Genomic DNA, 288,358 nt, shown 5'->3' on the forward strand with positions numbered 1-288,358 from the left:
GAGGCCTTTATTTAAACTTAATCGGGGTAACAATTTAGCAACTCTGAAAATCAGGCTGAATAACTTCTTTAACTCATAGTCGGACAACTAATTCTCATGTGATATTTGAAGACACATAGCCAAGGAGTGCAAAACCGTTTCGAAACGTTGCGCAAAACTTGCCACTACTAACTTCTAGTGTAATAAAGTCCGGTCGTTTTTACTCTGAAAATTGACCTGAACCGCCCAAGGGCACAGCTGTCGCACCCTTAGCAGACGCCCATTAGTGACGGAGTTGCTTACGCCTCGTAATGGGGCGAAAGTGAAGCGAGAGAGATCGGGGTTTTGTTGAGGACGTTCGCTTTATACAGGTAAGCGGCGTCGCCTGGTGTTGCTGCGTTGTCCGCTTCTTGCTGCGGAATGAATGAATGATCGGCGTCGAATTGACTCGGCCCACGTCTGGTGACAGTTAACCGGAAAATGCTTCAGAAATGCCTTGGTTGGGGTTGTCGCCTAAAGAGAATCGAGGCTTGCACCACATAAGAATGAACCGTAGCATGACCGCTCCGGTTTCTGGGTAAAAAGGATCTGCAGAAACCACAGAAGAAGGCTGTAAGAGCAACCAAAGCCTATAGTGTTTAATACCATACTGCCCTTGTGACTATGTTCTTTTATTTTTGTGTAATTCAAGCGTCAGCTGTGCCGACACGTTTTATGTTTGTGCACAGCTGCACGTCACTCTTCAGCGCAGTATGACAGCGAGACGCACAACTCAGCGTGAACTTCGCTGCAAACGTGTGTCTCGATTTTGTTGTGCATAGTCAAGAGAGTACTAAACCCGTTCAGCAAGCCTTATTCTTACATTACGCACAACACCGAGTATGTCCTGCATGCCGCCTGCCTGTGCTAAGCCGATATTGAAGCACTGGACAAGCTGGGCTGAACCTGAAAGCGGTCCAATTCCTCACAGCGTCTCAAACCGCTAGCTGCCACTGCAGAATGATTGAGGAAACGCTCTACTTTCGAATGAGTTGTTGCTACATGCGTTTCACGTGCTGCACCTACCGAACGTCGTAAAGCGCGAGCTTGGACAAGGATAGGAATGGTAAGATGGTTATTTTCTCGTGCCCCGAGTGCACCCGTGGCTTAATGAGTAGAGAGAGCATCGAGCTACTGCCCTCGGCGACCGCGGTTCAAATCCTATAATCAGCTGTGTGATGTTTTTGATAAGACGCAATCCTTATAGGCCCCATCAAGCGAAAAATCTGGAGTCCGTCCGGCATTAACATCTGATGGTACCAAAACCCACGTGACCGAGGATGAGGTCACGGTCCCGTCACTGGACCTGCTGCAGCTCACACTGCGAAATCTCCATGGTGAACAGCCATGACGTCGGACGGACGCCGTGTCCCACACCTAAGAAACCGACCTGGCCCACTCCCACAATGAAATTAAGGTGGATTAAAGTGGATTAAGGTGGATTGGATTAAGGTGTATTACGGTGGATTAGGCTAGATTCAAGTGAATTAAGATGAATTATGGTGGATTATGTTTGGTACAAATTAGGGCAAGGTGGACTAAGGAAGCGTTTTAATTTAAGGTGATAACTTAGAGAAGTCATTATGCTTTCGCATTCAAATCACGTAAGGATATTTAAGTGATTGTCAATTATCTATGAAAGCTTATGCTAAACGCGTTTTGACGTCGTCTCGATGCATACAGCGGACATGCAAATACACAAGCGTTATGACCTCACCCTCTCACCCCACCGGGCACATACTCGTCGAGAAACCCAGCCGGCCACGCCGCACCCCGACACTACAGGCGAAAGAAGGTTTCCTTTGGGAAGAAGAGCAAGTCATGAATTTCCCCAAACTGTTTTGACAGATTTCTTCACAATGATTTGTGACGTCGAATGGTGAGGAAGCTTCGATTTTATACAATTCGTGAGTCATTCCAGCCACAGCCCGTGTCCCCCCCCCCCTACGTACGTGCTTGTATGGGCCATTCGTTTTAAGACTAAGTAGTAAATACAGCTTTGTCAAAATCGTACCATGCGCCTCTTAAGGACCAGAAAGGTGGCTACTCAGGCTGTTCGGGCCTGGTGGAAGCTGTTAGAAACTTATCGACAACTCGTTGAAAATTTGTTGGGTCGGAAAGCTTTTGCGGTGGGTTGATATGACGACGCTTTGGTTAGTTCTTACGCTTGCGCTTTAATGGACGAGTGTCCTCATGCGTAGTCCACATGTTCGCAGCCATGACGAGCAGTGCCCAGTGAACTGGTCGAGGTGGCTGGCGGTGTCGTTACCAGTGATGGTGACGTGTTGCGCCATTTCGTGGACATCCATCTACTGGACCAGCCTCGTCAGCTGGTGAGTGCCGATTTCCATAGCAGATCGGTTAATTCTGTTTTTGTTTGTGCGCGTGCGCGCGTGCGTGTGTGTGTGTGTGTGTGTGTGTGTGTGTGTGTGTGTGTGTGTGTGTGTGTGTGTGTGTGTGTGTGTGTGTGTGTGTGTGTGTGTGTGTGTGACTACATCAAAGCATTGATGACTAATCATAGCTAACGAAAGCAACTACACTAGAGTTTATCACACTTAGAATAGACTTAATCACAACAGTGCTAAGAAATTGTGATTAATCAGTGTTGATAGACTAGTTGGATATCCTTTGATTGCTTTGCAGACGTCACAATAACGGAGCCAGAAAAATCATATTCTCAAGTATGTTTCTAAAAGTTATTGACAAGTATTTCGATAGATATTTTTGTTAACTTCGTGTGTCTCCGCAACCAAAAGATTTCCGAACGTTTTGTCAGGTTTCTTTCCTGACGTGGTCGTGCCTTAATACATTGTCGTGCCTTAAGGTTCGTCGTTCATGCTTAGCTTGGCATTACACCCGAAAAGTCAAAGGTGTCATTTTTGATAAGAGTTTGATGCGCCAAAATTTTTATTTATGCCCGATAAACTTTTCTCAAAGCCTATAGTAGTGTTTTTGGTGTACTGGAGAAGAGCTTCAGCTGTAAATGCTTCCTAACATTGAAAAAATATATATTTGCAATGCTAATTTATATATAACTCAAATATAATTTCATCATGTTTAACGTACCCTTCATGGCATGTAATAAAGCTTAAGAAGTTGTTCTAGCTTTTTTTAACATGTAATGGTGTTTGAGGTTTGTGTTGGTAATAGGTTGATATATCGTGGAATTAATGGTAAGGCTCTGATAAACGTTACTACTATTACTTATACATCTACAGTACGCGAGCAAGGAAAGCTTCAATAAAGACTGAACCATCATTTTCACAAGTGGGCTTATTTTCGTCAGTGTCTTAGTCAGGGACGAAAGTCAAAGCTTCGTCAGGAACAATCGTTTGAGGTCTTTTCTTCAGGCCCTCGATGAAAACAAGTGTCATTGTCGCAATGTTGTGTCCAAGCTGAGCCTTCCCTCGTTCTTCTACCGTTAACGACTTCGTCTTTAAATTTCTGTTGGCTCTTCGTCTTACTGTTACTTTGATCACTGCTACTCGGGTTTCTTGATGAATGATTATCTACTTTATTCTGATAGATAAGTATCAAGGCCAGCTGTGACACCGAATTATATATACCCTTCTGATGAGATCCGCAGGATCTTTACATAAATATAATTCTGACAAAGCTTCCAAGTGCGATTTAACACATTGACATGCGCACACGTGCCACCTTTTGACATCAAATTCATGTAACTTAAGCGACGCTACTGCGCTCCTGCAGACCGCATTTCATTTCTCGTTAACTTAGACTCCAACACGTACATTTAAATGTTCGTATGTGACACTTAAGCAATACATCCGCTCCAGTGGAGCTTCTTTCCTCCGTAATTTTTATGATGTACAATGGGTAATCATTTTAGGTCACTAAAATAAGCGGTCATTTTTTTTTTCGTAGTTCACATTGTCCAAAGAGGTGCAGTTCGTCCCGAGTCCGTAATTGGCCCACACGAATGGTCTGTAAAAACAGCACCGTCTCGCAGTGTAAATCACCAATTTTTGTTAAATAACAAGTGTTGAAGAGTCGGGCTGTCAGGTGCCCATAATGTCGCGAAGCCGCCACACCTTCCGCTTTACGCCTGACCTCAGGCATGTTTTTGTATTCCTTGGCACTAGTGAAAACAGCATCGACGAGCAAACGCACAGAGACATATCCAAGAGCGCAAAGGACCGTCATCAGAGCATGAAGAGGCACACGTGAGTCGAATTCCCTAGCTCATTTTTTTGCGTCTGAAAAGTGCAGACTGCATGGCAGCGAATTGTCCCTTACAGTATTCGGGAGGCGTTGCTGTTCTACTGGCTGATCGGGGTTCCTGTCGCCTCCAGCGCTTATGCCGCCCAGCACCCCGGAAGGTTAGTAGCTGCAAGTTGTTCTTGCCGTAAGCCGTACACTAGGACGAGGACACTTTGAATAAGGGCGCAGGTGAATGGTACAATAAAAGTTATCAGATATGCGCCATGCCGGGAGAAAGCACTTCTACATGCACGCCCTTCTTATCGCCCTCTTTCCCCGCCTAGTAGCGGCCCTAGCGTTTGTCGAGCACGGGGTCACCTTTTTTATGCCCGGCGCAGGCGAGCTCATCCAAATGCAGGTGAATTGCAACAGCTTCTGTTTGTTTAATCAGATTGAGGTTCACGTGAAAGAACCGCAGGTGGTACAAACAGATCTGGAGGCTTACCATGTGCGGCGTCTTTCAAAGTGGTGGCGTTGCTCTAAGGCTATCATTAACCAATTTGCGTGATTGGCTTTTTGGAGGAAGGGTGTCGAAAGGTTTTCGAAGGAATGACAAGTACTGGCCGACGCAGATACCTGGAAGGCCCTTTCCTTGGCCTCACACTGCTGGTGCTGAGCACTGCGCCGGGACCAGTGTGGCGCCGCTGCTGGTCGATTCGCTTGCTGTGCTGGAGGAACATCTGCTCTCGCATGCCGTGGGACGTCATCCTGATGATCGGATCCATCATGGCGCTCGGCAGGACGGTCGAGGTACACGACTGCTGCCGCTGCCTAAGTCTCCGTCGCTCAAAGCTTGAGGGATGGGTGCCCGAATAAGGCTGGCTTTTTAGTGAGCCTGTAATTATTTGGACACTCCAGCAGACAAGCATGCTCGCGGCCCCTCTGAGGGTGGTCACCACGCCAGCGATGAGACGAGGAATTGTCGCGCTCATCGAATGAACCATGGTCATGCGTGTCACTGGGCGCCTGACACCACGCGCGTTTAGTTAATGAGCGAGCGTTTACTGCACTTTAAGCAGCCTATAGAACTACCAGCCGCACTTCGCGTAATATTGTTACGGGGATGTTGGGAGTATAAAAAGACTGTATTTACAATATATACACAAACAGAGTCGGTGTAGTTAAAAATGGCTGACCAGCAACAACACGCAGCAGCCAGCGTCTAGTGATCTTCTTCCTTTCTCTTCTTTTTATCCTTCCGTAACAGGACCCCAGGCTGGTGAAGCGCCGTCTCGGCGCATGGTAGGCGAAGAATTGCGAGCGAAGTACGGCTTCAGCCGCGAAACGTGCATGATGTCAACAGGCTGGATCAAATTCTAACGGCGAAATCTCGTAACTAACGTCGTTAACTTGACGTAGGACTTCATAAGGCCCTGTCTAGCGAGAGAGAAGCTTTTGGGAGAGGTCGACCCGATGACATGGTGACCATAGGAGCACCCAAGCACCTGGGGCGAACTGAACATCACGATGGCACCGGTCATAAGGCTGTTTTCGTATATGCTGCGAGGCTAATAAACGAGATCGGGCGACTTGACGCGCCATGTGAATGCGGTCGAGGACTTCACGAGCGTATTCAGTTGTAACACGTCGCACAGAAGGAAGGATGGTGTCAAACAGCAATGTGAGGTCGCGGCCATACAGGAAATAAAAGGGTTAGTATTCTGCGGTGTCATGTCGGGACGAGTTATACGCGAATGTCTCGTAGGCCAGTGTGGCATCTCAGTAGCGGCGGTCGTTGGAGTCGTACGTCGACAGCATCTCTGTGAGTGTTCGGTTGAGATGTTCCGTAAGACCGTTCGTTTGTGGGTGGCAGGCGGTGGACAGCGGTCAATGTCAATTACACTTCTCTTAGTGGACACAGACAGAATATTTGCTGCAGTAGTAGACAATGCAGCACCACCTCCGAGGGCTGCTTTTCTTAGTTTTCCGAAAGGGTGTGGCCAAAAGCCACAGGGGACGAAAGGCGACATGGCTGCGGCGAACGGGAAGATGGGCGACGTGTTTGCGGTGAACGAGACTGGTGTCCGCGCGATGATGGTGAGCGACTGTGCCACGTGGTCCTAGCAGAGTTGACGACGCTATTAGGCTCGACGGTGGGCGAAACATTGAGGGAATTTCCATCAAAATGGCTCTGGTTGGTCGGCGCGCGAGGTGTTGAGGGCCACGAGTTGCGACACTATCGGGCGACATGACCAATGCGGCGACAGGTGAAATATATTGGCTGGTCGTCCGCAGTTCTCCACTCAGTCGGGTTGCGATAACGCGTAAAGAAGCGTCGGGGTGGAGCGAAAATAGTAGAAGGGCGTTCGTTGGCTCTGGGGTTGGCGACAGCACAGACAGAATGTAAACCAATGGTTTCAAGTTCCTGGCGAACGATGGCTTGTAGGAGGGGAACTGAAAAATGGGTAGCATCAGGGCTATGCGAACAGAAAGCTGCGGGTGTCATCACATCCAGTTCACGTCGAACGATTCGCACGATGTCCTTTGATGGCGACGCATACTGCTGTGCGGTTTGATCTTCACACGTCGATGTTGCAGCAGTATTGGAAAGTCTGGCGAATGGCTGCAAGACGCGTCGGCTTTTGGCCTGCTCGAATTGTCGGCACTCTTTGATGATAGCATCAAATGTAGAGCAGCTTTTACACATGAGCAAATTAAAGGCGTCGTAAGCAATGCCCACAAGCACGTGCCCGAACTTCTCAGCTTCTGTCATGTCGTGATCGGCTTTACGACAAAGCGACAGCACGTCCTGGATGTGCGAAACATAGGACTCCGTTGGAGCTTGAGCACGGGCGGCCAGTTCCTGCTGTGCGGCACTTTTACGGCCGGCTGGTTTGCCGAAAAACTCTGTCAGTTTCTCTTTGAATCAGTCCCAACTGGTTAGCTCCTCTTCGTGGTTTTCGTACCACACCTTTGCCGTGCCTGTCAGGTAGAACAGCAGGTTAGCTAGCATAAACGTAGAGTCCCATCTGTAGATTCCGCTCACGCGTTCGTACATGGCCACCCACTCTTCAACGTGCCGTCGGTCCCGCGGAAACGTTCCAGGATTCTTGGGTTGCACAACCACAACCGAAGGGGACATCGACGTAGCTGGCGACGGTGACGTTGGAGCCGGCACCGACGTTGATCCCGCGTGCTCACCGTCATTCATGGTGGGGACGGTGATGCGACGTCCACTGCGGAGCTCAGTTTCCAGTGGTGGTACACCGCACCTCCACCAATATGTTACGGGGATGTTGGGAGTATAGAAAGACTGTATTTACAATAGATACACAAGCAGAGTCAGTGTAGTTAAAAATGGCTGACTAGTAACAACACGCAGCAGCTAGCGGCTCGCGATCTTCTTCTTCCTTTCTCTTGTTTTTATCCTTCCGTAATAATAATATAATACCTTGTTATTGCTGCCAACGTGATATCTTCCATTTGAATGTGCGTTTTTTTTCTTCGGTAACATTTTTACAAGTAAGCGTTTTCGCGCTTAAATGCAGAAACCGTGCTACTTTTGACGTTTTGGTTATTTATTTCCGATATAAGGGTAACCTCAATAGGATGTAAATTCACAGGAGCAATCGGTACGTAATTGTTGCGCCACGCCTCGTAGTGTAGAGGTAATGCACACAAACCGACTGTACAATGCATGCGCAATGTGTACTGCAATGCGGGCACCGATGTCGGGTTATACAGGTTTACCTTTTGACATGTGCAAGAACACTCGCGCAATTTAGTAAGGGTATTACCATTAAGAAAAATATCTAAACGAGTCCCCGATTTCCTACAATATACAGCATTATGAATATGAATTGTTTTATAGAGTTTAATACAAGCAAGAACCTGAAAAACTCTACGCGCTAAGATTAGTCCCAAAGGCACAGCATATGCCTACGTTGGCTAGTCTACCAAAATACATATTAAGAACCTGTAAGCAAAAAAAAAGCATTTAAATTTTTTCAGAGCGCCTTTTATTCTTCTAAAGCCTAAACATTTAAGACTGCGGATGTTTTCATTGCGTTCAGTTTACATTATATCCCAAAGATGCAGATCATTACGTGCAGCCTACGCATTGCGTGGTTTTCGCTGCAATGAAAAGACATGAAGCCTCCTCACGTTGCTTTTCAATGCGTTTACATAGTAACACTGTAAAAAAAACATCCAGAGAAAAGACGGGGAATCCGGGAGATGGCAATTCAAGGCGATGAGCAAAACGTGAACAAGGTGAATGCAGGAGCCAACGTTTCGACAAGTGGACTTGTCTTCTTCAAGGCGACATATGCTTTCCTCGCCACAGTATATATAGGTGGGGTTATTCTAAAGGGGAGGGGGTGTGAGGCGGGAGGGCGCGGAAACGAGGGAAAGTGTGTTAGCGTGTCGAATTAGTAAAGGAACGCTGTGTACAAGGTCAAAGCCAGGACCCCCCCTCCCCTCACCCTAGTCTGTTAACCCACGCGCGTTAGCCGGCGTGTCAAGGGCGTCTGACACGCCAGCTGACGAAAGAAAAAAAAAAAAGAAAGAAAGAAAAAGAAAAAGAAAAAGAAGGGAAGAAAAAGGAAAAGGGGGGGATACGCCAAGAAATCAAACTAAGTGTTGTTGCCTATAGCTTGAGGTTTAGCATAGCGAATAGATTCTAAAGCTCCCTTTGAAACGTTTATGCCTATTGGTTGCAATGTCTTGAACTTATGGATAAGGTATGATTCTCTGTATTTTCTTTCTCGTTCAGAACGGAAATTTGACTGTAAGATGTAGAGTTTAAGTTCATCAAAGTTATGACCTGGTTGGTTGAAATGCTCGGCGACGGCTTTGGGAAGCTTTTTAGCTGTGTCCGCGCGATGTCCGTTTAATCTGACGTTCATTGATTGTCCTGTTTCACCGATATATTGTTTCTTACAGAAGGAACATTCAAGCATATAAATCACATCCGAACTTGTGCAAGTGAAGCTGGATTTGACTTCATGTGTATAATTATTTGCGGTGCTTTTAATTTTAATGTAATGTAATGTAATACATAGGACACAGCGTTCCTTGAAACACCACAAGCGCTACATGCCGTAGTAGGTACCATGTAGCATGTGCCGTTAGCGTTGCGCTACTAAGCCCGAGGGCGCGGGATCAAATCCCGGCCACGACGGACGTATTTCAATGGGCGGCAAATAGCGAAAACGCCCATGCACCGCACATTGGTTGCACGTTAAACAACCCCTAGAGGTCAAAATTATACCGGAGCCCCCCGCAACAGCGTGCGTCATAATCATATCGTGGTTTTGAACACACAATCGGCCGCGAAGCCAGGCTATAGGTAGCAGCGCCGTCGGCGCGTTAGTGTGGATGGGAGGTCGAAGGCACGCAATGAAATGTAAACAGCGGCACTTCGGTGCGGACGACGATTTGAGCTGCCGCCAAGGTCTGTGAGTGGTGGCGCTGACTAACAATCCCAGGGTTCTACTGGGAAACATGAATAGTCAAGAAAGTGGATGGGGAAACGGCGTCGCGGTAGCTAAATTGGTACACCATTGCACGCGAAATGCGAAGGCTGTGGGATCGTTCCCCACCTACGGCAAGTTATTTTTTCATCCACTTTCATTTCCATTAATTTATCGTTTCTTTATTTCATTTATTAGGCACAACCAATTTCCCCTATGTTGTCCTTGGTGTCAGTGTTTGTTGGCTTCTTGTGATATCATGATCCATACTATATTTCCGGTTCCCTTCAGCAACTGATAATCAAAGCACAAAAGCGCGAAAGTCATGTGGAATGCAAAGTTATTTCTACGTAGTGTGATATCCATATAATAAAAGGGCACCTCAGGAGCCGCTAAGGATGGCCTTGTAACCGCTAAGCAGCAGTCATGGAATTACAAGCCTAGGGTCAGTTGTGGCATGATCATATGAGCGCTTAAGGATTTTTTTCTGCTGAGTGATCTTACGCCACCTCGTTCATTTGTAATAATATCCCAAAGATTGCGTAATTAGCACATCGCCATAAGGAATAGCTAAAGCGCTGCCTTCAGGTGCCCCATCGACCACTTTATTTAATATTGCGATAGCAATTAAATGCACACTCCAAGCGCATTTCTGCCGTCTGCGTCGTCGTGAGATTGCATATAAAGTCCAATGGCAATAAAATCGTGGCCACGTGCTGTATGCTGTATGTGCGAGTGAAAGCGTGTGAGGGTGAGCCGGTGATCGCGGCTCAATTTCGCGCACGCAAGTGAGGAAAGCGGGGAGGAAGCGCGCCGCGTTCCGTCGCGCGCAAGGCTCCGGTGGTGAGGGGAGGGCGGTAGGGGGGGGGGGGGGGGCGGGCACGTTCTACACCGGCCGGCCCTGGCTGCCGCGCGAGCCCTGCCGGGCCGCCGTATCTCGAAAGGTAACTGCGACGGGAACAGTGTCCACCATGCGCTGTGTTTTCGCGGCGTAGTTCGCGTTGTTGCGAGACGCAGCACGAAGGTCAACTGGCTCGCTGCCGCTGCCGCGCTTCCTGACTCCAGCGTTCTGACAGCAAGTTTCCGCGGTCATCGAATGAAATGTGTTCATGTTTGCTTGTGCGCACGCGACACCGTGCTTGTTAATTTAGTTACTATGTCTACGTTTACAAGTTTATATGGCGAATAAAACTACTATTATTACTTCGTCTTCGTATCGCTAGCGGTCCACTAATTTGCTGTTGCAAACGATGTTTCGCCTTTCGGGCGAAACTGGAACTTTTTTTAAAATGACGCCAAATATTTTTTGCAAAGTGCTTAAGTCACAATGCGACAATCGCACATCGCGCACTCCACACGTGCTACCTCTAATTTTATTGCATCGCAAAGGCTTCAGCGCAAAGTCAAACGACACTAGACATCGTAAAAAAATCCATACCACCTTTTAGGACTGCGATGCAACCACGGAATAAACATACCTTTAGTTATACGTGTGCCGTATGCGCATATCTAAACAAGTAGCGGCTAGCAGACGACGCGACATGCAATCCATACTATCCACCTTAAGCCCGTGCCCGCCAGGCCACTCCGCTCGTCTCGTGGCCAATACCCCAGAATATATTTTTTCACACGAGTGCTAATTCGCTGATAAATATGCACTGTGAAACCGTATCCCTGTCCTGGGGATCAATGCGAAACCTTGTCTAGTTATCCGACCTCTGTATCACATTATTAATGACAGCTTTGGTGTGTCCGCATTGGCCCTTAATACGTGGTAAATGATATTTCAACACAATGTTGTATTTTCATTGAAACTCCTCAGCAGCAATATTATTTAACTATTGTTGACTTAGTTCAGTGCCTGTTGACACACATGTGTTATTGCACACATATATGAGGTGACCCGCTTCGATGGAACTGCTTAATTGTCACATTACTGACGCTTAGCGGTACTTAATGATGCAGGCATTACTTTATTGGCACAATTACACTCAGTCATTACAATATAATATTTCAATCGGACGTTGTCAGTTGATGTGAAATGGTCAACAATTATAGCGTTGAATTATTTTTGACGGAGTTTAATGACTATCAAAACACCATTGACAAGCTGTTGAGTCATCATTTCATCAACAATATATCCACTGTGTTTCAACAGTCATTTTTATGAAGGAATTAATTACCCAACTGACACAAAGTGACCTGACATATCTGAAGCTATCGTCTTGGAGTTTTTCTTATAAGCTGGGGTCCTGATTCGCGCGATCTTTGTCTGGCAGAGGTACCGGCTAGTCGAGGTTGGCCTGGCGAAGCTGGACGATCATTTCTGGGCGCAACGGTCTGCTAAGTCAAGCCAGTTCATCCTGGTCAGCGTGGCAGCTGTGCTCTCGGAAGTCGTGGTCGGGGACTCTCTAGCAAGATCTATGGCAACCACAGTGGTTCGGGTGGTGAGCTATATTTACGTTCTTGCACCGTATACTGATGTCTTATACTTGGCCTTTAACACGGTGTTAGAAGAACACCGTGGCCTTTAACCTAATCAGATACAAAGTTGACAATTTTGCCAGTTGGTACAGACGCACGATAAAACTACCATAACAAACATGGAAAGCAAGAGCAGAGGACGACATAAGTGTTTATGCGAAGTAAAGGTTCGTAAAGAGACAAGGTATACAACAAGCACATCCAAAAGTTAAGCGTAATCGCCAGCAGAGACTTATGCCACTAGACTTATGCCCAAGTCTAGCGCTCGCGTCCTGTACACGAAATACATAGGACGGGCGCTGGACGGGGGCGCACAGGTGCATTTCCGTGTTTGTTATTGTCTGTCGTAGTGCTGTAACCGTATTTTCTAGTGACAGTGGCCAACTAGCTCCGCTTTCAGCAATACCTCTGTTAAGAATCGCGACACACGTCTGGGAAACTAAACTAGCCACGTTCTCAGATATGAACAAATATTCCGTTATTCTCTCTGACTAATCGAAATACCTGAAAGGGACCACGGTACATGTGGTTAAAAGCAACAGTCATGGTGGTGTGCTGCCAAGTGCGAGCAAGCCGGCTTTTTGAAGTTGCGGTTCTCTATTGAACGGAAAATAAGACAGCGCTGCGCCTATCTAATGCACAGACAGCGTCAAAACACGCTGCAGAAGTATTTTGTTGCGGACTCGTTGGTTCATGTTAAGGAAGTAACGTGCTGGAAAAAATACAAGAAGGGCGGAACAAAAGATAGGAAAGGGCAAAACTTCCGCATGGCTGCTAGAACCTTGTCCTGAACAAGTCCTCCTGGCAAAACAACGTCCTGGCTTGGGTGATCTTCGCATCTGATGTCAGCAGCATAAATTCTTCTTTCTCAAGTGCATTGGCACGAGAACGTAAAGGAGGCCTGGAGGCCGGCTTCTCGCTTACTGTTCACATGAAGTAGGCCACTCCATGCCTGACTGACCTTTCATGGTCCTGTTCCTGCGCACGTAGTTCCGCCAGTCGCACCTGAGACAAAAGTCGAGCACTAGGAAAGGGCTCGGGGAAGCTGCACTGTGTGTCCTTCTCCCGGTCGTGTTATGTGTTATCTATATTTCCGCCTTTCTTGTATTTTGTGCGTTACGTTACTTTTTCAGTGTGAAACGCTTACAAGAGCTGAGAAAATAATATTATCTCCTGAGCCTGGATGTGCAACATAGAATTGAGATTTATTACCTTTACCAGTATGTGCGATCAACGTACTGTCGTGCTGTTTCAACGTCTGTGAGCTAAACTAGGCTGAAATTTGACTTTTTCGAAAAATCCGCGTCCTATAAACGTTTTAGTCTGCTTGTAGATGGGTAGCCGCATTAATGTGTATTTTTTTTTTTTTCGACTGCCTCTTAAAAAAAAAGAAACATTCTCTAATGTGCGTCCACGATGGCATTTTCGAAGACGGTGAAATTTTCAGCACAAACACTTTTTATGTCAGAAAAGATGGCCATATCTTCGGAAGTCCACGCATGCACTTGGTTTCACTCGTAAATGCATTCTCGAATAAGTCAAAGGCACAAACTCCGTTTTGGGTGCCACACCTTCACTTTTACTTAATTTGACCAGGTTTTCAACGCAGAATTTGCCTTTGTCATAATTTCCCATGTCTAATTTGAGAAGCAAAAACATTTGCATAGAAAGAATTCATACGACCAGGGAGCACGTTGAAAAGCTGTGGTGGCAGGATTGTGTCAAGAAAGATGACGTCTCTCAAGCAGCAGCAGGAATAAAGCAGACTGTTTTCTTTTTGTCCTGACAAGGATTTTTGTCCTCTGAGCATCGTCTCTACAAAGCTTATAGTGGTCTTTATGTAACATTCCGCAGATATATGAGCTATCTTAACGATAACTCACAGAGTTTCAATGCTGTTGGCTAACGTGGTTTTCTATGTAGGCCTATAAGAGTTAGAAAAGAAGTATTATAAATGTTTTAGGATCTATTGGGTCACGTATAGTAAGAACCAATTAAATATAGACCTCCCTGCGTGCACACCAACCCCGCAGGCGGTGGTGACGGAGACTCCGCTTTCGTTCTACGTGGTACCGGTGAGCATGATGGCCTCCATCAATGTGATACTGCCCGTGTCGCTCCCGCTGCTGATCATGCGCGAATACTTCCAGACCAAGTCCACGGAGATGGTGAGCTTGACGCTAACGGGGACATGCTGTTGATTTATCGCTTCTTGCGACAAGACGCACATGAGGCGCTCTTCTGGCGCACTTACGGCATCGCCCGACTTTGACACACCTATTCGGCGCTACACCGTAACTTTTCTATCATCGAGTTCGAGATGCTTTTCATATACTGCACCTTATGCTACGCAAACGTTATTTTCTTCCAGGCTATAATAAGACAGTGTTGGTATACACAGAGGTCATGACATAAGCGAAAGGAACTGCTTCTTGACCATTTATTTTTCATTTGTACGATTGCATTTCACCGTGCTACCGTGCCGCAGGAAAGGTCAAAATGTATTGAATTTTAGAATTAACAGCGTCTCCTAAGAGGTGCATAAATTCTCCAGTGATGTAACTATCGAGGCATTCAATAAGAAGATTGCTTGACCGCAGAGCCCACACAAGCAGTAATCTGAAGGTTAACAAAAATATAATGCAAGTGCTTGGATGGAAGAGCATTACTTTTCGTTGGGCTGCCTGGAAATCGCTATTCTAGTCTCACCCGACACCTTACGCTCTCATCCGCAGCTGGCCTACGGCGTTCTGATCAAGTGCACCGCCGTCCTTGTCATCTTCATCTCCATGAACACCATCGGCCTACTCGTGTTCCAAGGCGACCACCCACCCGCAGTGCAAGCCATCTGCGTTATCCGCAACGCCACTGACACTGACAGGGCAACCCTGTGATATTCCTTAGTGCTATTTGTATAACATCCACTCTTTGTGTGCGCCGTTTCTTTTCTATTTGTAATTTACAGTTCTTATTAACGACTTCTTTCAGTGTTGTGAGATGTGCCGCATTCGTAATGAGTTCCGTAATTTTGAATATTTTCTATTTGTACTCACGTGGCGCCGTTCTTTCTTTGTATATTTTTTCAGTGCCTAGCGGAATAACTCAATTCATTCGAACGCAGAAGAGTAAGGTACGCTTCAGGCGTGCCACACTAGGACCGCAGTTTTTGATCCCCTCCTTTCCTTTTTTTTACTGTCCGAGAACTGCAAGTTTCTTTGGTCTGCTGTGTACTTGTACTGTGCTCGACTGTATTGTACCCCAAAGGAAATGTGCACGCCGAATTTGTCGTATAGTATCTAGGAAGCCGCATCCTGTTAATTCATTGCGTCTTTTCACGTGACTCTGCAACGCGGAAAGCCTAGTCCCATTACTCTCGCAAAGCCCAACGCTTTAATCGTCTGTTTTCTTTATAGCAACTGCTGAGATCCCTGCACTGTGTCACCTAAGTTCCAAATACCGTCCGGTCAGTGCTTCTAACACAAGTACTGCTCCTTCGAGAATTGCGTCAGTGTAAAACTGCTCTGCAGTTATTAACTACGTTACTGAAATGCGTGTGCCGAGGCTGCTGACTGTGACAGATGTGCGTTGGGAATCCATGCTTGCAATCACTGATGGTCCCCCCATAATATTACTGATCTCTGTATGCCAGAAGTCGCATGTTGACTGACTAAGTGATTCACATTTTTTGTTCTTGTTGAACGATTCCATAATCCAAGCAAAAAGCGCAGTTCCTCTCATGTGGGGCACTTTTCAAGTAATTTACAGGCGCATGTTTCAGGCGTGCCGCACTGCAGGACCGCCAGTTCTTGTACCTCTTTTTCCCCTTTACTATCCCCGACCTGCAAGTTCTCTCGATTAGTAGTGCGTATTAAGTGTTCTATACTATATTCTACACTAATGAAATGTGCATACCGATTTGACGTGGTTGGCAGAAAGCAGCAGCCATATAACCCATTTCGCCATTTCACGTGATTTTGGAACAAGGCAAGCCTCTCCCATCGAGCCCAGCGTTTGAATCGTCTGTTTTCTGCAGAAACTGCCAAGAACACACTGCGTCAATGTTCATTCAAACACCAAACAAAATTCGGCCTGTGGTTTTCTCACCCATGCTGCTCTTTCGAGAATGACCTCGGTGTAAAACTGCTCTGGGGTAAACTCAATTGTTCAAATGCACGCACCGAGGTTACGCACTCTTCGATATGCATGTGTGGGAACGCATATTTGGAATAACTGATGCTCACCGCCCTCCGTTTTACCGATCTGCGTATGCGGAAAATCGCACGTCGACTAACTGACAAAATGAGTTTCTTCTTGAGTGACAGCATAAAGCATGCGATGCGCTTGGTGCCATGTCGAGCAGATTTCAGGTATTTTGGGGGGTGCATCATTGGTAAACCTTATCTGCGCCTCCTGGAAGTGCACTAAGCGCCCTCATAGGTCAAATAGCAATGACACAATGGAGCAGTGGGTAGCGCAACTCGCCCATTCCTACCTGGCAGGACAAAAGTCTAATTAGCCAGGTCAGGCACGCGGCAGAAGCCAATGGGGCCCTGGTCTGGGGGGCTCCGACCATCCCTCCTTAATATCTCCTGCTGAAAAATAAAGATTATATATATATATATATATATATATATATATATATAGTGAGAATTAAATTGCCACTTCACCTTCTTCATCTGTACATATTCATCATCATGGCCAGCGTCGTCGTCTTCAGCGCGCGTCCGGCGCAATCGCGTTTCTTCCGCTGAACGACAGATCATCGATACCCACGTTGCCGACATGCTGAAAAGTAGCATAATCCGCCCATCTTCAAGCCCTTGGTCGTCACCTGTCGTTTTGGTGCGTAAGAAAGACGGCTCAGTGCGATTTTGGGTAGACTACCGTGCCTTGAACAAAATAACCCGCAAAGATGTATATCCATTGCCCCGAATCGATGATGCGTTAGATTCATTACAAGGCGCGGAGTATTTCTCCAGCCTTGATCTACGCTCCGGATACTGGCAGATACCCATGCACGAAGCAGACAAGGAGAAAACAGCCTTTGACACACCCAATGGACTTTACGTTTTTAACGAAATGCCTTTCGGCTTGTGTAATGCTCCCGCCACATTTGACCGGATGATTGACACCGTACTACGGGGCCTAAAGTGGAAGACTTGCTATCATATTTTCGTCGACCTTCCATCAGCACTTGCAGCACCTCGACGAAGTCCTGACATGCCTCTCAGCTGCTGGCCTTCAGCTGAATACAAAAAAGTGCCACTTCGCCAGCAAAACCATTAAAGTGTTCGGACACCTTGTCAGCAAGGAGGGCCTTCGACCCAACCCTGACAAGGTTACCTCTGTCCTCTGCTTCCCCAAGCCTCAACGCGCCAAAGACTTGCGTAGCTTCCTTGGCCCAGCTTCGTATTTCCGGCGCTTCATGCGCAACTTTGCCACCATTGCGGCGCCGCTCCATCAACTCCTTCCTTCTGGAGCTCCCTACATATGGTCGGACGAATGCCAAACTGCTTTTGACGCCCTCAAGCGTGCCCTCACGTCCGAACCTGTGCTTTGTCATTTCGACAACACCGCACCCACTCTTCTACACACTGACGCTAGCGGACACGGTATCGGCGCTGTTCTTCTGCAACGTCAGCAAAATTCTGAAGAACGTGTGGTTGCATACGCAAGTCACACGCTAACAGCTGCAGGAAAACTTATACGATTACCGAGCAAGAGTGTCTCACCGTTATTTGGTCCGTCCTAAAATTTCGGCCTTATCTGCATGGCCGCCACTTTACGGTCGTTACTGATCACCACGCCTTGTGCTGGTTGGCGACGCTAAAGAATTTAACGGGACGTCTCGGCCGTTGAATACTCCGTTTACAAGAATGCGACTTCGACGTCACCTACAAGTCTGGAAAGAAACACCAGGATGCCGATGCTCTCTCTCGTTGTCCCCTACCACCGTCTCCAAACGCTGCTTGCTTACCACCTTCCGTGAGGGAACCGCAGGGCGCGTCGCATGCATTCCCTTCACTCGCAGCTCTCGACCGGCTCCCATCCAGCCATTCTCATACGTTTGCCTCTAGTCAACTTAATGACTCCTACTGCCACTGCGTTATGGAACGTATTCGCGGATCATCTCGCCCACCTAATACTCGGCTCCGTCGGCAGTTGAAGAACTTCAAGATCGAAAATTCGATATTATACCGGTACATGTTTCATCCCTAAGGACACCGTTGGGTTCCAGTCGTTCCCCCGATCACTTCGGGCCCAGATATTGGAGACCTTTCACGACGATCCCACTGCCGGTCACTTTGGTTTCCATAAAACCTACGAGCGAATTCGCAGCCACTTCTCTTGGCCTGGACTTGCAACCAGCGTAGCGAAATGCGTGGCTTCCTGTTCGCTCTGCCAACACCGCAAACGATTGAGCTCACCTCCGGCTGGACTGCTCCAACCTGTCCCGTGTCCTGAAGCTCCTTTCGCAGTCGTTGGTATCGACCTCTATGGACCGCTACCCTTAACCACCGGCGGTAAACGATGGATCGTCACGGCTGTAGACCACTTGACACGGTACGCTGAAACAGCCGCACTATCTTCGGGATCCGCAGAGGAGGTTGCAGCCTTTTTCTTGGAAGCCATCTTTTTACGGCACGGAGCCCCACGTGTCCTTTTGAGTGACCGTGGCAGGACCTTTCTCTCTAAACTTCTCGACGATGTTCTCCGTGCGTGCAATACCATCCATAAAACGACTTCCCGCTACCACCCTCAAACTAATGGTCTCACAGAACGCTTTCACCGCACGCTGTCCGACATGATATCTATGTACATCAACCCTGACCACACCAATTGGGATGCCATTCTACCATTCGTCACTTTCGCATACAACACGGCTGTCCAACGCACTACGGGATACTCGCCCTTTTTCCTCGTGTATGGTCGCCAACCGCTCACTATCCTCGACGCTTCTTTCTTCGGTGTCCCCGTGCCTTCGTCCACATCAGCGTGTGAGCAGTTCGTTTCGCGCATTGCCCGGTGTCGCCAACGTGCCCGCCTCAACACCAACGCCAGTCAACAAGACCGCGAAATTCGCTATGATGCATCTCACCGTGTTGTTTCCTTCCACTCTGGAGGCGAAGTGTTACTGTGGACCTCAGTTCGCGCTCCTGGATTGTTCGAGAAATTTCAGTCCCGTTTTATCGGGCCCTACATTGTTCGGGAACAGACTTCGCCAGTTAACTATCGTGTCACTCCAGTTGTTCCGCCTTTGGACGGCCGCTGCCGTGCCACGGAGATTGTGCATGTTTCTCGTTTAAAGCCTTTCATACGGCGTTTCCCGCCATAACCAGCGGCCATCCTGGCCGCTGGTTATGGCGGGATATATATATATATATATATATATATATATATATATATATATATATATATATATATATATATATATATATTCTCAGCAAAATCCGAGAAACTAATCTCACTAGTGCGAACGCAATGTAAGCACAAAGAATGGCCGCAGAAAGGCAACAACAGTTGGTGCACGTTGGTGCGTGCACGCATATGCAGTTAGTGCGAATGCGGCTTGGCTGATGGTCGTGCACGTGTGTTCTTGTTCACTGAATTAATACAAAGGGAATGAATATGTGTAATTTCGGCCGAAAGAAAACTGTAGTCTTCTGCGCCACATCGAAGTAATGCGAACTATCAACTGCATAAAGGTTATAGCGACACTCCACGAAGTGAATGAGTGAGTTAGTGAATAAACTTTTATTGGGTCCAACAAAACGCGATAAAACGCGCACCCGGCTACCCACGACGGGACTGACAGATCTAGTCTGCCGGCCCGATTGCGGGCGCGCTGGACGGCCAGGATTTGGTCCTCAAAAGACGGGATTTCGCAGGAGCGCGTCCCACTCTTCCTTGGTGAACTTCGGGCCCAGCGACCCGCACTCCCAGTGCATATGAGGCAAAGTAGCAACTTCACCACAGGCCACCACGCCGGATTTGGGTAGGAGTTCGTTTGCAAGAGTCTGAGCGTGACCGCCTGCGGCCTGCTTACCTTGGAGTGAAGGCGTGGGCCTTCTAAGTAAAAGAATTTAGTAAGTTCATTGTGCTTGATAGGAGCGTCTCTGTGTCCGGAGAGAGAGTCGCCCGATCCGAGGGTAGCGCGGTCGGTAAAGCCATGCGCATCCTCGTGGGCAGACTCGTTCAGGTTCAGAGGAACCCCCTCAACGGCCCCGACGTGGGTTGGGAACCAAAGGATGGAGTGTATGGAGCTGTCGCCGTGTTTGGCGCCTTTCAGAACTTGAATTACCTGCTGGGCTACCAGCCTTTCTGGAATGCCCTGACGGCCACTTTCGAATCGCTATGCACCCTTTCTCTCCCACCGTCTTGCATGGCGAGTGCAATGGCCACTTGCTCGGCTACCTCGGGGTTCGTCGTCCGGACGGAAGCACAGTTGATGACTTTGCTCAGCGTGTCCACGACGGAAACCGCAAAAGCCTTGCCGTCTCGGTATGCAGCTGCGTCCACGAAGCTTGCTTCGATCATGTCCTTGTTTATTTGCTTCAGTATATTCAATGCTTTCGCCTTGCGACGACATGCGTTGTGAACGGGATGAACGTTGCGGGGCAAAGGGGCGACCATGAACTTCTGCCATATTTTTCCGGGGATTTTCGGTGTTTTCAGCCAAGTTCTTGGTGGGTGTGAGTCCGATCTCCTCGAGGATACGCCTGCCGGCCGGCGTAGTGGACAGCCGAGTTAGCTGGGCCCGTTCCTGAGCCTCGGATATCTCATCCATGGTGTAGTGTATGCCGAGCCGAAGGAGGTCCCCGGTATGCGTACTGACGGGCAGCCCGAGGGCTCTCTTGTCGAATTTTCTAATGAGGACATTAAGCCTTTCCCGCTCGGCTCTGAGCCAGTTGTGCATGGCCACTGTGTAGGTGAAGTGACACAGCACAAAGGTGTTGATGAGCCGAAGCAGGTTACCTTCTTTGAGGCCACCATGTCTGTTCGTGACCCTTCGGACCAGGCGAAAAGCACTGTCGGTCTTCGCAATGATCTTGCGCAACGCGGTGCCGTTGCCGCCACCTGATTCGATGAGCATACCCTGGACTCTGATGGTGTCGACCCTCGGTATCCGGTCACCACTCCGAGTGAACAGGTGAATGTCACTTTCCGAGACCGGTTTCCAGCCCTTGGGTCTGCCGCCTTTTTCTTTTTTATAAAGCAGAAGCTCAGATTTGGTCGGGGAGCATCTGAGTCCGTTGGGTAGCAGGCACTGCTCCGTGACGTCTACCGACTCCTGCATGGCGCTTTCCATTTGCCCTTCGCTACCGCCGGTGCACCAGATCGTGATGACGTCGGCGTAGATGGTTTGTTTGGTACCTTCAACTTGGGCCAGATTGCTCGAAAGGCCGACCATGCAGGTGTTGACGAGAGCAAGCGAAATGACTGAGCCTTGCGGTGTGCCCCGTGGGCCCAGGAGCACCTCGTCGGAGACAAAGTCGCCGATCCGCAGCTTCGCTTTCCTCCCCGTCAGAAACAATTGGACTCCGCGAAGGGTTCATTTTTTCCATATTTGTGGGCTTACGGCGCCATATTAATTTCCACTGTATGTCCAAACATGAAAAAGAGCACGTTGAATACAAGAGTATGCATGGTGGCTCCCTTTTGGTTTTGTCATTTCACACGCTTATCTGCTCGTCTATACTGACATTGCGAAGGTATGCAGTTACGCGATCTGGTTCTTCTCTTCCTACTGTAAAGAGAAGTCTCTTTCATTATGCAGACGCGTTGCTTGCCTCATGACCATATTCTGTCGACACAATGTTATTTTCTGCTAAAAGACATGAGATATGCAGGAATATTGAGGGATGTAAATGAGTGAGGGATGTGAACTAGCTTATAGTTGCATTTTCTTACGCTGTAATAACGCGCCGAGGTTATTGCTGCTGTATGCATAGATGTGCCCGCGATCACTCTCTGTGCCCGTGCCTTGATCTCCTTTTATAGCGATGTGTTATTTTGTTATTTCTGACATCGCCCGCAGCGCCTTTGCTGGCATTATTGCGGGGGGCAGAATAATTCTTAAAATGAATCCGCAGTCTTGCGACCAACCAAATCTGGTGGTAACAAATTCCATTCGTAACTCGTATTGGGGATGAGGAGGGGGAGGAATAAGCGTTTATTGTCGAAACAGTATCCTGGGGTAAGCCCAGGTTCTACTGTCGGTGGGAGGTCTCCTCATTCCAGGAACCCTCTGGCCTTCGCTGCCTCCTTGGCCCTGGCGACGAGGCGTCGTCATTGGTCAAGGTCCTCGGAGACTAGCTTGGCCTCCCATCTTTCTATGAGATCTTCGATTTCTTGTCTGGCGTTACAGTCTTTTGTCGAAGGCGAAGCGACTTTGTCTAGATGCCTGGACACTCGATGATAAGGTGCGCCTAGGTGTCTGGTACTCCGCGCATTTGGCAGTGGTATCCTCGCAGTGTTGGGTAGAGTCTGTGCGTGAGCATTCCATGGGTATATGTGTTACTTTGTAGTCTTCTGAGTGCGGTACATTCTTCTTTGTAGAGCTTTGGGTGAGGTGGTAAGTACACCCTGCGTTCCAGCCTGTGAAGTTGAAGTATCGCTGAGTAGGTGATGGGTACGGTTTCTGGCCCCGCTGACGCAGACCGGGCTTCTTGAGAGTAGGAAGGGTTGGCCCGGCAGGTGTGGCCTCGGGCCGCGGTGTGTGCTGCTACATTTCCCTCCAGCCCCTCGTGCCCAGGAACCCATATCACGCAGGTGTAGTGGACTGGAGTGCTGGGATGCTTCAATACCATTAGTGCTTATGTCGACAAGCGACCCTTAGCGCAGTTCATGACAGCTGCTTCAGAATTGGAAAAGACGACAGCTGCGTCCGTGCACGTGGTAGTTCCTAGGGCGATCGCCGCCTCTTCTGCCGACTCAGTGACTGGACTGTTGCAGATGCTAGCTCTCTGCCCTGAGAATTTACGACGCTCAGAGCGTAAGCGTTTCTTTGCTGGTGTTTAGCTTCGTCGGTGTATCTAGCGTCCGGATCTTGCATGTGTCTTCGCCGTAGGGCATCCACTCGGGCTTGCTTTCTTTTTTCGTGGTACGTCGGTTGCATGTTGTGTGGAGTTGGTGCTACGCACAGGGATTCGCGGATTTTTAGAGGAATTTCTTCTTTTCGGTTCGTGGTGGCTATAAAGGTTTCACCGTAGCTCATCCGTTGCAGCACTGAACTTCCGGTGCGCGTGAGCTTCAGTTGTTTTAATTGACTGGCTTTATGAGCTTCAGCTAGTTTTTGCCAGGTGTTGCGTACGCCCATCTTGACAAGTCTTGAAGTCGATTTGTCCTGGAGGTGTATGGTCGAACTTTACATTTGTTATCAAAACGGGAGGACTGATAATGCGCTGCTTGTAGATAATCTGAAGCATTTATTCCCGTTTGCTTGTTATAAATTGCATAAAACAAATTAAGCCTTAACATTATGTCTTCGCTCTCTTAAATATTGACACAAGGTCTCTCTTCATGTCTCGAGAACTTTAGGATAGATCGTATTTCCGCAGAACAAATCTGGCTGCAATAAACTGAATACGCTCAAGTGCATCAATATGTAGCTTGTGAAACGGGCCCCACAAAGGACACGCATACTTCAGTATAGGTCTGACATAGGCATGGTATACGGGCTGTTTACCTTCCTGTCACATGCTTAAGGTTTCGTTGTAGAAAGCCAATGGCTTTTCCTGCCATGCTAACAACACTGTTGATTTGTTCAGATCATGCCCCTACTTCGTGAAAGCGTAACGCCCAAATACTTCTATCTGTCCTCTTTCGTAATTAATGGATTGTTTAAAATGTACTGATTCATGAACCAATTGACTTTTTGGTAAAGCTCACGTGAACACACTTGTTGCTGTTTAGTGCCATGTCATATTTTTTACACCATACGCCTGCTTGATTAAGATTCATTTTAAACAGCGCCAAAAAAAAACACGGACAAGGAAGAGCACAGCACTAGAGCTTCTTGAAGCTGTGCGGAACCGCTTGGTCAGCTAAATTAGTATACAAAATGCAATCATCAGCAAACATTCTAATGTTACTTTTGATTGCATCCGAAATATTTTTATAAACACAAGAGAAGGGGCCTAGTACAGTACCCTTGGATACCTCTGAAGTGACAGAAACTAAACATGAATATGATTCACCTAAAACCACCTTCTCTTTCCTTGAAGTTAAATAATCCACAATACATCTGCGAATGGCTTTGTCAATGTTTAAATTCTGCAGCTGTTGCATTAGAACTGAATGTGATACCGTATCGAACGCTTTTTGGAAATCTAGAAATAAACAATCAATCTCTCCTCTGTTGACCAAAGCTGATGCTATATTGTGATAAAATTCAATTAATTGGGTTGTGCATAGAAATTTTTTTCGAAATCCGTGTTGTCTAGAATTTAAAAATCCGGCGGAAGTCAGGTGATTCATTAAGGCAGAATATAAAACAGGCTCAAGTAGTTTGCAACAAATAGATGTCAGGGGAAATAGGCCTGTAATTCCATACTTCTGATTTACAGTCGCTTTTAAAAACAGGTACAACGTCAGCAACAAAATACATCGAAGACCTTAGGAAAGCCAGCCGACTACAAAAGAAAATTCAACGTCGCATGGATAGATTGGCATCTCGACGTTGGACAACGTTTTCCAGTCACTAGACCCCTGAAAGCCACTTTCCCACATCTGGAGAACATTCCAACTATTACGAACAACATTTGTTCACGATGAAGTTGGAAAATTTCTCAATGATCATTGTGGGTAGCCAATCTGATAGCTCGCCCAGTGAAGTCAGGCGCGCCAGATACACAAACTATGGGTGCTATAACGTAAAACTATTCCAAAGTTTTCTATTCCAATTCTGCAATCAGCCATCCGTGATTGGTCAAAAACTTTTTTGCACCCCCCCCCCCACTTCACCTGTCTGTCACGCGACGTCACGAAATCCGCGATAGCTTCCCATCTGATAAGACGTCTACACATTGATTGTGCATGATTTGGCCGAACAAAAAAAAAGTTATTTCTCATTCGACACCTTTCCGTCGTTATTCCTCGGCTATTGGTCAAAAGTTTTCGGGCTGCACCCACTTCACCTGCCTGTCACGCGACGTCACAAAGCCGCAAGAACGCACCGCGTCAAAAGGATGTGTACGCGTTAGATACATTAATATGCCGAACAAAACTGAATTTTCCTCCGAATAGCCGCAGGCTGCCCCGTTCCGAAAGGAATAAAAGATGGCTGCCGCAGATCGCTCAGGCACTGGCTACTCGCACCTGCCGGAGAGCATGGGTTTATTCGCGTACGATAAAACCTTTTCCGTGGCTGTGTAACGTTCTCGAGCACTTTGCACGAGGTTGCGGGATCGAATCCCGGCCACGGCGGCCGCATTTCGATGGGGGCGAAATGCGAAAACACCCGTGTACTTAGATTTAGGTACACGTTAAAGAGCCCCAGGTGGTCGAAATTTCCCGAGTCCTCCACTACGGCGTGCCTCATAATCAGAAAGTGGTTTTGGCACGTAAAACCCCATATAATATTATTCTCGAGCACTTTCGGCACGTTTACGACCTCGCTTTGCCAACTCTTCTTTGTTGAGGATCCATCTTAGCTGCAATCTTAACTTTCCGTTGCATGCCGCCGCGATTTTTGACCAGCCGCCTCAAGCCAAGTAAGGGAAAGTGGACCAATCGCAGACGTCGGCACCACCCTCTTCATCCGGTTATCGATTTTCAGAGCAGTGGCTCGGCCCCATCAAAACCCTCTCCACTTGGGCGTGCTCCTCGCCTCTTGTGAGCCAGTTAGATAAGACAAGCCGTTTAGTGTAGGCAATGTTATTCGTTTTTCAAGCAAACGAAAGTGACCTCCTATGAACGAGGAGAGCGTTTGATCGGTCTGTTCAGACAACCCTGCTGGTAACCACTCGATGCTTGCGTCGGCGGTTGCGCAAATTTGATGTCAGGAAATTGGAATAAAAACTTATTGGAATAGTTTTGCGTTATAGGGCCCTATAACAAAGCTGGACTCGAATCCATTCTGGCCGTCATTATGACGGGGTGGCTGAAAACTCAGGTGAGCCGCGCCGCTGCGATCGGTAGCGATGCACATTTTTAAAACTTTATAAATTACACGCTTCATGCGGAGGGCTAATACATGTGTCGCTTAGCGATCAGAACGACCTATCCTAACGACTCAGCACGTTTGTACATCGTTTCAAGGTCCCTTTAAGAACGTCTGCCACTTTTGCAGTCCTCACTCTAGCCCGTGCCCATGATACCAGTCTCGATCACCCATGAGCGGCAAACTTTCAGCGACGGTTTGCTGTCCACCGCCACGCCTGCTTGAACTGGCTGTTACGCCTAACCAGCGCTGTTTCGTCAGCCAGGAAATTCACTGTTTAGTATTTAGTATTGCGTAGCCAGGAGAGGGGGAGAAGTTGACCTCCCTGAATGTTTTTGACGAGACCCCTCCCACCCATTTCACACGAACAGAAAGTTTCAGGGGGCGGTGTCAGAAAGAGGGACATGGGTGAAAAGGCAAGGTTGAATGTGAAAGCAAGTCGATGGCTATACGCTCCTGACAGTGGAGTTTGTCGCAAAGCCCCTGAAACTTTGTAATGTAGCGACACTCTCCTCCTTCGCCTTCGCTCCTTTCTCCTTTTTTTCGCGCATTTTCTTCTACCGTGGCGCCGCCTACAATGCTCCAGCGTAGCAGACAACTTTTCGCAGTACGTTGGCCTTCTATATCTCGTGTACAGCAAGAAGTCCTATAAGGAGGATTACACAAATTCAGTGACTGCAGCTTTCTAGAGCGCAGCTCTTAGGCGCCTGTTCCTGCGGCCAGCATCGGCGTGCCTCGGCGTCGTACCTCGGAGAAACCAAGCGAACGAGCACAGCGAAGGATGAAAGCAAACGCGGAGCGCAGCAGAGGATGAAAGACGCTAGGAGGAAAGCGGACAGGAGGGAGCAGCGGAACCATGAGGCGGAAAGCTGAGGAGGCCATGGCGAAAGCGTAGTGCGGCGACAATAACTACGAGATGGCGCCAGAGTAGGGCGTCGTCTGGAAGGTCTGTCGGCGGCGGCTGCTGTGAATCGCGCCCACGCGTCACACACGCGCTGGCTCTCGCGATCTCCAGTTTAGCCAGGCAGTCGCGCAGCACATCGCTCCACTTGCAACGTGCCGTACGAGACAGATTGTCCGCGCCAGGCAATATATCGCGCAATGAAAACACGTAAAGAGCTGCGCTCGAATATCACATTAGGAAGTATCGTAATCGTCAATGAAATTTTTTTCTGTTTTGATAAGTACCTTTCTAAGTACCTAAACGAGCGCGAACACCGTACCATGACTCCGAATGTATCGCGTGTGCTATAATTATCTAGGCAAGATTTCTCAAGCGCGTGTCGCAAGATCTTGTTGCGAATGTCAACAACACGTTTACGATCGAACGCCAATGTCCTAGCCTCGAACAAACCCTCAGTAACCGAAATAATCCGCGCAATCCTTACCATGGGAATTCGCGGTGCGTATCAGCTATGACGCCCGAAGGCTGGTAGAGGGCACGAATGATCGCTGCTCTGAAAGCTTGACAGAGCGTCACAAGCTACAGTACCGCCAGCGCGCGTGCTGGCTAATCTGTGCAAGATAGTGTCTCGCCCAGTAGATGCGACAGATCAAAAGGTATGCAGAAAAAATTGACAATGATTGTCTATGTAAGTAGTAGCCGAAACATTCAAGAAACCTGTTCGCTTTATTAAAGGAATGACTCGCTTGAAAGTGTATATTTATTGCAGTGGTTGATATTTCGGCCCCATTTGTTCTCTCATTACGTAATTAAACGGACCAGCCTAAGTGCCCTACAGCCACTTCCTTTCACACACAGTGGCAGTACGAACTATTAGTTGAACGAACGAACATCCGAACGACTAAACGAAAGAACAAATGGCTAAAGCGAGTTGACGACTAAACAAGCCAGTGACCGAGAGGGCACGTTTTCTTTGCGAGTGCTTTTAAAGGGTCCCTCACCAGGTCTGGTCATTTTGAGCTGACAAGCGCTGAGCATACAATGCTCGATCGTGTTTGCAAACAACGTGTTTCCATACAACGATCGTGTTTGCAAAAAATTACATCGCTACGCGCCGTGGAAAGATCTGAAATTTCAATCCGAACGCCGTTTTCCCTTCTCCTCGTGGCCGTTGTACTCCAAGCCGGATGGTGACCTAATTGTGCCTCTGCGCTTACGTAATCGTGTCCGCAGCGCGACGTCGCTCGTGGTGCCACGTGACTTCGATCATTTTTTCAAGGCGCCATCTGTTATTTGTGTGATGTGTTGCTTCAATTGACGAATTAAAGTTTAAAGAAATAATAAAACACACAAACGGAATGTCTGCGTGTTTTTTGTTTTACTTCGCGCCAAAGCAAGAGAGATGTACTTCCGCTTCGCCTGCTTGTTCCCACGGTCGTGCAGTCACGTGCACAGGTACCAGAACTATGCCATCTTCTACCGTGTTCCAGCGCGTGGTCATGCTCTGTGATCCGCTGTTCTGCCTCAGTATTCGTGTAGCACTGAATTACACCCTTAGTCATGTGTCCTCGTGCACAGCATGCAAAATCGTGCGCTGCGCGAAACCAGATAACAACAGCTCGTGCGTGGCGCCGAAAAAAAAAAGCGAGGAGAAAACAAATGAAGGCAGGGCCCGTGACATATGCGTCACGAGATCTCGAGTTCCGGTATTGGAGAACGAAGGGAAGGAATTTTGCTTGACGGGGCGAGTGAAGAGAGTGTTTCGCTATGCAGTGGAGCTCGCCTCCTCAAATCATGGGTTCACGGCACTGAAATATTTATATCTCGGCTCATCATCATCATCATCATCAGCCTGATTACGCCCACTGCAGGGCAAAGGCCTCTCCCATACTTCTCCAACTACCCCGGTCATGTACTAATTGTGGCCATGTTGACCCTCCAAACTTCCTAATCTCATCTGCCCACCTAACTTTCTGTCGCCCCCTGCTACGCTTCCCTTGCCTCGGAATCCAGTCCGTAACCCTTAATGACCATCGGTTATCTTCCCTCCTCATTACATGTCCTGCCCATGCCCATTTCTTTTTCTTGATTTCAACTAAGATGTCATTAACGCGCGTTTGTTCCCTCACCCAATCTGCCCTTTTCTTATCCCTTAATGTTACACCTATCATTCTTCTTTCCATAGCTCGTTGCGTCGTCCTCAATTTAAGTAGAACCCTTTTCGTAAGCCTCCAGGTTTCTGCCCCGTACGTGAGTACTGGTAAGACACAGCTGTTATACACTTTTCTCTTGAGGGATCTGCGAATGCCTGCCAAACGCACCCTAGCCCATTCTTATTCTTCTGATTATTTCACTCTCATGATCCGGATCAGCAGTCACTACCTGTCCTAAGTAGATGTATTCTCTTACCACTTCCAGTGCCTCGCTACCTATCGTAAACTGCTGTTCTCTTCCGAGACTGTTAAACATTACTTTAGTTTTCTACAGATTAATTTTTAGTCCCACCCTTCTGCTCTGCCTCTCCAGATCAGTGAGCATGCATTGCAGTTCGTCCCCTGAGTTACTAAGCAAGGCAATATCATCAGCGAAGCGCAAGTTACTAAGGTATTCTCCATTTACTCTTATCCCCAATTCTTCCCAATCCAGGTCTCTGAATACCTCCTGTAAACACGCTGTGAATAGCATTGGAGAGATCGTATCTCCCTGCCTGACGCCTTTCTTTATTGGGATTTTGTTGCTTTCTTTATGGAGGACTACAGTGGCTGTGGAGCCGCTATAGATATCTTTCAGTATTTTTACATACGGCTCGTCTACACCCTGATTCCGCAATGCCTCCATGACTGCTGAGGTTTCGACTGAATCAAACGCTTTCTCGTAATCAATGAAAGCTATGTATAATGGTTGGTTATGTTCCGCACATTTCTCTATCACCTGATTGATAGTGTGAATATGATCTATTGTTGAGTAGCCTTTACGGAATCCTGCCTGGTCCTTTGGTTGATGGAAGTCTAAGGTGTTCCGGATTCTATTTGCAATTACCTTAGTAAATACTTTGTAGGCAACGGACAGTAAGCTGATCGGTCTATAATTTTTCAAGTCTTTGGCGTCGCCTTTCTTATGGATTAGGATTATGTTAGCGTTCTTCCAAGATTCCGGTACGCTTGAGGTCTTGAGGCATTGTGTATACAGGGTGGCCAGTTTTTTTAGAACAATCTGCCCACCATCCTTCAACAAATCTGCTGTTACCTGATCCTCCCCAGCTGCCTTCCCCCTTTGCATAGCTCCCAAGGCTTTCTTTACTTCTTCCGGCGTTACTTGTGGGATATCGAATTCCTCTAGACTATTCTCTCTTCCATTATCATCGTGGGTGCCACTCGTACTGTATAAATCTCTATAGAACTCCTCAGCCACTTGAACTATCTCATCCATAACGATGAACTATCTCATCGGCTATTAACGTGCAGATTCGAAAAATTTTTGTGGCAGAACGCTCCCCAGAGGACGCTTAACACCTTTCAGTGTATAACCAAAATTTTCTATGGGGCCTAGAGAGGGGCCCCTTAAAGCTCACGCGGATTAGCACGTACAGTCGCGTGCAATATGACTGGCAACACCCTTCTTCGTGGTCGAAGGGGCTCCAGGGCTGCGCGGTGGCTCTCACATGCGAAATAGCGGCTTAATAAATATCGCTTATTGAAGCTGTGTTCAGGTCTGAAACTTATCGTGTGTCTGAGCAGCCGTACAGTCTTGGAGCCCCTTAGACCACGGGCACCGGTGTTGCAGGTCATATTTCAGGTAATTGTACGTCTCAAACACCTATGAGGCTCTCGTTGGAAGGAGAACGCGCCCTGTAATTCGGTTCCGGGATAGCACGCACGCTTTTCATCGGTGCCTTTGTATCGCGAATCCACCGGCCGACCTCCAACAACGAACACGAACAAAAAAGGCGAACAAAGCTATTCGCAATAAAGAGGGCTAGTAAGTAACCAAAGAAGGCAGAGAGTTGCTTTCCTAAGATAAGTTTTCACACTCGAGCATCAGAGAGACAGGAGAGAGAAAGCAAGAAGAACAATGTGCAAGGAGGCCAACTAGACGAGCGTGCGGTTTGCTACCCCACACTGGGGGAAGGGAAAGGGGAAGAGAAAGAAAAAAGCAAGTGTCACGCTCCGCCCGGGTTCGTGAACGAGGGACGGCTCGAGGCACCCTCCGTTAGACAGACGCTCCGCAGCGTGGTAGTGATGAAGGATGACTGACTGCCGAGCGGTTGTGCTCGCCGGTGTTTATTGTCCGGTACAATGTTGCCTATCGAACCTGGCGGGCCAATGAAGATCATGCCCGAGAGGGCATCATATGCTTTTTACACCCCGGCCCCCAGTTTGTTTGTTAAATAAACGAAACAAACGTCCACGTTCAGAATGTAAGACTCTGCCTCCATCCTAGCCGGGTCTACGGTGCCTGTCACCCAGACGACTAACGGTCCGATGGCCTCCGCCGTCGAGAACTCCGCCTGGGCCCCGGCGCTGACGGGCCCGGTGTGGCAACGCAGACAGGGTGTGGCAACGCAATGCTGCCTGAGCCAGCCTTTCTCCGTCCGTAGAGTCAGCAGTGGTCGGCCTTGTGAGTGGTGCCCGACTTGACACCGCCCCAACAGCCGGAGCACCACTGGCAGCGCTTGCCGCCTTCGAGGTGGGCGGTGCTCCGCTGGAAGCGACTGGTGTTGCTGCTAGTCCTCCTGCGGGCTGGAACTCCGAAGTGGCAGTCGAGGGTACTCGCCAGGTCCCGAGGCGAGGTCTAACATGGTCTGCGTGTCTATGCCACGTGGCCCCATCTGGCATGCGAACGAGCAGCGATGAGGCGCTGGCAGGAGACACCACCTGTCCGGCGGACCAGGGTGCACCAGGATGGAAGTTCCTGGTGCAAACTGGAGCTCCCGACTCCAGCAATGGCCCAGAACGGCACCCTCGGTCAGCAGCCAGCTTCTGCTTCAGCTGCTTTAGGAGCATTGTGGATCGGAGGTCCGGATGCAAGACGTCCAAGGGTGTCTTGACCATCCGACCCAGCAGAGCTCACAGGGGGCACGGCCAGTGACATCGTGGGGCGTGGTCTGGTACTGGAACAATATCCGGCCAATCTGCGTCCGGAAATCCCCATTCTGGCTCTTCTTGAGCTTGTCCTTGATGGTTTGCACCACCCGCTCGGCTGCACCGTTTGAAGCAGGGTGGTATGGCGCAGCCATCATCCGGCGGATTCCTTTCTTCGTCAGCCAGGCCAGGTACTCTGTGCTGGCGAAAGTAGGACCATTGTCGGACATGATGACGTCCGGCAACACCTGAGGGGCGAAGACCTGTCGTAGTGCTGCAATGGTCGCGCCTGCTGAAGGAGTGGTGACAGGTAGAACCTCCACCCACTATGAAAAGGCATCCACCACCACCAGGAAGTAATGGCCTTTAAAGGGCCCCCCAAAATCCACATGCAGGCATGACCAGGGTCTCTGTAGGAACGGCCAGGAGGTGATTTCCACATGACGTGAGGCTCGCTGATGCTCCTGGCAGATTTGGCCGCTCTGCACACATGTGAGCAATGTCCTGGTGCAGGCCACCAAACATGGGACCGGGCCCCCACCTTGGTCTTTTCCACTCCAGGATGACCCACGTGCAGCAACTGCAGGACTCTGGACCGGAGACTGTCGGATCACAACCCTGGAACCTCACAGTAGGCAGCCCTGCTGCAAGCTCAGCTCGGCGGCCTTGTGGCTGTAGGCCTGCTGAGCCAATTCCTCACCACGGGACAACACCTTGGCCACCTGAGACAGGATTGGGTCCCGGCTGGTCACTTGCGATACCGTAGATCTGGAGAGTGCCTCCGGGTACGCGTTCTCCAGAATGAACACTTCAGCAGATTCCGGAACAGCATCAGGTACCTCTGGCAGGTGCAGGCGGCTCAGGGCATCAGCAGGTCATAGGTCCTTTCCTGGACGGTAAACCAGCTGGTAACTGTAAGCTGCCAGCCTCAAGGCATAGCATACCACTCGAGGGGATGCCTGCACAAGAACTGCCTTGTCAGGCCCCAGCAGCCCCAACAGCGGCTTGTGGTCCATGACCGCCTCAAACTTCCGGCCCCACAGACACTGGTGGAAGCGTTCGGCACCGAACATGAGGGCCAGGCCTTCCTTGTCCAGCTGGCTGTAGCGTTGCTCTGCAGCATCAAGCCGACGAGAAGCAAACGACACAGGGCGTTCCTGGCCATCCTTGTCCCGGTATTCCAGGACGGCTCCCACGCCGTACGGCGACGCATCTACAGTCAGGACGACAGGCTTGGCAGGGTCGAAGTGCACTAGCACTGGAGCATTGGCGATCAGCTCTTTTCTGCAGTGGAAGGCCCGGTCCTGCTCCTTCTTCCAGACCCTTTGCTGGCCATCTCGAAGCAGAAGATGTAGTGGCTGTAGATGCTCCAACAGGTTCGGCAGGAAACACCTATAGAAGTTGATCAGGCCGAAGTAGCTCTAAAGCTCCTCCTTGTTCTGGGGCTTAGGCGCCTTGAGCACAGCATCAACTTTGCGGGGAGCCGGGGCTAGGCCAGCCTGGGAAATGACATATCCGAAGTACACAACACTGGGCGCCAGGAAAATGCACTTTTCTAGCTTGAGTTTGAGACCGGCGTCCTGCAGTCGTTCCAGGACCTTGTGCGGGTTCTGCAAGTGGTCCCCCTCGCCACTGCCAGTAACCAGGATGTCATTCAAGTACACCGCCACGTGCTTCATTCCCCTGAAGAGGTTGTCCATCTGGCTCTGAAATATGGCTGGGGCTTAGGCCACGCCAAAGGGTAAGCGCGTGTACTTGAAGAGCCCAAAAATTTTCGATATTGCGGTACACTTCCGGGAGGCATCCTGGAGCACCAGCTACTGGTAAGCATCTCTGAGGTTGCGCTTGGTAAGCTTCTGTCCACCGGACAACGCTGACCAGAGAGATCTATCCGGGGCAGCGGGTACTTCTCGACGGTAGCGACGGGGTTGATGGTAACCTTGAAATCCCCACAGAACCTGACACTGCCGTCTCGCTTGAGGGCTGGAACGATGGGAGCGGCCCGTTCAGATGTCTTGACGAACACCAGGATGCGCTCTCGCTGCAACCGTTGCAGCTCCTGCGTCACCCCGTCCTTCAGGGCGAATGGCAGTGGGCGAGGCTTGAAAAAAACGTGGCCGGGCTCCCTCATGTACATAGATACCAGCTGTCGTGCCGGCGAATGTGCCCATCCCTGGCTGGAACAGGGACTTGAACTCGGTCAGGAGGCTGGGGACGTTTTTCACCGCACGCAGGCAGGCGTCCTAGTACTCTGGCAGACGAACGTCCAGTGCATGAATCCAGTTTCGTTTCAGCAGTGTCGGCGACGACCCCTTGGTTAGGTAAAGGGGAAGGGACGCCTCCCTGTGGCCAAAGCGAACGCTGACCTTTGCCTGACCCTGGACCTGGGATAGCTTCCCGGAGTAGCTGCGCGGCATCACGTGCGAAGTCTCGACGGACACGCCGGGGAAGGTACGCTTGGACCGTTTCCCGGCCATGACAGACACGCTGGCCCCTGTTTCCAGCTCCATGGAAATGGGATGCCCGCAGATTTCGACGGTCAGCATGTACGGTGGCACAGAAGACGGTACGAGGCATGTGTGCCACTTGTCGAAAATAGGCGGGTCCTCTGCCACGACGTGGAGCCTGGCTACGGAACAACTCGAGCCTGCTGTCGCACACCCCCACCGTGTACCCTTCAGATGGCTACCCTGGCCGCGGGCTTGTGTGGTACCTGGGCTTGAACCAGGCTGCTGCTGCTGCTGCTGTATGCTCTTCGTTCTCGCATATCCGTGTCAGGTGCCCAGTTTTCCCGCTCGTGAAGCATTGTGCTTGAGAGAACTGACACTGGGAGAGGGAGTGCGCACCACCACAGCGACCGCAGCTACTGCCCTTTGTCGCCAACTTGTTGACCGCCGCTTCCGCCGACGGTGAACCAGTCGCACGGGAAATCTCGCCGGCGTCCTTGGCAGCGGCTTCCATTGCAAGCGCTGCCTTCACAGCGTCGTCCAGCGAGGGCTCGGAAAGCTCCAGCAGTCGCGTCTGCATGGCAGTGTTGTTGATGCCGCAGACGAAAAGGTCCCGGAGCAGCGTGTCCAGCAGGTCTCCGAAGGCGCAGGCACTCGCTAAACCTCGTAGCGCAGCAACAAACTGCCCAAGGGTCTCTCCTTCCCGGCGGCCCCGGTTGTTGAAGCAGAAACGCTCCATTAGTGTCGACGGTGCTGGGTTGAAATGCGAGCGCAGTATGGCGAGCAGCTCATCCAGCGTCTTAACATGCGGCGTGGCTAGCTTGAGAAGGTCGAGCAAGAGGCTGAAGACGCGGGTGCCGCAGCTAGCCAGGAAAATGTCCCGCTGCTTGACCTCGGGTGTGTCGTTTGCCCGGAAGAACACGTGGACTTGTTCATCGTAAATTGGCCAGGCGGACCCATTTCCTTCGAACGGCTCGAGCCTTCCGTACAGCAGCATGGCGGCAGCAACGGGGGGAGGTGGTTCTCCACTCGCGGCGGCGTGGGACGATCCGTCGTTAGTCGTCGCCAGTGTCACGATCCGCCCGGGTTCGTGAGCGAGGGAGGGCTCGAGGCACCCTCCATTAGACAAACGCTCCGCAGCGTGGTGGTGATGAAAAATGACTGACCCCCGAGCAGCTGTGCCCGCCTGTGTTTATTGGTGCCGTGACCAATGTTGCCTACCGAGCCTGGCGGGCCAATGAAGTTCATGCTCGAGGGGGCGTGACATGCTTGTTACAGCGGGAGAGAGTGGACACTGTGTGTGAACGCAGCAAAGCGCCTTAAAATCAGTCAAGTCCAAGCAAATGCCCCGCCGATACACTGGGCTGCCATCAATCTGCTGTCCGAAGCTAGTCTTGGTGCTTCCCCATAGCTGGTGATGGGCGTTGAAGTCACTTGGTAAGGCCAAGGAGCTAGTGGTGGTTAGCAGCACGTTCGAGTACGTTGCAGTATATCGTTAAAGTAAACCGCGGCCTTTCTTTCTTCAGTGCGAATAGAAAGCTGCGGGTGAGGCATCATGCGTACTCAAGACTTGCCAGCACTGAATTGAGAGCATCCAGCACTTGCACTTCGCGCTGACGGAGTACGCAGGCTATTCAACAGCGTTCGAAAAGTATTCATCAGAGACGGGAGCATCATCAATTTGTCAGGAACCAGCGCTGTGCATTCTTCAACGGGGCGCTGTATAACTTGACGTGGCTCCGGCTCGGCTGTGGCATCGGCTGTGGCTTCAGTTGGGACTTCCGCTGTGGCTCTGGCTTCGGCTGTTGCTTTAGTAGTGGGAACTGAGTTGTATTGTTTTCCACCATGACCTTGTTGTCAGATTTAGATTGGATTGCGTCAGGACTAGAGGGTAGAGGAGAAGGAGGTGCCTGATGTGGCGTACTCTTCACGAAGGCATCGGCGTTCTTTGAAGTCCGACGGCTTCGGGAGCGTCGCTTCCTAGAGGCCGCAAAAGCTTCCCGACGTGACGAACGGTATCTCGCCATCTGCTTCAGGACCGCCTTTTCCTTCTTCATTTTGGTACGTTCCTTCGAGGAAGCATCATGGGACCCAAGGCAATTGGTGTATTTGAGAACCGTGGCTGCACAGGAGTCTGCAGTGTGCGGCTCGCTGCGGCGTGAGCGAACACTCGTGGTCTCGCACACCGGCGCTCACATACTATACTATTGCCACATTGAAGTGGCCTTGGGAAAAAGTTTCGCACAACGTGGCTAAAGTGGCCCACTTTGACGTCCGAAGAGAGAGACTCACACGGCGCTCACGTGTCCCAGCCTTATACTATTTCCACATTGGTGTGGCCTTGCGAAAAATGGTCGCACAGGGTGCCTAAAGTGGCGCACCTTGACGTGCAAAGGGAGAGAATCACCCTTGAAAATTATTTTCACACAGCGGGATGGGCCGAACGAGACACATGGGTTCTGGACACGCCATCAACGGCTGGCTTCGCTAGAATCGGCAAGTCAGCGCTTTGGATGGAGACGTCCACGTCGTAGATGACCCCAGTGGAGGAATCGCTGTCCAGCGGGTATAAGAACGGGTATCCATGCCTCCAAGTTCTGTAAGTTTATTCAAAGCGCTCAGCGCAATCTCATGTGCAACGTCAATAGACACCGGGCGGCCGTCGTATGGCGCCAGCAGCGCGTCAGTGACTTGCTGGCAAAGAGCTCCGCGAACTGCAGAAGTCAGAGCACTGGCATGTGAAGCAGACGACGGTAAGAAGGCGCTCACGATGCTTCCAGTGATTTCGCACTGCGGGTTTTAAGGCCTGGCGTACCGTAAAACACATTTTTGTGTGTCTCCTTTTGACAAAAGGTCACCACTTGTGGCCAGGCTCGTACATTCATAACACCAGGTAACATACAAAGCAGAACATTAGTGCGAATTGCGATGTAAATGCCCCCGCCAACAGCGCTAACCGCGGTAAGCTAAGACGTGGAGCACCGGCATTTACATTCCGCATTTTATTTTGCTGTGCACGCTGACATTGTGGCGAAACTAATCGTGTACATTGGGGAAAGAGCACCAAAAAAACATTCCCTCACGATGCATCAAAAATGTATACAATACATAGGACTGGGTATGTATGTAATGTGTGCCACTGGGTATGTGCCTCAGGGACCAACTGGCATCTTCCGCTCCTAAACTTATTTTGACGCTAGTTTGGGTCACTGCAAATATCCCAACATCACACCTACACGGTGACATTACGAGGGTGGGCCCCTCCCGCCTTCTCCTTTCCTCTCTTCATCTTTTTCTCCCCACACCCCTTTCCCCGTGCAGTGCTGTTGAGGTGTCCTCCTGTGAGAGACAGTTACGGCATTGCACTTATCTCTTCCATTCTCTTTAAAATCACTTCACACACATTATGCGATTTTTTTTATTTTATGTTTTGCAAGTGAGGGTCGGCGTCCGAGGTATGTTTGTGGATCTCAAAATGCGCGTTCTTGCCAAATATGGCCTTCACCACCGCGTTTGTGCTCTTTAATGGCTTTGAGGAGGATATATTGAGCTAAAAGGCATTCGCTGCAGCCGAAGGTTTTCAAGAAGATTGACCTGATTTTGTCGTTAATCATACAGCGACGAAGTATTCGTCCGAAGACTACAAAGATTACCAGATCGACTGCAGAGGTTATGGGCGATAACATGGAGACTTGCGGGTGTATAATTTGGCTCCAATGGAAGGAAGCGGTGTGTCGCGTCGAAGCTTACATGTTATCGTCCCGGTGGAATTGTGCCGTGATTATGACTCGATGTTTCTAAACACATCTGCCGGCAGCGGTAACCGAAGCGCCAGCGAAGCCTTTATTTTGTAAATTTTATTTACAACGCTTCAAAACAATAGGTACACAAGAACATTTCTATCATAAATTATAAACTTCTTTAAGCAAATTCAGCTTAAACGCTCAAAAGTTTTACATCCTGACTTCCCGAAGGGGCAACTGCAAAAGAGAGAACAGGCATTCCGGACCAGAAGACGAACAGTCACGACTGAATTCGCCCCTGTGAAAGCTACATGTTTGTGCTCAAATCAAGCTGCAGTTTATGAATATTGTGAACGAAGTGGCATGACAACTTCAGCTACAAAAGTGGAAGAACTTTAGCAATATACCAGCTTGCGACGGCTCTATGTGGTCGGTTGTATTTCTTCATTCAGCGGCGGACAGCTTGCGTTCACCAGAAGTGGGTGGTGGGACTGTACGTAGCATCTTTTTGCACATAAACAATTATGCATGTTACGCTCTAGTATATATTTTGAAACGCTATTCACGTGCCTGCTATTTCTGTAAGCATCGATGCTGTTACAATAAAGCTATTTATTAGAAGCAAGTTGGTGTGATGAGCGTTGTGATTTCGCTCAGCCTATGCAGCAGCGCAAACCTCTAAAAGTAAATATACAAGCTGATTCCAAGTGGCAAATATATATATATATATATATATATATATATATATATATATATATATATATATATATATATATATATATATATATATATATATATATATATATATATATATATATGTATGTATATATTCCTTATTGTACGATCTGCGAAGTGAAAACGGTAACTATTGCTGTTATGCGACGCCGCCCAGCAGTGTACGTGCTCGCTTTCGATTTAAAGGGACACTAAAGGCGAATACTATGTCTGCCTAAAGTCATAGATTAGTGCTGGAGAATCTCTAAGGCGTCAACATTATCGCGAACAGAGGCTTCATAATCGAGAAATCGAGGTAAATGTACGACATGGTTAGAGACTCTCTCGGGACATTCTAGCGCCCCTTGAGAAAAGCACTCCTCAGTTAAATTCTGTCATTAGTACTCAACCACTCGTTGCAAAAAAAGAACATCCTTGTATTGTAAGATGAAATAAAACGCTACTTGTCCAGCTATAATTCATTTTTAGAAAAAAAAAGAAGTCATTGAAATTACCCTTGACGACACGGGTGGTCGAAAGGTTTCGTTATCGCTCGACTCTGTACCGCCCACGCTTTCGCGCTTCAGTCATTTAATTATCGCGTAGTGCTGCTCTAGTTTTGCTGGCTCGCGAAACTCGCACAAACTGCAAGTAGCAGAGAATTTAACTTCTAAGTGATGTCGTGGGATGCCCGAACGGTCTACGCCACTTGACCAAAAAGCAGCTGCAGCGGCGAATCCACCTCTGTCTTGACTCGGTACCGCCGTCTCTCAGGCGCCATTTTACTCACCGATGGAAGCAATAGTTGGTGATGGCGTATGCAACATCACCACTCCCCCTGTTGTTGGGTGGCGGGAGATTTTAATTTCGAAAAAGATATTCGGACCCATCAGACGCAATTTCCTCGTAAACTAAGTATTTTCTTGGCACGAAACAAGCGTTGCAAGGTTTCTGGAATGGTATTTAAACAGTCCACATCGACTTAGCATTTGCCTTTAGTATGCCTTAAAAAGAAAAGCCAGAAGACGCTTTTCTGGGGTTGCCCGCAGGCGCAGTAATATGGTGCGTGTGAGAGACAGAGAGAGAGAACCACTTAATGAAAGGCAGAAATTTTAGCCGGCGTACAGACATCGCTGACAGGCTACTCTGCGTGGGGAAGGAAATTGGGGAGGGAAAGAGGGGAGAGAGGCGCAAAAAAAGGAATAAGTTAAAAAAAATGGGCACTGAGTTTTCTGACACATGGGCAACGACGTGCTATAATAATGTCATTCAGTGTATGCACCGTCCCTCAATGAGGTGACAGAATTCGCTGCGTGAAAGGTACATGAGGGTGACAGTGTAGAACTAAAGTTCGTCAAGTTGACCAATGTTTTCTAAGTATGTGAATAAAAAGTTCATCGCACGCCTCTGTTGTGTTAGGCAGGCTAAAGAGCCTAAGACACGGTAAAATGACAAAGGTCTCTGCGTAAGCGAAGGCATGCATGCAATGCAATAGAACGCACGCTCGTCGACATACGCTCGCCACTGATACAGGATATGCTCCATGGTTTCAATTGAGCCACAGTTGTTGCAGTGTGGACTTGTCACTTGATCGAAGCGGTACCGTAAGCCGTTTCTATAGGCGGTGTTCAGCCGAAGACGATGATATAGAGCTTCCAAACAGCGAGGAATGTTGGATGGGAGTCTGGATCTGAGATTTGGGTTGATTGAATAAAGGAAAGGGTAATGCTGGGTCGGCAAGCTCCACAGCCGGTCCTTTTCTTCAAAAGCAGATATATTTCACTACATTTAATGCTTCCCAACTAGCTAAAACATTTGCGTGCGAGAAATGACAACAGTATTTATTATTCGCTGTTGTGTGAATGCTTCAGGCACTTCCTCGAAAGGGGCTTTTTTGCGAAGTACCATAGGCAGCGTGCTTGTCAGTCACAGAAAATGCGTAGTTCGAAAGAAGATGTCGCAGGAACCGTACAGAAATGAGTTCCATGAGTTTCAGCCGGTGCGGCTTGTCAGTGCCCATGCATTTTAACAGTTTGGATTTACAGAGAGCAGGAAATGCGCGTTCTACAAGGCAAGTGACGGGTTTCTGAAGAGCACGATTTTCCGTGCCTGTTCGGCAAACGTCCGCAGAAATAGAGAGAGAGAGAGAGAGAAATAGAAGACAGGAAAGACAGGGAAGTCAAAAATGTCAAGCAAGGTGTCAAGAACAAATAGGAGCTGGTACGAAGGATGACGTAATCCAATTCGATCTTGGCTGCGAGTGAATGTCAGGAGTGGCTGATTCTTTACTGGCTCTGTACAAGCAGCTACACAGTTTTCGCAGTTAATTTGCTCTGTTATAACACGAGCAATGGAACCTCCAATGTACACTGTCGCGGAAATCTGAACCGAGGGCAAGGGCAGAGGCAGGAGCGTATATTGTTCAGTCATTCTAGAACAGTCAGTGCAGTTTTTGAAATTTGTGACCACGGCTGCACTTGTTCTGCCGGTGTCTCTGGAAGCATTAGAGTGGACATTCCTGCAGGCTCGCTGTGAGCAACTTTTGAAAGGGCATTTGAGGCAGCAATTCCTGTTTTAAGCACTTGCTCAAGCCCTGAAAGGGCTGCACGAGCATCCAAGGTGTCGTTGCAACCGGAAGTCATCCGCAATGTCCCAAAGAAAGATTCTATGGGATCACGATTAAATTTGCGCGTAAGCACGAATGAAAACTTCTCAACACTCAGCAGATACTTTATGCATGCCACAGTTGAATACGTAGTGATGAGAAATTCTTCATTCGTTTTATTGGTCAAAAATTCCTTCGGATGGCTACATGTCATTTTTCCACTCCTCCAAGTACATCGGCATAGTAGCTTCAGGCCACTCGAGCCGGTCACCATCATCATCATCGTCATCATCATCATAATGCCGGGCATCTGCAAAGTTCTGACGAAGGTGCTGCGGTGTGTTGCTTGTGTCATGAACAAACCAACAGTAAAAGTACTCCACGAATGTAATATACACTAGGGCCTGCGCTTGCAAATGATACGCTGCAAGTGTGACCTGCTTGTTCTTTCAGGCGCTCCAAGACAGCGGTTACAGCAGGAGATAACACCCGCACGGCCCCTCCGACATTTATCTTTTCAATGTTATTTGGGTAGACATGCTTGCGACTGAGGTAGCGTACTTGGCTCACTGTCAAGTTTTTATGACGCTCGTAGGCAGCTTTGAGATGAGAAGATGATATTTATCCTTTTCGCCCGCTATCATTTAAATTAAATTTGGGGTTTTACGTGCCAAAACCACTTTCTGATTATGAGGCACGCCGTAGTGGGGGACTCCGGAAATTTGGACCACCTGGGGTTCTTTAACGTGCACCTAAATCTAAATACACGGGTGTTTTCGCATTTCGCCCCCATCGAAATGCGGCCGCCGTGGCCGGGATTCGATCCCGCGACCTCGTGCTCAGCAGCCTAACACCATAGCCACTGAGCAACCACGGCGGGTGCCCGCTATCATGGGCCAAGAACTGGGTGCGCACATTTCTTCAACATGGCACGGATCGGAGCTAAGGAAAAGGTGTCGGTCAGAGTCGCAGGCATGTTCGATCCGATAAGTCAGGCAGCCATACATGCCAGGAGCTTAAACGCACGCACATTTACTTTGCGGTTGTCAGTAACCAGCGTTGTTATTCGAAGCCCACAAGTTTCCACTTTCCCAATGATGAAGAGAACTAGCTTATGGAGTTGAGCGCCAGTCAGCCCTTTGGTGAAAAAGTCCTACCGGAGTCCGCTGTTCACAAAACCGAGGACGGAGTTTGCTAAAACAATATTCTTGTGGTCTCCCGAGCCAAGGTCTGCGTGGCTAACAAAACAGTCTTGTTGCTTGTGGCACTGGAGTTTCTCTTTTAACCCCATCTCATCAACAATAAGAGAGCACACCCTGGACTTGGGTGCCTGCGAATTTTGGCACTCTGTTTGGAGCCGTATTTCAACCATCTTTGTGAAGCCTGTCTCTCCATTTTGTGTACCAACATATGCAGATAGACTGTTTCTACTAGACAGTTTCAGGAGTTCCTTGCCCCGAATATGTTCATAAGCCCTTGTTGGCAAGTGCCCGAGAACAACACAGTGACAAGTTGTCTCCTCAGACTAAGCTGGTCTTTTCTTCCGGAAGTTTCTCCTCTGGTCGAGCAGAAGCAACGGAGCAGGTTGCTTGTCCCAGGCTGCCTTTCTTATATAGCAAATGTCATCCGCAAGGCTATCCCCTTGGAGGTGATTCAGCTCCAGCTTATATTTGTCAACTCTCTGTCGAAGTTGCTGGATTTGTATGTTGAGGTCTCTCTTTTTCCGCTTCCGTTTTGTTGTTTCCGCAATCAGCAAGCTTGGTGGCGCCCTGCTATCCAATTGGACGCTTTGATCACGCTGCGCCTTGTTTTCTCAATATCGGGCGTCGCACTGGCCCGCCGGCTCATATGCGCGAAAAGTGATACGTCCATGGAAGCGTCTTCTTCATCAGCTATTCGTTGGACAGAGATTAAAGATGGAAGCAAGATCGATGGGAACGCGACAGCTTGAGAAGCATCCGTCTGTGCACGTGGTCGCCTGTATTTGCACTTGCTAAGCTACTCTCTTGTACAGCTTTCGGCAGAAGATGTCGGGGGTAATCATCGAAAACGGACGGCGCAGCACCTTTCCTGAGCCTTCGTAATTTGCCTTCGATAAAATCTTCTTGCTTGAAGTGCCAGCTGCAAACCTTTTGTAGCACGATGAGTCGTTTGGGGTACATCCGTACCGCCGGACTGCAGCAAGCAATTTTTGCCTCAACTCCAAGTCCGGCGGCACCTCGTGAAATACGGTTTTCTTCTCCACGTCCGACTTGCACAGCGGCACATAACAGAATGCCATTTCAGCTGAAATGCGTTCATACAGGAAAAAGCCCACAGTGAGGACGCACTCGAAGAGAGTAGAACACACGCAAATGCAACTTATAACAAACAAGCGAGAGGGTCCAACATCATCTAGATTAGCTGTGGTGGAGGATCGCGCCAGCGGCGGGAGCTCTGAATGGTCTTTCCCTCGCCGCCGCTCCCTGTAGGATGGGGACATTCTTTGAAGGGGTACCCGCCACTACAGTATTATAGGCACTGTAATCGCCACCTCGTCTGGTTTTTGCGGAAGGCCAGAGCCATTGCGGATCTCACTTCGCTCACTTCGCAAGGCGACTGGTGCGAGGAACGAGCTGCGGCCGCTTGGTCGCTCCCTTCTTCAGTGAAATGTCTAGCTGCCGCCTGGTCACGTGCACGAACAATTCCAGAAATGGTTGTAAACTTTACTGTTTTCCCACAAAGCCTTAGAGAAAGCTGCAGTGGATCGTGAAGATTAGGCGGGACCTCGCCAACATGCTGTCAAAAGGTAAACAAGAGCGCAAGGATCGAAGTACAGGCCGAAGTCATCGATATGACTCCGCAATATTATTGATCGAAGAACTTCAAACAAATGTATGCAACATCCTATTCTACATAGGCGGTTTTCTTTTAAAAGGGATACTACCAGCTATTGCAGTATGCGAGCAGTGCACACTGCCTTGTTAGGCTCACGTGACAGTGAGGACGCGCATCTGACTCTACTGAAAGAATACGGACGTGAAGGTGGCAACCGTAATGTCGAAGTGAGAATGTTTTGCATACGCTGAAATGATGCGAACAGCATTTTAGGGGCATCAAAAGTTGGACTGAGCTTGTTTCACTGAGGTCCTCTTAGAAGGCTGTGAGTGGGTAATTGAAAAAAAAATGGTTTGCCCTTGCGTGAATACCAGCCACGAGCATAGCGAGTCTGTAGAGGAGCTCCTGATTTCGAGTTACGCGAGGCTGAGGTTTCCCATACATTTGCGCCACGCTGCTGCGAACGGCGTCAACGAACACGGAAGCAAAACACGTGCCGGCGGCCTGCAGGGACCGAAAAAGCTGGACTGTCTTCCTTTTTTTTTTTTTTTTTTGCTGTGTACATTAGTAGTATTCTTTTTTTTTTTCAGAACTGCTGAGCACGCAGTCGCGGGATCAAATCCCGGCGACGGCGGCCGCATTTCGATGGGGGCGAAATGCGAAAACACCCGTGTGCTTAGATTTAGGTGCACGTTAATTTCCGGAGTCCTCCATTACGGCGTGCCTCATAATCAGAAAGTGGTTTTGGCACGTAAAACCCCATAATTCAGAACATTTTATTGTTTTATTATATTATTTTGTGTTCATACAGATTGCCCTTATTCAAGATAAAATACTGCATGCGCAAATAAAAGAAGCATTGGGATCCTTGAGCTGATTAAAGTTCTAATTTTTTCAAGGGGGTTATTCTGAGTGAAAATAATGATTGCTGGAGCGACACAATTAAAACATAGTCAATGAGGCGGAATGCGTCAGTGTTACTTCACAGCTGATTCGATCGGGCACTTTTATATATAAAGGAAGTTCAAAAATGCAGGAGGTCTATGACAGTAGCATCATTGTTATTACTCTATTTCACTTTCCACCCTCTTAGAGATCTGTAAGAAGTGCTCTTTCTTTCTCTCTCAATGGTCGCGCAAAACATAAGCTGCAAGATTCTTTCATGTGACCGCAGTTTCACATTCCCCGTCAGGTTAAAGAGAAAAAGAGCGATTTGATGAGAAAAACTATACCGAGCGGCTGACGGTCGTACGGCCACCGAGGAGTGTAAAGCGCGGTGCGGTGGCAGGAGACAGCTTTGCAAAAACTAAATTAATGTAGTTTGAGCCTGCAAAGTCTACGAGCACAGACATGCATATTCTGACCAGTCTCTTCTTTTGCGCGAAATACATTTGACAGCAAAAAAAAAAAAAAAAACTCATGCTATACGCGGGCGCCGGTAGTGCGCTCCGAAGGGAGTGAGAATTTAGAGCACTGCAGGAGCCGATTTTTCAGTCCCGGGCCCGACTTAGCAATTGCTTACCTGGCCCGAGCCCGGGCCCATGCAGTGCTCCAAGTGAGATATGTAATGACGGACGTAGACGCAGTCGTCCCCACCCTGTACGGAGTGACGGCGAGAGAAAGACCATTCGGGCATCCTAGCTACCCTTAAAACCCCTTTGACAATTTGAAAGCAGCGACACTCTCCTCCCACCGGGGCTTTCCTCCTCGATTCTCCTCACCCACCGGCTGCGTGCGCTGCGCACGGCATGCTTTTTCTCCTTGGCTCCCGCGGACGGACCGCAGCATTCCATTTCTTGAGCCCGTTGCGCGCCCCAGTGGTGTAGAAAATTTTGAGTATTGGTTATAACAGCATCGAGAATGCAGAAGGTAATATTATGGGGCATACTGGTGTAGAAGGAACTTTTAGGCCAGTTATATAGACCGTTTTTTCGTAGGCGCCGCCATATTGTGAACGCAGTGGCGCCGCCTGTGAGCAGCGCCATACTGCCTTGGCTGAAAGCGGTCTTTTGCATGGCAGGCATACGCTCGGCAGTAGGTTCTGGCGTTTGTTTTCGCGGTCGTGGGGTCTGTTTAGTATGCCGTGCGTCTTCTACGTGGTAAACGGTTCTGTGAGACGTGCTGAAGTGGTTTAAGGCGTCATGGCCGGAATTTCTGCTGGCGTTGAGGTGGACGGAACACGCAGCGCGATGTGTGCGCGCATATTTGAGCCTGCAATCAGCCTCGGAGATCAATTGTCTATTTCTGAATGTTCCAATCACTAATGTGACCTTATTGCAGTATTATCCTCTATTTCTAAGCTACGGTTTAGGAGCCATGAAACATACGCGACGATCGTAACGGCGTGGGTACCGTTCTGCTACGATAGGTGCTGTGCTGTTTGACAAGCGTTCAAACTGTTCGCTGCAGGTTACATTGCGCGACTACTTGGTTGGATGGATGAGGTTTCCACCCATGAATAAAATAGTTTTGGCTAGTAATAGCAGCATACCTTAGAGTCTGAATTAAGCTTGTCCAGCAAAGCGACCGTTTACGAACTGCGCGAGCGTCCTAAGCAGTAGCAGGTGCTGGATTACAGATATCTTTGTTCTATATAGCGCATGGTCCAAGCATACGGCATCAGCGGTTATATATTTATAAACGTTGTGCGGCGTTAGCCCGTTTTCTCTTGCTTTTTAGAGAAAGAGGATGATAACTCATATTTGTTTTTTCGGTTGTGTTCCTTTAGTTCTCTTCGACGCACTCACACGTATGACGGAAATTTCGCGCTCAAAATAGCCATCGCATTCTTTTTATGCAAACCCTCTTATATATTATGACTGTATACAGGCCAAAAAGGCAATGCTGAAGCACACAGCTTATATATGTATCGTGCTGGCTCACCAACCGCAGTGATCGCTGTGTTGAGCAGCGCCATGGGCCTCATGCAGCAAGGCTAGCGTAGACATATGGCAATTTCAAGCATACTAGACTTGAAATGCGTGAGAACAATGCCAGTGTATCACAAATAATTGATAGCGCCTGTCGCTCAGATGTTTCGTGGTTGCTTTAGGTTGGCCGTGCACGAGCATGCGCTCTTGTGTTTTATGTTTTACTCCCTACGCCAATTGATCAGACAGTGAGCTGATTTACCATTTAATGTTGGTAATACAGAGACGCCGGTTTTCTTTGTTGAATTAAAATCGATATAACAAAATAGTAAACAACACATACACGCACCGCGACTGACAATGCACGTACACCGCGGTTGATCATGCGCGTCACGTTTTCGCGCCCCCAAGACATATATCTGCCTACAGTAGTTACCGATGCACCGAAAGGATTCCCTGATGACTTTATATCAACGAACATGGCGTAAATTTCACAAAGTAAAATCTAAAACATCTCGAAATCGTTCCGCAGCACGCGACAGCAATACTTTCAAGCAGCGCCGCACCGGATTGCCCAAGCCAGAGAGGAGGAAAGGCTCTCCGCGCCCTATCCTCCTCGCCCGATGAAACGGTCTATACTACAGACATTTTTTTCTGCCGCATGATAAGGCAATTTACTTTGTGCATCTGATCTATAGTATTGCTTGCGGCACATCCCTCTGTGTTCGGTCTTTTTTTTTTTTTTTTGCCTGTGCGCGCAGTGCGCCGCAGGTGCTACACTCAGCTTGCCTTCTTATAATGAATTAGTCGTAGGTGCATCGTCTGCCCATGAGTTTGCCCTCTCAATGTGAAAGTAGCTTTTGCGCTGTGGTCTCTAAACTGAATAGGACGGTTGCGCAATATCACTGCGAGCAAGCGTACGTGATCATGTGAACACCCCCTGCACATTGCCTATATCCTTGAGAAAACCAAATAATAATCGTCACCCATTTACGCGTGCGTGGCAGCCCAATTCAAACCATATTGAAAAACTGAAAAGCAATATGTGGACTAGCTAGAGCTCATCGCGCGCAATACCTCGGGTATACTCGTCATTGATTGTTTCAGGACCTGCATTCATTGTATCAAAGTGACTGACGCACATATCGAAGTAAGCTGGAAAGCACCTCCACAAGCTGCTATATCGATTTTCAGTAAAACAGGCAACGGCTCCAAACAATTACGGTAGAGAGGCTGTATCTTTGCACATAATTATTCACAGCTGAAAGCAGAGCCTACAGTACTGCATTTTCGACTGAATAACATTTGACGATGTGCGAGGCGATGCAGTCCGAGCAGAATATTCAGCATACTGAGAAAGCCATTTTTATGCAACCTACAAATTGGCGCAGCAAAAACACTGATGAGCGAGCAGGATAAATACAAAAAATGCAGCATTAGGGGATGCTTTGATACGAGCAATAAAAAAGGCGCCTTACCTCGCAAACAACACTGCTCTTTGCCGGAATTACAAAGTTCTTTCGGTGAATGTTGTGCAGCCAGTACTTCTTGCGCAAGCCGTCATGCTTTCCTTGTGGTATCATAAAAAAAATGCAGAAAATCCACTAGATTTGTCTGAGTATGCTCAAGCACACGCCCAAACTTAAGTTGGCACACATGCGAATTTGGATACCCAAGAAGTTGGCCCACCACCAAATTTAAATTGGGTCACCCACAGATTTCAAGTTGGGGGATCCCCAACTTTCAGTTGACCCAACACCGAAATTCAAGTTGGCCCAACCCCAAATTTCAGTTGGCCCACCCCTAATATAAGCTTCCCCATGTACTTTCTAAAGAGCCCCATTTACCTTTATGGGTTGTCTCTTCGCATATATGTTTTTCTGTTTAAATTGTTCCTTATCGCGTATAAAGCTACCAATTTTTCTCTGGAACGTATACACAGAATTGGCAAAAAACGCGATAATCAACCAAGGCCTGTTATTCTTCGGCTCTACAAGTATAACGAAAAAATAGCCGTGCTTACAAATGGCCACAAACTGAAAGATTCCGGAGTGTCAATATCTGGAAACTACTCCCAGGCAACTTTAAAAATAAGGAAACTGCTTTGGCAATCCTACAAGAGCGAAAAACGCCCCAGTGATAAAATAAAGCTCGTCCACAACAAACTGCATGTAAATAGTAACATTTATGGGTGGGACGAGCAGAACAACTGCAGGGTATTGCTGCACAAAGCAGCCCACACGTCCCAAGATTGACGAACAGATACCGCCACACGCGTTGCGGAAAAATCACTTAGACTAATATGTTTGAATGCGCAAAATTCGTGCAACAAGCAAGACCGTCTCGAACACTTATTACTCTCCTATGATCCACACGTGGCGATTATATCTGAAACTTGGCTTCATGCCGACATTCCTGATAACTGCTACGTGCCGCCTTTATACACATGCTACAGAAAGGACCGCGCCACGAGGGGCGGCGGAATTGCGATTCTCGTGAAAGCTGGATTGTCTTCTATCTTTTTGCCCGATGTTCCCACTTTTCATGAAAGCGTCTCGTGCAGGCTGATGTTCTCAGGTAACCAAATAACCATGTTGGAATCTATAGGCCTCCTGGGGCGGGACCAGAATATCTACTGGAATTATATGATTACCTAGAAAAGCATTTAAATCAGAATATTATAATTGCAGGTGACTTTATTCTTCCCCACATTGATTGGGGCACCATGAAGTTTAGTCCTCCCGATGCGCGTAATTCAGAAGTATTACTAGAAGTTCAGAAGTAGTAATCTAGTCCAGACTGTACACTCTCCTACACGCGTAAATAGTTCAGCTTCTTCAATTCTAGACCTCATTTTATGTTCCGCAGGCATAAAAAATTGCATTACTGAAGTTTACCAGGGCATTTCTGATCACAAACTATTCTATTTTACCTGCATGCTCCCACGCCAACTGGGAACTTTTTTTTATGGGGTTTTACGTGCCAAAACCACTTTCTGATTATGAGGCACGCCGTAGTGGAGGACTCCGGAAATTTCGACCACCTGGCGTTCTTTAACGTGCACCTAAATCTGCCAACTGGGAACGTGCATGCCAAAAATTACAAACTGTGAAGCATTTTGACGCGGCAGACAACCCACGCATCATACATCTTCTGCAAGATGCCCTCTCATCGTTTTGTGAGGACGACGTAAATGCGTTGTGGGCGAGGTTTAAATACCTCTGCGATTACTGCATACGAAACTTTGTACCGGAAAAAGTAAAGAAACTAGGGAGAACGAACCCTTGGTTAAACTGAGAACTAATACAATTAAAACGGGAAATCAAGCGCTGCAGGAAGAACAAGAATAAAAATGCATCACTAATTACAGAATTAAGCACTTCCCTCAAGCATGGATTGCAAAAAGCAAGAGACAGGTATTTTTTCCAGACACTTGGTCGTTTTGCAATGGAAAATCCTCGAAAATTCTGGCAGTACCTTTCGAATAAGGACAATAAAAAATTAGACCAAGTAACGGTTGACGGGGAAGTTGTCACGGACGAAAAGGAAATGGCAGACAGGTTCAACCTCTATTTTCAAAGCGTATTTTCCAGACCTGATGCAAGGATTGATAACACGTAAGTTAGTGATGGCGCAAGCAAGATTACCATCTCTTTAGAAGGGGTTACTGAACTTCTATTGCGATTGGATCCACACAAAAAAATCAGCCGGCCCTGATAATATTCCCGCAGCATTCTTAAAAAGGTATGCAGAAATTCTGGCTAGATTTCTCGTCGTAATCTTTCAAAAATCTGTAGAGTCAGGCGTCGTACCCCATGACTGGCATGTTGCGCGTGTTGTACCCGTATTAAAGAAAGGAACTCCATCGGAAATCAATAATTATCGCCCAATATCTCTCACCTCTATTGCAAACTAATAGAGCATATCCAAAGAAGAGGTGAGGCGTGCAGACATGACTTTTTTGCATAATGAATCCTCACCAACTTGATCAGCTTTCTGTCGTTAATAGAGCATATTATACTCAAATATCTTAACAGCTTTTTAGACACGAACGAAGTAATTAGCAACAGGCAACATGGCTTCCGGCAACGTTTTTCCACTACTACACAACTAATTTGAAATATGACATAACCTAACAAAAACTCTCAACAGTGGCAGTCAGGTAGATATATTTTTTATGGATTTCTCCAAGGCGTTTGATAGGGTTCCTCACTCCAAATTAATAACACCAAATGAAAGAAATAGGTATCCCTTCCTATATCATCGCTTGGGTTATGTCATATCTACAAAATAGAAAACAATATGTGGAAATTGATGGCAACTGCTCCCGCTTCTTAGATGTTCATTCGGGTGTTCCTCAGGGCTCAGTCTTGGGGCCTGTTTTATTTCATATTTATATTAACGACATGTTAGGTGTTCTGGAACTAAACACGTCGGCCAGGTTATTCGCCGATGACTGCATTATTTTCAAAAGCATTCATTCTGTATCCGATCAACTTGTCCTAAATTCGTGCTTGCAGCTTCTTGCAGACTGGTGTAACAAGTGAGATAGGACAATTAATTATGCCAAAACTGTTTATTTATCTGCTACGAATAAGATCAACAAAATGAAATTTACGTATGGCATTGGGGACAACATAAATAGTCAAGTGGAAGAATACATGCAGATACATGGGCGTGACTTTAACATCTGATCTTAAATGGTCATCCCATATCTCCAACATCTGCTCCTCTGCAAAGAAAAAGCTAGGCTTCTTAAAGCATAAATTAGGCAATTCTTCAAGCGTATTTAGACTTCAAGCGTACAAATCATTTGTTAGACCTACTCTTGAACACGCCAGCATAGTATGGGACCCACACAACACAATCAGCATAGATAAACTAGAAAAAAATCCAGACATTAGCAGTAAGGTTCACACTTAACCGGTTACATCAGGCAGCCCTCGAGCCATTGGCTGGAAGAAGGCTGCCCGGCTGCGCTTTTTTCACTCCTTGCATTTTCAAAAACTAGGTATTCAGCCACAGCACTACTTCGAAAGGGACACAACCAGACCCTCGCGACATAAACAGTCATAGCATCAAGCCAATATTTGCCCGCAAGAATTTCTACGAATATTTATTTTTCCCGAAAACAATATCCGACTGGAATTCCCTGCCTCATGAATCACCTCTCCTTTCTTCAACTTTTTGAGAGCCTACATATCTGACTGTATGGTTAGAAATGACGATTACTTATTAACTGTGCATAGTGTGCTTCTTTGTCTACGTGCCTGTGTTTGGGGCATGTATACTCTCCCAAATTATTTGCTTTGTAACCTTCTTTAGTTTTATTATATTTTCTGATTGTAAATTGTAACTTCACCATTGTTGCTGATCCTAAGGCATAGTGCTTACTAACAAATGTATATACCCTCTCCTGCTTGGACCGATTCGGTCTGCAGTATTCTGTAAATAAAATAAATAAATAATGCAATCACTTGTATTTACATTACTATTACGATTAAATGGCTTAGCCTTTGAAATTAGCATTTTTGTGCATATACAAGACATTACACTTTTTGCGTGACGGGGCTGGGGTACTCGCCAAAGAATGGTTGCGCATTAAAAGTGCATAACTATATTCAGGCTTGTTGCTACAGTTACGTGCGTTACAGCACGTCATAGCGCTAGCACAACACCGCAGGAAACACAGCGTGCAATGTTCGCTGCGCCGATCCAGCAAAGCTAAGGAGAAAAATGGCGCCAATGAAAAAGAAAAACAAGAAAAACTCACGATCCCCGCCTTTCCAAGTGCAATGGGAGGGAGACCAATCGTCGAGCAGAAAAACGGGCGCGAAACCGGTTCCCGCGGAGGGGACGCGCAAGGGGCGAGGGGGTCGCGCAGCAGCGGCAGATTTCAAAGAATGGCGGGCTTTCAAATTATCAAGGGAGTTTAGCTGGATGGATGTTATGAGCGTCCCCTTTGGAACGGTGGGTTGCGCACCACCAAGCTCTTATTTTATTGCCTGATGTCCTACCTATGTTAACAAAGAAAAGGAAAAAAGCCATGATGAATTCCCATAACCAAAGTATCTGAACCCCTGTTGCGAACTTTGTTTTTGTAGGCCTCTGTTGTTTGTAGTTTCCCTACTTTTCTTCCACCAATCTTCCGATCGCCTTACTAATCTAGTGCGTGCATGTTTACTTCCCCCCTGCACTCTTAGACAAAGTTACACCCTTTGGCTTGCCCCTTCTGCCACATAACAATAATCGTTATCTGCCTTGATGCGTTTCCTTTCTTTAACGCTGCGAGCCCGTAACTTTCCAGCAACGAACGGCACGCGCGTTATCAGAAGGGGCACTCCAAAGGGTGTAAACTGTTCTATGCTGATAACGCGCGTGCCGTTTGTTACTGGAAAGTTCCGGGCTCGCAGAAAGGAAACGCATCAAGGCAGATAACGATTATTGTTATGTGGCAGAAGGGGCAAGCCAAAGGGTGTAACTTTGCCTAAGAGTGTGCTCTCGCTGAACCCTGGGCTTCAAAGATGTCAGTCTTTCCCAAATTGACCGCTAGGCAGATAGCTTCACATTCTAATAAAACATGCTCCATCGTTTCCCCAGCTTCACTGTATCAAGCAAATTCTTCTTCCTTCTTATATCTTGCTTTATAACTGCATGTTCCAAGACATCCTGATCTCACTTCGAAAAGTAATGACCTTCCCTTCGAGTTATCATACATTTTTTCCCGATTCAGTTTTCCTCTTTAGTTACTCATGGCAGGTTTCTTTTCCATTGCTGCCATCCACGAGATTTCAGCCTGGCTTTCCGATTCCGCTTGACGTTCTTTGTTGCTCCCCATATAGGCCGCATAGTTGCAGGCAAGCTTCCTAGTTCTTTTACTCTACTGTGAATCAATGTTTTTCCTGTACAAACACTCTCCCGGCCCATTTACTTTTTTCCATATTCCTCTGCCGTTCATAATTTTACTGCGAGCTTCCCTCACTTCAAAACTTGCCCAACCCATATCACCCTGCAGAGCTTCATTTGTACTCTTCCCATGAGCGCCCCAATGCGAGGCTTCCCACTGACCTTTGGTTGCCATAGAGTCCCAATTGTGTTCCTTATTTCAAGCAAAGAAGCGCATTTCCAAATGTAGCTCCTAGAACCATTAAACCTTTCCACATGGCCAGGAGCACCTCGTACCTACTGTACCCCATAGCACCTGGTTAGCGGGGCCACCGAGAGCGGTGGGGAAGGAGGTAGTGCGACGGCGTTGGGAGAGTATACCTGTACCGCCGGGCACTACTAGCGGAGAGGCTTCACACGCTGGCTCTACGACACCAGAAGTAGACGAAAAACAAAAAGCTTATACGCAACTGCTCACCAAGAGTTGGAGAAAAAGTATGGCCAGGGAGGAGGGTAACTTGTAATCATTCGTAGCTCTTGGGAGACGTTTCACGTATGTTTTACTGCAGCTGTGCCCTCAAGAAATTCAAAGATGCACCAAACAGAGGAATTAAAAAAAATGTTTCGGCTCCCTGCAAGCTGTAACCTACGAGTCTACAAAATTTTTCCATACAGTTTCAGGGACTCCTTTAAGAATATACAGGGACTTCAGCCCTTGCGCTGTGTAGGAGCGAGAGCAAATGAATGATGCACTATTTCGGAAGGGTTGGCTCATGGCCCAAGTTTGAAAAAGGGAGATGTGTTAGGGAATGGGAGACGAGAGGTTGCACCGAGTAACCTGCAGCAAGAGGCTCCTCATATGCATGGATAACCAGACTCCAGGGCGTAGCACAGGAGTGCCAACATCATTTTCGTGGATAGTCGAAGGTCAGGAGAACCTTGCCACAGAGGTGAAATTGTTACTCAAATTTCCTTCACATCAACAGATATTTTATCAACCCTCATTTGCACAGCAGTTCTGGCATGACATTTAAAATGTTCGGCCTACATCTTTAGCACTGATAATTATCTTGTTTAATCGAATGGTGGAATTCTGGACAAAGACAGAAGACAAAAATGGGACTACGAGCAGGTTTAATAGACATCATATTGCATTTTAAAAAACGACAACACTATACATAGATCTATAAAAATATCCACTCTCAAAATTCTTCCCTGCATTAAACAATTTCTATTTCATGTTGGCCACACAGCTTGTAGAATTCCTCCAATTGTCCCCAAATATGCTGCCCTAACTTGTCTTAAATACTCTAAACACAGCAAAAGCTTTGAGCACAAGGCGCAAGTGCTAGCACACTCTGCCATCAGTACTTTATTTACAACTGTACAATGGAACACTTGTCCAAAAACACTCATAAATTGCAACAATGTTTGCTGGCGGTCACATCCAAGGAATGGTCCCCAAAGACAACATAAAACGCGGCATTGCATTATGTAGCAGAATTCATGCGTAAAGTATGGAAGCACATCTAAAATTTTACAAGTTTCCCCAACACACATACACACCATGCAATGCTGTAGTTAGGGGAACGCAGTCAGACATAAAAATCGGGAAGCACATTCGCCACATGGCGGAGCAGCTTTGGTCTGTTTCTAGATCTGTTCAATGGGTACAAAAGGAAGAAATCAGTGCTTGCAATACTTGTACACTCATTCATCACCTCAAACGATAGAATGAAAAGACAATGAACGTTTGAAATGAGCTGCACTCGGAGCAGTAAAGAAAAACTTCATGCCAGTGGTCAACAACAATATGCACCACAAGATGACAGCAAAAAGCTGTTTGTAGTGCCCAGAGAGAAAAAGTGACCATAAAGTGGTGTCTACGTAAAACATGTGGGAAAAAGAAACTGGCTAGGGAAACCACATAACTTTTTATGCCAACTCACAGGGAAATAATTCACAAACAACAAGCTTTTGCATCTATAGTTGGAGCTTTTTACACATGTAAACTCTGCAGCATACGCAAGACCAACTTGACAAAGCAACAAACTAGTACTCGAGCACCGCAGTCGAGCTATGATGTTGCACATTCCGGCTATGGTCACGTGCATGGCTCCCCAACAACGAGCATTAGGATTGCTCACACTGGCAAATTTGCGTGTCAACCCTGCAGCAGCCCGAATTAGTTGAAGTTATGCTTGCTGCATTTACTCCAACACGCAAAAGTGATCCCACAGAACTTTTTCTGCCAGAAATAAACAGCACTGGAAATAAAGTATAAAACTTAATATTCTCGAAGAAAGACAGCAATGCACCACTGTTTACACAGTACTCACTATACATGCATTACCCTCAATGTTGTCCGTCTGTAGTGGGCATCCGTTCTCGGCAACCCTTCAGAAATTGTGCAACTGGAAACAATGCTCCGGATGTCACCTGGGCACCCATCATGTGGTCACTTGGTGCAATGAATGCATGCAGATACCATGCAAAATAATGAAGCACAAGCTCTCACGAATAAAATATGCCTTAATCATGTCACAGCACACCATGCCGCATGCAAGGTTCTTCAGCTACAGACAACCTGCCTACATACAAATGTTCTATGTAATGGTCTCTCGTATGTAACTGATAGAAACAGAGCTTGAGCCAGTTTTACTGAATGATAACACTACATTCACCGTAGGCCATATTTACATGCATGATATTTGCACTCCACAAATGGATCACAGAAAATCTTTTATATATACATATCTATATCTCTTTTGCTTATACAATGGTAACACTGAAGCTTGGTGCTATGATGATGACTGCTTGTTGCCAAATGTCAATCAAACCTGTTTTCATTACAGCGTTGTGTTGTGTCACTTGATTTAGCTACTCAGTAAATTAGGCGTAAATTAAAATGCAACCAAGCTATTCAGTTAAGCGCATGGAAATTAACATGTCAAGTCGCAGAGTTGCATCGGCTTGAAAACCCAGTGGGCAGTGTAGTATGGAAGATTATTTAGGATCACAGAGTCTTTCACTGCTGCTCCTGTCCAACTCTCTAAACTGGGTTTATTCAAACGCAGCAGTAGGAGACTCAAAATCACTTGGACGACATTCGACTTGACAATCACCCATTGAATTAATATGGTCCTCTAACCTTTATGCTATATAGCGTAATCATAAATTTCTGTGCACACAATGCAGTAGGGTTCCGTGATCACCACTTGTGGCTTACAATAGCCTGCAGTGATGCTAGGTCTGACAATGTTATGAGAAGCTTTGGCTAATCACGCTCTCCAGTCATCCACCCTCAGTGTGCTATACACTTGCTAAATGTAAATCCTTTCATTCATAAGCGTGCTATGCCTGTATTTAAATGTGCGCCGAATGGACTTGTTTAACTGCTTTTTATCTTTGGCCTATGGTAAAGCTTGTTGGGAATTTTACCCCATATAAACAATACGCCTACATTTACAATGATTCATTCGAAAGTTAAATACATATATCATGCTAGTAAAAACGCTTCGTGATGCTGGTCAAAAAGCAATCAATGTATAAGCATGATTGCATTAAAACAAATAGTATGGAATGATGAATCTTTGCCTCACCTGTAGCAAAAGGTACATTGAGGAAGTTAAAGAAGTTCCCCAGCAATTTTTAAAGCTGTGGTCAATGCACATGAACCAATTTCAAAAAACAATAATGTTCGCAAGTAGCCACATAACACTCAAGTCAAGAGAAATTATAGAGGCACGAATGCCCTAAAGTCAGATTCTCTGCGTAGTTAAGATTTGATGTGGTAGGCATAGTTAGGACTAGACAAGTTAATATGCTTGAAATAAGCCAAGTGTGATTGCAAATGGGAAGACAGTGCATACTGGGCCACCGAATCTTGAACAATGAGAAACTTGTGCATGTGTTCCTGGTGAGGCAACGAACAAATATCCAGCAAACAAGCAAACTCTAACAGCATGCAAGATGTCATCCCATAGGGTAAGGTACCTTATGTACCTTTTAAAAGCCTCAAAATTTTTTATTTTAGCAATTATTACACTATTGCATCAGACGCCACTCACACATGGCTTGACCCAAGGATTTTAAGATGCCACAAGTGCCAATGTTGGCGAAGCATACAAGAACAAGAAAATAGGCAATGTAGCCTCAAAAGCACGCTAGCAAAAATTCATTCATCAATCACTTAACTGCACTGTGGCTCTGTAATCACACTTTCCAAAGGAAGATATTGTTGGTGATAGCAGACAGTGCCATCATTTTTCGTAAATGTGAACAGCAGTCCAAGTACTCCGCACTTCTTGCAGTCGCACAAAAAGTACGAAAATATGCAATGTACCGAAGGAAAGCTGTTAGACAAACACACACTGTTACATACGCTATCACAGGCACAGCCTGCCTTATCACAGTGCCATCTTGGCATTGCACGTCGGCTGATAAAGAGTGCAGAAGGGTCATTGTCCGAGCTGACGCGACTTTGTTTTTAGGGCAATAAAAATAGGGTAGAAACAAAAAGTCCTGTTGGGCCAGCAACAAAAAGCTTTGGTCAGTGTCTAGTCCCGGCTGACGGACTTGCAGCCTCTGTTTGAGAACAAAAAAAAAAAAAGAAATGGGAGAGAGCAGACGTGCTCAACATTAGCCACAACTCCTGCGCTGCCGTACAGAGCAACAAAGTGGAGAAGAAAACAAGCAATAGCGAGGCACAACAGAAGTGACAAGTTTCCAAAACAATGGTTTGGCATATCAAAAATAAAGCAGCGAGTCATGGCACTCTTAAAATCTGGTCACAGCACGGCAAAGTGAATGGGCGTGTTGAAACCCCGCATGCATGGCTGCTTTTGTGCAAATATGGAGCGACAACGTCTGTGCATTGTGCCGACGCCGAATTTACTGCCTGCAATGACTCAATTAACAATTCTTTGGCAAGGCGCTCAGAGTGGCAGGAGTAGTAGGAATATACCAATATGTTCCGTGGAATGGCTTCATAGTGTCATAAAAGAGGGCACGCATGGTAGGGCTGGCAATGAATACTTTCAGGAGCTCTTTTCACGATTCCGTTGCATACAGACAACTTTTTTTACCATTCCAAGGACTAAATTTTGCAAGGTGGTTGTGCCACTATGGGGTAAGTTGGTCCCATAAACCATTCACAAGAATGTGGCCATTTATAGCACATCACATTGCTTCATTTAGCTAGTTTCATACTGCAAAGATCTCTCGCCCTCTGGAAGGTGTTGCGACGAAGAATTGGTGTAATTTGCAAAGGTGCGTACCACATGCGTTAGCTTAGCGAGACTGGCCAGTTAGCTATTAACACATGTCCGCTTAGAGGTACGGCAGCCGGTTTGTGCAAGCTATTACGGAAACTCCCACAATGAATTATCTACACTGCAGAGAGAGACGAAATGTGAAAGCTTGTGCGATGGTCACGTTTTGATGCTTCTGCGAAAAATGAAATACCTGCGCTCCGACTACACAAAGAAGAACATGAGCTCAGCTTTCGAATGCACAGACCAAACATAATGCCACAAATGTCTTCACGTCAAGTACCACAGAGTATTCTTCACGAGCATAATCGCGGTACGAGCATACACTGGCAAGAGTACTTACTGCATCACCAACACACTGCACAGTCTGAAAATGTACACCCTGGTGCAGAAGTAAGACTCGCCGTGGCGTTTTAGACTACAACTGTCTGCCATGAGATTGCGCTACTGCTTCCTTTTGTAGTTAACAATGGTCAGATGCGATATGCAAATCAAGTGCATGGCTTCCACAAAAAAAAATGCAAGTAAGTGGCACTGACAATATAAAAGCGCGAGCTCTTCTGCCTGAGCCATTCACCCTGACAAAGGGGGGAGGCGCTGCTGCAGACTACGACAAACCCAGACAACATTGTGCTCACTTGCACTCAAGTAATATGTTGCAGTGGGCCAGTTGGTTCCGAGTGTCATTGTTGAACACCAAGCTGCAATGCAATGTGGAAGATAGGACATGATGAATTGAGATGAAAGACTTGTGTGAGGAGCAGTTCTTTTCCCGCTGCTGTTATGCCTTATGCCTCAGTTCATCACATCCTGGCCTCAGCCTTGCACTGCGAAGTAGTGTTGAACCAATCATGCATGCAGACTGTCATATGTTGACCATTGCTTCCCATTTTGCATATGCCATTGTGTTTTGTTTCTAAATCACATCTAACAGAAACTAAGGAACAAAAATGTTGGTTAGTATAGACTGGACTAGAGCTATTCTAGCAGTGTTGGAAACAACCGGCAGGGTCCCTCTTGCACAAGAATGTACGTGCCTTTTAAGCATTCTAGTCATTTTTTTGCTACCACAATAACTTTCCTTGCAACATCTGTACATAAGAAGCAGTTTTAGTGCTCGGCATTCAAATATATGAGAGTCTAAAATGGTTTCCTGAAGCAGACACTGAACCAATTTCAATAAAATTTGTAGCACATAAAATAAAATAAAAATGAATTCTAGCAATTATCGGGAGCAGCATAACTTCTTTGGGCGCTATATTTTACAACTGAAGAAAATGTGAAACATTCTAAAATACTGAAGCCCCTTGTTCACATCACTATGAACTCGCAATGATGGTAGATGTCATAATATTAATCTTGTGCCTTTTATAAATGCTGTCTATAAAGTTATAACTCGATTTTTTTTAGGGAGATTATAGAGTAGTTAACATGATGCTCAATTTTTCCCAAATCCCTGTAGTCAGCCTTGTAAAAAAATGTTGAGGGCTTCGATAAAAATAACATGTCTGCTTCCAACATGATTACAACTTGACTTCTTTTCAGTGCAATAAATTTCTTCCGAATTATTCCAGTGGTTGCCTGGTGACACCAATTCTGTTTCGTATGTACAAATGCAAACCTTTCTATGAAGGTACAACTGACAACACAAACACCAATACAATAATGAACCCCCCCATGCACCAAAGCATGATGCACAAAGGCAAACAATCTGTATAAAACGACAAAAGTACATTGCCAGCTGTACAAACAATGCACAAAGTTAGACATCAAGCACACACAGGTGTTAGTCACAGCCAGGCCACACAAAGGAAGCCCCACAGCACAGCAACATATGAGCAAGAGTAGTGCAAACAATCTCCTGCAATACACCACCAAATACAAATACAAATGTTTGCACGAGACACTGCACCCATGAATAAATTTACATATTTGAGTCTGTTGACATTGAAAACCACAAAAGGAAATTTATTGAGATGTTACGGCCATGACCAGATTGACCAGACACTGGCCACAACGTGGAAATCAATTTGCATCTCTACCTAAACTTACTCAAATACCGATGCAGCTGTCACAAATGCTCATGTGTGCACGTGTGTTGTTGTGTAATGGATGTACGCATGCAATAGCACGTGGATCTCCCTCAAATGTGGAACCAACTGATCCTACATTAAAGAAAACAAAAATTATTATAAATGGCACAATGCCAACTAATATATTAGACACTGTTGTTCTTGCTACACACATCAAGACTTTTCTTGGACATGGCCCTACAGCTGTACAGTCGATCCTCGTTGTAACGAAGTCTTACAGACAAGAAAACATGTGTGTATTCAATAATTTGGATATAAACATACTTTCATGTACACTTGGCTACTTTGATGTACACAGCTACATGGAAATTGGAAAAGGGCTGCGAGCACTCATTATTGTTATCAAACATTCGACCCAGGTGGTAGATAGAAATCACAAACTTCGTTCAGTGTAATTCACGAATGCACAAAAAAAATAATTTTCGATCTAATTGCCAGGCAGTGATAGCAAGCTTTATTTAGTCTGTTTTCAATAGTTTGTTGGCATTCTATTCCAACTTCAAATAAAGTTTTGAGCTAGTAATTTCTGCCTCATCTGTAGCATTAGCGTGTGCCTCATCAATAGCACTGATAGTGTTATCGGGTGTTAAGTTTTCCCAGTTCATGCGCTCTTTTTCTGCAATCCCGTAACAAATCTATCAATGAGGTTGTACTTGACATAAAAATTGTTACAGCGCAATCACATGCAACCACAAGTAAGAAGGACGGGACACAAGCGCTGAATGGCGCTTGTGTCCCGTCCTTCTTACTTGTGTTGCATGTGATTGCGCTGTAACAATTTTTAGGTCAAGTATGCACCAACTCGCCCAGAAAGAAGTTTCAATGAGGTTCTACTGTGAGAAAAAAACTGGTGCAGGTCGAGGCATTTCTCCTTTATGCCTCTCTCACTTTCTGTAATAAAAAGATGCACGTAAGGCATGACGTAAAATTAAATTTAGTGTCACTTAATTGAAGCGCAATTGCTCACTCAATAGCTCAAAAGAAAAACAAAGCTTTACGTCCTGATAACCAGAGCTGCCATCTTTTTCCTTGCAGACTCTGCTAAAGTACAATAATTTTGCTACATTATGGCATAAAATTTTGAGAAATCTAGAAATCCACCAGAAGATATTTAATTCAATATTTGCTAATCCACGGAATTTAATGTTTGCTGCGAACATCCAAAATACCGCATATTTAGGGCAAAATCTGCAAAAATTTGCAACATTGTGCAGACTGACCACTGACTGCAGAGATATAGGATAAAACGTAAACTTTTTGCATTTTGTTGGCTTTTTGTGCGAGTACACCCCATTAATAGATTTTTTTCTTTTTAGGCCAACCATCTTGGCCAATTTTCATTTCTCTTTACGAAACTGCATCTGGGCAGTGTACTGCAGATGTTAACATAGCTGGAAGATTGGAGGATAAAATAGTTCAGTTATTCCACATTGCCAAGAAAATGGAAGACTGTACTAACCTAAACTACTATACTATACATCTAGACATCATATAGATACTATAGATTGTATCACCAACATTTCAGACATTCCTCCAGTTATTCATTTAAATAACATAACCGTAGGAAAACTACCCTGCAGTAGCAGCCATGGATTTCTGATATATTAGCAGAAAGCATGACGTTAGGTTTAGATAAGTGCTTCAGCACAAAATTGACTTAGCTTTACAGGAATGACCTCAGCTTTTGTGGTCAGTGATGATCTCTATCGACGTTATACAGTACGTACATAGGAATAAAATGCATGCTGAAAATTATGCATTAGTGGTCAAAAATCTGCATTTATCAAAAAGGCTGCACCACCTTCAAAAGCAATGAAATTGCTTACATTGTGTGCTCTTCATAGGGGGGGGGGGGAAGGGTTGTGTAGTCTTGTAGATTAAGAAAGTGTTTAAAGGAATAATCCAAGTGCTATAGACAGATGAAACTTGAATTGTGTATGTATGTCAACTGCTGTTAAGGTAGATTGAACAGCAGCAGCCCCCAACTTTTGCTGCAATGACCTCTCGACGGAACCAAGAATATGCCACACCTAAATTTGCTGCCAAATGTATTGTTGCAGCTGCAATTAAATTTTCTATGATGGCACCTTCTATAAAATCAATTTCCTTGCTTGTTGAATGTAGCTATGTTCCGTTTCCGTTTTGCAATGGTTAAACTTGCGTGTTCAATGTGACAGTGACGAACCATTTCGTTACGTTTCAGCCCTACTAGTACTCATGGCCGAGCTGTACCAATATAGCTTAAGGGCTAAGCTTCTAATATTTTGCTGCAGTGCCTTTAGAGGCTAGAATCCTTATGCTTTGCCTCAACAAATTGCAAGAGATGGCAACAAGCACTACATCTACTGAAATTTGGCCCATCTGTGGTTAGCAGAATAATAAAAATGGCAACAATACCAGCAACAATACCAGCACAAATACTACAGTGGAACCCCTTTGATATGTTCCTCACTGTCGCATTTTCCCGGTTGCATTTTCGCAGTCCCGACTTAAAAGCCATTGACTCCTATGTATTAGGTTCGCATTTGAGAAGTTGCCATTCTGTAATGTCCCCACACCTTCTGTTACATTTGAATGTGGCAGTAATGCAAATTTAGCAGTGCAGAGGCAACTTGCTCTTTCATGTCGCTACGAAGGTGATAAATGTGTTCTCGTGGTTAGGCCTGTCAGGCTCTGCCCGTGACCCCGCCCAGAAATTCTGCAAGTAGGCGATAGTCCTGATATGCATGCCTCAGTGCAGTTGTGGTTTTAGCTGGTTCCCTAAAATCAGCTTCGTCGCAATTCAGCATATGCAAAATATTGCGGTGAATACAAAGAGTGGAAAAGGGCTACTATCATGAAACATAGTGTGCATCCCTTAATGATACACGCATGCACGGGCAGTGTCCGGTCACAGTATGAGCGCCAAAATGTCTAATAACTGCACTGTCTGCCATTAGGAGTTGTTTCCGACATTGCTGTGGCGATTTAGGGCCTCCCTCACTGTTACCTTTTCCTAGCTGCTACGTACGTTTATTTTATGTGGTCCGTTGAAAAGCATATCAGTGGAGTTCTGTACAACGTTCGGTCAGTTCTCCTGGTATAAAAAAAAAATTTGTAAATTCAATCTTGCTCTTCTTTAGGTTGGCAGTGTGCAAGAAGTTTGACAGACATTTCAATTTTAACACTCATTCTTGAACAAACACCCAGCTGTGAGCAACAGGTACATTGTAATAACATGGAATGAACATGTATAGTAGTAGACGAAGACAAACTGATTACATGCACCCCTGATTTCAGTAACCTCGTAAGAGAGGCCTTGTTGGCCATACTAGTGATCACACACCCAAACAAAGAAGGCTCTCTGAAGACAAACAACAGGTTAGTCTTGCACACAGATGGGTTGTTAAAACAGTACAGCAGCAGCAGTACACGTCGCAAATTGTACTAGTTAGCAAGTAGCTTTTCGTCAGAAATTTCAGTACTTAATTTTGTGGTTTTTAACTGTTTTCTATAATGTGCTTGTTAACAACTACAGTCTCCAAGGCTCATATTCACAAAACCAGCAAAAGAACATTTTTTGATTGCGTAGGTACAACTGAAAACTTCGCTTCTTTCTGGTATACCACTCAGCTTCACCATAACCACTTTAAAGTGCCGATTTCCTTGATTAAAAGCAACGGGGATGAAAATTCCCTATTCGTTCTATAAATTTGTTAGAACTGATCAATTTCCTGAAAGCTTAGGGTTTTTAAGAATCCATTCATTTGATGCCTGTTACTCCTAAAATTGCTGCACTTCATTTCATGTAACCAATAACTGAAAGTATCCTCGAAAGCAGTTGATGAAGACCACGACTCCAATCTATTAAGAGACAACTCGAGAAGCTCTGCCCGTATCGCGACCCTGTCGACTAAAGGCACAAAGCGAGACAAATGAGAGACACACAAAGCCGTCCGTTAAAGGGTTAGGCAATTCACGTGCGCTTTACGCCAGGTAATGCTCGTAAAGCCAAGATGCAGCTGAAATGCCAGTGCACTTGGCCCAACGTGTCATTCATGTTGGAAAGCTTGAAATGGAGCAAGTCTGAACTAGCACAACCTTCTCACGAACGGGGTGCGAAAAACCCACACGCAGCATTTCCTCGTAAAAAGGTGGCAAAGTTTAGGTGTATGTTTACCATTTGGTTCAGGAAAAAAAATACAATGCGTAAAATTTCCCAAATATGTACCGGTATGTCAAATTTTTTAATGCTACTACATCCAGGTTATGACTGCTATGTACACCCCCTACTTAACTGAAACATGAGACATGCTCATTCTGAAAACAGAATGAGAGTCTGAATGAAAATCGTGAACTAGTACCCGCTTCCCTTTCCACAAAAAAGAGAAATTGAACAGTATGAAGGAGCCACTGCTCGTCTGGCTTACTGAACGAATTGCAGGCAAAATGTTCTGCAACAACCTTTTTTCGCATTGTTTTTGCAATAGCTAATGAACTCATTTTTGTCAGTTAATTTAGAGACAGATAACACGGAAAAAAAAGATGTAGTGCAGGCAGGCACACAAAGTGCTCACTGCGAATTGACAAATAAAGCATTCAATACAGGTGGTCCTTCACTGCAGCCTATAACCTGCGCTGTTTGTTCCTACATCAGCATGCCTCAACCAGCCCGCATCAGCATGCTTCTTCACTCCTGCAACATCTTGCTAAGCAAGATGAAACAGTAATATTTATAGACTACACATCTACGTTTCCATATTTTAAACTGTATCTTGTAATAAAGGAATAATATACATCTTCCTCTTCTTTTCGTGTTATATATCCTCAAATTGAGAACTGTTAGTGGAAGACAATGAGGCAGAAATGCCACTGTGTAGTGGTCGCTGCACCATCACCAGTAAATCCCTACAATAAAACACTGTGCACTGCCTCAGCTGCATGTTAGCTTTGTGTTAGACTTGCGACAGCACCACCACAAGATGAAAGCCAGTGTCCGAGAGCACTGAACAAGACAAACACCTCTGCACAACTTCACTGTCCATTAAGCCGAAACTGTCACAGTGTCCTGTGTTGCAACAATGAGAACAAACGGCTGGCAGCTAGGCTGCACTCAAGCAGGCAGAAATTTCTTTGACAGTAAGCTCTCGACAGAGAACGCACCCCTCTATTAGGGAGACAAATAAGTGGGATACCAGTTTACTGATGGTGTCTTGCGGACTAATACTGCACAATGGGCTCTGAAGGGTGCTGTACACGAGAGCGCTGGAATAAATTTCGACAGCTTAGGGAATCTTGAACATGGCCAAACTGTAAGGACGCGAGTGCTTCTGCAGTCCACCCACATAAAGATGCAGTCACCATGGCAGGGAGTTTAACCACCCTTATGCTTGAAGGCATAACACCATAGCAATGGCACCACTTGGCTACACTTTTGTAAATGGTCAACTTTGTTTTCTTATGAGCTGTTCAGTTTGCCCATCCATGGCTTGATGCACTCCTGCTATAGCAATGCTAGGACATAGAGGCAGGAATGTAATCTTAAGTAATCTGGTCTAATATACTTTAGAGCAAAAAAACTACGAGGGAAGACATGGAAAAACACTACAGTCGAACCCGACTATATCGAACCCGTTTACATCGAATTATTCTATATATCGAACAATTTCTGGTCACGGTATAGTTACAATGAGTACATATAGCAAAAATTACGCTTACATCGAACAAATATTGCTGTGACTCCCGATATATAGAACGTCAAGCGGCGGAAAAGTGCCCCCAGAAGTTGGCTTTCCCTTGCGGTAGCGGGGAAACCCGGCGGCGCGGCTCCATCCAACCGCTATCCCTACCGTGACCGCGCTGCCTCAGGCTGTTCGGGCGAGCCGTCGACACTCCCCATGTCGCGCATAGTGAAGTCTATTATCCTCCCTCTTTCTCAATCATCTTTCACTTCCCACTCCCTCCCCCTGACGACGCTTCGCCGTGCTCCCTCACGGGTTGCAGTATCAAGCGTCCTTCCTTTTTTTAGATCACTATCTATCGACACTCCCCAGCAAAAAATGATCCTGGCCCGCCTACAGCGCTTGCTCAGACAGCCAATCAGAGGCTCTTGCGCGCTCTTCGTGCAAGATGGCGAAAGTGCGAGTTGTCTGGCTGCTTCTCTGGTTTATCGTGTTTGCGCCTTGTGGGCATTCTCCCGTAGTGTTGCCGTCATGAAGCGGCAGAATTCGCCTTTCGTCGTGAAGATCGAAATCATAAATCGCGTCGAACGCGATGTCCCCGCAGCGTGCAAGATTCCGAGGAGCACTCTCAGCACGATTAGGGCTAAAGTGGCCAGACTCGCAACCCGGCCCGACGCGTACGCACGGCCGTGTACGAGGCGTTCTTCATACGTGCCGGTTTCCGCGTGCTCGGTGATGACTGTAAATTCTGATGAATGCGACGAAGCCGTTGCCGGTGTTGCCGAAGTTTGGAGCGAGCTGTCAAAATTTCCGGGACATTCGAATCAACGGTGGACGAGTTTGTGAGTGCAGATGATGGTGTCGCGACGACGGTAGATCCCGAAACGAAGACTACATCGCCGACATCGTACCGAGCACAAATGAAAGTAGGCACGTTGAGGAAAGCAACTACGGTCCTTTGCCCACATCCTCCGAAGTGATTGGTGCACTCGCATTAGTTCGGTGCTTCTGCGCGAATGCGGAAGGTTGCGGCCTCAGCTGTTCGGACTCCTTAGACAACGTGGGGAAGTGCGTGCGTCGCGGGCAGCGAAATTGCCCAAGCAGAAGAAAATGCAGGACTGATTTATGCGAAACTAAGCTAGTTTCGTCAATATAGTGATTTTATAAGTGGTATGTGCTTTTATGACATCCAATTATTTAGCAGGCTTATATCGAATTATGCTCTATATCGAACTGATAGGCGTTTTTTTGCGAGTTCGATATAGCCGGGTTTGACTGTATAAAGGTACGAAAGTAATTAACACCAGATGGCAACTGTCAGTAGCCTCAAATAAACCTGTGAAGTTCCCGTCTCATTGACCAATTTCGGAATCTTCAGTAAGTTTCAGCAATATGGTTCTTCACTTTCCTGCTGGCTTTGTAAGAGGAACACAATATATAAAGGACGCTAATATAAATCCACTAAAGACTAATGGGAATTAAGTGGTAATCAGTGAAATCCAATGGGAATTTAATGTAAGTCATTGGTCAACTATACAACAATAAAAGAACAGACTGCACAAATGTTGGTACCGTATTTTCCGGTGTATAAGACTGTTTTTTTCCAAAAATCTTGCTGGTGCGTCCTATACAAGGGTGCGTCTTAAATGCGAATTTTTCGTTTTTTTTTGCGGGTTCAGAAATTACTCAGGTTCATGCTCAAGCTTTTTTCACCGAAAAAATATCACTACCAATGATGCGGTAGTAGCACGGTTAATACTTCAATACGGGGACCGCCGTGCGCAACTTTTTTTAGGTGAACTTTATCATGAAACGGCGGGGATGACGACTTCCAGAATCGCAAACACGCGGTCGTTTCGGAGGCGCAAGCAAAAGTAATGTGAAATTCCCAAAGATGGCGACAGTCGCGCTTCTCGACATTGTCAAGACAAGCCAAGCCGGCGTTCTTTTTTAGTCATTCTTTGCAACTTCGCAACCGTGTACGTATTACGTCTGTGTTGGTGACTTCGGCGTGTGTTTTCCACTACCTACACCTGTCGTGCTCGGTCTTACTACAGTATGCCACCGAAGTTGCGCAAGAGCTACACCGCAAAGTTCAAATTATCTGCGGTCGAGTATGCTACCGAAAACGGAAATCGGGCTGCGGGCCGCCATTTCGACGTCACCGAGAAGATGATTCGCACGTGGCGACAGTCGTCCGCCAAACTGCAGGCGATGAAGAGCGGAAAGAAGGCTGACCGCGGGAAGAAGGCGAGGTGGCCTGAACTTGAAGACCGGCTCCTCAAGTGGGCTCTTGAACAACGGGCTCAAGGTAGGGCTCTGTCAACCGTGCAGTTGCGCTTGAAAGCACGCACTTTGGCGAGTGAAATCGGTGCCGCTGATTTTGTTGGTGGGCCGTCATGGTGCTATAGATTTATGCAGCGCAAAGCCTTGTCAATAAGAGCGCGAACGACAATGTCTCAACAACTACCAGACGATTTCGGAGAGAAAGTGGAGAAGTTCCATGAATTTGTGAAGAAGGAAGTCGAAAAGAATAACATCATCGACAGCCACATCGTAAACATGGACGAAGTGCCTCTAACATTTGACATCCCTATGTCAAAAAGTGTCGCTCAGAAAGGTGATAAGACTGTCACAGTACGAACAACTGGGCACGAAAAGTCTCACTTCACTGTCGTACTTGCGTGCTGTGCTGACGGAACAAAGCTGCCGCCGATGATAATTTTTAAAAGGAAAACAATGCCAAAAGAAAGCTTTCTGCCTGGTGTTATTGTCACAACTAACCAGAAGGGCTGGATGGATGAGCAAATGATGGGAGTTTGGCTCGAAAAGTGCTTTTCGAAGCGCCCGGATGGATTTTTTCACTCCCGGAAAGGCCTTCTGGTTATGGATAGCATGCGGGCGCACATTACTGACTTGACACTGAGGCAAATCAAGGCGAAGAACTGTACCCCTACAATAATACCCGGTGGTTTGACGAAGGTTCTACAGCCTTTGGATATTTCCGTCAACCGCAGCTTTAAAGCTATTTTGCGACGTATTTGGGAGGCGTGGATGACGGAAGGCGAGCACAGCTACACCGCAACTGGACGCATGAGGCACGCTTCTTACAGCGAAGTTGCGAAGTGGGTCCATGAGGCCTGGAGTGCTGTTAGAGTGGCAACCATAACTGCAGGGTTCCGGAAGGCTGGCCTGCTAGCTTCATCGCCAACCGAGCACGACGACAATCAGACCAGCGGTTCTGAGTATGAAGAGAATGCTTCAGCCGCGTTGCCTCCAGAAATGGGCGAGCTTTTTGAGAGCGCATCCGAAGATGAAGACTTCGATGGTTTTAAGTAAAAATAAAATGTTATGGACATATGGGAGAGTTCTTTCGTCGTATTTTTCTTTCTTTTTTGCTAAAACGTGGGCGGGTATGGCGTGAGTGTTGCCTTTTGCGATCACTTAGCGTTGCTTAAGAACTTCTCACAGGCCGCCGCGGTGGCTCAGTGGTTGAGTGGTGATGGTCGATCAAGCGTGTTTAATTAACCCTGACTAGCCTAAGTGGGTGAATTGGGGTGCGTCTTATACACGGGTGCGTCTTATATACCAACTTTTTCAATGAGAGCCTTCATATATGGCGAGTGCGTCTTATACAAGGGTGCGTCTTATACACCGGAAAATACGGTAATAGATACTGAACCCAGGGCCACTAAGTATATCGGCACCTAAATGATTGATGTGCTAGCCACTTAGCTATCACCAATGTGCATACGATGGCCAGTTTTGGTGCAGAGCATGCGTAATGGAGCTCAAATCATCTGCACTTCATGTATCTATACATGCATTCGAGACAGTTCTAAGTGGTAAGTGTATGCTACTGGCAGAACCTTGTCAAAAAAAAAAAGGAAGAAAGTTGCTAGCCACCATGAAGGGGCATGTGAAATCCTTAGATAAGGAAAAAAAAAATGAGAATGTTGGAAATACCAGTCATCAGTGTGCTAGTGCATGGTAAACAAATAAAATGGAGGATAGCCAAATGTGTGTACTAAGTTGACAATAAATATGTTAATTTAACTGCTAATGGACTAACAAAACCTGCAACTGTGGCGGCATTCTAGTCAGTGACATGCTTGAATTGTAATGAATCCCGAAGAGGTGCCAGTTTTGAAAGGAAGGCTACAGACTAGCCGGCAAGGCACATGCAGTTCTGGTGTTCTCCGTTTCACTTAATATAACCTCCCTTCATGGACTATGCCAGCTTTGCCATTTGCCAGTATGGTAGCTCACGGAGACATAGTATAGGACACTATGTATACACATAATGAAGTACAGAAGCACTTCATTTTTTCACCCACTACAGGACAGACTGACAGTTTTTTTTTTCTTCATGTACTTTGCTCTCTGCTAGCGATTACTGCCACAGATCTCTGGACACTGGCTTTCAATACAACAGACACATTAGCGACACAATGTGTTAACAACACAGAGCGACAGACGTGTTCCCGACAGGTACACAAAATCACAGCACACAAGGGACCCCAACAGCGCAGAACAGCAACGTGGCATGAGCAAGGCAGGGGCGGCTCCCCGAACTGCCCAGCAGTGTGCAGTTTCTCTCTACGTGCAGCTCGACCTCCTCAGCGGCAGCAACAGCGACCTCAGGGAGGCCTGCTGCTGGGATGCCCTGTCACGTGGACATGAGCGGCTGCCTCTCACCGTCTTCACTGTGGTGATCGGAGCTGGACGACTCGACTGAGCCAGCAGCCTCGTCCAGGATCGGGGGCGATGCTTTCCTCTGCGAGCTGTTCCAGATGCCGTAGCCAAAGTAGATCAGCATCCCTGCCAAGGGAACATGGTGTTGGAAGTATTAGTCTCTTTTTTTTGTTGCTTTTTGCCATATTATCGCATGATCACACTTTTTTACAACTATACTTCACAGCAGAATAAACAAGAGATGCCGAGTGTGTTCAACTGAAACTGCTGCCGTACACACCGGCACGCAAGTCTTTAGATTAAGTGTTTTGCTTTCTTTATATCAGTTTTATTATGTTTTAATCAAATGATTATAGAAGCTCAAAATATTTCTGACTTAGAGGAGACATACGTCAGTGGATTAGCCAGTGATGAATTTTGGAAGCTATGTGCATATGGGTGCATCCCACTTAACGCTGGCTCTTCAGCACGCTGCATGACTAGCTGAAAGATTGTTGTGGTTGCGTGCACAATGTGGTCTTTTCGAAAAGACGGAATTGCGATAGCATGTATTGGCCGCAATGAATAGCGCAAATATCATGGGTACATTTCTTTATCTGTATCCACGGCCTGTAATCGACAGCAGTAGTATAGTACACAATATCTCCAGTTGTGCACTATTTATCATTAACGACTTAGTTTGTCCGATTGTCATACACTTTTGTAAGTCCGCACTAATAGCACGTAACTGTCACCAAAATAAAGATTGTTTATCATTCTGTTAAATACTATACTGTTCCCCTACGAAGTGATGCCAAGTGCTTTGAACTATGCAACAATGTAATATCAGGAGTGCGAGCTACTGAACGTTTGCTTGTTTACCATGCACAACAAATGTTTAAGTTGCAGAACAGAAAGTTCAGTGGTGCAGTCACCATGTTCAATTGCGAGGATGCCGTATGACGTGACTACTATGTACGAAGCCTCCGCAATTGTTTGCACAATACATCGGACTCGTATTTCTGGGGGAAACTAGCATAAGAAAAATGAAAGTGATCGTTTGCACACACGTGCACCCATAAAACAAATGACTAGCACTTAGGACAACAGGAATGTTGTTAGCATGCTTCACATTTGAAGAAAATAAACAGTACTCCTTTTTGTTTCGTATGTTTCCAAGTATGCTAGCTTCTGTTGCACTGGATTGACTTTAGCCTCAAGCTTGATGTTGCAGATCTTGTAGCCAACAAGTAAAACACACTTGGTGCTTAAACCCGCACCTTATGCCCACATTTCATTTGAAGCCATGAATGAACGCACAGCAGACGCTCGTCCTTATGTTGCTGCCATGGGAAAAGTATTCCGAGTCGGACAGTTTCTGCTAAACAGCATCAGAGTCTACACATTGCCATTTCCCAACCAATTCAACCGGTGTTGCTAAAAATACAGTGCAAGCGTCATGAGCAACAAGAAAGCGAGCACACGGACGCAGTGAACACAAACTGCCGCTGGGGCGCTGGTGCGAGAGCAGAGGCAGATTTTTCCCATCAAGGGGGTGCCTTTAGCAAGTGCAGCAATGTCTCCTGGTTTAAGTTGTCAAGACTGTATCCGGCTGGTACAGATGTTGGTGCTCAGACAGACTTCAATGCACACAAGCTGTCACACACTGGCCAGGGACATACATCATCATCATCACCATCATCATCATCATCATCATCATCATCATCATCATCATCATCCTATTTTATGTCCAATGTAGGACGAAGTCCTCTCCCAGCGATCTCAACTTACCCCTGTCCTGCGCTAACCGATTCGGACTAGCACCCGCAAATTTCCTAATTTCGTTGCACCACCTAGTCTTCTGCTGTCCTCTACTGCGCTTCCCTTCTCTTGGTACCCATTCTGTCACCCTAATGGTCCAACGGTCACCTAATCTGCGCATTACATGACCTGCCCAACGCCATTTTTTTCTCTTAATGTCCATTAGAATATTGTCTATACCCGTTTTTTCTCTGATCCAAACCGCTCTCTTTCTGTCTCTTAAGGTTAAGAGTCTGAAGGAATATGTTTTCCTAGGTCGACTAATCACAGGGAACCCAGACTATGAAAAGAAAATTCACAGAAGGATAAAAATGGGTTGGATTGCATGCGGCAGACATCGTGAGCGCCTGACTGGAAGCTTACCATTATCATTGAAAAGGAAGGCATACACAATCAGTGCATTTTACCGGTGCTGACATATGGGGCAGAGACTTTGAGACTGACAAAGAAGCTTGAGAACAAGTTAAGGACCGCGCAAAGAGCGATGGAATGAAGAATGCTAGGCCAGGGACGTACATAGTTGTGTCAACGCGAGCTTGCGCTTGCTGATGAGTATGTGTTGTCTGGGCTTGAAGTTGCAAAGGGGTTCTAATACAGTCGACTTCTGTTAATTCGACCCTGACGGGGCAGAAGAAATTGATCAAATTATCCAGCGGGTCGAATTAAACATGCAAAAAAAAAATTAACTTCGAAACACGCAGTATTTGCCTGCTTCTAACAAGGCCCTGGATCAAACGCACACTTACTTTCTATATGTCCAAAATATAAAACTAACGCAGAAATAATATTACAGCTTCTAAATAAACTAGAGAGCTAATGTGCACCTGATTTTTTAGCAAGAAAAATGGGCAAGCGTGTTTAACATATGTTGCAAATGGTGGTTGGTTTTCTAAAATCAGCTTCGCCACACTTTTAACACAATAGCGTTAAGGACCCCATGTCTCAGAAAATATGGCGCTGGCATCCCACGTCTGGCGTTGGACGTCACTTTGTCAAAAAGAATTTCGAACCAAATTGCGAACCACACAAACCCAGCCACTCTTCCACCATCAAAGTTGCTCATACCTTGTCTTTCATGCTTTACAAAGTTATTCCTCGGAATTTTGAGAACAGCAGCTCACAAACAAATGCAATGGAAAAAAAAAGCACCAACAGCGCACATCTTATGTTAGCTCTTCTCAGACTGAAACATTAGAGAGTTTTAGAATAGGGGCCCCAAACGTTTTGGGGCCTCAAAGAAATAGCATCGATGCCACTGCGCATGCGCAATACGCAAATTGCCTTTGGGTTTTGCGTTGGGAATGCTATTTCACCGATTTAGCAGGAGCCCAAATAGCGGTCCCAAAAGTTTTGCGTCGGCAAACATGGCGGCACCCATTGAAGCGACGGCTCCAACCTAGCACCAAAATGGGTTCGATTCGTGGTAACGCGTGAAGTTCGCAAGCTAGGAGAAGTGACTGCGGTTATTGCTTTCTCTCAACTAGCGTGTGTTATGAAGATTGACTCATTAGACGCCGCTGATATTGAATTCGATTGTGGATTTTATGGCTCGTAGGCCTAACACGGCTAAGCTTGGCTGGTGAAGGCTAGTAAAGTTGGTTTGCTCAAAACTAAGCGCAACTAATTTTTTGCTACTTACAGAATAACCTCTAAATTGTAATTAAATGCTAATACACGAAAGTCAAAAATATTATTCCTATCTTAAAATGGTATATTTTATTTAATTATTTCTAATAGCTTTTCTTTGACGCCGTAGTGGCGCTGTCAGCGCAAGACGCTATCCGCAAACGTAAAACCCTATTCTAAATCTCTTCACTCCTGCGTGTCCCAACGCTAACACCCGCAAAGCTTTTTGGAGCCCCAAACTATTGGGGCCCCTATTCTAAAACTATTAAATGTGCGAAACAATAACAATGATTGACCCACTTTTCTGCCATAAAGCTCGCCTTCGTGCACAGCATTTGCCACCAGCTTTCCACGGTAAACATAACGGTTACATAAGCTGCAGTTTGCCGGGAAGCACGAAGAGCTGTCAGGGGTCTTTGAATGCAATCACATTCCACTCTTAAAAACGAAACTTAAGCATCCTCCAAATTTTTAACATCACCTTTGCTGCAATACACACCTGTCGTGCGGCAAAGCATACAAACACCGCGAACGTGGTTTTTGGTTCAATTTTCTTAGGAAGGAAAGGGTGCCGCTTAAAATCAGGTAAATAACTTAATCGGACAATACAAGCAACGGGAGATGGCATGTGTTTAACGCTTTTACTCTCCGCTACGCTTCGCTGAAAGACACTGCCAAAAAAAGAGGTTGCTATTACGGTCGCCATAGGGGTCAGGCACGTGCATGCGGACTGATGAAGTTCGAATTACCCAGAGAAGGACAATTTTAGGATAGAAATAACGAAAAGTTGGGCCCACAGAAATGCATGGGCGCCATTCGCAACCTTCAGTTGCGATTCAATTAAGAGATCTAATTAATCATCACCATCATCAGCCTGGTTACGCCCGCTGCAGGGCAAAGGCTTCTCCCATACTTCTCCAACTACCCCGGTCATGTACTAACTGTGGCCATGTTGTCCCTGCAAACTTCTTAATCTCATCCATCCACCTAACTTTCTGCCGCTCCCTGCTATGCTTCCCTTCCCTCGGAATCCAGTTCGTAACCCTTAATGACCATCGGTTATCTTCCCTCCTCATTACATGTCCTGCCCATTTCTTTTTCTTGATTTCAACTAAGATGTCATTAACTCGCGTTTGTTCCCTAACCCAATCTGCTCTTTTCTTATCCCTTAACGTTACACCTATCATTCTTTCCATAGCTCGTTGCGTGGTCCTCAATTTAAGTAGAACCCTTTTTGTAAGCCTCCAGGTTTCTGCCCCATACGTGAGTACTGGTAAGACACAGCTGTTATACACTTTTCTCTTGAGGGATAATGGCAACCTGCTGTTCATGATCTGGGAATGCCTGCCAAACGCACCCCAGCTAATTCTTATTCTTCTGATTATTTCAGTCTCATGATCCGGATCCGCGGTCACTACCTGCCCTAAGTAGATGTATTCCCTTACCACTTCCAGTGCCTCGCTACCTATCGTAAACTACTGTTCTCTTTCGAAACTGTTAAACATTACTTTAGTTTTCGGCAGATTAATTTTTCAAACCACCCTTCCGTTTTGCCTCTCCAGGTCAGTGAGCATGCATTGCAATTGGTCCTCGGAGTTTCTAAGCAAGCAAATATCATCAGCGAATCGCAAGTTACTAAGGTATTCTCCATTAACTCTTATCCCCAATTCTTCCCAATCCAGGTCTCTGAATATTTCCTGTAAACACGCTGTGAATAGCACTGGACAGATCGTATCTCCCTGCCTGATGCCTTTCTTTATTAGGATTCTGTTGCTTTTTTATGGAGGACTACAGTGGCCGTGGAGCCGCTATAGATATCTTTCAGTATTTTTACATATGGCTTCTCTACACCCTAATTCAATAATGCCTCCATGACTGCTGAGGTTTCGACTGAATCAAATAAACAGAACTCTACTGTATAGCAAAATGACTTATTTCCGGTATTCAGATCCATCGCATTGGTCCATAAGAACAATATGCATACTGTTTGAATGCTTATCTTTCCAGCTTTTTAAAAACATTTTCTGCAGTGAAGCTGAGAAAATACTTTGACAATGTTAATCACAATAACTTTCTTTTTGCACATAAAAATACTATCCTGCGCAGTCTCTTAGGAGGTGCTTTCATCCTATAGCACTCATTTTTCCTGCATCAGTCTTTTTGAAGTTTGGCACAATATCCACTGCTATTTTCCAGCGACACTGTTGGTGCGTTTTAGCTCTCAGCTGAAGGCTGAGAGCCAAAGGCTGTCACAATCAATACGAGTTAACGGAGGACGTTCCCCACGCACCAAAGGCTCTCTTGATATGAGATTTGTCTCAGAGAGACAAAGCCAAGGGAAGACTCAAGGGCGCAATGTGCGTGTCCTTTAAAGAATTAGTGCTCAGTGTGTCCGATTCATAGCAAGTCTTGCAGCCAGCTGCATTCTTCCTCAAAGAACCAAGTGATCCACCACTAAAAGTACGAAATATTAAACAGTAAAATTTGGATCTCTGAGTGCCAAAACCATGATCCGATTATGAGGCATGCCAGAGTAGGGAACTGCATATTAATTTGCCATTTGGGAGTCCTTTAATGTGCACCTAAATCTAAGTATAGTAGACTTCCGTTAATTCGACTCCAGTTAAGATTTTTTGGTTAATTTAATCCCGACCGAAGGCCCCGGTTGGTGCCCATGCATATTTATGGGCCCAAATTTTCGTTATTTCGATCCTGCACCTGCCTAACCCCTATGGTGACTTATGGTGGAGTCACCATAGGGGTTAGGCACGTGCATGCATTAGGCACATGCGTGCCCAATAGAGATCCCTTTAGTGGCAGCGGCAGTCTTGGCAGAGCTTAGGGTCATCACACGTCAGAAGAGAACTTGTTTGAAAGAAGTCAGAGAGGTCGGTCTGAATTAATGCGCTTTAGCCTGCTACTCTGCACAGGGGGATGGGGAACGGAGAGATAAAGGTGGCAAATTTTCCATCGAAAATGCCTGTTTTTCGTCTGCCCTAGAAAGAATGTCAAGCCATAACCGTAGTTCACATTGTCCGATTATGCTATATCCTATACTAACGCACGCCTATCTTTTCTTTTGTAAGAAATTGGGCTGAAAACTGCCCGTGCAGTGCAATCAGACAGGACACCACTAAACAAAGAGACTTATCTACAACCACCAACATACATATCCGGGCGCCGCGACCACTTAAGATAAAAAAAATATGCGGGCGCACAACAACATACCAAAACTCCTTTTTTTCCTCGTACAATGCATGAATGAAACCTGCTGCCTCCTGAACTAATTGAAGTTGCTCCTGGTGTCACATTCCCCACTGCTCTCCAAGCGTATGTTTGTAGATAAAAATGCACTCGCCATTTGAAAACTTTCTTTGCAGTTATGTTTTGCAATGTTAGCCAGCGTGCTGTGTTGATGAGTATCTTGTTACCTGGGCGAAACTTGCTCTTAGTGCTGTCTCATGCGCTCCCTCAGAATGTAACACATGTATGATTAGTATTTTACCCATGGTCTGAACTGTTTAACCTTTTTAAGGAGTGTGCAATCTTGTATTATATATTGGTTATTTGTCCTCCCTACTGTAATGCCCAACGGGCGAAGTAGGTATGTAAATAAATAAATAAACCAAAACCACCTTTATAGCGCGTGTGTGTGCTTTCCCGCTTAACGTGCATGTATTGCGGCAAAGCTAATTTTAGCAAACCGGCGGCCACTGAGAGCTATTTTTCTTGCCAAAGAAACCGGTACGTGTTTAATTACTACTTTGTTTAGGAGCTTTAATATCATATATATGTTAGTTCTTTACTTTGGACAGATAGAAAGTGGGCGCCCATTTGATTTGGGGACTTGTTAAAAATCAGGCAAATACTGGCAAATGAATCAACAAAGGGGTGTTTTGGAATTTTTTTTTCTGCGTCTTGTATAATTAGACCCTTCAGATAGATAACTAGATAAATTCCACCGGTCCCGTCAGGGTTCAAAATAAAAGAAGTCAACTGTACACGAGCGGTTAAGGGTTTGGCCCCCACTGAAATGCGACCACCATAACAGATTTAACCTGCGACCTCGAGCTCAGCAGCACGATGTCGTAGCCATTAAGCTACAGCGGCGGGTCTATTTAAGGTCTACATTTGTATTCACATACAAATATAACGTGGTAGGAGCAGTTTGAAAACTGAAACCTTCGGTATCGGTTCCCAAAGACTGAAGCAATAAAACTGAAACATGTCGCGCTCAAACGATCGTGTCACTCACCTACGGCCATCCAGATACCAAATCTAGCCCAGGTGGCTAGGGGAAGACGCATCATAAGGTACAGGTTGATAAACGTGTTGATCAATGGAATTATTGGCACCAGGGGAACCTGTGAAAGTGTCAAAATGAACTTGAATTAAAGGAGCCCTGAAACACTTTTGTAACTAATCATAAAATGGCCTCACTATTAATAAAAGGACATCTCGCAAATCTTCTGCCCCCAAATTTTTCTGCATCTTTCAACTGTGTGCGGGGTTTTCTCACCAATACCTGGCTTTCCTTTTTCATCTCTGCTAGCACGTGGGAAGCTTCACAGCAGAGAAATCAAGAGCGTAAAGCCTGCGGCAGTACGTCGCTGCCATCTCTGAGACCCCGCGCAGCTGACAGAGATACGCGCAGTGCAAAGATTAAACAATTTTTCTGCTTCTTGAGATCGCAGACATAATATTGGTAATTTATTTCACTCAAAATTAGCAATTTTGTATTACTGAGAATGCTCTCGTGATAATGACATCAGTCAGTCAAGTTGGTGGGTCCAGCTGCTTCCTGCAAATCTGCATAAGGCCACTGTGGAAGCGAGAGCAAGCATTTTGCACTGTTTTTGACAGGAGATCGTAAATTTCTTGCTGCACACAGTTCAGCAATATTTGGCTCACGTGTTCAAAGCAGCCTCTAAGACAGATGGGGAACATTGTCTTACTATGTTCAAAAAGTGCTTCAGGGCCGTTTTAAAACCTTCAGGCACAGAAAGAAGCGACAAAGAGAAGAAAAAAGAAGAATGTCCATCGAGAAGTTTGCTCATGGGAAGTTTTACATGCTATGTTACTTAAGCCCTGTGTAACAGTTACAGCTGAACCAAAGGATTAAGCACAATCATCATTTTTGTGTTAAATGTACCGTATAGTGTGGAATATAGGTCGAGGTGTTTTCCAAAAAATATTACCAAAAGGTCACCCCTCGACTTATATACCGGCCCTTGGCACAACATGAATAGTCGTCTGGCAACATGTAGGAGCGCAGACCTTTCAGCATTCGCATCATTGTCGCCTCCTTGGTGACTGACGCGGCCCCAACGACGCGGCCCAATGTTAATGCGGCCTACGCAGTTGGACCGACGCCATCTTCCCTTTTTGTGCTGCTATCGTTCCTGGCGTTGCTAATTTCCCGACAACCCGCACTATGAGTACGAGTACTCGACGTCAGTTCACCGCAGCGTTTAAAAACAAAGTCATTGAATATGCTGAAATGCATGGGAACATGTCTGCCCAGCGGCAATTTGGCGTCTATGAAAAAAGCGTCCGGTACTGGCGAACGCAGAAAGTCAAGCTGTCTGCCTGCAACGTGCGGAAATCCTTTCGTGGGCGCCGCGCGGTGCACCCGGAGCTCGAAGACAAGGTGGCGGATTTCGTCCGCAAGCATCGTGCCAGATCTTTGCCAGTGACAGCGGAACTCATCCGCATCAAAGCTATTGAGATCGCCCGAGAATCCGGACTGCCCAAGGAACAATTCAAGGGCTCCATTTATTGGGTTCGTCGCCTCATGCGACACAAGGGATTCGCACTTCGACACCGCACCTCAACCTGGCAGAAGCTGCCAGAGGCATACGAGGACAAGCTGGTCGAATTCTAGTGCTATGTTATCCGTCTCCGGCAGCAGCATGGCTACATGTTAGGACAGATCGGCAATGCTGATGAAACGCCGGTGTGGTTCGACATGCAGTCGCCCACCAGTGTGCGAACGCAGCGCAAAAGTAGTCAAGCTTCTTTCTACAGGCATTCGCGCTTCACGGTGATGCTCGCGTGCACTGCAGACGGCAGAAAGCTGCCCCCATACATAATCTTCAAGAGGAAGATGCTGCCGAAAGAGGCTTTCCCGCGGGATGTTGTCGTTCGCGTGAATGAAAAGGGCTATATGGACGAGGCGCTCATGCTCAATTGGATTAACACCACCTGGAATCGGCGACCCAGCGCACTCCTGCGGTGTCCGAGCATGCTCGTCTTGGATGCCTTTCTCGGGCACTTGACCACAGGTGTGAAGCAGGCACTCCGCAACGGGAGGACGGAACTCACCGTCATTCCGGGTGGCATAACGTTAACACTTCAACCACTGGACGTCGTGCTTAACAATCCCTTTAAAGACCGTGTCCGTGAAAAATATCAGTGGATGGCCGGCGACAACCCGATGACCCCAACCAGCCGGCTGCGCAGGCCGCCTCTCGCCACTGTGGCCACATGGGTGTCGCAGGCTTGGCGCTTGCTACCCGAGGATATGGTGGTGCAGGCATTCAAGAAGTGTTGCATTAGCAACTCCTTGGACGGCACCGAGGATGACATGTTGTGGGACGCAGCCAGCGAAAAGCAGTCATCTTCGGACGAGAGTTCAGACAGCTCAAACGAACGAGCAGGTGACGAGTCTGGCGGCACCACTAAATAAAACGAAGTTTTGTGCCTTATCATTTCTATGTTGACTTCTTTGCTTCAATTTAAGGCGGTCGACCTATATTCTGCCTCGACCTATATTCCGCATTATACGGTACACAGCAGAGTAAAGCACAGCTTATTACAGGAGAGAGCAAGGCCGCTGTGTTGGCTGAACCTAGTGGAACTCGGCACCAGGTTGTAACCACGTGCGCTGTCACAAGCAGTAAACCGAAATTTCTTTTATTCCCTGAAAACGCTAATGACATACAGGTGCAACTACAGTTGTTTTAGGCAAGATGGCTATGTGTGAACGCTGGTGGAAATAAAACCTTCGGAGTAATATAAATATGTTCTCACTGCTGGTTGCTGAAAAAAAAAATTTATTCGTCATCCCGGCCCTGCAAAGTGGATCTCCAGCGAAGCTGCTGAAAGCCACGACAACATCTGAGTGGAGTGTGCAATGTTGTTTTATTGCTTGAGAGTAATAGTAGTAATGGTAATTTAGAGTAATGGTAGTAATACGAGTAATGGTGCTCTTGACAGCACACCACCAGCCATAGCGGGGCTAGAAAAACATTGAAATCATTTGCTAGGCTGGTTATTTTTATATACGAAAGGCTAGGGATGTCCCTCCCCATGTCGCAAGCTGCTGTTGTCTTTCGCAACAGTAATGTTTTTTTTAAACGTATGCAGGGAGTGGCACATGCTTCATATTCTAATCAGGAGTGCCTTATCAAATATGTGGCTTGGATTCTTGTTTTGAGCTTGTTCTTTACCGAAACATACAACAGCTGTATGCTGTATGCACGATTCCAAAGAATGTATGCACCGTTCGCTTCACCTTGCTGAGTGCTTGTAGTCTCTGCCTTATGGGGGTACAAGCGATTCCATTTTTTGCTTGCTTACGGGGAGTATGAGCCATTGCAGGTGATAATTTCTGCTAACGGACGAACACGCTAACGGATGGACACGAAAAGTGCCAACCACCGACAGGCTACCAGCTTCACTGTAAAAAAATGTTTTCAAGTACTGCACACCAGGAACTGGACTTTCTTGGCTACTTTTGTTTGTCAGTAGGCTTCAAGGTCGTAATGTGGTGCTCTGTCCTCTGGTTTTTGAGTAGCTTTGAATGACTTCGAAAGTGCACGCACATGACATGCGTAAATGCTCACCGCAGCAGAACCAGCAGAACCCATCTCACAATTAATTCCAACATTAACGCGATCGGCATTCATGCAATGCAGCAATACACTGTATTGCCACTGTCAAAACAGTTACGTACGAGCCGGGCTCACCTCCCACACTTCCCTATGGACACGCTGCACCCTCTAAGAGCACACCCGTAAAATCAGTGCGAAGCCTCCGAGATGTGCATCATGCCAGTGCATGCCAATGCTGTGAATTAATCGCTCGCCGGCTGTGTGCAATGATGGCACACAACCAAACCATTGGGTTGCTGTGCTTGACGAACCCGTGCAAATGGAAGTTTGATTCCACCTGGCACCGCAGAAAATTCGCGAGATCTTTTTGTAACTGAAGAGTGCAAAGAGGTTAGGTAGAACCAGCAAGGTGGCTGAAGCGGGCTCATGATGCTATTTGCATTGAAAGGAAGGGCACATTGTGGCTCACCGCAAATGCAAGGGTCTCGGTGCTGGCGCTGGGTTGCCTCATGATACAGGCGATGCAAAAAATGGACACCAGCGACATGAGTACAAGAGGCACCAGGGCAGAGGTGGCGAGGGACAGTACCTCGTCTTCGGCAAACACCAGCAGTGCTGTCAGCGCCATGAACAGCGCCCCTGTTGAAAGAGGAAGGAGGAGGGGGAGTGCAAACACCCACAGCTTGATGGGCTTGAACATTCCACAGTGTAGGTCTATCCTCTTGTCCTATGTTCTCTCCCGCTAACTCCTACTGCAAATTACTACAAATTACTACTAGTCTCTACATTACTTAAGTTAGGTCTGAACTTCATGAGTTTTACCATACGTAGAGCTTTTGTATCCAAAAATGTTTTTTGTTGTACCTAATGGCGTTTTGTGCCTTAACTTTTTCCTTTGCATTTCTGTGTGTTCACTTACCTATGTTTAACTGGACAAGAATGTGTTACGTGTATTTTTTTTCTTTTTGTGTGTGCAGAACAGATGCATGCTACCATTGATAATGTAGTGTGCTTAAATGTAGGGGGACTATTAAGTAGGGCTGTGAGAATACCGAGTAGTAGATTTTGAATCAAATATTGAATCTAATCAAGAAAGGAAAGCAAAATATTGAATATCAGAAACATTTTCAAAAATTTTCACCCTTGCAAATTCAGGGCCTGAAAACATGGTGCTGCACATGCTTGGGAGTCTCCTGGCATAGCATAACAAGAATGAAGTAAGCTACCAGTGGCTTAAGAACATGGAACTCGAGATATAGTGAATAGCCCCCTTTATGAAGAGTATTATTAGTAAGAGTATTACGAGTTTATTAGGAGTATTAAATTAGTATGCCAGAACTGATTACAACTCATTTCTACTATATAAAGGCCTTGAAGAAATGTTTTTACCAATGCAATATCCCCCCCCCCCCCCCCTATAAAGTAGAATCAAGTGCTCTCTTCTTCTGACACTCTTGTACCAACAAGGTTTTCAGATTAATAGGAGACCTGTGCTTTGTAGCAATCTTTTATTGCATAGAAAGTTTTGCTTTCTAGCCTTTTCCTAAGATACGGAAGGGCTTTTCCATCTTTATGGCAGGTGCGCTACCATAAGGCCAATCTGCGCGACAAACGAATGCACGGACCACATTTCAGTACCGTGTTCAGTGCAATTTGCCACCTGTGAAAAATACTTAAATCAGGAGGGTTGCAGCAAGTTCATGGCATCGAGCACAAGGTGCTGCAGGGGTCTCTGCATCACATATACCAATTTATATGAAAAACCAAATTTGACTCTCGAATTCAATTTTTTCAAATGATCACTATATTTGATTCGGTGACATTTGAGCATTCACACGCCGCTACTATAAAGCCTTACCAAGCTCTGTAGAGCCATTAGTTCCCGAGCCTTCTGCTTTTCGAAGTGGAAATAAAGTGATTGACTTATTGATTGATCGAAACCACCAACTCATTTGTGCTCAAATTTCACAATAATCTGAACCCACCACATTAGAAAGGCTGTGCTTACCGACGACTAGGGTGAGAATCTTGACAATGAAGGATGTGGTCTCCGTAGGGCTGAGGAGGCCGTCAAGGTTAAAAAGCGTAGTTATGATACTTCGCGCCTTCTGGTCATCAGCCTGCTTCCTAGAGTCCGCCGCGTCAGCATCACCATCAGATGGACGTGTGACGTCATACCTGAATAAGCAGTGTGGTTGAATCAGTACTATTTAGCATACCCTGTGTGTAGGTCAAGGGTGACTAACTGAATGGCGACACTTATTGTCCTAAAGCAACAAGGTTTAGGAGAGGTGCCAAAGTGAAGGGCTTCGGATTACCTCGTTTGTCGTAATAGTTCTACAGAAACCCGCAAGGTGGAGAGAAGTAATTAATAAAGAAAAAATGAGACATCCACCCAATCGTAGCTTGCTACAAAGGAAACCCATACAGATTCCTCACAAGAAAAGCCTCGTAGTTGAAGAAAAATTCGTCCGGGCCCGGGACTCGAACCCGGGACCACCGCCTTTCCGGGGTAGCCGCTCTACCATCTGAGCTAACCAGGCGCCTAGCACATGGCAGGGTGAAGTCGAATTTGTCAACTCGAAGCAAAGGCAAGAGTTTGATGTAATGGTCCTGTGAAAACCCACAAGGTGGAGAGAGGTAACTTTAAGGGGAAAATGAGACATACACACAATTGTAGCAATTGCTACAAAGGCTACAAATTGCTCAACTGTGAGGCTTTTCTTTCGAGGAACCTGTATGGATTTCCTTAGTAGCAACTGCTACAAATGGGTGGAAGTCTCATCTTCTCTTTATGAATTACCTCGTGTTCCTAAACATGTACCTACAAATTGGTACTTGATCATTTTTGCATTCAGCCTCCATCAGAATCCAACCACTACGGTTGGCAATTGAACGAGTGAACGGAGGGCAAGTTGGCCTACGTGCCTTTACGCTCATGACTTTGCTTACAAGAAATGTTGGAAAAGTTTCTGCTGAATAGTGGGCAGTAGGTGTAGTAGAGTATCAGTAGAATATAATCTTCACATTATACATGCCTAGGATGATCACAGCTGAGTGACATCAGCTAATGTAGACACACACTACGCTGAACAACTTTGAAAGTCTGTTCCAATATCTCGTGTTATGACAATTTTGCATTGCCACTCACATTATCCTACACAGTTGCGTACCGTAGTCATCATCCCACAAAAGCATATCACTGCAGACTGTCAGATTTTCAGTATTCACTCCTACAAAACGTATGAGAACAGTCACCAAAAAAGCACTACACATGGCCATGCAAGCGAAAATGCCTAATCTTATATCGTCAACTTCCGTTACATAGAAACGGTAAGAACCCACAAAAGCAACATTCAACATACACATAGCAGTTTAAACTTGCACGAAATTTTCTGAAACAATTTGTTATCCCAGCTTTTACAGAGTGACCACAAGTGGCACTTGTAATAAGCCAAAGGCTGAACAATGCACGAGTTTAATTCCAGAAAGGAGGCCCAGCTGGCATCTGCAGATTGGGTTGCGAACTCTGCTTCATATCGCAGCACTGCTATATAGGCTGCCTCTTTGGAGCTGGCATTGCTGTCACCGTCACCTGGCTTCATGTCCGAAATGCTAGGTCACTTTATGTCACATACTGATGGGCTAGTTGGTCAGCCATAATATTGAAGCAGCATACTTAAATCTGACAGGTACACGCACACATAAAAAGGACATACACAGGCGCTGGACTGCAACTACTGCTTTATTGCTCAAAGATCCGCCTCATGTAGTGTCCCCCCTGAGAAGTGCACATGCTCTGACGGCAATGAAGTGTGAACAAGAAGACCCAGAGGAAAACACAAAAACAAAGATGACATTTTTTGGATTCCCACTCTAGGAATAACTAAAGTCTAAGATAGTGGTGCACTTTGGCAGAGAATGACACCGAGGGACATCTTATACAGCTGTCTTTACATTTGTCAATTTCTATTGCCTCAAGAATTTCCCTTGTTAGTTTTTTGTGTTGCCTGCACATATAACTTCCACATGTTTCAGGATGGGTTTGCAGCCACGATCCCTGCAATGAAAGGCTAAATGACCTTTAGCCGTGCAGTGATAACTGCTCAGTCAGCCTTGTATTCAAGCTTGTGCCCGTCTGCCCAATGCTTGTTACACCTCGTTATACGACAGAGGGATCTTATAAACCACTTTCTCTGTACAAGTGACGTAGGGCTCCCTGTGGTACATTGCGCAGGGACTCGTTCCCTTTTTGTGCTATTAACCTTTTTGTACAGGCCTGACAATCACAGAGGTGCCGAAAACACTGTATCAACGCCAACCCTTTGGCCTTTCTTTCGCAGATTGTGGGAAGTTGTGTGCACATAGGGTATGACCACCTTGTCTTGAAAGTCCTTGTGACTGTGCGTGGCTCCGCTGGCCTTTTTTTTGTACTTAAGTAAGCATTTATTAAATTATAAACCCCATGCAAGCGATTTCTTGCGCGACAGCGACAAGCAACACGATGCAGATGGCTGTCGCATTCGCTTGTCGCTCAGAAGTCAAACTCCAAGCGAGCGACCACTTCGCACGACAGCTCTCCAGTGTTGCCGGTATTAGGGAATTGAGTTAGCGCCAAACGTGGTGTGGCACTTGCTATAATTATCTAAGTTGATTTGTTTGGCTGTACAAAGCAACATAAAGTATTTCTGAAGGTCGTGCAATTGGTTTATTTTGTTTACATATCAAAATTTGGTAGTTTGCTTGTTCTGTTTGTATACTGAGAAGCGCGCACGTGCACGAACCGGTAGTACGTCACTAATGTGCATCCCGTTCCGGCTGCTTACTATTGGCTAGTTGCTCATAGCACTTCCGGGCGATGAGCGACGAATTCTAGATTTGCAGAACCGAGCGATCGCACGACAAGACCGAGTGATCTGTTGAAGCAACGGCCCGATACGTCACTTAAAGCCGTTGCTCGTCACTGTCGCGCACAAAATCGCGCTCATGGGGTTTAGCCTTATGCAAAGAGACGGAAGTTGTGTGCAGGGGAACACAAAAACAAAGGGAAATTCTTGAAGCAATAGAAATTGGCAAATGGAAAGACAGGTGTATAAGATGCCCCTCTATCATCCTCTGCCAAAGCACGCCATTATCTTGGACTAATTATTCCTAGAGTGGGAATCCAAAAAATAGTTGTTTGTGTTTTACTCTGGGTCTTGTTCATGCCTCACTTCCATCAGAGCAAGTATGCTTCTCATGGGACACTACAAAAAGCGGGTCTTTGAGCAATAAAGCAGTAGTTGCAGTACAGTGCCTGTGTGTGCGTGTGTGTGCGCGTGTGTGTGTGCACCTGTGTGTGTGTGCATCTGTGTGTGTGTGCATCTGTGTGTGTGTGCATCTGTGTGTGTGTGTTTACATGTCAGATTTAAGTGTGCTGCTTCAATACCACAGCATTACTGGCAGAGGTTTATATGCACTGCAGAGTAGCATAGCAGCACAACTATCTCCACCAGAGCTGGCGAAGAAGATGGCTCAAGTGCGGGTAGCATGAGAATGGAACGAGCTAGCACGCTCAACCTGAGCGGCCACAGTAGCTGCCGCTCCCAAGATCCCGCGGCACCATGGCTAGCTGGCCTTCGCACCACCTCCCACAAATTGGCGATCCGGACGACCGAGCCCAGCCATGCCAGCGTCAACGCACCAACTCTACCAAGGTGAAAGTGACGTGGCCTCACATGGTTCGGCAGACATCCTGCGGTTGTAGGGTGTCTGAGAATTCTGCATTGACATGCCAGACATCTGGTAAATCCAGCTGGACAGCCACTTCCGTATCGACAAGGTTCCAGGCTCCGGCTGCTACCCCCTGGCCCTTACTTCTACGAGCACTTGCAGGCAGCCATCCTTGCTCCCTACGTCCCCTCTAGCACTCAGTTACTGCAGCTGCTGCCATTTGAACCACCCCATCATTCCGTGTCTTGTTATCCCCCATTGCCTGCGTCCAACCGTGGCAATCTTCAGCACGCACCAGCCGCAGCACCAAACCTCTACTCTGTCCATGATCCTCCCCATCTCAATGGCAGCTGCACGACGATTCTTTCCAAGGAATTCACTGGGCCAAATGCAAGCACTTTCAGCTACTCTACGGTCCATCGCTCTCCTTCCTTGAACATTCCCGCAAACTACCTGTCTTCCGTTTGGGGCACCTCACTGATCACTGATTAAGAGGCTCATTTGCTTCAGAGGTCAGAGGCAAATTTCACCCTTGCAGGCACAGCGATGCCACAAACACAACCTTGACAATGCCTTCAGCGACCACCTCAACCCTGATGCCATCGGCATTCAAAATTTCACCGCAAGCAGCAGCAGGCGAGCCTTCCGATATTCTGTACTCATACTTTTCACGGATGCATGGCCTACCGAAGTTTTGCATGAGCAGCTCTGCCATCTGGTTTCTTCAGCTCGAGAATCCCTTCTACATCAACGTGAGTGACCAACCCTTGTGCTATCTCTAGGCAAGTAGCGAGCTGCCCGACGGTCCCTCTTTCAGAGCTCTGACTTCAACAAGCCTGGGCATCTACGAGAACCTGCGGTAGGTTGTGATCTTGCACTATGGCATCACTGTGGCTGCACCTCGTTCATAACCTACGCTGCCGGTGCTGCCCGGTACATCTCTCTCGGATTCTGAAACCCGACACTACTAACAACTGCCACTGCCAACGCCACTGCCACCGCTGCACACTGTTCGACGACACCTTCACCGTTGTTCCCCTCAACGTGCTCAACTCTCGGCCCTGCCAAGAACTGGCCAGTACGCGCACCATTAGCACATAATTTAATCGTACATCGCGCTAGGCGAGGGGCCCTGTAGCAGTGCAACTATCGCCTCCAGAACCTGCGAAGAAAAAGACGGCTCACGCGCAAGTAGCGCAAGAATGAATCGTGCTAGCGTGCTCAACCTGAGTGGCCATGGTAGCTGCCGCTCCCGAGATCCTGTGGCATCATGGCTGGCTGGCCTGAACTGTGACCACAGCGGCTACCTATTCGCGTCGCCTCCCACAGCAGCACAGCTGCGATTGCCTCCAAGTGCGAAGAACTGCTCCATAAAGCAAAAGGTTCACTCTAGTTCAAATTATCAGATTTCAAATTTGAAACTAAGTCCCTCTCTCCTTTTATTTCTCCTTAGACGAGCAAAAGCACCTTTTGGGATAACTGAACATGATTGAATTAAGTGAAGTAGATGATGTCGATTCAGGGAACTGAACTGAAGTAGATGATGTCGAATCAAGGAATTAAACTGAAACACTTTTTAACCAAAGCAGAACCTTGTCTATATGTTTTTATTGCTCAAAGATATGACAGCCAAGAGCTAGTGCTTGATAGGATTTGTGCCAGGACAAGACACAGCTTAGAAACATGCAACTGAGAATGTAGCGACAGAATTCCACAATTATATCAGGCACACAAAAATGAACGTTCATCCAACAAGACAGAGACATGCTAAAATAAAAGAGAAACAAGCATTTACCACATTGTTAAAAGCTTATGCAGATCCAATGCGTGAAGCAAAGCTTTGCTGACTATTAATGAAAATCTAAATTTAACCCATTAGATTCCAGTCTTTGGCATAAAGGTTCAGGCTTGTGCACTCACATACTCAATGGGTGTGAGTGCACAAAGTTTATGTTGGCTTGTATTTCTTCTTATGTATGGCAAAGGTATTGGCCGCTTAGCAGATCATCCATTGTGGGTTGGTGATGGAAGTAATCATCACGAGCACGCAGAGATCATCTCAAAGAGCAAGTTGACAATGGCACAATATGCACCAAGAAAGCTTCACTTCACACATATTGCAACATACAATCTGGATCTGAATAACTTTTCTTCCTAATCTGGTAAGTATTTGTTTTTATACTGCTGCAGTATGTATCAGGCTGCTTGCAGGTACAGCAACACCACGATTACTTAAGAAGTGCAGTGAATCCACTTGAAACAAACATGCACCCATGCAATGTTTGCCAACACTACGCCAGCAAACACAGAAAAGAAGGACTGTGGTAATAACCCTAGCATGCAGGAAGTAAGGGGAGGCAGGCTGACACTTACATTCGTCTCCTATTGGAGATGGACACTGAAAGGGATGGTTCAGCAGATGCGATGGATTGGGGGCTCAGAGGTTCATATCTGGCCATCCAGAGGAAGCAGGCACCACAGCAAGGGCAGAAAACATCACCATCAACGTGATAGGAAAGGAAGAGAAGAGCCAGCACCCATGAGGAAGCTCAGCACAGTCGACTGTGCTTTTCATTTATTAGTATTTTTTTTCCTCCGATAACAGGGGACCCTAAGAAGACGCTTTAGCTCGGGACCAACTCCAATTTCCCTACTGAAATACAGTAGAACCTCATTGACATGTTTTCGAAAAAAAAAGAAAAACTCGAGAGAAAACATACTAACTGGGAAAACATACTATCAGAAGTAACTAAGAGTTTGACAGACTCAACAAAACTTGTTGCAGAGCTAGTTGGTTCATGACTTAAAAACAAACGTTATGGCGCTAAGCAGAGGAGGACGAAGTAAGATACAAACATATGGACGCCATACACGGGCACCCATATAGTGGCGTAACCTTTGTTTAACAAGCTCAACTATAGTTGACATCCACGTAATGCGAAGCGCTGCATGAATTGTTGCGGTACGAGGCACGAGAGACCAACGCACATAAAGCTACGCTTCAGCGACCCGATACTGGCATAGGTTCTATTGCTTAGTGTTTTAGATAGCGACGGGAAACAAATGAAATCGAGCCGGTAGGCAATGCCGGATGCCCCCGTAGCGAAACGTGACAGTCGCATTGTGCTACCTGCTGTAGGGAATGGCGGCGCGTTTGCGTTATCGCCTACTAAAAGCGTGCAGTACGCTTCCAACGGCACTACGTCCCATACACTGTTAAACAGATGGATGAGAATGCTTATCGCAATGGGTTTGGTGGCGATAGCTGTTCATGTGGCTTATGACGACCCTGTAGGAGATTTGCTGGTACCGGAATATGAAACGAATATGAATATGAATATAAGTGTGCCAGCGTTTTCACGTGAAACGGGCAAGTAAGTATTGCGGGGAAACTGATGCAGTGGGTGGCGCGTGTTCTCGATCGCGTGGGCCTTGCACAGTTTATTGCGACAGCAATTATACGTTATGGGGATGGTGGGAGTATAGACAGACTGTATTTACAATGTATATACAAGTAAATTGAATGGGGTTAACATGGCAAACTAGCAACAACACGCAGCAGCCAGCTTCTTGTGATCTTCCTCTCTCTTCTTTTATCCCACCGTAACAATATGGACACTCCAGGTGCATTTCTGTCTTCTGCATCGGCATCGCCGTGATGATCCGGATAAAGTCCAAGGGCGATAAGACAACCACCCCGCACTCTACACTGTGCGAGTGAAAGAGTGCGAGGGCAGCCGACAATCGCAGTTCAATCTTGCCCACACAAAAGAGCAGAGCGGGCAGGAAGGCACTGAATGTTGCAAGCTGCCGGGAGGAGGGGAGAGAAGGGGGGTGGTGTTCTACTCTGGCTATAACTGTAGTGGTGGCTGCATGCGGTCACACAGCTGTATCTTGAGAGCGATCTACGTTGAGGGCCCAGTCTAGAGGCGGCGACGGCTTGCAACTTTGTGCATGCTGTATGTTTTCAGCACTCTGTTTGCATTGAAGCGATAGACAGCACGAATGTCACTTCACTCACTGCTGCTGCAGCACTTGCTCATGCTAGTGTTTTGACAGCAAGTGTCCGTGGTCATGGCGTGTGGTTTGTTCATGTTTGCTGTGCGCGCTAATGCCATGCTTGTTAATTTAGGTAGCAAGCGAATGTTTACAAGCTGATACGGCCGATAAAAGTGCCATCCCTACTTCGTATGGCTGTCTGCTAATTTGCTACTGCAATCGATGCTTCGCCCTTTTGGTGAAACTGACTTCACTATCTGAGCAGGCCGAGAACCCATCAGTCATCATTACATTATTATTATTATTGTTACTATTTTTGTTATAATTGGTGGTGGAGGCGGCGGTGGTGGTGGTGGTGGTGGTGGTGGCGGCGGCAGCGGCAGTAGTAGTAGTAGTAGTAGTAGTAGTAGTAGTAGTAGTAGTAGTATCTTGTTCTTTTTCCTGTTTGCATGGGATCTAGCGGTCTGAAAAGCTATACTGCGATCACCTTCTGCAGCAGGAAACGTGGTGCATTTGGGTTAGCACCTATAGAAAGCGTGCAGTACGCTTCCAACGGCACCATGCACTGTGAGACAGATAGGTCAAGATGCTCATTGCAATAGGGTTGGTGGCGATAGCTCAGAATGCGGCGTGCGACGACCCGGCAGGTGATTTGCTCATACCGGAATATTAAACTGATTGCATGTCGGCATTTTCACGTCATAAGGGCCGGCTGGGTACTGCAGTGAAGCTGCCATGGCAGACGGCTACCGTTCTTAATCGCACACGACACGCGCACTATCTCATTTAGATGGGATGTAGCGACTGGAAAATGTATCGTACGATCGCAGTTCCGCTATGTGCTAAACACTGGTGCCGAAAGATTGACTTTTCCGGGAGCGTATAAACCAATAAAAATAAGCGCAACTTTACTCCAATCTTTTGTGTTCCCGATCATGAACATAGCGCCAGAAAATTGTACGTGACGGGATTGTATCAACGAGGTTCTAATGTACATGTAACATGCAGAAGTGCTTTTCTGGTATAACCCCTGTACAGACTTCAATCAAGTTTGTTGCATTTGACAAATCTGAGCAACTCTAGGAAGCAAAAAAATTAATTTAGGAAATAATATTTCTGACAGTAATTGCAAAAAATTTGTAAGTTTAAAAAAAATTGCAGCCCAATGTTTACAAACCTGTGAACCAGCACCAAAAACAGATATAGCAGCTCTGTAAATTGCATTTGTTAGAGCATCTAAAACAGAAAATTCGGATATATAAATATACAACTTTCGAAAAAGTTTTACAATGTTTAAGAGGGCTTTGTAAAAAAAAACTACTAAAAAATTAATGCTACATTTCAGAATGGTGTATACTACATCAATTTTGTCCCCTTTAGGTGTACTACTGAGTGCAGTTTGCATGATTGTGATCTTTTGTTAGTGCACAGTCGAGTTTTCTTAAGTTCTGCAACTTTCAATATTTTTTAAAATTTATATGGCGTAAGTTAATACGCCACCTCCTACAGTAATTAGATTTCAACTTAGCTTAAATGCAACTAACCTAATCAAAATGAGTGCAGTGGTTGCCAAGAAAAACTTTCTCCATTCCCATGTATTCAGATAGGAGCCAGATAGGTAATAGATTTAGATAGGGGTTAGTATTCCGGAGGTAAAGCTTCCTCTTAATAATTAGCCACAAACCCAGTGTCTAGCAATACAACCCTAGAGTGACTGATGCCAAGGAAAGCAAAGAGGAATTGTAATGATTTACATACAGATGCAACATGTAACTAGACATTCCTAGGGAGCGAAACTGCCCTTCAATGTGTTCTTTGTGGTGCTCTACTGACATAGCAACACATTTGGACCTGCTGCTTTGTTCTCCCATGAGCACTTATATTATACAAGTACAGAGAAGCATAGACCTCAGGACGTTAAATAACCCATCTGCCAGCACTGGTACTAGCAGTCTTTTAGCACTGTGTGCTTCTTTCTTCTGTTCACTGTGATTGAGCCTTCAAGAAAAACCTGGCGACGACTGATCTCACATGAAAACTTACTGCCAGTGGAGCTAGGCTGATCAAGAAGATGCAAGACAGTAAGGGTGCAGCAAGCAGCGATTTTTGAGAGCGAATTGAGTAAGAACCAAATAGTACCACAAGCAAATCAAATCAAACATTGAATACTTTTCTACTAGCCTTAGAATAATGAACAGCCATTATCACAATTATTATAAAGCGATCTTCACATCCCAGTGTCCTTAAAGTTACAAGTTTCTATCATTACATAGTACGTTATGAAGCATTTATTAAGAGCACAAATGGAGCATTAGAAGCAAACAAGTAGTTTCTTTGCATGCACAGGGCTCTTCAGAGAGTGCAAATGATCACTGTACATACAGCCTGTAAAGCACGGCTACCTAAGCGAGCTAGCCTGCTCCATTGCACAAGTCCTCATGTTTTTGTCTATAGTATCCCCACAGGGGTTGAAAATTTACTGTACTTTTGCTACACTTTTATGCTTATTTGGGTGCAGTCGACATTTTGAAACATTCTAAAGGTATTTGAAAGATTATCGCATTTACGATGAGTGACTATTCGATTTGAAGACAGTCGAATAAGACACTATTCCATTCGTTATTCTAATGTTTCCGATATTCACACACCCCTATAAGGCAGTGCATGGCTTTGCATGCCATGAAAAAAAAAAAAAAACTTTACATGGCTAAAAGTGGTTAAAAGGCGTACGAAACCAAAAAAAAAAACTCAAATGGTTTGAGATACTTAAACCAAAGCAATTCCTCTTTGCTCTCCTCAGTATTGATGATTATGCTTGTAACTTAGTATCTCATTTTTGTGAACTTGAAACACAGGCACACCCGAGCAAGGCTCCGCATGCGTAGAAAGATATTCCAGTGAAGTGAGGCATAAGAGGACAGGTGAAAAAAAAAAGACATTTGCACATTACAGATGCATCGCAAGAGACCTCTCACTGCCGACTGATAACAAAGAACAAAAAGTTCAATACACTTTCCAGAAAATAAGCAATTTCTGTAAGACATTTCATTAATTATCTCCAACCTTTCTATTCCCTACCAGCTGTGAAAATGACTGCCTATCCCGATCAATGAAGAATAATGTTTATTGAATCCCTCAGACTCTCGTTTTCTGGACTATTCGACTAGAGACCTTTCCTACAAAGACCCTCTGGATGCTGTCATAAACACCCACATTGGTTTTCTGCAAACGGGTACGAGCACTCACTGAAAGGAAAGAATGCAACCGTTGGGCTGGTTCGTTTGTCATGGCTTACAAATTGTGCCAGAGAACACAAAAGTCAAACGGGACAACATCAAGACTATCACAAGCGTCTTGCGATTATTTTTCCCATTTGCCCTTTGTATAATCTTGCACCACTTGCAAGCACTGGCAAGGTTATGGGTCTTCTAAGGTCGCTTGCAACATTTCTAAAAGCCCATTTCCCTTCGCCCAAACGTGTTAAACAGTGGGAAGGTCTACAGTGTGGTGGAAGAAAAGGTATCAGTCTGTTTTGGTTTGTTTCTTCGGCAAGGCAGTGAACAAATACAGAGCACATGCCGCAGAAGTTTCGCACTTCAAGATATTTCTGATGGTCTCTTACCTCAGCATGAGCACAGAGATTGCCACCAAGCTGTAGGCCAGCAGCGTTCCAATCGACATCATGTTGGCCAGCTCTTCCACGTTAAATATCATCGCCATCACACCTGCAAAAACGTGCAGCCACAGGAGCAATGTTTCAAGTCTCCCAGCTCTGGTAAAATGGGAACTCGCTGAATGTGCCAACGCAACAGCAAAGAAAGAACACGCAGTGTCAAACTGGCCATAATCAAACACTCACAAGCGAACATTAAAGAGAACTTGTACCCAACCGGGGCTAGTCGAAGCTGGGAATCTTAATGTTGGCAGCTCAACTGTACCTCACAGGACCTACTCGACTTGATCGATTGACCATTTGAGGCTTAGGGGACGCTGAAAAAGAACGCAGAACCTTTCTAGACTGACAAAGTATTATTTCAAAGCTATTTTCACAAATTTCATGGTGCTAAGTAGCTTACAAAATTAGAAGAGAAACTAAAGGTAAAAGTTCAAATTTCTGAATTAATTTTGCACCAAAACCCTCAACACTAGAACGTCAGTGTGGCATCCCGGATTTTGAAGTATTTGTTTTTCTTCATATTTGGGCTGTCGCTGCAGCTCAGCAAAAGTTCTCAAAATTCTTTAGTGTTGAGTAAGGTGGCTGTCTGGATTTGTTGGTACAACGTATTGGTGAATCGCAGCACAGATATGCAGAAGAACAGAAGAAATGAGGTGACAGACGATCGCTAACTACCAACAAAAAGTTTAATTTTCGATGACCCGTGTTTGTACCCGACACTCATCACATTGCACATGCACAATTCGCATCCTTAGGAAGGATAAGTCCTCATCTGACAAGTGCATAGATGGCATACCGATACACCCAGAGCCAAGTTGCAAAATAATTTCAGCCTCAATTATTTCGTGTGTCGGTTGATCATCGCTTGTGATGACAACAGTACATTGAGCAAACGACGGTTCATAGCCACACAAACTGCAGTGACACACTAGCCAACCATCGTGCACCGTTTTCTTGACATTGAGTGTTCTCTTAGCTGGTCGTTGATACAGCATCCCGTTTGACCTATTTACTCTTTACCACAAGAAAAAGGGATACAATACAGTCGCCGACCGTTTATTCGGACCTCACGGGGACTGCGAAAATGTCCGAATAAACAGGTGTCCGAAAAAGCAGATTAAGAAAAAAAAAATGAAATCCTTTATTTCCACGCACTTATTCGGGCTCGGCAGTAGGCTTGGAAGAAATCGTGAATGCGCCGTTGCACGCTGTTCCGTTTACGCGCAATCAGATAAGCCTGAATCTCGGAGAGAGTCATACGGTCACTATTAGCTGAAAGCACAGTCACTGCTTGTACACGCTCCGCATGCGACGGCAGCGTAGCACATGGTGCGTCATCTTCCGACTCGGAGTCATCGTCCGGCGGTGCAGCAGAAACGTGACGAATGATCTTGCCGTCGTAGAGTTCTGCGCATGTCAATACAGCAGTGTCAGTACCTATGAAACTGTCAAATGAGACTGTGTCCGGAATCGCAATGCAACCACTGCGCAGGTCTCGGCAGAACATTTTCCGCGTCAGTCGGGAGCACATCGGAAGGCGACGAGTCTTTAGGCCTCCCGGCACCCGCCTGCCGGCATTCCCCAGCGCAGTCTGCGCGGGCACTGTCGGCGCCATTAGACCCTTGACGCGATGTTTACGTATGCCGCGTTGGATTACCGAAACCTCGACACAGCACACAAAGCAAACATCACCGTGCCGACACCAGTCGCACATACGAAAAACGCGGCCCTCGCAGCGTCTTGCGCTAAAAAACAAATCAGCTGCTGGATTGTCTTGACATGGCTTACTAAGCTGAAACCGGAACTGCTGCAGAGCCACTCTATCGAACCAGGCAGAAACGATGATGATGAGCGGGGATTTCCAGTAGCGCCACTTCGTGGGGCAGCAAGAAAGCTCCGTTCAAAACAAAAATGGCGTTCAGCAAGTCGAACCATGCACCGGTCAGAGTCGGTGCATGGTGCTCTCGACAGAGTTGGCTCAAAAAGTGTCCGAAAAATCAGACGAGAGGTTGCAAGGTGTCCGAACTTTCGGCAGTTGTTATACATTACGGTCTATGGGGAGAATGGCGGTGCCACGAAGCTGACCGAATAATCGGGCATGTGCGAATTTTTGGAGTCCGGAAAATCGGTCGGCGACTGTAAACCACGTTACTAGCACAGGTGATGAATGAATTTTAGTGCTTGCTGTCGGAAATGTCGCCACGTGCCGCATATCTGCAACAAAAAGCACAAAAATCCGTCCGAGTGTGTTATACCGAGAGAAGGCTCGTGGCGGCACCCCGCAGCCTCAGAGGTCTTGCAAACTGCTGCAATCTCAGGGGTAATGCCTAGGAATTGCACGTTAGTAGGTCATGCGTCATTTCCAGAGTTTTTTCAGTTTCAGCATCAAACAGCTACATTAGCATGCCTTTTCCGACGTTTTCCCTCGTATTTCAAACGTCAAATTTTGCATGTAGGCTCCTCTATATAGAAATTACTTAAAGCTAGGCTTTTGACGGGATCCGAAATTTTGTTGCAGTTGACCTTTATTGTTGAGGTCACAACAACATATGTTGCAGCTTCCCATATTGCCATGATAGTACACAACAGTACTCAATTTCACTACAACGTAGTAAACAAGCAATGAATGTAAACACACCGCTAATGCTAGTTCTGACATGCATGGAGTTGCTGGATGATTAGCCATAAGCACTAGTGTAAACTGTGCAATAGCTCTGCTCTCAAGTGCAGATGTGCCATCTTGGTGGCCTCTACACCTTATCACAAAATTATCACCCAGGGTTCTTTTATTCATCGAAAGCTCACTGACACGCTCTAGGCAACTAGCAGTTTTCTAAGAGCCTCTGGAATCTCTTGAACTGTTGAGACACAGCAGAAAAAAAAACAAAAAGCCGACTTGTTTCGATAATATTCTGAATTTTGGGAACCTCTTGGCCAAAATTACAGCTTCACTCTGTTGAGGTTTCGTTGTCCTGTTGATATTTCAAATACCTTCATGGTTCTCCGTGATGTAACGCAGTGCGCGACATACATATCTTTAATAACGAATCTCAAGAAAACAACAAAACAGTCACAAGTACAGTAGAATCTCATTCATAGTTTCAGAAAAAAAAACTGAAGAAACGTATCACCTGAAGCGACTAAAAAAGTTTGACAGAATCGACTGTAGTTCACATAACTGCAGTTGACATAATGCGAAGCATTGTGCAAATCGTTGTGGCACGATCTGCACTAAAATATCTGCCTGCCATAAGCTTGCACAACACATCACATCATCCACATATTGCCTATCAAGTATAAAAACGTTGAGAAATGTATTACAGTCAATACTAATGACATTTCTCTCCAGTAGGCACACAGTTTGTTGTCGGGGTAATCAATTCGGATCAATGATTAATGTACCGTCAGTGTCAGAATGAGAGTACGATGGGAAAACTCGATTATCTACATCTTCCCACTTTTGTTTTCACTGGTTTGTGTCTACACCAGCCCAAATCGTTCCTGAATGCCAAGATTTCTATTGAGTCATATTTAGCAGCCAACTATACATCAACATCGCAACAGAGTTCCGATCAAATCATCTGCAGGAGACAATCGCATCTAAATGTTCCCATGCGAATTTCACTGCTCTAGCCGTGGCTGCAGCAGCAGCATTCCCTTCATACCCCGTTTCCACGCAATGCAGTGAAAGCTACAAGTAATGTCAGCCCTGAATCAGCTCTATGCGCTATTAACTACGAATGTCTTGTCCATTGTTTGCTGCTGTCTTGTTATTGTTTGATGCAGCGATACAGGCGAGTGGAAGCTCTAGTAGCAATCAGTGAGCCCTTCTTACCTGCAGGCCACAAGTTAGTACTGATTCCCAATTGGTTGGCGAGGCCCACGACTCTCTCATCGCACGATATGACGCAGAATATTGTTTGCTCAAGACTGCACTTTAAGAAATCAAGCAGGTACTCATTTCAAGTTCCCGTACTGACCGGCAAATACGCCTGACACAGCAGTGGCGATCAGGGGTGTCTTGAGGCGCGGGTGCACGATGGCCAGGAAGCGGAAGATGAGTCCATCCGAGCCCATGGCGTAGAGGACACGTGGCAAAGGGAACATGCCGCCCAAAAGACTGCGGGGCCATGCCAAATTGGTCGGCCAACAACACAACACTGAGTACATAGCTCTGGTCAGCCACATAAGCATGTTAACAATGCATACATGTGCAGCCCATAATGCAAGTTTGGCTTCGCCTTGATAAACAAAGGAAAAATCAGGAGGATTAGAAAAGACCGAAGTTTAAGGTGCCAAAGAAAAAAATTGCAAAAGATGCAAGCTTTGCTTCTGTTACTGATGATATATTAGTACAGTCAAACCTTGTTAAAGTGAACATGTATACAGTAGGACCTCGTTGATACATTTTGGAAAAAAATGTGAGAAAAAGAACTTACTAACCGAGAAAACGTACGATCCCAAGTAACTAAAATTTGGCAGACTCAAGTGTATTTGACATCCATCTAATGCAAAGTGTTGTGCACGAGAGGCACGAGACATGCGCATCGAGCTGGTGGGGCGTCGGCAGGCTGAGAGACATTTTATTGTTTTCCTATTGCGTAGTGTTTGAAGACTGTGACGAAAAACTGAAACGCAATCAAGCTAGTGGCCGATGCCCGATGCCGCCGAAGCGAAATGTAACCCTCACATCACGCCGCCTGCAGCGGCGAAGGGCGGCGCATTTGGATTATCGCCTACTAAATCTGCACTACGCCCTACATGCGTTTTCATGTATGTGAGAGGGCAGGCGAGCATTGCAGGGAAGCCGATGCGGCGTGCAGCTACTGTTTTCAATTTCACGGGCCTCGCACATTTTCTTGTTTACATAAAGGCTAGTGACTGCAGAACATACAAACGCAGTCTGCAGCAAAGAACGGCGGCGCGTTTGGTTATATCATCTATTAAAAGCGTTCAGTACGTTTCCAACGGCACAACGCACTGTGAAACAGATAGGTGACAATGCTTATCAATATGCTTGGCAGCGTGATAGTTGTGAATGCGGCATGCAGCGACTTCAGAGGCGATTTGCTGGTACCGAAATAAGAAACTGAGCGTGTGCCGGTGTTTTCATGTGAGAAAAGCGGGCGAGTGTTGCAGTGAAGCTGCTGCAGCGGGCAACTATATACTGTTCTCGACTGCACACGCCTCGCGCATTTTCTTGTTTGTGTGGGATCTAGCAGACGGAAAACGTATCCTACGATCACAGTTTGCTGATGTACTGAACGTCGGTGCCGGGAATGTGTGAATCGGTAAAGCATAAGTGTAACTCTATTGGGTCATGTTTTACGTTCTTGATTGCAGACATTGGTGCCGGGAAATCATACGCAGTGGGATCGTATCAACGAGGTTCTACTGTAGTATACTGAAATAGTCCCTGTATTGAATTCTGATGGAAATTGCACAAAAATTATGCTCATTTGAACTTTATATGCTGAATCCACCTAGGTGCGCAATGAATATGCCGTATTTAAAGCCCACACTTTTTTTCCGGATTCTTTACCGGGTGTGGGTCTTACACGAGGAAAGCTTATGGCTACTCACTCAAGCCTCAAACTGCGCTCGGACTGCTATGCCAAATAACGGATCAACCAGCAGTTGACTATGAACACTTTTAATCAGTCATCCTTATAACTTGCGTTTCCCTGGTCGTTTGATGAGCTCACCTCATCGGCACTCTCGCCAAACTGGTCGTCCTCCATGGGGTCCATTACTGTTTAAGATTCCCGTTCCCTTGAAGTTCTTGACAGTCTTAAAAAACGCGTGTTCAAAATCCATGCGTATACTTCTAGCAGTAACACCCTCTTAGTGCACCCGAAGGCATGATGCAGCACAATCTGCTAAATGATGCACCTCAGTACAGTCAACAGAGTCTGCGAAGCACGCTGCATCTACGCTGTGGTGTGATCAGACATGATCGTGATCTGGCGAGATATCGTGAGAATGACGATGCTACCATCTCCAATACTACGTACCTGGGACCCGTTTAGTTTGTCAGGAAGCATCTCTACTTTTTTAAAGGACGATCTTGGCTTTACTGTTCCTGAAGTTCATACATGCCAGCACTACAAACTATACTGCTGTGTCGAAATTTGGTTTAACAGAAACAACTTTTGAAGTCATGCACAGTGCCCGTGCTTACCGAGCAATTTCTTTGTTTCTGCCAAACCAACAGATGCTGTCACACTCCGAGTTCTGACGCTGCTCTCCGTTTTTGCCTAATTCAGGTGCTAACCAAAAAAAAGCATGCTCTAGCAGATGCCAACTAACATGCACAAAAGCACAGCCAATAATTTGTGAGACCACATCACCTACAATGAAACCACACTGCAGACTTTGGTTTGCAGTCCAATTATCTTTTGCTATACTTAATAAATAATTATTTTGACATATTGACAGAGGGAGTAAGCACAACTGCAAGAAAAAAGAATGAAAAATCTCAATGCTATTTTCACATTAATTAAGGCAGAGATGACAACACTTCGAACTACATTTTCTCTGTCTTTATTTCAAACATTGAGCTAACTTCCACAGCCCTTACCTTGTGGACAGCCCAGCCAGAGCCCCGATGGTGATTATCCACTTGGCCACTGGCCAGCCAATCTGCAAAGTATTGTATGCTTCATTTCATTTTTTGCATCTCCCCTGGAACATCGCATAAACAGCCTGAACCTATGAGAGCAATACAATCTAGAAGTCCCGCTTTCTCCACTGGCCAGCCGTGCCAACCGTACAAGACAAGAATTCAGTTCCCAGCCCATTCCCATTTCCTTCTCTCTGCTACTGTGATTTGAGAGTGCCTATTACAGTGGACACTCTAAACCAAGATTGGGTGTAATTTGTGCGGCACTGTCATCTGCTAACATTGTCAAAATGACAACACCAGATCCCAACAATATCTAGCTGCCTGAAATGAATATAAATGATTCTACTACATATACTTGTTGAAGCAATGAACGACAATCTTGTGGGCATGATTAAGGATTGTGCAATAGAAGTCTGTAGTAACTCCGTTAGACAGGATACCAGTAAGCTATCGCAGGAGACGAAAGATCTGATTAAGAAACGCCAATGCACGAAAGCCTCTAACCCTGCAGCTAGAATAGAACTGGCAGAACTTGCGAAGTTAATCAACAAGCGTAAGACAGCTGACATAAGGAAGTATAATATGGACAGAATTGAACATGCTCTCAGGAATGGAGGAAGCCTAAAAGCAGTGAAGAAGAAACTAGGAATTGGCATGAATCAGATGTATGCGTTAAGAGACAAAGCCGGCAATATCATTACTAATATGGATGAGATAGTTCAAGTGGCTGAGAAGTTCTATAGAGATTTATACAGTACTAGTGGCACCCACAACGATAATGGAACAAAGAATAGTCTAGAGGAATTTGAAATCCCACAAGTAACACCGGAAGAAGTAAAGAAAGCCTTGGGAGCTATGCAAAGGGGGAAGGCAGCTGGGGAGGATCAGGTAACAGCAGATTTGTTGAAGGATGGTAGGCAGATTGTTCTAGAAAAACTGGCCACCCTGTATACGCAATGCCTCATGACCTCGAGCGTACCGGAATCTTAGGAGAACGCTAACATAATCCTAATCCATAAGAAAGGGGACGCCAAAGACTTGAAAAATTATAGACCGATCAGCTTACTCTCAGTTGCCTACAAACTATTTACTAAGGTAATCGCAAATAGAATCAGGAACACCGTAGACTTCTGTCAAGCAAAGGACCAGGCAGGATTCCGTAAAGGCTACTCAACAATAGACCATATTCCCACTATCAATCAGGTGATAGAGAAATGTGCTGAATATATGTAACCAACCCTTATATATAGCTTTCATTGATTACGAGAAAGCGTTCGATTCTGTCGAAACCACAGCAGTCATGGACGCATTACGGAATCGGGGTGTAGACGAGCCGTATGTAAAAATACTGAAAGATATCTATAGCGGCTCCACAGACACCGTAGTCCTCCATAAAGAAAGCAACAAAATCCCAACAAAGAAAGGCGTCAAGCAGGGAGATACGATCTCTCCGATGCTATTCACAGCATGTTTACAGGAGGTATTCAGAGACCTGGATTGGGATGAATTGGGGATAAGAGTTAATGGAGAATACCTCAGTAACTTGTGATTTGCTGATGATATTGCCTTGCTTAGAAACTCAGGGGACCAACTGCAATGCATGCTCACTGACCTGAAGAGGCAAAGCAGAAGAGTGGGTCTAAAAATTAATCTGCAGAAAACTAAAGTAATGTTTAACAGTCTCTGAAGAGAACAGCAATTTACAATAGGAAGCGAGGCACTGGAAGTGGTAAGGGAATACATCTACTTAGGGCAGGTAGTGACCACGGATCCGGATCATGAGACGGAAATAATCAGAAGAATAAGAATGGGCTGGGGTGTATTTCGCAGGCATTCTGAGATAATGAACAGCAGGTTGCCATTATCCCTCAAGAGAAAAGTGTATAATAGCTGTGTCTTACCAGTACTCACCTACGGGGCAGAAACCTGGAGGCTTATGAAAAGGATTCTACTTAAATTGAGGACGATGCAACGAGCTATGGAAAGAAGAATGATGGGTGTAACGTTAAGGGATAAGAGAAGAGCAGATTGGGTGAGGGAACAAACGAGAGTGAATGACATCTTAGTTGAGATAAAGAAAATGAAATGGGCAGGACATGTAATGAGGAGGGAAGATAACAGATGGTCATTAAGGGTTACGAACTGGATTCCAACGGAAGGGAAGTGTAGCAGGGGGCGGCAGAAAGTTAGGTGGGCGGATGAGGTTAAGAAGTTTGCAGGGACGACATGGCCACAGTTAGTACATGAATGGGGTAGTTGGAGAAGTATGGGAGAGGCCTTTGCCCTGCAGTGGGCGTGACTAAGGTCCCTCTATAATTTCCAAGGTAGCGCCATCTGCCGCGCGCGCCACCTAGGAAGTTCCTGTAGCAGACGGCACCCACGCTAAACCGCGGCGCCGCGGCATTCGTGAGGTGAAAAAATATCTGCATACGCGCAGAAATAAAACCTTCTGGTGCCTGACTGTGGCGAAAAACGAAAGAAGGACCCGAACTGCTAAATTTAGTCCTTTAATTTCAAATAAGTGCTCCAAGAAAATAGCTCAAGAGAGCATAATGAGGGCTTGATCGTCTCGATTCCGCGTGTTTACATTTCGTTCGTTTGCGCTCAATCGCCGCGCGAGCCTTGGTGATTGCTTACGCTTAATCCCGTATGCTCTGTGAAATCTTTTGCATGTAAGTGTGCTGCGTACTCATAGCGCTTGCATTGAACGAAGAAGTCGTGTAAAAATGAAGGCTGACAGTCGCTTGGACCGGAAAACTTTCGACATAACGTCTCTCAAACGTGCGATTCTCAAAGCGCGTGACCCTCACGGCAACTAAACAACATCCTGTGTGTTTGTGGAAACGAGTGCGCCAACAGTCTTCTTGTCGCTGAGTGTGTCTGTCGTGTAGTGATTACACGACGACTGCTGTGTCTTGTGGTTCAATGCTACGAGCCAGTGCAACTGTCGTGACATGATGAAGAGGCGGTATGGATCGTGTCAGCGTGTCTCCTCGATCGTGTTCGGGCTGCCAGCGCGATCTGATCTCGCGGCACACCAACATCGAGCGTAGTGTGTGCGCGTGTGTGAATGCGGTTGACTGCTCGTGAACCGTGTGACGTCGCCACGTAAACTCGAATCATGACGCGCATTGTTGTGTTTATCCCTTTTCGCCTCCGTGCACCGCTAAATCCCCGTAAGAATTATAGAGGGCCCTTATACGAAACGCACGCGGATTGACCCAGCTATTACTGCACTGTGTTTTGCTGGGAATCCGCGCATCGCTTGTGGCGTTTTTCTTATGTTCATTTGCAGTTGTGTGTTTTTCATCAGTAAAATGGCATTGCCGATTACTGAAACATCTTCGAGTGTAAGGGAAACTTGGAAGGAACGAGCTCGCAGCTGTATGTAATGTACTTTGATATACTGTATTACGCTTTATTATTTGACGGCCAGTAGCTGTGGCTATGCAGTATTCGTTTTTAAAAACAGAGTGATGCAGGCACTTAGCAATATATTTATTCACATATGCAATGCACAAAATACGATTAGGATATTGGAAATTACATTTGGACATGTTGTAAAGCGCAGTTAACAACGCGCGCACAAACACAGGAAAGTGTAAAAGTAGAATTCGCTGCTGAATTTTATTTTTTATCGCACGTAACGCAATGCGGATATTTGTCAGCGAGTTAATGCGTTTCTGCCCCACTATTTACTTGCATGCTAGGTCATACTGCACTTGCTAAGTCAACGGGCTCGTAATGCACTAAAATCAGTAATCTCCACAAACTTCGGCCGTCAACATTCATGCGCGCGAATGAAATAATACTGCAGCTCTGCACACAGGTGTATACTTTCTCTCGCACCTTCGTATCGCTCTACGTTACTTTCCTCGCATAGTCGTGCAGTTACCGACGGTTCAGTCTTTCCGTCCATTTCTATGCAACCAGAATTACCTTCTGGTTAGGTTTTGTTTGCTGCGCGGGATGCAAAATAACTTCTTGTCGTCCTCCGTCTGATCTCGGCACCCATCCGCACAGCAACAAGGCATTTCGGTCCTTCGCATCCTAGCTAGTCACGCCGATCTATTCAGCGGGCTCACAGCGAACTAAAATAAATAATCTCCACAAACTTCGGCCCTCAACATTCATGCACGCGAGTGAAATACTATCACCGATCGACACACGCACGTGTATACTTTCTATGGCACCTTTGTATCGTTGTATGTTACTTGCCTCGCATAGTCGTGCTGTTACCGACGGTTCAAAGTCCGTCCGTGCAATTCTGTGTAACCATACTTTTCGTCTGGTTAGGTTCTGGTTGCCGCGCACGATGCAAAATAACTTCTTGCCATCCTTCGTCCGGTTTCAGCACCCAACCGCACAGCAACAAGGCATTTCCGACCTCCCGGAACGAAATTATCGCAGCGATGTGCAAAGCACAACAGGCGAAAGGCGCGCTCTTCGCCCGGCGCGCAGGAACTTTCATGGCGGCAAAGGGGCGGAGCAAGGTCACATGTCACCGATCAGCCTATCGCAGGCGTTGTCGGCTGGATCAAAGCCTGGCGGTACTTTTAAATGATTGAGGGACTTTAGGCGTGACCAGGCTGATGATGATGATGACTACACATATTCTCACAAAGTTCAATAGAAGCAAAATTACAATCTGAAACAAAATATTGCCGAAATACTGCTGACTTTAGGAAACCGGCCGCTATTGTGCAACACATATTAGACCCGTGCCCATTTTTCTTGCTAAAAAATCGGGTGCGCATTCGATTTCTACTTGCTGCAAGAGCTTTAATGTCATTTCCACATCAGTTTTCTACTTTGGACACACAGAAAGTTAGCTCGAATTTGATTCAGTGGAGTATTAAAATTAGGCAAATACTGATAAATAAATCAGCACTGTATGTTTTTTGCTGCCTTTTTTCATCAAGTTTAATTTGACCCAGCAGATCATTTGATCAATCTTGGTGGATAGTCAGGGTCAAATTAACGCAAGTCTATTGTATTTTACCTACAGAAAGATCACAGAATTGTACTCTCCATTCCAACTGGCAAACAAGCGTATGGCACAGAATTTGCCTCTGTTTTTAAGAGCACTGAGAACAAAATTTGCAGAAACAATGCTGCCTTTTCATGTAACGATGCCTCTTTGTACTAGGAAATCCAGATTACTCATGTTCTTTTGAATTGTGCTGCATTTGTAACCTTACAACCTGAAGGCAAACGCAGATTTTCAGCTGTCAACATCAGTTATGCCAGTATATTAGCAATGTAAAAGCCCACTACAGCCTGCTGGAAAGTTCACTGTTCATTCCCCACCTGCACGGACCCTAGAAAAATTAAATGTTTTGGCACATCTATGCTGTATGCTGTTTTGGCACATTATGCTCTACTTAAAATTAACTGACAAGTCTTGGCGACGTTGCAGCAAAATTTAACATAAATTTAGCGACATGCTTAAAAATATTGGCAACACCAGTCATCCGTGAGCACCGTCTCTTGGAGGCTGCCCTGAACTGCAGGAACCGCTACTAATAGGGAAATGAACAATGCGACATGGGTGCCTTGTGAAGGGCAAGCATTGTCACAAGTCAAGACTTAAGCTTAGTGCTGGCCCGCTCAGGCATCGCTGTCGACATGTGGGTACCCCACGCCTCACTGTTGTACGCACCAACAAAGCTATTTCTTATAAAACAAGTTACTCGTGTTTTAAGCCAGCTCTCTACCTCTGCTGGAAAAAAAATACACGCTTAATCCTACTACTGAATTTCTGAGTTCGTGCAATACAAATGGACAGGATGTAAAGGAACACAAACAATGTAGATGGACGTTGTTTGCATCAGAAACAAAGGCGTAGAAGGATTCATGTTCCCAGGAGAGCAGAAGTGCTTCAGGCCACGACTGGATGAGGGCGAGGCGTTCGATTTTTTTAATTTACAACATGACATTTAGCTCTCATTCCTATGACGCGACTGTACAAGAGGCATCTATACTGTGAACAACTAGCGGAATCATTAATTCAGGATAAAGTCAGTGAAAAAGCAAGAATGTCGCACCCTGAACTGCACTGCAAAAAACACAGTAGAAAAAAACGAATTGAAATAGACTTGGCAGTTGCGAAGAAATAAGTGGGACAAGCTGAGCAAGAGGCTAGAGCAAAAGTTTTGAGAAAATAGCTTTCGAAGTTGTACCTTAGATCTTATGTTATCAAAAGGCATCGGGGTTCTAGTCAATGACGCCCTATCAAATGCTTTGCCTTGGGTCTGAAGTGCTTTGCTTTCCTTCTTTCCCCCAAGGCATGCTTTTCCCCAGCTCTGTGAAGAGTATGTTGAACAGGTTGCAGACCAAATATTGCACAATATCACACGGAAGCACACCGGGTCTCAGAATTGTATTTGCATACTTGCTTGTTGACAGCATCACTCATAATGTCTGTCGCATTCAATGGCGAATTTTTTGTCCTTTTTTTAGCAATGACCAGGTGACTAAAGAATACTGTCAGTCCATCCTTGGACTGACAGTATAAATAAACAAACAAACAAACAGGCTATCAGCAGCATTTCGAATTTTTCTGCCCTAGACAACGGCTGAGGAGCTAGCTGTACACCAGAAAGGCGATAGTATGTGGGCAGCAATGCAGCTGGAACATGCATGCCTTGCAAGCCCGCACTGATGTGGAGGCTTTTCCTTTTGCGGTCTAATGTTTGCACCAGCTACCACTTCGAAGAACACTGTACTGCCCAAAATTTTCTCCCTTGAACCTTGTGAGGGCTTGGAGAGCTTACGGAATGCAGTCGAAGATTTGCTGACTAATGCGAGCATACTTAAGTTAGACGTTCTTGTCCTCCCACCTTCCCCCTTTCACTTTTTCAAACGTAAATACACGAATTTTTCACTTTTCTTGGCTCATTCACACCGCACACATATTTCGGGTGTGAATGAATTGAAATAACCAAGCTAAAAAAAAGCAAAAATAACCCATACTGCACTGCAGCTTAACAAATCGTGACCAAGAAATATAAATAAAAAACTCACTGGCCATTGTGAAACTCACTAATGTGAAGTTTGAGTGCCGCTGTATAAGTGTTTTCATTTCGCTATATATTGGCTGGTGCGGACAATCTCTCATGGGGCACGCAGCAAATGGGGCGAAGTGCAGCGCGACTGCATCGTCAATCCGGAGGTCACGACAGCCAGCGCGTGGTTGATGCATGGGAGCGATTCACACCAGCCGCCATCACCAGAACTCCCAGATGATGTGCGCAACTCTGGCACCATCTCGTAGCCATCGTTACCCCCTTTTCTCGTGCTTTCGCCATACCCTCGTCAACTTTCCGCCTCATGGTTCCGCTGCACCCTCCCCTCCGCTTTCCTCACGTCTTTCATCCCCCGCCGTGCTCCACGTTCGCTTTCATCATTCACTTAGCTCCTTCGCACGAATACGCCGACGCCAATGCTTGCCACAGGAACGGGCACCTACGAGTTGCGCTCTAATAGAGTACCCCAGTTCGCGATGTGCTCCGTTGCAGGTCACGAAGCACGGATGTGCAAAATGCTTAGCCACTGGTCCAAGGAGTCCACACACATTATGCTCAATCGCGGAGTCTGAGGGGCCGATGTGGCAAATGTTTAGCCGTGGGTCAAAGAGCATGTGCGCGATGTGCATGGTCGTGGGTCCATGTATTGCTTGCGCGATGTGCTTGGAAGCGAAGTCCGAAGCACCGATGCTTGAGAGGCTTACCAAGGTGTCCGAGAATTTGGTGTGCAAATTGTTTGGTTGTGAAGTCCGTGTCACCGATGCTCAGAATGCTTATCGATAGACCTAAGACGTCTAGAAACAGAGATCGGCCGCACTTCTGCAATGTCCGTGTCGCACCCGTTTCGACACTTGTTGAGATTACGGCGGTCGAGACATTGCGAGTGCCAAACTAACGGGGAACCACGCTGGAGCAACATGACGGGTGCGGCTAATCAAAGACTCCAGAATGAACTTCAATAATTTGCTTTTTGTGCACTTGCTTCTGTATGGAGGAGATAGCTAAAGGGACAAATTTGAAGACTGAGAAATGCGCTTTCTGACGAGACTAAGATGGCAGCGCTCGGTCGCGCCGTTTCAGATATTGTGGCTTTGAACACGCTGTTCTTTCCCGATTACCGCGAAATTTTTGGTCACCTTGGTTGATACAAATTTTTTTTAGAGTACTTCTACGTGGCTTTCAGAAAGAAAAAAATTTATAGAAACTGGAAATGAGACTCAAAAGATATTTTTTTGCCATTTTTCCTAATGTAAAGCTGCGGGGTCCCCCCTTAAAGAAAAACAAAGGTGAAGAAAATTATTTACTGTGTCAGTAGTCCCTCAAATTAGTGAACGCAGCTGTACAAAGGCAGAGTTCGCATACCTCCTGGAAGACAAAGGGCAGCGGTGCGGACACGTTCTGTGCATAATATGGCCACAGGAGCGTCTCGATGATGGAGACGCCAAAGTACGCCAGGAACACGATGCCGAGCGAGAGGACTATGCCAATGGGGATGGCCCGTCGGGGATTCCGGACTTCCTCGCCTGAAAAATGAGACAGCATTAGAGGGATTAATGGCAGGTCCCCTCCCACAGCTCAATTCCGGGTCTATTCTGTTCCTGCCGTCACTGCATCTTTCACCGCTGTCATCTCGTCATTAGTATCATTGACATTATTATTGTTGTCTTTGATGCTGAGCATCTATCAGTGTTTTAAGGCAATCATCAAATGCCCTCTACAATACGTTTCTTAATCAAATTGTGCTACTAATCACACAAAACATTGAATTCAAGAACACTAACCCACATAATTTTATTTTTATGCATTTCCCATTGAGACATAGCAAGTGACCTGCCTTTCAAGAGTGATGGCATCTTTGGCGATGATATCGTGGCAAGCATTTCATCCCGCTCTCTAGGCAACAGCTTGTTGATTTTCATATAAGCCTTTATGACTCACATGCCACATACCATATTTAATCTATACAGTGAAACCTCGTTAAACCGTAGTTGGCCGGAGCTCGGAAAAAGTATGTACTAAGCGGTAGTACTGTTTACCCGAAATAGCATGAGATCGCGCCCACTTGTCAAAAACAGAATATGCAACTCTGAGAGAGTGCGATGAACAGGGAAAAACATGCAATATTTATTCACTTCGCGCGACAAAAGTTATTTTAGTTTTATGCCGCCGCGGCCTATCAGCAACAACAGCGGCCTCAAACTTACTGACGCTGCGTTCCCCTCTTCTTGGCAAACACTCGCATGGCAGATTCCTCGTTGGCATTACGTTTTCTCCGTGCACGCACGCGGTAGCGTTGCAGAAGTCGCGTGGCGCCTTTTTCATTGCAGGGTGCTGTTCTAGTCGCGACAATTGCATTCATGAGGCTGACATAACGCACAGCTTCTGCCACTGTCGGGCCTGAATCGCCCAGCTGTCGCTTTCCGTGTCGTCCTCATCACTGTCGCTAGTCGACACTTCGGCAACGTTGGCGACAAGTCGAACCTCGTAGCCGACATCTCTTCGTGGTCACAGCAGCGCTGCCGAGCAACTTTTTTGCATTCCAAATGCCACACACCATAGTCAACAGCAGATCCCTGTCTCATGCCAGCGCCGACTTCTTCATGTCACGTTCGATAGCACGAAGGATGTCTAATTTTTCTTCTATGCTAAGCACCTGCCATCTTTTTTATCAGAGCTTCGGCATGACGCGAGTCCCCGCTTGCACGACGCCACAATGCTCTCTGGCATGGCGCCGAAATGATGATGTTGATGTGGCTTCACGCGCAAACGCACAGGGCACTTGGAAGCCGTTGTTCCGATCTCCGAGGCTTATTGGTCTGCCGGGCCGCCCGATAGAGACGACGCACCGCTGTGTTTGTGCGACGAAAAGTGGAAACGCTACATGTTAACCGGCACGTACGCAAAAGCTGGTACGGTTTATGCGGATACAAAACACATTATGTTCAATGGCCGCTGAGTCGGGGATTTGACTTTACTACTTTTAAAACGAAACTACTGTTTAAGCGGGTACGATTGCAGTAAAATGCAGTAAAACCTCGTAAATTCAGATTTCACGGGACTGACAAAAATGTCCGAATTAACCAAATTTTGAATTACTGAGGGCATCAAGAAAACAAACAAATGCGTACTATGTCAAAACAATTTTATTTACTGAAGGAACCAGCACTTCCCGTTCCTGTTTTGCACAAAATCAGAGCGGAAGCTGCAACCCTTATCGTCTTGCGACTGAGTAGTGCTCACTGTGGCACAGGCCTCACGACCTTTTTTCCAGCATGGCCACGGCATGCATGTCTTTACAAGAGACACTTTTCTTTTTTTTTTTCCAGTGGGCTGGTCATCAACAGATTGTCTATCCATCACGACGTAGCTGGTGCTCCTCATCCTCGACAGGTTCGCACCGAGTCGAAACAAAACTACTGCTTGCCGCCAACGCCACGTACGAAACCACGGGGCTGCTACGAAGCGATCATGGATGTCGACCTTGCGGTTCTGAAGGCGCACGGCTGATGCGCACACCGTGTCAAAATGAAACTATTTGTGGCAACAACTTCGGACAAAGCAGCGGCCTCTATCAATGCAATCACGGATGACGATTATGCCTTATGAAGGGACGCGGCCAATGAGGTGTCATGAGCGGCGGTAAACACAAGAATAGACATATAAAGGCTTTAATGGCACAAATAGGGAATAAGCATTTTGCCGTTTCCGTCATTCACGTACGATTTCCGCTGATGACTATAGCAACGCGGACTCCGCCGCTTCGTTTCGGCGCTAGCACCATTTTTGCTCATTTGCATTGCACACTTCCGGCGCTTTGCGATCACCACGCTATGACAGTTGTCCGAATTAACGAAAGTTTAATTGCATTAAGTAATGCATATGCCTGTGGAGCCAGAGGACGAGTCTAAATTATCAAATTTTCCAAATTAATGTGGGTCAAATTAATGAGGTTTAACTGTAATCCGACTCTACACGTGCCCAGAACTGCCAATCATAGCCCTCAGTAAAAGAAGTAGCACAGCTCACATAATAACTGCACACAACAGCCATGCCATGTATAAGAACGACCATACAAAATGACGCACAAATAAAAGCTTTAAGGATGACTCTTCCATGCAGTTTTAGAAGAGACACCTAGGTATGCCATACTCGAGCTACAGTAGGACAACAGCGACGACAAATCAGCTTCAAGAAGGTTAACAAGAGATGCTACTTCGTGCTTGCAATTCTAATTACAATTGAAGCTCGATACAATGAACATGTATCGAATAAATTATTGGATACAACATAGTAAACTTGAAATGCTTCTCACCGATATCAGAAAGTAAACAAGTAAAAAATGTGTGCTTATAATGAATACTGGACCTAGCAAAGGTATTTTCATGTCAGGTGAGAGTTCATTACAATGATGTTTGACTGCAATTAAATTGTCAAAACATTGAAATTGCACAGTGGGTTATGAGGAACACTAAGTGGAGGGCTCCAGCTTAATTTCGACCACCTGGGTTTCTTCAACACGCGCCTAAATTTAAGTAACACAGCAGCTTTTGCATGCTCCTCCCACTGGAATGCGGCTTTCAGTTCTGTGCAATCGTGTGTGCGCGTAGTCTGCAGGGGTCGTGCTTACCCATCGTAGCAATTACGTCAAAACCTACAAAGCCGTAGAAACACGAGGCAGCCCCGTTGAGTACACCACCCACACCGTACGGAAAGAAGCCTCCCTTGCCATGACCACTGGGAACCTGCACGAAGGAGGCGGCAGGTGTGAATATCAAGCACAGGTTGGGGAGCTGGTTGTTTCACTTGCGACAACATTTACAGAAGCAGTAAACTGTCCATACACAAGGACAAGAAATGACGTCTTCACAATAACATGTCAGCTCTTATACTTTCTGATTTTATTGTCATTGAGCTACTGCGGCAGATGGCCTACCGTCGGCTTTCTTTAGGATAGTCAACTTCCGTTAATCCAACCCTGATTGGATTGACGAAATCGGTCAAGTTATCTGGCAGGTCGAATTAAACAAGCTGCAGAAAAACTGCCAAAACATGCCACTTATTCATTTGGCAATACATGCCCAATTCTAACATGCCCTAAAATCAAACGCAAACATACTTTCTGTATGTCCAAAGTAGAAAACTAACGTCAAAATGCTATGAAGGCTTTTAAAGAAAGCAGAAATTTCATGTGCACCCAATTTCTAGCACAAGAATTGAACAAGGGCACCGGTTTCCTGAAGTCAGCTTCGCCGCAGTACAGCCATGTTATGCGGTAAAGAATACAAATGCCGTAAACACAGTTTTGGTTTTGTATTCGACGGCACCGTGCAGGCAATTTTCAACCCAATTTTCTTGCGAAAAAAGGAAAAGACATGCATTAGAATCTATTAAATACCGTAACGAGCCACTGTGAGCTACTGTTTTTGCTTGACAATTTCGCTAGGGCAGACTGCAAATAAGCGTGTCCAGCAGGAGATGCCTGAATTTGTTGACACCTGTCCCCTAAGCCCTGCAGAGACATGCTGGCCCCAATACACGGGGACACTATTGGCGTCATTATCGGGACCAGGCGTATGCATGCTGACTGGTCAAGTTGGAATTATCCGGTGAAGGCCAACTTTAGGATCGAAATAATAGAAATGCACGAGCGAAATGCCTATAGAAATGCACGAGCGCCAGCCGGGACTTCCATTAGGAATCAAATGAACTAAAAAATTGAATTAACGGAATTCTACTGCATTTGTGTACATGTACTAAGATCTAACCTTGGCAGTGTTTATCCAGCACCCATCACAGCCATACCAGAATATGTGCACTATTCTTTCAACAGCAGGCATAACATGGTAGTTGAAGCTAGGAGCAGGTAGCTGGCCAACAAACGCTTGTATGCCACCTGATGGATACGAAGAAACTCACGATCATGGTGTTAAACTAGAACTGAACCAAAAACAGGAAATATAAATTGCAACATTTTTTTTGTGTGTTTACTTTGGAAGAAAACCAATGAGGAAAACTAACTGTTTACGGTTCAGGTGGGCCACATTCTCCGGAATTTTTCATCCATTCACTGCCTACCTTTGTGGCGCAACCATGCTACCTCATTTTTAAATGCGCAAGAGTTTGCTGATCATTTTAAAGTGGCAGCACCATTATTGCCGTTTTCACCATGTTGTGTCGGGGGCAGGCGTGTTATAAACTCGCGAGTGTTTGAAATTGGCAGTTGCCATATTGTTCTTCAATAGTGGGAGACCTTTACATATAAAAAAAAAAGATAACTAAAATGAAAATGTGCTTCCCAGAGAGGCAGTCTCTGTTCATACTGGCATATCAACTGAACTAAGTGCGACAGAAATGACTTATTCCTACTTTTGACGTACCGCTTCCGAAGCGTTCTTCCACAAGTTTAATTGATTAAACCACTTGCTGCATAAAGAACAGCACATGTACCTTTATTTTAAGTCTTTTCGGGCAGCTCAGGGGCAACACCAAGTTTTTATGCAAGTTTGCAATCTTTTCCTGTAATTATTCTTAGGTTATGCAAATCAACCTAAACCAGTTCAAAGCATTTGTTTCTTTCTCTGAGGTATAACCAAAATAAAGACTGGAATGAAAAAAAGTTTCTATTCAACACTCTGCTCTTTATGCAATGAGAGAAGAATAAGGAGAACCGAGGGGAAGAATATTTTTTTCGATTTACAACCACGTGAAGCTGACAATGGAGTATGGTGGGAGGAAGTTGTCTTAGTTCCCTTTCAATTCCCTTCTCTTTTCTTCACAATTTCTACATTTCACTTAAAAAGTTAAGTTTATTTCCCCTAGGTTTTCTCTGGCTTCAATGCTGGTTGGCTATATGTGGTCGACCTTACAAGGGTCCTGAATCCCCATCGGGCTTGGTGAAAAGACACACAGTGAGCTTTCGTTAAGACAAACTCGGTTAAGCCAAATACTCAAATACAGTCGCCGAGCGATTTTCCGGACTCCAAAAATTCGGACATGCCCGATTATTCGGTCAGCTTCGCGGCACCGCCATTCTCCCCATAGACCATAATGTATAACAACTGCCGAAAGTTCGGACACCTTGCAACCTCTCGTCCGATTTTTCGGACACTCCTTGAGCCAACTCAATCGAGAGCACAATGCACCGACTGACCGGTGCATGGTTCGACTTGCTGAACGCCATTTTTGTTTTGAACGGAGCCTCCTTGCTGCACCACGAAGTGGTGCCACTGAAATCCCCGCTCATCATCATCGTTTCTGACTGGTTCGATAGAGTGGCTCTACAGCAGTTCCGGATTCAGCTTAGTAAGCCATGTCAAGACAATCCAGCAGCTGATTTGTTTCTTAGTGCATAACACTGCGAGCAGGCCATGTTTTTCGTTTGTGCGACTGGTGTCTGCGTGACGGCGTGGTGGTGTTTGCTTTGTGTGCTGTGTCGAGGTTCCAGTGATCCAACGCAGCATACGGAAAGATCGCATCAAGTGTCTAATGGCGGCGACAGTGCCCGCGCGGACTGCGCTGGGGAATGCTGGCAAGCGGGTGCTGGGAGGCCTAGGATTTGTCGCCTTCCAATGTGCTTCCTACTGACGCGGAAAATGTTCTGCCGAGACCTGCGCAGTGGCTGCATTGCGATTCCAGACACTGTCTCATTTGACAGTTTCACAGGTGCTGACACTGCAGTACTGATATGCGCAGAACTCGACGACGACGAGATCATTCGTCAGGTTTCTGCTGCACCGCCGGACGACGACTCCGAGTCGGAAGATGACGCACCATGTGCTACGCTGCCGTTGTATGCGTAGCGTGTACAAGCAGTGACCGTGCTTTCAGCCGCCTATAGTGACCGTACGACCCTCTCCGAGATTCAGGCTTAGCTGAGTGCGCGTACATGAAACAGCGTGCAACGGCGCATTCACAATTTCTTCAAGCCTACTGCCGAGCCCGAACAAGTGCGTGGAAATAGAGGATTTCATTTTTTTTTTTCTTAATCTGCTTTTTCGGACACCTGTTTCTTCGGACATTTCCGCAGTCCCCGTGAGGTCCGAATAAATGGTCGGCGACTGTATAATGAAGTGCGTTTGTATGCCATTTCAATATCACGAAATTTCACTTCCCCAGCAAAGGAACACCGAGACAATAAATGGAAACTTCCACGAACATAGATGGTCAAATGATTGAATTGCAAGTGGCTGCTCGCAAACCTACCTCAAATTGCGTGCGGCTTGACAAGAGCGACCGCGGAAGTGAAGCCACATCACATTCTGTATGAAGTCCAAGTGCGATAAGATCCTATCGCGCCCCCGCACTTTGTGCTTTAGGTGCAATGAGAGAAAGAAAGATGGTGGTTCACGCACGAGTGCCTTCTCCCTGCGTGAGCAAAGGGAAAGAGGGGGAGGAGAGCGAGCTTACGGTAACGCGATCAAGCGCATGCAAGGGGCATAGGGGGGAGGCGGGGGAGCTGGCGCTCGTCTCGGCCGTGGCGGCACATGGCTGTATGCGCAGTTGATCGCATACGCAGCCGCATAGCCTGCTTTGGAGGTAATCTGCTGCGTATGCAAAGATTGGACGTGCTGAGACAGCATGGCATCATGTAAGCCATTTTCCCGCACATTTAGTACTGAAGGTTGCGTAATTTCGAGCTTCGGCGACCGGTTGGAGCGAGACAAACAAAGCGTTCACTCCCTGCTGTCGGCGCTTTTCACGATAGCGTCTTCCCAGTGCGGGTGGTGTTATCAGCGGTGGGGGCAGAGTGCATGCAAAAGCACGGCTGGCTTTGCTTAATTCGTGCCGCCTACATAAAGATATCGTCGATGTGGCATGAAAACGTATCATTCGTCGCAGACTCCCCAATTCATCAAAATGAATTGTTTTCTCATTCAAAGTTGCTTTTTTCGGTTGCCTGATAATTTTGAAAATTCTGTGGCCTCTTTCCGTGTAAGAAAAATCGATCGGCGACTGTACTTATTTGCACAAAAGGTTGAATTCCGATACGAAATTTTGGTATAACGAAGCAAATTGCTAATTTTATGTACTTCATTATATCGAGGTTTAACTGTACTTTTTGCAGCAAAGTATTTCTGAAATAGCCTATTTTACCTTGAAATGCAATTCTCCACTTTGATAAAAAGTGGTTCAGGGCTGCTTTAAATCGAGGATACTATTAATGTGCTGAAGCGAAATTAAACTCGCGAGCAACTCTGCGCTCAGGTTAACAACAATTACCTTGGTAGTTACTACTGGTTGCTTCAACTTTCAACGTGTCCTTTTGTGCACAGGCCACAAACTAGCATCATGCCATCATGAAAACAATGTCATGGTTGCAGTAAACTCAGCATTAAGCATTGAAGACAGGGCAACATTGTCTAGATCCAAAGAAATACACCTACTGAAGTGCTCATTGTGGCTGCAGCCGTCGGGCCAGTTTATGTTCTTCTGGGTAGCACTTTGTTGAGTGGCTCTATGCATTTTCAGAGACAATGCGCACAGACTAAACTTGAGTACATTGAAGAGGCCTGTTCATGTGAAATACGAAGTTTGTGTGCCAGAGATATACACTGCTGTAACAATACTGCTCCCATTAGAAGTGTGCCTCCCATCAATGTGTCAATTTAGCATGGCAACATAGAAGCGTACAAGAACAGGTCGGTAGGAAAGCTGACTGCACAATGTGCTTAAACAAAATGTGCTGCCCAAGTTGTCGATCATTCCGTGCCTACATAACCTTAAGAAGGGCAAGGAAGTATCGCAGTTTATTACACATCATGTCTACCCGAGTAAGAAGAGAGAAAAAACTCACACGCACACACACTCGGCAAATGCTGCAATGTAATTCTTGCTGTCCCACTGTGTTTGCCAAACAGTTTTCATTTTTCCCAAGGTCGCACAAGTTATTGCACCAATCGGTGACAGGGAATGTTTATGACTGTACATATTCCTCAAAAGCGTAACTCACGTCACTTGGCTTGAGCTGCCAGTTGGCAACGTCGGCCTTGAAAGAGCCAGCAATGACCACGTAAAGCACCACCAGCAAATTGAGGCCCGTGAAGAGATTGTTGAAGCGAGTCGACTCCTTCACCCCAATGGCCAGCATCACTGCAAGGAAAGGCACGTACGAGTGGCAGTAAGCCTTGCATTTTGTTTGGTGCTCCACACAGCAGGTTAATAAAGAAGCTCAAGAACAAGGACAGCACAAAGAACAATGGTACTAAAAATGTTAGGCATAACATAAAGAGGCACGAAGAGACATGTGTGAATTGGAGTGGAAACGGGACTAGCTGATATTTTTAGTTGAAATTGAGGGGGAAAAATAAAGCTGGGCAGGCCATGTAATGCACAGAGCAGATTAATGGTGGGACCATTAGAGTTACAAAATAGGTGGCAAAGGAACGGAAGCCCAGTTGAGGATGTCAGAAAAATCAGGTGGGGGGATGGTATTGGAAAATTTGCAGGCACAACTTGGAATCAGCTAGGGCAAGACAGTTAATTGATGAAGCTTGCTGGGAGAGGTCATCTTGCAGTGGACATAAAAATATGCTGCTGCTGCTGAAGATGGTGAAACCTTGTTAAAAGGGACCTGCAATACAACGCAGCTAGTTGGGCAAGTGGGCTGAGCAGTATGAACCTATAAATGTGCTTGACAGACGTACGCAACAGAATAGAAGGATGAGACACACAACCAGCACCCACATTTTCAACTGGTTTACGAAACTCCCATGAAATGAACTTGCTAAAAGGAACTTTAATTACAAGTCAGTTGATAGCAGAAAAGAAGACTTGTACCAGACCAGCAGGTGCAAAGCTTCAGTCAGTTATGGCAGTTGGCTTTTTCAGCCATTTCCTCACCAGTAAAAAATGTCCCTTGAATGTTTGCTACAAATAGCTGGAGCTAACTTCGAACCAATGATCATAGGTGAGGAGGTTTGCTACTGACCACACTTTTGGTGCATTCCTTCCATGGAAAACTGAACAACCTTGAATCTTCGGCCAGCTTTTGCTGATCAGGACTAACAACAAAAATGTTGGAGTTGTATGTCCCAAAGGAACATAGGGCTATAAGATAGTGAATGGTTCTGGGCTAACTTTACCCACATGGTCTTTTTTTTACTCGCACGAAAATCTCTTAAGAACATGTCGGCTGCAAGGTCCTGAAACTGTGCAGTGGATCACGAGCAACGCCGTAGTAGTAGGCTATGCATTAATCTTGTCCACCTGCGATTCTTTACATGTACCTAAACCTAAGTAGAAGAACATTTGTGCATTCTGCCCCCGTCAACGTGAAGCTGCCACAACCGGGAGCCAAACCCACGACGTCACGCTCCACAGTGGAATTCCATAGCCACTAAGCCACCGCAACAGGTGGGCCAAAATGTGGTACAGAACATATCCACGAAACCACTACTAAAATGAGACTACCACCCCAGCTGGGAACTGGGCCTGCCATTTTTTGCTCGACAGCAGAACTCCACAGCCAATAGGCCACTGAAGCAGATACACTACAATTTCAAATAAAATCAATCTATTTTGTCCCTAAGGGAGAAAGGGAAAGTCGGGAACAGCTTGACAAAGCCTGGTTCCCCTCGGTACAAATCCACAGCATTTAATAGCTATGTGGCGTGAGCAAAAAAGATAAGGTCAAACATGTCAACAGAAAATGGTAAGCTCGCACGCACAGCACGCCATATTTACTCGCATCAAGATTGCAGTTTTTTTCCAGAAGAATTTTGCGCATAGTTGGGGTTTATCATGCGGGGTCAAATTCTGAACAACGTTTTTTTCGCGACTGCCTCTAAACAGTAGGAGATACGAAGTAAGAGTCTGCATCTGATACAGCGTCTGACGCGCCAAAATGGCAGCCAGATCCAAGACGTTCTGCCTCGCCGTAGTGCTACAGCATGGCGAAATGCCTTTGCTTTGGTACGTCAGGTGCTGCAGCGGACGCAGCATCATACTGCGTCTCTTATTTTTGTCGCACGCCGGGCGGGTTATCTGGCGTTACAGCATGGCAAAACACCATACCAAACCCCGAATCGTACCGTACGTCTCCTCCTACACGGCAGCAAATTCAGGGCGCAGTCACTTTTTGATTGGAAAAGTGAGGGGTGCGTTCATTATGCAAGCAAATTCGAAATATAAAAGACGTACTGTATTTCGTACATAAGCACAAGGTGCTTTTGGAAAAAAAGAGGGAAAAAACATAACAGCAAGAAGTGCAACGATAGAACAGATGCAAAGCATGCACACGTAAGCCTGCAGTTAAAAAGTGAAAGAGAAAAGAGGAAACAAAAATAAAGTGGCGATCACTCATTCTTAGATTACAATACAGTGCAGTCCACTTATAACGATATTAAGAAAAAAAAAAAATCCAATTGCTATAACCAATCGTCACTATATCTGAGCTGCCGTAAAGAAGGAAGAAAAAAGGCTGCTGAACATACCCTTCATAGCTCCGAAACCAAATTTGCCACTTACGATAAAAAAATTACGTAGAAAATAGGAAGTGAAAAATGAAATGTTTACTTATACCTCTAAACAACGTGTGAAGCATTAGACACGCTGAAATAGTCAGAAATATGCACTTGCTTTCGCGGAAGTTTCAGGTCCACAACCGCGGTGTGCGTCGCATCCAGCGGCTACACAAACATTGGCGGCTATAATTTAGCATGCATGAAATCAATGAGCAACTCTATCGACAACACTGCACTTTGCGTGAACATTGGGGTCGGTGTCAAAGACGGGCCACTGTCACTCTCGTCGTCACTGCCACTGCTGTAGTCGCCTCTGTCGCACAACGCCGCCGTCCGTCACAACAACGATCACCCTGTCGGAGTTTCTTTGCAGAACGAGGCAGTGCTATCCGCACTCAGAAACTCCTCCATCGAAGCACCACCTATTTTATCAAGAGTAACGACGTGCTCCCAGAGTTTGACAATGTCAGCGGCTGCCACCATGTTGGTTTCACACATAGGGGGTTTCGCCCTGGCACAAAAAGCTTGCCGTTTCCGTTAGTCGGCATGGTCACTGGTTCTAGCCTTCACGATTCTGGCGCTCCTCCCGGTTTTCAGAATCGTCAATATCATCGAATGCGTGAGCTGGTACTTTGAGCCTTGCAAAATTTGCAGCTTCATCTCAAGCGACACGTATGCGCTGCTTCTGTGGCACATTTCTGCGCTCGCCGAGGAGAAGAGAGGGAAATTGTAGCAAGGGATCGCAGGGCCTATTCGCTTCTGGCTTTTTCTCTTTCTCTGGACACTCGCCGGTGATGCAGACGCGAAGCAGCTGGAACCATCTTGTGGCACACTGCGCCAGCTTGCAATGCTCTCCGTGGCTTTTGCAATCGGCGCTGCGTGGTAATGGCGGCAGATACGAACTCGCACACGCAAACTTGTCATCCCTTTTCGGTTAAGAAGAACTTAGCAATGCAAATTTCACAATTATTCTGCATGGAAAACGCTATCCAAAAGGCAGAATTTCAACCATGTATGATATGCAATGAATAACATTGTTATATGCTTTTTTTTCTCTCATAGCCCTAATGCATAAGTTGATACTTTGAAGCCGACTTATCATTATAACCGATATATCGTTATACAGCCAAATCTCGACGATTCAAACTTCAAGGGTACCAAAAATTTATTCGAATTAAAGAAAGCTAATTGAATGGAGAACTTACCTGCAATGGCACTTGTGCACTGAGTTAACACGAGTGGGAAGCTCCAGAAGATTTATTCACATGTATTTACAAATTACAGTCAGTTATTTATTAGGCATATCGGTGCTCATACTGTGATAGGAGGTGGCGGGTGCACGCGTGTATAATAAAGGCAAACTTTTGTCCCAAGACAATTGCCCCTTTGAACTTTTGGTATGCTTCACCGCATATGACTGCTGTTTGGGGAAAAGTTGACTTTCGGGAACCGGCATTATGCAACACGCTGTGCTTTCCGAGCTCCGAAGACATTAGCGAGGATTACAAAGGTGGAGTCGGCGCCATTGCTAACAGCGGCGAATTGTTTCAATGAGAAATACGGCACCGAGCAGCAAGCAGCTAGGCCTGCTGTTGCTGTGGTGTGGCTACAGCTGCCAGTGGATCTGCATGCGAGAGCGCAGACTCGAGGTGACGCGATAATCAAAATGGCGGTGGTGGTAGCTTCGATTAATGCCGTTTCATACCTGCGGCCAGAGCGAAAAGTCTGGAAAGTCGGACGGGCAAAAGCTTTTTTGCGTCCGAAATTTCAGACGTTCTTATAGATTATGGTGTACATGGTGGTGCAGCGACACTAACAGAAGCCACTAACCTGTCACGAACAGAAGTAATCTGTGATGCACACCTGCCCATGCCTGCGCACAAACTTCTGCCACGTTTTTTTTTTTTGTTGTTTTGTTTTGTTTTCGCGCATGGTGTTCTTGAGAAGTCCCTCCTAAGCTTTTTCTCTATGGCGGGATCAGAGGAATGCTAGTCGGAGGCGCCGCCGGGCGATTTGGTGCGCTGCTGAGAGCATTGTCGGGATGCAGTATGTTCGCATTAACTGTTGCAAATGCTTGCGTGTTCACAAATTACTGGGCGTTTCCGCCCATTGGAATACACATAGCGTTTGCGGGACCACAGCGTCAGTTGGAATAAACCGAAAGTTCTAATTAACGAGATTCGACTGTATGTGGTATCGTTATAAGTGGACTGCACTGCATAGAACAGTGCCATTTACACCACTTTCCCTAACTGTCATAACAAAGAACAGTCAAGCAGCTTGAGGGTAAGTCTGACATAAACTGTGCAACAAACATGTCGGGCGGGAAAAGGCAGAATTATGGTTATGGTTAAAACATGTAGATGGGCTAAACCAGCTAAAGTACTGCGAAACGTGATAAATCAGTAAGGCTAAGTGCTGGGCTAGTTGGTACATGATCAGCAAGGAATTAAGCCGGTGAACTAGATGCAAACACAGACAAGTGCACAGGACGATGCTGGACTACCAACTGTCAGTTCACAGTCCAGCATCTTTTTGAACTTTGTCTCTGTGTATCTGTCTGGTTCTTCGGTTGAATTCCTTGTTGACCAATCAAGACCACCAAATTATCTGCAAGATTGAACTGCATCTTCTTCACGGACAAGTTCAAGCTTTATTAATTTATTAAGCTGTGCGTGCTTCTGCATGTTTGCACAGGTTAGTTCATGTCCTCGTGCTACCTTCTCTGGCTTCATGGACTACCGGGCAGAACTTTGTACGTGTTCGTGCCGTTTGACTGTACTCAGTGTTCTTCGGCACTTTCCGAGATTTCATTTTTTGACCGTCATGCAAAGTGGAGTAGCCAGTGCCACCTAAAGGTGCCAACCTCTCCTATAATGTTACGCTAACTCTTTGCACTCACGTGCCGGGCACCTCCTGACACACAAAAATATTCGTTCCAGTCAAATCTTGGGTAGCACCAGACATACCTGCACGCTTGTATTAGTCATTTATTTGAGTTGGCAGCACCAGCTTTCGATAACGTTTTGAGCTAAAAAGTGCACTTTGCAATGTCTCCAGACTAGGGCAGCTCTCTTTCTTTTTATTCCTCCATGCTTGAACAGATTTCTTGCGCAAATTGTCCCATAAAGTGCCGACAAGATGGCGATCTTTGCCATGGGTGCGTGTAATGGACGAAATTCATGCAAATTAACCGACTCAAAAGATCTTTATGCTGCGGATGAATATATTTCAGCATCAGACAATTAGCTAACATTCTCGGATGAGAGCGCTTTCGAAGAAAGCAACAATGAGGACCCTGCTGACTTGCTGTGCAAATCCTGGCCTCTACCTAGGAGAGTGCTTCAAGTGCTACCTCAGAGTGCTCAAGTACCTTCGAGAGCCTCAGAAATAAGTCCCTTATCTGAAATAAATTACCTATGGTGCATTTGTTTACCCAAGCACTTTCTCTGCAAGGCATCTAAACGCGCAATGGCTCCCGACTGGAACGACCAGAAATTGGGTAAATGCATATTGAGCGTAAAAGGTTAATAATATTCATAATAATAATAATAATAATAATAATTTAAAAGAAACACCGGAGGAAGTGATGGCTCCCCTTCTGCTTACTGGCCAGAATGAGGGTGATGCCCAGAGCAAACAGGTCTGGGTAGGACGAGAGCCAGCTAACACTGATGGGCATCCACTGGCGCATATGCGTCTCCATGGTGCGGTTCAGCAGGCTGTCCAGGTATCCGCTATAACCTCTTGCCACTGATGCCGTACCTGCCATTGGTGAAAGGCCAAAGAGAAAGGCAAGACCACAGAAGCTTTTAGACACTGTAGTAGCATTCAAAGGTGCCAGATAACACCACTAAACAAATACTGAGCTAGTTGTTCAGGGTGACTTTCAACAGGCACTGCAAATAAATGTGGACAAGGAATACACACAGGGCATTAACACATGTTTCTTCCATTTAAGCTGCTCCTAAAGAAAGGAACAAGCAAAGGCAATCGCTAGAGAGTGATTATGCACAGCAGTAATTTGTGACTGGGTAATTTTAGAAATAGAGGACCGGTAATTGCAGGACTATCGGCTGAGAGTACAAAAGAACACTAAAAGCCCAAAAGAACACAGAGGGCCTACATAATAGAGCCCGAGATTTTGCATATGCTAAGTCGCTTGGGTTTGCTATTTGTAAAACTCACTAACATCAGCTAAGAAAATGTTTGCAGTGGCATGCAACCAATCAGTTTTGAAGAGTCTCAGATTTTTGCCATCTCTTTCCTATTGTCTTTCCCTTCCGTCAGCTTTGCACTGCCTTGTGCCCCTGTGCAGCCATTCTTTTTTTTCGTCATGCAAACACATTGTAACCACTATTTTTTCAAAGTTGACACTGGCCAATGTTACAGCTCATAAGCAAGCACTGAAGCACTGAGCAATGCAAGAGATGAATAAACCACAACGTTGTACAAGAATAAGAAACGGTGAGCAACTCACCGATTATGTACTCAAGGATAAGATTCCAGCCAATGATGAATGCCATGAGCTCCCCTACCGTAACGTAACTGTAGACGTATGCTGACCCCGCCCGAGGGACGCGCGATCCAAACTCTGCATAGCATAGGCCTACAAACACGGAAAAAAATGTTTGGGTCATTACACATGAAGAGGTGGACACTTACTTTCAATATTCTGAAACAACACATCTCACAGAGAGCAACGGAAGAGAATCTGCAACATCAACTGCAACCAACTGCATGTACAGCAGAGGCCTACCAACGTGTTCCCTCATCAAGTGTTTTATTGTGCTTTAAGTCGTCACCAAGGCCCAGTCATGGTAGAACGCCCGAGATTCCAATTTAGTGCAGTGCAAGTATGTAATGCTGTTGTACCATGGCATCACATTCAAAAATTTTATGCAAAATAACAACAACATATTCCACATATATTGTAAAACAGAATTTAATGGTAATGCAAAACAATATGTTAATGTGGTCTTGTGCCAACCACAACAGCTACGCAGACAGCAACAAGGCAACCTTTCACATTTTTTTATTGGGAAGTAAAAGCTGTTTCACCAGAGGCATAAAAGAAATGCTAAACTTCAGAGACTTCTTAAAAATGAAACTGACTGCTTAAAGAGGCATTCAATAGAGACTGTCCGTAATAATTACACTAATCTGCATCGCATGTTTCCGAACTAACATTTTTCCTGCAGTCCCATTACAAACTCTAGGACAGTTTTACGGCACTCTGCGCAAGAAAAGATGGTGCATAATCAAAATTTGCATCAGCACTAGCTTTTTTCAGGGTACATATAACAGGGCAGAACGACAGCAAAGAATGCGCATGAGAAATTTTCTGTGAGAGCACCCTTCATACGACCATGGTCGAACACAGGATGGGGTCACTTGCATAATAAACCACATGCAGAGACTGGGACCAATGATGCCAACAATATCCCAACTAAACAAAGGCAACTCTGCAAAACTTCTGAATATTCGAGCAACACATGGCTGACAGCGTGCAGGTACATGCAACAAAGTAACCTCTCACCTTAGTCGCTAAGGAATTTAAAATTCCGGAAGAAGCATTTGGCCGTAAAATAAGGGCTGGAGTTCAGGTTTGTTCATTTCTTCGTAACACTAAAAGTGAAGTCACTGCATTTAATGGAAGAACCAGGCAAGAAATAAGTGCTGCCACATAAATAAACTTTCCAAGCAGTAACAAAGTTTGCAGAATGATCAAAAATATTTATGAACTCCTTAACAGTGAATAAGTGTTTCAGAGTGTAAACAAGAGACGTCGAATAATGGTTGCATTAATTCAATACATTGTCTGCGCTAGATGTTCGAGGGTTGCCCAATAATTCTGATCACGCGGAGCCCTTTAATGTGTACCTAGATCTAAGTATGTGACAGCTTTTACATTTTGGTCCCACTTCTATGCCTGGAATCCACACCTGTAGCCTTGCACTTGGCAGTGAACCGCCACAGCATCGGGGCTAGTTTGGCAGGTACCAGCAATGCTACTAACAGTAGGCTTAGAGTTTGGATGTGGACTAGCTGCACGATTTTGCTACAGGTGCACGATAACACAAAGACATGTGCACTGTCGAACTTGCAGTAAAAATACACTGTTGCACTTTTTTTTAACAAAGCACCATTTTATGTAATGAAGCAAAAGTAACTCGAATGCCAATCTACCTCATCATACATTTTATGAATGACTTTCTCGAAATTGGTGTCATCAAGAGAATCCGTTTAAAGTGCATACAGCTCAAAACTCATCAGGCACAATTCATAGACTGCAATATGTGGCGCAATGTAGTTATTTAAAAGCTGAGCTACATTTTTTAATAATAAGTTCACCATGCATATCGATTTCTTGTGCGAGTAATGTCTACCTCCAAGTAATCCAGCTCTGCTACAGGCAGTTTTTAGAAATTTTTTACGGCCCAGAATAAAAAAAGACACGGTATGTCAAGATGCAGTGGCTGTTACTAAACGCGTTACAATGCTTGCGATATATGCGAATCCCGCCTAGGCACTCACCTGAGAATACGGAGGCGACGGCGGCGACAAGGAATGAGAGGACAACGGCGGGTCCGGCCTTGGTGCTGGCCACTTGTCCGGCCAGGACATAGATGCCCAGGCCTAGGGTGCCCCCGACACCTGCACGCACGAAAGGCGGGGCACGCATTTTATTCCTTTAACACGACGACAGTTGCTTTACAGCTAGATTACACAACTGAAACTCTATAGAGGGGTCCCAGAACGGTCCGCTAAAAAAATTTGGTTAGATTCTGCGGCTTTCCATGCCAAAACCCCGGTACGATTGCGAGGCATGCCACAGTGGGGTCTCAGGAATAATTATGACCACCTGGGGTGCACATAAATCGCAGTACATGAGTGTTTTTGCATTTCCCGTTTATCGTAATGCGGCCGCCACGGCTGGAAATTGAAGCCACGATCTCATGTTTCACTTAAGTCACTGCAGCGCATACAATGGCTTGTGTGTGGCACTGGTATGGGCATGGTTGATGTCTAGGACGCACCAACCAGGTACAATAGTCTTGGAATGAAACATGTAAATTTAGGGCTAATAAATAATATGTGTATGTATGTTTCCGCCTTCTGTAGTTTGGGCGACACCAGCAAAATTTTGACTTTTACACTTAGACCAGAGTACCTAGCACCCTTAGTAACCAGATGCACAGCAACGCAAGATCGCACTAAATATTTGCACCCATCCGGTTTTCTACTTCAAAATTTCCCTGTCACATTTCATTCCGCGAGTACAGTACATTTGTACACAGTGGAGTTGGCACAGCGTACAGGAACATGCCTAGAAAAAGGTAAAAAGAACACTGACCACTATAAGAAATAGACAAAAAAAAGGAATTTCGGCTCCCCTGATGGGAACCTTGTTCAGGGGAGCCAAAACTTTGTATTTTTTTAGCGGTCGGCGTCCTTTTTACCTTTTTCCATGATGCATCCTGACCAGACAGGCTTCCGTCAAAACCTAGACTTCAGGAACACGCCTAATAATATATCTTGGGTAAGCTGGCGCATGTTTTTGACCAGTACTGTGGTGCAGCAGTTAGGACACTGACGATGGAACTGACAGGAACAAGTGCACAATTTGACGTTAAATTTATTTCCAGAAGCAAAAGACATTTCTAGCACGTGCACAGAGAAGCAAGAATGTCCGTGATGTTTATTATACATGTCCTTACTGCGACGCCACAATGCTGGTCATAAAAATACTGGAACTTGGACATGGCAGAGTGTGTAGAGTACTAAGCTCAGATATAGTGAAGCATTTCTAAAGTACCGAGTCGGTTCCGAACAATGGCGAACTAGACCCATAGGGCATCCAAAGGGTGCAAGAACTTTGTTAGAGGGCTCGACTTTCTGAGACGTTTCAGCTGCTCGGATTCGCATACACGTATGAAGATTGTTCTGCACAAGGTTGGAAAGATTACCGAATTTTCGAATTTGTTCTGGTCCATGCCAACTGCAATTGACCCAAGTTTGACCATCTTCAGACTTTTTTTCACATAGCTGATTGTTAGCTTAACGTAGGTGGTATTTCCCCAAAACATATTGAGGAAAATAAAATAAACAAACAAAAATAGAACCTATATTATGGGAATTTAAAACTGTCAAAAAATAAAAAAAGGAAGTAGTGTCCTAAATTGTCTTTTAATGAACATATAATGCCCAGTCATCACAAAAATGCAAGTTTTCTACAAATGTGTCAAACACGAAATATTCAGCAACATTATTTCTCACATCTGGTTTTTCATAGTTTAAAAATTGAAATGGCCCTCGCATGCCAAAACACTGTTTATCTCAAAATATTTTAGGAAAATGCAGTGCTTGTTATGCGGTCACTTTTTTTTTAAACGAAAATCAACTAGTGCCTCAGTTGGGATAGTTGATGTGAAATGACCATTACATATACACACACACACACATATTTTTTACATACTATGACTAATTACTCATTTTCAATTAACTTTCAGCTTACTTCTTGTATCACAGCACTTATCTTGTACACTTGCTGTAACTGTACTCACTTTTTGTATTTTTGCAATAACAGTTTCCAAGTACGTATAAATTTCCCTTACAGTATGTTTTATATGTTGCTGCAGCTATGAGGCCTTCCATTTGACATACAGTGTTACTGTCTATATCTATGAGAATCTGTCAGCATGGATAAATGGCAGATTTCTCACTCATTCACATACTTCATGACATCAATAAACAATGATATGTACAGACTGTTGTGCCTGTCGGGGTGTAGAGCGGACATCTGTCTGTCCTCATTTTTGGCTTGTTTCGGAAAAGAAAGGGCCCTAAAACAAGACTCTGAAAGGCGACTGTCAACATGCTTATATCTTCGAATGCCTAGTCTCAAATCAACTGTTTACACTAAGATATGTCGCTGACACACGTGACATTTCTGATGAGGCCCCTTCCAACAAAATTTGGTTACAGTGTTAGAAAAAAGTATCGGAAGACACATTAGAGGATTTAATGGCCATTTTTACTGGAAACTATGCAAGATTTATGTTTTATTCTTTTCCATTTGTGAGCAATGTTTTGTGTCAAGCAGTACCCAAAGTCATTGGTCTCTTTCAGGTACACGTGCTCCATCACCTATTTTATTTCCCTGCAAGTAGTATTTTTCTGGGTTGAGACATGCAGAATGCCCTTATCTCTAGACAAACTTAATAAAATTTTTTTAGATATTTGAGGCTATGCTTCAGTTATGAAGCTGCAATAAATTTCATGGCAGGCAATCATCTAAAGTCAGATTCGGTCTCTGAACTTTCGACTCATATCTTGTTGAGCGTTCAAATAATGGGCTCATCTTTAGGCTGCACGGTTATAATGCGCGTGCAGGCATCAGTGATGTGCGGTACTATGAGAGCACCACCTCAAGTTTCTGCAAAGCATTAATGTTTCCAGCTTGCGGCGACTGATGTATGCCCCGGCACCTTGGTGTGGGCATTCACCAGTTCCGTCGTTCCTAAGCCTCTCCTTTTCCACTTGTGATGGGGGTGCGCACATTGCCGGCACTGCTGTCGGGGGAGCAAGCACGGGACTGAGGTCTCTCTGGGACAGCACTGGGTACGTACGTTTTCCTCTCATCAACCTGAACCTTTGTCTTGGACATGAGCTTGCCTACGGTGCCTTTGCAAATATGGCGAGCATGTATGTTATGCTGATACTTTACGGATGCTAAGCAGAAGAGTGGTGCCTAATGCTTATGTGTGGTCGTACTGCGTCGCGCTACACTCATCAGAGGCCCAAGCCGATGGAGATTGCCCAAGCTCTGGCAAGTAGGCCCATTGGTTATCACTAAAGCAAGCAGCGTAGCCGCGCAGACTTTTCCTAGTGGCATGTTGGGGGGAGGTATCCTATTGCAGCGACGTGCTAGTGGCGCCCCTGTCTGTATCATCGCCCTTGTTGTGGCTCTAGGTGACGTTAGGGCCAGGAATCCATCAAGCCCATCGACAAGTACGTCCAGTTGAAGAAATGAACGAAAAAAGGGTTTATTTGACATTAGTTACAGGGCTCCAGTTATGGAAGCCCACTCCATGTCAAAGCATTTTAAGCATTCGAGTTCACATCAGGACACGTCGGCCCCACTGCACGAAAAGTCTCCGCCTTTAATACTGTCGTCTTCCCTAGGCGAGTTGACTGGGGAATCTGAGGACTGCATCACAGCCAATCAGAATCATCGAATTGATTGCGATGCCACGCCCATGCTATCGCAATGCTCCCCAGCATCCCTCTCTCCAAAGCCTCCGCTAACCTGAAGCATACAATAGGAGACAGGATAGCAACCTGGGAATCCACAGTCGGCACCGCTCTTCGGCAGCATTTAAAATTGGCCCTTTTCATCATTAGTTCAGGCTGTCAAGTAGTGGTGGGGGGGTGCCTTTTGTGGATCCATCAGTAGTCTGTGCCAACGCTGCATTGACTTCTTGGTAGGCACTGATGGATGGGGTGGGGGTTGCCTCATGAAAGATGTCTAAACACTTTTGGCAGTGTTGAGATGTAACACCCTTGGTGCAGGTGCTTTTTGATTCCCGTGCTGGCCTGGGACCGGGCATTTGTGGAGTTTTTGGTGCCACCAGAGACAAACAACTTCTATCTCAGGGTAATACTGTGTTCTATTGCGTGTGTAGTGCTCAGTAGCCCACTTTTGCAGCCCAAGCACATGCACACCAGCATGCTATAGTACGCAAGGCAATGGCTGATGCGGCTCTGTGGCTCGCAAAAGTCGAACCTGCGGTGGTCAGGTACTCCTGTGACATGCTAGACACCCCCATAAGCTTCAAATGTGGAGCCAGAGAATTTTGCGGGGGTTTTTTTTTTTTTTTGTATTCTCACGGAACTGACATTCACGGCATACGCACTGGGTACAGGGTACACAGCTATGCACTAATTTTTTTTTTGTACTTCTTTAAGGAGCCAGCAGTGCTACTTCCCCGTTTTTTTTTTACAAGGATTTCCAAGACTGTTTGCTGCATCTTTCACCACATGCTTGCCCATCTCGTTTCTCGTCTGTTTTTTGAGCTTTAACTCCACACTGCTCAAGAATTAAAAAAAGAAAATGTGATTGTGGGGATTTTAGATTCTAAAACCACGATCTCATTATGAGGCACGCTATAGTGACAAACTCTGGTTTGATTCTGATCACCTGATTTTAACGTGCACCTAAATATAAGTACACAAGCTTCTTTTTTGTAAGAGCGTAGGTTAGGGCATATTGGTATTCCATAACCGAGGTTTTTAGCACACATCAACATGTGGATGCCACAGCTGAAAACGAACTGACAATCTTGACCTTAGCAGTGATACGCCACGAACACTGGGCTAGAGTGGCTGGACAACCCCTGTACAGCTACACAAGCTGACCAACCAGAATTTTCACTGGTTGTGTCGGGCCCTGCCTTCCCACTCTCCCTCGTGTTGTGACAATTGTAGACGATCACGCTCGGAGACAGAAAAAATGAAAACTAGTAGGAGTGCGAGAATATTTAATATTGGCGAATCGAATAGTCAGCGTTTGAATAATTTGATTCACAAATGAAATATCTACTATTAAATTTTCTAAATATTAGACATCTTCAGTGTGGAAACTAGCGCAGTGCCAGATGTTACATGCTCTGCGGAGCCCCTCATGTGCAATGCTGCCCAAGTGAGCGTTTCACTTCATTTTCACTGCAAAACAAGCGCCGACTGAGGCACGGATGGGCCGGCCCATCTGACGCGGTAGAAGACTCAATGCAAGCCCTCCCTGGCGTCGGCCCAAGGTGTGGATCGCACACCCAGTGCCAAAATGCCACTGTGGTCAAGTCACATGATGCGTGGTCCATTCGTCTGCCATGCAGATTGGCTCTATAATAGCCCCCCTGCCGTAAGCTGGGATAATCCTTCTGTATTTAGAGGAAAAATTGAAAAGCAAAACTTTATGCAATAAATAAAAGATTGCAGCAAAACAGGTCCACTATTAAACTGAGAACCTCACTGACATTCAGTACAAGGGAATGTCATTAATTCATTTGTTTCAGAGGGAGAAAAGTATTTGTGCTGAATACGATCAAGTGCTATTGATAAAAAATATTTTCCTGACTATCATATGTGTACTAGAACTGAGCTGTAATTAGTGCTTGCATAGTAATTTGGTGTTCCCTTTAATAAGAGCAGACTACTGTATATCTTGATTTCTATCACCAATGTTATTGATAACTTGATACATTTTCGTTATGCAATGCTAGAAGACTCCCGAGCCAGTATATCCCCACATTTTTGTTTTTGGAGCAAAATTTGTAAGCACTAAATTGTGCACATTTTTTTTATATCTGATTTGCTATGCGGCTTTCTTTTTCTTGATTGAATTCAACATTACATTCGAAATCTATTTAGAATTCGCACACCCCTAAAAACTAATGTTCAAGTGACACAAACAGGACCGTAAAAGAAAAGCGATATCACACGGTCATTGACTTCCAAAGGATGGTTCGTTTGCCACTGTGCAAACTACACCCAAAGAAAATAGAAGCAAGATGGCCAGAGACAGACAGCTAAAGTGTAAAGCATGAGACAGACTGCTCAACAATACACTTATCAACAATGATGTTAATCGAAAACAAGAGTGCAAGTGCAAGTCTTCCTGTTGTACTTCACTGATAATTGCTTTTCTGCACTAACAGCTACTTTCTGTTGATATCTTTGTTTCGCTGCTGAATGAATCAAGCTCTCGCGATCAGAGTGAGCCCTATCACTGATAACAATGTTGAGTGCTTCTCTGTGCTGAAACGGTCGAATGTAAACCCCTTGTGTTACACACATCACACTTGAAGGTCATTCCTCCTCCTTCCGATTAATTCCATGCTTTGTTGTGGCACGCTTGAGATTAAGTCCCTTGTTGGGGGTAAATAGCTATGTTGTTTCGCTCCATGTTATCCTGCTGTCATTTGCACAGTTTCAAGTCTCCTTCGAACAAACTAGGCCCAAATTCATGCAAATGCAAAACAGGGGCAACTAAGAAAGAGTGATCGAACTTCTACATTGTAGGTGTTTTGCGGAGGTCTGAGTGGATAAACGGTTGTGCCCTCAGCAAAAACTCAATTATGTACATATGGGCTAGCGATATTAAAGGTTGATGCAAATTATTAATTTTTTTCAATACTTAGCGGTGCGGGTGTTACTTGTTACAAAAGGCGTTTCTGTGGTAAAATCATTGCAGGCACCTCAAACGTGGTTACACAAATGGAGTGAATAACTGCGATCAAGTTGTTTACAAGATGTCACGAGTGAAGCAAGTATAAACTTAATACAAACTGTCATAAACAGGTTATACGCAAAGCCTAGATGTTGAGATCTAATGCGGGTTAATAACCAATTCAGTCCAAAGAAAAGTTAATGTGGCGGAGTATCAGTGAACACCACACCGCATTTGAAAGCATTATAAAAATTACCTATTAATGCAAATCAATCTAAAAACACATGTAAGATGCTCATTTTGTGGCATCTCAAACATCGAAAGAATTTTTTAATTGCACAGTGAAATGCTTGTGCTGTGGTAAATATACCGGAAAATCAGTTTTGTTCAAGAAAGTCCTGAAGCAGAACAGAACATGATACATGCATCCTATAACATATCAAGTCTTAGTTGCCTACGTCTTGCAGTTAAGCACAAAAGCACAGCTTTGAAGAACTGATACCGACCACAACACTGTTTTCACTGTGCCTTGAGAAATGCATGTACTCCAATTGCAATGGCACCATAGTTTCTAGAGAGGCGAACACATCAGCGTGAACTAACAGTACAAGCAGCAACAGCACAGGTAGTATTAAAATGTGGCATACCAATGCTGCCTTCTGTTATGCATACCATTTCAAATTACGGTGTTTGACAAACCAATGCAGCGCACAGGCTATGAGAGCTGCTGTAGAGGGGGAAGGCTTTTCAACCACATCCTCATCAATCATAATCATCACCATCAGCCTATTTTATGTCCACTGCAGGACGAAGGCATCTTCCTGTGATGTCTAATTACCCCTGTCCTGCACCAACCGATTCAAACTAGCACCTGCAAATTTCTTAATTTCATCGCCCCACCTAGTCTTCTGCTGTTCTCGACTGCGCTTCCCTTCTCTTGGCCGCATAAGGATCTTTAACCTTTCAAGTGCCATGCCCAAGTTCTCATTCAGGCGCCTGTGCATACCTTCTGTCATGCCTGAAATTATGCTGCAGAACAATGTCCCCTCACTCCCTGCCTTTCGTAAGGTAATTAGCTATCATAAAAACCCTGTGTCCTGGTCACGACACTCATACACACACTTGCCAACCTGTGAACTTGACAATTTGTAAACGCAAACTCAACAATAAAAGAGCGGACGGGGAAAGGGCGTACACGAGAAATAGCATGCCTTTTCTTAACATGTGTACTGAGCGCACACAGGCACACTTTATTAACCATTGTTAACGCTTAGGCACAGCACATGAGCCGTAGCAAAATTAGATCAGATTTGATAAGCAACATGTTTTTAGGTGAATCTCTCTTCAAGTGATTTTGCCATTGCTCATCTCACTTGCTTATGAACATTTATGAATAAAGCTAGCTCGAACCAAGTACCCTCTGGCTTATACGGTGTCGCACTACCATAAGAGGGAAGGGAGGGTGCCATCATATTTTCTTCTTGGCATGGCTTTTTTTTGCAATTTTGCACCGCCCCGTATTTTTAGAGACTTTTGCAAAAAATTTATTTTTTGTAACACTTGCTGCAGCATTCGTAAAATCGTAGAAGCCCAAACTGATAGACCTTATGAAAAATTCGGTAGAGTCAGCAGGTACACCGAAGTTCGTTAAACTAAAATTTCATGTCACAATTCATTTGTACATGACAGGTGGCATGAGAAAGCTTACAAAATGGTGTTTTCTCAGCTGGCACGCATCCAGTGCGCGAAGCCTGCGCGGCCGAGTGATATCCAAATTCAAGTGCTTCTTGTGAACTGGTTTACAGGATCCTGTTCATGGAATAGCCCACATTACATTTTTTCATTATTAATACGCTAATTACCTTTATCAAAATCAATATTTAGCATGATCATTTTTGTGTTGACAGCTACAAGAAATCTTGTAAAATATTTAGAAGTGTATGGACAATAAAAGATTTAAATTTAACGTCCCTTAAGGTGTTATTTAACAGAAGCCGAAATTAATTCACGTTGAAAAAAAGCTATATCCTGCCACGGGCAGAAACGCCCCAAGATGCCCAGCACTCGAACGATTAATGTGATCCTAAATAGAAGTGCACAAGTTTTCTGCGTGCGGCACCACCTTTGAAATGCAGCTGCCACAGCTGGGAAATGAACCTGTGACCTCGGCGCGTTAGGAAAAAGCCCTGGCGATCGAGCCTACACAGCGTGCCACTCATAATTTTCTTAAACGAATCAGAGGTAGACTAGCAAAAACAAAATGAAATAAAGGTCATATATAACGCAGGCCAAAAACTACAAAGCACCGTGTAGTATCTGTTTCTGAACTTGCAGCTGAACAAATGCTGCCATCTTACAAGTAAGTTTCTGGAAGTTCTGAATCGCAACGTCTCACCATGTCCTGAATGAACAGTTCTTTAACCCCTTAAGGAATGTCGATGACCTCAGCTCGTCATGATCTGTTGCTATTTGTTGGCTTATGATAAGCCCACCTCGTCATGGGTATTCCGGAACTTTTCTAAGAGTTTTTTGCGTACAAAGAACGGGAAACAGTGTTTCTCCCTTTCACGATAGAGATGCCAGTAGGCACACCGTCAGCATCACTCTTTTTGTTGAAGTAGATTTCCTGCTCTATTTGCAGTCACATTTCTATGTTTTAACAATGTTAATGAAGGATGCCGCTAAAAAAAAAACAAGGAAAATCATGAAATGGACTAGCATGCAACTGGTGCACTTACGTCTTGTGATAGGCAACTGATTTCAACAGCCATTATGGATGCATTTCAACAGTTCTCTGGGCAATAGAGGCCCCTTTGCCACCCTTGTACAGCGAGGACTCGCTTGTTTCACATTTTCTGATGCAGAAACCCGGGACCGGAACAAGGACCTTTATATATGTTGAATATTGTTTAGAAAAAAGAAGATGATGCACCTTCCTGCAGTCCCTTCCATTATCATCACCAGGTTACTATGCGATTTAAAGAAGCAACCTTATGTGTCAGAGTCAGGAGACAAGGTAGTTCCCGTTTTTATAGATAAGTGAAAAAAGATGAGCCATTTTTATACACTTTTTTAATGAGCACTTAAGGGGTTAAGAACACTGTGATGGCCTGGTAAAAAAAACTTACCAAGCAGGGTCAGGTCAAATGTGGAGAGACACCGATTGAGCTGCGAAGCCTCGGCAACGTCGGCACCGACCCTCTTCCGCCGAATTAGGGCGGACAGGAACGATTTCCCACTATCAGCCATGTCCGATGACCTGCTGCCTTCACTTGCAACTGCAACAAAATGTGCATACAAACATACTAATGTGAACAGCTGCGATCGCATCAGCCCACAAATGCACTGTAATGTGGAGATTAGGTGTGGTTGCTTATGCCTGCTGACTTTATAAATATATAGAGAGGAATAGCAACAACAAAGACGTGGAGTCGATGTATTATACTCATGTATTATACGATGCACCAATCAAAGCTTAATTCTTAAGAGAAAAAGTGCATGTGAGAGCACGCAGCTATAGTAGGTGAGCTCGCAAATGCATTGAAGCTGTATTCAACCTTTAGGACAATTAAAATAAATTAACTTAAATTGTAAATATTTTAAAGCAAGGCTGCTAATTGGAGTTTCTACAACGGTACTCGTGCAGTGGCCGTGGTGTGGTTTGTATCGCATGTCAATCAAAGAACAGCCATCAATGTGACCTGCACTGGGAGTCCAGAAGGCTGTATGACCAGGGCATTGACGATGCCCGAGTTGATTACGAGTCATCACTATGAGCAGCCAGCAGCACAGGGCCATTTAAACGTGCTGCCAGACACAGACATTGGCAGAACCAATGCAGCTACAGGAACATGTGCCAGATGTAATAAAGCGTATAGAAGTACCAAACTAGTGTAAAGTGAAACACTTGAGAAGGCTTGGGTATACTGTAGCAAAATATATAGCGAAGAATATAGTGAAGCAATTTCAGTCTTGAGTAGATTTCAAACAGTTGCAAAACAGACCTAAGAATTCTAAAGGGTGTGAAAATTCTATTGCAGAGCCTTGCTGTTTTAGATGTACAAGTTTTTTTAACTATGCAACTCAAGGTATTAGAAGATCCACAAAGATGAAATAAGGCAGTACAGCTTTCGTTACTTGAAGACAGGAAATCAAGCTCCTTTGATGGTAATGACAAAGATGCAATGCTGACCCAACTTGCCAACACATTCAAGCTAGTACTTCTGAGGCTTCCAAGATTGGCCCAATCAGGGTGTCCCAGTGCCTGTTGTTGACTTGCTAAATTTACAAAAAGCAGGTACACAATCACAATCCCTGCATTGAGACCTCCTGTTGCTTTGTATGTTGCTACAACTCTAATCCTGTCACTTAGGTCCCTACTACTCTGCTGCATGATAGTTTACTGCAAGGTACGAGAAGCTTTTACATTCCAAGTGTTTTTATGCACTGAGTTGGCTAGAGATGCTGTACGCATTAACAGTTATGTGGTTTTTCTTTTTCAGCTCTTGCTTCCCATAAATTTGTGATGCCCTGTGTTAAAGCACCAGCAGTTTATTATAAGGTTACTAAAAATCTTAGATTTGCAAAATTTGTGGTTCAATAAATCTTCATGGAAATTTTACCAGGCAAATGAACAGCTCTCACATGCATACCCAAATAATTTACTGGCATGGGCCAAGACTTGAGCACTATATTGTGGTTCTTCGGGGCAGCAAGTGTTGCCGACTGAAAAGCGACTTAATCATGTTATCACTGCCAAAATAGGCTCCTTGTGTCAATCACTGCACGAAATTTTCAGTTCAGAAGTGCCCTTTAGGCAGCTGTAAACTGAACTGGTTAGTTAGCTGGCATCTATGAAACCAAGTATCCTACAATAAAAACTGTTTAAAATAACTATAGTGAACAGATAACAGTGAAGCTCAATTAGGCAATAAGTTCTCGCACTTTTTTATCTCAAGCTTGAACTTCTTTAACTTGCAAATTTGTTTAATTTGAACAATTTTCATGATCAGACCAAGCTTGAATGAAGTTGTACTGTACAATAGAAAAACAAAACTACTGGAGCAACCCAAAAAGGCAGACCACAGTGAGGGTCAGTCAGTTTGTCATAACAAAATATGTTATGACAAACCCTACTGTAGGCCTGCAGTATGTTCTAAATAAAAAAAAAATAATGAGACATCTTTCAAGGCTGCCCCTTTGTTTCAAGGTCATGACAGCTGTCACTATGCCATAAAAAGAAGCTCATTCAGCTGTAAAAATGAGCGGCACCCCCTTTTTAACCTCCATTGAAATCTTCCTACTTTGGTGCTCCCCTTTTAACCGCTGCTGTAGTGCCCGCCTTTTAACCGCTACTGTAGTGCCCGCCTTTTAACCGCTACTGTAGTGCTCCCCTTTTAACCACTACTGTAGTGCTCCCCTTTTAACCACTACTGTAGTGCTCCCCTTTTAACCACTACTGTAGTGCTCCCCTTTTAACCGCTACTGTAGTGCTCCCCTTTTAACCGCTACTGTAGTGCTCCCCTTTTAACCGCTACTGTAGTGCTCCCCTTTTAACCGCTACTGTAGTGCTCCCCTTTTAACCGCTACTGTAGTGCTCCCCTTTTAACCGCTACTGTAGTGCTCCCCTTTTAACCGCTACTGTAGTGCTCCCCTTTTAACTGTCCTGTTCCAGTGTCATTTCTTCAGGACGGTACAGCAGAATGAAACAAAACAGGAGTGTTACTGCAGTCTTATGAAATGAGTATTACTGCACTATGTGGCCAAGCCTAGTGCACTAAAGTAAATGCAGCCTCTGTGGGAGACACTTTACTTTACATTGTTATGGTTGAGATAGAATTTAAGAACTCCAGCAGCCAATAATACCAGGCTTCACTGTATATCCAACTGCAAGGATGTGCAAAAAAAATTTGCTACCACTATGCAAAACTGATGTTGAGCACAAGTGCTACAAATACATTAGGGCGAGTAACTCAAACTACTTGTTTTTTTTAAGACACTTGCCCAAACCATAAGAAGCTTGAGCTGTGGGAAGCTCATGTAATTACTAGTGCCACAAGCAATACATTGAATAACTGACTATCGAAAGTCACATATTCGGTTTAGTTAGTTTACTTAAGAAATATGTTTTGCTCATACTACACAGCATCATCGGTGGCACAACCTCTCAAAATATAAGTGGACACTAATGTGCTCTCGAAAAAAATTAAATGAAGCACTTACCTTTGCAACACTTACAAGCACAGAGGAAACAATATGTACCATGTACCTTTCCAAAACCATAGTATACCTAGAGTAATACACTCATAGTTCAGCGTTTTCAAATTTCTGCGTGTTGCAGTATACATCTTCAAGTACACATATATGAGCGCTGTTACAACAACACAGATGAGCCCAAATCACAATAATTCAGCCTCCTAGAGTACAGTTTTTTGGTTAAATCCTGAAAAATGGCCTAAAGTATGAAACCCTATTTAATGTCAGAGCCCAAGTTCCACTGTGGAGAGAAAAATCTCGCATGATCACATCGTGCATATTCAAACCAGAAGCACAAGGCCAAAATTAGGTGCGCCATCTCACGATGGCACCCATCAAAATGCAACAATATTGCTACGGCACAATATGCGCGATCACGAAAGGCCAGCAGTGTGAAGACGACGACGACGATTAGAAGCTAGCGCGGGCTGTTGCCTCTTGGCCAAGCGCAGCGTATTTTCCTTGTAAATATATTTGTACATAGCTTTTCGTCTGCGTCTTCCTACGTAACATATCTGGTGGAGGTGGACGTTCCCTGTACCTCGTCACGGAGCTTCGCAGTGGACGGTACGTCGAGCCTTCCTTCATGGCTCCCGGCGACGACAACCCGACTCCGCCGGCTCCGACACCTGCTGCCACTTCGACGACCTACATCACTCTCCCCGCTCCCCGTGATCCTGGCGTATTCTCGGGCCAAGATGGGGAAGACGTCGATGACTGGATCAGCCTGTATGAACACGTCAGCCGCAATAACCGGTGGGACCCTACTATTATGCTCGCCAACGTAGTCTTTTACCTCGGTGGCACACCTCGAGTTTGGTATCGCACGCACGAAGATGAGCTCACCAGTTGGGATTCACTTAAGACACAGCTTCGAGACTTGTTCGGCAACCCCTACGGTCAACAACTTGCCGCGCAGAAGGCGCTTTCCGGCCGTGTGCAGACGTCAACAGAGCCCTATGTCACGTACATTCAGGACGTCTTGGCTCTGTGCCGCAAAGTTGACACCCACATGACTGAGTCAGACAAGGTTTCCCACATCCTCAAAGGCATTGCCGATGACGCCTTCAACTTGCTCGTTTGCAACAACGTAGCGACGGTGGATGCTGTTATAAGAGAGTGCCGCCGCCTGGAACTCGCCAAAAGCCGACGTATTGACCAGCAGTTTGCCCGTCTGCCCAACACCCCAGCGACATCTTCCTGTGCCGACGCTCCTCGTCCCAACAACACTGCCGATGTTACCAGGATCGTCCGGCGTGAGATCGAGGCCGCCTATCCGGCTGCCTTCGACTCCAGTCCCACCAACACATCTGCAGTCACGGTCTCACTGATCCAGGCAGTTGTCCGCCAGGAGTTTGAAAACATGGGTCTTCACACCATCTGCTCGGCCCATCGCCCTAATACCCGCCCGGCTTCTTCGATTTCGCCCCGTCCCGCATCTTCTTACCCACCACGTTTCCGCAACCCATCTGAATGGCGCACTGCTGACGACAAGCCTATTTGTTTCCACTGCCATCGAATCGGGCACATTTCTCGGCACTGTCGTAGTCGCTGGAGTTCCCCGAGCCGGCCTACTTATACTGCCTACTCTCGCCCCTCAGGTGGCCCTTCTCGTCCCTATGCCGCACGCTCCGATAATGCCGCCACTGATTCTCCTGCAACGAACCGCCCCTATTCTCGTTCGCCTTCGCCCCAACGACGACAATCTCGCTCTCCCCAGCCCCGTCGCTCCTATTCGCCGACTCCCTTCGGATGCCGCTCACAGCCGGAAAACTAGACGATGCAGCGCCTCGAGGTGACGCTGCATTGCTCCCTACGCCGCCAAATCCTCTACTGACTTTGCCCACTCATCTGAACCTTCTTGACGTGCAAGTCGACGGTGTTTCTGTGTCTGCTCTCATAGACACTGGGGCGCATTTGTCCGTAATGAGCGCTGACCTTCGTAACCGGCTCAAGAAAATTATCACGCCCGCCACGACGCCTGTTGTCCGTGTCGCCGATGGCGGAACAGCCCCCGTAATTGGTATGTGTACCGCCCGCGTCTCCTTCGCCGATCGCTCAACAATCGTGCTATTCACAGTCATCGCCCACTGTCCCCACGACATCATCCTCGGCTTAGACTTCCTTTCCGCACATTCTGCTCTCATCGATTGTTCCGCCAGTACTCTCTGCCTTGACCTGCCTGTTCTGGATCCTGCTGAACCACACCCCAGTCGCCTCAGTTCCGCCGACTTCGTTCGCTTGCCACCTTCGGCACTGACCTACGTTGACCTAGTGTCATCCCCACCAGTCCCCGACGGTCACTACATCGCGGCTCCTATGCAAGACGTCCTCCTTACACATGGGATCACAGTACCCCATACAGTTTTATCTATTACGGCGAATTGCGTCTGCCTGCCAGTGGTCAACTTTGGCTTGACGACACAAGTGCTGCCACGTGGGATGTCTTTGGCCCAGCTTTGTTCATTCGAGGATCACTCAGTAGCATCCATTGCAGTAGACGACACTTCATCCGATACTCCTCTACCATCGCAGTCGGCAAATTGTACCATCGCTGACTTACGGAAAATGATTGCCCCCGACTTGCCCTCCGAGCACGCTCGTGAACTCTACCGCGTTCTGTTTTCCTACCACGATATTTTTGACTTTAACGATCGTCCTTTAGCCCAAACTACAGCTGTCAAACATCGCATTAATACCGGCGATGCCCCTCCTATTCATCGCCACCCGTATCGAGTGTCACCAGCTGAGCGTCAAGTTATTCACGCAGAAGTTCGCAAAATGCTTGCCAAGAACATTATTGAACCATCATATAGTCCATGGGCGTCACCTGTAGTACTGGTCAAAAAGAAGGATGGCTCATGGCGCTTTTGCGTGACAATATTAATGGGTACGTTTTGCCTGCTCATAAAGCCAATGATATGCATAAGATATGCATATTATTGGCATCACGTTTGTGGCATCATGGCACTTCTTTGTGAAGTCAAAAAGTTAAGCTAACAGTAAGCTTTGTTTGAACTGAATGGAACAATGCAATGCAGACATTGTGGGTCAGCCTAGATTACCAGATTTATGCCAGTAGAGCACAATTTCGAATATTTCTTTTATTGTAGCAAGTTCATTGTACAACAAGAAACAGAGGCAGTGGGTACAAACCTAATCTAACCATGGCAGTTTTTTTTTTTGTCAGGAGGTGTGCTATTACTGCACTTGAACTGAATTGGCCGAAAGATAAAACCGCCCTGAAAGCTAACAAACGGAGGAAGCCCTGGGGCATCTCAAGTGGCCACGTGTTTCCTAGATAATTTCTGTGCAGGTCAACAGCAATGAAAAAATCATGGCATGGACTTGACTTCCGAGCATTCTTCTCCGACTCCCCCCACCCCCCCATTTTGTGCCTCAGCTGTCCTTATGTAGTTCTCTTCATTCTTATGGCTCTCTTTGACCTTCCCTGGCCCAAGCACCATATAACTCCATTAATCATCATCATCTGTTAATATTTAGTGTAGCCGGCACAGGTACAGCTCCTCATACTTTCGGTCGCGATGTGATTATCATGGTTGCACTGGAAGCAGCTCTGCAACAATCCCTGCCTTTTCTTTTAATTAAAATGAACATAAACACATTGAGACATCTCATAATGGCAAAAGATACTGCTTTTCAGATAACGGTATGGGTGTGCAAATAATCTTAATTTCAAATACAAATCGAATAGCCTATGTTACTCAACTCAGTTCACTATTCGATGGGGCTTTTCAAATATTTCAAACTTTTGCATAATGAATCAAATATTCTCCCATTTGATTCAGCTCTTTGTTGTGGTCACTGTTCCTAATAACAAATATTTTCCTAGTCATAATAAATAGCTGAAATTGTCTACTGCACACGATCAAACTTGATATTGGAGCAAAAGTGTGATAAGTTTCATGTGTGCCATGTAAGCATTAACTTGAGATGTTGCATAGGCACTCAGGGAGCCACACTTTTTCAGCTAGAACCGCAATCACTCAAACCGACCAGACAGTCCCGGGTAAGCAAAAAAACTGCTTGTTATTTTTTTTTGGATACTGCATTCGTGCTTTTAATAAAAAAACGCCTCATGACATGTAATGCAATGGCAGAATATCTGAGATTGTAATTAATCGGATGCAAGCATCATTTTAAAATAATGGTGGAAAGAGTTGCCGATTATTCAATACCATTCACAAAGTATTTAATACTTGATTTACTGCTAACGCTGTTTGATCTGCATTTAATTCTGCATTAATTTGCACACCCCTACTATTCAATATCGTTGAATATTCGTTTCTGTTCAACATTGCGCGATAATATTTATTGGAGCCTACTAGGATCAATGCAAGTGGCAACATTTGTGAACGGTTCTATAGCTGAGAGCCCTGGTCATTGCGCAGAGGCATGGACTGCACAAGTTCTTTGAATAATTTCCAGTCATTTGGCAAGCATGTTTCTTCTTTGGATAGCCTGCAAAGTTGTTTCACAAGCTTATTTTAACAATACAAACTATTTCGACACCTATCAACGTTTGCACCCCTTTAAGGGCTCGTCACCAGGCCACAGAAAATATTGATTATATGCTGGAAGTTGTTACGTGCACTTCTAAGAGTGTTCTACCACAAGAATATTTCAAATTAGTCCATTAATAGCAGTGAAAGAAATATTTGAAGTGCTGAGAACCCATGATTTGAGGAGACAAGCGTCACTGCTAACAGACACCCCCTCCACTTGCCCCGTCTAGCCTCCACAAGCGGAATTCCTTCTTTGCGTTCTCCCATAACGGAGCCGGAGGATCGCGGGACGAATACGTCACAGGCCTTGCCTTTTTTTCTTGCATGTTTTTTCCGAGCAGCGCACTTCCAGTGACGGTCTCACATGCGAGTTGTCGCATTTGTCTCGTTTTACTCAGTGGACTATTTTGCACGCTCTGCATGAGAACACTTTATTAGCAGTATAAGTCAGTGCCACAATCAGAAGCACTTAGGCAGGCGTGAGAGGGCGAAGGAGCATGATCACAGTGCTGGAACGCGGTAGAAACTTAGTTTCATTGTCTGCACACGACTGCATGACATGGGAACAAGCAGACGAAATGGAAGTATATCTCTCGTGCTGAAGCACGAAGTAAAACGAAGAGATGCAGACATTGGCTTGTGCGTTTCATTATTCCTCTAAACATTAATGCACCTATTGAAGCAACAGAGTGAGCAAATAACTGATGTTGCCTTGAATAATTCTTGAAGTATCGTGTCATTGAGTGACATTGCAGCGCTACCATGTACATAGACACTCTAGTGTGATTGACATCGACTTGACTGGGAGCACAGTGCCCATGAGGAGAAGGGCAAACGGTATTTGGTTTGAAGTTTACGCTCGTTACGTAGTGGGATGTAATACTTAACAGACACGATCGTTAGCGTGCATTGTATGTAATGCGCTTGTCAGCTCAAAGTGGCCAGACCTGGTGAGAGGCCCTTTAAAGCAATGTGCAATTAAAGTTAATTCTTTCAACAAACAACGCTCAATGTGCATCTTTTTGGCGAGTGGATATTTGACATCTGATACCGTTTAGGAATAAGAAAATAGTGAAACAGCATATCCTGATGGAAGGTTATTACTGTTTCATTTAGACATTTCACAGCTCAAACATCCCTACACAACTGTAATATTAACAGAAAATTTATGCCAATCACAGGTTTGGAAAGCTTAAAGCAAAGAGCTAAAGAGATAGAACAAGGTCCCCATATAGAGTGGGACACTGTGGAACTTGCAGAGACAAAACGTAAGGATAAGCTGCGCCACACACCATACTAAGTCCCAAACAGGCACACAAGGCTACGATGCAGTCCGAGGCAAACAGAACCGCAAGTGAGAAAAATACACAGTTGACATAATAGGTACCTCATTTGTTGCACTACGATGACATTAGAGCTACTGCTAGATACGCATGCTTATAAAACTATGGGTGCCACCAGTTGGCTTATCTACACTAAACAATAACCAGTGCCAAAAGCTAAAAACAAAAAGCGCCAGTGAGAAACTGCACCGCTATTTTATGCGATAGCTACAATGACTCCGAGTCTCTTAAAACATTGCACGCTTGGTCTCCGATTATTCAGTATAAAATGCTCAGTGGTGGTATGGACCAGCTTTCACCTAAAGTGATGCAGTTTCTAAGCACAGCCCCTCATGTAAAGACCACCGTACAGAAACCATACAATAGATGTACAACTTACTAGACCAGCAATCGATTGAACCAAAAGACAGGTTCGTCAACATCAGCCTGTGTTCAGCAAAGTTGTGACTGCTGATGAAATAAGTGGCACATGTTATGGGATAAGTGATTACTAAACATCATGACCATCATGATTAGTCATCACTCATCCCAGGACATAATGATGAGTAATAGGAACAAGCAAAAGTACTAGGTTCCCGTTCTGTATCATTCAATACAAATACTTGATAGTTATAAGACAGAAAATGCACATAAGATAAGTAGCTGACAAGCTAGAAATTAGGAGAAAAAAGAGTGACAATGGTGCTTATAGGAGTAGAATAGGCAAATCAGTGAGTTGCAGTGTGGTCTTGAGCCTACCACCCCGAATACAATCCAGGAGGACAAGTAGAGAGGGCAGTGCTGGACTAAAAACTTGTATCCGATCTAAAAAGAGCCATACATATGTTTAAGCCTTGGGGATATTATGACCAAACAAATATGATTTAATATCCTGAAGTGACACCTAGGTATATAGTTTCTATAATATAACCTCCTATATGAACACAATTAAACCCCAGCCCTCAGTCCCCAGCAGCAGCGAAACAACTGACCACTGCGGCGGTCAGACCTGCAACGCAGCAGAGGGTGCTAAGAATCCCTGGTTCTGGATAGGCCACCATTGGAATCTGAACCTGATAACGCTAAAATGTTATCTAGTGAGGAGAGTTTAGCAGTGCTATTGGAGGAATTAGAGGGCAGTAAATGGGATATAATAGAGCTCAGTGAAGTTAGGAGGACGAAAGAAGCATATACAGTGCTAAAAAGCGGCCACGTCCTGTGCTACCGGGGCTTAGCGGAGAGACGAGAACTAGGAGTCTGATTTCTGATTAATAAGGGTATACCTGGTAACATACATGAATCCTATAGCATTAACAAGAGGGTGGCAGGTCTTGTGAAATTGAATAAGAGGTACAAATTGAAGGTCGTACAGGTATACGCCCCTACATCCAGTCATGATGACCAGGAAGTCGAAAGCTCTATGAAGACGTGGAATCGGCGATGGGTAGAGTCAGAACAAAATACACTGCACTGATGGCGATGTCAATGCCAGGGTAGGCAAGAAGCAGGCTGGAGACAAGTCAGGGGTGGAATATGGCATAGGTTCGAGAATAGCAGGGGAGAGTTATTAGTAGAGTTTGCGGAACAGAATAATATGCGGATAATGAACACCTTCTCCCGCAAGCGGGATAGCCAAAAGTGGACGTGGAGGAGCCCGAATGGTGAGACTACAAATGAAATAGACTTTCTACTCTGCGCTAACCCTGGCATCATACAAGATGTGGACATACTCAGCAAGGTGCGCTGCAGTGACCATAGGATGGTCAGAATTCGAATTAGCCTAGTCCTGAGGAGGGAACGGAAGAAACTGGTACATAAGAAGCCGATCAATGAGTTAGCGGTAAGAGGGAAAATAGAGGAATTCCAGAACAGGTATTCGGCCTTAACTCAGGAAGAGGACCTTAGTGTTGAAGCAATGAACAACAATCTTATGGACATCATTAAGGAGCGTGCAATAGAAGTCGGTGGTAACTCCGTTAGACCGGATACCATAAGCTATCGCAGGAGACGAAAGATGTGATTAAGAAACGCCAATGTATGAAAGCATCTAACCCTACAGCTGGAATAGAACTGGCAGAACTTTCCAAGTTAACAAGCGTAAGACAGCTGACATAAGGAAGTATATTATGGATAGAATTGAACATGCTCTCAGGAATGGAGGAAGCCTAAAAGCAGTGAAGAAGAAACTAGGAAACAGATGCATGCGTTAAGAGACAAAGCCGGCAATATCATTACTAATATGGATGAGATAGTTCAAGTGGCTGAGGAGTTCTATAGAGATTTATACAGTACCAGTAGCACCCACGACGATAATGTGAGTGAGAATAGTCTAGAGGACATTGAAATCCCACAAGTAACGCCGGGAGAAGTAAAGGACGCCATGGGAGCTATGCAAAGGGGGAAGGCAGCTGGGGAGGATCAGGTAACAGCAGACTTGAAGGATGGTGGGCAGATTGTTCTACAAAAACTGGCCACCCTGTATACGCAATGCCTCATGACTTCGAGCGTACCGAAATCTTGGAAGAACGCTAACATAATCCTAATCCATAAGAAAGGGGACACCAAAGACTTGAAAAATTATAGACCGATCAGCTTACTGTCCATAGCCTACAAAGTATTTACTAAGGTAATCGAAAATAGAATCAGGAATACCTTAGATTTCTGTCAGCCAAAGGACCAGGCGGGATTCCGTAAAGGCTACTCAACAATAGACCATATTCACACTATTGATCAGGTGATAGAGAAATGTGCGGAATATAACCAACCCTTCTATATAGCTTTCATTGATTACGAGAAAGCGTTTGATTCAGTCGAAACCTCAGCAGTCATGGAGGCATTACGGAATCAGAGTGATGACGAGCCGTATGTAAAAATACTGAAAGATATCTATAGCAGCTCCACAGCCACTGTAGTCTTCCATAAAGAAAGCAACAAAATCCCAATAAAGAAAGGAGTCATGCAGGGAGATACGATCTCTCCAATGCTATTCACTGTGTTTACAGGAGGTATTCAGAGACCTGGATTGGGAGGAATTGGGGATTAGAGTTAATGGAGAACACCTTAGTAACTTGCGATTCGCTGATATTGCCTTACTTAGCAACTCAGGGGACCAACTGTAACGCATGCTCACTGACCTGGAGAGGCAAAGCAGAAGGGTGGGTCTAAAAATTAATCTGCAGAAAACTAAAGTAATGTTTAACAGTCTCGGAAGAGAACAGCAGTTTATGATAGGTAGTGAGGCACTGGAAGTGGTAAGGGAATACATCTACTTAGGACAGGTAGTGACTGCGGATCCGGATCATGAGACAAATAATCAGAAGAATAAGAATGGGCTGGGGTGCGTTTGGCAGGCATTCTCAGATCATGAACCGCAGGTTGCCATTACCCCTCAAGAGAAAAGTATATAACAGCTGTGTCTTACCAGTACTCACGTACGGGGCGGAAACCTGGGGGCTTACGAAAAGGGTTCTACTGAAATTGAAGACGATGCAACGAGCTATGGAAAGAAGAATGATAGGTGTAACGTTAAGGGATAAGAAAAGAGCAGATTGGGCGAGGGAACAAACGCAAGTTAATGACGTCTTAGTTTAAATCAAGAAAAAGAAATGGGCATGGGCAAGACATGTAATGAGGAGGGAAGATAACTGATGGTCACTAAGGGTTACGGACTGGATTCCTAGGGAAGGGAAGCATGGCAGGGGGTGGCAGAAAGTTAGGTGGGCGGATGGGATTAAGAAGTTTGCAGGGACAACATGGCCACAATTAGTACATGACTGGGGTAGTTGGAGAAGCATGGGAGAGGCCTTTGCCCTGCAGTGGGTGTAACTAGGCTGATGATGAGTAAGAGGCTCCAGGTAAACTTCACTTGCCGGAAATACTTTAACACTTTTGGGGCCAATGATTACTGAAGGAATTGTAATGCTTCACAACAAATATCTGACAGAGAAAAACGAACCAGAACTAATCTTAGAAATCTGACCGTCTTCTACACCAACATAACTTGACAATTTCATGTGGCAGATAAACTCGATTCTTCCTTATATTTTACAAGTGTCCAAGTGACACACTATAACCATCTGTGCAACATCTCTGGAGCATGTGGCCTAAGATGTATCACTTGCATTTGGTGGAACAAAAATGGTCTTCAAGTACCTTCCACCCAGACTTCATATAGTCATGATTATGAATTAAGTTCAAAGAACCAAACGCTGTCTCCAATGCATTTAAGTGCTCAGAATTCGTCAGCCCTTGACACGTTGCAAAGAAAAAGAAGAAAGGTCCACATATAATTTTCTTCTTTATTTTTACCTGTTTATTCAGACACGTGAAGCAAATTTCTAACTTCAGTAGTAAGATTTGTACCAGAGAGGGTTAGTGGACACCAATTCTTAGGTGCACAAGCGTTGTTGCCACATGCCCACATTGAAATGCGACCACCGCAGCTAGGAATCAGACGTGCTAAGTAGTTTTCAGCAGTAGAACACCACAGGCACTTAGCCATCATACTGCACATATCCCCAAATAGTTGCACTTATCAGTACTGCCCTCGTTTTTTTGTACATTCCAAGGATCCAGTATGGTGTCCAACAATGACCCAGATGTGACATGTGCCACGAGGTCTATTGGTGGGTGTATATCTGCAAGCATTCTTTCAACAGTGCAATTGTCTAACACCGATGACTGGTGCAACCACAATGAAACAGCCGAAGATAACATGTGGAATGTATTTGCATGGTTTGTCGACATGCATCTTAACCACGACACTGTCTTCTTCAACTACTTGCAGGAAATTGTATCATGTCTAGAGGCACGACATTAGTGGCAACTTTTCTTTTACCAAGGCCAGCCCAAATGCCCAGACCGCTAAGAAGGAAGGGCGGCACTGTTTGTGGCCCATGGGCCATACAAAGCCTCCACTTAATGTCACATTATAGACTGACAAACCCACAGAAATGTTACTCAAGGGAACAATCAGACATGTGAATTAAGAGCGATTCATGGTCGATTGGAAGCGCAAACACAACAAAGAAAGAACAAGACACCACGAGTCTATACTGACTGGCCAGGTTATCCACTCTCCTGCAATTAAGAGTGAATCTGAGTTCAATTTACACTTGCAGAATTCTTTAGTCCCTTTTCAGGACTTTTGGGCAGGCTGGTGCTCAAGCTTCTTTGCAAAAAGAAAAAAAAAGGCAATTTTATGTATATTGTCGCGTTCAGTCTAGGCGATGTGGAAATTTGATAACTCGAAATTATTTCTGAACCAGTGACTCAAACATGCATCTCGTCAGATACAAGGACAGTCAATAAGCTGCCACCATTACTTAGTGCAAGGCAGAATTGTAATTGATGATTATGACAGTGTTTTTTACTGTTTTTAACCAACGACAAAATTTGTAATCTCATGAAATGTGCATAAGAACAATGCACAAACTATTTTTCATTCAAAATGGCTTAGTTGCGTGGGTTTGATTTGAGATGGCTCTCTTGCTTCCCACGGCTGACCTGGTCCAGAAATGAATTTTAGAGGCTAGCTCAGCATAATGGCATCAATCTCTTAATCCAAGCCAGGTAAGGTAAAAGGTTGTTCACGTTATGTGACATCTGAAAAGGAAGAAGTATTAAAAATTATATATATGTGGGTGTCATTTGGAACCTTTAGGCAGGGTTCAATTTAAAGAGCAAAACTAACTGATATCATAAACATGCTTCATTATTCAGAATATAGTCTACTATTACCCAATGCAAGTTTGTCAAGAGAGAGCACATGCAAGTCTTTGCAATTGCTTTAAGGTGGGCAAGTGTTCTCTTGAACACTAATAAATCCTCAACCTGACTGCACACAGTGAACAAGTAAATGAGAGGATGCATGTCCTGCACAAGCCAAGAATGTGACTGTTTCATAGTTTAATTTATGCTTCCTTTTTTTTTTTTACGAGCAGATAAACTTTGTAATACTTGTAACATCTTCACAGCAAAATCAGATTTTTTTGTCTTGTCTACTGACTTCTTCACAGCGTTCGATCATTTTATCACAATTACACATATAAAAACTGAATCATTTTTTTGCAAAATATGTATCCTATTTGTAACCCAGTAGTTTTTTCAGACATTGTGCTATAACATGCGGCACTTGCTTTGTAAGTGACCGGCAGGCTCCACACACTTGATCTTTCGACCAAATAGGATATATCCAGGTCCTCCAAGGCTGATTGAGTGCTTTCTTTTACAAAGCCTCCACATTTATCTAGACAAACTTAGGTGTTGCAGGGAACACAACAGGTGTTTAAGCTCAAGTCCTTGAGCAGCGAGCTTGCGTAGAACTTTATTCTGTTCATTGAACAGACAGGAATCAGTACAAGTTAAAAGCATTATGCTCTACACAAAAGCAGAATTACAATTAAAAAATAATTAAATTCACAAAGCAACGGAGCACTACTTCGAAGAGAAGAGATGCGTGGAAGGTCTCTTTTTTCCTTAGAAATACAAAGTCAGCCACATGGTCTGGTGCTTGACGAAATACTTTTAGTTAATACTAGAATGCAAGACATGTTCAAGCAAAACATTGAGGATGCCCAGGTTGGTCAGACTATCATACATTATTACTACCATGAAACTCCGTAACCATGCAGGCGTTTGCTCGGGTGAAGGTGACGTCCACGACGCGACGTGTCAGCTGGGAATAGCGCAGGTATACGTTATGCTTATTTTAATGCGCTTCGTGCGAGCCGAATTAGCGCTCATCGGCAACACGAAACAAGCGTGCAACGCGAACGTTGCTGTTACTTAGTGCCTTTACCCTGATACCTCCTGAGCGATCGAGATACGCGAAGCCCGCGCAAGATTTCCGGAAAGTAGCAATCGGACCGAGGTCAAATCACGTGAAAATGAAAGGGAAGACTCCGCAAGCACCTGACAGGGTGACAGGTTGCGAGAAAACCACCGAATGCGTGACCGATCCTAACAATCGAACCCGTAACCAACAAGGTTGTAGTTCTCACAATACGGAACTCAGCGAAACTACTCACCAATATGTGACAGGCAGCGACGGCCGAGCGTGAGCCGCGACTTCGCTTGAGAATACCTCCAAAACGCCTCCTCACAGGCGTCCGTGCCCCTACGGACCCGTACAATGGACAGTAAAGACTGCGAGAACGGCGACCTGAAGAATAGGTTAACTTAAAGCGAACACGCTAGGCGCCGCTAGCTGACGTCGCGATAAGAGCGCTAGACCACAAGTTGCAGTTTCGGTTTCACCTGTGCGTGCACGCTATCAACGTTATCGTAACTCAGGGGTCAACGTGGGCTATCTGAGCCACAACAATGGGGAAGTCAGCATGGATTCAGCTTTGCTGGCCTTTCAAAACCCGAGCAATAACGAACGCGCGGACATGGAAAAAAATATTTGTGCGTAGTGTGGTACCCAGGTTCCTCAGTGTTTTGACATATGCTGGCTTGGAAACTAAGGCGGAAAATCACTGGTAATTGTCCACAAAATGTACACTTGCGAACGCGTGCGTAGACGTGCCCATGACTAGATAAGCGCTATCTACGTTCTGTGTTCTTTGTATGATAAAAGAAAGTAAAGTTTAACGAGGTCAGCTATTCTGGTCCATTCTAAGAGCCGCTCGTACATACGTAGAGGTCGTGAAAAAGGCGAGCTCTTGAGCACTATATCACGTGATCGAAAGCACAAATAAAAGAAAAATGATTGCGTGTACCAGACAACGAGCAAAACGAGAACAAGGCGAAAGCGGGAGCCAACGTTTCGACAAATGGACTTGTCGAAACGTTTGCTCCCGCTTTCACCTTGCTCACGTTTTGCTCATCGGCTTCAATTTTTCTCTCCGGCCTTCCCCCTGTTTTCCCTAGAGTCCCTCCAGTCTCACGACGCCTACCAATATTCCTTCATATGCACATGTCAATGTACTTACGTCGCATGGTGCGATTATAAAAAAAAATTGTAATAAGAAATACAGCTTGCAATTATACACGTCTTTATTTGCCTATATTGTAACGCAGTATCAACAAGACCAACCAGAAATAACGGAAAAAATTTGCACCATATTATACATAAGTAACGTGCACAATATACACAACTATACAAGAATGCCGCTGTATACTAATGCTAACCATCTTGCTGCGTGCCTTCATAAACAGGCATAGGCAACTGCAATTAACAGCTTCCAACTTTTGCAGCTTTTGTTTCGTATAATATTTCACATTACAGAGACGTTACGCCATATAAGTGATGCAGGCCATAATATAACTTTCCAATGGCTTCCAAGTCACTGCGGGATTATCGGCAATGAACAGGCCGATAAAGCCGCCCGTTCAACCCATACTGAGGAGCACCAAGTACCAATTCCACTTTCCAGAACTGACGCAGCACGGAAGCTCCGCCTGCTTGCTCGGCAGTATATCATGTCAATGGAATGACCCCCTTTTAAGAAATACGCGACTGTACTCACTTGATCCAACATTAAGTCTTCGCGCGCCATCACAGCTAGCTTCGCCGCGGAGACGCCACGCTTTTGCATGGACTGTGGTTGGGCGTTGCCTTTACCAAAGCCTATGCGTTCCGCATAGGGATGACCGACACCCCAACCTGTGACCACTGCGGCCATGAAGAATTAGTTGGCCATATTTTGTGCGCCTGCCCGCAGTACGGTCCACAGAGGGAATGCCTTCGCCACGCACTTGACGAACTGGACGGCCAACCGCTATCCGAAAAACGAATTCTACAACATCGAAGGGAGCTAACGTCACAGAAGGCCGTGCAAGTGCTATTGCGCTTTTTGCGAACGCCTTTTGTGTGTGTGTCTCCATGCGTGCGTGTTTGTTTTTTCTTGCGTTTTCCTCTCATCTTTCTAACCCCTATCCCCCATCCCCAGTGTAGGGTAGCAAACCGGAGACTCATCTGGTTATTCTTCACGCCTTTCGTCTTCATTCTCTCCCTCTTGTATGCCTTTGTAGTACTATTTCGTTTTCCCGAACTACGACTACGTAAAGTCATCAGCCGTGGCTTTTATATATTGACGGCAAGGTCTATATGGTATTGCGAAGTATCCAGTCAAACAGAAAAATCTCAATTTCAATTTTTTGATGTCGAGACGAAAGTGTAAACAGAAGCAAGGCCAAAGATTGGCATTGTTGTCAAGTGCGGAAAATTGTAATGTGCTTGCTCCACCAATATCTTCTTTAATTTGTTGCTTTGTTAACATTCTGTATTCAGCCTCGAGCTCGATTTAGCGATGGTTCTCCAATCCAACAGCTCGCTTCGGCGCTTCCGAAGCAGCCGACGCGACCGCTGTGTCCACGCGACCCCTCATGCCACGTCACGCCGACGGCGGCGGCGGCGCCAGCTTTTCCAGTGGTGCAGTTCTCCCCCAATAGCAGTTCTGACAAAAATTAAAACCCATTGTACTCACATAGGCAGGTCAATATGACGCGCAGAAAGAGTCGGTGATTCGAAATTATGCAATCAATCAATCAATCAATCAAAACTTCACCAATGAGAATGAACGCCTCTAAACAAGGATGATCACACGTACGTAAGAAACGAATCTCGATCGGGTTCATATACCAAGAAAAGCTCTGCACATTTATGTTAGTACTTGCTAGCACAAACCATGGTCGAATTTCGGTTCGGTCTAGGACAAGCAATGTGTTGCGGCTCGAGGAGACTTTTGGCCCAGGAAGCCACCGAGCCCATTGATGAGTAGTCCGGTAGTAAGAATGAAGGAAAAAAAAGGGTTTGTTTTACGTTATTTACCCTGGCTCCAGATACGGAAGCCCACTCCATGGAGCGTATTAAAGGTTTGAGTTCACATCAGCAGGATACGTCAGCACCACCTCTCTGCACCAAAGGTCTCCACTTTTAAAACGGTCGTCTTCCTTAGGCGACTAGACTGGGGAATGTGATGACGATCTCGCCCATTCACAATCGTTGAATCTTCCAACTCTACCCATTTTGTGAATTTCTTAGACTGCTAGTGAACTGCTGTTTCCTCCTTAACTACGATGGAGACGGAGTCTCACGCGCGTTCGCCGGACTCGGCAGTGCCCGCGGCGGCTGCCTCCAGGAAGCGCAACGGCACCGAGAGCGACACTGACAGCGACGACACCATACAGTACTATGTCAGCAGTGAAGACTTGTGACGACACCTTCAAGCTGGTGCGGAGTCGTAAAGCAAAGCGAAGATTTCTCAGCGGATCATCGAATTCGAGTGAGCCCACCGTGAGATCTTAGCGGGATACCGAGGAGCTCACCATCCTGTTCGCGCCAGTTCTTGCCACTGACAATATGCGACGCCTCAATAGGCAAGCCGTGTCTTAACATCTAGAGGCGCTGGTTCCGAATGAAATTGAAGACATCAGAGTGAACAGCCGTAAGAACGTGCTAGCGATTGACGTAAAACACGCGGCTGCGTTGGATTATTTGAGCAAAGTCACGGAACTTAACGGGATGAAAGTCCGCGCTCATATTCCGCTGGGCAAACAAGACAGTACTGGCGTAATTTACGATGTTGACGAGACCATTGTCGACTCCGATCTGTCAATATTAATCAAACCAGCTACAGAAAACATCACAAGCGCGTTTCGTCTCGGCACGTCACGGTGTGCTTAATCATATGCAAGGGCGAATCCCTCCAATCGCATGTAAAAGTGGGCCCCTTCCGACACGCAGTTCGCCCCTTCATACCAAAACCGCTGCAGTGCTGGAAGTGCATGAAGCTTGGCCATGTGAGTAGGTTGTGCAACACTACCGTCTGTTCTCGCTGTACCAGGCCCCACACCACTAACACGTGCGAGGCCAATGTGCTGAAGTGCACGAACTGCAGCGGCCCTCACGATGCATCTTCAAAGGAATGCCCTTTGATTCGAAAGGAAATGGCAATATTGAAGAAAATGGTTAGAGACCACTCGTCTCACCGAGAAGCAGCAACATCTATTAAGCGACGACGATCACGTCGCCGACGCCGATCAAGAGCCTCGAAAGCCTCTGCAGAACGTCACCCACGTACATTACCACCCATTCTACCGCCCAGGCCAAACGTAGTCAGCTCAAAGGACCAAGGTGCACCGAACAGCACGGCTGCTGACGCTTGGCCTGCACTCCCGAGGCTACATGCCCCTACCGAGCGAAATCACACTTCTACAGCAGGGGACACTTCGTCTGTTCCTGAGATATTGACGGACTAAGATCAACAAATTCTTGTCATGATCAGCTCTCTGGCGAGTGCTATTCGTGTTCTTCTGGACAAGCTACAGACACCAACAGCTCGATGTGCATCGCAAGTGCTAGATACCAACAATCTGGTTCCGGTGAGCCTTCAGAGGTTCAGTGCTTGAGAACTTCTACAACAGAACCATGGTTCATGGAGAACAGCGATCGTTCCGGGATGATGTCAGAAGTGCCTCCATATTCCAATGGAATGCGAGAGGCTTGAGGTCACGTATTTCGGATTTTCGACAGTTAGTGTTTGAAAACCACTTTCCTATACTGGTCATCTGTGAACCGAACTTATCAGCCTGCATAAGACTATCAGGATATGAACCTTTTGTTTCAAACACGTGTGTGTCCGCAGTAGTAAGGTTCTGGTTCACATTCGCAAGGACCTTACGTATTTTTCCCCAACACGTAGCGCCACACGACGGTAACCAATACGTCTGTGTTACTGTGAAAAAGAAGAAACTGTCTAACTCTTACTGGCATCTACCTTTCCCCAACAAGTCAATTTGACAGCAAGAGACTGGAAGATATGACTGCTACTCCCGGCCCTTGGATAATAACAGGGGACTTCAACGCTCACCACCATATATGGGGAAGCTCCAGGATAAATTCGAGGGGCAGGTCACTAATATCCTTTGCATCAGGCCACAACCTGTGTCTTCTGAATGACGGAAGCCTGACATTTCTGTGAGGAACAACGTACAGCAGCTACCTTGACTTGACTTTGGTGTCACGTTGCCTGACTTTGAGCGTGCAGTGGTTCACCGATATTAAAACCCATGGAAGTGATCATATACCGACCTATGTGATAATCGAAGGAGTAGACGCCACTTTACCGGTTGTCTCACCAAATCAACTGACCAGTCTTTCAAGATCGTGTAGAAGACACACGCAAGACACACGCAAGACACATCGCACCCAGATTAGAAGACATAATTGCAGACGCAATGCAAGATTGTGCACGCTGCTTCACACATTTATCAAAGCGTACAGAGAATGACATTGAATTGGAAAGGCTTCGTGCACTACGTCGCAGAGCTGAAAGGAGGTACAGGGGCACGAAGTCAATTCTTGACCTCAGAGAAGCTCGGCGCATGCAAAAGAAGATCAAACGCCGAATGGATAAGCTAGCGGTTCAAAGATGGAAATGCTTTTGCGACTCACTGGACCCCCGCAAGCCATTGTCCCGTATGTGCCGTACCCTACGAGGTCTTTGCTCAAGTCCCCAGCAACGACACACTTTTAACGCCCTTGCTCTCCATCAAAACCGCCGTGAGATAGACGTTGCAGAGGCATTTTGTGCGAAAGTCACCGGCGGCACAGTTTTAGTCCCTGACATGGCTTTAGGCAACATCCCCGGTTTACAAGATGCAAGTATGGAAGCTCCATTCTCTATGGAAGAGTTAGAAGCTGCTATGGCGCTCTGTAGGTGTTCGTCTTCACCAGGGCCCGATGGCATAACATAGACTGCTTTGCGCCACCTAGGCAGAGAAGTACGAAGAGAACTCCTCGGCCTTTTTAATAGTTCATGACAAGATGGTGTCGTCCCACAGGAATGGAAACGCAGCCGCCTGATACCGCTTCTAAAAGCAGGAAAGTAACCGCTCGAACTTGCATCGTATCGGCCTATACAATATAGCTCTTGCCAGGCGTCGGGAAGCTCATGGAACGTATGATCCTCATGCGTCTCGAGTGGTACCTTGAACACCACAAAGTTTACCCTGACTATGGCGGGATTTCGACGTGGTCGTTCATCGATTGATAGTGTCATCAATCTAGTATCATCTGTAAAACAGCAAAAATACCGGAAGTGATTATCAGTAGCACTCTTTCTTGACGTGAAAGGCGCTTACAACGTTTCTCATCAAACCATTCTACGCATTTTTGACAAGTGAGCTAGGAGGGCGGGTATATCGATGGATCAGAAACTACTCGACACAAAGGTCCTCGTTCGTAAGGACAGAAGATGGTCCGACTACCGACCACTACACATGCCGAGGTGTTCCCTAAGGCGGTGTTCTAAGCCCTATTCTTTTCAACCTCGCCCTTCTTGGGCTGGCCGAATCCCTGCCGGAAACAGTGAGTGTCTCCATCTACGCCGACGACATCTGCATCTGGACATCAGCGGTCGCGCGCCTGCAGGTTCGCGCACGGCTACAGAAAGCAACACAGGCATCTGACTCTTCACACATAAGGCCTTACCATCAACAGAAAAATGTGCGTTAGTCGCTTTTACGCGAAAAGCGATGACTCGTTATCCAGTATGCATCAATGGTCAGCCTATCTCCTACAAGATAAATCATCGGTTTTTGGGCGTCATTGTAGACCGGGACCTCTTTTGGAGCCCTCAAGTTGCCCACTTGAAGTAGAAGCTCACATCTATTGTTCACGTCTTCAAATTCATCGCCGGCAAAACATGGGGATCGCCAGTGGGCTCCATGCTACAGTTATATCGAGCACTTCTCATCGGATTTCTACGCTATAGCTCTCCCGTGCTTGCTAAAACATGCAAGTTAAATCTTCGATAACTTCAGAGCGTACAGGCGCAGGCACTACGTGTTTGCCTAGGCCTTCCGCGGAGCGCCTCAACCATTATAATCACTCAAGACCATCCGGTCACGACTTACATTAGCACCGAAACGCTTAAAGCGCATGCCATTCATGTTTCACGGATGCAGTCAAGCTCTCTTACCTGCCTGCCAGAACGACGACCACAGGCGTCCTTCTCCAACAAGGTCAGCATCCATCGTGCCTCCATACCATAGGGTTTCACATCCTCAGCACGTTCAACGTCAGCTTTGTGGTGTTTAAAGCAACCTCAAGTGAGTCTTACGGTTCCAGGGATAAGAGAGAAGACCGACCTGCCTACCTCGGCCCTGAAGCAAGCAGCTCTGGATTGTTTGCACTCTCTACTTTGACCGAGTCCACATATATATACGGACGGCTCTTACACTCAGACCAGCTCCACCGGCGCAGTGGTTATACCATCACGATCACTAAGCATCCGATACAAGATTTCTCACTTGACAACATCGACCGGTTCGGAGCTTGTTGCCCTCCGAAGTGCCGTTGATTATATTAACTCACCGGCTAATCGGTGGGCAATATTCTGCGATTCGAAGGCGGCCTTACAATGCCTTGTCATCTCTTCGTCGCGGGTCCTGTGAACAACTCGTGTCGGAGATACGAGGAATACATCATCATATGATCGCGAAAGGACACGATGTCGTGTTTCAGTGGCTGCCTGGCCATTGCGGTATCTCCGGCAACGACCTCGCTGACGAATGCTAGGAAAGCACAGGAAGAAGCAACCCTTGTTTCTATACCTTTATCGCGTACTGACGCAGCCCAACACTTAGGCAAGCTAGCGCACCGTATGACATTGGAGAAGCGGCACACACCTGAATTCACTGAACGTAGATTTCATTCCCTCGATCCATCTATGCAATTGCGGCTGTTACCAGGGCTTCCGCGTAATGAGGAAACAGTGCTGTGCCGCTTACGCTTGGGCGTCGCATTCACCAATGCATATACATTTTTGATTGGAATGGCGGATAGCGCCGAGTGCGATGCCTGCGGTGTCGCGGAAACCATAGAACATTTAATGTGCTACTGCCCATCTTTTGAAAATGAAAGACATGGCCACTGCACAGCTCTGAATTAGCTGGATCGAAAGCCGTTCACCTTGAACAACATCTTGGGACCATGGTCTCGCATATCGCAGCTACAAAAGGCCACAAAAGCACTGTTGCGATATTTGAAACCTACCGGATTGAGTCAGGGTCTGTGATCCGGACTGAGTGACCAAATGATAACCCTAGTGGACTTTCTTCTTTTAATCTTTCCGTCCCATTTCTCTTTTCCCAGTGTAGGGTAGCCAACCGGGCAGTCCTGGTTAACCCACCTACCTTTCATTTATAATTTGCTCTTTCTCTCTCACCTCCTACATTGCACCTTTGCCACCGCATATGGCGCAAGCACGTAGCAGTCTCGGAAGTCGAGGTCGAAGCGCTTCCCACGGTAGCCTTCAACGTTGGCCCCTTTCATTAATTAGTTCAGCTTGTCAGGGTCACGTTCAGGAAGAGTGATCTTTGCGGTAGTTGTCACCTCGAAGTGAGCTCCTTTGTTTGCGCGTCACAGACTATGTAGGGCCCCGGCGGCGTAAGGGCGCGCGCTGATAGGACTGCCTTGTGGAAAATGTCCAAGGAATACTCATCGCCATATTGAGACGTAACTAATGGCTACCCGAGTTCAGTGCGTTGTCATGGTCTTGACTCAAGAGTAAGCTTTAGCTCGGGGGCTCATATGTAAATACATGGGAAAGGAGAAGTCGTTTTTCTCGGCAGCCACCCCACCGAATTTGATTAGGCTTGTTGAATTTACAAGAAAAATCAGTCCAGCGACTGTTCGTAAGCGGATTCTTTATTTAGGTCACCAATTTTGTTATAATCGTTGTTGAAAATCGCAAACTTTCAGAAAACAAGACTATCAAGTTGACAACTGAATCAGCAATGAAAAATATCAATTATTTGAACTGCCTCTAATGCCTGGCACATCTAAAGCAGACAAAATTGATGTATTATGCATGGCTATTAAGTACACCACTAATATGTGAATAGGAATATTGCTAAATCCTTGTAAACATAAGTTCACGTAAGAAATTAATGCACAAATTTGTGCGCTTTGGATGATCTAACTGATGCAGTTTACAAAACCGATATCTAACTTTGTGCATCTATTTTTGTTTTTTCAAGTTTACCGATTTTCGTCAATTTTTCCAAAAATATTGAGGCCAAGTGAAAATTACGCTTTCAACAGCCTGCTAGAATTTTACTTTCTCTCTCAAATGGAACACATTTCATTAAAATATGCGAAGGGTTTATCTCGGAAAAGCATTTCTGCGTTTTAGATGCATTGGAATAGGCTGAATCGGAGTTGGGCCCGAGCTAAAGCTTCGTTTCAATTGACGATGGTCTTAGAACAATGGCGTGCTCTGTCCCAGTGCTCGCCTGCGCAGCACGCCGAAGCAGGGTTGGGTCTAAGATGCTTAGTAAAGATAGTGAAGCAGTCTTCGAGACACGGGGTGCTGGTCCGGACATTGCCAAATTTCGCCATACTGTTGAATTCGCAATCTTGCCCGTTCTGATTGGTTCACGGGATCGCTAGGCTAAAGCCCCATATATGGCGGAATGTGAGTGGACTTTCGTTAATTCGACCGTGGTTAATTTGACCTTTCGTTTAATTCGAACGCACTAGCAAGTTCCGGCGAGAAATTACACATTGCTAAGGAAGGAAAACTCGTTTATATAGTCTGAGCGCGAAGCACACCAATTCGCTAAATTTGAAACCCACCATAGACACCACATGCGCACAGTGATTACTACATTCTTTAAAACCAAGAGTGCGGCAATTCCGTTTAGGACTATTGCTAGTAAAGAGGGATCGCGGCAAAAGTGTTAGCCAGTTTTTACTGAAGCTCAAGACGCTTGCTGTGAACGACCTATTGTAAAAAAAATCAGCCTCAGTAGTAAAGTTTTTAAAGAGAAATGATCATGTTGGTTTCGGTTTTTCAGTAGACGTGCAGGACTTGTTTTATTCTGTTCCGCAGAATCAACTGCTAGTGTGCGTCAAAGATTGCATCGAGGATAACAGTGACGTATCCTTCAAGAACACCGTCGGTTTGTCCACTGATAATTTTCTATCTTTATTACAGTTTTATTTGAACTCTACCTTTATTGTATTTGACAAGGAACCGTTTTTGCAGCGCGATGGCATCTGCATAGGTTCATTATGCAAAAAAGAGGTGAGGCGTGCAGACAGGACACAAGAGTAGGGAAGTGGACAACACGAACACTGTCTACTGCTCTACTCGTGTCCTGTCTGCACGCCTCACCTCTTTTTTGCATAATGAATCCTTGCCAACTAATTCAGCTTTCTGTCGTTCATCTGCATTGGGTCTTGCGCAGCCCCTATTCTTTGTGATATTTTGGCTAGGGGTGGCCTTCACGAAATCTTACTCGTTTCGCATTGGAATGGCCGACAACGCTCTCTGCAATGCCTGTCTTTGCGAGGAGACGCTGGAACACATTCTGTGCGACTGTCCTGAATATAATGTTCAGAGACAGTCCATGGCGTCCGTTCTAGCGCACCTTGACAATAGACCATTGTCAGTTGCAACCATTTTCACATATCGCCGACTGAAGACATCGCAGCTGAAGGCGACGAAGGGACTACTTCGGTTTATGAAGGATACGGGCTTGGACAAGCGGCTGTGACAGTGATGTCACGTACCGCACAAGAGTGACAGACTGTAACCAACGATGTGTGTGCCGTGTTATGTGCCCTCTATCTCTTCTCCCCATCTTTCATCCCCCCATCCCGCTCCCATGTGTAGGGTAGCAAACCGGTTAGGCAAAACTGGTTAACCTCCCTGCCTTCCTTCTCCACTTTTTCCTTCCTTCCTTCTGGTGAAGGTGGACAACGCAGTAGAACAGGTGTTTAATGGGGGGCCGGTTTGGAATTTTTTTAGGTATGTTGACGATATTTTAGTGCTTTTAATAAAGCAGTCCGCTTTCACCTACCCCTCCACAGTAAGCGAAGTTTTATCTATTTTTAGCAAACATGGACGTGGGTTGCGGATGAACTTCCGGACCTTTCAATGTTAGTTTTTAGACATAAAAAATCGCATTCTGTGATGGACACGTTTGCTGAGGTTACTACCCACGGGCTAACAAGGAGTTGCTACCTTTTGACTCGGCACACTCCAAAACAATCAAGAGAGGAATAGCGGTGTTGTGTATGGAATCAGCTCCCCAAAAATCGTGCCCACGTCAGATTAAATCCAGTTTTAATAATCAGGTAAGCAGTCTTTTGGCTGCACGGTTCCCCGCCTCGGTCTTGACTGCCGTTTCAGAAGCCCTCCTTCAAAAATTCAAACTTGGATCGGGAAGCGCAACGGCTGAGGATCAACGGAAGGCATCAAAGCCTGAAGTGGTCCCCTAGATAAAAAACTTTCCAACAATCTTAAGCAGGTGGCTTAAGCAGTTGTGTCCACGCATCTGCAAAACGGGAAAACTTGGATGCCAGAAGAACTACCACCCGTCGTTTGTTAAATGTTCTATTGGAGTGATGTACTGCCTTCCCATGTCATGTGGGATGTTTTACATCGGCGAAACTGGTCGCTGTGTCTATAATCATTTAGGGGAACACGCTCAAAAACTGAAAAAAAAACTACATAAATACGCACATTTAGGTGCGCACGTTAGCAACTGTACGGGTTGTGGGGCCGGGCTGAAAGAGACGACGATTCTAGGAAAGAGGAGTGACAAGACCGCGCGGATCAGTTTAGAAGCCTACCGCATTAGAAAATTAGGTAGCAAGTGCTTTAGCACTCAATCCTTTGCTCTCTTTGATGCTGAATTCGATCTTCTGGATGCAGCTGTAGGGGGGTACTGATTGCGAAGAAAACGAATTTGCGTTTTGTTGCGCATGCTTGGCTGTATTGCGCCTGCGTTGTTGAAACGCTATCACACTTCACGTGTTTTCCCCCTTCATTTCCCTTCATTCACTCTGGCATATATAAGGTGTGCTATTCTTGCCAATAAAACCAGTTAGTCAGCGCTTGTGTGTACTTGTCTCCAATCTTGTGGTCGTCTGTTTGCGCTGTTGCCCATATATACGAACGTAAGATAGCCACTGCCTATATACAATCTCTTAAGCTGTCCCTTCCTTCTTCCTGTAATCTGTATATGGCTGAACTGAGGAACTCACAACTACTAAAGTGAACTGGCAGATTTGAATCCCCAGCCTTATCTATCAAACGCGCATGCTCTCGTAAGCGATCATTAAGGCATCTACCAGTCTGTCCGGCACAAAAACGCCCACAACTTGTCTTCAGGAGCTTCTTGCCAAGGGATTCAGCCCCCACTCTTAACAGTGTACTCTAAAACCTGCCATTTCCAACCGCTTCACTTGAGAAGCAAAAGTAGCACGCAACTTATGAATGCATGATTTTAAAAGCGCTGATCTCAGGCAGGCCGAAGCTAAATCCCTCTATCACCTTAATATGGGAAGAGTGGAAAGGTAAGAAGGCTTTTTTCGACCTGGTTTCGAAGGCCCAACACACACGTTGACCTTGACTAAAAAACAGCTTGAAGTCTAAAAACTGAATTCAATGATTTTTCGGAACCTCCAGGGTGATTTAAGAAGGCTAAAACAACTTGAAAAGCCCCTTAAAATTTCATCAGCTACTTAAGCTAGCATGTCATTAGGTGAATGCTTTAAGATAATTAAGAAATCACCTACGTATCTAAAGCATTTAGAATGAAGGTATAAGTAAGCTTAAGCTCAAGCATGCGGTCGAAATAAGCAAGTAAAATTTCACAAAGCGCAGGCGCTATACTGGATCCACTACAAATTCCTTTCTTTTGGACATACAAATTTTCGTCAAAAGAAACAATAGTAGAAAGATAGAAACTAAGCAACTCCAGAAAGGAATTTGGAGATACATCACAGGAATTCTGGAAGCCAACGGCCCCGGAAACATCTATCAGCTCTCTAATTGTGGTGAAAAGTATGTTCTTCACGGGGTACCGAGTAGAACAACTTCACATCGACGGACAGCGCACAGTTAGCACCTGCGACACCAGATTTCAACACTTCAACCAGGTAGTCAGACCCACCAATTTTGAAAGAATCTTCGGGTTTTAGTTCGCTCAAATAGGTTTTAAGGAACTTTATGACTTGTACCTGCCATCTTCCCCTTTCCGTTACAATGACCCTGAACAGGCATGAATCTATACGAGTCTTTGCGGTGAAGAAAATGTTCAGAACATTGAAATCAGTCCCCGAGACCTGTTTTGCCAGCTTCTGCAGGTTGAGATCATCTAAAACAGCAAGTGCCCTGCTCTACAACTTGGAGGGCTTTAGAGATACGGCCTTGAATTCCTTGCTCACAGCATTCTTGGCTTTTTCATGAAAAAGGTTCTGTGGAAGCACGGTGAAGCCACCTTCCTTGTCAGCCTGGACGACAGCAAGGTCGTTCTCACGACACTGGCAGGCCATTTCACGTAAAACTTGAGCTACTGGACTTCTTGGTGGAATTCTTGCTCAAACATTCTACGATCTCCAAAAGGCCACATGTCCTCTCATCAGCCGGTGCCTTGTTGGCCATCCGATGCATTGACGCTAGAAGGTCGTACTTGTTCACCGTTGGTTCCAGGCTGTACTTGGGACCATGCTGTAGCGTGCCCTCCACTTCTGTAGGAACAGACGCATTGCCGATGAAAGTGACCAGTACAACACCCACTTCTTTCCTTCTACCTTGCTTTGTAAGTTGGCGCAGGCAATTCCAGAGGAACACAGTGGACTGCTGTGTTGTACGCTGAAAGTCACGCCATCACCTCCAACCAGACGAGCCATGGCCAAACCATTGCAAGCACACACTTCGAAGCCAGGCATTGAAAAAGCAGACTTGTCTCCAGCACTCCGCGTTGAGGATTTTCGTAACCCTTTTCCAGTGGCTGATGGTTGGTCCAAGCATCCCAACCAACAACCATGGACGAAACATCGTAGGGGCAGAAGTATCGCAGGCAAAAGGTGTAAGCAGATGAAAGTGACGTCGAAGAAGCAATGATTGCCGAGCACAGTGCGCACTGATCCTCAAGGGCGAAATAACACACAGAAGAGCCTACTTTCGGCGACACATAATTTAGCAAGGTAAAGTTGTAGGCCAGTTGATGAGACATTGTGAATTAAACCGTTACAGACACAGGACGGGAAGGAGACGACAACACAGGGTGGTACTTGCAACTGAATTCTTATTGAACAACAGCATGGCTTTTATAAAAGATGGCACGTGTAACCCGATAACGAATAGTACCGCCCGGTGTTGTCGCCGTCCGTTCAGTGTCTAGCAGTTTTATTCACAATGTCTCGCAAAGTGGCCTACAACTTTGCCTTGCTAAATTATGCATATCATGCTCGAGTTCATATTTTTTTTGCCTTATGTCGATTGCGTTCAGTTTGGTCATATTTTAGTTTATTTGGTACCCATTTTTTCGCCTTATGTAGATTGTGTTCAGTGTGCAAATTTTTTAGCTTATTTGGTACCCATTTCCTGTGTGTCGTAGTTGTCTATGAACCATATGAAAGTGTCAATATCAAAAAGCATTTACCAGTTGGAAGTCAGTGCCATGCGTCATTCCTTGTCTTGCGTCACTTTAATGTTCTGCTTTAGTGCTGTTACTGTTTAATTATATCCGACCAACAAGCCATCGGGATCATGGGTATATAGATTAAAGGCTGGTATATTCCCGAACGATGGAAGATCATGACAAGCACCTGATAGAAGCACACGCGGCTAACGATATAAAGAGGTGGCGTAACCACACGACGTCCACACACCGCGAACCATTTTTGGATAGCAGGGCGCTTCAGAACTTCCATCGCATGCAGCTGGGGTATGCCACCGAGGCTAAATGCCTAACTGTCATACCGAACATAGAAGTGTCTTTTGAATGGTCAAAAAAATGTGAACAGATGTACAATGAGCGAGTACAAGCCATCTCATCTGATCCTGTTATTGCGCTTCCTGATTTTAGCCTTCCGTTCAAACTCTTCACGGATGTTTGAAGAATGAAACTGTTGGTGTTTTACAAGCCAAAACCACGATCTGATCATGAAACAGTGCGTGTCATAGCGCGGGACTCTGGATAATCTTGATTGTTTGAGGTAATTTAATATGCATCTAAATATACACAAGCATTTTCACATTTTGTCCCATCGAAATGAGGCCGCCTCGGCCAGGATCTAACTTGCAACCTCGAACTTAGCAGCGCAATGTCACAGCCACCAGCCTACCGCGGCGGGTTTGTACGAATGCTTCATGTGTTGGCACCGGCGATGTGCTCTACCAGAGATACATATGACAGAGACATCTCATCGCCAGCGGAACGTTATCGGGTATTATACGTTTTCAAAGGCTCAAATGTATTTCAAGCTATATGGAACGAGAGGTGCTAGAGGTGGTCAGGGGCTATTCGCTTTTTACACTCCTGCTTAGTAGGGCTACAGCTCAAGTTATTCATTAATAAATCAAGCACTATATCATCCCAACAACCCTAAGCGCTAGCGCAACCGAAAGACGACTAGCAAGATCAGTACCAGAAGCACAAGAATTTACTTTTGTGGTAACCCACTGACCTGAACAAAAACGCAGATACAAACGCCCTGTCAAGACTTTATATACAGTTGAAAAACCAGCACGAGAGAATCAATAACCTGACTCATTGGGAAGGCACTAAAGAGATGCAACCACGGAATGGAAAGCTGCAGATGTTTCTGAATAAGCCATGAGCAAAATTCTAACGCATGATATCTCTGAGTCGGCCAGCCGCGACAGGTTATGGGAAATTTACTGGAAAATATCGAGCAGATTTACGTGGGACACTATGAAGCAATACATGACCAGCTGCATCCGGACCTGCCATAAATGCCAAGTTAACAAGGCGAACTATCGAGGTCACGGAAACAAGGCGACAATTTTAGAGGATTCTGCAACTCCATTCGGAGTGGTTCCCCTCGAATTCGCTGAGCTACAGAAAAGGAGGGAGGGAAAAGAACACACTTGTATTTTAATTGCCATTGAATTTCCGAGGACTCATCAAAAGGTGGGAGAGAATTTTTCAAGACTGTCCCTCTAGTGAAATATGTTCAACACAAAGGTTGTGGTCGCCGATAAGGATGCTGTCTTTCACAGCAATCAACTTGAAGAGTGGGATCATATAAAAGGAATAAAGCTCCGTTTTCTTGCGCCCTACTTAGAGATGAGTGCGTCATCAAAGAGGGTCATATGAGAAAACAGTTCGTCTCAATGCACTTTTATTTCAAAAGGGTGCGAACATGCTCCCTGTAAGCCACCGTAATGCAGAACAATTCTCATATTACTTCTTCAGGTTGTCGTCAATATTTCGTATTATGAAAAATAGCAATAGTTTGCAGCTGATTTCTCACTTAGGCTACATGATGTAATAGTGCCTAAAGAAAAACAACATCACTTGAGTAAAAGCGACGATACCGTATTACAGTATTACCTTTCAATATAAAGTTATTCCTTTCACAGACGTCTCGCGATCCCAATACATATACTATTCAGCATGGGGATAGGGTGGTCATATAGTGCGAAAGAATAATTCAAAGCTCCAACCCATGGTTTTTACGTCTATACATAGAACGAAAGGTGTTCAGACAGTGACGAATTGTGAAGCCCATCAAACTATGAAGCTCTGGGTCAAAAATGACAAAAGCAGATGAAAATGTCCCGTGTCATCCCTACACGCCGGGATGGAAACGAGGCCGACGAGTATGTAACAATCCAAGCATTTGGAGACTGCAAACAAGCTCAAATAATGAAGAGGAGAACAAAACAACTGAGAAGTAAACGCTGTGCCGGTCTAAATGTCGCCTGTTCAGTAAAAACATTACAGTCAACTGAATAAAGTCTCGGTGTATGCCTTGGAGTGCCTTGTTCATCTTTGAGCATTTTTGTTGTATAACTGAAGCGAGAAACCCACCTATTCAGGCTCTGCGCGCGCAAGAAACGTGTTGCCCGTTTTGTTTTTCTCATTTAATTGTCATCGCGACACGAAAATTATCGGCTATATGAATAAACGAAACATTACCGACAGTGGCGTCCAGTCCCTTCTTAGCGAAGACAGTGGAACCGGCAGATCGCTCCTCGAGGTGAAACGTGGACGCCTTGGACTGCATGCTGCACTGCGGTGTACAACTGACGCGGCCTTTTTTCACGCGCCGGTATAGATACGAGTACACAATATAAACACGCTCTCGTCAGCGCAAGCGCTCCCTCTTCAGGCGCGACCTTGTCATTGTGGAGTTCTAAACGTGCATATCTGGGCCACTGGCGCGATCTTTATGGAGCGGCCTAGAACGAGCCGATGTTCGGCGCGCTGTTCCCTCCACAGAAGAATGCCCGCTCACTTCGCGCCGAAAATGCGCCTTCAAAAAAAAAAAAAAAAAAAACGCGGGCGTCCTCGCTCCGCGCGACGTCGTTGATATAGCTTGCGCTTGCGATCCCCAAAACGTGCGTGCAACGACAATCCTGGCCCGGCGACTCACTGCAACGTCCAACTTGCATGGACGTATGCAGGTACAGGCAGTGTTTCGCTGATAGCTGAGGGCCATTCCATGCGGGATGTTGCAACGAAGAGAATGACAGCAATTTTGCTTGCGCGCCTAGGCAGGCATTTTCGTGGTTGCTGCATTTCTGTACATAGTGCAGCAAGAATTGAGCCCCTGCTGTTGACGTCACATCTACATTCTAGCTGCGCGGCTAGGAATCGGAAACAAGTATGCTCATAGCTTCGAAATATCGACATAGGGCAACGCACTGGGAAAGAAGAATAAATAACTTTGCGGCGAAGAACTCCTAAGATAGCTCGGGAAACGGTTACAGGTGTGTCTTGCAACCTTTGTTCAACACAGGCACATCAAGCCCTCTTTGTCAGCCGATCTTTCTTGCAACGTGTTTGCATTGCACGGCTTCACATTTCATCTTTTGCTGTAAGTGTTAGTGAAATGGCTTACCCTTGACATTCTGGCTGCTCACAACGGTGGGAACAGTCTATTCATAACAAGAGATTGCTGTCCCCATTTTTTTCGCTTGCACGCGAACATCAGTGCTGTATAGGTGGCAGTGTTCTTTGTACTTCACAATATGGCTGGTCTCACCAGCTCCTTCCCTTTATAGACATGCACGAAAACAGCAGTAACAGCAACGATGTCTCTTAGGCCCAAATCAATTGATCCACGCGCTTTTCATAGAGCATGTATGTGTAATTCTATTCTTTAATCTATCTTCTCCGCTATTCTTTCTCTCACTGTCAGGTTCCTTAACACAAGAGCCCATTAAAACGTGGATGCTTCCCCCACCCCCACACTTTATAATGCTTATGGAGTAACATGAACAGTAACAAACACCATCACCATTAAATAATGGGGTTTTACGTGCCAAAATCACTTTCTGATTACGAGGCACGCCGTAGTGGAGGACTCCGGAAATTTTGATCACCTGGGGTTCTTTAACGTGCACCTAAATCTAAGATTGGGTGAGGGAACAAACGCGAGTTAATGACATCTTAGTTGAAATCAAGAAAGAGAAATGGGCATGGGCAGGACATGTAATGAGGAGGGAAGATAAGCGATGGTCATTAACGGTTACGGACTGGATTCCAAGGGAAGGGAAGCGTATAGCAGGGGGCGGCAGAAAGTTAGGTGGGCGGATGAGATTAAGAAGTTTGCAGGGACGACATTGCGACGATTAGTGCATGACGGTCGTAGTTGGAGAAGTAGCGGAGATGCCTTTGCCCTGCAGTGGGCGTAATCAGGCTGATGATCATGAAATCTAAGTAGACGGGTGTTCTCGCACTTCGCTTCCATCGAAATGCGGCCGCCGAGGCCGGGATTCGATCCCGCGACCTCGTGCTCAGCAGCCCAACACCACAGCCACTGAGCCACTACGGCGGGTCCCATCACCATCATGGTGGATCACGCTTTAAAGGAGTTTCAAATTGGCAAGATCACCATGATAGGCATTTAATGGAGTGGTTATTGTGCCTTTGACAGCTCTCAGATAAACTACACTTTCAATGAAATTTTCCCTTGTTCACGTAACAATAATATCTGCCTGACGTCACACAGCCATTCCGGTATTCCAGAGAATGGAGACTTACAAGCGTAATCAAATCGTAGGGAACGCCACCACTGGGATTTACCCAATATTGTCAGGAATAACTGGAAGTTCCTGTTTAAGAGTTCTGTAGAACGTATTCCAGTGGAAAATGTCATAGCGGTAATCAATGATTGCTTGTTTTGCTGTCTTTGGCTTTTTAAATAACGAGAAATCGGTTGTCCAGGGAACAAAAATGCCTTTGTTGTGTAACCATCACTTAACTGGAAGTCTATCGCTACGTAGCTGGTAAAAGATCTGACACCTGGTCTAACAGCGAATTTCCAAACTCTTTAGAACGTCTTGTCGAGGAAGACCACTGTACGTTGTTATGTACAATGGGGCTGGAAAGAACACATGTATATTAAACAGTGATAAACTTTTACAGCGTCACAGCCCTGGCATAATCTAAAGAGAAGCGTGTCGCGAGTACGTTCTAAGCGCTAAGAACTTCACGCTATAGGCAACATTTGACACTGCCACAGATGCCACAAGTCAAAGAAATTGCAAAATTAGAAATACAGTCGAAACCGGATACATCGAACCCGGATATAACGAATTATTGTGTAGAAAGAACAGCTGTAAGATCGTAGAAATTTTTGCATAATATTTATATTTTTTTTATCGAATTACCTATATATTGAACTTTTTTGTGATCTTCAGATTCGGTGTATCCGTGTACGACTTGTAATTTTGCATAATTTCAATGACAGTGCAGAGAAAGCCATTTTACATGCTCTCGAAGAAAATCGAGAAACCGCTTGCCGAAAAAAACAAATGTACGAGACCAAGCGCTCGTTTATAGAAAAAGGCGATATATAGATAAAAACAACTGGCTCTCTCCCACTGCGAGCTCCAAATAAAGATTGCGAGCAATCAATGAAGCTCTTTGTGCGTTTGCACGTGTCATGATCCATATGCAACACTTGCACTACGCACCAGAGTTTCGATACAATAACCAAGTTGCACACAGCTGCTCTCAAACACAAGCGTGTCCACTCCCGCCCCGCTAGGTCGTTTTGTCTTTCACGCTGTCCCGCAGCTCGTCCCAATAGCCATTTGTTTCTCTGTCGTTCTCTATTGGCACACAGAAGAATATTCCAGGGCGCCGCCTACCGCTGAATGCCGTCATTCGGCGGCTTCTCAATCCACGCACCACGCAGAGAGCCTGTGTCTTTGCTTTAGTTAATGACAGCCCATGCATTCTGAAAAAAAAAAGGGAGATTCTTGCGGGTTTTATCGCCTGCTCCACGCTTTCGTGATTGTCCCAATTGCCCCGTCATCTGCGTTTGCAAATAGCTTCGCTTCACTAAAATGTCATGTAGACAGCCGTACATGTTCATCGTCCAGAATTTTCAGGCAGTAATGCTCTACGTAGAGCGCAAACAACAACTGGGCAGGCAGCTATAGGCATCCCTGCAGGCCACGGACGCATGCCTAGGAAGGCGGAATAAAACGCCCTTAGAATTTCCGTCGTGCAAGCCAGCACTTCGAGATGGTAGGCATGTTAGCCCGCGTCGAATAGCAGCAATTTACTTTTAAATAATTGACAGTTACACCCAAAGGAAGAAACTTTATCGAAAATGGGTTAAACCAGATTTCTCCCCGAAGTTTGTACTTTCGTAAAGGGCAACAAATGCCAGTGTTACAAAACTAATGAACGCGGCTCATTTTGTGTGAGCAAGTGGGCAAGATACAGGGTGATCATTTCTAAGTTTTATGGAATTCTGAAAGTCGCCTATTGCAGGTAGTGTAATTCTTGTCCTTGAGCTGGATTATTCGAATAAGCGGACATTACAAGCACGAGAAATCGTAACACATCCTCAACTGATTAACAGTTCATTTATTAACGCAAATAATTTACGGCACATATTGTTATTTACAAGTTGTAGCTGGCGAGCTTGCAAGACGTATCCACTTAAAAAAATTAAATTATGGGGTTTTACGTGCCAAAACCACTTTTTGATTAAGAGGCACGCTGTAGTGGAGGACTCCGGAAATTTTTGACCACCTGGGGTTCTTTAACGCGCACCTAAATCTAAGCACACGGGTGTTATCGCATTTCGCCCCCATCGAAATGCGGCCGCCGTGGCCGGGATTCGATCCCGCGACCTCGTGCTCAGCATCCCAACACCATAGCCACTGAGCAGCCTATACAGAGTGTCCCACATAACTTGAGCCATTAATTTTGATATTACTTGAACGAGGAATCAGAATACCACATGAAAGCAATAAAAATTATAGTTAAGCTTAATTGCTGCGCACTACGCATCAATTTCGAGTATTAGTCGCCAAGTTCGCAACGCGTGTCGACTTGGAACGAATTTCGAAGAGGACACGAGTTTCAAGATATTCATTCCAAAAGTGCGCGGATAAATATTATAGCGTTCTAGTTATTTGCAGTAATATCAACTAAACAAGCTCATTTTCATATATGTGCAAGAACGCCTCGCCACGTATGGTCCACATGCATATCGAAAATTGCGGGAGGATGTCATGTACAAAACTACAGCTTTTGAGGAGTATATAGTAAGGAAGCTGAATATTTATTTCTACACTCAGTATTTGTGAAAAGAACAATATAAAAGACGCTTTGCGCTGCCTTTTTGTTGCACTGAAAATAAAAGATTTAGTAACCCTATAGTGGTGACGGCTGTACTCCTGACATAACATCGATAGCAAGAAGATAAATATTGTAAGGTAACGAGAACCGCCACAGGTTCGGAAAATGTAGAGCGCCGTTAGCTAAAGAGTGAATGATGACAGCATGTTGTCCTGGACACACTGGATCATATCAGACAGAAAAGTAGAGGACAAGTTGCAGCACACACAATACTGTAGAATCTAGGCAAATAGTAATCGCTTAAAAGAAGTTACCGCTTAAACGGAACAACCTTATGATTGGTTGGTTTTGCATTCATCAGCATGATATGCCTATTTTTTATGTCCACTGGATGGCGCGCATACAGTGCGCGAAGCCTCCGCGGCTGAGTGATCATCATCAGCCTATTTTATGTGCACTGCAGGACGAAGGCGAACTTCAATTACCCCTATCTTGCGCTAGCTGATTACAACTTGCACCTGCAAATTTCCTAATTTCATCCCCCAACCTAATTTTCTGCCGTCCTCGACTGTGCCTCCCTTCCGTTGGCATCCATTCTGTAACTCTAAAATGGTACACCGATTATTACACCTGCCCATTACATGACAAGCCCAGCGCCAATGTTATTAATCTCCAGTTTTCTCTCCGATCCATACTGCTCTCTCCCTGTCTCTTAACACTACGCCTAAAATTTTTTCTTTTCATTGCCCTTTGCGCGGTCCTTAACTTGCTCTAGAGCTTCTTTGTTAATCCACATGTTCTCCCATGTGTTAGCACAGGCAGAATGCAATTATTGGACACTTTTCAACGAGAGTAGTAAACTCCCAGTCAGAATTGGGTAACGTCCGCCGTATGCACTCCAACCCATTTTTATTTTTCTGTAAGTTACGTTTTCGTGATCAAGATGAAAAACATGATCATGAGAAGGTTTCTTTTTTTCATTAAGGCAATGCAAAAAATAAAGAATTTCGTTAAAGGAAACAACATTCTTTTCTAACTCAAGTTGTAGTTTTGCCCTGAAGGCGAAGCACTGATAAAGATAGCAAAGTATTAAGCGACTACACGAAGCAAAGTTCATAGTTTTATCGGCCATATAAATTACTTCAAACATTCTGTTACTAAATAAATTAACGAGCATTGTGTCACGCTGGCACGGGCAAACATGAACAGGTCACACTCGATGACCGCGAAAACATGTTGTCCCAACGCTGGTGTGCTGAAGAGTGGCAGCAGCGGTGAGCGATTTCCCCTTCTTGCTTCCTGTCACTTCAACTTGAACTAGGCGGGCGATAAAACGCACACTGAGCCATCAGCCATCTCGGCTCGCCGAATCTTTGCGCCCGCCTTAAATTACTGCCAAGATAGGGAGTGCGTGGCTGAGCTCAGCCACGCCATACGCAGCCGGACTACAGAAGAGACGTGCCCTAACCTGCTCCCGCCACTGCCCTACACTGTAAAGTAATTTACACCCTTAAAGTGAAAAAGGGTGTAAATGCGTCCAACTCACACCCTTGGATGTGATACATGTATAACGGACACCCTTAGGGCTTGAGTTAGACACACTTGCAGCCTTTTTTCACTGTTAAAGGTGTAAATTATTTTACAGCGTACTGCACGCTCACCTCCCCACTCCTTGACTTGCGCGCGCGAGAAGACAGCGCCCATCAAGCAACCATTGTTGTCGGCTCACCCTCACATGCATTCCCTCCCACTTACAGCATACGGCAAGAGGTGTTATCACACTTGGACTATACAGTACCTTACGGCGACGCCGACGACGAGGTTGCTTAGAATTACCGATGGCGCACAGAAACGCCAGCAGAATGCGCTCACGCTAGAGACGAAGATCGAAGTTATTGACGACTTCGAAAGTGATTGCTTCCATAAAACAGCTTTCTTTTTTCGACCAAATGACCCTTCTGTTGTAATTATATTTTGGGCTGCTCGCTCTAGTCAGCGGCTGCGTGGAAGTAGAAAAATTGTAAGAAGGAGGTTGGCAATCAGATCTTCTACAGCTATTATCTGTTGTCTCTTGACGATCACGTTAGGCCGATACATTAGGCCTCAATCGAATTGCTCGATCTTTCTCTTTCTTTCCTCCATGACCGAAATACGCACATCGTTGAATGTTAGGAAAAATAAACCTCACCCCATTCGCAAGGACGAAAAAACGACAGATTAAGGGCGATATAAAGCAGCGCATGAGAAAGAATGCGAGATGTGGAATGGTTGTGTGCGACAGCGAGTATTTCAAAGAAGGAGGCTTCCTTCGGGGTCTCCTTGGTTAGTGTTATTGAATGTTGCGCTGCATTCAGTGTTTCTCAGGCACGTAGCCAGTTTTTTTTTTTTTTCGGGGGAGAGTGGGAAGCATTAAATGGTGCGAACTATGTGCGCGCACGCACGCGCACGCACGCGCACGCACGCGTGAAGAACCACTCACACTCAATGTCGTGTACTTCACATTACTGTCAGCTGGAGTAACTGTTGTAACGAAAGCGGGAGATATTTACACCCTCGCCCTACGAATCAACTGGCGCTGCGCCATGCTATCTGCTTCCGATAGCACTTCCGAGATACTGCGTGCAAGAGAACCATCAACTGGTGTTGAACTTGAGTGTGCTGCAGGCAGCGTGCACTGCACTGAAATCGAGGACGAAAGTGCTGCACTGCCTGAACTATATTGCAGTAAGTGCGCCAAATCGAAGATATAGTATTTTGAGGAGTGAGAGAATTTTTGTGTACAGGTCTGTCACATTTATGAAGAGCGTCCGTCGCACAGCGTTGTTGCTCTTCTTATACATGGCCTGCCATTTTAAATGCCTTCCAGAACTTCCACTCCTTTTCTAGCATAGGGACATTTGCCGTTCTGAATTTTGGCGTAAAATTCCAAAGGCGGGCTGCAAAGAACTGAAGTTATACCGGTGTCACAGGTACATTTACGATCGCGATCGGGGCCGATCCAGATTTAGCTTGATTCGGATCAAGTGTTGCTACACGCTCATTTGCGATCGCGACCTTGCGGGATCCGGATCCGGGCAATCGCGATCCATGAATCACGGTCAGGGCTCTTGACGGCGATCGCAGGCTGACGTCTGCGCCCTCTAGCGCAGCATTCTGAAAAAGCTAAAAACAAAGTGAAGACAGCTCAATAAAAAAAAAAAAAACGTTTAAATAACATTTTTTTCTCAGTAATTGTAAGCTGTACAAATTTAGCCACATTTTGCAAATCTAGATTTGTAGCCAAGGCATTATGCAGCTTTGAAAGTTGCCGACTATCGGCAGACGATAATAACTCGATCCGAATAGTTGAATCATGCAGAATGGGCCTTTGTTGGTCACGATCAAGGAAACCTATCCGGATCGGCTGTGATTGCGATCAGAAGTGTAGGTGTGACACCGGTAGTACAATTGGCGTCTTGCCTTGTTAGAACAAAGAGCAAGCCCTGCAGTTTTCCAATGACTTGCAAAGTGGCGCTCGAGAACGACTCTCAGATTGTTCTTGTACGAAATCATGGTTCGCCTGTAGTGCTCTTCAACAGAACTAGAACAACTGGCCTGGTAATTCTGTGTGGCAACCAGCCACCCATAACACTTCGCAGTTCACATCGAACTCGGTCGCACAGCGCGGACCCAAAACGAAACTGTTTAACTTGTTTGAAAGAGAAAAAAAAACCTACTAAACGGGCACATCACCTAGATATGCCTGCTTATCTATGCTGGGGAAATTAGTTTCCTTGCGCGCGAGCAGGTGTATATCTCTTGCAGGAGAGAAATAGGTGCGTCACAGTTTGTACTCGTATACTCCTCTCACTCGCGAAAATGGGCTAAGAGCTTCATTGCGGAAAGAACGGGATGGGGTGCTTCTTTACCCCCCCCCCCCCCCCTTCCGTTCATCCTGCGCATCTTTCCTGAATAGGTGGCCATGGTGTTTCTACTTCCATTTTTTTGTGAGCTAATCATAAGATAACAAGAACTGAAGCCCGCGCAAATATTGCCGATGAAGAAAAACGTTATGCCTTCAAAAAAGGACACCTTTGTTGGGAGTTCCGCAACAAAAAGAGGCCTCAAATTGTGAGACCATGTGAAACCTTCAGTAATCCGATACCTTTAATGTTACCTTCAGTGTTGTGTCATGCCAGGGGACAGCCTCGCGAGGGTAACTTTAGCTGCGAACGTTTGTCCTCCTTGGGCGCGTTCCAGCGGATCGAGCGTTGGTGAAGAAAGGCGTTAACACGTGACTAACGTGCTGTGGCCTGCATTTTCCGTCCTTGTGAGAAACAAGGGGGAGAGAACCAGGGCAGTGTGCCGACAGAAGCTACGCATAAAAGAGCTTCCCACAACATCGTATAAAGGTGTATTCCACACATCGACACGTGCTGTGGTTTCCTGCCATGTCGAAACATGGGTAACGGCAGTGTGGCTCGGCGTTTCCGAGATAAGCGATGGATAAAGGGGGTCGTATGCTGCCTGACGGCCACGACGGACCAAGCGACGCACATGTGCATAGCTAGCAGACAACGTGCGTCGTGCATTGTATACGCGCACCGTAAAGCCATCAACGGACGTCACACGATAAGGTGTACGTCCACTGGTATAGTGAGTGAGTGACGTACCGCATTTATGATAGTATAACTCAACTCTTGTTAACACGTATCAGAAAGAACTAGGTCGAGTGACATGCGCGTGAGTTTATGCATGAAGTACTCGGTGGTCATTTTTTTTTGTGTGTGTATAGGATGCTCAGCTGACCGATCGGTCAAACCCTTATACTAAAGGAACAACCTAAATTCTTACTAAGCCACGTTTTCACGAGCGAAGCCGCACAGCGCGCTATACAAGTGAAACGATGGCTCTTTCCATTCTTCAATCTGTTTCATTCTTCAGTTATGTAGTTTGCGCGCGCACGCACAGCTAAAATGAATATAACTTACCACTACAATAATAGCTATGTGTTCTCTCTGCTTAAACTGCGCCACCAGATAGCGCGATCGTGCCGGCTACTAGTTCAGTGCGACGCCAACCGGCAGCTAGTGCAGTGCATATGCAAGGACGTGGGGCGGATGGCAAGCGGCAAGGAGCTGCTAATAGTGGGAAACTTCAATGGTCATCTCGCAGAACTATATGGGTACGCAGATGCCAATGGCAAGCTCCTCCAACAACTAGTGGAACGACTGCGTGTGGAAATTACTAAAATTGGCCCACGGTGCGAAGGGCAGTTTACATAGTGGGCGCGGGGACGGCGGGTGACAGGTATTACGTTTTGTCGTCACAAGGCCTCGCCACATTCCTCGAACGCCTCAACATAGATGAGGAGGGCAAGCACAGCATTGGAAACAACCGCTGCCGTCTGCGTACGGACTTCACCCACATACAGCTGCCGACATGGAGGGACAAACATTCCAAGGGGGAGGGGGGGATTTTCTAAGTGTCTACCTAGTGCACATGTTCATTACGTCTGCTGTTAAAGTGCTGAGTGGCTGGGTACGCCTGCATTCCCCTGAAGTGCACCCCAGCGCAGCCAATCAGAACTTCAACAGCAGACGAAATGAACATGTCCACTAGGTGGACACTTACAGAATACCTCCCCAGCTGTGTCAGACACCTGCAGCACCGAGCAATCGCGACGATGGCCGCGGAATTTGAGTCAAGCAAACACGGCGCATGGCCACGGCATACTGGGGTTTTGTGTCGCCACTGGAATAATACGTCGACCCATGCTGTGCTGCACCAAATGGCGCCATCATAGGAAATCATGGTGGTACAAAGAAATAGCGGAGTTATGGCAAGCGAGGAGACAGGCAAACCGAGAACATTGTCGTATGGTCAGAACAGCAAACTCGGAGGCCTGTGCAGCCACGTGGAAACGCTACTTGGAGCTCAAGCATTAGGGTAGCCAAAACGTGCAGAGGTCAACATGCTACAACTCCGAAATTTACGAGCAGGAGGAGGATTTACGGCACAGAAATTCTGGCGCTACGTGCGTTCATTGGACAGAGGCGATCAGTCCTTCCCGCCGTTAGTGGATGGTGCAACAGGCCACGTCGTCACTGGCGTCAAAGAGACTGCAACCTAGAGGCGCGCGCGCTCGAAGGACCGTCACACCAAATGACCTATACTTCGATTCCCCTCGTATCAGGGCCACATACCTACGAAAACAACATGTGCGGACCAAGAAATGGCAGTTCAGCCATATCACAATCGACCGGGCGATTTCTTGTATTCGAGCTCAGTCAGCATCGGGACCCGACCACTTTCCTGCGCAGCTGCTGAAGAATCTTGGCCCAGATTCGAAAGAACTGACTACTTTTCACAGAGATTATTGATGGGGCGGAAATACCCAAGGACTGGCGACACGGTATCCTTGATAACCAAACGTTGAGGGATAAAGCGTAACCTAAACGACTACTGAGTCATAACAGTGACCTATGCGTTTTACCGCGCCTTCACGCAAGCGCTAAAGGAATGAACTGGCGGATGGGCAGAGAATGAGCGTCTTTCCACCGAGATGCAAAATGGCTTCCGCTGAGAGAGGCACATAGAGGACAACATCTTTGTCGTTCCTCAGTGTGCAGAGCTAGCGCGTAAGGAAGGCCGCTTTATAATCTGCCGTGCGCTGGGCACTGAAAATGCCTATGACAGTGTACTCCACTGTGCACTATTTGCAAGCTTAGCGGCCTTGGGCTTGCCAGTGGCTCTGCTATCAACCTTTCAGCGAATGTATCTGGAGAACACGGTCGCGGCGAAGTTGGGAACCGTGGAAACGAAGTGCATCAAAGTATGCAAAGGTCCTCGCGTAAGGGATGTCCTTTATCGCCAATCCAATATCTGTCGCGCGTGTCAGGAGAAGAGAAAACACTTACAATCAGCTAGGGGCTATGGCCTGAAGTACAGCACAACGGGAATCGATGAAAACATACGCATCCCAGGGTTGGCCTATGCAAATGACCTCGTGTTGATGGTGGATGATCTACACAATTTGCAAGCACTTTGACATCTGTGCCAGTGAAATGTCCAAGTTGGGCCTCCACTTCAATGTGCGCAAGACCACAATTATGCAGGGTACGGGCCAGGTGGAGGATGGTGTGGCCCTGCGATTGTGCAGAGGTATTCCGCATCGACTCATCCATCAAGTACTTAGGCGTACACTTTTCCACGGATAGTTAAATGTATAGAGTACGCGAGGAGATGATAGCTCAAACTGTCCTGTCCCAGAACATATTACGACGTAGATGCCTGTGGGGCTGTAACCGCTATGTTATGATCTTAGACCTGTGGAAAATCGTCCATGTCCTTGCGTTAGCCTTCGCGAATCCAGTGGTATGCATGTCAGCAAAATATCGGGATCAACTAGAACGCCAACAACCGGAAGTAGGCCGCACTGCTGTGGATTGCCATGGAGCTGTCTCCAACGAAGCAGTGCAGGGTGACCTAGGTTGGTCAAACTTGAAGCACGAGAAGCGGCCAGCAAGCTGTCATTATATAATCGCCTACGACGCATGACCGGGGACAGATGCGCAAGACACGTGTTTGAATACCTGCAGGCGGCGTGCCTCCGCACTCAGTGGGTCAGGTGCGTGTACTTACTGGAGAATAAGTACGGCCTCCTCCGGAGTCCATGAATTAAGTGGATTCGGCCATGGCATATGTAGAGGCAGTGCTCCGCACAGTGCACGAAAAAGGAAACGCAATGTGGCACCAGGCGCTCACCCAAAAGAACACCCTGGGGATTTGCCGCAACCGCGAGTGTCGGAAGCTCGCTGCTTTTCGAGGTGAGAGCAGGAGCACTAAGCACACTGGTGCGACAGAGCATTAGACGAAGGGGAGCGTGTGGGAACGCTGAAGGGACAATTGAGCGCATGGTGCTACAATGTGATTACATCAGTATAAACCATCTTGGGACTTTTCTGCCAGGAGCACTCAGCTTTTATGAAGCCTCAGGGCGGGTACAGTCAACGACAATCGCAGTGACGAAGCGATGCCTCGAACACTAGAAATAGGTGGCTACGAGACGCCAAGAAACAGCCACCAGTTATCACCAGTCAGCAACAGGCATCGGATTCTTTGCTGTGGCAATGGTCTATTTTTCCCTCTGTCTTCCCTTTTTATTGCATGTTCCTTCTTTTGCCTTTCTCCTTTTCTGCTCGTTTGCCCCTCTTTTATTCACCTTATTGCTAGGATGTAACTAGCTCGTCCACCCGATACAAAGGGAAAAGCATCATGTGGTCCCCTAGTAATGAAAAACATGTACAGTACACCTGACTAAAGAACGCAGGCTTGGCGACTGTCACCACCACGTTTCGAAGGGGACGCCGATGAGTCGATCATTATCATCTATTAAGCACATGACTAAATATCACGTTAAAATCAAAGTGAGACAATCTACTACGTGGTGGCCATGGAAACAAAACCGGCTACGTGTAACTATACCTAAGAGGGAAAAAAGAACTCACGAAAGGAACAATTTATGTCAACTCAGAGAAACTTTACTTGTCGAAGTGAGATCAGGGTGCCTTAGAACGCGTAGTTATTAAAGGAGGTACACCGAGGAAGAAGCACGTGCTTTCTGGGGTAAACCTAGGGAAACGGTGGAACATGTTTTATTATAATGTGAAGATATCTACCCGGCTGTCGGCTTAGGCTTCACTGGCCTCCTTGAAGCCCTTAGTTTCAGGGATAGCAGGGTGAGAATAAACGTGTCTAACAGCTATTAGCAAAATGCCATTGGAGGTTTGGTAGCAGAAAACTTACGGAGACCACAAACAACGGGGGCGTACAAGAACGATGTTGCATATTATGGCTCAGCAAGTTTGATGCCGAGAATTTGTAAACGAAATTAAGATAGGTAAGACATTTGGCAAATTAAGAAAAGGAGTTTGGTGGCCCAACCCACGGCAACGTTTCAAATGAGACGCTCATGTATTCCAAACATTCTTCCATCCTCACGTTTATGTCAGCAGTCGCCCGCCGGCATTCTACAAAGGGCACAACACCCAAGGACAGGCTAAACTTACCCATAGTATCCGGCGTACTCGTTCAGCCAATCGGTTTACTTTCGCAGAGAGCAACGGCCAAAGAGCAAGAGAGAGGGACGCGCGTTTAGGTAGAAGTGCAGAAGAAGGTAGCACGCATGTCGGATGATTCTTTGTGCGTTTGCCCCTGTTATCTGTTTCCCTATGACGTAGCGCTGATGTTAAAGCCGTGGCTCATGTTAGCCAATCGTGACCACTCTCGTATGAATCATCGTGCACTGCGCGTCCCTCCGCTTCGCAGCGTGGCCAGCTCGAACTCGAACGTCGTCAAGAACCTCCTGTGCCGTAAAGTTGTTTTTCTAGTCGCGTGTTATTGCTAAACGTGGTACACAGCTTCAAGCTCGTTATAGTGTCATTCACTACCCGGGTGTATAAAGTAAGATACAATATTCACTCTGCTCGAAATTTGGAAACATCATCTGACATGTACTATCCTATACTCTACCTCACCAGCTCCATGTCGTGCGGCTGAAGTTATGGGTATCATCAGTAAACCGCGAAAGAAAAAGACATTTTTCAATGTCCACCTGTCATCGCCCTCGAAGCGACGCCGACTCAATGGAAGCTTAACGGAAGGTTTAGTTGCACAAAGAGAACGAGACCTCAGTTCGCTCGGGAAACATGCAGGTCGGCTCTCGTTCCGTTAATGGTTCTCACGTTAAAAATTGCGCTGCGTGGATGGGGGCGCTTTCTTCCATTTCCCCATCCTCTGCGGAGTACATGAGAGTGCGCGACAGTGGCTACGCGAGTTTCGTTGCGAGCTTAAGGGGGAGAAGTTAGCTGGAAACGTAATTACAAAAGTTGTTTAGCCAACAAAAGGAAACGAAAACGTACATGAAGCAAGTATCTAAATTACCACGTGCAACAATTGCTTTCTTTTTTTTCGTAGTGTATAACGCCTTTTCGCTCTAATAGCGCATGTTGTCAAAGGGTGACGACGCTCGTGTCAGATGCGCACGCTGTACGTGCTAAAGCATTATTTCGTTATTTATACAGCAGGAAGTGCGAATTCTAGCGTTAGTTTTCAATGCGCTAGCATTGGGAAAGTGAAAGAGTGAAAAAAAGTGCGTGTGTCAAGTGAGGGAAGCCGGTTATATGGTAGAGGTAAAGCGGGGACGGGATTACGTAGAAAGGCGTGTGCATATAAAGGCATGCAAGGCGATTTCCGGTTCGAGTGCCATCTGCTGCCCTGTTCCGCTTCAGCAGTGTCCCTTGCCGCTACTACGCCGCTCACCCGCCGTGAGGCCGACGCTCGCGCAATATTAATTTTTGGGGAGGCCAGCTGTTATAAACAGTTCAATTTTCCGCTATCCAAAAATACAAATTTCACGTTTTGTTACGCGATGGCTCTCTGCCATTATACAAGCCTGCTAGAACGAAGCGGCCAAGGGACTTTTATTGCGCAGTCGTTAGTTTCTGCGATAGACTGCGTATGTTTTGCACACATTGCCTTTGTGTATGCGCTCGTTGAGACGTCTGCAGACCTAAACGGAATGTGACAAAAGGGAATTTGGCAAACAGTACAACGCTGCGCAATCTAGAAATGCGCGAACGTGCCTCGTGCTGCTGCAGCAATGCTCTTCCATGCACTTCCGTCCTGTGCCCGTAGCTATACTGCTTCTCTTGCAAAGAAATTCCTGCTTCGAAGGAGCAGAAAGCACTGATAACTTAGCGTCGCATTCATAACGTCGCATTCAAAGCAAACATAGCGTCGCATTCAAAGCACTCAAAACTAAGTGTCGCAGTTTCTTTTTTTTTTTTTTTTTTGTTAACAGATGGCTTCACGCGAGTGATGTAGATATATGCGTTCTTCGTGGTGGCCATTAGGTGTCTTATGTAAAAAAAAAAAAAAAAAGGCGGGGGGCCTTCCAAAAGTTAGGTTCCTTTAAACGCTGTTATTTCTTGATTTCTCGACGTCATCCCCAACTTTTGCATTGGCGGCTTATTCAAATCAAATTCTGCGGTTTTATTCGCAAAAAAAAAAAAAAAAACACTATTTGATTACGAGGCCCACCGTAGCGTGGGTCTCCGGATTCATTTTGACCACCAGTGCATCCTTAACGTGCCCTCAATGCACTGGACACGGGCGTTTTTGCATTTCGTCCCCATCGTAATTTCGCCCCCGAAATTTGATCCCGCGATCTCTTGCTTAGCACGCAACACAATAGCCGCTAAGCCACCGCGGCGGGTCATTCACGAATTATGTATTTGATAAGTTAATTGAAGTTAGTTAATTATATTTTAATTATTCTCAGAGAAAGAAAAAATTGGCCAACGATTACGCTTCACGATTACGCTTCTTGGTAATGCGATCTTTGAGCGCAGCTGCTGCCTTATTTCAACAACAGGCAACCGCATACAGAGCATGCACTGCCTAACGGAGGCGGTTCTGCGTTTCGGATTGGGCAGCACAGACCGCCATCCACCGCTACGGAGCCGACGCTCCGGCAACGCACCATGTACAGTGGGTCACCGCCGCGGAGAGGGGGGGAGGGGAGATTAGCAATTATTATTTCATGTTTCGTCTGAGGTTGGATGAGGAAACGGGTGGAGAAAACTACAATACAGAAAACTACCATACTAGAAATGAGGACTAGTGGGAAACTAAAACATTTCGGACAAGATATGGTCTACAAACGTTAGAACACCGGCTTCCACGACTTCTTAATGAGCTATTGAGACGGGATGCAACACCCCAATGTGTCACATTTCGGACACTCTTGGCCGACTTTCCTTCCTAAACTTTTTTGGGTTATTTGTTTATGTAACGAAAGCCCAATCGCTTTACAGAATTATGGTGTTATTCGATATTCCTATGTTTTTCTGTTAAAGTGTCTTTACCATGTGTGTATGGCTTAATTCATCTTTTTTAAATTTACGTGCCAGATGCAGCCTTTATGTAACATGTTTATATGTTGTTCTGTAGTGCAATGTGACCGCCGTGGGCAGTGTTTCTTCTTGTGTATCTTCTTTTTATGTCACTTTGTATGCTATATACTGCCAAAAAAGGGGGGCCGTTGCTCTTTCAAGCTGTTGAAAGACAGCTTTTACTTCGGTCCCCCTGCATCATGTATGACGTGATGGTTAAATAAAATTATTATTAACAGGGGTATTGAGTAGAAGTCACACACTCATTCACTCGTAGATAGGCCTCAATGTGGCCGCACAAGGTAGGGGGGGGGGGCATTGCAGTAATGGGGCGAAACGCTATAACTGCCTTTCGAGTGACCACAACGACACTGCGCCAGGTACGGGGAGGCATAGGGCAGGAGTGGAGGCGGGAGAAGGGCGGCCAGGCGCAAGCACTGCCAGTTGCGACAAATGCCACTGAGGAACCCGCCTCGCAAACGGGAAAGCGAGAGACACCGCTGAGAGCCGTACAGCCACGTGACGCGGAGACGGAGGAGCGGAGAGCCATGGATCACGCGCGAGGCGGCAGGAAGCGCCCGCCGCCGGCACCGTGGCCATGCCGCGACAGCGGGAGACGGGACCGCGAGGGCGGAGTGGACGGTAGCGGCGAGAGTCACCGCAACAGCGCTGCGCGAAGGAAGGAGGCGAGAGGATAGGCGAGAACACGTGATCCGGCTTTATGGTCAAAGGGAGAGCAAGACTCGAGCCGCGCGCAAGAGATGGCAGCAGGAGCGCGCACGGATGATGACCTTGGTTACGGCGAGGCCGATGACACGAAACGCAGGAACGGGCGCCAAAGAGCTGCGGTCTAAAAAATAACTCATGGCATATAGCATGAACAATGCCCGCCAACATTCAGCGATAGCCATTCGCGTAAAATAGTTTTTTTCATTCTTGGCGACATTTAGAACGATTGAGCGGATACTAGTTGTGAACTATACGAACGTAATAGGGACTCGTGTACCATGCAAGGCCCGTGGATTTTGATAGACCTTGCACATGTGTACTATAGTACAATATTTACCTGAAAAGAAAGTGTGGATGGTTGAGTCATATTAAGCTTATTAGCACTTAAAGGAAATCAGCGCCCAAGCATTCCGCACAGATGGTTAACCAGCAACGTTGAAAGGTGCGCCCCGGTGTTTATCACTGGGTTTCATTAAACGAAGGCTTTGTGGACTGACGGATCCTCGGTACGCAGTTGCTGCTTGCGCTCGGCAGCACGAGCCTCTTCCTGTGCCCGGGCTACAGCATCGGCACGGCGTAGACGAGCTCGTTCTCGGTTCAGCTCACGGCGTTGCTGATCGAAAGATGCCTGCTCCTCAGGAGTACGTACGACGCGTGGCCTACACGTTTCGGTGCCGGAGAGAAACTGCTGCGCGCGCGCTCAGCTGCAACGGAGAGGAATGACGTCACTACTGGCGCAGCTAATCCAACACCACCTAGATATCACAAGGCCTTTTTACTACGTACCATGAAGTGATGTTACCTGGCCCGACTACCATAGAATCTAATGGGGATGCTCCCGAGTAGGCAACAGTGATCTTGAAGTCACCGCTTTCATGACGACAGCCTTGTCAATTCAAATTTCGGGCCTGGCAGTTTGACGCCATGGAACGGAGTAAACAGGCCTTGTGCTGTCTAGGTGTTGTTGGCTAATTGCGCGCATCTCTCTTTTCGCGCATGCGTATGGGGTTGCGCCGGAAGAGCTTTCGGCGTACAGGCGAGTCAGATAGCCATAAACAGCTTCGCTGTAAAAGAACGGGACTTCAAATGCGCTATAACCGGAAACTAAACATTCATCTGCATTCCATTTCGCGGCTATGTTCTCAGGAAAATATGTGAGCTGCTCTTAGGAACATTCGTCCTCCGCTCGCAAAGACAAAACTTCTCGTTTCCTTTATCGTACCTCACCATAATTCGAGAGCGAAAAAAAATCATGATTTCTCTAATCTATGACCGAACCAACTTAATCTGAGACTATTACATGCACGACAATTGTCACCTGAGTTCAACAAAACACAGGAAAACCAACTGACAAACGATACAGCGTACCGCAATAACGGCCAAGCATAACAACCGCTCGAGACAACTCAGTATCATGAAAAACCATCGACCCAAACTTTAAACACTTATCAAACAACCGCGTAACGCACTGCGAGGTTTTGCAGAATGGCAGGCCCAGCTGTGTCCTTTTATTTTTATCTGTTATGCGGTTACCTTTGTCCTTGTAAAAGCCGCTGGGCAAGCTGGCTGTTAATATTCTATTTTGGCGTTGCCTGGCATGCTGTATTTGTATAAGCAGTCCGGAGACGAGAAGGAGGGAAGCACTAGCAAAAGGCCTGTCGTGGAGAGGGTGAATAGCGGAGGCAAGAGAGCAGGCGGCATGCCGCGCGCGCTGAGGTTGACCGAGTTGGCAAGCGCATGGCAAGAGTCAGGTTCGGTTATCCTGTACATCTTACTCCGCGCACTACTGCAACAGGAATGCGCACAGAAAAGAACACGCATGCATAGAGTGCCGAGAGCAGAATACGCCGAGTACAGTCTTGGCTATATTCAAGACCAGGTGCGCGCCTTAAGCTGCGTGCATTACACTGCGGCAAGTTGAGCGATAAGGAGCACTGTAGAAGCTTGGGCAACTTGGTGTGACATTCTTTTTCAACAGCGCACAGGACAAGGTCGAGACGATCGAGTGCAGATACACAGCACTGTGTATGCACACTCAATATTAGGAGCACCTTATATACGATGCTATACGGTCATGTCGGTGCTTTACTGCGGAACGATTACTTGAAGTGGAGGACTTCCACACGAATACGTAAGTACGCGCATGCAGTTTTTTTTTTTCGAACAAGATCGCGTGAGTGTTGACCACACTGCGTGTCAGCGGCGTTCTAGCGGCGAGCATTCCTGAAGCGTATGCAGCACAGCAGATGGCATAGGAACTGGAAGCCATCTAACACGCGCGTATATAATTGAGAGTTTCAGCTTAGGAGGACGCAAGCATTGGGGCCCCTTAGCCTTTGGAGCCACGGTACTGCAAGGCGGGTCTAGCCTTGCATACGAAGCCAGTAATTGGTTCGTCTCTTTCAGGCTATATATAGTTTGTCATACCACTGAAAGACCACTGTCGCCTTGTTAGAAACGTGCTATATTAGGGGGCCCCTTGGGGCCCGGCCGCTAGCGCTAGTGGCCATGGTGTTGCGCATGCGCAGTACCGTTGCCCCAAGCGGGTGAGAGGTGTTACGGTGTTCTGGAAAGATATATCATTAATAACAAAGCTCGGTGCTCGACGATGCGGGCATTTGAGCATGCATTCGACGTTAGGAGCCCTCACCTACCTTACCTCACCAGCTCTCTAGAAGCAGTGCAGAACCGTGCCCCTAGATTCATGAATACACCGCTAGCGTGTCATAATTAAAAGCCGAATCGGTTGTATCAAGCTTTTCTCTTCGCCGTCGCATTGCGGCATTGTCTCGGTTCCACGTTTTTTTTTTTTTTTTTTTTTTTTTTTTTACAGCTGCCTGGGTCACCCACCCTATATCTCGGCACCTGCAACGCATATTTCATCGTACCGGGCATTAACTTCACGCGTCACGCCCACGTACACGTACACTGTTGCATTTTACTCGCGAGTTCCAGACGCAGCGTCAGAATGGAATGATATTTCTCACCAAGTCGCCGTAAATCCATTAGGTTTCTGAAGAATGTAACCGCTAACTATTTTTTTTTACTGACTGACACCTTGAGCCAATTTAGTAACCCCAACGCTAACGTAAGACACCCTAGAGGGGCCCTTAAGGATATAAAGCAGCATGGTGATGTGACTTACTGCCCATTAGTACCAAAATAGATCAGAATGAAGGTAAGACACGTTCCTACAGACCGTCAGTTATCAAATCATCCTCTGACCCGTCGCCGTCACACACGTACAAAATTAAAATAACGAAAAAACGGTTCGGATCAGCGTTGACGCGCTAGAAATCATTTGCCTCTTATTTGCGAACCACGTTCACAATCTTACTAAAGAGTCTTCCCGCAGCACAGTCGCGGAAGCTTGACGCTGCGGAAACGTTTCTAGTGGGCGTGCGTGCCTTATTTTTATCCTGTTGTCAGTCACTCGCAGTAGGCAGGTGTTAGTCAAAGAGCAACTTTCCGGTATAGCTAAACTATACACTGAAAATAAATGCGCGAAACACATCTTCGTAATAACTACACCTGCACTACACATGCACTAGGCCAAGAAGGAACAAATAGCTGACCTTCGCTGTTTTCGGGGGTGGCCATGTTTCCGTCGCGTGCACCGGTGTCTTGATGGACCGCAGCGTTTTGTCCGTCAGTCTGCATTATAGTTGCTCCAGCGGCGCAGGCAAAAGCGAAGTTCACTCAGGCACCTTTCCGCGGCTTTTCCTAGTTCGTGCCGCCGCAGCTCCACCGTGTGGCTATCGGTAAGAAAGTGTCCACACCGTCCTCCCCCAAAGGGTTCGCTCTTCGAACGGCGCACCACGAAGCAAAACAGTTCGCAGTTGCGCAGCTGCTTGCGTGCGCGTGCGCCGAGCAGCGCATATGTGGCGTCGCCTGCGCTGATATGACGTCGCCTGGTGACGTATAGCCATAGAGAAAGGAATATAACAAGAGCGGACACACGGCGAAAAGTGGTAACAGGAAATACGTCACGCTATAGTATTAACGCCGACTGTTTGGTGCCGCGTGCATAAAAAAAAAGTGAAATGAGATTAACAGAAATTGTTTTTTTTTTTTATTTTTTCCCGGCAAAAGTAAGAATATCTGCGTATAAATTAAACTAAACTTTGCGGCTTACATCCGTTGCTTAGCGACAGGCCAACCGGCGAATGACGAGCCAGATACATGCGTCATTCGTCAGACACGCCGCCGAAGCGAGAGAGACCGGCCGCGCATCTAAGCGTTGGCTCGTTGGTTCACCCGTCTGCCTGTTTTTCCATTTTTGGATTTAGCCTGGTTTGGTGGACTCCAGGCGAATTCTTGCGTTCCTTCTGAACTTCGACATGGCACCGTTGCACTATTAGACTATGGCAAGGCGAGAAATATTGTTCGACAGTCTGCGACGCATTTCAAGCCATTAGGCTTACGGCACGGCACCTAGGCTAGACTTGTGACGCAGTTAAGAAAAGCACCGCGGCCGTCGTGGCGCAGTTAGTTTGAATTAATGATTCGTATTGGGTGATGTTTGCGACGCTTTCTATGAGCCCCAATACTACTTTAACTTATTCGGTAGTTTTTGGGCACGCTAGTCGCACAGGGTACTCTGACCCAGTTTCGCGTGTACTGAATCTTACTGCGACAAGTTTTGGCGCTTTCTCTGGCCCGCAACATTATTGTAACTAATTTCGTTAGTTTCCGGGGTACTTTTGAAGCGCAGTGAGCGCGCCTGGCGCTGTGACGGGATTAGCGAAAAGCAGCTCGGCCGTGGTGCGCAGTTTCGCGCTTTAATGCACGGACTAGACAAGTTCCTGGCGCTTTCGCTGACGCCGAACATTGTTGAAAATTATTTTCGGTACTTTTTTTTTAGTTATGAGGCACGTTCGCCGCGCCTGTCGTGACACAGCGATGAGTAGCTCAGCCGTGGTGACAAAGTTAGTTTGGCGCGTACTGAATCTTACTGCGACAAGTTTGTGACAATTATGACCCCGCAACAATTTAGGCCTTCTTTCGGACTCGCGCTTGTCGAAAACGTGACGAGCAACTGTCAAGTGATAACACGGGGTTGTGTTGCTTGCGCCGGCAGAACGCGCAAAAGATAACGCCAAGGAGCTCAAACGCCAGGAACTATAGTAATCCAAAAATTCCGTCTTCTGAACGGCACCCACGAATTTGTCTTGAGTGCGAGTAGAAGGAATTCTTTGAGCGTCCAGCATGGTCTGGTTGAGAGCCTGTGTTGTGGCCTCCTTCTTGTATTCCTAGCGTACTTTATCGCTTCGGTTCTAGCCAAGTTCTGGAAATGCGCAGTAGCCCGTGTATTCGTGCCATTAAAGTGCAGGAAACAAAGCCCGGGAAGAGGGGAATGCTTGGAAATACAATGTTTTCGTGGTATGTACGGTATTGTTTGGGAGGAGTCGCGTATGTTCTACGCCATGTGTGTAAATACGTACTGCTTTTCTTTGTAATGCCGCCCATTCACCACTGTCAAACGCTTCGCCTCTACGCTCATTATTCTTACATGTTTATGCCATAATTATACTTGCTCGTGATTCATATTTTTTCAGGTGACGTCGTCTGGTGGAGCTTCCTACGGGAATTGCTGCTGCTTACCTGGTGCCACAACGTTGGATGAATGCACAGAAAGCCCGCAACGAGCATTTATATAGAATAAAACATTTCCTGATTTCACAAGACGTCTTGCGTCTTTATGAAATTGCACGTGGCACATATTCGATGGCGGCTTGTGAAGATCGTCCGCAATCAATTTTATTTAATAATAAAACTATTTCCCGCGAAGTGCGCGCGTAGTTGAGCTGTAGAAGCAAAAGAAAAAAAAAAGGCAGCGGAGCCGGCGTGACGCGTACCAGCTAGTATTCAAAACGCGCGCGCACGAAACCGGAATTGTGGTTGAGGTATGAACGCCGGCGGCTTGGTGCGCTGCAGTCATTTAGGCCGCTGGGCTCTATGGGAGTGTCCGCTCTTGTTGTATTCCCTTCTCTACGGTATAGCTGTCAAGCGACATGACTCGAGCCGTGACAGCAAATAAAGCCCACGCTGCCTTTATTGTCCTCTTTCTTTGCTTTGTTCGACTCACGCATTGCTTTAGCAAACCAATGCACATGTCCGTTTTGCGTGAGCAAAACGCTATCGTCCAAGAAGAAATGTAGGACGATTCGAAAATGATCAACTGTCATTTAGCGTGCGTGCGATGTTGATGTCGTATAGAGAAGCGCCGGGCAATTAACCTTTTATTTTGAAGCCGTGCGCCGTAAACGATGTAGGTGAATTTCACGCGCCTGTACTATATTTACCCTTTTCACGGCGACCTCGTGCGCGCTGTCATGTTTGATCATGTGGTGACGCGTCCATTGCTTGCCTCAGCTGTCTCCGTTCCCTCTATGATTACAATAGACTTACTATACATGAAACCAATGCGGCTTTGAAAACCTCTGTTTCGGCAGATGTTGCGGACGGTGACTGGGTTGACTACACGCGAAACCTTGTCTACAGCTTGAAAGGACATGTAGGCGCTTTCGGAGCTCATTACGCTTTGGCCAAACGGCGTGAGCAGCGTTACGGTGCATGTAATAAAAGCAGGCCTAAACTGTATTCCAAGCTATCCTAATTTTGGCATATAGAGTTGACTCAGTACCAGTGTGTTTAGCTCTTCCTTCATACTTTTAAGCAACGGCTTGTCACGTTTCTGATTTAGTAATGTTCCCCGGACGGTCTGATCTTCCTGGTCGCTCACGGGTTTGCTCAGTTGCGATTGATTTGTTCTTGCTAGGCACAATGTTTGAAACGTAGATGTTCTGTTTGTTGTAACAGCTTGTAGCATATACGTATTATCGCTCGTCAGTCGCTTATCTGTTCAGCTTCGAACATCAGTGTGCCGTCGGTGTAGTCGCCGTCACCCATGCGTTGGTGCATTAGACAGTTTTAGTTACACGTACGTAGAGGCTTTGCGTACGTAGAGCTTCTACGTGTCAGCAGTGCGCATGCGTAAAACGTAGCGGGCGCGCGCGCGTCTCACGGACGTACGTGAGATTCAATTCTTTGCGTGCGTTTCTTGCGCACGTAGACAGCTTCGCGTGGGAGTTCCGCGAGATCACGAACAAGCGATAGCGGGCCGCGCGCGCGCAGACGGCTTGCATCGAAGCGCCTCTACGTACGTGTAACTCTACGTACGTGTAACTCTACGTAGCCTCTACGTACGTGTACCTAAAACTGTCTATTGATTCAAGTCTGCGCCCGTTCCCGTATACTTGATAAGTTGGCGATAGAGTGGCGGCGTACGTTTGCGTGTGAGCTTGGGTGGATGCGTGTAGATAACGTGCGTGAACTACGTGCGTGAACTACATGCCAAGAAGTGATGCTACTCTCTTTGTCACCGTATAACGAGCGGTGCTCACTCGTGCAGACGCTCAGGGGTTGAAGTCATTTCCTTATAGGTTAGCGCTACAACGCCGGCCCATGAGTCATTTTTTTTATCCTCGAGGGAAGCCGTGCATCGCGAAGAGCCGGCAACACAGGGAGTCCTTGTGTAGCAGTGGTCTGGGAACTTGGACACAGATTCATTCGATTCCTTGTTATGCCAGTCAATTTTTCGCAGCCAACTACTGCACACGTCTTCACTCCACCACTCCATATTTTGCAGCATGAATGGAGCACAGTGCGTTAGCGAAAGCCCAGTTGCATTTCTAACAGCTGATCGCACAAAAACAGGGCAGGTACACGAGGTAATGATTTCGTATTCGTGTGCTGTCGCTGAGGCAACGTGCGCCGCGTCACCCAAAGCGCCATCTCCATTCTCTATAGAGCAAGCTGCTTCGCGAAAAGGGTCAATAGTTTCATTCCTAAGGCATCAGCCAGAGCATTCCATATGGCTCTGGTACTATTAGAGTATATATTTCTGCGTGTACTTCGCTTCAATTTTCCCTTTCCAAGATTAACACATGGACCTGGTGAAAAAGTTCTCCTGCAGGCCAGCGTAGTTCTCGCAAAAATATTAAACCCTGACGAGCAATATAGTACATGAACGCAACGCGAAAGCTGGCGTGAACCGGCGGATTCTTGGTCAAACCGGTGTACCTTGGCCGCGCTGGCGCTTGTACTTTTTGATGCCCTTATACCCCGTTTCATACATCAGGTGCAACGCTGTGGAGGCTAGAGATACTTTTAAAGCGAAAGCTTTACTGGCCGCGAACTTGCGATTTCGCCGTAGCGGTGCTCCGAGGAGGCACATGACGTCACAACGCCCGCCTCGCTGCGGATATTTCTCTGTCTTTCTCTCGCTCCGTAGTGACTACTGCGCATGCGCCACTAGTAGCACCGAGCCACAGGTGTACCGCCGCTGCGCAGCGCCTCTCCGCCGCTGCCGTTTGGTATGACGTCACACCGCATTCCTCGTCGTTGCGCTCGCCTCCGCTCGCTTCGCCAGCTGCGTCGCATGCCTGATAACATGCCGGAGGATTGAAAAGGAGAGCTCGCGTGCGCCGCAACCACAGTTGAGGCGGCAGTATGGACGGCGACAATTCTGATCAGCAGGAGGAGGCCTGGCATCGACATCGGAACGAGATGAAGAGGAAACGAATCGCCCAGGAAACAGACGAACAGTGCGCCGAACGAATGGCTAAACGCCACACCATATCTAGACAACCAGACTAACCTGGACTTGCAATCAAGATTAACCAAGGCTAACCATGCCATGCCTTAGCTTTCGCTACGTGTCTCCGCAAGAATAGACCTCAGACTCTGCCCAGGCGGCGCTGCGGAAAAACCCGTCACCAGCGCCCCCATCGGAGCCTTGGCACGAACTGAGTAGCGCAAGGAGAGCTGTCCGCAAGCGAAGGTGCATAGGCCACAATGGACCCTTCTCTTTCGTTTGTGCTGAGGCGCGGTTTCCTAAAAATCAAGGACCTGGAAAGCTTCTTCCGCCCATCCACGCTTCGGACAGGAAGCTTAGCAGGGCGAAGTATGTGTACAATACAAAATAAAGTCTGAAGTGTTATTTCGGCGTGCTGCAGCTCGCAAGTACAGAGATCATGAGGTTTGTCTATAGGCATATCAGCATAAATATCTAAGCATTTCAAATTGTTTCATATTGAATATGTCCTGAACAGAAGACATTAAGTATCTCCTATATCTTTATGTATTTTATCGTAATGTTTTGCCTTGCAATTATTTACAGAGAGTAAATCCTTTCATAGCCTTTTCCAGGGCAGCAAACAGAAAACGTTTTCCAAGGCAGCAAATAGCGTGCGATGATAACGAAAGTAAGCTTCCTATACAGTGCCTACGCGCTGCATCTTTCTTTCTCGCAGGAGCTACAGCATCGTTCAGTACCTTAATTTGAACTTTTTGCAGACGCTTCGAGCAACAAGCGCGCACAAATAAATGTAAATAAATGCGCCATTTTTTTCTTTACACATGTGCGTTATTTCGCAATTACTCATCCAGTGCTCCTACAGCAACTTTATTGCTCACATTTGAAAAACGCAGTCGAGCAGGCTCAGCACATTGCGAAGCGTGCTTGCTGTATCGGCGCAGGACATACAAAATACCGAAAGTAGAAATGAGCTCGCGATGCAACGAAGCTCTAGAACAGGATTTTGAATTCATAAACGAACCAAAATGTTTGGTTAAGCTGACCTGCCAGATCTCTCCGTTCCACTTGTTGAGTCAAGCGGAGACGGACGTCTGTTAACAGGCGGAGATATCGATGGCACATAAGCAAGTTGGTTCGCAACGTTGTTTTTTCTGTTACCAACGAAGTGGCGGCTGCAGATTCTTGAGTTTTCGCTTGGTTACCGCAGTCCTCCGTCAGGGCTACGCAACACGATTACGCCAGAACAAAATTGCCACACTTTCTCATGCGAGCCGCTGTGTTCTGGGGAATGCAAGTAATCCGATTACTCAACAGGTTGAACGGCCCGTATCCAGCGCTCTCACCTTACCCCTTCATACGATCGCGATTGAAATCGGTAAAACTGAACGTTGTTATTCCGTCCTTCACGTTCATGGCAATTTCCAACACAACAGTAGCGTCGATTGCGGCGTTTCTTTGTAGCGCGCGGAGCTATCGCGGTTGCCGTCGTTTCCGCCATCAGTCTGAAGAATGAGCCAGCAAGCGCTTTATGGCGCGTCCGGCTAGCGTAGAAATTTATAGCTCTCTATCTGGGTGTTAAATGCGCAGAACGCTCGCCATACGGACCAAAATCTAGTTAAATCGTTGTTTCGCAGTCGCTAGCATGCATAGGCAACTTAGCAAGGGAGTCGGGCTTCGCACTACTCAATTACTGCCTCTGCGCACCGGCAGGTGGCGCTACGCGTCTTGCAGAACTCCACAGTCTGACGTCCATATCCTTGCATAGCCGAGCTAAGCCACTGCCAATTTTTTGCAGTGGCTGCATTCGCATTTAGAAATAGTTCGGTGTTGCTCGACCTGATTTTTTTGAAAATTTTCTTCGTATAAGCTCAGTTCTGAACGAGAAAAAAAAAAGAATTTACCCATAGAAACAATCCATGTACTTATACAGCTGCTAAAACATTTTAAATAGATTTGCTTTTCGTTATTTTTTAATTGCGGCCCGTCGCGGCAGCTTCACGTACATGCTAGCGCGAGCAAACGCCGCTGGCACGCTGCGAAGCATAGACGGAAACGCACTGTTGCAAATGGGTCGCAAGCCCCAAGGGTAGCGTTGGCCTGGCGGCCTGGGGCACAACTGGAAGCACCCGAAGGTCCCGGCAAAGCATGAGTCGACTGCTAACAGAACAACTTGTTTATTCTAGCATCGCAAAAGAGCGGCCGGTCAGATCGACCGAAGTGGAGAGACGGGAGAGCACGTTACTCAACGGAAGAAATCGGAGCCTCTCTCGGCGTGCGGGGGCAGCTGCTTTTATACTCTAGGAGTCGAGGGCAAGAAGGAACGGCTTGGGATGAGGCCACGTGACGGCGGTGCTCGGGCACGTTGAGACTAGAAGGTGACGCATCCGCCGGGCCGGCGCCGGTCAGAGCTCCTCGCTTCACATTTGGGGGAGCTCCTCTCCCCGGATGCCGCGCTTTGACAAGCGTGGGCACCAACATGCACACACACACACACACACGCACACGAAGACACGTGGCATTGAAACATGCCTGGACGCGCTTGGCGGGGAGGCGTTGCGGCAGCGCTGAACGGGCCAAAATGTCCGCCGCTTTGAACGAGGCCCCGGCGTCCGTTGCATCCGCGCCGGCTATACCGCGCGTCGTAGGCGAAACGTAACAGACCGCCCTGCCGGGAGAAGGAGATCCCGATAGACAGGGGACTGCATCCGCTGTCCGGAGGGATGTCGCTTGATGATGCTCATAACCGAAGTCGGTCGTCCCTCGGCGTTTCTTGAGCGCAGCGCACGGAGAAGGCCTCGTTTTCACGTTCAGGTTCACACAGGACACTGCAAAGTGACTTCGGGAGAGTTGCCATTTTTGTTTCTCGTTCCCAGCAAGCGTTAGAACTACGCCGAAACTCAACCGCTCAGTCAGCAAGCACGGCACAACCCTCACTAAGCCCTGCCAGGCTCTTTCCCCTTTTATACTACTGCCTAGTTCCTTACAGTAGTCTAGCAGCACTCAGAACGCGTCCACAAAGTGGAAAATTGCACTAGAAAGCACGTCATCACTTTGAAACTCCAAACAAAAGCAATATGTTAAAAATCCTGCCTCAGGAAGAAAAACATCAGTAACAAACAACTCTGAGGCTGATTCCTACGTTAGGGGCTTCGACTTAAGCCATCGGCGTTACCGTTGAGACTCCCCTTTTTGTAACGCACCTCAAAGGAATATTGTTGCAAAGCGAGGCTCCAGCGCAGGAGGCGGCCATTTTTGGGAGAGATGGTCTGCAGCCATTGGAGAGGGCAGTGATCCGTCTCAATGATAAACCTCGAGCCGGCTAGGTAGCATGACAATTTCTGAACGGCCCACACGAGACACGCACACACTTTCTCGGTGGCGCTCTACGCCTGCTCACGACTGGTCAGCTTACGACTAGCATACAGGACGGGGTGTTCCACTTTTCCATTTTCCCGTTGGCACAGTACAACGCCCATGCCTCGCTCACTAGCTGAACAACGAACCCTTTTGTGTAGTCTGGCGATCGTAGCACAGGCTGGCTTGTTAAGGCGCTCTTTAGGGCGCTAAAAGCTCTTTCCTTTGTCTCGTCCCAGACGACTGTTTGGGGCTCTGTTTTTCTTAGAGCATCCGTCAGGGGAGCCGCGATATCAGAGTACCTGGGGATGTACCTCTGATAGTAGCCGGCGACACCTAAGAACGACCGAATATCTGTCTTCGTGCGCGGTTGCGGGAAGTCTCGCACAGCGGCCAGCTTTATTTCAGAGGGGCGGCGACGACCCCGACCAATCACGTGACCGAGGTAGACAACCTCGGCCTGTGCTAACTGGCACTTGGGAGCCTTGACTGTCAAGCCCGCTTCGCGCAGGCGGGTTAGCACTGCCCGCAAGTGTGCCATACGCTCAGACCAGGATGCGGAGAATATCGCTACGTCGTCTAAATACGGTAAAGCGAATTCTTGCTGTCCCCGCAACACTTTATCCATGAGGCTTGAAAAACAGTATGGCGCGTTCTTCAAACCAAAACTCAACACTTTAGGACGGAATGTTCCCATTGGTGAAATGAACGCCGCATACCTACTAGCCTCTTCTGTAAGTGGAACCTGCCAATAAGCCCTGACAAGATCTAGGGTGGAAATAAACTGAGCGCTACTAACATTCGCAAGGCGCTCCTCGATGTTAGGGATCGGATAAATTTGATCCTTAGTGATGGAATTAAGCCTGCGGTAGTCGACGCAAGGACGAGGTTCCTTGCCCGGTACCTCAACTAAAATCAAAGGGGAGGTATAATCACTCTCACCCGCCTCAATAACACCGAGCTGTAGCATTTTCTTTACCTCCGCCTCCATAATATCGTGCTGGCGGGGTGACACCCGGTACGCTTTGGATCGTACTGGCTCTGGGGAGGTAAGTTCTATATCATGAGTAAGGACAGAAGTCCTACCAGGCCTCTCAGAGAACTGACCTTGAAACTCTTGTAAGAGCTGGTGTAGTTCGGTTTTCTGCTCAGGCGACAGCGGTGCTTTACTGATTAAGTCACTAATGACTTGATCGGTGTCTTTCCTGTTCGTCACTGAGCCTAGTCCCGGAAGCTCGACCGGAAGCTCTTCGGGAACGTTTACCATCATGCACACGACTGCTTCCCGTTGTCTATAGGGTTTGAGCAGATTACAGTGGTAAACTTGCTGTGCTTTCCGTTTTCCTGGCAGACTCACCACGTAGTTAACGTCCGACAGTTCTTGAACAATTCGTGCTGGGCCCTCCCACTGCACGTCGAGTTTGTTTTTTAGCGATGTGCGCAATATCATTACCTCATCGCCCACGTCAAAACGACGGGCCCTGGCTGTCCGATCATAATAAACCTTGGCCCTCTGCTGGGCCTTTGCCATTGCTTCACCTGACAACTCCTGTGCCCTTCTTAAGCGTTCGAGGAGCCTAAGCACGTACTCCACCACGACTGGGTCGTCGCCCCTGCCTTCCCACGATTCTCGAAGCATGCGAAGCGGAGACCGCAGCGAGCGACCGTACACCTGCTCAGCTGGCGAAAACCCCATAGCCGCATGCGGCGCGGTCCTTAATGGAAACATCACCCCAGGCAGACACAGCTCCCAGTCAGTTTGTTGTTCAAAACACAATGCCCTCAACACGCGCTTCACGACGGAGTGGAGCTTCTCAACGGAATTCGACTGTGGGTGGTACACTGAGCTGTGTAACAGCTTTACCCCACACCTTTCGAGAAAAGTTGTCGTCAAAGTGCTAGTAAACACTGTGCCCTGATCTGATTGGATTTCCGCAGGAAAACCAACTCGCGCAAATATGGACAGTAGTGCATTGACTATCTCAACTGAGCTGAGTTCTTTAAGCGGCACTGCTTCAGGGAACTTTGTCGCTGGGCAGATCACAGTCAAAATGTGTCTGTACCCCGTGGTTGTTACCGGCAGAGGTCCCGCTGTATCAATAACGAGCCGTCTAAAAGGCTCCGTAATGATAGGTACCAACTTCAACGGCGCCCTCGATTTGTCCCCTGGTTTGCCCACCCGCTGACAGGTGTCACATGTCCTCACAAAGTGGTCTGCGTCCCGAAAACACCCTGGCCAATAGTACTCTTGCAAGAGACGGTCCTTAGTTTTCTTAACACCTAGGTGTCCGGACCACGAACCCCCATGCGACAAGCGCAACAGATCCTAACGGTAGCACTGAGGCACGATCAGCTGATCGAACTCTACTCCCCTGCGGTCTAGATACTTCCGGTACAGGACCCCACCTCTTTCCACAAAACGAGCATTTTTCTTGGCGATACCTTCCTTGACATTGCAGCGTATGTTTTCTAGGCTGCCATCATTTTTTTGCTCGGCTATCAAAGCCGACCGGCTGACTTTTAGCAACGTATTGAGTCCATCAGACGTAGGCGCGATGAGCAAATCTGCAGATAGCTCTTCTAACTTTCCCGTGTCGGGCGTTTTCTCTCCAGTATCTGGTGCCTTCAACGCTACAGGCTCAAGTTTATTCAGTTCGGACGTGCTCTGAATATCAGCTTGCTGCGCCTCCGACCCTTTCTCATTGCTCGACAACGTCGGCCCCGCAACTACCGCCTTTGCAGCGAGCTCCCGAACTTTCGATCTGGTTAATGCCTGAACGCTAGCCTCACCAAACAAAAGCCCCTTCTCGCACAGGAGGTGATCGGACCTGTTCGAAAATAGGTACGGGTACTGGGGGGGGGGGGGCAGCATAGATGACACTGCGGCCTCCGTCTCAAGCGCTCCAAAAGGTCCTTCAATAAGCACTTTTGCTACGGGCAGACACACGCTATGAGCTTCCACGGCTTGCTTGATCCATGCGCACTCGCCCGTGAACATATCGGGTTCTACGTAAGAGGGGTGAACTACATCCATCGTAGCTGCGGAATCGCGAAGCACTCGGCACTCTTTCCCGTTCACGAGGAGGTCTCGCATGTAAGGCTCGAGAAGCTTCATGTTCTCGTCAGTGCTACATAATGACAAAAACACGACTTTTGTTTTTGTTTCCGGACACTGCGCCGAAAAGTGACCCGGCTTCTGGCACGTATAACACACGCGCTTGCCTCGTCTCGAACCGCTTCCTGCGTTCGACTTCGGCTGCCGCCGTCTCCTTAGGTTCGGTCGGACTGCTTTCACTCGCATCCGCACTACGTGTGTTCCCCTTTGCTCTTATGGGTGTGAACTTCGGCCTCTCAAACTTGGAGCCAAATCCACCCTTTTGACCGTCCTTAGCTCCGCGAGCCCGACGCGTCACAAAGTCCTCGGCTAGCTCAGCGGCTTTAGACACCGTACTAACGTCTGGCCTATCCAAGACCCAGTACCGCACGTTCTCAGGTAACCGACTATAAAACTGTTCCAGCCCGAAACACTGCAGAACTTTCTCGTGGTCACCAAACGCTTTCTCTTCTTTGAGCCACTCCTGCATGTTTGACATTAGCCTGTAGGCAAACTCTGTATATGACTCACTTCTGCCTTTCTCATTTTCCCGAAACTTCCGACGGAACGCCTCCGCTGACAGCCTGTACTTTTTTAGCAGACTCGATTTCACTTTGTCGAAATCCTCTGCCTCCTCTCTCTCCAAGCGAGCGACTACGTCGGCCGCCTCGCCGGGTAACAAAGTGAGCAAACGCTGTGGCCACGTTTCCCGAGAGAACCCCTGCTTCTCGCACGTTCGCTCAAAGTTAACCAGGAACAAACCAATGTCCTCTCCAAGCTTAAACGGCCGCATCAGGTCAGTCATTTTGAACAATACTCGTTCTCCTGCACCGTGTGCCTCACTTCCATTGCGAGCGCGTTCCATCTCTACCTCGAGACGCTTCATTTCCAAAGCGTGTTAACGGTCGCGCTCTTCTTTTTCTTTCTCTTTTTGTTCTTTTCGTTCGCGCTCATCTTTCTCTTTCTGTTCTTTAAGTTCGCGCTCCTGTTTCTCTTTTTGCTCTTTAAGTTCGCGCTCCTGTCTTTTTGCCCTCTCCTCAGTGGTCTCAAGGCATTCCGACAGCTCGTCATCCTCAGCTTCTAACTCAAGAATAGCCCTTAGCAGTTCTGGTTTTCTGAGTTTGTCTGAGACATCCAGACCCAACTCTCTTGCAAGCTCCAGCAATTTCGGTTTGCGCAACGACTTCAAATCCATGGCTGCTCTGAATGCTGCTTTCTTTACTGCCTACTATTGTCTTGCCACAAACTAACCCGGCTTACCAGCTCTGTTTCTGACACTAACAAAAGCCTGGCAAAACTCAGAAGAAGAAAGTCCCGCACTCACCAAACCTCGCAGCCAAGAATAATTCAGCGCAGTCGTTCCGCTGCAGGCAACCAGTCATCACACAGGGCTCGTTGCACTGCTCCCGGATAGTCGTTGTGCTGCTCAGCATACAGTCAACCGCATATCTTCGCTGCTGGCCTCCGTTGTCGCGATCTCACCACTGGCAGACAGTTGTTGCAATCTCACCGCTGGCACCAGTTGTTGCAAATGGGTCGCAAGCCCCAAGGGTAGCGTTGGCCTGGCGGCCTGGGGCACAACTGGAAGCATCCGAAGGTCCCGGCAAAGCATGAGTCGACTGCTAACAGAACAACTTGTTTATTCTAGCATCGCAAAAGAGCGGCCGGTCAGATCGACCGAAGTGGAGAGACGGGAGAGCACGTTACTCAACGGAAGAAATCGGAGCCTCTCTCGGCGTCCGGGGGCAGCTGCTTTTATACTCTCGGAGTCGAGGGCAAGTAGGAACGGCTTGGGATGAGGCCACGTGACAGCGGTGCTCGGGCACGTTGAGACTAGAAGGTGACGCATCCGCCGGGCCGGCGCCGGTCAGACCTCCTCGCTTCACATTTGGGGGAGCTCCTCTCCCCGGCTGCCGCGCTTTGACAAGCGTGGGCACCAACATGCACACAGACACACACGCGTACACGAAGACACGTGGCATTGAAACATGCCTGGACGCGCTTGGCGGGGAGGCGTTGCGGGAGCGCTGCAGGGGCCAAAATGTCCGCCGCTTTGAACGAAGCCCCGGCGTCCGTTGCATCCGCGCCGGCTATACCGCGCGTCGTAGGCGAAACGTAACAGCACGGAGTAATAAATTTTGCTGACCGGACTTCTTGCGTAGCTTCCACAGCGTTGAACCTACTGTATGAAACGGTGTATAAGCAAGCTTAAAAAGCGAAATTATGGGTAGTCAAACATGCAATATCGGCATCAGAAGCTTGACAGCCAGAAATCAGTCTTCGTACTTTTCATCCGGCAAATGTGTCAGCGACATATTGCAAGCCTCTGAGCATCTCTCATTACGACATACGCGTTGTCAATTTTGAAACAACCTTGAGAAAAGGTCGTACATATACAAAGCTCCACCGATAACAAAGCATTCTCACAATATTGTTAAAAACGGCGCGCACCTTCAGGGCTAAATACGGAGCCATGCTGTGCATCACAAACAGTGGTGAAGGTTTTGATGTTATGCTTAGTTTTTGTGGGGCGGTAACATCGATGGAAGATTCATTTACCGCAGCAACTTACGGGTATAACCTCAGCGTTACGCGCCATAGCAGATATGACCAACGGCCTAATGTGGCAGTCGATATCAATTGCGCGTGTAAATTTAACCTCGTACGATGATGTCTTTAGACCAAACAAAAATAACCAAGGCATCAAAACTAGCAGGGCCCTTAATGGGCTGCTAGATCGTTTGAAGTACCAACACCGTTGTTACCTTTAGGCAATGGGTTCCTGAAGCGTCGATGTCATAATGAACAGTTGCTGCAGTTGCTCCGTTCGTTTTGCTGTGAGAACATTATTTTAAAACTTCCCGCCACCCACCCCCTTCCCCAGAAAAAGAAAAGAAGAAAACATTTGGTTAAAAAGGCCCTCCCGTTTGACATGTCCCCCGAGCTTTCGAGCTCAGAGACTTATGCACTTTCCTACCTGGATGGAGGACGGGACCAATAGGAGGAAGCATAACATCAAGCGTCCAGCCTTCGCCAGCCAACTATCTGTGAAGTGGTCCGCTTACCCTTTCTCTCTATTTCTGCCCTGCTTGTAAAAGTCGGCTCAAAACGCGACCTCACTCTTGAGTACGCTGGCTATAGTTCACGGTATCTAGGGTTCCAGTCAATGCGCACTTGTTTGCGTGTCCTGCCAGCCCATGTGCATAACATCTTTCTGCCGATATACGTTTCTTAACAGTAAAGAAGACTGACCGTTACCGTTGTGGGTGCCTACCAATCACCATCAAGTAGATTTGATTACACAAGATTACGAGACATCCTGTCAACAACTCCTGCTTCATGGATTACCATCGGGGACTTCAACGCTCATTATATATAGGCATATCTGGCCTCCTTGAAGCCCTTGGGTTCAGCGAGAGCAGGGAGAAAATAAACATGTCCGCTGTAGAGATTAGTAAGCGGCGATTGGAAGATTGGTGGAAGTAGGGAAACGACAAACCACGGAAACGCACAACACGGAGACGCAAAAACAAAGTTCCCATAGGGGCTCAGAAAATTTGGTTATGGGAATTCCCATCGTGGCTTTTTCTTTCTTTCTTTTTTAGCGTAGGTATGACATTAGGCAATAAAATAACAAGAGCTTGGTGGCGCAAGCCACCACCACGATCCAAAGGGGACGCTCATAACATCCATCCATACATCGGACGCCTCCTACCGTAAAATATCTACAACGGCTGGGAGAATAGCGCCCTGTCCACCGTTTCGATGCACTGTCGAAGCACGATTTTCTGTGACCGCCGGACTATTTGTGTAAACTTTACGGCGATGGTTTGCCACAAATTATTCGTGCCGAAGGACACCTACACCATCTGATCTGTATCAAACTCAAACAATTATTTTCACCGTTGAAACGTTGCGGAAGCAAAGCTTGCCCCGCATCGTTAAATCAAGGGCGCGGAGAAATCCATGAAAAAAAAATAAAGAGCTTATTCGAGGGAAATGCATGTGTCAAGTTTTGTTTGCTTTCTTGCTGCCTGCGGCACATAATAAATGTCTCAAAGGGAATATTTGTTTTCTCACAGTAGTTTACTAGCTAAATAATTAATTGTTAGCATCAAGTCAGTTCTTTTCTCTTTTTCGGCTAATGAAATTACCTCAATCGTGGTTTAAAGGAAGGCGAGCGTGGACACTTAAGGTAATTTCATGCTTCTAAACAAAATGCGAGTGAGCAGGAGGTTATGTTCACCCTCATGAGTCTGCAGCGACTGTGGGTAATTATTGATCTCGTGCGCGACCTATTGAATCTACGCTCCGTGCGTTCAGAGCCGGAAGGCTGTGATTTAATTAATCTCACTCTGTATACGGCGTTTGTTTTGCGATGTGTACGCAAAATTAACAGATCCTTCATGCTACTTTCCTCTGTTATCCCGCATGTTATAAATATGCATAATGCTGTGTTGCTCTTCCAGAGCACAGCAGCGTGAGACGTGTTAGGTTTCGTCAAATTGCGATGTTTAGGGTCCAGAAGCTGGAAAGTGGACTATGAGGGACACCGTGGTGGAGGCCTCCGTGTTAGCCACCGTGGCCGGGAATCGAGCCTATGGCCTCGTGCTGAGCAGCGCAATGCTGTATAGCGACCGAGCGCATTGATTAAGCAGAGCAAATATGAAATGAAGGCAATGAGCTCCAATATGAATCTGTTGCTACAACTCACTTTCTGTTAACCTTTTTCTTAATTCTTTTTAATTGCTCGTGTTTTGAACTATCAAAATAGTATCCCTATAATTCCTGCCCTCACGAAAAATTGAGCCCCAGGGATTGGCAGGTCCTGCTTACATGTGCGGACTGTTGTCTATTTTGAAATTCTTACGAACGCTTGAAAGAATCAGCTGCCCCTCCACGCTCCACCTCCTTCCTCCGCCCCATTCTGTGGCTAATACACTTTCGTTTTTGAACATTTTGACTTCTGTCACCATCTATATACACGTCCGTTTCGCAATTTCGCGGCTGCGCGTTTTCATCGAGCATACGTGGCAGTATCTGCCTCGACGAAGACAAGACCCATTCTTGAAACGCTGGCTCGAGAGACGTCCCTGCTTGAACCAGTGCTGATCTTTTCACGTTAATCGAATAAAGAAGCGGCCGTGTGCAACGCGAGCGGGGTGCAGCTTAAAGAAACGACAAGCGGAGGAGACGGCCGTGACCACCGTGACAGTTCGCCTTACTCCGGTAGGGGCACGACAAGCGCTGGCGTCGCCAGAGAAACTTGACTTGGGCTTCCTCGACGCGGTGTGCCGGACAGCCGCAGCAACAGGGAGAAAGTCGAAGGAAGAGGCAAAGAAAGCTTCGCTTTAAAAAAACGTTTCGTGTGCTGGTGACCAGGGGCTCTTTCTTCAACAAAAACTCGCAGGCAATCCATATCTTATCTCCCTCAGTGTGAGGTTGCCCTCAAAGAAGAAGCGCGGGAGCAAACTTCGTGAGGATTAATCACTAAAGGTTTCATTGTGATAGTTTGCCAAAACCTGGCCTCCCAGGAGGAATATAACCTTGAAACTCAGTATCGTTTACATACCTCCGAACCCCGTAAGATTAGAGAGGGTTTGGCATTGGTAAAGGCGAATTAAGCGGTTTAATGAAAACAAAACCTTTTTCTACTCGTTTACTGTGGAGACTGTTCTTGTTGCAGAGTACCTCTCTGTGTATACGCAAAACATTTTTTTTTTCGAATTATTCACTGCATTCTTTTGCGAACATGCTGCCCACCTGAAAGCTGTATTGCTGCGGATCGGGCATTGCTTGAACTCTGGCCATGGGATCTCTAAGAATTATCCTCGAAATAATTCCATCGTGACTAAAAGAATCTATAGTCATATAAAGAGTATCCTGCACGAAGTTGTCTCGCAAAGGTTTCATAACATTTCGCTGTATTAAAATGGCTACACGTCGTTCAGCATAACCCTCTTCTAACATTGAAGGTATTCGCAACCAGGTCGTTTTTCCGTGTGGCCACTGCAACTTCACGCCTCACAACGCGCTCCGGGGATGCTAGTACTGTCTAGGTTCGGTTCGTTTGAACCACGCCTTTCCGCGTCTCTTTCCGGCGAGTTATTTCTGGTTATGATATGGCTACATTTACACGAGTCTGAAGACGGAGATGTCCGTCCCTCAAAATGACTGCGCTTGTGCCACGTTATGCTAGTGCAACGCTTTACATCGGGGCCGGGGAGCGTGAGTAACGCACGGGGCAAAAGGTGTGCACAGTGCGGATGGCCGCGTCACGATACATGTATACAGACGGGACAAGGATGAAAGCCGCACCGAATCGCCCGATGAGAAGTTCCAACTTGTGTCTCGGAGAGCCGGATGCTTTCTGGTGCTAAACGTAGATGGCGTGGAAAGTTATTACTGGCTATACTTAAGGCTTTACTAGCACCCCGAACTGGACTGCCGACAGAGGCCTATAAGCGGCGCACCTTTTCCGTGGAACAATGAGTTCTTTCTTCCTTCCATTGTCTTTCCATTCGTTGGCCAGTTTGCTCGTTGTGAATTGTGTGCGCGACTGACTTGCTGGCCATGTGGCCTTCAATGTCCGTGCGCATGTGCTAACGCGCCGCGCTTGTAACGCTGAAAGCTTGTAGTACAAATCATTGGCAGGGTCAGGGTATCGGTAGTAAAGCTGACTTGATTTACGCGCATTTTTCCTCAAGTTGTTATTATTCAACAGAAATCAGAACCTGTAGACAGGCACCTCCAATTTGTGGGCAATCAGTGCGTGGCTGAGAAAAAAAATCTCCGCCGTCTCGTCTTTTGTCGATGCTCATGAACTGCTTCAGCCAGCATGTTGCAGCATATCTGCGACCAGGCTAATATTTCCAAAAATATGCTTAATGTGCATTATTTACACGTGCACTACTCCGCTTTGTTAACCCGTGCTAGACGCAGTGCTCCAAAATTCGCAAGGGCACATGCAGAGACCCTCGGGCACATCAGCGTACTTTTTTTTTACGCTGGAGTTCTGCTTCAAACAGCCACTATTTTACTAAAGTGATGGTCACGAACGTATTGGGCAGACTGGCATGCACAAAACATATAATTCTGCTTATTGTTAAGACCAGCTTACTGTCCGCAATTTCCCCAAAATTAGTCAATATGCCGCTGCAGTTCCGCTTAGATGGAGTGCTGTTATCGCCTTTATGCCCGATAGAGAACTGCACTGGGTAATTTCGGCAACACGAGACTTGTTTATAGCGAAACAAGCTGATCGCACAATTATCGATCGCCGACGCAATCGAATAAAGTGCCGCAACGGTATTCCTTTTCAAGCGGCGACAATGGCAACAACGCCTCCACCGGCCAGCTCATAATATTTTGATGGCTGAAGGTGTTCGCACGTGCGGTTTGCTACAATAATTACTAGTAGGAACTCTGACGGTAGTGATTATGGAAGCTGCAAGCATGGCGGTCCACCTGCGTGGGAATAGGGAGCTTCCTTTTCGTTGACATGCATGTTGAGTTGCGAGAAGCATAAATGGGGACTTTCGCTTATCGGAACCTGACTGTCCCTAGGTACTATACAGTACCACGGAAAAGGATGTACCTTGCACATTTGTCCCTAGCCGAGCTGAACTACGCCACCGCGAATAAATACCGCCTTGTAAGCTACCTCCAGCTCCGTTTGTGTTACCCGGCTTCTTCTTGGTGTCAGAATCTTTTACGGCAATGGTTCGATGAAGCTGACCGTGAATACGAGTAGTTCTCTCTCAGATCCGATTTCGCTCTGATTATCAGTAAGGCTAGGGTGGCTCTTGTCACCCCTTCTTTCTGTTTGATTTTGGAGGTGCTTTGGATGCGGATTCTAAACGAACGAAATTTCCAAATTGCCATAAAACGAGATTCGTGCTCATGCATACGCTGAAGACGTGGTCTACGCGTATTTCTGTATAGATAAAAATAGTGTAAAGGCCACTCTCGAAATTACACAGTAATTCTTTCGCTGTGCCTGGTGCAACTGACAATACTGAATAAGCCTCAGACTATAGGTTTGGACTATGGGCCACCATGCCTTTACACAACGCCGGCATGCCATGGAAAAAAGACTTGCGCTATTTCTGAGTAGCTCATTCACAGTGTCTGAAGAGCAGTCGTCATGGTTCAGCAGAAGCTGAACATCTACAGTTAAAAGAGAATTCATGGCAGCGCCGCAATGTCTTGACATTCAGTCACACTGAAGTTTGAAATGGGTTCTTACATGGCCGCCTCGTGTATGTACTGCCACTGTAGAACTGCATCGCGTATTTACAACATTTGTTTGGAGCTCGCGCTGCGAATAGACGCAGCGTGACAATCTCTTCCACTCTCTTTAAGGAGGCGGCCTACGATTGGACCATCGCTTCGTCAGGCAAATTACGTCTCGTCTGTTTTTCTATCGAGACGTCGACTATTCCTTCTTGCATGAAATGTTGCAGCTTCGATCAATTACTTATCTCCCTGATGTAGTAGAGTCATCAACTATCAGTGATGTTCCACAGGCTCCTTGGGGCTTTCTCAAGGAGGTTATTAAAAGAATCTTTGTCGGAAAAAAGAAAGAAAAGACAGGCTCAGGCCAGAATACATTTTAACTTTTTCGGAGTAGAAGTCCCACAGCGACTTCTACTCCACTATAAGGGACGTAATTTTTCAGGTCCCTTGTATCGAGCACCTTATTTAGGCAGACCATATGAGGATGTGCTCATGCGGGTCCTCAGAATTGGTATACTCCCTGCAGTGTAAACCCTTTAGTATAAATTGCACTCAGAAACACTTCCTGTGAAAACTTGGTCAAACTCGAGGCACTGCTTGGTGCCGTGGTCAACAAACTGCCAACTATGTCCGTGTGCTGAGACCACAGATGGACTGTTTTATATACTATGGAGATTACGTATTTTAGAGCGCAGCTCTTAACCGGGAGACATGCGGTCCGATTCGGTGTCCGATACGGCCAGTCTTGCATGCCAGCCTTTACTGGACAGATTAAGCTTTTAGCGGACGCTGGATTTTCGAGCACTGTCATTACTTCTCTTTGTGAAAGTTTCCAGCCTTTAGTGCGACCATAGAAAACCTGTACGTAAACTAAGCAAAACAAGAATGGACATGCGGTGATTCCGCACATACAGAAAATGGCGCATAGACTAAAGAATGCTGGTACCAGGTACGGAGTAGATGCACTCTTTTCTGCAAAAATAAGGTAGGACACATCTGCTCTAGAGTTGACAAAATGCTAACAGATAGTCAGGCAAGGGGTGGAGGTACAGTGAACCATGTCAACAAATACATTGCATGTGCAAAAGGAATTGTGTATGTCATTCCGCTGAAGTGTGGTAATGAATATGTTGGACAAACGAAGCGCTGCGTTAATATTTGTCTGATAGAGAGCATGTATTATCATTACAGAAAACTGCGCCGCTACATCTTCGTGAGTATTGCAAGTCATTTGGTTGTGTCCCTCTCTTTCAAGAAACTTCCATTATCTTCAAACAGGCAAGCCAGATGGCAAGAAAGAATAGCAGAAGTATGCAACATAAACATTAAGGGGTAGGGGGGTTGCGCATGTTTAAGTTAACCGTCGGTCATTCTTCACGAAATACAATTTCGTTATTTATGTCAGTACTGATTATTACATCGACCATTACATACCATATGTCCAGCGCATCTACCGGTTTTTTGGACCTCGATTCCAATAAATGTGTGCGAACTTCCTGGATAAAATATCACTTGTGAGTCAGCGCCCGTGTTGTCGTGCTCCTTTCTTTTGTCTGTGTCCTTTCGCGAATTTTTTTTTTTTGAAAAAAAGAAGAAACGATGAATCCTATCCAAATGGCTCAGGCACGTACACAGGATTTTTTTTTTTTTGGCGGGAAGGGGAGGGGGGGCTACCCAAGGCAACTTTTCTAAGCAAATGAGGGGGGGGGTACCTTTACTAGTTCAAATGTGAATAATGCCCACCATTCGCCATAAAGACGCGTAAACCTGCAAAAGAGATATGAAATGAGGTGTGTCTATATAACATGTACGCCTGTGAAATACACCTCTCCTTTACTTGGCAAACAAGGAAACACATTAATGGACTCGCGCATGAAAGAAGCGCTGGAAGAACACTGCCAAGAACAAGTAAACAAGCGAAAGTGTAAAATAAAGACTTCTAGTAGCGTTTATTGAATTAGATCTGGAAGACTTATAAAGAAGTGCATATTGGCGGAACAATCACCGTTCTTTTAGATCCTTCGTTTACCGCTTTACCAAGTTATAGCGCCAAAATCAACTCGTATTTTTATTTGGGAAGTTGCGTAACGATGCGTGGCCGCCAGTTCCGTACAACCGTGTAGAGTGCATGACGCTGCGGTAGTAGACGCACTGCGCTCACCGCGGAAGGTTGATAAAACACCCACATATGCTCAGCAGAGAAGTGACTATACGTAAGGCGGTTCGATGGATAACTGTAGAAGCGTCATTCAATATACACGGAACTATTCTCTACTTCCGGTCCCGTATTTAAATAAAAAGATGTTTATTAATAAATATTTTCACGAACAACGGTTAAATTTGTTAATTTTCCCTTTTCATTCGTGTTTGGCTGTTGCCTCGGTTCTCTCCCTTAGTACTCCGCTTAATTCCTCAACTCCTTGCGACTCTTGTTTCTCGTTGCCAATTTTGCACGAAAAGTGCTGTGCAATTAGGGAAAAACTAGCCGAAGTAAGGCGTGACAGCCATCTTGCTTATGGGTTTAAGTTATTGCAGGGTTTGATGATGGACGCTGTTTCGAATTATTTTATTTTCGGCCTTATCTAACCCATATCACGGGATTCTGGTTCCAGGGATCTGGCAGCGTCGCGGCGAGTAGTCACTCGAGAAAATAATGAAGCAAAATGAAAAGTTAAACGCAACTGGCGTTTTCTCCGGCGGCTACTCGTTCAATGAGCACACAGATCAGCTGACTACGAACCGAATCCCTTTCCTGGTCCCTGGATCAGTCTAAACAAAGAAGTCTAAACGAAGCAACAACGATGCGCGTGACCGTTCGAATGGATGCTGACAACTGAACGCATCTCGAGTTAATCGCGCGGGCACCGAATGAATGAGAAAACTGGCCTTAATTTACACCCCAGGAGATGCTGATGACCACCTCCATCCAAAAGGAGCGAAAAAGGCAGCAAAATGTTGACCGCTGAATAGCTGTAAAGCCTCAAGATTGATTTGGCGGCGCTTTAGGAATGTGTGTGAGGAGTGGTGGCGCGGGCGGGGAGGGGGTGGGGATATGCCGATTAATTTCGGGAAGCGCCTACACTCCCTCCCCCACCCCCCTCCTAATTACGTGCCTGAAATGGCCCACCTTGTTTCACGGATCTGTGAGGCTCATCTGACGGCGACTTTAATTTTCGTGTTTATCAAACGCATTTAATACTATTAAGGTAAGCAGTAAGAGCTAATTGGCACGTTCGTTGAGCGCTGTATCTATGCGACTGCTACAAGCGACACTGTCGCCCTCCGATTTCCTGTTCCATATGTTGAAAATGGAGGAAGCATACAAATTCGTAACGCCAAGGCGTCGCACTGCCACAACTGCTTTGCTTTTCTGCCAGTCATCTGTAACAGAAGCCCCAGCGCTACCGGAGCCTCCAAATCTAGAAAGAGTGAAGCTACATTCGCTATTTATTGATTCAGGTGCTCCACTGCATCCATCCCAAAGGTGGCGTCCGTTTTGTTTCTTCTACTTCATCCATGGGGCCTCTGGTATATCGTTTTTTCTGAGCAACAACCACTGAACGCTTTTATGACCATGCAAAAACGGAAAGATAACGATAATAATCACTACTGTACAAGAACTACTATTAACAACTAAGTACTAAATCTAATAATGATTATCAAAACTTTACATATCCAACGCGCTGAGTCTGGGTGATCCGAATCTTTATTTCCGTTTACAGAAAAGTTTTCATATGTTAATATGTGGCATGGCTGTCGATCTGATGCAGATTGACGGTGGAATCAACATTCTGCAATATACGTATCGTGATTGCTATTTATATTTACATTTACTATAAATCAAACCTCAAATCGTTTCTGCGAACTAGACTGGACTCTTTACTCGTGCTTACGTATACTAAGGGTTACTGTTCTTGCATATGATTATCGCAGGGAGCAGAGTTACTTTGTTTTCTCTCTCGGCATCTCTACCGCAGTTGGTGGAGCGATGTCACGCCTTTGAAAAGTGATATCAATCGTTCTTTTTTTTTTATTGATATGATATAAGGAGATGTTGGCGCACAGTTTAAGGCGCCGGCTACTCCTCATCTCTTCAGTGGTTCTGCCATACATCGTACAGTGTTCAAGGTGACATATCAAATAGTCTTTTCACACAAGCACCAGGACATATCACGCAACGTTTCCGCAAGAAGAATATGACGTAAGGAACACATGGTACATACAATATACAATGTAAATGTCTCCACACTTATGTAGATGAAAGTCTCAAAAGTACAAAAGATATTGTCGCCTAATAACACATTGTCTAGTCAGCAGGTGGTACATACATCGTGTGAATGCATTATCAAATACAGTCACAACAGAACAATCAACATAACATAATTCACAAACAGATGGATATATACAGTGACATTGAAATGAAGGGAACAATGAAAGCACTAATAACGTCCAGCAATGCCGCTGTCTTCAAGAAAAGTCCTTAGTGCTTTTAAAGCACTCTTCTGCAAGGCCGTTGTTGGCCAAGGGCCCAAAAGGTTCCTTAAACTGAAAGGTCGGCGGTCTAATTTAATTAGCGCTGATTTAAGTCGGCTTCTTGGTGTGTCGTGATGTGGGCAATCTAGAAGGAGGTGATATATATCTTCGTCTACAAATCCACAATCACATTCGGGGGTTTCCGCACGGCCAATTCTGTGTAAGAAATGCCTTGTGTAGGCAGTGCCTAGCCTTAATCGATGAATAAGGGTTTCCATAGTTCTATCTAATGACAATGAAAATTTGAATTCAATAAATGGATCAATATGATATAAGTCCGAGCTCTTAGAAATCTGGTCAAACCAAGTGTTTTTAGACATTTTGAGAGACGTTGTCCCTATAATGCAGCGTAATTCATCCTTTGATATTGGGAGCGGAGCCGTATCATCTTTGAGGTGCGCTTGTCGTGCTGCTTCATCGGCTGCTGTGTTGCCAGGAATGTCGCAATGCCCTGGTATCCACTGGAATGCTATTGAATGTTTCGCTTCGCTTGCCTTTGTGAGGTTTTTAGGTGTTTCATATATTCTACTGTCACTGAATGTTTTTCCCTTTGTGTTGCAGAGTGATGTTAGAGCCGCCTGTGAATCGCTGAAAATTACCCACTTTTGCGCATCTCTTACTGACAATATAAATTTTATGGCCCATAGGATTGCGAACAGTTCAGCCGTTGTGGACGAAGTCGCACGAGATAACTTAAATGATTCTTTTTTGTTGAGGTGCGGTATAATGAATGATGAAGTTGAAGAGGTTGCTGTACTGGAGCCATCTGTATAGACGTGTGTGTATCCTGAATACCGCATATATATCTGCTACAGCGCTAGTTGTTGAGCAGCTCGAATGAACATGTCTCTTTTGCTGAATATCCCATCTACTGACAATTCGATTTTTGGAACTGTAAGCAGCCATGGAGGATATTCGATGTCTGAGTTCCAAAATTCATTTCTTGGCAATATGTGAAGATTTTCTTGAAATTCTACATGAACATAACTTCTATCTCGTTTCATTATATCTAGAGCCAATGGGTGGTTTTTATGCTGGGTTTGAAGACGGAAATAATGCCGGCATGTTTCTGTAGTTCGTATAACTGGAAATGGTGATTAGCGAGCCTCAGCTATTACAAGAGAACTAGAAGTCGCTCGTGGAACTCCTAGGCATAGGCGTAGTCCTCTAGCTAAAAGTCTTTGAAGTCGCTCTTCTGACGTGTGGGAAAGTACGTGTAAGATGGGCGCGGAATACGCAACTTTTTGTCGTATTAATGCATTGTGAACAGTCAGCATGGACGATACTGATCCGCCCCATGATGTGCCTGCAAGTCTGCGAAGTACAGTCACTATGGCATTGACCTCGTTTTCGAGTTTTTTTTTATGTGGGGTGACCAGGATAGTTGCCTATCAAGTATTATGCCTAGAAATAGATGCTGTGTGACAATCATTAGAGGGTGTCCTTCCAGATTAAGAGTGAAATTTTTTAACTGCCTTCGAGTGAAGGGCAATACAGCTGTCTTTGCGTGTGATAGTACCATTCCTCTCTCTCTCAAAAATTTGTTGATTATATTTATGCCGTCTTGCAATGCCATTTGAAGTAGTTGAGCATTAGACCCAGATGTCCAAATACACACATCATCTGCGTACAGTGAAAACTTTAACTGTGATGGCAGCCTTCTTGTTAAATCAGCCATGACGCAGTTAAAAAGGAAGGGGCTGAGTACGCTTCCCTGTGGTACTCCCTGTTTGACAACATGCTCAGCACTCTTTCCTTCACCCGTCAGAACAAATATTTTGCGACCTGATAGAAATTCAGATATCCATCGCAAGGACCTGCCAGACAGACCAAGTTCCAAAATGCTTAGCAAAACATGAACGTGACTAACAGTGTCAAATGCCCTCTTGATGTCTAGGAATACTGCTATAGTCATGTTTCCACTTCATTACACCACCATTGAAGTCGCGCGTCAATCATTTTCTCCATTACTTTGCATAAACAACTTGTCAAACTAACAGGGCGGAAGGATTCAAGGCACAAGGGCGTCTTACCAGGTTTTAAAATTGGTATGATTCGAGCGGCTTTCCAAGAGTCAGGTACAGTTTCCTCTATCCATAAGTTATTAGAGATGTCTAAGAGAGCATTTGTACCTGTCGGTCCGAGGTTTCTTAGCATATTGTACGTAATGCCGTCCGGCCCAGCAGCGGACTTTTGGCGACATGATGCAATTGCACATTGAAGCTCGCTTAATGTGAAAGTATGATCTAATTGAGGATGTTGGGCCCAGTAGCAAGCAGTAATTTTTCGCTTAGCCAACTCTACTGAAATATCGAATTCTGCACATTGCGATGAAAAAGCAGGTCTGGAAATAAGCTCACAAAATTCATCTGCAACTATTATTTCACACGTGTCCCGAGCTACAGCGAGAGCACGAAATGGAAAGCTCTGTGTTACAGGTCCGCTTAAAGAACGAATTACTAGAAAAATTCGGGGGACAGCCGTGTGAGGAGACAGCGTGCCGCAGAAATCGCGCCAGCGCCGTTTGCCTAAATTTTCCATTCGTCTGCGCATTACATAGTGTATTTTCTGAGCGTTTCTGTATGCTTCTAAACTTCCGCTCCGTCGGTAAGCTCTTTCGGATCGACGTCGGATGGCTCTTAGGTGTTCATATTCTCCGTCAACTGCAGCATAATCTTTTGGAATTGGGACCTTCTTTGTGCATATGTTCATATTGTCTTGCAAAAATTCTGTAAATTTTTCCACTGTTGCGTGTTGATTAATTTGATCCGTTATGCGGTACCGAAAAGCTTGCCAGTTGGTTAGTCTGCTGTAACGCCTGATATCACAGAGCATGCTAGGGTGGTAAACAAGTATGGGAAAATGATCACTTCCGCGCGTTTCCATATCTGTTGTCCGTCCCACACCATTCACTAGATCATGTGAACACAGGGTAACATCTATGCAGCTTGAGTAATTATATCCACGAAGGAATGTTGGCGACCCATCGTTTAAAACAGTCAAGTTGCATTTATCTATGGCGCACTCAATGACGTTACCCCGTGCATCACAATGATCACTGCCCCAGATGGTGTTGTGTGCATTGAAGTCGCCACATATAAATACATTAGAATGAGCTATTTTGAAGATATCCACTAGCGCTTCTACTGAAATCCGGTTTGAAGGTTGTAGATATAGATTAATCACTGTTATACAGAGCTTGCCAAAGGATACTTTACATGCGATGAATTCCGGGAAGTCTGAATCACTGGACTGAATTTGATAAGATGGTAGGTTCTTTCTGACGCACAGGAGCACTCTGCTAACAGCACCTTGACGAGAAGGCTTGTATATCACATAATTTGAGAGGCGAAAGTCGTCATTGATTCCCGCCTCTTGAATGCAAATTATTGGGAAGTTGTATTGCACAAGCAGTTTACGAAAGTCAGCACACTTCCTTCGAAGACTGTTGGCATTCCACTGAAATATGGAGACATTTTTGTAGCGGTTATTCATGTTCTGCCTGCCGTAGTTTCGGCCCGGATTGTTGACACAATAGTGCTTCTAGAGGCAACAAGGCTTTCACTTCTGGTAGGTTGTTTGCTTCCGGCAGAGCAGACAGGATTGCCTTAAGAGCTGCGAAAAGCATTGGCACAATCAGTTGTGTCACCGATGCTGTGGTATGGTCGCTATTAGCTAGTGTTACTTCTGTAGTAGATGAGTAAGGTCGCTGAGAGAAATGTGTGCGAGTACTGGAGTTTTCTTGTGTATTACTTTCTGCCTGTTGTCGTCTGGGTTTCCGTAGCACTGATGCATAAGACTGGGCACTTGACTGTGATCCTCTTGATTGGTCTCTTGATTGCACTGCTGGTTGTTCTCTAGAGGAGGAATAGCTTGTTGATGCTCTTGGCTGTGGTGGTTCCGGTGCCCGCTGAGGTGGGTGATCTGGCACTGGATGAACAATCTCGAGGTTTGGTGCGGGTTCATTGCGTCGCGGTTGTCTTCCATGGATTAGTTCATGTCGACGCATTTGTGCCGCTGCTTTTTTCTGAGGGCAGCCTGAGAAGGAGGCGGCATGGTTCCCCGCACAGTTTGCACATTTAGGTTGAAGAAGTGACTTGCACTCCTTGTGGTCTTGATCTTCTGAGCAGATTTTGCATCGACGTGTGCTGCGGCAGGTTTTCGCCATGTGCCCAAATCTCTGGCAGTTATAACAGCGAAGTGCTGGTCCTAGGTATTCCTCGACAGGGTGACTGGTGAAACCCAAGTAAATTCTTCCTGGAATAGGGCGATCGTCTCTGAAAGTCAGAATTACCGTGTGAAGTGGACGTGACTGTACTGCTCCATCTTCTTGGCGTTCTATCTTCAATCGTTCTATTCAGTACAGGGAAAGCAACCACTTGTTTCAGCTCTTGTGCCGTCGCTATCGGCAAATGGGTGCTCCCACCACGTCAGCAGCAGCAGCGCGTGCTTACTAAGCACTTTTGACCGCATCGGCTGGAACAGCGGCATAGGCAGAGGTCTCACTTTGTCGTGCGCACTGGAGCAGTATACGCGCTCACCCTCATCGCCGCGTAGTAACATATCTGCAGCATCTCTGAGCATGACGGGGTGCCGCAAACAGGGACTGCACGTATCGCGCTGAAAACGGGAAAGCTTTTCACTCCATGCCGTGCAGATTAACCGTTGTCGTCTGCAAGAGTTACTGCGTATGGGCCCGTGACGTAGCCAAAAAGGAGCGTTGTAAATAAGCCTGTTGCCAGGCGCAGGGTTTTCAAAAGAGACGCGGTGCATCGCACAATATGTTTTGGATAACTTACTAACCACGTGGGTTACGTGGTCATCTCATGTCGTGTATTCAACGAAGTATAGGGTCCCAGGGATTTTATTGATGGCACTAACTCTGGTGTCTATGTCATTTAACGTAATTAGAACAAGCTGAACAGGCTTCTCTTGAGGTCGAAATAAAGCCCCGAGCTAAATATGTGCGACCCGAAAAATAATTGTTGCGGCAACAAATGCACCAATTTTGATAGGATTTTTTTGCATTTGAAAATAAGTGTTAAAGTTACAGAAGATCCTAGACTTATTCCGTGTATGTAGTAACATGTTTTAGACTCGTACAGCAATGTAGAAATTAAAATTTTAAGTATTTATTGATTGCCAACGCACGCAATGAAGGACTCACTTTCTTAAATTTTTCGTTGAAATTTCGGAGCGGGATTGTCTGAGTAACGCCACTGGTTTCCAATCATATTTTTATATGGACGGTTAAAGCGACCTTTGGATAATTGGTAGGCTGAGTCGTTGGCACCCTAAACATCCAATGTTCTCGTTTTTTACTGGTAACGAGTCGCCACTGAAGTAGATATTGGAAAATGTGTGACTTCATAGAAAACTGGTGCAATAATCTCAGGTTGCCACACCTTTTGAGGTTACAATAAAAATGACAAATTTTCATGAAATATTGGTTCATGAAAATTGTCATCGTTCTCCTTGTACTAATATCGCATACGAAATTCGCGCGTACCATATTCTAAAGGTTGGTCATGATTTCACAAGTATGTGATCGAATATATTAACGAACCCAAACTACCTCGTTGCTTTAATACTGCCAGCCGCTTTACAAACACTTCTTTAAGCTCCCAGATTAAAATTGTGCCATTTTGTTGACGTTCGTACATGTATAAATAAATAAATAAATAAATAAATAAATAAATAAATAAATAAATAAATAAATGCTGCCAATAAATGCGCACGCAGAAGCACGCGTGCGGAAAAGAGAAATTACAAAGAATAAATCTTGAAAGTCTGAATGCGTCTTTACAAGCAAAATTTTTGGAGTCGTGTTCTGAATGTTTACCTAAATTTGGGACAAGTATAGTCCTTTCAAAGCTAATTGAAGTACAATTAACGTAATATCTCCGAAAGTGGATGATAGAGATATGGCTCCAGCATATGAACAGCCAAATGTCTTGCCCCATGCCCTACCTTTTAGCTGAGTTGTGCTACGTGCATGGCGATGAGCTCAAATCAAGGAGTCGGGGTGAAACTGTCTTTAATGAACAAAGGAAGTTGACCTATGTGCTTCATGATATGAATTATACGGGGTGATGAAACTAATGACATTTACAGGTGGACACAACACAGTATTTGGTGCGCCACTTCCAGACGCCTCTCTTTGGTAGTGTTCGCTCAGTCCACCGGTGGAAGCTGTAGGTTGTAGCTGTGCGTGAACTTCACGAGCGCCAGGTTGTAGTTGTCCTCGAACTTTGGCTTTGAAAATTCGCGGACAAACTCACAGAAGGCTTCGGGCCCAGGAGGCTCGAGCATGAATTGCCACAGGCCAGGGCTTCGCTGCAACAGTTCGGCCAAGGGAAGCAGGCCCATTCCAGGATTCTGTAGCAAGTTTACGCTCAGTCTTCTGATGACCGTGTTGTGGAGCACAGCGTCGCAGAACGATGGAGCACACTGGTCCCAGCACCGGCTGCAACAGCCGCGGTCAACCTGGATGACCAGAGTTGCCATGGCGGGCGTGAATCATGGCGGGTATATGCGAATCTATGATGTCGCTCAGCTTCAGATACTTCCTAATATGACGAAGGCAGTATTCGTTCAAATGGCCCAATTGAGTACTGTCGTGAACCGAGTCGAGGCAGACGATCTCAATGCGAACAACGCCGGCGAGTCGCATTAATTCGTTCAGGTCTGCCATGCTATGTATACGCTTTTTCGTGTCAATCAGGTCCATTGCCTGCTGTTTGTTCACAGCTTTCCGAGCACGAAGGTTTTCCACCAGCAGTGGACTATTGGACATTCTTTCTAGCGCTTCTGCAGTGTCCTTGGGATATCCGACGATGAAGTTTGCGGCGCGTTTTGCCACGCTGACGCTTCTGTCCACGACGTTTCGTATTCTGCGCTTTTCTCTCAACATATTTGGTCCGCTGTTCGTGAACTTCACGAGTGCCAGGTTGTGGTTGTCCTCGAACTTTGGCTTTGACAATTCGCGGACAAACTCGCTGAAGGCTTCGGGCCCAGGAAGCTCGAGCATGAGTTGCCACAGGCCAGGGCTTGGCTGCAACAGTTCGGCCAAGAGAAGCAGGCCCATTCCGGGATTCTGTTGCAAGTTTACGTTCAGTTTTCTGATGGCCGTGTTGTGGAGCACAGCGTCACAGAACGATGGAGCACACTGGTTCCAGCACCGGCTGCAACAGCGGCGGTCAACCTGGATGACCAGAGTTGCCATGGCGAGTGCTTTTTGGATGAGCTGAATGAGTGGCAAAGCGGCTGGTTCGGTCACACCTGTAAGGCAGATGAAAGAGAAGACCTTCAGCATTACATGGTTGGCGATTTGGCACGCGGCCACCTTACTGAGTGTGCGTTCAAGGTCCCAGAAATACACATTATCAAGCTGGACTATTTCATATTGCGGCAGTCCTATTGTGCTTGTATATGCGACGTTGCAAAAAATGTCGGTGGTCACTCTGCCCCTAACCCCAGTCGCGGTAAGGAACTTGCAAAACTCATGAGCATTCTGGCCCAGGCGGTTCGTCGTGACCCTGTGCAGCGTAGTGTTCTTGGCCAGGGCCTTTAGGAATGCTCGGCACTCCAACGTGCAGAAGCCGAACATGGAGAAGCGCAGCTCATTCAGGGAATCAGTTTCCTGCAACAGGGCCTGTATCCACGGCTTGATGCGATCGGTCTCTTCCTCGTGAAACGTGCCACACCTCAAGCAGTAGGACAGTGGAATCAAGAAGGGTGCGAGACCAGCGGTAACAAAGCGGTGGTAGAGTTCGTCGACACAAGAGTAAGTGAAGCTGAAACGCTTAAGGGTCTTGCTAGAGCGCAGCAGGTTCCTAACCAGAGCTGCAAACTCATCCTTAAGTGGGGATGACTCCAGGTTGAGCTGAGTCATAACCCAATTAAATGACAGCCTGGCAGATGGATTGGACATAAACCTCTGGCCCATGCGTTCTAGAAATATCTTCAAGAGTCATGAGTGATCGAGTGACTCCTCGCTAAGTACCAAGCAAAGCCGGCAGATCCGAGATGTGGCAATCTATCACTGTCAAATGCTTGGAGTATCCCTGTCGTGATCGAGAGGGACGATAGACTTTTGTTTTGATAGAGCCCTTCAAGAAAGTCCTTGGCTCCATGAAGCCTCGTACTGACTTCGAGGGCGCAAAGCATCTTCAAGGAAGAGGTAGTCGCAAGCAGAGGCGCCAGATTGGCGAAGAGCTTTGGCGCGTCGATCATTAGGTTCAGTTCCACCAGGTGCTTCATGGAACGGATAGCTGTGATGAGATCATTATTCAACAGTGCCTTGGCCGAGGATTCCAGCAACGTCAGCGCCGAGATCTTGCCTACGCTGCCGCTGAGAGCGCGGCACACGACCTGCTCGTGGCCTCCGAAGACGTCATCGTTGATGGCCGCCATCACGACGCATCTGTGTTGAGTCAGCAGCCAATACAGCAATGTGGCGGCCTGCGTCTTCTCTTCGGCCGTGGCCATGTTAGCTATGGTCACACCTTTGCGTGCTCCGAGGAGAGACGGGGCTCCGTAGTTCAGCTCTCGGAGCTCCAGACCGACGTTTAAGCAGAAGACGTTCCAGGCGGCAGCGTTCTTGCAGACATGACACAGTTTGTTTGGACCAGCCGTACATGGTTTCTTGTAGTCGACGCTGAGTCCGGTGTGGCGGCAGCAGATGCCGTCCATGTCGACCAGTGGTAGAGCCATGCCATTGTGCTTCTCTCTTTTGTCCATGGTGGAAGTACCCGCCTCCCGTTTTCTCCTTAGCATCTCTGGAGGTAAATGATGAAGGATGAGCCTGCGAATAGACGCATCGCAGAAGGAAACGCTGTTGTCATAATTTATACAAAAAGTACACTTTCGTATAAAGAATTTTAAAGGCCGCAACTAAACAACAAAATCAAGCAATCAAACGGTCGAAATAAAGAATAAAATACAGGACCGGTATTCAAGTAATAGTCAGTTGAAAAACATCACCACAACAAACATCCAACACAACAATTCTCCCTCTTCATGTATATATGCTCGACAAGCTGTGCTTACGGGAACTTCATCGAGAAACTTTAAATGCCCTGAAATACATAAACGTGCACGTTCCTAATTTTTAAAGGCAGCAAGTACTCTTTTGATATACTGTACCTGTCCTTGAACTGTATATGGCCCATACAAATTTTCGTAACCTCGATATTACCCTTCTACCTCATGACAACTATCCATTACGCACGAGCGAGTGCGGCTGTTATTCTTAATATATTTTAGAGGAGGGGGAGCGCCCTAGCGTTCCCGGCTGTCACGACTCTACTCAGTACTTCCTTCACAGACCTGAGACGGCTGTGGTTGCGTAACAAAATTGCAGTGTCAAGGTCGCCATTTTGTAACGCGATCACTTCTATCAAGGAGTAAGCGAATATAAGCTTTTTCGGATACGAAACGAAAATGAATTGTGAGTACTGAATCGGAAATACTCATACGCAGACGGATGTGCTTGCAGTAGTAATATATGTCTCGGTATCAGTGGACGTACCACGTTTGTACTGACTAGTGCAAAGGAAATTTTGCGGATCCCCCCACAGTGGGAATCAGCGCTTTGCAATGCATTTTGCATGCAGGCAGCTGGATAAGCAGGATTGTTTATGGTTCCGCGACGTGTTACCAGGCTAGCCAATGTGCTTGTGTATGTCATGTAGCTGTGTGTGTGTGATGCGAGTACAGTGAACTAGAGTTAACGCGAGAGTGCGTGTTTGAGGTGACAGCAACTAGACGACATCGATGATAACGACGATTGCGCAATCTCTACGAACGACCGATTCTTCTAGACGAGTGGCATAGAAGTTCGACACTGGTGAGAAATGCAGAAATAAGTAAACATGGTCCGCAGATCGTGGTATCCTTTGAAGGACACCAACAAAACACATATATCAGCATTATCATTTAGAGGACACAAACAGGTGACTTGAGGGCGGAACTGTAGCACAACCCAAGCCCATGTCCTTTGATATAGACAGTCGGACGACTGGCTTGGTTCACTCTACCGAAGTGGTGATGACGTTGCCATAGTGCAATTCAGTGCAACATTGTCATACTCGGACACTATGTGGACCAGGAAAGAGCAGGCCATAATGTTTGATTAAGCGGCCTCGTGACGACGAGAAGGGCCGGGGAAGACCGGTAAAAAGCTTTGGGAGGAACAAGGAGGCGGTGCGTTGCTGTCCGGTGTTCGGAAATCCACGCCAGCGGGAAACTTGCTTTCTGATCAGTGTTTGGACGGATGTAGCCACCAAGCGGTGCTCTGCTGCTGAGTTGCCGGGATCTTTCTGCACGTGCCACCTGGCTCGAGCACATGTAGCACACAAGAATCAGAGGCGAGAGTCAAATTTTCCGGTGTTCTGATGCCGAGCTGCAGGGATCTTTTTACGCAGATCTTTTACCCGATTCCAGAACAGGTGCCAGACGAAAATCAGAGGCGAGAGTCGAATTACGAAGCTGGAATGACGATGCAATCACCATCACGACATCACGAACACGAAAATATAGCGATCGGCCCAAGTTAGTGGACAACCTGGTCCATTGGGTCGGCATAAGTTCTTGTCGTGATAATAATGAGACATGACATGAATTTGTATCATTCTTGTCATGCATGTCATGACATTATTGGCAATCATGTCATGGTTTGCCTAACAGACATGTCATTGTATGCTTTCATTCCAATCATGTTACTCATGTCATACATATCCAAAATACATCCTTAAAAATGCATGTCATGTCATTCAACGAAATGTTGTCGGCTCATTTATGACACTGATGTCACGGCATGCATATCATGTCATCCATGTCATGACATGACTACCGCTCATATCAAGTCCATTTCTAACAAGATGTCTAACAGGATATCCATGGCATGAATGAAACAATATTGGATGCATCACATGAAAGGCATGACACGCATGTCATGACGTCATTATCGTGAATGACATAAACAACATCAGTTGATGACAGTGTGATCGTTTATTTATCGGGATATGTGCCAGGATACGTGTGACAAGGCATGCGTGCATGACACAACAAGAATGACATGACGTGCATGTCCTGTCTATAATGTGATGTCATGAACACGTCACCCAATTCATAGCAAATATGTCTTGATGCGCATGCCATTCATTTGATGAAATTTAGGTCATATCATTCATGTGAGGTGATGCACGCATGCCACGTTAACTATAACCGCATATATATACAGTTATAGGAACCACGACGGCAGGATGTCATTCACACCATTTATATCATGACACACATGCCATAAGAAGTTTGCAATGCCACTGACGTCGTGAAATGACATGCACGTCTTGTCATTCACGTCATGACGCACATGCAATTGACGCCATTCATGACATAAAACGTATGGGATGAAGGAGGATGAAAAGGAAGGAAGGAAACGTAGGGAGGTCAACCAGACGCACGTCCGATTGGCTACCCTACACTGGAGAAGGGGTTTAAGGGAAGAAAAGAAAGAGAAGGGAGGGAAGAAGGTACTATCGGTGTGAGTACATGCGGATGTCCATAACTTCACGCCTATAATCGGTCACTGAGGCCAGTCGCTTTTATGAAACGTGGCAGTGCCCGCGTTTCTTTGTAGGCCTGCGACGCATGGGGTCATGGTCCGAGAATCTTAGTCTCTGAAAATGGTCTGTTATTTAATCGGTTTAACACCCTCTGAAGAACGTCGCTTTCGTTGTCATAGAAATCACAAAAAACACAACACGTGCTCAATCGCATCTTCGGAGTTGCACGTGTCACAGATCGGTGTGTCGGACATTCCAAAAAAGGAATGAGTAGGTTTTCGTAAAAGCTACCCCCATCCAGAGGCGGCGCAGTAATGTTGCATCACGGCGGGAGAAGTTCGATAAAGCGTACGTACTTGATGCTGTGCCATCTATGTAAGGTGATGCATATACCTATATATAGGGTGTACCATCTAACTTTAGCCACCGTTTAAAAATATGCGAATGTCACGTAGCTGGACAGAACAAGGTAATGTTGTTCTCAAATTATATTTTTCCTTCTACCTATTTACATATTTAGTCCTAATTAATAATCACCTTCTCAAATATTATATTTACATGAGAAGTGTCAATGAGATCATTGAAGAGCAGCATGAAGAACTCCCGGTACAGCTTTCTGTTGCTCGATACGTGCTGCATAAGTGTTTTTGCAAGCGTGAATGCAGCCCGCGAATACACGCAAAGTACCTCGAGCGGCCAGTCGCATGACTATTTTGCGTGCATTTGCAAGCTTCTTTCACGCTCGGGAAAACTTTTTTATGGAGCACGTATTGGGCAACATAAAACTGTATCGGGAGTTATTCATGTCGCTCAACAATTTCCTCATTGACATTTTTCATCTAATTTTAATATTTGAGGTGTTCAATGAGCTATTAAGACTAATTGTCTAATTAGGCAGAATTTAAAAAATAATTTGAGTATCTCCAAGCTACGGCAATCAACACTACCTTGGTGCTGTCCACCTACCTGTCATTCGGATATCTTTAAGTTCTGGCTAAAGTTAGCGTGAACACCATGTATATTTAATCAAAGAAACGACAACGACGGCGTCATGATAATTATACCCATTGTGTCATGTAATCGACATATATGTCATGAAGAGCACGTGGTGTTACTGTCGTCATTACATGAAATATGCAAGCGTGTCTTGTCTTTTATGTCAGGACGCATACGACATGTCATGCAATCAATGTTATCCATGTCATGACATGGATAACATGGTTGTTATCCATTGGTTGTTATCCATGACGAACCAACACACAAATGCTCGATTTCCTGCGACTCGAACACGGCACAACTCTGTTTATTGTCAGACTTACGTCGTGGTCCGCCTGAACGGTTGTTATTTGAAATCACAGAAGCCATACACCACCTGACTGAGAAAGGACATGAAATAATTTTTCAGTGTTTACCAAGTCATTGTGCTATCATCGGCAATGAACGTGTCGATCAAGCTACTCGTTCAGCTCATGCAGGAGACGACCGCCTATCTATCCCGCTTTCTAGGGCAGATGCTGCAAAGATGCTCCGCCTACTTCACGCAAATGCACTTCATCAGAGCGGAATGAACCACATTTTATGTACGCCCATTTATAAACCCTATATCCAACATTAAGCCTCCAACTTCCATCAAGACTTCCCTGAAGAGACGCGACCCTTTTGTGTAGGCTATAGTTTATAGTCGCGTTTCCCAATGCCTATGCGTTCCGCATAGAGATGGCCGGCACCCCAGCATGTGGCGATTGCGGCGACGCGGAAACAATTCGTCATGTTTTCTGCCAGTGCCCGCAGTACTGCGTGCAGAGACAATCGCTTTCTGTTGTGCGCAATCAATTGACTACCAGCCTCTGCCGGAATAACGAAGTCTGAAACATGTGCGCGACTTAACATCGCATCAGAAGGCCGTGCAAGCATTTCTGCGCTTCTTGAGATAGATTGGCCTGCGTGAACGCCTGTGACTGGAAAGCCTTTTCTGTTACCTGTTTTCTTTTTTTTTTCTTGCTCTTTTTTTTTTTCTCCTCTGGCTCTCTTGTCGCCTTTACAACCCTTATATCCCCCACCCCAGTGCAGGGTAGCAAACCAGCAACTCGCCTCTGGTTAGCCTCCCTGCCTTTCCTCTCTTCTCCCCATATGTTGTGAAACATCGGCCGATTCCATACCCGTCATCTTAAGCTCGTTGCAACTCGCGAGCGCAGTAACCACGCTGTTGCTGCCGCACCGGTGGTTGTTTTCGGAAGAGAGCGAAATACGTGTTGTAATTCTGCATTTTGCATTGTACAGGTAAACTGTAATCATTGTAAGCTGGCATTTCGCAATATCGAGTAATGCGTCTGGTAAAACTGTAGTGTCCATACATAAAATTGTGTCGTCGACTGCCTAAACATGTCTATACTGGTTCGCAATTACACAGTAAATGTTATCTATATGCACTGTACAGACAGTGATGTTTTTTTACAGTGAAAAGCTTTCTTTGCCCTTCTCTCCCCCTTTGGTAGTTGGTGTTCGGTCTTATATCGTCGACGCAAAGCTGCCGATGCGATGGGCGTGTGGTTTCGTGCGCAACCGAGTGACCGGGCGCGTTCGTGCCCTAACACCAACTATGGCTCTTAGAGTGCGCGTGAGGTTTGCAACCTGCGAAAGCTTAGATACCGCGGTGGAGCTGCTAAAGCCTCTTCAAAAGTGGTTGGGCAAACAGCCCTCATCAACTCCCGCCAGCGTCGGGCCATATAGCTGTGGCGGCTGAGAGAGAGGACTTCGTTGGCTGAGGAGGATATGGCAGCCACCTTCCGCGCCGGCGCCGTTGGCATAACACCGCACATTTGACAAATCGGCTTGTATTTAAAGCCACCTATACCACCGCCACAGATGTGCTGTTTAGCGGCTCTGTACTTTTCTGGCGAATGACGTAATGAAAGAACAAGCGCTATACCTAAATGTCCTCACTGTAACAAATATACACCATGAAGCGCATCATTCCTTTATCAAACCAAAAAAAAACTTTCTACAATAATTGTCAAACGTTGTTCAAGCGCAGAAATAAACACGGACGAGCACAGCAAAAAAACAAGAACGCCGGTGTGGTATTTCCGGCGTTAGTCTTGTCTTTCTCTGCTTGTCCGTGTTCATTTGTGCGCTTGAACGATGTTTTTGATAAGTCAAAATTCATTTGTTTCTTCCTTGCCAAAAAAGACAGAGGAGCTACAGAAAAAAGCCGTAGTACACGGCTTCACGAAGCCGCAGACCCTTTCAGCTTGGCAGCAGGTAAGCTGCACAGTTTTACATAATACAGGTACATAACAATCGCACATTATACAAGTTCAATATAACACATATACTCCGACGTTTTTTAACCTTGCGCTAGCCGGCCTAGGCAAGAAACTGGATCAAATCGAGAACGTCAAATACACGATATACGCCGATGACGTAACGCTCTGGGTCCTTGGAGGTAGCCTGGGATCAATTGAAAGCGCTCTGCAGGAAGCGATCGACGTGATCGAGGAATACCTCGCTCCCAACGGCCTGCGATGTTCGCCTGCGAAGTCGGAGCTCCTCGTCTACAAACCGTCGAGGAGCGGTCCCAAACCAAAGAACGAAATCAGAGACACACACGTCATTACTCTCAGAACAAAAGACGGAGGAACCATTCCACACGTCAGCAAAATCAGAGTCCTTGGGATGTTCATTGAGAGCAACGGCTCTAACGCCGCGACAGTGGAAAAGATCGTGACAAAGTCGAATAATGCATTGAATCTCATACGACGCGTAGCCAACAGACAACACGGCCTTAAGGAAGAAAATCTCCTCAAGCTAACACACGCCTTTGCACTATGCCACTTCACCTACGAGGCGGCCATGCACAGATGGAAGGTAGCGGAGAAGGACAAACTCAATGTACAACTGAGGAAGCTAGTCAAACTAGCGCTGGGAATCCCCAAGAATACCGAGACAGAGCTCCTGCTGCAACTGGGGGTACACAGCACACTAGAAGAAATCGCCGAAGCTCAAGAACGGGCTCAATGGACAAGACTCTCTGGAACCAAACCGGGTAGGGAAATCCTAGCCAAACTAGGTCATGACACCACCGTAATCGAGAATCTATATCAAAGCGTTCCGACGGACACACGCAACTCCTACACGGTTCGCCCACTGCCGCGGAACATGAACCCCGCGCACCATCAACACAGAAGGCTGGCACGCGGATCGTTCATCCTGAGCGAAATACGTGATAAGAAGATCCTAGCCTGTTTCGTTGACGCGGCACAGTACCCGACCAGGAAGACCTTCGTTGCCACCACGATCAATAAGCAAGGTCAAGTCAAAAACGCTCTCACAGTCAAGAACCACAAGTCCGAGATAGCAGAACAAGTTGCCATCGCACTCGCGCTCACAGACCCGACCACCACCCACGTCTACAGCGATTAACGCTCGGCCGTCAAAGCCTTTCAGAAAGGAGCAGTTGCAAGCCAAGCACTACAAATAATCAATAGATCCGCACCGCTGCAGCATCACACCATCTGCTGGTTCCCGGCACACCTCGGAGAGATCGAGGACGCCCCTCGCAATCTTAATGAGATGGCTCACTGGAGCGCGCGAGACCTAACCCTCCGCGACACCACCTATTCTGGTCGTGACCATGCCAGCGAGAATCGGGACCCTCCCTCCACATATAACGAGATCATAAAGCACTTTTATCTGGACCGCAGAATATTCAGCACACCTGACAATAAGCTCACCAGGCCTCAAGCCCTGACGTTCAGAATGCTTCAAACAAACACGTACCCCACGCAGAACATGACGGTGCAAATGACGGTGCAAATGCGGGCTGCTGGCCGAGGGTTGCCGACCTGTTCATCCATCGCACGCTAGAGAGCAGCACACTAACAGTGCGCAAGCGCCCCGTCAGGTGGCATTTTTTCATATTTCGCGGGCTTTCTTTGGAACGTGGAAAAAAGGACCATGTGAGTTATATCGTGTTGGAAGCAGTTTATCGAGAACTTTCTCAAGGTGCTCTACAACTTTGCGTATCACACTTGGGGTCTGAAGCTAATGCCTAAAAATTTGATTGATTAAGCATAAGAAATCCGTTAGTTAAGGGGACAATAAAAAAATTGCCTGGGTAACTCTATGCCTGTGCCAGGATTATGCATTTAGTTCAACTCGCATTCTTACAACTTTCGCTAAAGTTATGTGGGACAACCTGCATACGCTGAAAGCAAGTAGGTGTTGCTGTGCCCCATACTAATAATTTAAGTGGGAGTAGAAGAGGAAATTACATAGCAGTGGTTTTATAGGCCTTGGAAGAATATATCTTAGACGACCGAGAGCTATTGTTATCTGTGCCAACTTTGTTGTAATAGACATACATGGGGCTCCCATGAAATATTAGCGGAAGAAACTATGCCCAGGCACTTAAACTGGTAAACAATATCAATGTGTCTTGAGTTTAGTACGATATCCAAGTTGTAAGAAAAGGTTTGTTTTTAGGACGAAGTATGACGGCTTTTTTTTTCCTGTCATTTATGCACATTGAATTAGATTCAGGCCACTTTTGCAGTACAGCCATTGTGTCATTGCACATATGAATGAGGTCATTGATTACATTTCCAGAAAAAAAAATGATGCTGGTATCATCAGCATATGTAACAAATTTTGCGGTGGGGTTGATGTTTGAAATATCATTTAAGTATAGATTAAAGATCAAAGGCCCTATTATACTCCCCTGCGGAACACCACAAAGCACAGGTTTCAGTTCAGAGAGCGCGTCATCCAAAAAACAACCTGTTTTCTGTGAGACAAATATGATTTGTAAAGAATCTGTTTCTGTTCACGGATACCATAACGCTATAGTTTCATTAGAAGCACGTCGTGGTTCACTAAATCGAAAGCCTTCGAAAAGTCTACAAAAACCCTAATAACAAAGGCTTTGTTTTCAAATTGTGTTTGAATGTACTCCTTCTGTTCGAGGAGTACTAATTCGGTAGATTTATTTTTAGAAAGGGCGAACTCACTCGGCGAAATAAGGTTATCTTGATCCACGAAATTAGACAATCTAATGTACAGAATTTTTCAGATGCTTTAGAGAAAATGGGGATTATGGACACTGACCTATAATTTCCTAAATCATTGCGGTCTCCCTCATACAGGACCGTTACTTTTACTGTCTGCACTTTCTGAGGAAATGTACCAGCAGTTAAGCAGAGAGAGCGAGAGTCCGGCAGTTTCGTTGTGGTGGCCTCAAGTGGCGGCTCGAAGTCCTTGGATTCGGGGGGCATCTTCGGCTTGCCGGACGGCCCAGAGCTGGTCTACCAACTCTGAACTGTTGAGAGGCTCCCAGCGGCGGCGACGCCGATGGAGAAGGTACCCGGCGGCCCCCGCAGCCGGGGCGGCGTAAGCTAAATATAGTTGTGAGAACAGGCGCTATGATTTCAACAACATACTTCACGGACTTAACTTGAATGCTATCTATGTCACTGCATGCTATTATTAAGACTTTTAATGACAGATATAACTTCATCTTTCTTAACCATGTAGTTACAAAAACATTGTTTTTTGACTGTGGGTATTAACATGCACACGTGTACTTGTGCATCTTTTTCTGGTGGCCACTTTTTAGAGTCTAACACATGTTATCGTTCAGCGCGGGACGAACCCGCATGTATTGGAACTTTTTCGAATGTTACCGATCGTTCTTTCTGCTGTATGTTTGCCACCGAAGCTTGTGTAATCTGACTGAATGTGCGACGCAAATCGTGTAGAACTTGCTGCAAGACACGCGGGCACCAGCGATTACTCTGGAACCTTCGATGGCTCATGTATAAAGGCCGATGCGCTTCACCAGCAGATCATATTTCGACGATCGCCGACCGTGTTTTCCGCTATATTGATCTGCTTTGAGTGTGGTTTTGTTGGTTTTGTGGGCACAAGTTAGCCCAATAAAAAGTCAGTCTCTTCATTCGCAGTTTTACAGCTGTAGTATGCACCGTCACTACTGCGTGACAATATATTCACTTGAATCATGTGACGTGCAGGGGGGGGGGGGGGAGGCAAGAGTGGTAAAAAAAATTATTAAAAGCACCTGCGAGCTCTGCTCCTCATACAACTTTATTGTTATGCATTATCTTCCGTGGAGTAGCACGTCGTTGCTCTCGCCTCAGTAGTTCGTTTAATTTGGACAACAATAACCATATTGAAAATTTGCCCGTTGCTGGGCCTCATCCAACATCATGGTGGATTATTGTAATGGGTGGCATGCTGGGGGGGGGGGGGGTGATGGGTGGCATAGTGGGCACTGGGCGGCACGTTGGATATGATCGTGGGCACAGCCCGTCAAAGGCAAGTTGTGTGATGAATTGAAAGAGCAGCCATTGCTATTGGGAAGCTCATGACGGGCTATCTTCAAGTGATGTTTATTCTTGTGAAGTGTGCAGTCTGTATCTACATGTGGCCAAGTGTGCTGCTATTTTTATGCCATAAAGAATCAATATGTGAAGCATCATACTACGTTGCATATCATCACACTTTATTGAAAAAAAAAAACATCACTGGGCTTATACTGTATTTACTTTTGCACTCGCTTGCCCCGGCGACCTGCTTCTGTATATCGTGCCTCCTGGCTTTAAGGTCGAGAAAGACATAGTAGTATGCCGTACGAGCACGTCGTAGCTTCTTGGTTAATTCATTCCTGTACTTTTTGAAGTTACTAAGATCATCAATTGAACTTGTATGTAGAAATAGGTTGTACACTTTATCCTTCGTATTGATTTTCTGCCGTAAATCGGGTGTTACCCAAGGTTTGCGTGTTTTGCGCTTTGATCCTCACACTTCTAATTTAAAATGAGAATGGTATAACTGCTTAAAGATTTCTACCAACTCATTGTAAGCCTCATTAGGGTCAATTGTATTAATCTCATCCCATGTAGCTTGTGTCAATGACCCGTTAAAAGAATTAAACGCTGTTGCAGTTACAGATTGATACTTTTTCTTTCGGTGCTTTAACTCTCCTGACATATTCAAACAAAGAAAAGCAGGGAGGTGATCACTGATCGCGCATGATAACACGCCTGCATGTGCGTTGCGTAATGAAAAGTTTGTAATTAGTAAGTCTAGAATACATTCACTTTCTGATGTAACCCTTGTCGAGATATTGACTACATTAATGAATGCATTAGGGACCAAAACCGTGTTAAATTCTCTTACAGAAGGGTTATTCCTCGCCATATCGATAATAAAATCTGCACCAGCAATAAGAGTGTAGTTATTATTGGCGATAAATGACCGAAGTTGGTCATAGAATTCAAGAAACTTAACGATATTTCCACTGGGAGCGCGATAGCAAACACGAACCTTCCAGTACGGAATGATAAAATTTGAACACCATCGGTAATTTCACTACACATGTCCAACATGTCGCATTCAATATCATCCAACACAAGTACGCTCTTTCGCTTTGCGCCCTTTCCGTCTGCGTCGCCTTTTCCTGTGGATGCCTTTTTTGAATGTGCAACTTGGTTCTTCAAAACAAGTGAAGAAACTCCACCGCTACGGAGGCCGGTGCAGTCTAATTAATATGTTTTGTAGTTGGTCAGCCCAAATACATCAGAACTGTTTGTACTCCAAGTTTCAGTGAACTTTATAACAGAAAATGCAAATGAAAATTCCCGAAAGAATTCTTCCAAACACAATGTTTCGTTCTTCTCGGAGCGCGCATTTAAGTGACTAATTTTAAGTGATGTCGGCGCTATGTTATTCCCAACCGACTAACCTAGTTGTCTACGCTTAGCGATGTACTTTTAGAAACGTTCGGGCTATTCGCTTACATTGGCAATCATGGTCGATGGTTTCTGCGGAATTTCTTAAATAACAATGAATGAATCACCGGTTCAAGGACATGTACGCGTTAGTGCGTCGCTGCAGTCATTACGAGAAAGGAAAACGTACGAATACCTTCACCATTGCTGGCAGAACGCTGCACGCCGCACGTTCTGTCAATTTTGGCAGTGCTTTCAGTAAAGCGGTCATAGGTGGTCATATTCAGAAAAGGAGCCACACTGCGTTTCCATTTGCCTGTAGGTCACTATCTGCGGCTTTTCACTTGCTCCGTTGCTGGACATATTTGGCAGAAATAAGTAGTGTACACAAATGCGTGTATCGTGACTGAAGGGGGAATACGCTTACGGTACATAGAGGTAAGCAGACCGTTCGTGCCACCTGGTGACTATCATTTCAATGTTAGTAATTTTTTTTAAAATGCCATATATGAACCTTTGTTTCGCGTACGTATAACGCTACAATCAATAGCTCCGAAAGTGTTTTTTTATGTCTAGGGCCAGGAGCTGGGGCTCATTTCACTTACAGACGTTTTTTCTGGTTATTGTGAAATGAAGGCTTAATTTACTATATCAAAGGAGGTAGAATAGTGAAAGAAACAAGACGAACACGAGAAGACGGAGCACCGCTGTCTGATCATCGTTTTCCCTTCCCTTTCTTTAAGAGATGCTCTAATTCATGCAAACAATAGAGGGCGTTGGCCCTCAGAGCTTCGCAGGCAAGGGCACTGTCCTTATGGAAATGTTTGCTGAAAGTGGGATTATTAGCTATATTAATTTTCATCAAAACTACCAGAAATTGTACCCAGATTGCGACGTGTTTTTGTGATGCGTGCTTGATAACTTTCTCCGCGTATTTGGCACCGCGTTTTTGATGCATTCTTGATTACTTCATCTGCGATTGATTTTTGATCACAGGGTCTCGGAGAAGCTTACAACCAATAACCACAACACACTGTAGTCAGTACATAAACCGATAGATGTCACTAAAAAAAACTTTTCTTCTTGTTACAGCACGAGGCAACAGAAATTGCAGCATGGCCACACGTGTCACATCGACGTACACACTCCAACGCAGAAAGTAAAACTAGCACGCAACATAGATGCAGTACATTTCCACACCTGGCGCTGTCCACACAAACGCTGCTTGAATTGTCCACACAAGAATATCTGCGCATATAGCCATGGTGTTTGGCCACCAGCATGGTGACGGTGGGCACGCCTCTTTTTTGCCTGAATAAATCTCAACAGAATGCTTGTTACAATGCGGTGAACAAGCAGGCCCATCAGCTGCACAGATACAGGTTTATATAAAATCATAATATATGCACAGATTTTAATTAGCGACCACTAATTATTGACACAGTCCCGACGATGACAAGCCTGTCTAAGAGCTTTTGCTTATAAGTAGTCGCGGATGAAAGGTAATTAAAAAGATAGCGCTGGCGTTTACAAAATGCATAGTGTTTAGATGGCTTGAAAATTTTCTCGCCTAATTTCGTGCAGGAATAAAAAAAAAACGGCTGCTATGCCGCCGCGTCCGTAAACCGCTCTGAAGCGGTACAAGCCGTACAAGTGCGAGCCAGCCCACGGTGTATATATACAAGTGCGTCCACTTCGGCCATGGCAGCTCGCCGCAAGCCGTTCGCGGGCCGCCATTCGATGGCTGCTTCCCTCGCAAACAGCAAAGCATAGAGCAAGAAATATAATAAGAGGGGACACTCAGCGAAAACTGGCAACAGGAAATACGTCACGCTATAGTATTAACGCCGACCGTTTGCTGCCGCGAGCACCGAAAACAAAATAATGTGAAATGAGGTTAACAGAAATTGTTTTATTTTTTTATTCTTTCCCGGCAAAAGCAAAAATATCTGCGTATAAATTCAACTCTGCGTCTTACTTCCGTTTACTAGCAACAGGTGAGTCAGCGAATGACGAGCCAAATGAATTCGTCAGACACAACGCCCAAGCGAGCGAGACCGGCTGCGCATCTGAGCGTTGGCTTGTTCGGCGACCCCTCTGCCTGTTTTTCTATTTTTGTATTTAGCCTGGTTTGGTGGGCTCCTGGCGAATTCTTGCGTTCCTTCTGAACTTCGACATGGCACCACTGCACTATTGGACTACGGCAAAGTGAGAAATTTTGTTCGATAGTCTGCGAAGCAAGCCATTAGGCTTACGGCACGGCACCTAGGCTAGACTTGAGACGCAGTTAACGAAGAACAGCGCGGCCATCGTGGTACAGTTAATTCAAATTATCGAATAGTACTGGGAGATGTTTGCGGCGCTTTCTATGGGCCCCAATATTATTTTATCTTATTTCGGTAGTTTTTGGGCACGCTAATCGCACAGGATGCTGTGACGCAGCAGCTACATTATTGTAACTAATTTTGTTACTTTTTGGGGTACTTTTCAAAACCATTAGGCGTGGCTGGCCTTGTGACGCAGTTAGCGAAAAATAGCTCGGCTGTGTGGCGCGGGTTTTTCGCGTGTACTAAATCTCAGTGCGACAAGCTTGTGACAAGCCTTGTTCGCCCCGCAACAACTTAAACCTTCTTTCTGTACTCACGCTTGTCGAAAGCGCAACGAGTGATTGCCAAGAGTGATAACATGGAAGTGTGTTGTTTGCGACGACAGAACGCGCAAAAGATAACGCCAAGGAGCACAAACGCTAGGAACTAGTAACTCGGAAATTATTGCCATCTTCGGCTGGTCGCCTCTGAGCGCTGTGGAGCGCTCTCGCGAGCGGCGTTGTCTTCGGCTGGTTGAAAGAGGGCGCGCGCCCTGCGTTCGGCTGGTTCTTCTCGATTGCTCTCCTCCATCTTCGAGCGCTCTGAGGCGCTCCGAGCCCTGTCGTCGGAGCAGTCGTCGAGATTAAAACGTCATCGCAGCGCCACGTCGCTGCTGTTGGCGACAACCCACCGTAACCTAGGCAACCTAGGCCACTGCATGCTGGGGTGCGATTTTGTAGGAATTCTATTACTTTTTCTATGCCTTTTGCCGCCATCACTGAGCAGCCATTGGTCGAAAATGACCGGGCCGCGCCCATTTTGTCTGTCAATCACGCGACGTCAGGAACCCGCAAAAACTGTAATCGTCATCGTGACGTTGACGCACTCATTATGCGGAGCAAAAGGCACGGATTTTTGGCACGGCCAGAGGCAGGGTCGTTTCCGAAGGCATAAAAAAAATGGCCGCCCCTCTGATCGCTATGGCCGTGGCTCTTCGCCGTCGCCGACGTGAACAGGGAGAGCCAGACGACGCGTTTGACATGCCGGATGACCATTTTCGACGGCGTTTTCGCCTCTCGAAGGGAACGGTGCGGTTGTTGTGCGAGGAACTGGCGGGGGAACTAGAAGCTGAGCGAGCGACGGGACTGTCGGTGGAGCGTGAAGTGTTGTGTGCGCTGCGCTTCTTTGCTACCGGGAGCTTCCAAGCGTCCGTTGGGAGCGAGGAGACGATCCGTGTGTCGCAGTCGACGGTGAGCGAGTGCGTGCGACGTGTGGCAGAGGCTGTCGTGAACGCAGGGGCCCGCAACAAGTGGGTCCATTTTCCAAAGACAGCCGAGGAAAAGGCAGCCGTGAAGGAGGGTTTCCTTCGGCGCGGCGTTATCCCCGGCGTCATCGGATGCGTAGACGGCAGCTTCATAGCCATTATCGCACCCAAGGGTGAGCGCAAGGCTGTGTTCATGTGCCGCAAGGGATACTACGCCCTCAACTGCATGTTCGTAAGTAAAACTCACGTTTTCTGCGATCCTTTTTGAAAGTTACGTTGCTCTTGCCAACGGGCACTTTCTCTGGTTTACGTTTTACCTCAGATCTGCGACGCGGACGTGAAAATCTTGGCCTTGGACCCTATGCGACCGGGGTTGGACCACGACGCTTTTGTCTGGCGGACGACATGGTTGCGCCGGCGGTTCCAAGCGGGGCGCATCGTGAATGCCGGGGAATACCTCCTCGGTGAGAAAAAAACATTTTTTTTTTTGGCGCAGTCACGCTTCAGCAGCGCAGAACGCCTTGTCCGCTCCAACCTAAACTTTTAACCAAACCACAAGAACAAGAGTAATTCCGGAGTAAAAAAAGAAAATTAAGACATTGACTGCCACCATTGGCAATGTTCGAAGTGTTAAGTTACAAGCACATTATGTGTCTGCGAGGAGCTGACGAAAGCAACATGTATTAGTGCTTTCTGCACCCAGGGACTGCCAGAAGCAGAAGAAATGAACACACATTACTGCTACTACTGTCATTGATAGCACCAACAAGTGTTGATTTCTTGTTTGTGGCAGGCACCGAGTAGTGCACTTGTAAATTGGTTAAGAGTTTGTGTCGGGTATGGACATGCTCAACTCATGCTTTTACTTGGGACTTGCAACCCTGAAGTCTACCTTTGTTGAATGATGCTGTAGCTTTCCTCAGTTGACAACTTGCCTCTCGTCAGCGGAGTACTCAATGTACTATTTCCATCTTTGTGCAGGTGACAGTGGCTACCCCTTGGAGCCGTAGCTCCTGACCCCGGTTCCTGGCCATCCTCCAGTGCACACAGCCGAGGGGCAGTACAACACAACACATGCCGCCATGCGTTCCGTAGTGGAGAGGTGCATTGGGCTCTTAAAGAGCCGTTTCCGCTGTCTTCAGCGATATCGCACCCTCCTCTACGAGCCGGAACGTGCAGCCAACATTGTCGCGGCATGTGCTGTATTGCACAACCTTCGCCTTTCTGAAGGCGACGAGTCAGGCGATGACAGTGATGACGACAGCAGCAGCGGCAGTAGTAGTAGTGAGCTTTACAATAACGGCGACCCCATGCCACACAGTCTGCCCCGTAACACGGGCTCTAGAATGCACTACTTGAGAGGGCGGGCTGTTCGCGACAATGTCATTGGCATGTTTGGCACAACCCGTGCGCAGCACATGCGTTATTTGAGGAGCGTGCGGCGGCAGCTGCGACGTCAACAGCAGCGTCAGCATCGTTAGGTGCATGCACACAGTTTTAAGTAATTGCATTGTGCATTTCATGCTGTGAAATTGCAGATACATTTCCCGTGCTAAGTTGTAGTTGATGTCTGCGTAATGCAAAGCATTCATGATTTTTTGAGAAATCTAAAAGTTGTTAAAAAAAATTATGGGGTTTTACGTGCCAAAACCACTTTCCGATTATGAGGCACGCCGTAGTGGAGGGCTCCGGAAATCTCGACCACCTGGGGTTCTTTGACGTGCACCTAAATCTAAGTACACGGGTGTTTTCGCATTTCGCCCCCATCGAAATGCGGCCGCCGTGGCCGGGATTCGATCCCTCGTGCTCAGCAGCCTAACACCATAGCCACTGAGCAACCACGGTGGGTACATAAAGGTTGTGTAGTGAAGGGTTATGTAAAGCCTGCACTTATAGTAAAACAGTATCGTTAGAGGTGACATATGAGATTGAAAGCAAGCTAAAAATAAGTGCATATTCAAAGTGTCTGCCACAATTTGCTTGTTGCTGCTGTCGTCATCTAGATGCATGTAGCCTGATTCTTACTCGTATCCCCTTACGCATTGATGGACATAAGCGCCTGTTTCCTCACTTTCTGCTAGCACAGAGTAGCTCACAGAAGCCAAGATGTACAGTGCACGTCACACCTTCCGCTCCATGGAACGTGCTGTTGCACGCGCAGCTTCTAGGTCCTCCACCATTTTGTCTCGCAACAACGGCAAAGTTCCTTTCGAGTGACGAAACTGCCGTCCAACTGGTCATCCGACATGTCAAACGCTGTGGCTCCCGCGAAGTGTGTGCACGCACGAGCAGTTGATAGATTTCAACAAAGTGACCTCACTTGTATAAAGCAGAACTCAGCAATGTTAAACAGTAATATTTGTACAGTGCAAGCTAGCACTAGAAATGTGGTTGCGATGTGTAAATAAAAGCACTAGAGGAAAACTGCACCTTTCTGTATTTCAGCCTTCAACATACACTTGCTTATGCACACACATCACATGCGACAGTCTCTACATTGAAGAAGTGTGAGAATCATGAGTACTCAGTAGTAGACATTATGCAACATATCACAGACACGTTGGAATAAATATTGGATCACATTGATCTTGCATCATAATATATCACAGGTAACAACATGCATCGTTTAAGAAAACTGTTGTACACTGCACAAGTACACAGTAATAACAACTGGCTTAAACTGCACCAGAAACAGAAATGAGCAGGTGCTTAAATCACACGCCAACAGAATATTTATCACAGCGAAATGTATAGGTACATCACTACATGTGAAAGGAACATGCTGTTGTGGCGCTCTGAAACTGAAAGAGCCATAGCACCATATTATGATATTCAGTAAGACAAATTGCATAAATATTACACACAATTTGCACCACAAGGGCTAAAATACAATGTATCACAACCTGAAAGATTACTGAATGACAACAAAATGTTTGATAATGAGACAGATGTGCAAGAAAAGAGACATTCCAGCTCAGTAGGTAGTGACACAAACAAATATGCAACAAACAAAAAATAAACATTACAAATGAAAAGGAGCATAGGCAAGGAATTTTCATAACTTTTTTTCTTTTTTGCTGTGTATATTGACAGGTTGCTTTCGACATTATCGTAAGGCCTGAAAATTTCACCATTCGATGACAAGGATTAAATTGTAGAACACTTGCAGTGTGGCGTCGTGCTTAAATTGACATGACAATAACTAGGCACCTATAAATTGCAGCGCCACAGTCGGAATGCCCGCACACACCAGGCCTACAGGCACTTTTGCAGGTGAGCCTGATGGTGTGCACGCTCTTATGGCTGAAGTAAACCTTGAAGAAATAATTCATGCTGCAACGGCTATGCTACTTATGGTTGCATTAAAGGGTGACTTCAGCAATTATTTATTTGCAAACTAGCAATATTTGCCCTTCATATCATTAATACATAAGCAAGTTTTAAGATAATTTACCAATTCCTTGCCTATGCTACCTTTGCATCCTTTAATTATGTGGGGCCTGAGAGGGGGGAGGGGCTTGGCTGCCACCATGCCCCAGTGCAGCCAGCAGCAGCTGGAGCAGGCACTCGTTGGTCTCGTGCGACCGACGCGCCACTTCGAGGCGTTGCCGCTGCACTTCGAGGCGCTGCGGCTGCACTTCCCGCATTCCCGCATTCCCGCCACCTCCTCCCCGAGGTGCCGCAGGCTCTCCATGTGGGCATGGCGGTGCTGCCGCAGGCTCTGCAAGTGGGCCTCGTGGTGCTGTTAGCAAAGATGTGTAATTAGTTTAATTACAGAAGCTCAGTAACAAGGCCTTCGTGTGTTGCATTCATCCCCATTTGCAGGCTATTGTCTTGTCATTGTATATTCAAACACTGGAAATATCTTTCTGGCCCATCAAACTTGTGCCGTCGCATTCCATTAAGATGTGTTACATTGCTATACCTGCTTCCTTGAATTCAACGCCACTTTTTTCTTTTTGCCACATAATTGCGTAGATATTTACACGTTATATCACGCGAATGTGTACAAGATATCACCACAGGACTACACGTATACATTATGCTTGTTCACTGATTAATATAATTTTTAGAGAGGTCATATACTCATCAATTTCATACGCAGAAAAATATACATCTGTGGCCTTACACATACCTGCCGGTTTTGCTCCAGCAGTTGTTGGCGGAAGCGGGTGTCCTCTTGAACTCTGGCTTCCTCCAACTGGCTCTGGCGAACGTATGCGGCAGTAGCCGTCATCACAGCACCATCAAGTTCCTGCTGCCTGGGATGTCTACGGGGTGCCCGTGGCTCTCGAGGGGTAGGCTGCGGCACCTGGGGGGTAGGCTGCGGCACCTGCGGGGTTGGCTGCGGCACCTGCGGGGTTGGCTGAGGCACCTGGGTGGTAGGCCGCAGCACCTGGGGCGTAGCCGGTGGCTCTTCATGCAAGGCAAAAGCAAAGACTGCTCATTCACTGTTATCCGACCTACACAGATTGATTGTCCTAATCAGTCACTTTGAAATGTCATTATAGCTGCATAGCTACAATAATGATACACAAAACAGGTAGTTAGAGCAAAAGATGCCACAGAAAGTTGCTGGTAGCAGTAACCCTTAAGAAGCACAAGGAATCTCTATTACAACATCATGTCATTTGTAGTCTTGCATTTCTCCTCCATGAATAAGAGCTGGATGTTGGACACAAAGGTAATAACAGCACAGTGACGTACTTTGCTTCATAGCAAGATCATACAGCAACTGCAAACAACAATGCTACTACAAAAGCTAGGTCACTGCCTTACGTGTAAGGCCACTTGGCCCAGCAACAGCTGCAGGTCCCGACACCACGAAAGCAGTTGTCGCTGGTGGATGTCTGCGGGAACCGCTGGGCCCTGCAGCTTCCTCTGAACTTGCCTCGTCCTGCAATCAGAGTAGCGTTCAGAGATTGCGAGCAGTGTGTGCAATGCGCATCATGTACACAAGTTGCTGCTCAGAGTACATAACCTATATTGTCACTTGCACAAAAAAAGAGGGCTTAAAAATTTTGCAATATTGTGTTACAATGTAATGCTAAAATTTGTGAGGTCACAGCAGGTCACACAAACAACACTTTTTTAAATCCAATGTACGCACCTCGCTATCGGGGAAGTACTCAGGGGGGGAAACAAGGACCCCTCCTGTCCTCATAAGGACGTCGAGGACGCGGCCGTCCACGCCACCCACTTTGCCACCTCCAGTAGCCCTGCAAACACGGCAGCAACGACAACGTGAAACTATGTTACTGTCAGTATCATTAGAAGCTCACCTCTTCTCGCTCGCGGCCCTGGCCGCTTCTTTTTTCGCTTTATGGGCCATCTTGGCCCAATGGTTGCGCCAACGGCTGGTGGCCTTTACGGCTGGCCCCTGTGCGTTAAGCACCGCCGCCACCTCCTCCCACAGTTCGTTTTTTCGAGCAGCAGTCATACGTGGCGAGAACTCTGTAGAAGCTCTCGCCAGGCATGGGTGCTGCTCGATGAACTGCACGAGAATAGCCGCCTGCTCTTTCGACACCCGCGGCCCTTTTGCTGCCATTTTCTCTTTGTCAACTTGGGAATTTCAGCCGGCCCGCAGCACAGTAAGAAATTTAGAGGCAAACATTCTGTCTAAGCTAAGCGCCTGCATAAAGTGCTCACTACGACTTATTTCTGCCTTTTTATACCACTAATGTAAAAAAAGGTGAAGTCACTACTCACATTTAATGTTGTAGCAACTTCTTTCTCGGAGCGTATCAGTGCAGGAAGTATTACCGATGCAGCGATAACTTTAACGAAGCTATCGTTATGTCATGGCGGTGCCCTATGGAAAATGCCTTGACAGTTCTCGATCCACTATGTTGCAAAGTTTCACCTCGGGGGCTACGGATAATTCTTCTTGGCTCTTCCTAAAGAAGAAATTATCACACGTCAGACATGCAGCGAAAACCACACGACAATGCAAGCACTACACGAGCAATAATTACTCACCTCAATCAGTATCTGACGGGGGCGGGGCCGGAATTACGGGCACGCAAGGGGCTGTCAGCTGTTCACAGGTAAACAAAGGCTGCCATTTTGCGTGCGCTCAACGGCATGGATTGGATGCACATCCGACTACTATGTGGCTACGACTTCAAAAATAGAGCACTTGCGTTTGCATTTCTTTAGACTGCGGCAGCTTTTGCGTTGTAATGTAACAAAATGAATTTGCTTTACGCAGCATGGAAGTCCGCTTTTATTAAGTGCCGTTTTACAAAACAAATTTGCTATACAGTCCCGGAAAAAGAGAAGAGAATACGAAAGAAACATCCGGCCAATGAAGGGAGCTTCTGATTGGACGATCCAAGAAAACCGCGTGCCTACGTACACAATTTCCAAAATCGGTGACGTCACGCGAGAAGGCATTGGCATGAAAAAAGTCATTTCTACAAAATCGCACCCCAGGCTGGCGTCTCGACGAACGCTCGTGCCGCCGGCGCGTCCGCCGGTTTTCTCGGCAGCGCCGGGAGCTTTTGATAGGCGAAACATTGGACGTTGGCAGTAGTCACGTGGTTTCACATCTGCCATTTCCTCCTCCGAGAGCGAGTCACACGTTCGGCTTGCGCGCTTGTCCTCTACTTTGAGCTCGGGGAACGCCGGATCTGCCCAACTCTGCTTTGGGGGATGGAGGCGACCTGTCGAAGATACCATATGTCTTCTGAACGGCATCCACGCATTTGCTTTGAGTGCGAGTAGAAGGAATTCTGCGAGCGTCCAGCATGGCCTGGTTGTAGCCACCTCTATATATTCGTACCGTACTATTGCGTCGGTTGTAGCCAAGTTCTGTAAACGCGCAGTAGCCCGTGTATCCGTTCTATTAAAGTGCAGGAAATAAGGCCCGGGGAGCCCCCCTCCCCGCTTGGAAATAGAATGTTTCCGTGATATGTACGGTATTGTTTGGGATCAGTCGGGCATTTCCTACGCCGTGTGTGTAAAAGCGAACTGCTTTTGTTTGTAACGCCGCCCATTCACCACTTTCGCATGCTTCGCCTCAACACACATTATTCTAACATGTTAATACCACAATGACACTTGCTTGTAATTAAATTTTTTCAGCTGATGGGGGTCGTCTGGTGGAGCTTTCTACGGGAACTACTGCTGCCACAACGTTGGATGAATGCACAAAAAGCCCGCAACGAGCATTTATATACAATACAACATTTCCTCATTTCACAAGACGTCTTGCGTCTTTATGAAATTACACGTGGAACATATTCGATGGAGGCTTGTAAAGATCGTTCGCAATCAATTTTACTTAATAAAACGATTTCGCACGAAGGCCGCGCGCGGTTGAGCTGTAGAAGCAAAAAAATAAAAATAAAGATACAGCGCAGCCAGCGTGAGGCGTACCAGCTAGTATTCAAAACGCGCGCGTACAATGGGCGCCTTGCGCTGGAGTTTGAGGTATAGTAGCGGCGCGCGAAACGTTATATGGCTAGTACCAGCTTGGGTAGTATTGAGCCCAGGCTGTGGCGAAGCACGTTTCCTGCCTGGGTTTTGCGTCGATTCGCACTTTTTTCTGCCCTGTTGCGAGTGCGAAAAGGCTCGTTACTTCTCACAGACCACGCTGCGAGCTAGCCGCAGCCTATAGTTTAACGAAAACGGACTCTCCGCGAGACCTAATGCTGGAAACAGAAGGAATCAGAGACGCCGATCCGGAGAGACCTAGCTCAGCCTCGAAAAAGCGTCACCGTCGCTACTTCTGCGTCGTGGGCCGCCATGAACATGAAGGCCTGAATCCCAACATGAGATTCCACCGCTTTCCTTCAAGGCCTCACGAAGCGGAGCGTCGGGCGCGCTGGGTAAGCGAAACTTCGCGCCATGCTGACTGCTTCGCTTGTCTTGAAGCTTGACTGATTATCTGCGTTCTAAAATTCGGTCTTTTGCACCTGAAGTCCTGACGGCAAACCGTGGGAACCAGCGCCGAACGCCTGCAGGATATGCAGTCGCCACTTTGTGGGCAACGAGAACAGCAATTCGGCCAGACACTCCGCGTACGTGCTTACAGTCTTCCCCGCGGCCTACAACAGGCCTCTTCCGCCTGACTCTTCAAGTTACATGGAACGGTTTCAAAGGTAAGTGGACCATTTTTTTATTACCATGTGGATGGGATCGTCGGCTGCTGCTGCCGTTGTGCTCTGTACAACTTTCGGTGCAACGCTTTTTGGTGACTCCTGTTTTTTGTCTGCTGCGGTTAGGCATCAGATTTTAGAACTCCAGTGGAATTTTTTTCTGGTCTTTCCAAACGTTTAGGTGGCAGAAAGGGGCCTGAAGCCGAGTTCCTGCGCTGCTGGAAGCAACGTTCCAGACATGTAAACTGCATCTGAGGGAACCTTCGACGCGAGAAGCGAAAATGTAAGCTGAAAATCTTTCTCCGCAGAACTGCTCGCCTTGGTGGTGTATAATTATTGCGTTTCTGAACATTATCACTTCCTTCACATTACAGACCTGTAGCTATTGATGTCTTTAGAATTTCGCACCTTTTTACTTACCATGCAGCCATCAACCCACACTGAGCAACAAAAGCCTGCAGAGTGTTCAGAGTACACTGGAGCTCTTGCTGACCAGACAACAGCAGACTTACATGGAGGCTTTCTCCCAGCATCAACTCGCGATGATGAAGGCTGCCCCAGACCTCTGAAAGAGGATTTGACTTCTGCAGGTACCTTGCGACTTGAAACATCAGCCCAAAGTGATGACCAGCAAATGGTTACACGCGCGATTGGACCGCACACAAGGTCTTGCTGTTTTGCTGGATATGAAAACATTGTAAGTGCCCCTGATGCACTTCGAAGTTTATGTGAGGTAGACAGCAATGCGTTTTCTTTATTGCTTAGTCTTTTGCCAGCTGTCAAGGAAAGAACCACTGATGTAACGATTGAAAACAAACTTCTCATGTTTCTCATGAAAATGAAACTACGAGTATCTTTTGCGGCCATTGGTGTCATGTTTGGGGTGCATGAGAGCACTGCGTGCCGTATCTTTTATACAATTCTGAACACATTGGCAGAAGTAACAAAAGATTGGATTTTTAAGCCCCTTATTGAAGATATAAAACTTTCACAGCCTGAAAGCTTCAAGAAAAAAATATCCAGAGTGCACCTTGATCATTGACTGCAATGGAGTTAAAACCGACACACCATCCGAAAGTCAGGCAGCAGCCATTCTGTTTTCTTCATACAAGAGTTGCTACACACTAAAATTTTTAGTTGGAATTATCCCAAATGGAATGATTGCTCTTGCATCTGAGCCTTTCGGCGGACGGTGCTCTGATACACAAATCACTCTTGATTCTGGTTTTCTTCACATCGTTGAACCAGGTGACATGATCTTGGCTGACAAAGGTTTCCCTGGTATCCGTACAGAGCTTGCTCACAAAGGAGTAGTCATGATCATGCCGCCCTTTTCAGCTGGAAGTGGCGTCCCATTTTCTCCTGATGAAATGGAGCGAACCTACAGCATTGCATATGTGCGCGTTCATGTTGAAAGGGTGATTCAAAGAATTAAGCAGTACGGCATCCTGAAACATGACATCCCAATTTCACTCATTTCGTCTATGAAAGAGGTTTTCAATATGTGCTGTGTTTTGGCAAATCTTCAACCTCGCATAATTGCAGTGACATAAGCACAATGACAGGAATGTGCCCTTTTAATTTGGAGTTGACTAGGTGTGGTCTGTTTACCTGGATGCGTCAATGTATGAGATTTACAAGCTCCCCATATGCTGTGAAGGACGCTGTCGTGGAGGGCTGTGGATAAATTTTGACCATCTGTAGTTCTTTAATCTGCACTGTTATTAAACCATAGACGGGTTTTCTTGCATTTTGCCTGCATTAAAATGTACCCACTGCAGCATGGATTGTGTCCCAAGGCCTCCCAAATGGAAAAAGATGCCTGAAGAGAATGTGTCCACATTAGCTCTAATGATGCACATTCTTTCCTTGCATTCATATTTATGTGCACATGTATGCTGTTGTTACTGCTGTAATATTTTTTGTTCACTTGCGGTAGTATTCCGCATTTTTTTTTCTACCTCCCCACAACAATGCCATACAATGGCACTGCGGGTATTATGGTATATAAAGAAATAAGCTGTGTGCATGCAGGAACGTATGGCACATTAGTACACAGCACCACATCAACTTTGTTTTCATCACTTGTCCTTGCGCAAGTTCATCACATCAAAAAAGAAATACAAACTAGCAAGATTGTTCTAAGTCTGTAACATCAATGTTTTATTATGAGCTGATGCAATGGGACAGGTTTATTTACGGGGAATTAAGTGGTAGGAGTGTGAGGGGGGAGTTCGGAGACAGTCTGGGTTACCACAGCGCTCTTGACTGATTGCATCTCATATCTTCATATCCTTCGAGGATTTTAAACAAATCATCATGCATCTAGTTGCAGAGCTGCTCTCAAATATTGGTCACCTCTGTGTAGATTTAGTGGCAGGTGACAGTGGAGATTGTAATATAGTTAACTCATCAGTATTTGTATTCTTCACTAAAGGGCGCATGTGATGTCACTGTGCTGAGAACTCTTTGCATGGTGCGCTGCAGTGACATGTGCGACATCGCAGCATACAGGCCAGTGGGTTTTATGTGCTACCATGACATGACGTTGCATGTTGTTCAATCGTTGTGTCGGGTGGTCTGTGCTGTGGCACCATCGTCATTGTGAAAGTGAGGAAAGAATTAACAAAAGCCTACACTTCAAAACTGCAGGTATTGCGTCTGTCTTGTGAGCTTGCTCCTGCATATAGACTGGATCTCTGCGAAGCAGTACCCAACAGACTGTGGCAGCAGTGAACGTGAAGTTGAACATGTAATAAAAAGTTTATTTGAAAGCTTTGGCACATCTCTGCAACTCTTAGTGATGCAAAACAATAAATATCGTAGCACGAACATTTCTCACTTACCTATACACTCGTATAAATACTTGGCCATTTCACTGCACAGCACATATTGTTTCAACGCTAGAGAAGCCAAGCAAAATCTGTGCAAACTGACTTCATCTTACAAGTGGTTAGCAATGTCATAGAAGCTACATGTGTGAGGTGACTGCTTGCCACGATTGTACTCTTATCAGACACTCCTGAGCCAATGTGACAAGTCAGGAAGCTGTTGCCATGTGCTTGCAGTTCCCACTCCACTGCAAGCCACCTGTGATATACGAGGGGAAGTGAAAAAGTAAAGGCAATAGGGTTTGATAATACTGCTAGTATTTAGCGCTGAATTAGTGTCGTCTGCAAGGCTTCTATGGAACGTCTCACTCTTGTTCTCGCGTTAATCGTTAGAGTGTATATATAGCAGACCGCTAAACATGGCAGCTCCATTTTCGGAAAGTGTGTGCAAGGTGGGTTCCAAAAGAATTGTCAGCGCAGCATAAGACAAGAAGGTTGGGCATCTCTCGTAAACATTTGACTTGTTATCGTTGTGGTGGAGATGAATTTTTACAGCGAAATGTTACTGTAGATGAAACTTGGGTGCATCATCACGAGCCGGAAAGTAAGGCTGCGAGCATGGTTTGGAAACACTCATCACCAAAAGTTCAGAAATTTAAACGTCAACCACCAGTTGGTAAGATTATGCTAACACTATTCTGGGACATGGAAGGTGTGGTAGCTGTACATGTCAGCCCAAGAGGCGAAAGTATGAACAGTGAGAACTATTGTGATGTGTTGTGAACTAAATAAACCTGCAATCAGATCAAAACGTCGTGGAAAACTGCGAAAAGGTGTCATCCTGCAGCAAGATAACGCTCGGCCGAAACATTGCTGAAACACCTGTCATACAGTCCACAACGGGCTTCAAGCGATTTTCATATATTTGGACCATTGAAGGAAGCGCTCGGGGGAAGATTTGCAACCGATGTAGAAGTCATTGATGCGGTGCAAAATTGGTTACAGGTGCAACCAAAAAAACTTTTTTTTTTTCGACGGAATAAAGAAGCTTGTGAAACATTGGGCAAACTGCGTTGAAGTGCAGGGAGGTTATGTAGAAAAATGTATGTTTCAGTTTTCTATCCTTAGAGTAAATGTGCCTTTTCTCAAAAGTCCCTTTACTTTTTGACTTCCCCTCGTAATTATATGCAGCAAGGAACCTTAAACAAGGTGCTTAATATAGAAATTAAAACAAAAATGTTCGAGCCTGGGAATTGCCTCTGAAAAAAAGTGCTCATCACGTTCAACAACAATTGTGACAGTTTGCTTGGAGCTGTAAAGAACAAAAAAACACTGTTGTGTTTATTACATACATTGTAATTTGCATTTGTGTGTAATACTCATGGTGCTTGTTCACTGCCAAGTGTCCATCCCTGTACACAATGAACTTCATGAAGCTTGATTCCTTAGTGTGGTTGACAAGTACATCGTCTTTCCTGGAGTACGGGCACTCAATTTCCAGCAGAGTTATTTGGTCTCCATACTTGAAAAGTCCGTCAGGGCTCGCACACAGCCATGGTTGCTTCAGGTGCACAATGAGACGAACCTGCAGTCATATTGGTTGAGAGTTTGCAGTTGCACAGATTATGTCACATTCCAAGTCGTTTATATATGACTGATATGAAGGTGTTTCAGTCTGCACTTCCCTTACAAAATTTTGACAATTTATTCTATGTTGAACAAGGACATTATGCTGTTTCATCTTTAAATGAAGAAAGGTCGTAAAACCTTGCAACTTGAGACTGCAGGCCTACTTTTCACATTATATAGATATGTAGCATCACTGCATTTGGTAGTTCTGCAAAAAAGTGACCCATATACTCATATTTTTACAGTGTAAGTGCTGGAAGGCAACATATAATTAAGTTTATTGCCAGATATGATGGTAGCAGGCACATTAGTTTGGCAGTGGTTACTCGCTTTTAAAGTTAGCGTCTTTTATTTGATTACTGTTTTGCTGCTCTACAGGGGGGTCAAAATTAAGCTTTATGGAATTTTTAGAAATCACATGTGGCAGGTAGCATACTACTTATCATTGAGCTGGGTTATTCGATGAGGCGGACATTAGTAGCACGAGAAATCCAAACACCCTTTAGAAACGTGAGTTTAGCTTTGATGCAGTTGCCGACTTTCAAGCAGAAGAAAAGCTCCTTTGTGATATAGCACTTCTGAGTGTTACAGCATAAATATGTACCCAACTGAAAATCTGCTGTGGTCATTGCAACTTCCATGCAAATTTTTCCAGCATTACAGACCTTCATGCAGCTCACCACATACCTGCAAAACACGCCCTCCTATTTTCTGCTCAAACTGTTCCCTGGCAACAGCTTCCGTCTTTTACCCTAAGAAAATAAAGGAATTAACAATATTTTTTATACTGGTGTAAAATCAACTTATTTGAATTTGCATGCTGCCTTCATTTTACCGTGCATAACGGCCTTCCCAAAGAAGGGCTTCCTGCGTTTAATCTGTTCGCCAAGAGAGTCCAATGGTAGCCTTCTGGCGACAGCTGCATGGGCGATTGAACTTGACAGCCGGATCGGGCGTTCGTTGTGCGACATGCGGAAACAGTAGCCATGAAATACCGTATTTACTCGCGTAACGAACTTGGACGAAATTGGATGCGAAAAATCTTTTTTTCCCTCGCGTGATGAACGCATCCCCAACTTTGCTACTGTGCAGTCCCACGATCGAACGGCCATGCCATAGTTTTTCGGAGAGACTAGGATATTTTACGGTCGCACATGTGTTTAAAGCAAGCGCACTTAATCTCGATGCCCGTCCACGGCAAGGCCATGATCACTGGCGGTAAGCATGCGGTAGGCTGCGCATATCACGGTCGCTTGGGACCTGACGGATGCAGCGACCGCGATAACGCTCAGCCTGTCTGCTCTTACTGCATGCTTGCCGCCAGTGCCGGCGCAAAGGCACCGCGCTGGCTCGAGAAAGAAAAACGGCAACTGGTTCTCAGCAAGTAACGGACTCTACTCCGACTTTAAGGGGAGAGCGCGCGCGATGCGCGGTAGGTCGCGGCGCTTGGGAGAGGAGGAGGGGCGGCCGGCAAACGGTCGGCGTAGTCTGTTGCTCGTTTTTGTACCTGTCTTTGGTTTCGCTGTGTGCCATGGGCCCAAAGTCGAGTTATTCGCCTGCTGTAGGACTGGGAGCTTATCTGCTCACAACACGGAAACGCTGATCAGATACCAATAAACTTTGACTTGCCGATGAGCAGGACGGTAGAGCAAAGAGACGCACACAGCGTGCCTGTCAAAGCAGTTGCCGAAAAGCAGTGCTTCAACGTGATGCTTGCGATAACGGCAGACGGCCGGAAGCGGCTGCAAGGTCGAACTGTTGTGGAACCACAATGTGGATGAAGCGGCCAGCGACTTGAACGACAATCCGGTGGTTTCGATGCGTGGTTAAGTGCAATAAAATGCTATTACGGTTTGCAAATAGCTTACGTCCAATTTTACTAGCTGCAAAGGTATATAATGCCTTTTTCATATAATTGCCGTCTTAGTTTTTAATTTGTGCTGTTTCGAAAACGTTCCCGTGAAATTTACTCTGCATAATAAACGCGCCCCCCAACTTAAGTTAATTTTTTCGATATTTTGGGAATAAACAATTGCGTTAATTACTCAAGCATATACGGTAATTTTCTATATTCTGCCTATTTTGTGTATCCTAATTATCTTTAAAAATTCTACAATGCAGTAAACTCATAAACATTGAATTGATATCGCAGCTTATTTACCTTTTGCAGCCAGCCTGCAGGACTGTACCTGCAGCAATCTCCTCGGCATCCTCCCGTGAGCAGAGCACTTTAGAAAAAAAAATTATTTTCTTTTATAGTCATTTGCGTGGTTAGTTTGCATCGTGAGATGGTCAGCACGGTAGGTGTCTGAGAGGTTGCTGCCATTACACTGTACACAGGCATGTCTGCCTCCCATGTTATCATTTTTGTTTGTAGACGTGACAAGTGAGAATTTCGCAAAATTGTTTCTTTTCTGAATGAAAACCGACTGATCTCATCTTTTTGTGAGGTACTCATTGAAGCTAATTTCGGAATATCATTGAGGACAGGCTATTTCAGAAAAATATTCATGAACGTATGATGGGGCAACCTGGTCGGGACATGCACCTCCGATGGATATATTCTTCGGACCTGCAACATGAGTAGTTGCAAAATACTATAAAGTTCATATCAACAGACAGTATATGATGACTACGTATGTGCAGGCATAAACTTCACGTATAAAAGAAGACCGAGGACGAATGGTAAAACTTACGACCGAAGAGCTCTTCGATAGATTGTTTGGCATCTATATTTGGCCTTTGTGAAGGGCGTCCCCAGGTTTAACCTCTGTACATGATGCCGGCTGGAAGTCATTCATCCAGAGCACCACAGCAGCAGCACGCTTGCATTTGCCCATGCCAGCCTTGCCAGTGCATTTGCTTGAAATTATGGCCCGCTGAAACGAAAGCTGAAATGTATATATGCAGTGAACAGCCGCATGTGCATGCGTAGAATCAGAATTCATGCTTTCTACTACACAAATTGCCTAGTACGTCCCTACATACGCAGCTGTGCCACACCAAGCAGCAAAGCAGCGAAAAGTGTACCGTGGCAAGCACCAGAAAATTGGGAATGCACAACACAGGAAGCAGCAAAAAGTGAGAGCTGCATAGCATAATTAATTCACAGATCATGTCAAGGGAATGCGCAACACAGTAAGCAGTGAAAAGAGAGATGCATAACATAATTTACAGACCATGTCTAGGGAATGCACAGCACAGCAAGTAGCAAAAATGAGAGATGCACTATATAATTTACAGGTCAAGTCCAACATGTCACTTCAGATAATCACTATTAAATGGCAGACCGAGGTGTAGCAGCAGGTAAAATAGCAGAAGCAAAATAGCATCTTCAGAATTCTTAGTCTTTCCAATCTTTCGAATCTTTCCAAGTACAATAAGCCAACTTGCCCAACAACGCATCCTGCTAAACTACATTGCGTGTAGGCATCGTTGTGCTTTGACCGTTATTTTTTCAGTGCAAGCTCGCCCTATAATGAGTTAGATTAGTGATGCTCTCATTTGGAAGTGCCGTGTTCTTCGCATCACTACAACGTGACGGTATAGGCGGGCTACATTTTTATTGAGTCAATACTGGGAAATGGACTAGGACATTTTTCGTGTGCGTGTACACATTTAACATAGTAATTTCTCATTCATAGCTTACTTAATAATTTATGAGATTGTAAGAGACACCAACCTTGTATTAACAGGAGCTCTTAGAAATATAGAAAACTTAAATGCTTATCAGTCGGCTTTCACCTCATCGCAGCGAAGAAAACTTTAATAAGGTCGTCCTTATGATAATTAAAAGCATATCCGCTTGAAAACGTTTCATCTGAGTTGCCACTTTGCAAACTGATACCGACTTGAAAGTGGTTCGTATTGTGGGCACTTGACATTTGTCCAACCGTTGAACAAAGGGTTCTTGCTAATGTTTCATTTCGGGAAGGCGCGTTACTCTCCTGCCTTTCACTCAGGTTCATGCACAACCACGCATAAGACGAAAGTGCAGTGTAAAGAGCGTCGTTAGCAGAAGGTCGAGGGTTCGAATCCTGGCCATGGCGGCCGCGTTTAAATGAGGGCGAAATGCGAAAATATCCATATAATTAGATTTAGATGCGCGTAAAAAACCCAGGTGGTGCAAATTTCCGGAGTTTGCCACTACGGCGTGTCTCTTAATCCGATTGTGATCTGGCACGTACAGTCCCATAATTCTGCCTAAACTTCTGCCGCGATGCGATTTGCCATGTGAGGCAATGGCAAGGCTCAACCTTCTCATAGATTATAACCAGTGGCACACAACAACGCCTCAAGCAAACACGTCTCCTTGTATGTTCTGCGTACTATGCACACGAACAACAGTGGTACACGCAAAACAACCTTTCACTATTCTGGTATTGTACAAAACGCTGAAGAAAGGAAACATTCACAGGTACCTACACCACTAAATATCACCAATAAAAGCAAATAGCACACTGCAGAGAGCTTCGCTTACATTGATTCCCACAGTGCGTGGGATCCGCTTAATGTTCTAGATTGTGAAGTTATACGCTTAACAATCGCGCTCATTAATGGAATATTTGTAGTCGAAGTGGGAAAAAGCAGCTGTCGGGCCCACGGTAAGTTTGATTTAAACGGTTTCAATCAAATATCTTTTGCGCGATTGCCGGCTTTCATGGCTATGTAGTCAAAATGGGCTACAATTAGTAGTGAATTCAGGAAGTTGAGGAACGGCAAGAAGATAGAAACTGGCAGATGGCCTCAAAAAAATAAAATGACTTTCTGAGCAGCTTTGTCAGGGCGCCGGTGCTATGGTTTCAACGTCCATCAAAAATCCCTCAAAATATGAACAGAGACCGACAAAAATGCGGGCATCTCGGGAAAGGTGAAACCGATGGAAATCTCGGGGCAGCACTACTTTAAAAATAAAAATATCTTAAGCATAATAAACCATAACCTATGTTGGCAGGGAGGCCAAATTTCGGGAATAATAAATTGGCAGTTGAAAGACTTCTACTGAAACCGGATGGTACGAAATAAGGTGAGAATGTCGGCAAGTGTTGAAGAGAGGTCCAGTATGTCCTATGGCCTACGCCAGCGCCTGGCAAATATCGTGGGACTACACATATAAGCGAGGTGATTATAGGGTTTCTTATAGGGTCTTATAGGGTGAGTTCTTACAAGGTGAGGCACGGGTCTGAAACTTGGGATGCGGACTCTATCACATTGTTTCAACGCACTCTACGGCGTCATTTTGTGAAGGCTAATACCGATTTCCACGCAGTGACAGTGCGAACAAATTGTCTCTTGGGCCGACTGTCACCTTCTTCGAACTGCAAACATTCCATAATAATGTCCTCGACAGTCGCACAACTCTTGAATGGAAGTGAGTGTGATGAATTGTGCGCGAGGCCTTTGAGTACATGGGCAGCCTTTTTTTGCGTTCTGTACCTGCGAGTCTGCATTGCGGGTATATTATAAAGGCAGAAGGGCAACGTGGTAGGCAATATGAAGAACAGACAAATCCTGCATGCATTACTGCACAATAATCTTAAATAGTGGTCATGTTTCACGTACGTGAATAACCGTGACAGGGCAGTGCTTTGACAAGTAAATGCAAGTACTGTACATGTGATGCCAAAGGTTTACCTGGCCCGGCGACCAGTAATTGTTTCGCGACATTGTGAGCAGCTTCGGCCACAGCATGCTAATGGACGACGACAAAGAACTAGTTCGCACAATTACTGTGTCATACATTTTGCCCCAAGGTGCAAAACCAATTTGTTCATGCGTCCATCTTAACACCTAAGCACATCTTTTCTCGATTTGCAGCAGCCGCGGTAGGCCATCAGTACGGAAAGCAAAATCGCAAGGAAATTAACGAAACCAATAGATGAAAATCAAAAGCCGCTCACGACGGCGTTTATCGTTGACTCTGCGCGACGCTGAGAAAGATTTAGTTCGGATCTCGTATCTAAATACATGAAAATTGAGAAATAGTCTTCCCCGGCAACCACAGCACCACATTCAATGAGGTTTGTTGCATGAAATGAAAATATTACAATATACTTGCCGTTGGTGGCGAATCGTTTACTGATGCCGTCAGTTTTTTTAATAAATATTAGTACAAATACCATAATTAAAGAAAATAAAACTATGTGTAACTCAGCAATCAAAAAGAATATCACAATTTTGTCAATTGCACCTAAAAGTACATCTAAAGCGGACAAAGTCGATATATTATTCATGACTCAAATATACCACTGATATGTCAGTAGAACTTTTGCGAAGCTCTTGTAAACAATGTAACAAATTCACGTAAGATATAAATCGATGTACCAAATTTCTCCGCAGCGGAAAGCTGGATGTTGCGCTGGGAAAGCTGGGCGCTCGCGAGGTATTTGCCCGTGCGGTCGTCAAGCACGATCACGTGTGCGCTTTCCCCTTCTCCACATTGCGCGGCGTCGGTATACGTATGCCGCCTCGTTGCTGCTACAGACTTGCACCGATGCACCAGTGTCCCCACGCGGTGCATCGGATGCATGTTCTTGGGAATGGCGGGACGATTAGGCAGTCGCGGACCGCGGCCGGAACCGCCATCTTTTCTCCGTGCTGTGTGTGGTACTTGATACCAAAAACCCCATAACAATTTTTTTTTTAATCTAGCGCAAGTTGTTTTGTGAGACGATGTTTGTGTCGCCGGTGGGTGAGCGCGTGCTTGTCTCGCTGTGTACCGGCGACCACGGACGCTGGTGCCGTTCGGGTCAGAGGGTTGACACTGATACTCGCTTGTCGCTCACTCTGTAGGCTCGTGCCCACGTACGTTAGCAGAGCCGGGTTTTCCGATTGGCCACTTTTCGCAATAAGACTGATATACATGCGATGTCTTCATATATACGTAACGCATGCATGTGCGCCGCCCACGGGGCCGCGCGCGGCAGTATATAATAGTGAATGGAAGGGTTTAAACGAAAAGCACGAATACGGAAATTAATCTTTACATTTCATGCATTTTCAGCGAAACTAAAAAAAAAAGAAATGCTCGCCACCCTGCTATCTTGCAGTGATATTAACCGCGATTAGAACATGTAGACGTAATAAAGGAATCGCTAGTTTGCACTGCATTTATCGCAACAATCGCGGCAGTTGCACTTGAAGGAAAAATCTGAAACTCGGCTATATCCAAGCAATTATAAAAATCCCTCGTTTATATATATATATATATATATATATTAGAAATATTAGCAAACTGCTTACATGGGTTAGAGCATACATTCATGGCGCGTTTATACATCAGGGAGCGCTATCGAAACCGCTATACATTTACTGAGAAAAGTTTTAGTGTGTATTCTCTACTGAGTGGCTGCTGTAAACTTGGTGGAAATGCCTTAGCGTTTATGAATCAAGCATATAAGCTGAAAAGATGCATAGGTTTGTCTCCGAAAATTCTTATGTGCATTCTATACTCAGTGACTACTGCCAACATGCTGTTAACAGTCATTAGACAGCTTTAGTAAAGCGTACGCTAAAAAAAATAGCGGGTCGCCACTGCGCATGCGCTGAACGCTAAACAAAACAGCGGGTATAGCGGGCGTACGCAACACAAACGAGTTTGTGGGGTACTTTGTGGGGTAAGCGGAGTGGTCTTGCGAAGTCTCGCCAAGGTGAGAGCGTGCATTTCAACATGGCTCCTCACAGTGCAAGCAACGTTTCGTTCATGAGCGCAGCGGCCAAAGGCAATCCTCGCGTGCGCTTTTCGTCTGCTGACGACATCGAGAGGCTGCGCGAGGTAAGGGAGGCCTGTCCTTTCGGGGATCAGAACAGATGGGCCCTGCTCGCAGCTGTTTTGAATGCAGCAACCGGCAAAACATTCACAGCACGCAACGTGCGCGAACGACGTGCGGAACTGATGCTTTGGCGCTACTCATCGAACGATCGGAAAAACCTCCGCAAGTGAGTTTATTTGTTCATTAGGTGAAATATACTAATATTAATCTTAAACTGTAAGCGTAAAAATATTATTCATGACCTTACAGATCCGGCACAGAGGAAGAGTACAGTAAGAAGGAGCAGCTTTTGCACGAGATCATCGAAAAAATGAAAAATGAAGGTTTAACGATTAGGGCACCGCGGCGTTCAAACAACGGTGCAGTATCACAGCCTGCTCGTGGGCGCCTCACGTCGATGCAAGAAGCGACACGACGCTCAGCAGCGACCGCGAGAGACGTTGCCGCCGAAGCCTACACGTTGGAAGATTATTGGGACAACACGGGTACGTAGTAAAGACTGGATGTTGCCATGAGGAATCGGGATGGCTTTTTCTACTACAGTGTATATGATTGTGCACTGAACATGCACTTCATTTGTTTTTAATTTGCATTGTTGTGTACTTACAAAAATGACTTTCAGGTGGGAGCGTCGCGATCACAGTTGTTCAACAACATGATAAACGGTGACGACGACGCCTCAGCTAAACAGCAGTACTCGCAATTACCAAGCACGTACACGTCCGAGAGTACAGCGCCTGCTGCATCGGCAGTCTCACTACGCGATGATCAGGGGCCATCAGTTGCACCAAGTGGGAGCATTTCTGACTGTGCTTCGCCCAGAACGACAGCACGAAGCGAGCTACAGTGTGGCAAGTATCATCATCATTATCTCACAGTTGTCAGTGAGAAAATAAGTGTATATAACTGCAGAGTCCCACTTATGTGCCGATTTTATAGCTGTTTTCAGAGCAACAATAATGTTGCACAATAAGTTCAGTGTTTTTATTGTGTCTGACATATGATACTCACGTGCGGTAGTAGCTACTGCTGAACTTATTTGAGTGTCAGTTCCCTCATGTCTTTACCCAACACAACCGTGAAAATACAGTAAACTCTCGGTAACTAAAACCTCAAGGGTCCAGAGAAGTATGTTCCGATAAAAAGGGATTCCATTTACTGAAGGAGGTGTGCAAAAGTGCAGCACTATGTCATTCACACTCTTACTAAAGTTAGACATTATAAGAATAAAGAAAAGAATGTAGCAGCTAGCTTGTCCCATGGTTTAAGCGCAGCAAGATACTTGTGGATTGTCCAGGGTTCACCAATATTTATTTGACGGAGACATCGACGACGTATCAAAGCAAAAACATTGCTCTTACTGCTCGAGTCGTTAGCTTAATTATGTGAAGTCATGCTGTTGAGGTCTGAAGTATCGAACAGTGCGCTGTAAGGTGGTCGGATTTTCAGTACTTACTCTGGCCATCTATAGGGCGTGTGGCTGTATCACCAACCTGTCTGGACTGCACATGCTATGCACTATGTATTACATTTCTGTTTGCTTGAGTCTTAAGCATGACCCTCTATGTAGAAGATAGGTGTCACAAAATAAAAACCAGATTATGGCTTTTCCTGACAAATTTACTTTAAAGCTTGCTTCTGTTCCAGTCAGTTTGAGATTAGGGACTTGACCTCGCTGTTATTTTGTGGCCCAGTTTAGGCGACTACAGCAAAGCGTAGGACGAGCCCACACCTGCTGTATCGGCCAATAACCGGAAATGAGGCACGCATATGGGTTCCGCGAAGAGGGGACGCGGGCAACACTCACGCGTGAAGAGAAAGCGGATTAGTAGCTGCACTGTAGAAAATGCACTAGAACTGCACCCCGCTCGGAACAAAAGGGTAGAAGGCGCGAGCCGAAGGGGAGCGTTCGGGGAGACGAGCGTGGGGGGGGGGGGGGGGTGCTTGAGGTCACCGCCACAGCTAATGCCTATGCGCTCCCCAAATGTCCCGTCGAGCGTCTCGGTCACGGAAATTGGGCGACGCAACGCTGCCCAGCCGGTTTGTTGTTTGGCATCCACGTGCGCCAGCTAAGGATTCCCGTGAAAATGGCGGTAGCTTTACCACTTAGCCGGCTACGGCCGAGGAATGCTTTTGTGTGCGATTGTCATCGGGTCCCAATTATCGTGTTTGTATTTCAAGCGAACCGGTACACAGCTGCACGGGAGACAGATTTCTCAGTACTGGCAGGGTAGCCCGCTGTGCGGCGGATATGCAGTTAATGATCCGCGATTTCACGGAACATTCGCGGCAGCTTGCATGGCGGCCGGTTGCAGGTGAAAAGAGGGAAGACGTCAGGGGCCGATACTCGGAGCCCAACGTAGGGGAGAGGGAGGTGGCACGTGTGTTTGAGAATCCTATCCCCTGGCGTGTTCTAAAGAGTGCCACTGTTTCCACCAATGCTGTGTGCGGCACGAAGGTGGTTGTGCTATTGGTTACAATGATGTGAAGTCGCATGTGTGATTGGCTGGTTTGCGAATCCTTTGTACAACTGAGGGCTTACAAAGTCATGTTTGGTTGTTTGGAAGGAGAGTGGAGCTTCGGGCTTGGACTCGAACAGACGCTTCGGCGTTTGAATAAAACGTCACTTCGTCGGACAACGGCTCTTCCTTCGCGCTGCCACCGTGCACTCGAATCATCGAGGGACGTCGACTTCGGACCTTCAACACCTTCCCTCCTTGACTAGCATTGAAGCTACGAGAGGACAAAGGGAAAGAAAATTAACTGTTCCGTTAACTGAAAGTTGCAAAACTGTTGGTTCCAATTTACGCGTGTTCTCGCATTGTCCAAATAAAAGCTAACCAATATAAAGGCTGCAGTTCTGTGTAAACGGCAATTGCGTTTAAGCAATTTCCATTTAACGAGATTCTACTGTAATTGTATACATTATTATTCAAAAATTATTACACATATTTTAAAGATAGTCGCAACAACCTATGAAGTTCTTGACTGTCACAAAAGGCAGCTGTGCTAATAATTATAGATGTAATGATATTTTAGTATACCTCAGTCATTTTCTGCTATCCTGCGTGCATGGAGGCAGGTCTTCTGCACTACATAATTAAGGCTTTGAATCATCTATTTCAACTGCGTAGATGCACCCAGCTTTAGACTATGTCTACGACTTTCTATCTGTCTGCTCGGTAACCAAATGCTTGTGTGTAGCCTAGCACAATCACGATAACTCACGCAAAAGAAACATTAACATTTAAATCATGCGACAAAGTGTGTTTCCTTGACTGTACTAGGATGATGGCATAGTTGTTTCAAGCTTAACTCTTTGTGACTACATTTGTTTGCAGGAAACAGGAAGCAAGAACAAACAGATTATGAATTCTTTGAAAAACGTATGAAGCACGAAATGGAAATAAAAGAAAGACTGTGCTCGAGTCAAAGCGCATTGCCCTAGAAGAAAGCCGCCTATCGTGGGAGAAGGAACGGGCACTGCTAGACGCCCGTTTAAAAGAACCTGAGCTGGAGCAGAGGAAGGAGCAATTGCTACAGTTCAATCTAATGCAAGAAGAGATGAGGAAGGAGCGAGCAGAAGAACACCGCTTTAATGCAGCACAACAGCAAGCTGTACTTGGCCTACTTGAAAATATTGTGACGAAGTTAAATAACATAGGCTAAACATAGCAAAGCATGTGCAATCGGGCTCAGTACGATACGAGGTACAATGCAAGAGCTTATAAGAAGCCAACAAACAAAAACAACAAGGACAACACAGGGGAAATTGTAAATTTCCCGTGTTGCCCTTGGTGTCTTTGTCGGCTTCTTATGATACGATTAATAGAAATCGGACCCCTTCGTTAACCCACTTCGTTCAACGCGAAAGCTTTGTAGCTTATACTGAACTACAATTTCAGATGTAAGTTCTGGTAATAAAAATGTTTTGATTTTTCTAACACTGCACCACTGTACGTGTTTTGGGCACATTTGCTAGCTGGGTTCGAAAGCAGCACACATACATAGACATGTGGAAATGTGAATGCGGTTGAAGAGTGAATGGTGCTCTCAATACTGAAACTGTCATTGCATTTTGACATATTTTATTTCCATAACTGCACATACTGTACACCTTCAGGCATGTCTAAAAAAGAGATCGGGGTAGAGGTACAACAATCATTCTCATCATGTGAAGACAAACATTAGCTGCAGTTGTAACAATGCACCAGGCACACATAACAAATATTTTAATGTACTCTATTTGACATTTTGTGAAACACAAGAAAACTAACAGTAATATGGACTGTGATAACGTAAATCTTACGTTAAGAAAATTTCTACAAAGCAACTTCGTGTGCTAAAACAAGGACCATGTACAAAGTTTCAAACATGGCACCACTGCAAGAAAATATATGACAAAAACAAGGATTTGCCATACAGAGGTTATAAGGTTTGTCACTTTCACATGACTTCCATGGGACAAAGACCTATGTGTGTACAAGGGGATATGGGACAAAACAAACACCTGTATTGTAAATAATCCTCTACTTGAAGCTCTTTCTCCACTCCACCGAGTTCAGCACAGCACATCGACTGAAGAACGCGCTACACATCTAAAAAAATTGCCAAGGAGTTTCGGTGAAGTGACCACATCTGTAGAGGGGTAGGTGCTGCCATCCGCTTTCTTGAGTCAAGATGCGCTGTTGAGCAACGTTTATAGATACATTTTCAGCTTCGCGACTCCTCTCGACCCGGGCGCCACCTGTTCCCATGGACTGTGAGGGCGCTGTGGTCGAACTTAGCGCCAAGTGAGCAGCACTGTTCTGCTGACATGCGCACACTGGCTGCGGTTCTTTGTGCTGCGTCGCATCCTGGTAGCCAATTCTATTTTCTCATTGTGTGCGCCTCGTCACTGTCTGCGTGCATGTGGCCAGCTGTAGAGATCTTTCACGTCAGGTACAAGTTCTACGCTCACGAAGGCACGAGTACCTGCAACATGCAGGTCACTAAGTGATATCGCGTGCAATCTTTGGTCCGTAGGCCAACTTTTTTTTTCGCCTCCGGAGATAAACCCTAATCCTGGTGCCATAATATACGTCATATTATAAAACTTCATTACGCATGCGGCTGTGTTTCATGTCTGTTTCCACCAGCAGGTACAGCAAAGGCACATAATTCGCTCCGCTGTCAGACTTGTGTTGTTTCTTTAGAAGTGGCAAAAAGCCATTTGCTCAACGAAGCATGGTGTAAGGGTAAATAAAGCAGGGTTTTTTGATGTACAGTTCCAGGGCGGTAACACATCCAAGTCGCATGTTGCATGTTATAGAAGCAAGCTCGTCGAAAGTGAGTATGGTGCATGCGTAAAGAAATGTACAGTTCCTTGTCGTTTTTTCCAAGTGTTCCCGTCTGCTTTTGACGCTCGCACGCTTGACACAAAGGGGGACCACAGTGTTGCGGTGGCGGGAACGGCAGCGGGCTGCCTGCTACTCAAAGGCGAGGCAAGAAGTTTGGAAACTAAAGTATCTATAAACGCTGCTGTTGAGTGGATGGCAAGAATAGGATAATAATAAAAATAGGGCCAACAAGGTCAACTTTACCTTGGCACCAATATTACAAGGCTGTGCTTGCCTCATGGACTGCATTTTCACTTTTTCACCTGTGGTTCCCTCATTCTAAGTTTACGTTCACATTACGGTCCAGTGATGTTAAGCATCAAAAATATATGGGCAAATGCTGCGCAAGTTTCAGTAGCTACACATCATATAGTATACAGTGAACAGCTGCTACGCTGCAGATTGCAGTGATAACAATCATGCTTTGCATGTACAGTTGACGGCAAAAGCTTACGGACCACGTGCGCGCATGACAAACAACACTCCGCAACACTTCCAATGCGTAAGCAGTCGCCCCACTCGATGGGAAAGGGACCAAGTAGCACAAGGGAACTCGGTGGAAAATTTACGCCATGGTGCCACTCATTGTAAATGCGTTTTTGATTTCCTCGTGATGCCAAAAGAAGAATATGGGCAAGCTGCTTGGCGTGATCAGCATGGGCAATGGTGTCGTGGGCATACTCACTGCTTGAGGCACAAGCAGAGGGAAGTGAAGCGTCCAAGGGCAATGCAGGGTCGCAACCAAACAGCTAAAACGGCGAATAACCAGCAGTTTCATGGCGTGAAGAATTGTAAACTACCGTGACGTGGAGTTGTGCAATGTCCCAGTCACGGTGGTAGGGCAAAACGTACTTGGTAGCATGTCAGTGACGGTCCGGTTAAGTCGCTCAGTTATGCCACTGATCTGAGGACTGTAGGTTTTTGCTCTACCAAGCTTGTGCTTGATAGAGCAAGAATACAAGATGTTGGCGTGGGAGAGGAAGGTATGACCACGGTTCGTGGGTAGATGTCGTGGGGAACCGTGCACTAAAATGTCATGGAGGAATAAATCGCGTCAATTTCACAGCTGGTCTGAAGTGCTCTAGTAATGGCGTAGTGTGTCTTGTAATCAGTAGCCACAGCGACCCACCTGTTGCCGGACCTGGACTTAGGTGAAAGGAATGAGAAGGTCTAAACACACTTGAAAGAATGACTCAGTTGGTATGTCGAGGGATTGAAGATACCCGGCTAGTGAACTAGATGCCTGGTTTTTTCCCAATGCTTACATGGTTTGCATGAGCAATGTACTGCCGTACACGGCGAGCAGGGCGGGGCCACTAAAAGGGACAAGGGTGCCCCTTATGCAACAGTTGCCATCATACTATCACGAAATGCACTCTCTGCGGATGAAAAACGGGCTCGGTTGCGCAGCGCTCGATGTTGGTACTGTTGTCGCAGCAACAATCACGTGGCACGTATTTGCCGATGGTCATGCAGCATCGTGTGTACCAAGTACCATCGTTGCCATTTGGCCATCCTCTGCAAGTTATTTAAGCCAGCTGTATCAACCACAACCGTAATGACAGTGGATCAAGATGCACCGTGCCTTGCATCGCATGGCACCAGTCGGACGCATGTGAGATCAGTCCCAAGCACCCTTGTGGAGCCAATTCAGTCCTGCTTCAGACAGGATGGGTATGGATTGAGCGGAGATCACAAAGGAATCTCGTGCGTATTCTTGACAACAGCAGGCAGTGCACCTTTGTTCAAGCAGATCTCTCGAAGGACCTCACGTGCCCAGTTATTGGAAAAGAGGAACTATCTCTTGCTACGTTTGGCCGCTCGAAGCCCCACCAGGTCATGTGCAGTCATCGGGTAGCTTTGTCTTTTCAAGGCCAACACAATGACATTGCGGTAACCGTTGAGGCTCTGGAAGTTAATAGTCTTGCAGTTTTTGTGCGAGAATAAATATGACGTTGCGGACAACTTTCACGCTGACACATGGCAGCCACATTTATTGGTTTCGATGTTTTACTTGGTTCGGGTGTTTACTGCAAGGTATTCACTGGGAAGATCGATCATTTGACTAGCGATCTAACAGCCGTAGAAACCAAGTTCAGAGGGACCATGCAGCGAATCGTGGAACTCTAAGGAGGTTCAACACCAACGAGTGCTCTGTTTCTGCAAGACGTGTATTCCTGACTGCGATCTGTCCGCGATGTTGCGTCTTAACATCATTGTAATTGATACGCCTACTGTGGAAAATGTCAAGGTTCACCCAGAACGATATATCTGAAGAGAGCATCACGAGGTTTGATGGACACTACCAGGCACTGCTAAAGAATGATACAAGCTCCAGGGATAGTTTAGCTTGAGGCAGCGATAATCTAAGGTAAGCCGAGCACCGTCTGCAAGCCCAACTCAATAAGTTTCGACAGCAGTCTGAACTCAAGCAGTACCACATGGCAATCAGAGCATATTTTAATGAAGGGCACTCATCATAGAAGTTCCAGTGCCAAAGGAAAATGTGCATTATATGTCCGATCATGCAGTTGTCCGCTGAAATTATGTCGCGACAAAGCTTCGTGTTGTATTTGACGCTTCCTTGCACGTGCTTGCTCATTTCTGCCTGAACAATGTCCTGTTCAAGGGTATGAAGCTCGGCGTTGACATTGTGCAGCTGCCACTTGTCTTGTGATGTCACCCAGTTGTCCTAATTGCAGATATCAAAATGACATACTTGTAGATGCTTATTTGTCCGGAAGACCGCGGCATGCTGCCATTCCTCTCGACTGACTGGTTGCCCTTAGATGCTGACCCATCTCCCCCTGTGGTGACCTGGAGGATTACGCGGGTCAAGTTCAGAGCCTCATCCAGTCCTTTTTTGCTAGCAGCCACGATTCGCCATCATCTATCGGTTTATCAAGAGCTATATCCAGACTGTGACTTTGCTGCAGAAGGCTTTTTACGTCAATGACCTCATCATGGTGCTTCCGAATGTGGATTAAGGTGCAACAGGGTACAGCGAAGCATGCAATATATTCTCTGAAGCAAGCACAGAACTACGCAAGTGGGCCTCCAATTCATATGCTTTGCAGAAACGCTTCCTGTGCGACAAGGTTGGTATGGAAGACGAAGCCAGACAGAGTCCTGTAATCAAGGTCCTAGGCGTACCCTGCGAACGTAAAGATGACCATAGTACCATTGTACGCAGAGTGTCTGCACTCAGACCGAACAAGGTTTCTGCCAAGCGTGTGATGCTTCAGACATAAGAAAAGGTGTACGGTCCTTCGGAGTATGTAGCAGTATTTACGCTGAGAGCAAATCTGCCTTCTCAAGACTTGTGGAAGAGCAAATGTGCATGGGACGACGTCCTTCAGCAAGAACAAACAAGGTGGAACAGTTCGCGTACTCAATTCGCCAGCACGAACCCCTGTGGTGTCAAGGCCAGGGTCAAATGGAACCTCATTGCAGATAGAGCGCCCTGGTGGGGAGGCTGGTGGGAGTGCCTCATCAGATCGGTAAGAGGCGCATTGAGACCTTCACTTGGGCACAGGAGTTTCAACACCAAGGCCCTGCCTACCGTTCTCCGCAAAGTTGAAGCGGTCATAAATAGCAGACCTCTTAATTATCTCGACAGCAACCCGGATGAACGGCCACCGCTGTCTCTATCGCGTTTCTTGCTCGGAAGACATGCTGTATGCTTTCCGCAAGAAGACAGCATTGTGCATGTTTGTACACTTCGACTAGCTTTTGGTCAGACGATCAAACAACCCGTTCAGAAGGCGTACGTTCTGAAAGCAAGCTACCAAGAACAAGCTGCTGAGTGATTACCTTGGGCCCGGGACTATGTTGGAGATCATTGCAGAAAGGCGGCGACGGAGAGAAAAGAAGGAAAAATAGAAATGGTACGAGCGATAGAATAAAAGATAGTGTTTGGTCTAGGGTTCGGGTCTTTATGACGCGACAGCTATTGCACTGAACTGAACGATGCACATGTTCAAGGAATAAAGAAATAAATGCAAAGTAACACACTGTAGTACAGACAAAGCAAACTTGCGGCGTCTATAAAAATGCAGTAACGGTAAAACAGGGAAGCAAAACCCTAGTAGTAATATAAAAAAGCACTGCAGTTTGGAACGAAAGGCATTGAACGCAACAAAGGCTCTTGAAGGGGCCCTGAACCAACCCTCGGGCTTGGTAAAATAACATAGTCCGCGGGTAGCAAACGCTGTTCTGAATATCTTAGCCAAGTTCTGCTGTCCTATGCGGTCCGTGGAGCTCGCAAGCGGAGCGCGAAGTGACCTTTTTCTCAAACGCTCTCGTTTCAAAAACACCATGATCCTCGCTCTTTTCTGTGTGTTCTATATCGTCATAAAGCACACTCCAATACGCGGCTGCTATTGGTCGCTGCGCTCGGCTACACCGCGGCCGCCACGAGGTGCCGTCACGAGTGCAGTGGCTAAGCACACTGCGGCTCTCTGAGGACAGCCGCGTTTGGCTTACGTTTAGCGCGGCATAGGCACCAAATCGGAAATTTGAACTGCGCGCCACGGTGACGTCTCCGCCGTAGCCTTCGCAGTGCGAGGCATTGGAGGAGCACAGCTGAGGCCGTGTTTGATTGCCAGTAACTCCGCTTCTGCTGAACGCATTGAAGTACTTTCTGCGGCAGAGTGGTTCTGAAATAGCCTATCTTCACTTCAAATGTCTTTCTCAACTTCGATAAAAAGTGGTTCAGGGCCACTTTATCTTAAAAGCAAGAATCAAAAGCAGGAAGAATATGTGGCTATCGCACTGAACTGAACCATGCACATATTCAAGGAATAAATGCATTCAAAGTAATACACTGCAGTAGACACAAAGCAAGCTTGAGGCGTCTATAGAATGCAATAAGGCTAAAACAGGGAAGCAAAAACCGAGTTGTAATCCAAAAACAGCACTGCAGTTTGGAATGAAAGGCACTGAACTTAACAAATGGTCTTCACTTAAAAGCAAGAATTAAACAGGAAGAATATGTTCCTATTGCACTAAATTGAACCATGCACAAAGGTTCAAACCATGTTCAAAGAATAAATAAATGCAGTATAACACACTGTAGTAGACACAAAGCAAACATGAGACTTCTATAGAATGCAGTAAGGGTCACCCTTACAGTTAAGCAATGGCCTAGTACTACCGTATTTACCGAAATATAGGTCTAGCATGAATATAGGTTGACCCCTGTATATGGAACTGAGTATGAGATAAAAATATTAACTTTAACTTGGTCAACCCATACTTTTAGAAAAAGCAAAACCTTAGAATGAACGTACCCTTATTTACTGTAAACTCGGCTACTAAATACTTCAATCACTTTCCGACTTAGCCACCTTCGTCTAATGCTTGGTCGACCTGCTTTCCTGCGTGTTCCGTTTCTTGCGCGCCTGATCAAGCTTCTGTTTTCTCTTTCCCGTCTTCATAATCTGCGCGACAACCGAAGCAGATGAGTAAGCGCGATCCGCCTTGTAATATCGGTGAGCCAGTGGCAAGGGTGAGCGGAGGCAAACTCCAGGGACGCGCGAAGTCAACTACTTCCCCCGCTTCGTCCGATTTAAAGTTCAGAAAAAGAGAAATGAAAAACAACAAAAAGAAGATTTCTTTGCCGTTCACTCAACTTTCTTTATTTTTACAAACTTGTGAATGACAAGAAATGCGAACATTCACGTCTGCTTCGTTCTACCAGATCTTAGGATCCTTGGCAACCGCTAGGAGCACGCATGTTCTTTGAATGCGAAAGCAGCACCCGCCTTCCGGGTGTTGCGGCTGTATTGTGGATATTCCGCCATTTTCTTCGAGGCGCCATATAGGCGCGACGCGTGTAAAATGGCGCTGATCTTTTGATGCTTTGATGATGAGATCTACGCTTGACTCTCTGCTTTCGTAACGTAACGCAAACTTGATGTTTTGCCTGAGAAACTGAAATGAGGGCACTGACCCTAACGTCCTTGCTAAAGCAAAAAGGTTTTCCTCCGCAGTAAAAAATAAGGTAGCTCGCTCAAAGCGTACAATCACTCCGTCGAAAACGCTCCTCGTTTCGTGTGCTTCGTCAACTAAGATGCGTGTACCCGGGAAACGGTATGAGTCATCGCATACTGGCGCCAACGCGCTCGTTTTCTATTTTGAGACAACATACGCGACCTACCAGTGGGGATAAACACACGTTCTAGGCTGCGTTACATTCTAAAAAAAGTTTACGCCCCCCTTTGGACCTAATACTCGTGTATATCTTCTCCCCAAACGATGATCGTCATCTGCCTTGCTTGCGTTCCCTCTCTTGAAAACTCGGCGCTCGCTACTTTCCTGTAGAGATTGCTGTGTCAAGCTGATAACGCGCAAGCCGTTCATGACTAGGAAGTACCGGGATCGCAGCGTTAAAGAAAAGAAATGTGGGCAAGAGAGATGTCGATTATTGTTTGGGGACAAAATACAACCCAAAGGCTGTAAACACTTTTTTAGAGTGTATCGCTATCTCGCGATACGCAGGTGAATCAGCCTGACTCAGCAGGCTGACAAACGGCCGAATATCACCGATAGGGGTGTGCGCGCCAGAGCTATACTGGTTAAATCCTTTCTCTATGGGTACAGGCTTGCGCGACGCAAGCGCCGGCGCTGTCATCTCGTTCGCTGCTTAGCCGCACTAGGCGAGGAAACTTCGAGGCACCGCCTTGCGTACATTTCTTTGTATAAATTCAAGATCTGCCATTGTGACAACTTCTGATTATGCGAAAAGTCATCAATCTCGATTACAATACAAATGCAGCAGTGTAAAGGGGAAAACGTCGCAGAAGGTTTGCAATGTTGAAGCAATATTATTTCAAATAGACGTATTTTTTTAAGGATGGCCGAAAACACAAATGCCAACGCCATCTTAAAGCGATGTGCAAATAATGAGCACGCGTTATGAACAAAATATTTTCATGGATGCGAACGACGATGAAAATGCGGAGATACACATTCCTCTAGGCCGCCATTGCTTATGGCTGCTCGTTAACACAATTCGCGCGGCTCACAGCACCCCAAATTATGGCAGAAAATACCTGCAATGGCGGCCCAGCGCAACGTCACTCAACGTCAATTTGAACCCGCCGTGGTTGCTCAGTGGCTATGGTGTTGGGCTGCTGAGCACGAGGTCGCGGGATCGAATCCCGGCCACGGCGGCCGCATTTCGATGGGGGCGAAATGCGAAAACACCCGTGTACTTAGATTTAGGTGCACGTTAAAGATCCCCAGGTGGTCGAAATTTCCGGAGTCCTCCACTACGGCGTGCCTCATAATCAGAAAGTGGTTTTGGCACGTTAAACCCCATAATTAATTAACGTCAATTTGACTTTACGAAACGGCCCTTCCTGTGACGCTCCCCACGGCACCCAATCACCAATCACCCAATCAGCAAGCTGACATGGCGCCTTTCTTCGATCGCCACCACATATACGCGAAATTGCGGATGCATTGCACTGGTTTCTGTACGCTACCGCTCACTTTCTTTCTGAAGCGCTAAGGTGGCAATCTAGTTGCCAAGGAACACAAGAATGTATTAGTCCATAAAATTTGTAGCTGCACGTCACGTTTCGTCATCATGATGAAAACTCAAAATCGTATTTGGCACAACTTCTGTTGTCCGGCACAAATTTCAAGATACGCGAGCTCTCGACAGCCAACCACTGAGTCAATATGGCGGATAATGGCGGCCGTGCAGCCGAGAATAAAGCCTTTGGCATCGCTCCCAGACTGAGACCAGGAAGATCAGGGCTAGTTGGTGAATCCTAAACGGGAAGCAGCGATCGCTCAGCGGCTCCGACATCGTTCGCTCGGTGTTTTCCAGTCCGCTTCAAAGCTATGCAAAGCTCACGGCGATTCGCAACGAACCACCGACGTTCACCAGCCGAAATATTTTGTTGCTGTTGTTGCCACTTTACTATCTCCTCGCAATAATCTCACACAAAGAAGAAAATACGCTGACATTCGCGGCGCTGTCGACTGCCATGCCTTTCCAGCTGAGCCGGTCCAGCGTGCACTGTAGGGTATATCCGCGCACTGCAGCTGAGTTTGACAAGTGTCGCAATTCTTGTCGGCACTTAACGCTTGACTCTGCACATCGTTTTTCATGAAATGAACAATTCACGCCTCGCTTCACCTAGCTGAAGTGTTCTAGAAGATTTTTATCTAGAGGAATACCCGCCGCGGTTGCTTAGTGGCTTTGATATTAGGCTGCCAAGCACCAGGTCACCGGATCAAATCGTGGCCACGGCGGCCGTATTTCCATGAGGGCGAAATGCCACCACACCCGCGTACTTAGACTTATACCCCTGTCACACTGGGAGTTTTAATGTCATTCGAACCGAATGGCATTCGGTGCAACGAATGTCATTCGCCCGCGGAGGTGCTACACTCGAAAAATAATGTCATTCGATCGCGATGTCAATGGCGATCATTCCGAAAAAAACGGGGCGACTAAAGTAGAACAAGGAAGGCGTAAAGTGCTCATAAGCAATGCATTTATTGAAAAATATTTTTTGGAATGTCGCTTCACCGAAAAAAAAAATATTTTAGTACTGGGTGTAGAAAAAGTTGTTCTATTTCAGATTATGCGGCCAGTATGAGCCAAAACAAGACTTAGCCGCCTGAGTAGCCGATAAATTGAAAACAAAATGGCTGACATGGCGACACTGGACGACGACGCTAAGTTGCAGCAGGTGAAGCGATTAGTTGCTGCGCACTTTGCATTGCGAGCAAGGCGTAATAATCAAAGGAAGCGATTAGACGTTCTAATAGACGCACAGTCAAGACAGAGTGACGAAATTGAGCAGCGCATTCAAGCGAACTCGTTCACTGTTGCGGCTGTGATGGCCAGCTGTTCCATTGTTCACCGAGAGCGTTGGACATTTCAAAGAAATGAGCGCTGGTTTGAGGACACTTTGCCGAACCTTGGTGAAAATCACTTCAAGCAAGCTTTCCGTGTGTCGCCGCCTACAGATTGTGTTCCAGTGCAGAGGACCGAACCATCGCGCACCTTTTTGGCATCGGTAGGTCAACGGTGAACGTGCTGTGCAGAGAATTCTGCAAGGCTGTAATTGACCAGCTTGAAGGGGAATGGCTTCGCATGATCCGCCGCCAAGAAATGAAGAAACACATGAGGGAGTTTTTTGCTCTGAGTGGCTTTCCTCAGGGTATTGGCGATCTTGACGGCTGCCACTTTTGTGTGTCGCCACCGAAGGAGAACGCCGTGGATTACCACAACTATAAAGGATGGTAAGCACTACGAAAAGTTTCTTTTTTTTACTTTTATAACACCATTTCACGAACACAACTTGGATCTTGTGTCTATAGTTTGGGAAATATTAAACTTGTTATGGGCGTTTTACTGTGCATTTTACTGTTTACATTTTACTGTTTTACTGTCCAGAGAAAACTACGTATGAAATTGAAAGATTATAATTTTCAGTCTTTTGTTCTTGTTTATGAAAGTTTCATAAATTTGACTTGCGAGAGGTTACTTCATTACATTTCTTGTAGAGCATATTTTTTGTTAGCATGGCACAAAACTATTGCTACTTAGTAGCGTTGGTCTCTTCAGCAGCACTATGGACACAAATGACTTCTATCATTTGGTCAGAAAATTACAATGCAGAATACACTGAAGTGAAGTGCATAATCGTATTCATGTATTGCTTTCTGTGCAGGTACAGCATCATACTTCTGGCGATGGTGGATCACATGTAGCGATTTCGGTACATAAATATTGGAGCTCCAGGCAGATGCCACGATGCCAACGTGTATGCAAGGTCGAGATTGTCTACGTTGGTTGAGGGCGCATACTTCTCATTGCCCGTAGCTGCGATTGAGGACGTTGAGGTGAAACCAATTATTCTGTGTGACCAGGCATTTCCACTTACTACTAACCTCTTGAAGCCATTCTCAAATGCCTTGCCCGACACACACGAAGCTGCTTTCAACTACAACCTATCAAGGACGAGACGCATTGTCGAAAATGCATTTGGAAGGCTGAAAGCCCGCTTTAGGTTTATTATGAAAAGAATGGAGTCCACCTTGCCCAATGCAAAGCATGCAATTAGGGCATCGTGTATTTTACACAACATTTGTGAAGGTCTCAGAGACACTGTGGAACAGCAGTGGGAAAATGAAGCCACTGCATTTGATGCTCTGTATGAGCAACCATCACATACTACCACTGCATCCACTGCGACAGGTCATCAAGTCAGAGCTGCCCTTGCGCAGTATTTCTGGAAACGGGCACAACAAAACACAATGAACTGAAACCTCACAGTAGGAAGCATACTTCGGTGTTTGTTTTTTAGTATGCCTGAAGGAGTGTTTGGCGTCAGTTGAAGAGATCACTTCAAGTAAATGGAGAAAATGGGAAACAGTTTATTTCAACCATTTTCCAACACTATTTTCCAACAATTTTTTCTAACACCGCTATCAAGCGTTCTTCCCGCTCGGCAGCAGCTTCATCGAGCCTCAATTGCCGCTCGCGCATGCCAAGCTCTTTTCTCTTTTGATTTCTCCAGGCTGAGACGAAGCTGCCGCTGCTCATCAACAACTTGTGTCAACAGCAACTGCTGGGAGGGCTGCCGTTTCTTCAGGGCCTGTCTATCGGCTCTCTTGCGAGCTGCTGGTGGTGTTGGCGCTTGCGAGCCCTCGCTGTCAGACACCAGCGGCGACGGGTCTTCACTGGCCGAGCCCTGTGTTGACGACAGAGCTTCGGCGTCTACAAGGGCCGCATCACCCACCGAGGCGTCCTCGTCGCTGCCAAAATATTTTCCATGCTCCATGCTCGTGATGAGCTGAAAAAAAAAGAATACAATAAAAATGCAATTCATTGTTATCCAAATGTTTATGAGAAACTGTTCCGATGATTTCATATACATAAACCTGCACACGTGAAACATTTCACGGATTAATAAACTTTAATATGAAGGGTGCTCCAAATGTTTCAAATATTCATTTCTGGTATGTCCCTCCAAAGTTTGTTGTGCGGACAATAGCAATGGAAGCACATCGAAAAAAAAAAAGTAGTTTTGCTTAGCGCCAATTATGATATAAAAAATTTCGCATGCTTGAAGACCTAACTGTTGCAAAAATTTATTAGAAAGTATTGTACAATATGCATTGCACTCACCTGTTCCACTGTGCTGCTGCTGTTGCAGACACTGTCATGCAGCAGGCTGTCATCATTAATAGGCAGCGCCTGGAGAAATTTGTGTATGTCCCAATAAAAGGGCCACGTTATCTGGCCACAGCCCGTGCCTTTTTTTTTATTGATGTCTCTGCAACAGAAATAAAGCAAAGCCACGTTTCAACTGCATTGTCGGTTCTCAAGTTCATATTTTGTGCCATAGGTTCATACAACACACCCGAATAGCAGTAACAGTACAATACAAGTACAGCACACGCTCGGAAGGTCAACGTAGCGAAAAGATGTCGTTGCTTGAAATTAGCTGTTCCCTGACGCGCACCGAGCTACTCGCTTACAGGGCCGCTCTTTTGTAGCGATGCCTTATTCTACGCTATTCTTATCATCCACCACACACGGCCGCCTGATCCCGTTGATAATGTGGGCAGACCGTCGCTCTGACCACTGGCCAAGCGCGAAAAGCCTGAAAAAGCATAGAATCGGAAAAGGCATCGCTACAAAATACCTGCCCAGATGTTCTTTTTATTTTGCTCTTTGGAAATGAAAGTCGTCGCAGCACGAAAAATACCAGTCACACAGGGAACTTTCAATCCCGAGCGGACACGATGCAGAACGCGCCCCGCATTTCTCTATGCGTCCCGAAGGACTGGTGTATCACATTTCGGGGCGTCCCCATCAGCGGATTGTTGTATGCCTGCTGGTCCAGTATGCTAAAAGATACACAATGCGTCCGATGAAGGTATGCGCTGCGTGAAAGAAAAAAGTGCGCCGCGTCTATTAGCTCTTTCGACAACGCCAAGTGATGATACTGGCGTCCGCTCTAGAAAACAACCTGGGACGCTACTTCGCCCGATATATTCCCGTTATTCCTTTCTTATTTAACGAACATGCACAGCGTCAAAAATAAAAATCGTACTTGCCTGTATTTGTTTCCAAGGTTTTCAATCTTTGTTTTTGTTTCTTTCAGACTTTTTTCAACGCCGGCTTTAAAAAGTTCTTCCACAATGTGCGCGTACACTTTCTGATTCCTTTTGGCACGACGCAGGTCGCTTAGGTTGTCCTCCCAAATTCTAATTAAAGTAAACGTTTCCGATTGGCTCCAATGTGTCCGTCCCGCTGCCATTGCTCGTCCCGCTGTTCCTGATGCCTGCTGGAACGAAACGTGCAACGAGGCGGCGATCGACTGTTTGCAATATGGCCGACGAGCAGAGTGTCGGCGGCAGGGAGCGGAGGCCAGACGCTGCTGAGCTGGAGAGTATAACATTTTGCGACAACCTGCCGTACATATTTTGTCTCTTTAAAGTAACAAGTTCATTAAAATATTTAAAGCTTATTATTTCTTTACGAGTACGGCTTTTAATTTGCAAACGCTCTGTCGTGTTTTGCAGTGATTCTGGGGTTGAGAGTACACATTCGCTTCGAAGTGCGAAGCCGAATGAGTTTCTCGAACTCATTCGATTGCGGAAGTCATTCGGTGCTAATGACATTAAATATCGCTGTGTAGCAACCGAATAATGTCATTCGATGCTAATGCCATTCGGTTCGAATGACATTAAAACTCCCAGTGTGACAGGGGTATAAGAGCTTTTGCTTATAAGTAGTCGCGGATGAAAGGTAATTAAAAAGATAGCGCTGGCGTTTACAAAATGCATAGTGTTTAGATGGCTTGAAAATTTTCTCGCCTAATTTCGTGCAGGAATAAAAAAAAAAAAAAAAACGGCTGCTATGCCGCCGCGTCCGTAAACCGCTGTGAAGCGGTACAAGCCGTACAAGTCCGAGCCAGCCCACGGTGTATATATACAAGTGCGTCCACTTCGGCCATGGCAGCTCGCCGCACGGCGTTCGCGTGCCGCCATTCGATGGCTGCTTCCCTCGCAAACAGCAAAGCATAGAGCAAGAAATATAATAAGAGGGGACACTCAGCGAAAACTGGCAACAGGAAATACGTCACGCTATAGTATTAATGCCGACCGTTTGCTGCTGCGAGCACCGAAAAAAAAATAATGTGAAATGAGGTTAACAGAAATTGTTTTATTTTTTTATTCTTTCCCGGCAAAAGCAAAAATACCTGCGTATAAATTCAACTTTGCGTCTTACTTCCGTTTCCTAGCAACAGGTGAGTCGGCGAATGACGAGCCAAATGAATTCGTCAGACACACCGCCCAAGCGAGCGAGACCGGCTGCGCATCTGAGCGGTGGCCTGTTCGGCGACCCCTCTGCCTGTTTTTCTATTTTTGTATTTAGCCTGGTTTGGTGGGCTCCTGGCGAATTCTTGCGTTCCTTCTGAACTTCGACATGGCACCACTGCACTATTGGACTACGGCAAAGTGAGAAATTTTGTTCGATAGTTTGCGAAGCAAGCCATTAGGCTTACGGCACGGCACCTAGGCTAGACTTGAGACGCAGTTAACGAAGAACAGCGCGGCCGTCGTGGTGCAGTTAATTCAAATTATCGAATAGTACTGGGAGATGTTTGCGGCGCTTCCTATGGGCCCCAATATTATTTTATCTTATTTCGGTAGTTTTTGGGCACGCTAATCGCACAGGATGCTGTGACGCAGCAGCTACATTATTGTAACTAATTTTGTTACTTTTTGGGGTACTTTTCAAAACCATTAGGCGTGGCTGGCCTTGTGACGCAGTTAGCGAAAATAGCTCGGCTGTGTGGCGCGGGTTTTTCGCGTGTACTAAATCTCAGTGCGACAAGCTTGTGACAAGCCATGTTCGCCCCGCAACAACTTAAACCTTCTTTCTGTACTCACGCTTGTCGAAAGCGCAACGAGTGATTGCCAAGAGTGATAACACGGAAGTGTGTTGTTTGCGACCGCAGAACGCGCAAAAGATAACGCCAAGGAGCACAAACGCTAGGAACTAGTAACTCGGAAATTATGTCTTCTGAACGGCATCCACGCATTTGCTTTGAGTGCGAGTAGAAGGAATTCTGTGAGCGTCCAGCATGGCCTGGTTGTGGCCACCTCTATATATTCGTACCGTACTATCGCGTCGGTTGTAGCCAAGTTCTGTAAACGCGCAGTAGCCCGTGTATCCGTGCTATTAAAGTGCAGGAAATAAGGCCCGGGGAGCCCCCCTCCCCGCTTGGAAATAGAATGTTTCCGTGATATGTACGGTATTGTTTGGGATCAGTCGGGCATTTCCTACGCCGTGTGTGTAAAAGCGAACTGCTTTTGTTTGTAACGCCGCCCATTCACCACTTTCGCATGCTTCGCCTCAACACACATTATTCTAACATGTTAATACCACAATGACACTTGCTTGTAATTAAATTTTTTCAGCTGATGGGGGTCGTCTGGTGGAGCTTTCTACGGGAACTACTGCTGCCACAACGTTGGATGAATGCACAAAAAGCCCGCAACGAGCATTTATATACAATAAAACATTTCCTCATTTCACAAGACGTCTTGCGTCTTTATGAAATTACACGTGGAACATATTCGATGGAGGCTTGTAAAGATCGTTCGCAATCATTTTTATTTAACAAAACGATTTCGCACGAAGGCCGCGCGCGGTTCAGCTGTAGAAGCAAAAAAAAAAAAAAGTACAGCGCAGCCAGCGTGACGCGTACCAGCTAGTATTCAAAACGCGCGCGTACAATGGGCGCCTTGCGCTGGAGTTTGAGGTATAGTAGCGGCGCGCGAAACGTTATATGGGTAGTACCAGCTTGGGTAGTATTGAGCCCAGGCTGTGGCGAAGCACGTTTCCTGCCTGGGTTTTGCGTCGATTCGCACTTTTTTCTGCCCTGTTGCGAGTGCGAAAAGGCTCGTTACTTCTCACAGACCACGCTGCGAGCTAGCCGCAGCCTATAGTTTAACAAAAACGGACTCTCCGTGAGACCTAATGCTGGAAACAGAAGGAATCAGAGACGCCGATCCAGAGAGACCTAGCTCAGCCTCGAAAAAGCGTCACCGTCGCTACTTCTGCGTCGTGGGCCGCCATGAACATGAAGGCCTGAATCCCAACATGAGATTCCACCGCTTTCCTTCAAGGCCTCACGAAGCGGAGCGTCGGGCGCGCTGGGTAAGCGAAACTTCGCGCCATGCTGACTGCTTCGCTTGTCTTGAAGCTTGACTGATTATCGGCGTTCTAAAATTCGGTCTTTTGCACCTAAAGTCCTGAAGGCAAACCGTGGGAACCAGCGCCGAACGCATGCAGGATATGCAGTCGCCACTTTGTGGGCAACGAGAACAGCAATTCGGCCAGACACTCCGCGTACGTGCTTACAGTCTTCCCCGCGGCCTACAACAGGCCTCTTCGGCCTGACTCTTCAAGTTACATGGAACGGTTTCAAAGGTAAGTGGGCCATTTTTTTATTACCATGTGGATGGGATCGTCGGCTGCTGCTGCCGTTGTGCTCTGTACAACTTTCGGTGCAACGCTTTTCGGTGACTCCTGTTTTTTGTCTGCTGCGGTTAGGCATCAGATTTTAGAACTCCAGTGGAATTTTTTTCTGGTCTTTCCAAACGTTTAGGTGGCAGAAAGGGGCCTGAAGCCGAGTTCCTGCGCTGCTGGAAGCAACGTTCCAGACATGTAAACTGCATCTGAGGGAACCTTCGACGCGAGAAGCGAAAATGCAAGCTGAAAATCTTTCTCCGCAGAACTGCTCGCCTTGGTGGTGTATAATTATTGCGTTTCTGAACATTATCACTTCCTTCACATTACAGACCTGTAGCTATTGATGTCTTTAGAATTTCGCACCTTTTTACTTACCATGCAGCCATCAACCCACACTGAGCAACAAAAGCCTGCAGAGTGTTCAGAGTACACTGGAGCTCTTGCTGACCAGACAACAGCAGACCTACATGGAGGCTTTCTCCCAGCATCAACTCGCGATGATGAAGGCTGCCCCAGACCTCTAAAAGAGGATTTGACTTCTGCAGGTACCTTGCGACTTGAAACATCAGCCCAAAGTGATGACCAGCAAATGGTTACACGCGCGATTGGACCGCACACAAGGTCTTGCTGTTTTGCTGGATATGAAAACATTGTAAGTGCCCCTGATGCACTTCGAAGTTTATGTGAGGTAGACAGCAATGCGTTTTCTTTATTGCTTAGTCTTTTGCCAGCTGTCAAGGAAAGAACCACTGATGTAACGATTGAAAACAAACTTCTCATGTTTCTCATGAAAATGAAACTACGAGTATCTTTTGCGGCCATTGGTGTCATGTTTGGGGTGCATGAGAGCACTGCGTGCCGTATCTTTTATACAATTCTGAACACATTGGCAGAAGTAACAAAAGATTGGATTTTTAAGCCCCTTATTGAAGATATAAAACTTTCACAGCCTGAAAGCTTCAAGAAAAAAATATCCAGAGTGCACCTTGATCATTGACTGCAATGGAGTTAAAACCGACACACCATCCGAAAGTCAGGCAGCAGCCATTCTGTTTTCTTCATAGAAGAGTTGCTACACACTAAAATTTTTAGTTGGAATTATCCCAAATGGAATGATTGCTCTTGCATCTGAGCCTTTCGGCGGACGGTGCTCTGATACACAAATCACTCTTGATTCTGGTTTTCTTCACATCGTTGAACCAGGTGACATGATCTTGGCTGACAAAGGTTTCCCTGGTATCCGTACAGAGCTTGCTCACAAAGGAGTAGTCATGATCATGCCGCCCTTTTCAGCTGGAAGTGGCGTCCCATTTTCTCCTGATGAAATGGAGCGAACCTACAGCATTGCATATGTGCGCGTTCATGTTGAAAGGGTGATTCAAAGAATTAAGCAGTACGGCATCCTGAAACATGACATCCCAATTTCACTCATTTCGTCTATGAAAGAGGTTTTCAATATGTGCTGTGTTTTGGCAAATCTTCAACCTCACATAATTGCAGTGACATAAGCACAATGACAGGAATGTGCCCTTTTAATTTGGAGTTGACTAGGTGTGGTCTGTTTACCTGGATGCGTCAATGTATGAGATTTACAAGCTCCCCATATGCTGTGAAGGACGCTGTCGTGGAGGGCTGTGGATAAATTTTGACCATCTGTAGTTCTTTAATCTGCACTGTTATTAAACCATAGACGGGTTTTCTTGCATTTTGCCTGCATTAAAATGTACCCACTGCAGCATGGATTGTGTCCCAAGGCCTCCCAAATGGAAAAAGATGCCTGAAGAGAATGTGTCCACATTAGCTCTAATGATGCACATTCTTTCCTTGCATTCATATTTATGTGCACATGTATGCTGTTGTTACTGCCGTAATATTTTTTGTTCACTTGCGGTAGTATTCCGCATTTTTTTTTCTACCTCCCCACAACAATGCCATACAATGGCACTGCGGGTATTATGGTATATAAAGAAATAAGCTGTGTGCATGCAGGAACGTATGGCACATTAGTACACAGCACCACATCAACTTTGTTTTCATCACTTGTCCTTCCGCAAGTTCATCACATCAAAAAAGAAATACAAACTGTAACATCAATGTTTTATTATGAGCTGATGCAATGGGACAGGTTTATTTACGGGGAATTAAGTGGTAGGAGTGTGAGGGGGGAGTTCGGAGACAGTCTGGGTTACCACAGCGCTCTTGACTGATTGCATCTCATATCTTCATATCCTTCGAGGATTTTAAACAAATCATCATGCATCTAGTTGCAGAGCTGCTCTCAAATATTGGTCACCTCTGTGTAGATTTAGTGGCAGGTGACAGTGGAGATTGTAATATAGTTAACTCATCAGTATTTGTATTCTTCACTAAAGGGCGCATGTGATGTCACTGTGCTGAGAACTCTTTGCATGGTGCGCTGCAGTGACATGTGCGACATCGCAGCATACAGGCCAGTGGGTTTTATGTGCTACCATGACATGACGTTGCATGTTGTTCAATCGTTGTGTCGGGTGGTCTGTGCTGTGGCACCATCGTCATTGTGAAAGTGAGGAAAGAATTAACAAAAGCCTACACTTCAAAACTGCAGGTATTGCGTCTGTCTTGTGAGCTTGCTCCTGCATATAGACTGGATCTCTGCGAAGCAGTACCCAACAGACTGTGGCATCAGTGAACGTGGTGAAGTTGAACATATAATAAAAAGTTTATTTGAAAGCTTTGGCATATCTCTATAACTCTTAGTGATGCAAAACAATAAATATCATAGCACGAACATTTCTCACTTGCCTATAGACTCGTATATATACTTGGCCATTTCACTGCACAGCACATATTGTTTCAACGCTAGAGAAGCCAAGCAAAATCTGTGCAAACTGACTTCATCTTACAAGTGGTTAGCAATGTCTTAGAAGCTACATGTGTGAGGTGACTGCTTGCCACGAGTGTACTCTAATCAGACACTCCTGAGCCAATGTGACAAGTCAGGAAGCTGTTGCCATGTGCTTGCAGTTCCCACTCCACTGCAAGCCACCTGTGATATACGAGGGGAAGTGAAAAAGTAAAGGCAATAGGGTTTGATAATACTGCTAGTATTTAGCGCTGAATTAGTGTCGTCTGCAAGGCTTCTATGGAACGTCTCACTCTTGTTCTCGCGTTAATCGTTAGAGTGTATATATAGCAGACCGCTAAACATGGCAGCTCCATTTTCGGAAAGTGTGTGCAAGGTGGGTTCCAAAAGAATTGTCAGCGCAGCATAAGACAAGAAGGTTGGGCATCTCTCGTAAACATTTGGCTTGTTATCGTTGCGGTGGAGATGAATTTTTACAGCGAAATGTTACTGTAGATGAAACTTGGGTGCATCATCACGAGCCGGAAAGTAAGGCTGCGAGCATGGTTTGGAAACACTCATCACCAAAAGTTCAGAAATTTAAACGTCAACCACCAGTTGGTAAGATTATGCTAACACTATTCTGGGACATGGAAGGTGTGGTAGCTGTACATGTCAGCCCAAGAGGCGAAAGTATGAACAGTGAGAACTATTGTGATGTGTTGTGAACTAAATAAACCTGCAATCAGATCAAAACGTCGTGGAAAACTGCGAAAAGGTGTCATCCTGCAGCAAGATAACGCTCGGCCGAAACATTGCTGAAACACCTGTCATACAGTCCACAACGGGCTTCAAGCGATTTTCATATATTTGGACCATTGAAGGAAGCGCTCGGGGGAAGATTTGCAACCGATGTAGAAGTCATTGATGCGGTGCAAAATTGGTTACAGGTGCAACCAAAAAAACTTTTTTTTTTCGACGGAATAAAGAAGCTTGTGAAACATTGGGCAAACTGCGTTGAAGTGCAGGGAGGTTATGTAGAAAAATGTATGTTTCAGTTTTCTATCCTTAGAGTAAATGTGCCTTTTCTCAAAAGTCCCTTTACTTTTTGACTTCCCCTCGTAATTATATGCAGCAAGGAACCTTAAACAAGGTGCTTAATATAGAAATTAAAACAAAAATGTTCGAGCCTGGGAATTGCCTCTGAAAAAAAGTGCTCATCACGTTCAACAACAATTGTGACAGTTTGCTTGGAGCTGTAAAGAACAAAAAAACACTGTTGTGTTTATTACATACATTGTAATTTGCATTTGTGTGTAATACTCATGGTGCTTGTTCACTGCCAAGTGTCCATCTCTGTACACAATGAACTTCATGAAGCTTGATTCCTTAGTGTGGTTGACAAGTACATCGTCTTTCCTGGAGTACGGGCACTCAATTTCCAGCAGAGTTATTTGGTCTCCATACTTGAAAAGTCCGTCAGGGCTCGCACACAGCCATGGTTGCTTCAGGTGCACAATGAGACGAACCTGCAGTCATATTGGTTGAGAGTTTGCAGTTGCACAGATTATGTCACATTCCAAGTCGTTTATATATGACTGATATGAAGGTGTTTCAGTCTGCACTTCCCTTACAAAATTTTGACAATTTATTCTATGTTGAACAAGGACATTATGCTGTTTCATCTTTAAATGAAGAAAGGTCGTAAAACCTTGCAACTTGAGACTGCAGGCCTACTTTTCACATTATATAGATATGTAGCATCACTGCATTTGGTAGTTCTGCAAAAAAGTGACCCATATACTCATATTTTTACAGTGTAAGTGCTGGAAGGCAACATATAATTAAGTTTATTGCCAGATATGATGGTAGCAGGCACATTAGTTTGGCAGTGGTTACTCGCTTTTAAAGTTAGCGTCTTTTATTTGATTACTGTTTTGCTGCTCTACAGGGGGGTCAAAATTAAGCTTTATGGAATTTTTAGAAATCACATGTGGCAGGTAGCATACTACTTATCATTGAGCTGGGTTATTCGATGAGGCGGACATTAGTAGCACGAGAAATCCAAACACCCTTTAGAAACGTGAGTTTAGCTTTGATGCAGTTGCCGACTTTCAAGCAGAAGAAAAGCTCCTTTGTGATATAGCACTTCTGAGTGTTACAGCATAAATATGTACCCAACTGAAAATCTGCTGTGGTCATTGCAACTTCCATGCAAATTTTTCCAGCATTACAGACCTTCATGCAGCTCACCACATACCTGCAAAACACGCCCTCCTATTTTCTGCTCAAACTGTTCCCTGGCAACAGCTTCCGTCTTTTACCCTAAGAAAATAAAGGAATTAACAATATTTTCTATACTGGTGTAAAATCAACTTATTTGAATTTGCATGCTGCCTTCATTTTACCGTGCATAACGGCCTTCCCAAAGAAGGGCTTCCTGCGTTTAATCTGTTCGCCAAGAGAGTCCAATGGTAGCCTTCTGGCGACAGCTGCATGGGCGATTGAACTTGACAGCCGGATCGTGCGTTCGTTGTGCGACATGCGGAAACAGTAGCCATGAAATACCGTATTTACTCGCGTAACGAACTTGGACGAAATTGGATGCGAAAAATCTTTTTTTCCCTCGCGTGATGAACGCATCCCCAACTTTGCTACTGTGCAGTCCCACGATCGAACGGCCATGCCATAGTTTTTCGGAGAGACTAGGATATTTCACGGTCGCACATGAGTTTAAAGCAAGCGCACTTAATCTCGATGCCCGTCCACGGCAAAGCCATGATCACTGGCGGTAAGCATGCGGTAGGCTGCGCATATCACGGTCGCTTGGGACCTGACGGATGCAGCGACCGCGATAACGCTCAGCCTGTCTGCTCTTACCGCATGCTTTCCGCCAGTGCCGGCGCAAAGGCACCGCGCTGGCTCGAGAAAGAAAAACGGCAACTGGTTCTCAGCAAGTAACGGACTCTACTCCGACTTTAAGGGGAGAGCGCGCGCGATGCGCGGTAGGTCGCGGCGCTTGGGAGAGGAGGAGGGGCGGCCGGCAAACGGTCGGCGTAGTCTGTTGCTCGTTTTTGTACCTGTCTTTGGTTTCGTTGTGTGCAATGGGCCCAAAGTCGAGTTATTCGCCTGCTGTAGGACTGGGAGCTTATCTGCTCACAACACGGAAACGCTGATCAGATACCAATAAACTTTGACTT

At 46.1% G+C, this 288,358-nt stretch overlaps 1 protein-coding gene across 3 annotated transcripts; it reads right to left on the reverse strand.

Moving 5' to 3' along the window:
- Positions 1–55,484: 55,484 nt before the first annotated feature.
- On the reverse strand, positions 55,485–193,107 carry LOC126539162 (high affinity cationic amino acid transporter 1-like). 3 transcript variants are annotated; one of them, XM_050185920.1, is made up of 17 exons: positions 192,970–193,107; positions 139,210–139,359; positions 129,388–129,507; positions 127,331–127,459; positions 126,460–126,615; positions 120,339–120,478; positions 115,017–115,131; positions 111,752–111,912; positions 103,317–103,378; positions 100,717–100,856; positions 96,683–96,785; positions 91,435–91,512; positions 85,358–85,527; positions 83,819–83,988; positions 79,770–79,878; positions 72,092–72,214; positions 55,485–58,954 (listed from the first exon to the last, which is right to left on the reverse strand). In XM_050185920.1, the coding sequence occupies exons 1-17, from the start codon at positions 193,052–193,054 to the stop codon at positions 58,920–58,922; spliced, it is 2,046 nt and encodes a 681-aa protein (XP_050041877.1). In that variant the 5' UTR covers positions 193,055–193,107; the 3' UTR covers positions 55,485–58,919. The 3 variants fall into 3 exon arrangements, with proteins under 3 accessions (XP_050041877.1, XP_050041888.1, XP_054930744.1); XM_050185931.3 differs by lacking the exon at positions 192,970–193,107 and adding an exon at positions 155,213–155,321; XM_055074769.1 differs by lacking the exon at positions 91,435–91,512.
- Between the last annotated feature and the right edge of the window lie 95,251 nt (positions 193,108–288,358).

This window comes from Dermacentor andersoni, chromosome 3 (genome assembly GCF_023375885.2).
Source record: "Dermacentor andersoni chromosome 3, qqDerAnde1_hic_scaffold, whole genome shotgun sequence".
Taxonomy (NCBI): Eukaryota; Metazoa; Arthropoda; class Arachnida; order Ixodida; family Ixodidae; genus Dermacentor; species Dermacentor andersoni.

Coding starts and splice junctions, on each gene's coding strand:
- LOC126539162 (XM_050185920.1), bottom strand. CDS start 193,054: ATGCAGACTGACGGACAAAACGCTGCGGTCCATCAAGACACCGGTGCA. Junction 115,132..120,338: donor GGCAGCTCAAGCCAAGTGAC/GTGAGTTACGCT, acceptor TCCTTCGTGCAG/GTTCCCAGTGGTCATGGCAA. Junction 72,215..79,769: donor TGGTATCTGGATGGCCGTAG/GTGAGTGACACG, acceptor TTCCCTTGGCAG/GGATGCTGATCTACTTTGGC.